This window comes from Mucor velutinosus (genome assembly GCF_035048745.1).
Source record: "Mucor velutinosus strain NIH1002 chromosome Unknown tig00001563, whole genome shotgun sequence".
NCBI classification, from domain to species: domain Eukaryota; kingdom Fungi; phylum Mucoromycota; class Mucoromycetes; order Mucorales; family Mucoraceae; genus Mucor; species Mucor velutinosus.
In genome coordinates, this window is record NW_027041904.1 from 659,625 (window position 1) to 911,223 (window position 251,599).

At 39.6% G+C, this 251,599-nt stretch overlaps 83 protein-coding genes and 2 non-coding genes across 85 annotated transcripts; 38 read left to right on the forward strand and 47 right to left on the reverse strand.

Annotated features, from left to right (window-relative positions):
- Positions 1–4,440: 4,440 nt before the first annotated feature.
- ATC70_008811 (uncharacterized protein) lies at positions 4,441–5,349 on the reverse strand (the record flags this gene model as incomplete). Its single annotated transcript, XM_064828056.1, has 1 exon — positions 4,441–5,349. The coding sequence occupies one exon, from the start codon at positions 5,347–5,349 to the stop codon at positions 4,441–4,443; it is 909 nt and encodes a 302-aa protein (XP_064685258.1).
- Positions 5,350–7,257: 1,908 nt separating this feature from the next.
- Positions 7,258–8,139, forward strand: PPX1 (Exopolyphosphatase; the record flags this gene model as incomplete). Its single annotated transcript, XM_064828057.1, has 1 exon — positions 7,258–8,139. One exon carries the CDS (start codon positions 7,258–7,260, stop codon positions 8,137–8,139), a length of 882 nt encoding a protein of 293 aa, XP_064685259.1.
- Positions 8,140–10,147: 2,008 nt separating this feature from the next.
- ATC70_008813 (uncharacterized protein) lies at positions 10,148–11,026 on the forward strand (the record flags this gene model as incomplete). Its single annotated transcript, XM_064828058.1, has 1 exon — positions 10,148–11,026. One exon carries the CDS (start codon positions 10,148–10,150, stop codon positions 11,024–11,026), a length of 879 nt encoding a protein of 292 aa, XP_064685260.1.
- Positions 11,027–13,580: 2,554 nt separating this feature from the next.
- On the reverse strand, positions 13,581–14,459 carry ucp10_1 (UBX domain-containing protein 10; the record flags this gene model as incomplete). Its single annotated transcript, XM_064828059.1, has 5 exons — positions 13,581–13,696; positions 13,770–13,989; positions 14,042–14,193; positions 14,256–14,339; positions 14,420–14,459. The coding sequence occupies 5 exons, from the start codon at positions 14,457–14,459 to the stop codon at positions 13,581–13,583; spliced, it is 612 nt and encodes a 203-aa protein (XP_064685261.1).
- A 257-nt stretch (positions 14,460–14,716) lies between these two features.
- On the forward strand, positions 14,717–15,466 carry LSM3B (Sm-like protein lsm3b; the record flags this gene model as incomplete). The annotated part of the gene is made up of 4 exons (XM_064828060.1): positions 14,717–14,783; positions 14,839–15,002; positions 15,064–15,139; positions 15,216–15,466. The coding sequence occupies 4 exons, from the start codon at positions 14,717–14,719 to the stop codon at positions 15,464–15,466; spliced, it is 558 nt and encodes a 185-aa protein (XP_064685262.1).
- A 1,060-nt stretch (positions 15,467–16,526) lies between these two features.
- Positions 16,527–16,981, reverse strand: ATC70_008816 (uncharacterized protein; the record flags this gene model as incomplete). Its single annotated transcript, XM_064828061.1, has 3 exons — positions 16,527–16,774; positions 16,830–16,883; positions 16,948–16,981. The coding sequence occupies 3 exons, from the start codon at positions 16,979–16,981 to the stop codon at positions 16,527–16,529; spliced, it is 336 nt and encodes a 111-aa protein (XP_064685263.1).
- A 1,065-nt stretch (positions 16,982–18,046) lies between these two features.
- ATC70_008817 (uncharacterized protein) lies at positions 18,047–19,465 on the forward strand (the record flags this gene model as incomplete). The annotated part of the gene is made up of 1 exon (XM_064828062.1): positions 18,047–19,465. The coding sequence occupies one exon, from the start codon at positions 18,047–18,049 to the stop codon at positions 19,463–19,465; it is 1,419 nt and encodes a 472-aa protein (XP_064685264.1).
- Positions 19,466–20,048: 583 nt separating this feature from the next.
- ATC70_008818 (uncharacterized protein) lies at positions 20,049–21,457 on the forward strand (the record flags this gene model as incomplete). Its single annotated transcript, XM_064828063.1, has 3 exons — positions 20,049–20,220; positions 20,279–20,352; positions 20,438–21,457. The coding sequence occupies 3 exons, from the start codon at positions 20,049–20,051 to the stop codon at positions 21,455–21,457; spliced, it is 1,266 nt and encodes a 421-aa protein (XP_064685265.1).
- Positions 21,458–22,106: 649 nt separating this feature from the next.
- On the forward strand, positions 22,107–24,488 carry ATC70_008819 (Aminotran_1_2 domain-containing protein; the record flags this gene model as incomplete). The annotated part of the gene is made up of 3 exons (XM_064828064.1): positions 22,107–22,503; positions 22,563–24,354; positions 24,425–24,488. 3 exons carry the CDS (start codon positions 22,107–22,109, stop codon positions 24,486–24,488), a joined length of 2,253 nt encoding a protein of 750 aa, XP_064685266.1.
- Positions 24,489–28,681: 4,193 nt separating this feature from the next.
- ATC70_008820 (uncharacterized protein) lies at positions 28,682–29,549 on the reverse strand (the record flags this gene model as incomplete). The annotated part of the gene is made up of 6 exons (XM_064828065.1): positions 28,682–28,747; positions 28,806–28,922; positions 28,978–29,142; positions 29,199–29,262; positions 29,318–29,456; positions 29,513–29,549. The coding sequence occupies 6 exons, from the start codon at positions 29,547–29,549 to the stop codon at positions 28,682–28,684; spliced, it is 588 nt and encodes a 195-aa protein (XP_064685267.1).
- A 617-nt stretch (positions 29,550–30,166) lies between these two features.
- Positions 30,167–31,119, forward strand: ATC70_008821 (uncharacterized protein; the record flags this gene model as incomplete). Its single annotated transcript, XM_064828066.1, has 4 exons — positions 30,167–30,193; positions 30,249–30,323; positions 30,382–30,498; positions 30,553–31,119. 4 exons carry the CDS (start codon positions 30,167–30,169, stop codon positions 31,117–31,119), a joined length of 786 nt encoding a protein of 261 aa, XP_064685268.1.
- A 309-nt stretch (positions 31,120–31,428) lies between these two features.
- ATC70_008822 (uncharacterized protein) lies at positions 31,429–32,964 on the forward strand (the record flags this gene model as incomplete). Its single annotated transcript, XM_064828067.1, has 2 exons — positions 31,429–32,717; positions 32,769–32,964. 2 exons carry the CDS (start codon positions 31,429–31,431, stop codon positions 32,962–32,964), a joined length of 1,485 nt encoding a protein of 494 aa, XP_064685269.1.
- An 86-nt stretch (positions 32,965–33,050) lies between these two features.
- On the reverse strand, positions 33,051–34,238 carry ATC70_008823 (uncharacterized protein; the record flags this gene model as incomplete). The annotated part of the gene is made up of 1 exon (XM_064828068.1): positions 33,051–34,238. One exon carries the CDS (start codon positions 34,236–34,238, stop codon positions 33,051–33,053), a length of 1,188 nt encoding a protein of 395 aa, XP_064685270.1.
- Positions 34,239–34,617: 379 nt separating this feature from the next.
- Positions 34,618–35,426, reverse strand: ATC70_008824 (uncharacterized protein; the record flags this gene model as incomplete). The annotated part of the gene is made up of 5 exons (XM_064828069.1): positions 34,618–34,722; positions 34,781–34,953; positions 35,015–35,187; positions 35,276–35,327; positions 35,387–35,426. 5 exons carry the CDS (start codon positions 35,424–35,426, stop codon positions 34,618–34,620), a joined length of 543 nt encoding a protein of 180 aa, XP_064685271.1.
- Positions 35,427–35,688: 262 nt separating this feature from the next.
- On the forward strand, positions 35,689–37,122 carry ATC70_008825 (uncharacterized protein; the record flags this gene model as incomplete). The annotated part of the gene is made up of 1 exon (XM_064828070.1): positions 35,689–37,122. The coding sequence occupies one exon, from the start codon at positions 35,689–35,691 to the stop codon at positions 37,120–37,122; it is 1,434 nt and encodes a 477-aa protein (XP_064685272.1).
- Positions 37,123–38,256: 1,134 nt separating this feature from the next.
- ATC70_008826 (uncharacterized protein) lies at positions 38,257–40,077 on the reverse strand (the record flags this gene model as incomplete). Its single annotated transcript, XM_064828071.1, has 6 exons — positions 38,257–38,858; positions 38,915–39,235; positions 39,311–39,554; positions 39,618–39,639; positions 39,711–39,834; positions 39,924–40,077. The coding sequence occupies 6 exons, from the start codon at positions 40,075–40,077 to the stop codon at positions 38,257–38,259; spliced, it is 1,467 nt and encodes a 488-aa protein (XP_064685273.1).
- Positions 40,078–41,145: 1,068 nt separating this feature from the next.
- Positions 41,146–42,243, reverse strand: ATC70_008827 (uncharacterized protein; the record flags this gene model as incomplete). The annotated part of the gene is made up of 1 exon (XM_064828072.1): positions 41,146–42,243. One exon carries the CDS (start codon positions 42,241–42,243, stop codon positions 41,146–41,148), a length of 1,098 nt encoding a protein of 365 aa, XP_064685274.1.
- A 1,064-nt stretch (positions 42,244–43,307) lies between these two features.
- ATC70_008828 (uncharacterized protein) lies at positions 43,308–43,934 on the reverse strand (the record flags this gene model as incomplete). The annotated part of the gene is made up of 1 exon (XM_064828073.1): positions 43,308–43,934. One exon carries the CDS (start codon positions 43,932–43,934, stop codon positions 43,308–43,310), a length of 627 nt encoding a protein of 208 aa, XP_064685275.1.
- Positions 43,935–45,350: 1,416 nt separating this feature from the next.
- rpl15_3 (60S ribosomal protein L15) lies at positions 45,351–45,770 on the forward strand (the record flags this gene model as incomplete). The annotated part of the gene is made up of 3 exons (XM_064828074.1): positions 45,351–45,495; positions 45,561–45,660; positions 45,719–45,770. 3 exons carry the CDS (start codon positions 45,351–45,353, stop codon positions 45,768–45,770), a joined length of 297 nt encoding a protein of 98 aa, XP_064685276.1.
- A 610-nt stretch (positions 45,771–46,380) lies between these two features.
- RPL17B_2 (60S ribosomal protein L17B) lies at positions 46,381–46,866 on the forward strand (the record flags this gene model as incomplete). Its single annotated transcript, XM_064828075.1, has 1 exon — positions 46,381–46,866. The coding sequence occupies one exon, from the start codon at positions 46,381–46,383 to the stop codon at positions 46,864–46,866; it is 486 nt and encodes a 161-aa protein (XP_064685277.1).
- A 163-nt stretch (positions 46,867–47,029) lies between these two features.
- On the reverse strand, positions 47,030–47,490 carry ATC70_008831 (uncharacterized protein; the record flags this gene model as incomplete). Its single annotated transcript, XM_064828076.1, has 3 exons — positions 47,030–47,254; positions 47,318–47,370; positions 47,430–47,490. The coding sequence occupies 3 exons, from the start codon at positions 47,488–47,490 to the stop codon at positions 47,030–47,032; spliced, it is 339 nt and encodes a 112-aa protein (XP_064685278.1).
- A 2,557-nt stretch (positions 47,491–50,047) lies between these two features.
- ATC70_008832 (uncharacterized protein) lies at positions 50,048–53,181 on the reverse strand (the record flags this gene model as incomplete). Its single annotated transcript, XM_064828077.1, has 2 exons — positions 50,048–52,945; positions 53,023–53,181. 2 exons carry the CDS (start codon positions 53,179–53,181, stop codon positions 50,048–50,050), a joined length of 3,057 nt encoding a protein of 1,018 aa, XP_064685279.1.
- Positions 53,182–55,315: 2,134 nt separating this feature from the next.
- On the forward strand, positions 55,316–56,857 carry ATC70_008833 (uncharacterized protein; the record flags this gene model as incomplete). The annotated part of the gene is made up of 1 exon (XM_064828078.1): positions 55,316–56,857. One exon carries the CDS (start codon positions 55,316–55,318, stop codon positions 56,855–56,857), a length of 1,542 nt encoding a protein of 513 aa, XP_064685280.1.
- A 2,875-nt stretch (positions 56,858–59,732) lies between these two features.
- ATC70_008834 (uncharacterized protein) lies at positions 59,733–62,710 on the forward strand (the record flags this gene model as incomplete). The annotated part of the gene is made up of 17 exons (XM_064828079.1): positions 59,733–59,919; positions 59,982–60,314; positions 60,387–60,403; positions 60,462–60,495; positions 60,556–60,610; positions 60,669–60,676; positions 60,749–60,760; positions 60,820–60,911; positions 60,964–60,993; positions 61,059–61,133; positions 61,186–61,260; positions 61,325–61,334; positions 61,394–61,531; positions 61,585–61,755; positions 61,812–61,911; positions 61,974–62,034; positions 62,090–62,710. The coding sequence occupies 17 exons, from the start codon at positions 59,733–59,735 to the stop codon at positions 62,708–62,710; spliced, it is 2,019 nt and encodes a 672-aa protein (XP_064685281.1).
- A 97-nt stretch (positions 62,711–62,807) lies between these two features.
- On the reverse strand, positions 62,808–64,579 carry ATC70_008835 (uncharacterized protein; the record flags this gene model as incomplete). The annotated part of the gene is made up of 5 exons (XM_064828080.1): positions 62,808–63,187; positions 63,238–63,427; positions 63,485–63,945; positions 64,008–64,094; positions 64,174–64,579. The coding sequence occupies 5 exons, from the start codon at positions 64,577–64,579 to the stop codon at positions 62,808–62,810; spliced, it is 1,524 nt and encodes a 507-aa protein (XP_064685282.1).
- A 2,851-nt stretch (positions 64,580–67,430) lies between these two features.
- Positions 67,431–69,059, reverse strand: RPS1_3 (ribosomal 40S subunit protein S1B; the record flags this gene model as incomplete). Its single annotated transcript, XM_064828081.1, has 1 exon — positions 67,431–69,059. The coding sequence occupies one exon, from the start codon at positions 69,057–69,059 to the stop codon at positions 67,431–67,433; it is 1,629 nt and encodes a 542-aa protein (XP_064685283.1).
- A 198-nt stretch (positions 69,060–69,257) lies between these two features.
- RPT3 (26S proteasome regulatory subunit 6B) lies at positions 69,258–70,034 on the reverse strand (the record flags this gene model as incomplete). The annotated part of the gene is made up of 1 exon (XM_064828082.1): positions 69,258–70,034. The coding sequence occupies one exon, from the start codon at positions 70,032–70,034 to the stop codon at positions 69,258–69,260; it is 777 nt and encodes a 258-aa protein (XP_064685284.1).
- A 295-nt stretch (positions 70,035–70,329) lies between these two features.
- ATC70_008838 (uncharacterized protein) lies at positions 70,330–72,000 on the forward strand (the record flags this gene model as incomplete). Its single annotated transcript, XM_064828083.1, has 2 exons — positions 70,330–71,741; positions 71,796–72,000. The coding sequence occupies 2 exons, from the start codon at positions 70,330–70,332 to the stop codon at positions 71,998–72,000; spliced, it is 1,617 nt and encodes a 538-aa protein (XP_064685285.1).
- Positions 72,001–72,748: 748 nt separating this feature from the next.
- On the forward strand, positions 72,749–74,684 carry ATC70_008839 (uncharacterized protein; the record flags this gene model as incomplete). Its single annotated transcript, XM_064828084.1, has 5 exons — positions 72,749–72,939; positions 73,000–73,372; positions 73,432–73,785; positions 73,838–74,308; positions 74,361–74,684. The coding sequence occupies 5 exons, from the start codon at positions 72,749–72,751 to the stop codon at positions 74,682–74,684; spliced, it is 1,713 nt and encodes a 570-aa protein (XP_064685286.1).
- Positions 74,685–74,827: 143 nt separating this feature from the next.
- RPL2_2 (60S ribosomal protein L2) lies at positions 74,828–76,339 on the forward strand (the record flags this gene model as incomplete). Its single annotated transcript, XM_064828085.1, has 5 exons — positions 74,828–75,068; positions 75,126–75,271; positions 75,328–75,430; positions 75,493–76,070; positions 76,127–76,339. 5 exons carry the CDS (start codon positions 74,828–74,830, stop codon positions 76,337–76,339), a joined length of 1,281 nt encoding a protein of 426 aa, XP_064685287.1.
- A 182-nt stretch (positions 76,340–76,521) lies between these two features.
- On the forward strand, positions 76,522–77,789 carry GIN4_3 (serine/threonine-protein kinase gin4; the record flags this gene model as incomplete). The annotated part of the gene is made up of 4 exons (XM_064828086.1): positions 76,522–76,716; positions 76,776–77,133; positions 77,199–77,372; positions 77,434–77,789. 4 exons carry the CDS (start codon positions 76,522–76,524, stop codon positions 77,787–77,789), a joined length of 1,083 nt encoding a protein of 360 aa, XP_064685288.1.
- Positions 77,790–77,993: 204 nt separating this feature from the next.
- Positions 77,994–78,224, reverse strand: GIN4_4 (serine/threonine-protein kinase gin4; the record flags this gene model as incomplete). Its single annotated transcript, XM_064828087.1, has 1 exon — positions 77,994–78,224. One exon carries the CDS (start codon positions 78,222–78,224, stop codon positions 77,994–77,996), a length of 231 nt encoding a protein of 76 aa, XP_064685289.1.
- An 8,470-nt stretch (positions 78,225–86,694) lies between these two features.
- Positions 86,695–86,767, forward strand: ATC70_008843. Its single transcript has one exon. It is a non-coding gene; the product is annotated as a tRNA-Arg (tRNA).
- Positions 86,768–87,584: 817 nt separating this feature from the next.
- TOM20_1 (mitochondrial import receptor subunit tom20) lies at positions 87,585–88,284 on the forward strand (the record flags this gene model as incomplete). Its single annotated transcript, XM_064828088.1, has 4 exons — positions 87,585–87,666; positions 87,721–88,017; positions 88,086–88,170; positions 88,251–88,284. 4 exons carry the CDS (start codon positions 87,585–87,587, stop codon positions 88,282–88,284), a joined length of 498 nt encoding a protein of 165 aa, XP_064685290.1.
- Positions 88,285–88,361: 77 nt separating this feature from the next.
- ATC70_008845 (uncharacterized protein) lies at positions 88,362–89,690 on the reverse strand (the record flags this gene model as incomplete). Its single annotated transcript, XM_064828089.1, has 1 exon — positions 88,362–89,690. One exon carries the CDS (start codon positions 89,688–89,690, stop codon positions 88,362–88,364), a length of 1,329 nt encoding a protein of 442 aa, XP_064685291.1.
- Positions 89,691–89,960: 270 nt separating this feature from the next.
- On the reverse strand, positions 89,961–91,400 carry TOM20_2 (mitochondrial import receptor subunit tom20; the record flags this gene model as incomplete). Its single annotated transcript, XM_064828090.1, has 1 exon — positions 89,961–91,400. One exon carries the CDS (start codon positions 91,398–91,400, stop codon positions 89,961–89,963), a length of 1,440 nt encoding a protein of 479 aa, XP_064685292.1.
- Positions 91,401–92,198: 798 nt separating this feature from the next.
- ATC70_008847 (uncharacterized protein) lies at positions 92,199–93,377 on the forward strand (the record flags this gene model as incomplete). Its single annotated transcript, XM_064828091.1, has 1 exon — positions 92,199–93,377. The coding sequence occupies one exon, from the start codon at positions 92,199–92,201 to the stop codon at positions 93,375–93,377; it is 1,179 nt and encodes a 392-aa protein (XP_064685293.1).
- Positions 93,378–93,396: 19 nt separating this feature from the next.
- HMG1_2 (3-hydroxy-3-methylglutaryl-coenzyme A (HMG-CoA) reductase isozyme) lies at positions 93,397–94,339 on the reverse strand (the record flags this gene model as incomplete). The annotated part of the gene is made up of 5 exons (XM_064828092.1): positions 93,397–93,407; positions 93,472–93,781; positions 93,835–93,978; positions 94,032–94,113; positions 94,191–94,339. The coding sequence occupies 5 exons, from the start codon at positions 94,337–94,339 to the stop codon at positions 93,397–93,399; spliced, it is 696 nt and encodes a 231-aa protein (XP_064685294.1).
- A 2,313-nt stretch (positions 94,340–96,652) lies between these two features.
- ATC70_008849 (Phospholipase) lies at positions 96,653–98,965 on the forward strand (the record flags this gene model as incomplete). The annotated part of the gene is made up of 5 exons (XM_064828093.1): positions 96,653–96,764; positions 96,822–96,960; positions 97,018–97,711; positions 97,773–98,759; positions 98,813–98,965. The coding sequence occupies 5 exons, from the start codon at positions 96,653–96,655 to the stop codon at positions 98,963–98,965; spliced, it is 2,085 nt and encodes a 694-aa protein (XP_064685295.1).
- A 31-nt stretch (positions 98,966–98,996) lies between these two features.
- cmk1_1 (Calcium/calmodulin-dependent protein kinase type I) lies at positions 98,997–99,453 on the reverse strand (the record flags this gene model as incomplete). The annotated part of the gene is made up of 3 exons (XM_064828094.1): positions 98,997–99,136; positions 99,197–99,372; positions 99,443–99,453. 3 exons carry the CDS (start codon positions 99,451–99,453, stop codon positions 98,997–98,999), a joined length of 327 nt encoding a protein of 108 aa, XP_064685296.1.
- Positions 99,454–101,718: 2,265 nt separating this feature from the next.
- Positions 101,719–103,859, forward strand: ATC70_008851 (uncharacterized protein; the record flags this gene model as incomplete). Its single annotated transcript, XM_064828095.1, has 4 exons — positions 101,719–101,743; positions 101,805–102,221; positions 102,283–102,333; positions 102,388–103,859. The coding sequence occupies 4 exons, from the start codon at positions 101,719–101,721 to the stop codon at positions 103,857–103,859; spliced, it is 1,965 nt and encodes a 654-aa protein (XP_064685297.1).
- Positions 103,860–104,046: 187 nt separating this feature from the next.
- ACH1 (acetyl-CoA hydrolase) lies at positions 104,047–105,253 on the reverse strand (the record flags this gene model as incomplete). The annotated part of the gene is made up of 7 exons (XM_064828096.1): positions 104,047–104,387; positions 104,447–104,595; positions 104,644–104,751; positions 104,808–104,931; positions 104,996–105,041; positions 105,101–105,123; positions 105,187–105,253. 7 exons carry the CDS (start codon positions 105,251–105,253, stop codon positions 104,047–104,049), a joined length of 858 nt encoding a protein of 285 aa, XP_064685298.1.
- Positions 105,254–106,555: 1,302 nt separating this feature from the next.
- Positions 106,556–106,914, reverse strand: ATC70_008853 (uncharacterized protein; the record flags this gene model as incomplete). The annotated part of the gene is made up of 3 exons (XM_064828097.1): positions 106,556–106,646; positions 106,721–106,829; positions 106,908–106,914. The coding sequence occupies 3 exons, from the start codon at positions 106,912–106,914 to the stop codon at positions 106,556–106,558; spliced, it is 207 nt and encodes a 68-aa protein (XP_064685299.1).
- A 697-nt stretch (positions 106,915–107,611) lies between these two features.
- ATC70_008854 (uncharacterized protein) lies at positions 107,612–108,386 on the forward strand (the record flags this gene model as incomplete). The annotated part of the gene is made up of 3 exons (XM_064828098.1): positions 107,612–107,627; positions 107,701–107,778; positions 107,836–108,386. The coding sequence occupies 3 exons, from the start codon at positions 107,612–107,614 to the stop codon at positions 108,384–108,386; spliced, it is 645 nt and encodes a 214-aa protein (XP_064685300.1).
- Positions 108,387–108,416: 30 nt separating this feature from the next.
- Positions 108,417–109,691, reverse strand: ATC70_008855 (uncharacterized protein; the record flags this gene model as incomplete). The annotated part of the gene is made up of 2 exons (XM_064828099.1): positions 108,417–109,028; positions 109,089–109,691. 2 exons carry the CDS (start codon positions 109,689–109,691, stop codon positions 108,417–108,419), a joined length of 1,215 nt encoding a protein of 404 aa, XP_064685301.1.
- Positions 109,692–109,998: 307 nt separating this feature from the next.
- On the reverse strand, positions 109,999–110,794 carry VMA13_2 (H(+)-transporting V1 sector ATPase subunit H; the record flags this gene model as incomplete). Its single annotated transcript, XM_064828100.1, has 4 exons — positions 109,999–110,467; positions 110,534–110,590; positions 110,660–110,709; positions 110,768–110,794. The coding sequence occupies 4 exons, from the start codon at positions 110,792–110,794 to the stop codon at positions 109,999–110,001; spliced, it is 603 nt and encodes a 200-aa protein (XP_064685302.1).
- A 1,389-nt stretch (positions 110,795–112,183) lies between these two features.
- Positions 112,184–115,633, reverse strand: ATC70_008857 (uncharacterized protein; the record flags this gene model as incomplete). Its single annotated transcript, XM_064828101.1, has 2 exons — positions 112,184–115,299; positions 115,456–115,633. 2 exons carry the CDS (start codon positions 115,631–115,633, stop codon positions 112,184–112,186), a joined length of 3,294 nt encoding a protein of 1,097 aa, XP_064685303.1.
- Positions 115,634–116,072: 439 nt separating this feature from the next.
- Positions 116,073–117,635, reverse strand: ATC70_008858 (uncharacterized protein; the record flags this gene model as incomplete). The annotated part of the gene is made up of 1 exon (XM_064828102.1): positions 116,073–117,635. One exon carries the CDS (start codon positions 117,633–117,635, stop codon positions 116,073–116,075), a length of 1,563 nt encoding a protein of 520 aa, XP_064685304.1.
- A 511-nt stretch (positions 117,636–118,146) lies between these two features.
- On the reverse strand, positions 118,147–120,136 carry TOM1_2 (E3 ubiquitin-protein ligase tom1; the record flags this gene model as incomplete). The annotated part of the gene is made up of 3 exons (XM_064828103.1): positions 118,147–119,578; positions 119,644–119,779; positions 119,833–120,136. 3 exons carry the CDS (start codon positions 120,134–120,136, stop codon positions 118,147–118,149), a joined length of 1,872 nt encoding a protein of 623 aa, XP_064685305.1.
- Positions 120,137–120,358: 222 nt separating this feature from the next.
- ATC70_008860 (uncharacterized protein) lies at positions 120,359–121,311 on the forward strand (the record flags this gene model as incomplete). Its single annotated transcript, XM_064828104.1, has 5 exons — positions 120,359–120,605; positions 120,670–120,691; positions 120,763–120,856; positions 120,916–121,028; positions 121,086–121,311. 5 exons carry the CDS (start codon positions 120,359–120,361, stop codon positions 121,309–121,311), a joined length of 702 nt encoding a protein of 233 aa, XP_064685306.1.
- Positions 121,312–122,438: 1,127 nt separating this feature from the next.
- On the forward strand, positions 122,439–123,668 carry UBP6 (deubiquitinating enzyme; the record flags this gene model as incomplete). Its single annotated transcript, XM_064828105.1, has 3 exons — positions 122,439–122,541; positions 122,624–122,763; positions 122,826–123,668. The coding sequence occupies 3 exons, from the start codon at positions 122,439–122,441 to the stop codon at positions 123,666–123,668; spliced, it is 1,086 nt and encodes a 361-aa protein (XP_064685307.1).
- A 2,153-nt stretch (positions 123,669–125,821) lies between these two features.
- On the reverse strand, positions 125,822–127,037 carry ATC70_008862 (uncharacterized protein; the record flags this gene model as incomplete). Its single annotated transcript, XM_064828106.1, has 4 exons — positions 125,822–126,452; positions 126,511–126,733; positions 126,795–126,938; positions 126,992–127,037. The coding sequence occupies 4 exons, from the start codon at positions 127,035–127,037 to the stop codon at positions 125,822–125,824; spliced, it is 1,044 nt and encodes a 347-aa protein (XP_064685308.1).
- A 1,674-nt stretch (positions 127,038–128,711) lies between these two features.
- Positions 128,712–130,040, reverse strand: ATC70_008863 (uncharacterized protein; the record flags this gene model as incomplete). Its single annotated transcript, XM_064828107.1, has 1 exon — positions 128,712–130,040. One exon carries the CDS (start codon positions 130,038–130,040, stop codon positions 128,712–128,714), a length of 1,329 nt encoding a protein of 442 aa, XP_064685309.1.
- A 71-nt stretch (positions 130,041–130,111) lies between these two features.
- Positions 130,112–131,295, reverse strand: ATC70_008864 (uncharacterized protein; the record flags this gene model as incomplete). The annotated part of the gene is made up of 2 exons (XM_064828108.1): positions 130,112–131,051; positions 131,114–131,295. The coding sequence occupies 2 exons, from the start codon at positions 131,293–131,295 to the stop codon at positions 130,112–130,114; spliced, it is 1,122 nt and encodes a 373-aa protein (XP_064685310.1).
- Positions 131,296–131,952: 657 nt separating this feature from the next.
- On the reverse strand, positions 131,953–132,035 carry ATC70_008865. Its single transcript has one exon. It is a non-coding gene; the product is annotated as a tRNA-Leu (tRNA).
- Positions 132,036–133,283: 1,248 nt separating this feature from the next.
- Positions 133,284–138,206, reverse strand: ATC70_008866 (uncharacterized protein; the record flags this gene model as incomplete). The annotated part of the gene is made up of 1 exon (XM_064828109.1): positions 133,284–138,206. One exon carries the CDS (start codon positions 138,204–138,206, stop codon positions 133,284–133,286), a length of 4,923 nt encoding a protein of 1,640 aa, XP_064685311.1.
- A 1,138-nt stretch (positions 138,207–139,344) lies between these two features.
- Positions 139,345–144,267, reverse strand: BIO2 (biotin synthase; the record flags this gene model as incomplete). Its single annotated transcript, XM_064828110.1, has 1 exon — positions 139,345–144,267. The coding sequence occupies one exon, from the start codon at positions 144,265–144,267 to the stop codon at positions 139,345–139,347; it is 4,923 nt and encodes a 1,640-aa protein (XP_064685312.1).
- Positions 144,268–145,405: 1,138 nt separating this feature from the next.
- Positions 145,406–150,328, reverse strand: ATC70_008868 (uncharacterized protein; the record flags this gene model as incomplete). The annotated part of the gene is made up of 1 exon (XM_064828111.1): positions 145,406–150,328. The coding sequence occupies one exon, from the start codon at positions 150,326–150,328 to the stop codon at positions 145,406–145,408; it is 4,923 nt and encodes a 1,640-aa protein (XP_064685313.1).
- A 9,942-nt stretch (positions 150,329–160,270) lies between these two features.
- ATC70_008869 (uncharacterized protein) lies at positions 160,271–161,156 on the reverse strand (the record flags this gene model as incomplete). The annotated part of the gene is made up of 3 exons (XM_064828112.1): positions 160,271–160,298; positions 160,357–160,709; positions 160,785–161,156. The coding sequence occupies 3 exons, from the start codon at positions 161,154–161,156 to the stop codon at positions 160,271–160,273; spliced, it is 753 nt and encodes a 250-aa protein (XP_064685314.1).
- Positions 161,157–161,660: 504 nt separating this feature from the next.
- ATC70_008870 (uncharacterized protein) lies at positions 161,661–162,373 on the reverse strand (the record flags this gene model as incomplete). Its single annotated transcript, XM_064828113.1, has 4 exons — positions 161,661–161,704; positions 161,764–162,081; positions 162,148–162,192; positions 162,253–162,373. 4 exons carry the CDS (start codon positions 162,371–162,373, stop codon positions 161,661–161,663), a joined length of 528 nt encoding a protein of 175 aa, XP_064685315.1.
- Positions 162,374–162,670: 297 nt separating this feature from the next.
- Positions 162,671–164,247, reverse strand: ATC70_008871 (uncharacterized protein; the record flags this gene model as incomplete). Its single annotated transcript, XM_064828114.1, has 5 exons — positions 162,671–163,280; positions 163,349–163,511; positions 163,574–163,651; positions 163,710–164,181; positions 164,245–164,247. The coding sequence occupies 5 exons, from the start codon at positions 164,245–164,247 to the stop codon at positions 162,671–162,673; spliced, it is 1,326 nt and encodes a 441-aa protein (XP_064685316.1).
- A 1,106-nt stretch (positions 164,248–165,353) lies between these two features.
- Positions 165,354–167,123, forward strand: RPL11_2 (60S ribosomal protein L11; the record flags this gene model as incomplete). Its single annotated transcript, XM_064828115.1, has 1 exon — positions 165,354–167,123. One exon carries the CDS (start codon positions 165,354–165,356, stop codon positions 167,121–167,123), a length of 1,770 nt encoding a protein of 589 aa, XP_064685317.1.
- Positions 167,124–167,148: 25 nt separating this feature from the next.
- RPS8A_1 (ribosomal protein S8A) lies at positions 167,149–170,966 on the reverse strand (the record flags this gene model as incomplete). Its single annotated transcript, XM_064828116.1, has 14 exons — positions 167,149–168,234; positions 168,291–168,439; positions 168,501–168,723; positions 168,779–168,895; positions 168,946–169,107; positions 169,170–169,205; positions 169,267–169,618; positions 169,675–169,719; positions 169,777–169,825; positions 169,884–169,935; positions 169,986–170,475; positions 170,534–170,600; positions 170,664–170,797; positions 170,857–170,966. The coding sequence occupies 14 exons, from the start codon at positions 170,964–170,966 to the stop codon at positions 167,149–167,151; spliced, it is 3,072 nt and encodes a 1,023-aa protein (XP_064685318.1).
- Positions 170,967–171,156: 190 nt separating this feature from the next.
- Positions 171,157–172,293, forward strand: ATC70_008874 (uncharacterized protein; the record flags this gene model as incomplete). The annotated part of the gene is made up of 4 exons (XM_064828117.1): positions 171,157–171,332; positions 171,403–171,522; positions 171,578–171,892; positions 171,954–172,293. 4 exons carry the CDS (start codon positions 171,157–171,159, stop codon positions 172,291–172,293), a joined length of 951 nt encoding a protein of 316 aa, XP_064685319.1.
- A 444-nt stretch (positions 172,294–172,737) lies between these two features.
- Positions 172,738–174,172, reverse strand: ATC70_008875 (uncharacterized protein; the record flags this gene model as incomplete). The annotated part of the gene is made up of 3 exons (XM_064828118.1): positions 172,738–172,982; positions 173,038–173,511; positions 173,569–174,172. 3 exons carry the CDS (start codon positions 174,170–174,172, stop codon positions 172,738–172,740), a joined length of 1,323 nt encoding a protein of 440 aa, XP_064685320.1.
- Positions 174,173–174,355: 183 nt separating this feature from the next.
- On the reverse strand, positions 174,356–175,271 carry ATC70_008876 (uncharacterized protein; the record flags this gene model as incomplete). The annotated part of the gene is made up of 6 exons (XM_064828119.1): positions 174,356–174,454; positions 174,520–174,731; positions 174,793–174,853; positions 174,947–175,010; positions 175,077–175,099; positions 175,173–175,271. The coding sequence occupies 6 exons, from the start codon at positions 175,269–175,271 to the stop codon at positions 174,356–174,358; spliced, it is 558 nt and encodes a 185-aa protein (XP_064685321.1).
- Positions 175,272–178,699: 3,428 nt separating this feature from the next.
- On the forward strand, positions 178,700–183,796 carry ATC70_008877 (uncharacterized protein; the record flags this gene model as incomplete). The annotated part of the gene is made up of 7 exons (XM_064828120.1): positions 178,700–179,720; positions 179,784–180,364; positions 180,421–182,619; positions 182,675–182,800; positions 182,869–183,136; positions 183,194–183,614; positions 183,676–183,796. The coding sequence occupies 7 exons, from the start codon at positions 178,700–178,702 to the stop codon at positions 183,794–183,796; spliced, it is 4,737 nt and encodes a 1,578-aa protein (XP_064685322.1).
- A 106-nt stretch (positions 183,797–183,902) lies between these two features.
- OST3 (oligosaccharyl transferase subunit ost3/OST6) lies at positions 183,903–184,570 on the forward strand (the record flags this gene model as incomplete). The annotated part of the gene is made up of 3 exons (XM_064828121.1): positions 183,903–184,102; positions 184,161–184,298; positions 184,360–184,570. 3 exons carry the CDS (start codon positions 183,903–183,905, stop codon positions 184,568–184,570), a joined length of 549 nt encoding a protein of 182 aa, XP_064685323.1.
- An 868-nt stretch (positions 184,571–185,438) lies between these two features.
- On the reverse strand, positions 185,439–186,022 carry ATC70_008879 (uncharacterized protein; the record flags this gene model as incomplete). The annotated part of the gene is made up of 2 exons (XM_064828122.1): positions 185,439–185,947; positions 186,016–186,022. The coding sequence occupies 2 exons, from the start codon at positions 186,020–186,022 to the stop codon at positions 185,439–185,441; spliced, it is 516 nt and encodes a 171-aa protein (XP_064685324.1).
- Positions 186,023–187,032: 1,010 nt separating this feature from the next.
- ATC70_008880 (uncharacterized protein) lies at positions 187,033–188,273 on the forward strand (the record flags this gene model as incomplete). The annotated part of the gene is made up of 3 exons (XM_064828123.1): positions 187,033–187,064; positions 187,120–187,807; positions 187,872–188,273. The coding sequence occupies 3 exons, from the start codon at positions 187,033–187,035 to the stop codon at positions 188,271–188,273; spliced, it is 1,122 nt and encodes a 373-aa protein (XP_064685325.1).
- A 119-nt stretch (positions 188,274–188,392) lies between these two features.
- On the reverse strand, positions 188,393–189,179 carry ATC70_008881 (uncharacterized protein; the record flags this gene model as incomplete). Its single annotated transcript, XM_064828124.1, has 3 exons — positions 188,393–188,562; positions 188,623–188,982; positions 189,164–189,179. 3 exons carry the CDS (start codon positions 189,177–189,179, stop codon positions 188,393–188,395), a joined length of 546 nt encoding a protein of 181 aa, XP_064685326.1.
- Positions 189,180–189,663: 484 nt separating this feature from the next.
- On the forward strand, positions 189,664–190,565 carry ATC70_008882 (uncharacterized protein; the record flags this gene model as incomplete). Its single annotated transcript, XM_064828125.1, has 4 exons — positions 189,664–189,797; positions 189,860–190,015; positions 190,075–190,118; positions 190,177–190,565. The coding sequence occupies 4 exons, from the start codon at positions 189,664–189,666 to the stop codon at positions 190,563–190,565; spliced, it is 723 nt and encodes a 240-aa protein (XP_064685327.1).
- Positions 190,566–191,653: 1,088 nt separating this feature from the next.
- HOF1_3 (formin-binding protein) lies at positions 191,654–193,294 on the reverse strand (the record flags this gene model as incomplete). The annotated part of the gene is made up of 3 exons (XM_064828126.1): positions 191,654–192,755; positions 192,853–193,048; positions 193,105–193,294. The coding sequence occupies 3 exons, from the start codon at positions 193,292–193,294 to the stop codon at positions 191,654–191,656; spliced, it is 1,488 nt and encodes a 495-aa protein (XP_064685328.1).
- Positions 193,295–193,732: 438 nt separating this feature from the next.
- Positions 193,733–195,370, forward strand: HOF1_4 (formin-binding protein; the record flags this gene model as incomplete). The annotated part of the gene is made up of 2 exons (XM_064828127.1): positions 193,733–194,599; positions 194,657–195,370. 2 exons carry the CDS (start codon positions 193,733–193,735, stop codon positions 195,368–195,370), a joined length of 1,581 nt encoding a protein of 526 aa, XP_064685329.1.
- Positions 195,371–195,577: 207 nt separating this feature from the next.
- On the forward strand, positions 195,578–196,231 carry ATC70_008885 (uncharacterized protein; the record flags this gene model as incomplete). Its single annotated transcript, XM_064828128.1, has 2 exons — positions 195,578–195,791; positions 195,867–196,231. 2 exons carry the CDS (start codon positions 195,578–195,580, stop codon positions 196,229–196,231), a joined length of 579 nt encoding a protein of 192 aa, XP_064685330.1.
- A 486-nt stretch (positions 196,232–196,717) lies between these two features.
- Positions 196,718–197,629, forward strand: ATC70_008886 (uncharacterized protein; the record flags this gene model as incomplete). The annotated part of the gene is made up of 2 exons (XM_064828129.1): positions 196,718–196,900; positions 196,958–197,629. The coding sequence occupies 2 exons, from the start codon at positions 196,718–196,720 to the stop codon at positions 197,627–197,629; spliced, it is 855 nt and encodes a 284-aa protein (XP_064685331.1).
- Positions 197,630–197,913: 284 nt separating this feature from the next.
- Positions 197,914–199,708, reverse strand: PTR2_4 (peptide transporter ptr2; the record flags this gene model as incomplete). The annotated part of the gene is made up of 2 exons (XM_064828130.1): positions 197,914–198,536; positions 198,604–199,708. 2 exons carry the CDS (start codon positions 199,706–199,708, stop codon positions 197,914–197,916), a joined length of 1,728 nt encoding a protein of 575 aa, XP_064685332.1.
- Positions 199,709–200,437: 729 nt separating this feature from the next.
- ATC70_008888 (uncharacterized protein) lies at positions 200,438–202,313 on the reverse strand (the record flags this gene model as incomplete). Its single annotated transcript, XM_064828131.1, has 3 exons — positions 200,438–201,856; positions 201,913–202,055; positions 202,121–202,313. 3 exons carry the CDS (start codon positions 202,311–202,313, stop codon positions 200,438–200,440), a joined length of 1,755 nt encoding a protein of 584 aa, XP_064685333.1.
- Positions 202,314–232,502: 30,189 nt separating this feature from the next.
- On the forward strand, positions 232,503–236,494 carry ATC70_008889 (uncharacterized protein; the record flags this gene model as incomplete). The annotated part of the gene is made up of 10 exons (XM_064828132.1): positions 232,503–232,535; positions 232,597–232,632; positions 232,693–232,785; positions 232,842–232,983; positions 233,044–233,257; positions 233,322–234,146; positions 234,207–235,520; positions 235,587–235,662; positions 235,713–236,015; positions 236,078–236,494. The coding sequence occupies 10 exons, from the start codon at positions 232,503–232,505 to the stop codon at positions 236,492–236,494; spliced, it is 3,453 nt and encodes a 1,150-aa protein (XP_064685334.1).
- A 159-nt stretch (positions 236,495–236,653) lies between these two features.
- On the forward strand, positions 236,654–238,143 carry SOD2_2 (Superoxide dismutase [Mn], mitochondrial; the record flags this gene model as incomplete). Its single annotated transcript, XM_064828133.1, has 4 exons — positions 236,654–236,678; positions 236,736–237,184; positions 237,241–237,329; positions 237,396–238,143. 4 exons carry the CDS (start codon positions 236,654–236,656, stop codon positions 238,141–238,143), a joined length of 1,311 nt encoding a protein of 436 aa, XP_064685335.1.
- A 487-nt stretch (positions 238,144–238,630) lies between these two features.
- Positions 238,631–239,983, forward strand: ATC70_008891 (uncharacterized protein; the record flags this gene model as incomplete). Its single annotated transcript, XM_064828134.1, has 7 exons — positions 238,631–238,654; positions 238,713–238,799; positions 238,856–238,948; positions 239,016–239,336; positions 239,396–239,520; positions 239,583–239,829; positions 239,888–239,983. The coding sequence occupies 7 exons, from the start codon at positions 238,631–238,633 to the stop codon at positions 239,981–239,983; spliced, it is 993 nt and encodes a 330-aa protein (XP_064685336.1).
- Positions 239,984–241,236: 1,253 nt separating this feature from the next.
- On the forward strand, positions 241,237–242,423 carry sap62 (CWF complex protein sap62; the record flags this gene model as incomplete). The annotated part of the gene is made up of 3 exons (XM_064828135.1): positions 241,237–241,279; positions 241,335–241,568; positions 241,630–242,423. The coding sequence occupies 3 exons, from the start codon at positions 241,237–241,239 to the stop codon at positions 242,421–242,423; spliced, it is 1,071 nt and encodes a 356-aa protein (XP_064685337.1).
- Positions 242,424–243,176: 753 nt separating this feature from the next.
- ATC70_008893 (uncharacterized protein) lies at positions 243,177–244,148 on the reverse strand (the record flags this gene model as incomplete). The annotated part of the gene is made up of 2 exons (XM_064828136.1): positions 243,177–243,905; positions 243,957–244,148. 2 exons carry the CDS (start codon positions 244,146–244,148, stop codon positions 243,177–243,179), a joined length of 921 nt encoding a protein of 306 aa, XP_064685338.1.
- Positions 244,149–244,279: 131 nt separating this feature from the next.
- On the reverse strand, positions 244,280–245,181 carry ATC70_008894 (uncharacterized protein; the record flags this gene model as incomplete). Its single annotated transcript, XM_064828137.1, has 2 exons — positions 244,280–244,446; positions 244,509–245,181. The coding sequence occupies 2 exons, from the start codon at positions 245,179–245,181 to the stop codon at positions 244,280–244,282; spliced, it is 840 nt and encodes a 279-aa protein (XP_064685339.1).
- Positions 245,182–245,369: 188 nt separating this feature from the next.
- MRP20 (mitochondrial 54S ribosomal protein YmL41) lies at positions 245,370–246,682 on the reverse strand (the record flags this gene model as incomplete). The annotated part of the gene is made up of 8 exons (XM_064828138.1): positions 245,370–245,440; positions 245,496–245,611; positions 245,665–245,879; positions 245,931–246,026; positions 246,095–246,317; positions 246,380–246,446; positions 246,505–246,604; positions 246,665–246,682. 8 exons carry the CDS (start codon positions 246,680–246,682, stop codon positions 245,370–245,372), a joined length of 906 nt encoding a protein of 301 aa, XP_064685340.1.
- Positions 246,683–251,599: the final 4,917 nt, after the last annotated feature.

The following is a 251,599-nucleotide window of genomic DNA, read 5'->3' on the forward strand; positions in this document are numbered from 1 at the left end:
CTCATGCCCTTTTCATAAGGCAATACAGTAGTAAATGCCCTTGAAGCGTATAGAAAGTAGGTGGCAGGTCATAGCACTATCGTTTATAATGATATTTTATTGCCTTCTATATCGTTCATACTAATATTTTATTGCATTCTATATTTAATAACGTTAGTCTGGACATTGACAATGCATGGGTTGCATAAAATGTCTGCAGTAAGTAATGAAATCTCTGAGGCTCTGAGACGTCGCTCAAAGAAAACGTTGGTAGCATTGACAGCAGAGGAAAGAGGGTAGAAATAATAGTGGTTTTTATTGATTGATTGTAAAATCATTATTCTCATATGAGCCAGGTCTGATAGATGCCTTGAAACTCAGGTTCCATATTAGGATTGTAAAGTGCAAAAGGACTGAACATTTATTATGTTATGATATGAGCCAGGTCTGATAGATGCCTTGAAACTCAGGTTCCATATTAGGATTGTAAAGTGCAAAAGGACTGAACATTTATTATGTTATGATATGAGATCAAATTGATTGTAAAGAAGGGACGCAACATCGAAGACTACTTTTATGAGTATTTCATATGCTAAATCTTGACATTTTTGCGGAAAACCTATATTCATATCTTTAAAGATTGCTCATTATTTTCAGTTTGAGATCTCAATACAACCAACATCATTCGATGCGCTTTAATTGACTCTCCTTAGATGTATTAGAAAGTAAAGACTGACAACGACAATTTCTATAGTCGAAGTTGACAAAAACGTTTAAAAAATGTAAGGTCAAGTCAAATTTGAACACGAAAATACTCACTGCACAATTTAAAATTAAAGTACAGCAGTTACAGCTGTCACGGCAAAAGACTGAGGCCAAATCTACTGGCCGTGACGTTGGTTAGAGCGCCCTCTCCTTTTTCCACATCCTTTTTTTTATCCTTTTTGCAAAACGCATTTAGTATCATACCATATAGGTTTTGGAACCCTTTTGATTGAAAATAACCCTTTAGCTTCTGATAACAAGGCCTTGTACTGTTAAAAGTACTTGATACTGCTTCTATGAAGTGGAATATAGTAGGTACCATTCGATAACGAGCACTGGAAGACGTAGAATTAACACTAATTGAATTTTTTTATTAGGTTTTGATGGTTCTTTTTGTCTGTTTGTCGTGAGTGCCGCTGCCATTACTTCTCTGCTACTTTTGCTGTTTGCTTCTTTGGTTTATTATGTCTGTTAGCTGCTTCTTTGGTCTCTATCTCTGGCGGTTGCTTCGTTAATCTTTGCCTGGTCTCCGGTGTCAGTCGTTCTTCGGTATTTCCACGCTGCTGCTGTTGCTGCTGGTGTTGCTGCTGCTGTTGCTGCTGCTGTTGCTGCTGCTGTTGCTGCTGGTGTTGCTACTGGTGTTGCTACTGGTGTTCCTGATGTTATTGTTACTGGCGTTGCTACTGGTGTTGCTACTGGTGTTACCGATGGTGTTGCTGCTGTAAGTCTGGTCATTCTTGGCCAGCTGTCTTTGTTGCATGCTTGTTTTCTGGTCTATTTCTGGTGATTGCCTCTTCTCTGGTTTATTTCTGGTCTATCTTATCTCTCTATGATGGTTACCTATTCTCTGGTGTATTTCTAGTTTATCTGTGGTCTATTTGTGGTCTATCTCTGGTGTATATCTGATCTATCTATGGTAGTGGTAAGCGGTAAGTATCTTCTTTCTTCTGGTCGCGATGATATAAAACTTCTTTGAACGTTTGTATTATTACTTCCTTCCTCACGATAATGCATTCATGATGTTTGCATTGTTGCGACTTTTTTTTTCTTTTGTTGGTTGTGTTGCCCCTATGGCTTCACATGAATCAACATTAGTCATTATGTTCTTTGCAAACTTATAATACCCACTGTTGCTTTTGCAATTGTGCGTGTTTGTGTTGCTTTACATCTGACTATTGCCATGCATGTTGCTCATGTGTGCATTTCTGTTGCAACAACAATGAGCTGTTCTGAACATCTCTAATGTTGTATTTGTTATGCTTTTCTTTGACCCACTTTGTGTGAGTGCCTCTTTTTTTGCCTACGTACTACTATACTCCCATAATAGTATGTTCTTTTCTTCTTTTGTTATGTTTATGTTTCTTTGAAGCATACCTTTTTTACGTTGTGGTGGATGTGCCTATCACTGAAGCTCAACAAGACATTATCCGAGGCTAGGAGGTAGATAGGTTGCCTCCACTTGGTTATCACTACTTACTTTAGTGATGATTGAGAGTCTCAACGCCAGAATCTAAAGCTAGGTGGTGTAAGTAAGGCATGCTCTAGCACCTGGGGGAAATTTGATGATAGTAACGGCTATATTGCTATATCTAGCGGTGCTTAAAATTTTGCCTCACATCAAAACAGGGGGAAACCCTCGCAAAAAATTTTTTAGGCCAGCGGAGTTTTCAAGCGATTTGATTGGCTCAGGTTGAAGTACCGAAGGATTCTAGCTAATTGATCCCATATTGGTCTGTCATTTATCACGATTTTGTATTTGTAATAAAAGGGTATCCAAATGAATACAATTGGAGTTTTTCATAGGGACAAATATTCGAAAACGCTGTTTTGAAGACCATTTGGTGATGTATTGCCTCGTTATTGTATTGTGTTAATGAGTCAAAGCAGTGCTGCACATTTCAGCAAAAAAGGGATTGCTTGCATTGCTAAACAAGTAAATTATAAATCTGCTTGATAATTCAAACATAATATTGTATAGTACGGAACTCAAGCCCTAAACGATGGACGCCTCTTTTATTGTAATTTTGAGGCATAAATCTTTCTTTTTGAAATGTGCTAATAATATAGTAATTCCAAAACTTGAGCGTTAATACTACTTGTGCAAAGTTGAATATAACAGCATTTTCGGACTAATCGAGACGCCTATCTAGTCAGCATGACACTTTTGTTGTTGACGTTTTTTTGATTTGAAGTGGAAGTCAATGAGAGAGTTCTCGCCATGAGGGCTTCTTGGAGTAAGCTTGATGAGTTTTGGGTGAGCTATCGTCCCAGTATAATTAATCTAACCTTGGTGGTTAAGGCGTGGTATTGGTTATGAAAGTTTGGTAGTTCCTTTATCTGAAAAATAATGCTTCTGAGAGTAGTTGACAAATTTGAATATGTTGTTATTGGTCCTATTTTATTTGCAAGCATCATGAGCATTACTGAATACACTGTGATTAAGAGTTATTGATTCGTACAACGTACAAGATAAGATTGCATCTCTACTTTGATATTTTAAGTGAGGATTGTTGTCTATGTACGATTGAGCGTTTTATTAACAAATTCAAATAGCATAAATGTAATGACTGATATTTGATGAATTTCAACTTCTCAGAATATTGCTTTTAGACGGCTATACCATTGCAGGCACTACAGGTCTCCATATCATGTATTCTCTTCTCATTGCATGTTTTCTCCTTTTGACAATGCTCTGCAGTGTAGTTTTTTCGCTGTTTGCCCTATACTGGCTCCTGAAACTAGGTAATGCTCCCATTGAAGAGTACCCATTACAGACAGAAATTGGAGTCAATTGCTTTAATACAGGCCACTGGATCTAGCATTATTCGCAGTATCATTTAAAGATCAAGTGCTGTAATAACTGTAAGCAAGTAGAACCAATATAGCACCATCGAGAATAATAAAGGATTCATATTTAATCTACTTAAACTCAGTTAGTTCTGCAAAAGTCAAGCAAGGTTGGAACCATCTAGCTTAACGTTATCAAGGCTCACGGACATGTCTAGTATCTATCGCCAACTAGAAAGTAGCAACTTATTAAGATGATGGAGCAAATACCGTTTTAAAAGCAATGTGAAAAAACACTGTTAAAGTAGTAAGTGGTAGATCTTTCTAATAAAGAAGCTGTTGAAGTTTAGACCTGTGAAATCTTTCGAGCAAATTCGTTTCGAACTAAAAACACACTATGCCTGTATGTGCTATGGATTTAACACTATCACTGCTGAAAAAGATTACATGCTGATAACTTAAGATACGAGCGATTACTTTGCGTGCGGCTTGAATGAATATAAAGCGATAATGCTTTAGCAATCTCGAGGTATACAATACTTGGAGATCGTATAAGAAATATTAACGTATGCCATTGTCGCTCATAAACAGCAATTTGATAACACGTTATTAAAATATGATGTTCAACACTATCTAAAACTGTCATAGTATTTATATTAACAACGCCATGTTCATCAGCAATCAAAGTATACAAAAATAATGCGAGTTCCCCATGTCATGTTACATGTAGTGAGGGCAGACAGCCAAGTAAATGATATTAGTATTGTTTTATTTTACGATGAGTATTCCGAGAAGTCAAATATAAAAACGATTCAGATTATTAATATTTTCAACCATGTTTAGAAGAACTACAAGTGCGAACACTTGCATGGATAAAATACGAAGATAAATAAGGACTGAATGGAAAAGCTACTTCTTCACTTGGTATAACATCATTCCTTCCGGATTCTCGCCTCGTTCAACGTGATTGATGTCTATACTTGATGATGATGAATTTACTCGAGTAGATCTTGCTTGCACTTCCTCTTCATTGCGTTTTGGTAGGTAGTTTCCAATAAAGATGATATAGTAAACCACGAAAGCAATGGCGATGATAAGAGTATCAAATACATAGAATGCCCATTCAGTAGTTGCAATGACACCATCGTATCCACCGGCGTATTCTGCAATACGATAGATAGAACGGATATAGAGCAATATTAAAGTGATGTAAAGACAAATGGACAGCTTTCTCTTGGGGTTTGCTTGGCCTACTACTGTATATTGATACTTGGGACTACGGTGAACATGAATTGTGATGAGAGCAAAAGAGGCAAAGAAAAACAACTGGACAATTAATCCAACAAGAGTGATGGTTTTTCCTATAGAAGCCATTCTAGCACTCATAGCTTGAAGTCCACCACCAGATCCTTGAAGAAGAAAAGCAAAGACATCACTAGAAAAGAAGAACCATGTAACAAACTTGGGCTTGAGCCAGAAGCGAGAGGGAGGAACACCAGACAGTCGAATCATTTCACCGGTAGCCTTATAGTTAACCAACGCAAGAGCATTTGGAGGCAAGAGCAAGAACAAGCTCATGCCAATGTAAGTGCCCAAGGTTGTGTTTCTTGCAGATACTAGCCGAAATATGTATCCTACACTCTCCATCAAGCCAGTTATCCCCAGAATATACAGAAAGTTTCGACTTTTTGTAACGTATACACGAGCCAAAAGAGCAACAGATAGTAGAATGTATACGACAAGAGAGACAATTGCCAGAGGTATATTGGGATAGTAATGGAAAAACCTTAGTGTGTTGAGCTCGCCTTCAGTGGGCATTGTATACAATATGATTTAGTAGAATAAGCAAGATATAAAAGAACTCTCATCACAGGGAAACCTTGATCTATTTATATGGAATTGTTCTTACGTTGAAGAGATCTTTATGTAATGGGTAACTTGCTCTCCGCCCAATATATAGTTTAAATGAGATCAGAAAAGTCTTGTCCAAATATAAAAAAATAAAAAATCAAGCCTACAATAGGTACATTTCTAATTTAGGAAACATCAGTGGGCAAGTTTTACTTGATTCATTCAAATATTCCATCTTGAAAGCTCGAAGCCTTTCTTGTATGTCACTAGATAACAGAAGGGGGTGCTATTGATAATTGTATAAATCAAGAAGTCAAAGTCAATTAGCTTCTTTAACATGGGAACGTGGTTTATCGCAATGATTTAGACATATCATTTTACAGTTTACAAAGGTAACGTCAACTGGAATCAGTAATGTGTCTCATAACGAGATCACCGTAATGTCAACAAACTTATTTTGCATTGCATTCATCAGAGCAGTGATGTTGATGAGCAGTTTCACTTATACATGCACTCTAGTTAATTGAAAGCTTACTGTATGCTTTTGAATCTAAATGAAATGAACCTAATGATATTGCTATTAATATCAAGGTCATTGATGTTATTGCTGAATAGCATGCTGTTTTATTTCTGACATTTCACGCCAATAACGCATCCACCGGCCTGGATTTTAGCATTATTTTAAAAGTCAAACCGTTGGTTTGATTCAAGTTGCGTTAAGAAATGCTTGGTATTGTTGATTATACCTCGGAATTCACTCAATTTCGTGCTCGACATAAGCAGCATTCCTGATCGGGTGCATTTACATGTAAAATTGTATCTTACACCCACTGCGTCGTTGGGTTATCGTATAATGTACGCTTTCATATATAAATATATATATATCCAAGCGCTCATGATAACTGAACTGAATTTAATTAAAATATATATGAAGATTAGCAAACAAGGGTCATGCCACTGGAGGGAAGGTGAGTAGGTAATGGTATGCTAAATCAAATGGTTAAGAACACATTATTTATCAAATATTCAGTTGAACTTACATGATTTTGTCTAGAGGCCGTCGTTATAAGCATTCATCAGGTGGCTTTTAGGATTGAGATAGCAATTCATAAAACGTGCCCTAATTCATTGACATTTAACAAACCAGGCACCAAGTTAACAGACGCCTATCAAATAGCGGGCCGTCGGCGCACTCATCCTTCTCAGTGATACCAACCATTTCAAGGAAACCGGGCAATTTTCGGTGCGAATTAGGGTTGCACCAATTCCAATCAACTGGTAAAAATAGAGAAATTGGATTATTCCAGCGTACACTAGTCATTAACTGATCATTTTCCTGTTTAATTCAATGATATTCTTCAACTTGGACACTATAAACGTTACAAGTTGGCTTATATCGGCTATGTTGAATCTGTGAATCCTGTTTCATAGGGTCAGAAACCGCAGTTGGGATTTCAGAAGCTTTTGCTGAGGAGGTACAAACAGATATAGATATAGTGCTATGTCTTAATCTGATCTGAAGTTTTAGTTGCTATCATATCACGCAGTGCAATATATTGCATCTATTTGAAGTCCTTATAACCTGGTTGATACATGCGGTGGTAGCGACATGAAAACTGGAAACAGTGCCGCCTTTACATGCCAAAGCTTAGAGTTATTACATTACCTTGATCTCATTCAAAGTATGTATCTATCTTGTACATTTTTACGACGTTTGTTCCACAGAAGATTAGTGTAACAAAATGTATAGTATTTAATGGGGCAGAGCTTCTGCTAGCTCTTCATCGTCTCATCCTTTCTTCTCTGATTCTATAACGACGACATTGCATCAGTTATTTCAATTGAGCATCAACATTAGACAGCAAATACACTAACATGGACGCAATTTTAAACAACAATGGTGTATCTCTAGCAATGAGATTATTTCATTACATCCCAGCAATCATTCCAGCAGCAGTGGCATTGGCAGTATATGGTGTGATAGCCATCTACCTGACTATTCGTATATACATCTCCAAGAGCCCGAAATTTCTGTACATTCTTGCATTCACGGCTCTGATGGAGGTCATTGGGTTCGCTGTTCGCATCCTGTGCCATTTCTACACTGATTTGGGAAGATACATTGGAATGACCATGTTCTTGCTGCTGGCTCCTAATGCTCTGGCGTTAGTCAATTACAAAGCAGTGGGTGAAATCATTCGTTTGTCGAATGTAGAAACAACCAGATTCTACCTTCGTCCTAAATTTGTTACCTGGTTCTTTTTCAGCAGTGATATCTTTTCTTTCTGCTTGCAAGGTGCAGGTGGTGGTTTGCAATCTACTGTCGATCACAACCAGGTTGGTATTGCTGTCACCTTAGTTGGTTTGGCCCTTCAACTCTTCTTTTTTGCGTGCTTTGCTGGTATCACTTTCTATGTTCAACGTAATCCCAATTATCAATACTATGTAGAGGGACAGCCCAATGCCAAAAAAAGACTGATTCTCTGTCTCTATGTCACCATCGGATTAATCTATATTCGTTCTATTTATCGTGTTGCCGAGTATGCTACTGGATATGGTGGTCCTATCGCTAAATTGGAATGGGCATTTTACGTATTTGACACCATTGTCATCTTCCTCAGCTTTATCGTTTACTGTGTCTTCTTTATTGGAAATTATCTTCCAAAGCACAATGCTGTTGCCCAATTACCCACAGATAACTCCAGCTCAAGTAGTCAAACAGAGAAGGGCGATGTGGAGACAGGCAGCAAATTGTAAAACATCTTTCGCTGATACCGTAGTGATTGCGAAAACCATAATCCTGGCGATTAACATATATATTCAACAATTTTATAAATAAATCATAGCCATATGCATACCTAGACTGGTGGATTAAACTTATGCCACTTTTACAGATTACAGACGCACACGAATATTGCCTTAAATATTTATAGGCATTAGACATTAGACATTAGACAGCGGAGAAAAGCTACACTCTTATCTTCAAGGACACTTATTTCCGCGCCTTTTGTGTTCTCTGTATGTAGTATGAATAAATACATTGCTAAGTTGTTCATGGTCTATATGATTTCAATCACCATCAAAACTACTGAATCGATAATAGCCTTGTGATAGCCATTGAGTGGGATTGTTGATTTATCAAACGAGCTGCTGCTCAAATTATATATCAATCCGGAATCCAATCTCGTTATCAAATCAAACATTTTCGCCTGACGATATGGCTCAAGCGCCCTCTACTTTCCTTACTAACCGTATTACAAACGAAGTCAGATAAAGAAGACATTGCAATGTTCAAAGAAGATCTGGAGCAAGTTAATAGCCACTGCACACCTCATATAAAAGAAGCGAATGCTAACATCTGATTTGCATCAGCATGTTACCATGACTTATAGCCTCATCTTAGCATAGCAGCTCATTGAGTAAGCAATTGATCAGTCAATGTATTCATCTTGATGGCTGAGGCATATTTTGCGGCAAATGTTTCTTATGCTTTGAGAATACGAATCATCATCTTATACTCGTTCAGTAAAAACAGAGGTGTACGATAAGATCAGTCATGAAAGATGCACCATGCGTACATGTTTATTTGAATGAGCTCTAATTGGATTGTAACATATCATCATGAATATATCAATAAAATGATAAATTCTGAGCCAAAATTATATGAAATGTGTCTACACAAGCTTTTGGATGTCAGAACTCAAGTGGTTCAGTCACTGTTGAGAATCCATCTTACTCCATATTGCTTTTGCCAAGGCTATAGAGCGACGTGGAAGGCATCAAATAAGCCTTCCTGCAGGAGATACGTCATTGCAAAGTATATTTACTAGGAACATGCCCCTTAAAGGGCATAAAGTTGTCTGGATCAGATAAACCTCAGGTACAAACAAAGGGATGAGCCTGTCAGAAGAGAGCTTTCGATCAAATTGCCGCAACATGAGCCAATCACTCCACGGAACTCGGGTTATCTTGGCTGCAGCAATTCCCATACTTTGGTAAACATGGAGAAACTGGATTTTTCCAAAGTATCACAATCTTACCACCATTTGGGTGTTTTTCGTCTGAAGCCGTCGTCGACGATCGAAATTCTACCGAAAAAATCCTGATCGTCTTCTCGATACTGAGTCGCTCCAAGATGGACGAAATTTTTATTATTATTTCCATGTATTGCATTTGGATACATAGAGGCTTTAATCTAGTAGAAGCAGAAGTTGGCATTCATGGAGAGAAATTTGTAAAATTAGACGGTATACGTATGCAGTAGAGTATCGGTAAACGCAATATTCCGATTGCTCTGATCGCGTCATAGAGTCGTATAGAAGAAAAATTTTAAATTAGAATTTTGTTACTCGATTCGATTTTCTGAATGTTCTTATCGTATCATCAAGCACACAACAACGATAGCTGGAGCTAAACTTTTGTGTGCCGCATGTGGTTAAATGAAGAGCACTAAGCTCCTACTATAGATCAATAAAGCATTTCAAAATACAGCAATATGTGAACGAACGCATGGCTCTGACAGGGATAAAAATGCGCAGGATACATGTTATATCATGCACATTAGAAAAGAGACATTTTAGTATTAGTTTCAAAGAATCTATCGCCTACATTTGTTTGGAAATGCTTGTTCCACCAACATTAGTGTAACGCCATGTTTTTGTATATAAAGGATCAGATTCTTTCAATGTTCTTCTCTATAACCGATACGGCCATTGTATTCAAACTTATTTATAAAATCAAACTATACACTACAACTAAATCAGCAATGAACACATTCATGAGCGGTAATGGATCTCAAGCATTGAGATTCTTCAAATACGTCCCATCACTAGCACCAGCTGCCGTATCAATTGCGCTATACAGTCTTGTGGCTATATACTTGACTGTTCGCATCTTCATGTCCAAAAGCCCAAGATTCTTGTACATTCTGCCGCTCACTGCCATAGTGATAGTCGTTGGGTTTGCATTCCGTATTCTGTGCCATTTCTACACTGATCTAAACAGATTCCTCGCCATGACATTGCTACTATTGCTTGCCCCTAATGCCTTGGCCCTCGTCAATTATAAAGCAGTTGGCGAAATTATTCGATTATCAAACGTCAAGACAAAGTATTTCTTTCTTCGTCCTCGATTCGTTACTTGGTTCTTTTTCAGCAGTGATTTCTTAGCATTCTTTTTGCAAGGCGCTGGTGGAGGATTACAATCTAATTACAAGTATAAAGATATTGCTGTTGCTATTACTATGGTCGGTTTGGCTACTCAACTTTTCTTCTTTGCTTGCTTTGCCGGTATCACTTTTTATGTTCAACGCAACCCCAAATATCAATACTATGTTGAGGGTCAGCCTGATCCCAAGAAGAAATTGATCTGGTGTCTCTATGTCACTATTGGCCTCCTCTACGTTCGTTCCATCTATCGTTTTGCAGAGTATGCTACTGGCTATGGTGGTCCTATTGCTGTTCTGGAATGGGCCTTTTACGTTTTTGATACTATTGCCATCTTTCTTAGTTTCCTTGTCTACTGCGTCTTCTTTATTGGAAACTACCTGCCAAAATACAATGCACCTTCTCAATCACCGGGTGGGGTTGGTAGCTCAAGTAGCCAAACATTGAAAGGCGATGTCGAAAGTGGTGAAAAAGTATAAATCTTTTACAACAATATACAAACTATATAAAATATGACATTTACTACTGATTGATCAAATACATCTATACGTACATACAGCCTTCATTTAAACACTAATACTATGAATAAAGTATACATTACGAGTCTCTCTAAGCTACGGATGGCTTTGCCAAAGCGAAGCGAAGGCAAGAGCCAACCTACGCAGCGGTAGTTCGCACTACCAATTGCCCTTGCGCATTTTATTAAATTACTGCTACTTTCATTGCAATCCTCCATTTAAATATGAGAATTTCTTATATTATCTGTGGATGTAATTCTTATGTGATGCTCTGCATCCATATACACGTAGTTATTTTATATACAGGCAAGTAGCATACTGGTATTTCCTCTTTTTAGTCCTTAGTGTCCCTGATACAGCGAAATCAGAGTGCATTTGAGCTGCGTTTTCTTGCGTTTTCTTGCGTTCAAGGCCGTTTTAGATGGTCAGAATAGTACCAGACAATTGCTCTCATCTAGGAGTTGCTTCCTGACACCTTTTCTCAACTTTTTGGGGACCAAAAAAACATGGACAAGAATCAACCAAAAAGCATGAGGGGTACCTCATGGTTTTCATCGAAAAAACACCTTTCTTTCCCCTTTTCTACGAAATTTTTGGTCAAACGGGGTGATTCCCTAGTTTTGTGCGGTAGTGGCGCACATTATGGTCTCTCCCATCTCGATAGTTGACAGAGTACATAGTCGCTATGTTTTTCCCTTACCAAGGTTTTTTCAACATAGAAGAATAACGTCAGGAGTAGCCAGGGTATGTGATTTATCACATATACCGAGTCTCTTCTGCTCTCAACTGTGGATGATGGGTTTCACTGACGTGAACGTTTGCTTTGTTGTTGGTGTGGTTCTGATTGCTCTCTCTCTCTTGCTTGCGGCTTCGTTCGAGTATCTTTGTTCTCTCGCGATAACCATCTGATCAAGTGCTGACAGTACTATCCTTAGTCAAATATCTCCTGGGCTCTTCTCGTGAGAACACACTCTTTGCTCCAGTAACAATTCAAATTAGTAGTCATGCCCTTCTTGTCCCTCTTGTGCACACACTTATAGACTAGTCGTTTTAGGTAGAATAGTCTTTTGGTAGCATGTTAATAACATAATAAATACGAGTGGTAGCCTGCCTTCCTCCATACAAAAAAAAAAAAAAAAAAAAAAAAAAAAGTTTTCATTGAAAATCAAATGATCGCGTTTTTGACCTTGAAAATGAAGACTTTTACTATGGTATATCTTGAATCAAAATGTTTCTATCGATCCAAAGCAACCTCTGAAATCATCTTTGTGGGACTTTGATGTGTAAAATCTCGACTTTTTGGCCAAAAACCTCATTTTATGTTTTCTAAAATTACTCAACAAGTTTATTCAAAACATCTATCTTACTTGACCCCATTGGAAGCGCCTTGAAATGTACTCCAAGAATGTATTAGGAAACATGGGATGATCATCACACTTCATATAGTCGAATCCTGAGAAATAGTTCAATCAAGTCAAAAAAGTATCAGAATCTGGCCAATCTGAAGTAAACTGATTGTCTGGGCTTGAATTAATTTTGGCTGGTGGAGCCGCCTGGCAAACTCAACAATGCCCTTTTCATCATGAAGGCAATACAGTAATAGATGCTTTTGAAGCATATGAAAAGTAGGTGGCAACTTACATAGCACTAGTTTTAGTCCTGCTATCTTTCTAGCATTCTATATTTAGTAACACCAGTCTATTAAAATGCTTGTTAGATCAACTTTTTTTTTCCTTTTTGAGGCTTTGAAAATGTCTGAGGACTACGATAGGCCTTTTGGCTCTGTGGGTGGCTTCCTGACCTACGCTTCCCTTTGATGGAAGTCTACCTACGTTCAGGCGGCTCACGCTGCCGCTGACCTTTGACTAATATTGCAACATTAATAATAATAGCTAAAATGTTAGAAGAAACTTGTATGTTGATTGATAGTGATTTAATATAAAATCTTTAAGCATATACAATATGAGTCATGTCTGGCAAATGCCTGGTAACTCGTTTTTATATTAGACTTGTAAAAGTGTCCAGGGACGATAAACTTATTACGTTATGATATGTACTGTTTAAAGCAAAGTTTTCTGGAGACAACTCCCATCAATTAAAACTGCCTTAGGGCCAGAAATGTTCCTCTTGTTCGACACGTTGGCCAGCAGGAACTGTCACTTCATCAAATAGCTGTCATGTAGCATACGATTGGTTTAGATTGTAGAAAGCAGACGCCTAGCAAATGCAGGTACCGGATCAGCAAAATGGCCTCACATGACTCAAAAGCCTGAACACAATCTAATCTGCTGTGGGCTTGTGACTAAATGTAAGCTTCAGTCAAGGATTAACCGCCCACACCCAAATATTGACCATTTTTAGTAATTCAACATCCATTAAGCCATGTGCATATGGTTGATATTTGCTTGTCTTATAGCCATGTCCTAATAGCCTTTATGTGTTTATTTATGATTTAAATAACAACTGCAAAAACGTGAAGCTGTCAAAATACGAGATGCTCTGGCGTGTACTCATATCAGCAAGCACAATTGCTCGTTTGATCGGTGCTTTGTTGCTTCTTCAAATTCACTGCTCTTTTACCACTTGATGTCGATGGCGAGGCTTTCACCTGTTCTAATGGAATATGGTTTGCTATATTGATACAACAAAAAAAGCTGAGTTAATTGCATGCGATGTTTGTCAATAAATATATCAGCTCATTTACCTATTTTGGTGAACACATGATGGACATTTGTGCCCTCACGAGCGCTCGTCTCGAAATACAAAAGATTGAATTCATTGGCATATAAAGCTGCTTCTTCTGTAGAAACATCTCGATATCTTTTCTCGGTATCAATTTTATTGCCAACAAATGCGATTGTCAATTGTGGATTGGCCAGAGGCCTAAGCTCCTGTACCCAAGATTGGGCTCGAGTAAACGATGACTATCTGAATGCTCAATGAAACAATCACCAGCAGAATGCATAGCCTACTTACATATTTTGTAACATCAAACACTACAATGGCTGCTAAGGCATTTCTATAGTACATTGGCGCAAGTGAATGGAATCTCTCTTGTCCTGCTGTATCCCAAATCTCGAATTTGATTTCACGATCGCCCGTGGAACACACCTTGGTCAGGAACGCAGCTAGTATGATGTGTGAATGAGGATGAGCAAGGTACAATGTTGCCGGTATACAAGAAATTTACCCCCAATAGTAGCGTCTCTTCCTTCCACAAAAGTATCTGTAGCGTAGCGAGTAACAATGCTGGATTTACCTACGGAAGATTCCCCTGTGTAAAAGATACAAAATTTTCCTTGATAGTTGGTATTCCCCGAGTGTAACACAGTTTCTTTCTCTTTTGATTTATACCTAATAGCACTATCTTTGCTGATGGAATTTGAGCAGACATTTGCAAAGGTCTTTTGCTGTTCATTTAAAATTGAAACAAAGAAAAGAGAGAGGAAAGAAAAAAAAAAGAAAGAGGCCAGGGCCAAGTTTATTCTTGATATTGTGTGCGTAGTAAATCAAACAGCTATGATGAAGTTTTTTCTTACCCAACATGGAAACCAAGCACAATAAGCTTATCCAATGTGACTATACACGTTTGCATAAAAAGGATATTTTGTTGCTTGTGCACTCTCCTCTTGTTCTTCATCATCTCTCAACATGAGCATTACTACAGCAGATACGAATATCAACAGCTCATTGGAGAAAGTGGGACTCATCCCTGATGGTAAGTAGATGCACTAGCGCTTGATCAAACTCACAAAATTGATCCGCTTCTGTAGTGGTTCCCAGCGCTATTTCACCATCCACCCTACTCACAGTTGACTATATCAACAGCAACAAAGATGTAGCTCTCGGGAACAACCTGACTCCCCAAGAAGCTAATGAGGTACCTAAGGTTTTCTTTGTGGCTCCTGATCAATCTGCATTCTACACTCTCGTGATGGTAAGAAACTGATATAAACAAACAAACTAGATAAGGCTATTGAAAGGCGCACTGTATTTAGACTGATCCAGATGCCCCTTCTGTTCAAGACAAAAAGTTTGGTCCTTGGCGTCATTGGATTGTTACCAACATTTCAGGTACTACAAGCACGCAGATGTTGTGTTATTACTACTCTCTCACATTCAATTATTCCCACCCCACCAAAACAATTAGGCTATGATGTGAGTAATTCAGTCAAGAAGGCTGAAAATCAGCATACGCCCTATGTTGGACCCGGCCCTGGAGAAAATTCAGGAACGCACAGATACGTATTCTTACTGTATCAACAAGCCAATGGTGAGCAGAAATTCAAGTCCATGGAGCATGAGCAAACAGAGCAACGTCGTAGATTTGACATTCGTGGCTTTGAGCAGGAAAATCAATTGAAGTTGATTTCTGTAAACTTTTTCTGCTGTCCAACCTAATCGATAATTGAAAATGTGAATAAAGCCTACAGGATTTTATAATACATATAGTTACAACGTGATGGTAGACAATGAATTAAATAATCAGTCCAGACTTTTAGTTCTCACATTTACCGCATGCTTAAGCCATTGGATTGTCAGTATGACGAAGAGCAACGTTAACAGCAATGCATTCATGATCTATGGCAAATGCATATTAGTCTCATAGCTGGAGCAGCTATATTTTTAAAAGCGCGACACAAGCTCTAGAAACAAAGACCAACAGAAAAACACAGAAAAGACGCGTTAAACAGCACTGGAGCAGCAAACAGACTATATAAAAATAAACCCTAGCTTTTAACGCACATTTTGATACCAATATCGCGAAGTTTATGCGAGGTTTTCATAGCTTTTGAATTTGCATCAGATCTCTCGCAGCTGTAACTGGAAAAAAACAAACTTCAAAATCGGCGCGAGCGTTATCCAGATATGCTATAGCAGCAATTAAGATATCATTGTAAAACCAAGAGCCATAGAATTTTAATGCATGTTTTAAATTAAATTTATCATAAAAACTCAAGTAGTTATCATTGCCTAAAGTCTGACCTTGCCAGCTGAAAAATATAACACACAGTTTTGTATCCTGGCTCCGAGCAGTAAATGGCCATTTTCTCTTTCAGTTCTTATTTGAGTAGATAGTTACTTCATTGAGAAGCAGCCGATGTAGTATACAGACTGAACAAAATGCTTGCAAAGCATTAGGTACATCCTGTGCTATCTTTTGATTGATTCATATCCGAATCACACACGCAACAGGCTAAATTGTCTCATGCATGTCAAGGGATGTCTTGAAACTCAATTTTACCACGACCTCCTCCTGAAACAATCCCCCCATAGGCTCGGGTTTATATTGTATCATTTTGTATTGATATCCCTCCATTCTGTGTTACTTGGATGCAGAGATAAATCAACCAAGATTAAATACAAACCAATGAACGCACATACAAAAATCATGGTGATACAGCTATTTAAACATTATTAAGAGATAATTCTCACAGTTGATTTTATTGCCAGTGAAGAATCAGAAGCCATGTACTTTAATGTCTACTTTTTTAGCGATCTTTTCATTCACCAAGAATTCGGCAATCTTTAATCGCTGATCACCGGAGAGCTGGAGAATGTCGCCCAATTCTTCATCAGGAAAGATTTTGCCACTGCAAGCAAACACCTTTTTAAAGGTCTTGAGGATCTTTTTAGCGTCATACTCTTTTGGAAGTCCTTGAAGAGTGGTCAACGTCTTCTTACCGTTCCGCTGCTGAATGCGCAAATCTATGAACATACTGTTAGATTAGGTCTAGATTGATTTTTTCTTGATTGTGCCTACGGATGTTGTTGTTAGCCTCTTGTGCTCTATCATCATCAACATCGGCAAACGGATCTAAAAATAAATAAAATGCATCAATACTTCTAACATCTTGCAACATTTATTTATCTTTTGGTACCAAAAGGGACGTTGAGTTCTTCAATATTGGACATAAACTTGCTGATACGAATAACAATATCAAGATAGGAAAAAGGTGAAAAAGGTGAAATAGATTTAGATTTTGAGAAGCAAACGAAAGTTTATATATTCGTCCGTGATTTAATCACACGCCTCAAATTTGTGTAGGTACATGATCAAATGTGGGGACCTTTGACTTCTTTGTCCTCCAACAGAGCCAGCGGTGGTATACAATGCGATACTGAGGTTCGCATTCATTGCTTACGGTTGTCATGGAAACCATTGGCTTCGGATCAGGAAACAGCGGCTTTTTCAAGATGCTGGATTGCTGCATAAAATCAGCACTAAACATGTCTTGAAAGCATACAAAAACAGGGGGATCAAGGTAACTTTGTAACAAATCTAAATAGAGCCATATATTTCTATAAAAGGCGAGGGATTAACATGGAATCAGAAAAGACATGCGTTTGATAAAAGATAAGATGATTATCCCTCATAACACAATAACAAGGATCTATCGGCTCTGATGATAAAGATTGAATGAATGTATTTAAGGTTCAACAGCATATAAATAATTATGATAGATAAGTTTTTGGGATTAGATCCACCTTTTGTCTTCAATGTAACCAACTCGAGCCATTTTTTCACGTGATGGCCTTATCACAGTGAGCAGTAGTGTAAAGGGATCCCGCGGGTACAAGCAAACTTGAGGGGAAAAGAGAGGATTTGAAAGGGGATTTTTGGCAATCAAATGGAGATAAACAAGAGATTGATTTGAAAAATGAGATAACAAATTTCTGTTGATTGGGTAAAATGCCCTCCGAGCAATTCTTTAGCTGTAAGATGTTGCTATCAATAGCCAATCGTAGATGTTTTCGTGACCTTAATGATAAAAACTAGATAAATAAAAAAAAAAATGAAAAAAGTACAAAAAAAAAATTTCATTAAAATCCCATCCTTCTTCTTTCTCTTCCTCTCTCTCCTCTCTCATCCAGTAAATCAGAAAAATGACTGTAAAGTCCCCTTTCTACAACAAGCCATCAACGTCAACTAGTGTTGATTCCTGCCATAAATGTCCGTTAATACAACAAACTACCCAAATGTCCAAGACAAATGATATGAATTGTGTACAACAAGACCAGCCTACTTCAGCTGTCGTAGCTGGCTTCGATCAGTCAAAGGTTTCTGCCCCTTCCAGCAATAACAGCATTTCAGCCGTTGTTGAGCCGAGCAACTCCAGTGTTGCGAAATCGGACATTGGAAGTGCGGTCGTTACCTCGTGTTCGAACTGTGGTACTACTACCACTCCCTTATGGAGAAGATCTCCTCTTGGAGAAACTATCTGCAATGCTTGTGGTCTTTACTATAAGGCCCGCAATACAACTCGCCCTGTTTGGTTGAAAAGAAATGCTTCAAAACGTCCCAAGAATACAACAATCAGTCCAATTGCTCTTGCCCCACGTATTTCTCCTACTCCTCTTTTAGCTCCCGCTCCTCCTCCACCATCTAGTGTATCTCCACCATCTTTATCATTCTCTACTGCTGCTTCTAAACCTTCAGTACCTACCTTTGTAGTCATTCAACAGCAAACAGCAAGCCAACAACCAAAGGAAAATGTCAGCAATGTTACTACCGCCTCCACTGCAGCCACTACCAGCACTTCATCCACAACCCCTGAAGATCTCGCCAATCTCATTTGTGCAAATTGTCAAACCGCCACCACGCCTTTGTGGAGACGTGATGAATCGGGTCATCCCATTTGTAACGCTTGTGGCCTCTACTTCAAATTACACAGTGTACGTCGTCCTATCACGATGAAGCGTTCGACTATCAAGCGTCGTAAAAGGGTCACTGCTGCCACCATGGTTACTCACAAGCCTGTGGTCATGCATCGTCCAGCCATTGCTCCCATTGCTTTGTCTGCTGATGCCTCTCTTTGTGGTACCAAAAGACGAATTGAGAATGCTTCCGAGAGTGCTGCCAAGCGTATTGAACATTTGCGTCCATTGTTGCCTACACCTTCTCCCGCTCATGCTGTTGAACGTCCTCCTTCACCTGCTGCCAGTGTCCATTCTGCTAGATCTTCACCTGATCCCATTGAGCCTGATGTATTCCAACACCACCATCAACGTTATCTGCCATCTCCTCCCATGAGACCTATCAAGAGTACTTCCAACATTGCATGCTTGTTGAACCCTGAAATTGATCGCCACCAAAGAAGCTTACCTAGCTTGCCTTCGCCACCCTCGATCCCTCATGAGGATATGCTGCCTTTGTCGCCCAAGATGAACAATGACGCCAAACATGTTGCTGCTGCTTTTGCTACCACTGTCTCTGCCTTGTTCAATCCTGCAGTTGTTGATCGCAAACACACCCATCAAGTTTTAGAAGCTCATCGCATTGAATTGAAGCGCGAAGTGACTAATCTTACCTCTCTGTTGAGCCGTACAACAGCGATGCTCCAGAATATAGATCAAGTTATGGCTACTTCTTCTTCTTCTTCAACCAACAATTACTAAATAACTATATTATCCTATGAATAAAATTACATCTCTACATTTCTATATGACGCATTAGTTTTGTTTGTGTCATCATCTGCTATCCATAATACCTTTTTGTTTCTGCCTGAAAACATGTGAAATCATGTGAAATTGTTTGTATTGTTGAGTCGCAATGATGTGTTTCTCATTTGCTGGTAATGGCAGCTGTATACAGAGCCAAACAGTGGTGAATGTAGCGAAACAACGCATTTAGGTTTGTAAATCAAGATGTAACAGTTTTACACTTGTGTTGCACACACGCTAATGGCAGATAACAATAGCAGCTTTGTTCTATACTAATAAATTAGCATATAGCAATACATGATGATGTATTACCAAGCTCAAGACTGTGGTTTATAAGAAAAAGACGAACCATTTATGCAAATTGTATTGTGGTTTAGTAAGCCCATAGTTATCGGAGTGTGGACCCCGCATTTTTGCTGACTCTCCAGCTATCTGTTCAAAGTCAATCTATTAAGCATTTGTAAAGTGAATTACAAACCATTTATTCTCTTCTTCCGTCTAATCAACGCTCTTTTATTCACTCTTCTTCTCTTTATCCATGGAATACGATCCAGCAGTTTCTACTCACAAGGCATCCAGCATCACCAGCACAACCAGTACGAGCAGCAGCAGTACATGGGAATCCCATCATCCACAATTTAATACAACTCCACCGTCTTTCAAGGATTTAAGCTCAATGGAACATGACCATTTTATGATTCAAAATGAAGGTAATGGACTGACACTATATGGGTGCAATTGTAGACACTAATAACTTTGCATGTTTAGACTTCATTTCAGACAGAATATCGCTACATGATGTTACGCCCGCCAATGTGCGTCTTGGTGAAAGTATCGATATAGTAAGTGTATTTTTCATTACACAATTTACAATATATTAATCAACCTCTTCCCCTTTTCCCCACAAACACAATCTACCCTAATTAGAAACATGAATATCACGAGCAATGCAATGTTGATTCGGAACCAGTGGATAGCGAGCAAGAGCAACGGGATGTGACTCATGACAGACATATCTATCTCACCTCCTCGTACTTGCCTACTCCAATCTACTTGCAACATGGAGATCAGATCACTGTGCCGTTTACAAAGAGCTATCATACCATGGACAGCAGCAGCAGCTCTCCTAAAAAGCAGCAGCATCCGCCCCAGCAAGCGAGAAAGCCTGTTCGTCAAATCCGTCCATTGCAAGTGCCTGAAACTGCGCCCAACAATACAAGACAAAGATCAAGCTCTATATCCTCTGTGAATTCAAGTTATGGCTCCAAAAGACAAAAACCCAATAACCGAGACATTCTTACTGATGACGAGAAGAGGGTCAATCATATAGCATCTGAGCAAAAGAGACGAAATACAATACGCTTGGGTTTCAAAGAATTAACAGACATCATTCCCACCTTGAAGAACATCAACAACTCAAAAAGCACAATCCTGTTTAAAGCAGTTGAATACATCAAGCATCTCGACAAACGCAATCGTGGTTTAAGAGAAAAGATATCCACACTCAAGGTTCGAATGAACGTAGAAGGCCGTATGATGCAACAACAGCAACATCAACAAAGGAAGTATTCACATTATCAGCAACAACAGCAGCAAGAACCAACCATGGCTGATACGCATCAATTTAGCCACTTACCTGCTAATGCTGTCTCTGCTTTGATGGCCCACAAAAACCAACAAAAGCAACTGGAAGCATTGCAGGAGCAACTGAGACTTCAGCAGCAGTTGCTGGCCAAACACCATATTTTGCCTGAGCATTTAACATCTCCTCCGTCTCCTCCATCTATGCCATCTTCATCTTCACCATCAGCAAAACGTTCATCATTTGCAAATCACTTGTATTCATCCAATCTACACAACAATTACAACTCCATCTCGATTCCATCAAGCAGAAGTAGTAATAGTGATGATAATGATCATGTAATAATCCCTCATCATTCTCATTAATCGACTTGTATATGTATTCTATGACACCTCTGAGCTATGCTTTTTTCTTTTAATTATAATTAAAAAATGGCCTGTACGCCATCTCTTTCTCTTTTCCTTTTGGTTTACATTGAACACAAACATTTTGTTTCAAATGAATGGCATATGCTTCAAGGCACAAGCTTGATTTCAGCCAATCGAAATCGCTCAGATGACATGTGATGGCAGCTGCTTTTGATCCATCAAGCAAACCGTGAAGCGCCGAACAACCAGCATATTCTGCACAAAGGCCGGATTGAGCGAGAGATGAGGATGAACTTGTTTTATGACGCACACAACTGTACAGCATCTCATTCGTTAAATTGGCCCACAATTGCTCTGTTAAAATTTTTTTTTACAATGCCGCTAGAGGGAGATGGCAACAGGCAGAAAGCAAGAAACATTTATCTACAGAGAAAAGGAGGACAAGCATGCGCAATCCTTTCTCTTTATATATAAAATTCGAGGCTTGGCGAAGGCTTGGTTGTATACTCTTGCTTTTCCTCTATCACAAAACAAGAACTCCGGTCCAAGGCATCCCACATAGCATAGCAAAGGCATAGCATATAGCATTAAGGAAGCTCACAAGGAAAGAATTACATCAAAAGAACAGTAAACGACAAGTTTCCGAATGGCACGTGTACACTTGTTTACAACATCGACGACACCTCATCATGAAAGACGTCGGCAGTCCCTCTCACCAGAACATAGCATCGCTGATGATGCCCCATCTCCATCGACAGAGAACATTACCATCGCTGCAAATGCAACACCCACTCAGGAAGATATCAGCACATTGGATGCAGATGCCGTAGCAGCAACAGCAGCAGCAGCAGCAGCAGTGGCCTCACCTTCCACTGTCAACATGACTCAAGCATCGATCTCCACTCCCGCTTCTCCTCCTCATGAACAGCAGCAACATGATCTAGCGTCCAGCACAGCTGCATTGACAGCTGCTCTTCTACAATCAGCTCATGGCCAGGACGATGTATCGAGTGCTGTCGTTGCAGCCTTGTCAGGAAAACCTGGTAAGTAGGGTAAAAGGGTGAGAGAATTGGCAACTAATTTCCGGGTGTGATAATGGTAGATTCATATTCCGGATTAGCATCTCCAGAACAGCCATCGCAAGAGCAGCATGATGCTTCTCAAACACAAAAGGAACAGCAGCAACAGCAACAGCAGCAAACACAGCCTCAGTCAAAGACGGAAGATGCCATCGAACAAGCAACGGCAGCAGCAACTGCACTTCAATTGTTGGGATTATCTCACTCTGATAGCACAGCACAGCAAGCCAAAACCACACACCAGCAATCACAGCAGCAACATGTGGCCAGCACTAGCACCAACAATGCGAAAGTGGATGCCAATAATGTGATGCTCATTGCCAACTATCCTGGCCTAAATTCCAACATTGAAGAGATTGATCTGAGTAGCGATGACATGATTCAGGATTACAAGCGAGGCACATGGACGAGAGAAGAGGATGAGTTATTGCTGGCAGGCATCAAAAAGTTTGGCTATGGCAGATGGAAGGAAATTGCAACCAGCATACCTGGACGCAAGGGCAAGCAGCTGAAGCAACGATGGGATAATACGTTAGCTGCCAAGTACGTGGACCAAGAATGGCTAAAGAACAAGATACGAAGCGAAGAACAACTTCACCAACAACAGCAGCAAGCGGCGAGAGCACTCTCCATGATGGATATTGATAAATCAAATCATGGCAGTGCGTCGCCCAGTCATGCAACGGCATCATCAGACGATAAAGCGCTCAAATTCTTGGAAGCCACAGATTGGAATGACATTGCTTTGAAGATTAGCGAAAAGGCTAGAGTAGGCGACCAGCATGCTATCGAGGCATTGTTATCTCAGGCTCTATTAGGCACGGTGGCTAATCATGCGGCTGCAACTGCCACCTCCGCTACAACAGCTCCTACGACAGCGAATGTCAGTATAAATGCCACCTCCTCTCCCGTTATTGGCGGTGGCGATGGTGGAAGCAGTACACCTATGAACACCAGCACAGTGTCTTCCCCTGTTCAGCCAGCGCTCCAACATCACCAGCAACAGCAGAACTTTGATAACTTTGCATTACAACACACCTCAAATCCAGGAACGCCATCCACATCCGGTAATAACAACAATGACGGATCTCTTGATTTAAACAACTTCTCAAGGCCCTTAGACAACAATCCACCGCCTCTCACTTTAGCTGATGCCGCTGCTTTAGCATTATACGCAAATCAATTGTCTCAACAGTCAAATGGCAATGGAAACAGCTATTTCATGCCATTTGGTAATGCATCCACCGCTAATAACGATAACTCTGTAGCTGCAGCGGCGGCGGTAGCAGCGGCAGCGGCAGTGGCGGCAGTTCAGCAGCATCAGCAATCCGATTCTCAACACTCACAAGCTTATAATTCGTCATCACCCATCAAAGCAACGGCTTCCAACACAGCATCTCCCTCAATGTCATCTGCAGTGGGAGCACCCACTTCTTCATCATCCGCAGCAGCAGCAGCGTCGTCTTCAAACGGCCACAAGATGTCAACAGGAGGTAAAAGACGTCGTTCTGATCCCGCACTAGCAGATACACAGAGTGCAGCCATGAGCATCTATGCATCAGCAACACCCATTACTACCACTATCAACAACCAAACACAAACCGTATTTCCATGCCTGTTTCCTAATTGCGGAAAAACCTTTGCCAGACTGTACAACCTTAAGAGTCATTCAAGGACACACACAGACGACAGGCCTTTCGTATGCCACGCTTGTACTGCTGCGTTCAGTCGAAACCATGATTTGAAGCGACATTCCAAGATCCATGGAGGAGATAAGCCCTACAGATGCGAAGGATGTCAAAAGAGTTTCTCGAGGTAGGGGGGTTTTTTTTTTTCAGTAGGCTTAGTATTGTAGATTAAATCTAACACATCTCACTCCACGTAGATTGGACGCTTTGAAACGACACAAAAGTAATCAAAGAAACAAACAAGGCTGCACTGGAAACTAAAAACAAATGCACCAAGTCCATACCGTTTATTATCAACTTGGTTACCCTCTTTTTTCGTCTGATCCTTTTTATCTAAGCATTTATTATTAAGACCACGTATTCACACAATCCCCCCCCCCCTTTACTCTAAATTCACATTTTGTATAATTTTCTTCCTTGCTACAATAACTTTTTTTTTTAAAAATTGCAATCCCCGTAAATATTGATTATTTCTGGATCACACAACTATTACTTCGTATATGAAACCAAAGGATTAAATTCACGTAATAATGTTTCTGCATACACGATCAATATTGGGTAGTCTTTCGTGCTATTTGGATTGGTGGAGAATGGTTTAACCTGAGAGCTTGTTAAAATAGATTAGATTGCGGGATAGAATTAGCAATAGGTATCAATGTTTTAACATTGGCATATACCTCCATAGCCATTATAGTACCATGTCTGTATTACAGCTTTCTAAAGTTTCATTATCGCTTGAAAAGCCTTTATAATCAGCCTGTAAATAAAGATTCGGCATTATATGATGCCCCACATCTGTATCAATGAGAGATAATGTAGGTATGGCCATAAAGCATGCTTGCACTACCTCTTACTATTCAAAAAGAGTGTTTATGTTTTGGTGAGAATCAACCTGCGCAGCAGCAGCTCGCGTTGCCGGTTGCTCTTGCGTATCTTATCAAAGTACTGCTACTTTCATGTTGACCCTGCACTTACACATGAGAACCTTCATGTTATCTGTGGGTCTGATTCTTATGTGATGCTCTACATCTATATATACGTGGCTATTTCATAAACGGACAAGCAACATGCTGGTATCCCCCCTTTTTATTCCTTAGTGTTCCTGATACAACAAAGTCAGTGTGTTTGAGCTGCGTTTTCTTGCGTTCAAGGCCGTATTAGATGGTCAGAATAGCTCCAAACAATTGCTCTCGTCTGGCAATAACTTAACAACATTATTGCTCAACTTTTTGGGGATCAAAAAAACATGGACAAAAATCGACCAAAAAGCATGAGGTACCCCTCATGGTTCTCATAGAAAATTAGACAATCGTGTTTTTGACCTTGAAAAAGAAGACTTTTACTATGGTATGTATTAAATCAAAATGTTTCTCTCGACCCAAAGCAGCTTCTGAAACCACTTTTACCAGGTGTTCATATGCAAAATTTCGACATTTTGACCAAAAACCTCATTTCATATTTTATCAAATTGCTCAATAATTTCATTCAAAATACATATTGCAGTTGGCACCATTGGAAGCGCCTTGAAAATTACTTCAGGAATGTATTAGGAAGCGTAGGGTGATTATCACAATTTATATAGTCGAATATCACAAAATAGATTAAAGAAGTCGACAAAAGACAAAACTTGCCCAATTTTAAGCAGAAAAAATAAACTGGTTTTGAACGAATTTTGGCACGCCCATGGGCTAACCCAAATGCCTTTCTGATGGTGATAATGGCGGCAATGATGATTGCGATGCTGATAAAATGGGGATCAAGGAGCTGAAAGGACGGTTGCTTAGCCGGAATGCTTTTTTCTTGGGAGTTCTGTTCTATAAAGATGTCTTTAAATGACATTATCTCAAGAGTTGCTGTAAATTTATAAAACAAGTCCTGCAATTACGCCTGGCCAACTCTATGTCGCCAGCTCAAGAGAAACATGGGTAAGTAGATACCTCCCCCTCCTGACGCTGATATATCCTTTCTTTTACTACTAATCGATTGTTTCAAATTTGCTTGATATCTCTGATTTCGAAGGCCTTCGCTGTGAACCTTCAGGGCGACATCGTCATCGAGTGTAGCGAGATTGATCGGCTAATAGGATTCATACTATAGTATATAAGATGCAGGCTGCAGACTAAATAGACTGCGCCTATTGGATACATGCTAATAAATTAATATTAATAATCCTTATACAAAGGTTAGATTAAGGTACTTGAGATAAGAGTCTGAATATTCGTTCAGACAAAGCTAGATTATGCTTAGCTTGCTGGAGTTGTCTTTTAGCATGATTAGACATTAGTTGATCAGAGTTGACTTATTTGTCAATCTAATTAGTAGAACTTTTATCCATTGTTATAGTATATATATAAGAAGGATCATCTACCTGGCTAGTAGAGGCTAGATACTTCAGTTTATTTTATATCTGTCCGTTTGATAAAAAAATACACCTTTATCAAATTGACTTTATTGTTTTTTATTCTTTTTCCATTAAGCTTTAAACTTTATAAAACCTCAAACTACACAGTTAGATTCAATTTGCATAATATCATTGATGTGGAATTCGAGGCTTTATAAGACTAAAATTCACTGGAAAAAAAAAGAATAAAAAAAGAATAAGTCAACTTGGTAAAGGTATGTTTATTATCAAACTGACAGGTGTAAAGTAAAACTGAAGTATCTCTATTGGCCAGGTAGATGATCCTTCTTATATATATACTATAACAATGGATAAAAGTTCTACTAATTAGATTGACAAATAAGTCAACTCTGATCAACTAATGTCTAATCATGCTAAAAGACAACTCCAGCAAGCTAAGCATAATCTAGCTTTGTCTGAACGAATATTCAGACTCTTATCTCAAGTACCTTAATCTAACCTTTGTATAAGGATTAATAATATCGATCTAGTAGCATGTGTCCGATAGGTACAGTCTACTTTGTCTATATCAATAGTACATATCTGAGTGTATATCGCTGAGCATATATCTTTAGCATGTATCTGGATATATACGGCATGTCTATAGCCTGTCTCATATATAGTACAAGTCTGTAGCACATAAAGTATCTGTAGCTAGTATCACGAATATAAGCATGTGTCTTATAGCGTGGATCATAAAGTGCACATCTGAAGTAACAAGCTCATATTGCATTAATCTTGGTGCTCATCCAGATATGGTAAACATCCGTAGTCAATGTCGGAATACAAGTATAAGTCTATAGCGCCATCCCTGTCCATGGTACCATCTATAGCCTATGTCTTCTATAGTATGAATCTTATAGTACTAGCGTATCTGAAGTTCATATCTTCTTGTAGTATAAATCGATATCGTACATCTAATCCAATGTACATACAGCTTATATCTGAATCCGGTAACTGGATGAACTGTCGGAATGCAGATTAGAGTGAATGTATTCCACATATAGATTTATCTGTGAGTTTTATAAATCCTCTGCTTGTAACCAAACAAAATAAAGATTTGTAGCAAGTTTATGAAGGCAGCGTACATCTGAAACTTGAAACTACTATATTATAATGGACATAACATAGAGCTATTGAATGGTCTTTGATTTGTGCGAATCCAGTGAGTATTTGTCGAGTTATGGTCAAAAAAGGGTATCATGCAAAATCATGAATTTTTCTTAAAAATCTGCCTGTGATAGCAAGCAAAAAATCTGGTGACGATTTTTTGGTCAGGACAAGGTTGTCAATATTTCATGATAGAGTCATGCCAGAGCTTCAAGCAATAGCTTATTCGATAGGAATTTTTTTGGTCTACAATGTTTAGTAATGCTTAACAAAATGTTTTGATGACGGATACTGATTAATCTTTAGAAAACAGTCAAAAAATCGCAAAAACAATCGCATCAAATATCAGGTGAACAATGTACACCAGAGGCTTGAAACAAATACCATTGTATTCTCCTTTGAATTCTCTACAAGTTTCATATAAGTTTGAAGGGGTGGTTGCAATCAGGAAACGCGCAATTTTAAGGTCGATAGATTTAGGAAACTCGAGCTGTTGAACGATGTTGAGTAAAAGTTCCTGATTCAATAACGATGCTTTGTCAATTAATGTTTCAGCGGTGTATTTTGTAAAAAGAATAAGCGAGAAAGGGGTTAAACTACAAATCAAACGCTGTTGGTATGGCATCCAAATGACTGTATGTATCAGGTTTAATAATATATCATTTCTTTTGTATTCAGCAGGTTTGTGGTGGCAATGTCAATAGAAGTTTATAGCTGATCCAGCACACTATTGCCAAGTCGATATAATAGTGGGTTTGTAAAGCATTTCTTGTTGATCCATTTCACAAGATCAAAATTACTGACAGGCTGTCAAAAACATTGTGAGTGTTCTGATCCACTGCTAATTTAGCTTCACATTCCGCTTTATTAATGCAAATCCAAAGATCTTTTATTCCAATTGTGTATCTCTAATCGAGTATCATTAACTCATATTCGCGGATTGTTACTTGTATTGAGCATAAGGATCGCTGCCTGCAATATTACGACGCTGGCCAAAGCTCATTCCCGACTATACGGGAGTTGCATCAGTCAACCCTCTCTAAAAAGCCCTTATAATCTACACTTACTTGATTTGCACCGCCAGTGTATCCATATTGATAGGTGTTAAATGTTGCATTGGCTGCATTGGCGGCATCTTGTGAGTATGTTGGTTTTTGTTTGTCAGCAAGTTTTGGGCCAAGATACTTTCAAGATAGGTGAATATCTTCTTTTCTCTTGTATTCGCTGACATGTACTTACATTGGGTGATGTTCCAGCTTTGTATCCATATCTCGACAACGAAAAGATGGAGTCAACGACCTGTGTCATGTTCTTTTTTTCAAACAAATCCACTGTTTGGAAGAGATCGTACTTTGGCACGCCCAAGGCTTCAGCGCCCCTTAAGAATATCGAAATGTTTTCCATCTATTCATGAAATCAATACCTCTATACAATGCCCCTGTCGATAAAGCAGTATATACTTGAATGAATGGCATCTTGGATTGCTTGAACTTTCCTTGGCCGGGAACTAATTTACCAATCACCCTTTTCAATGTTGTTAAAAAGCGTATATTCGATACGTCCAACAGAGTATACCTACTTGCACAGAATAACGCCATCTTTTAAGCTCTCGGCGAAATCATCAGAAGGAAACTTTTCACCGATAAGCTCTTCCATCCATTGTCTTGCTTGCTGCTCGCGCTCAACTGAGTATTTGGAGTCGATTTTAGCTTGGATCTCTACAGCATAATGACATAAGTAAACGCATGTTAGGGTTTTCCTGTGCCAAGCGTACCTTTGTCAATGCCGTATAAAGGTGTTTCGTCTTCCATGATATGAATGAATGAGAGATAAAGTGGAAACTTGGTATTTCTTGCTTTTGCAAAGTGATGTACATCATGACGTTCTGTTTAAAACCCACCAACGATTGATTCACCTACCGCATCATGTGCTTTTAGATGAAAGAAAAGCACAGATCATATATTTCGACAGTTTGTTGCCATGGTTACTGTCCCTGGATCAAGTTTAATGTGTGTATGCATGTCTTGACAGGCTGCTAATGTTGACATTAGATGTAGTGTTGAAATCAGTTTCCGTATATTTCCAATCTATCACCATCGTAGTGCTATGTCATGTCAATAATGCTACATGCTCCATAAAAGCATCATTTCTTTTGTACATATACCTGTAAAACGAGCATTATATCAATTAAATATCGTGGATCTCTCGAGTTATACACACTTTACAACGAGTAGAAATGTTAGATCAACATACCATGATTGGATATCCCATGTTTTTGACGTCACCCATCGATAGAATCTCGAGTTTGGCTTGGTCTCATTGGCAGACAAACGCACCCAGGGATGTGGGCAAATATAGCAACATCGAACATAATAAAAATCCATCTGCCTAGGTTTTTACTTCTCCACTTTTTATTTATTTATACACCATGTTTTCTCCCGTGCTCAAGAGAAGTGTAAGTACCAGAGAGCTGCTGTTGAGAGGTATGCCATGTTCTAATGTTGATATAGCTTACTGCCGCTGCTGCTGGTAGCGCATGGATCGCAACTGCTTCTACTGCATTTGCTGAGGAAAAGAGAGCCAAGGTAACATTGGAGATAGATTTGAAATGCGCGATATGTTTGTCTCAACATCCAAGTATAGCTCAGTATTTACGACGAGCCTGAGCCAAAGGTTGTTATCATTGAATCACCTACCAAACTTGAAGAGCAAGTTTACATTGCTCAAAAATATGCCAACGAGACTTTAGAGGAGGGAAAGGTAATGATGATTACGGAGACAGATGGAATAGTATATTGACTTGGCATGGCATAGACTCATGTCAATGGTTGGGTACAAAAATACCAAGAATTAGAAAACCAAGTTACCGCTGAGATCAACAGCACCATTGATAAAAACGAAGAGATCTTCCCCAATGTTGTCTATGTTGGTGTTGCCGCTTTAGCCGGTACCATCATTGCTCGCAATAGAAACATTGTGCTTCGTTTCTTGACCTCCACCACATTAGCCATTGGTACCTCATACTACCTCCTCCCCAAGACCACTCACAATGTTGCAGTTCAATTGGAGAAATTAGAACGTAGATATCCCCAAATCCAAGCAGCACATCAGAGTGTCAATGACGCTGTTGGTAATGTCCACAAACAAATTGACGATACTGTATCCCAATTGCGTGGTGCAGTTGACGAGAATGCCAGCAAATTGCGTCAACAAATCCAACAAAATACTGAATTCGTCAAGGATCAAGTTAACAGCGCTGTTGGTTCTACTGAAACCGAGGCAAAAGAGAAATACGATCAAGTCAAGAAGAACGTTGAAAGCATGTACACAACAAGATCAAAGCCTGGTGTTGATGAGGTTTTGAAGCAAGAGAGAAACTAAAGCATAAATCAATAAGTTGTATATAAAAAAGTTTATTCAATTCACATCATCCTTTGAGTCCTCTCTTTCTTTACCCTGAAAAGCGGTTGTTTAATGAGTGAAATGTGTGTGTGTGGGTTGGTTGTGCTGTTCTATAAATTTTTTCCAGGTGGACCCCTCCCATCTCTCTCTTTTGCTTTCTTTCCCTTCTCACTCATCACAGATTCCAAAACAACAACAAATAAAGCCAAATCGTTATTAGCAGTAATAGCAGCATCACTTGAGATTTTTCTATTTTGTCATAGTTTCAGCAAACACCAGAAGCAAAACATGTCAAAAGAAAATCAAGTGCCTCATCCATATTATGATGAAAAGTCCATCGAAAAAGAGGCTCGAATTAGGAACCTTTTTGATTCATTAGACCACAAGGGACAGGGCGTTGTTTATACCAGAGACATATCAGAAGCATGCAGATTGCCAGCTCACACTCGGTACGCTTCAGAGTTGCTGAATTCAGATGATGAAAATGGCATCGATTACGACAGATTCAGGGCTCATGTCATTGAAAAGGAAGAAGAACTATGGAACGTATTCAGCGCCATCAATCAGCAGGGAGACCACCGACTCAAGCCAGATGAATTAGAATTTGCCTTGAAGGAATCCGGAATTCATGTTACAAAATCAGACATGGAAGCCCTGGTTCAGTACATTGACACTGCTGGAAATGGTTACATTGATTTTGAAAATTGGAGAAACTTCTTGCTATTACTGCCTCATGAAACGACACTTACAGAGATCTATCGATACTACCAAACAACCACACAACTCAACGCAGATGCCGAAGTAGTTATTCCACACACAGACGAAGCAGCTCGAAACGCATATAAATACCTTACAGCAGGTGCCATGGCAGGCTGTGTTTCACGTACCTGTACAGCGCCCCTGGATCGACTTAAAGTATACCTTATTACCCATACTACCTATCAACCTCACCTTAATACTCAATCACAACCCAAAGCATCTTCCTCGGCCATCCTGAATGCTGTAAAGACGATTTATCGAAATGGCGGATTTCGTGCTTTGTATGTTGGTAATGGTCTCAATGTGATAAAAATCGTGCCAGAATCTGCCATCAAATTCTATGTGTTTGAAACTTCAAAAGCTATCATGGCTCAAATGACAGGCGCTCAAGATAAAAACTCTATTCCTGTCGGTGCTCGCTTCATTGCTGGTGGTGTCGCTGGTTTGTGCTCTCAGTTTTGTATATATCCTTTAGAAACTCTCAAGACGAGAATCATGTCCAGCCAAGAAGGACAAGGTGTGAGACCAAGTGCTATCAAGACAATGCGGGAAATGTACAAAACAGGCGGTCCAAGAGCATTTTGGCCTGGTTTATTTTTGAGCTTATTGGGTGTGTTTCCTTATCAAGCTTTGGATATGGGCATCTACGAAACTTTGAAAGTGTCTTATCTGCAATCCATGGACAAGGCAGGTGCTCATCAGGGTTTACCTGAAGGTGAAAAGGCACATCCCAATGTACTGGTGTTGTGGATGTGTGGTATGGTGAGTGGATCTATTGGTGCAAGTAGCGTGTATCCCTTGAACATGATTAGAACTAGGTATGTAAAATTAAGCTTAATCTGTGATTTTTGCTAATTACAGTATAACAGATTACAAGCTCAAGGTACACCTGGCCATCCTTTCCGATACACTTCTGCCTGGGATGTTGCTCAAAAAACGTACAGGGCAGATGGTGTTCGAGGCTTCTACAAAGGCCTTGGTCCAACTCTGTTTAAGGTGGTGCCATCGATCAGTATCAGTTATGCCGTATACGAATTTTCAAAGCGATCATTGGGAATTTCATAGAAATCGCTATAGACCTTTTATTCACTTGTACATATATATATTATTAAAGCAGTTTTCTCTTGTTCTTTCACAAGGCAGAGAAGTATTCACATCAAGTCGTCGTCATTATTGCCTGTAGAGCATGTAACAGACCATAGTCTTGCGATAGAGCAGAGCGCATTTGGTGGATCGATAGCTGTTGTATGTGCATTGGGTTTGGCTTTACTGTCATTTCGAAGCGAATAATACATGCCCAATGTTAACTGCTCAGAAATGCTATCATTCTGAGTAATGGCCTTGATCTTGTCTTCCGTTGCAGTAGAGGCAGGCTTTTCGTTTATTTTGAAGGGACACATAATGTCCACGTTCTTTTGGATCATGTCCATTTTCTGCTCGATACTTTCACTAAAGGCATGATTCGTGACAGACATGGTGGAGCGTGATGTTACATAGATTTGCTGTAATGACTTGGCAATGTGTGGTAAATACGACAGGCTTTGCGTCAATCTCTTTGCGTAGGCACTGCTAAAGATGAGTGGATATAGATGACACGTCTTTTTGATCAGGAGCATGGTCAGTACGTCTTCCATATAATCTGACATAATTTCCAATGTCAATTTTCGTTTCCAATTTGCATGAAATTCTTTGGCTTTTGGGCTGGTGAAATCGAGCAAGAATTCCAGTGTGTCCAATGTTCCATAAGACGCTTGTTTGTCCAAGACGTACGAGATTGGAGTTGTGACAAATGACTTTTCCACTTGATAGCGATAGAGGCCCTTCTCTTCATTTTGTTTGTTAGCTGGTTTGAATCTACATTTCTGCATTACATTGTCGAAAATGACTTGAAACCATGATGGATAGTCCAAGCTGTCTTCCAGACCGTTCAGTAGAAGAGTAAATTGGATATTGAGTACGCCAGATGGGCTCAGTACAATATCCAGCTTGTCTAATTCAAATTGTCTGTAGTCTTTATGTCGATTCTGAAGTCTGTATGTCAAGTGATGGAGGCATGTTGCTTCACAAGAAAAGACAGTGGTCATGATATTCGTGCTTTTTGATTCTGGAATGGATACATTCACATGTTTGACTGACTTGGTGTTGGCAATGCTTGACTTTATGAGCTCTTGCGATGGTGTTGGTATAAATGTGTTGGCAGTAAGCAGTGTAGATGGAGATGATGCGCATGAAACACCGTCAATCTGTTCTTCTTGCTCTACATCTTGCGTTTCTTCTATCAAACGATGTACATAGGCATTGCTTTGGTTTGCTTGCTGTTTACCATCTATTGGAATCATGGTCTGAAAGAGCAGTGCATGAACCATTCGATTGATCTGGTGCAATTAGGTAACGGAACGAATCGGCAAGACCCCAATGTCCGATCATTTCCCCACACCATGACGGATAGTTCAATTGGAAAAGCAATAATTGAATAGTAGAGATATATAAGAGGCAGCAAGATATGTAGATACTGCCTATGGCTGGAAGCCCTCGCATCAATAGCCTGATTGCATCCTGCTTCTCCAGTACAACATTGTCCCTGTGTGAAATCAGAATTCACATGCAACCTTAGTCAACTACTAATCTTTTTTCCAGCTTGGGCTACACAAAGCAAATGTTATTTCGTATTTTTTTTTTATTGTAATTGATGTTTTATATGAATAGAAGATGAAAGAATTACATAGCAGCCAAGTACAAGGTACCAACAGCAGTAGCACCCATAACAGCATAACCAGTTGTATAAACACTCTTGATATCAATCATCTTGGTGGTATCCCAAACCTATAATTTCACCCGCATCATTAGACACAATGTAAATTCTCATACACTCAACACTTACCAAATGTCTGACACCATTGAGACAGTGGAAAACAAAGGGAAAGGCAACAGTGGTCTTTGCAGCAAACTTGAGAGCAAAAGGAGCAGCAGTAGCAGCAGAGATAATGCTGGCAGTATCAATTGTAACACCAAGAGCAGGAGCGGCAACGTAGGCAAGGGCACCCAAGTAGAAGGCTACCAAATACAGTAATAAAATTTTAGATAAAAGATAATGAATCATCGCGTTTCAACTTACCACCACCGAGAGCAGCGCCAGTGATTCTGTGAAGACCAGACAAATACCAGGTAATTTGAGGTTGGTAGATTTGGAGATGAGGAGAAACAGGACGAAGTTTACGTTGTTGACGCAAGAGCTCGGATTCAGCAGCGGCGCATTGTTCTTGAGCCTTGTGAGAGGCATTGAAATGTCTATGTTTGATGTTGATGTGGATGTTGTTGGTGGATGATGATCGTAATGGTGAATGCATGCAAAATGTCGGTTGCTATAGCAACTTACCTAACACCAAGAGCAGGAGAGGTAGCAACGGCGTTTCTGAAAACAACAGGGTCTATTCAAATCAAATAAGAGTCCATCTCCATGTATCCAATGTATACATCCTATATTTACTTTGAGCAACAGTCTTTAAGATGGAACGAGTAGCCAACATTATTGATCAAGGAAAAGAGTGGGGTGTGAAAATATGGAGAAAGATAAAATGTGGAGAAATTGGAAGGGGGGGAGGGTTTTTGTTTCTTGAGCAACAATGGCAGGATGAACAGACTACAATCACTACTTGATGTGACATCAACAGCGCATGGAAAGTTGCATTTGGTTGGTCTGGAAACAAACTAAAAAAATATATTAAATGGAGAAAAAAAAAAAAAAAAAAAAAAAAAAAAGATCACTCTTCTATTGCTACAATCACAAGGATGAGCAACGACACATCAGCTACGCAGAACGGCATGGAGGTTGACAAGGAGGATAACTTGACCGCTGAACTGAAAGCCCAAATGGTGAGATTCCTTGCATCTCCAGTAAATTGCAAGTTGTTTGTACAGAAAATATCTATCAAAGGCCATTCAGAACTGAGGAAAGCAGAAATTATTTTGGCCAGAGAGACCAACAAACAGCCACCTACAATGGAATACTATGTGCACTATGTCGAATTTAACAAACGTCTGGATGAATGGGTGCCGCTCAGTCGATTGGATTTCTCAAAAGGTGTAGAATTCCCAAAGCCAGTTGTGAAGAAGCAAAAGAAGAACAACCTTCTGGACACATCGACAGCAACGAGCCGAGCTTCTACCCCATCCAAACGAAAAGGAGACGAAGAAAGCACAGAGGATGCCAACATTCAAGAGGAGATTGTCTTGGCTGAGGAAGGAGAGGACGAAGACGAGGAAGGCACTGTAGTAAAGAAGAGTGAATCGCATCAACCCACATTTTCCAAGGAGCAAGAAATCGAAAAGCTACGAACATCTGGCTCCATGACTCAAAACCTGAGCGAGGTTGCTCGTGTAAAGAACATGAACAAGATTCAAATGGGCGAGCATGAAGTAGAGACTTGGTATTTCTCTCCTTACCCCAAGGAATATGCCTACTGTGATACACTGTACATTTGCGAATTCTGCCTACTCTACTACGAATCTCACAAGCGACTGGAGCGACATCGTACTCGCTGTCAACTACAGCATCCGCCAGGCAACGAAATTTACAGAAAAGACGATATCTCATTCTTTGAAATTGATGGACGAAAGCAGAAAACATGGTGCAGAAACCTGTGTTTACTATCCAAGTTGTTCTTGGATCATAAAATGCTGTACTACGATGTAGATCCATTTTTGTTCTACTGTATGACAAAGCGAGACGAGCGTGGATGTCATCTTATTGGCTATTTCTCCAAGGAAAAGGAATCCGCAGACAACTACAATGTAGCTTGTATCTTGACATTACCACAACACCAGCGCCATGGCTACGGTAAACTGTTGATTGCATTCTCGTATGAACTATCCAAAGTGGAAGGAAGAACTGGCTCGCCTGAAAAGCCATTGTCTGACCTGGGTCTCATGTCGTATCGTGCGTATTGGACTGATACCATTGTTGGTTATTTACTGTCTTCCACAGAGGAAGTAACCATTGAAGAAATATCCCAAAAGACATCCATTACAACTCAAGATATTTTGCATACGCTGCAAAGTATTGGTGCTCTAAAATATTATCGTGGTCAGCATATTATATGCTTGGGCGATAAAGTAGTTGAACAATGGGAGAAGATTCAACAAAAGAAAAAACGGTTCATTTCGCCAGAGAAATTGGATTGGAAACCCATCCATTTCACTTCATCTCAATTGAGATTTTTGTAAATAATATATACTTTCATAATTAATCAGCTTAATATTTAATTTGGTAATGAGGATTTATCATATCCTACTAATAAAATCGCAATCCTGTAACATAAGTAGTAGTAGTCGCATCACTGATCATTATTGAACCCCCCCAGTTATAACTCCGCTTGTCTTCTGCTCTAGATTGGCCAAACTTTGATCAAAATCGACTCGATAAATCTATCTTACAGATTTAGACTATGTAAATTGTGATAATTACTCCATGATCCCTTAAGCTCTTTAAATAAAACCTGGAGCTCGTCTCCCCTACAAAAAAAAAAAATGATCCCTTAAGCTTCCTTGGAGTACTTTTCAAGGCGTATCCAATAGAGCTCATTACGAGGGATGCTTTGAACAAGCATATCGAGAAATATATGAAAATAGTAAATACGATTTTGGGCGAAAATGTCGAGATTTCGCATATCAAGGTCTCGCAAATAAAGCTCCAAGGGTTGCTTTGGACCTGTAGAATCATTTTGATTTAATATATATTATCATAGTAAAAGTCTTCATTTTCAAGGCAAAAAAAATGCGGTCGTTTGAATTTCGATGAAAACCGTGAGGGATACCTCATACTTTTTGGTCGATTTTGGTTGATGTTTTTTTTTGGTCCCAAAAAAGTTGAGCAATCATGTTGGTAAATAATTGCTACTCAAAGGTAACCACTCGGTGCTATTCTGGCGGTCTAAAACGGCTTCTAACGCGAGAAATAGCGGTTGAAATTCATCCAGGTTTTGCTGTGATCAGTATATATTTGAGTAGTAAAAGGTTATGCAAGCATGTTGCTTAATTGTATATGTGTTGTTCCCATTCACACAGACATAGCACACCGCAGAGAAGTTAGATCCACAGTATTAGAGGAGCCTAGCATGCAATATTGGAGCATGAATAACGAGGTTCCAGCAAATGTTAGTCAATACTTTAATCGACAAGCAAAAATGGTGTTTGTAAGCTACAATGAGTTTATTACATTTCTATGAATGCACTGTATAAATGTTGTATATGGATGCAATAAATTAGAAAAGAATCTCTGAAATAGAAAGCGAGAGAAGATGATATCATTACAATGGAGAAAAAAAAAGGAAAGAATTATACACATGGGATAGACCAAGGTTATTGCTGTTGCTGTTGTTGATACGTGGCAGCCAGCAAATGTGCCCTTTTTCCAACCTTCTTCATCAATGTACCTTCAGCTTCCAATTCTTTTTTCAACAATTGTTCGCTCAGCTGCCGTCTCTTATCCTCCTCTTCTGCCTCTTCATCCTCTTTCTTCTGTAATTGCTGCTGTTGTTGCTGCCACTCTGGCCTTCTCATGCGTTGGCGAAAGGTATCTGCAATCAAAAGAGCGTCTGTCGAGGTCAAAGGAGGTTCAGATCGACTGGAAATATTGCTAAATGAAGCAGTGGATTGAGGACGCGCGCCATCGCCAAGCATGTAGATTTGGCCGTCCAAGGGTAGCGAGGGCGTTGAAATGAAACCTCCCATGTTTGTGGTTGCAGCATTGTTCAAAGGGCTGTTGGGTGCTGTATGGCTCTTAAGAGAGCCTCTTTCACTTCCTGTGTGTGCTGTGCCATAGAAACGTACAGGTGTAGTAACAGTGGTATTGATGGTAGGTTGGTTCAGAGAGATGGTGGACATGGCATTGAGCTTCTCTTTGCTGCTACCGTCTTGATGTAGGACAGGAAACATGGAGCTGCTTGCTGTACTGTTGAGTTCTACAATGATACATAAATGAGCGTGTATTTTATCTTGACTATACGCATGTACATACCCAAGTGTCCCTTTTCTCCATACACTAACTTCCTTCTTCTACTATGCTGCATGACCCAGAATATGGCAAGGCATGCACCTAGTACAGCTAAGCATGCTAGCACAACAGCTGCAATAACCCAGGGCTGAATTGGATGAGCTTCTGGACCAGCCTCTTTCTTGCTCTTTGCATCTGCAGCCGATAAGTCTACATTGGTTGGTATTGGGACTGGTGTTGGTGATAATGTGGACGAAGGGTTGTATGTCATGGAAGCAGACGCTTCTGTTGAGCTCACATTGGTAGCGGCAGGCATCGTAGTGGGTAATGGCACTAGAGCCGGTTCTATGTATAGTGCAATAGACATGTTAGTAAATATACCTATCAAGAGCATCATTTACGTGCTGCTGCTGCTCTTACGTTCTACCAAGTTATGTATAGGTGGAGGATAATCCGAATATCGATTTGCTAACTCTTTTTCTGGGTTAATGCCATTTGGTACGATATAAATTAAACTTTCATAGGTCTGTGCAGAGGGATCCACTCTCCATGAATCGTCGACAAGCACAGCCACGCTGCCTTTTGATGTGTTTATATCGGAAATCTTCTTTATAAGGATGTTTTGATAGTTTTGTACATAGTAAATGTAGATATCTAGTGCCGGCTGGTACAAAATGTAGATTAGTGAGTGTGTCTAATACATGTCATTTATGTAAGTTATACTAACAGAAGAAACATAAGTTGGGTACCTGAAAGCATCATTTGGATTGTTAGTATACACCTGTCCACAACAGATCATTTGCTCTAGAATACCACTTACATTGTATTCCATGTAATTGGGTACCAAGTACCATTCCTCCATACATCGCCTGCTTTTGGAGAGCAGATGGTATCCGTGTTGCCATTAGTACCGCAGGTGGAAGAAGACGATGAAGACAAAGAGTCTATCAATCATTTATTTAGTTTTTTTTTTTTAATACATCTCCTTAATACATGTATTTCAGTATCGATCGAATGCGGTTTTAATAATTACCTGTTGAAGTGAACACAGGCTTTTTCGATGATAATGTCGTTGTTTGTGAATCTGATATGGATGTTGGTATTGGTTGCTGCTGCTGTTGCTGCTGGCACTGGACAAGTGATAACGCCAAGAACACAGCTGTAACTGCTTGCTGTATATTCACCATTTTGCCTCAAGTTATAATTCTCTCGTATATATACAGACTATGTAAATGCTATCGTGGTGTATTGGATTAGATATCACAAGTTTAGCATAAACAACGGTGAAATGAGAGTGCGAAAAAGTAGGGTAGGAAAAAGAGTGAAAAAGGGACAACAAGGTGTTGCACTGCAGTTTTTCTAGAAGACAACGGCACCAACACCTATACAACAACAACAACAACAACAATAACAACCAGAACAACATTATTGCAAGGAGAAGCAATCACTATAAAATCCAGAACAGAGGGGGTCCCTTTTTTTTACAGGGAGAGCATCTTGTTTGAAGCAGCAGCAGCATCCATACAAAGACTATAGTTTTTCATGTGTCGTTTTTATATTGTTCGAAAGGGGTTTATTTTCTCTTTATGAAAATTATTATCAATATACGCAAAAGAGAAAAAAAAACAACAACACACAAAGAGCGCAAAAGAAGTAGGAGAGGAGAAGTATCAACCGCCTTTATGGTTTTAATGGATCGCCCTCTTCTTGTTTTGAGTAAATAGCAATGAGATGTATCTCTCTTAATATGCTGTGCTGCATGCTGTCCATGTATTTTTGATGTTGGATGTTGGCAAACGTATGATAAATATACTGTACATGGACAAATAAAGGGGTTCTCTGCTTTCAAGCTGTTGCTTGTATGTAAATTTAGACAAATAGACAAAATAAAGGGGGAGGCATCCTGTAGATTTACACTAAAACCTCTTCAGTAGATCCAAAAAAGACCATCAACATACTATGCTAACAACATTTGACACGGCAGCGCTTCATCTCACACTACAAAATCCCTGTTTGGACCGCATTATGATGTGCGCGTTATATACATGTGTACTTTTCTCCTGGTTTTTCATGATTCCTATTAGTGTTTATTAAGTGTGGGTGTGTTTGTGGTGGGTGAAGGATGAGATTACGACAGAAAGCAATTTTTGTGTTGATTCAAAGAGGTGGGGAGGGGGGGGGGATTCTACAGTATTTATAATGAGCAAAACAAGTGTATATAAGTAATAGTGATTAGAAGATAGTAGTGATAAAGATTAGTTGGTGTATTGCAATACAGTGCCAAAGCAGTAATCCCAGATCTTGGATGTAATACCGTAGCCGCTTTCATAGTTCTTGTAATGATGTGCCATGTGGTACTTTTTCATCTCTCTGAAATGATACTTGAATACGCGAGCATGATGCAGATAGTAGTGAGTACAATCATACAAAATGTAGCCAAAGAAGCCGCCTGCAACAACGCCATGAGCCATCATCGGAGGAAACAAAAAGTGGCCGAGGGAGACAAGAGGATAGGCAATGATGATGGCGAGTGTAGGGGGCATCACCAGTCTCAGCTTGTCCATGGGCAAATAGTGGTGGAATCCATGAATGACAAAATGCAATACAAATGCTGCTTGGTGATCTGGCAGCAATTCATCCAAGTGGAAAAAAAAGCGATGCAGGATGTACTCTAACAAACTCCAGATAACGATACCCAATGCAAATGACATCCATGTGCCTTGACTGTACCCATAGGCAAATGACTGGTATAATTGATAGCCTACATAGGGGATCCAGATAGAGGGGATAATGTACCACGCTGTCTTTGTCAATGGCTCTAATAAGGGATGACCAAAGAAGATGGCTGGTCCGCTCATGTAACGAGGCTTGTGAACCTGCTCCAGATAGAATTCCTTTGTATACCGAGCACGAATGAGTTGAGGCACCAGTGCTTTACTGAGATCCAAGAATTGGTTCTTCTTGACATCCGAGCTGATATCGGTTTCAGACGGTCTGAAATCTTCCTTGCCAAATGTCTTGCTCTCCTCCTCCTCTTCCAACAATGCCATACGCTGTTCATGAAGCGACAAACCCTTTACCGCTGGAGCATCCATACGGGCAGCCGGTGTATCGACAATCGTGCCAATGCAATATTCTTCCAGAATCTCGTAAGCCGAGTCAGAGTGTTCATGCTCCAATACATCCTTCATCACTGCAGTAACATCTTGTCCTGCGTAGTCCAAAATGAGGTCGTCTCCACCTGGATGATCTTGAATGAATTCTGTCACATTGTACACTTTGCCGTTATATACCACCCAGCAAGAATCAGCGTTTTGATGCTTGGAAACGTCCTTTAAAGTGTATTCCTCCATGTTGATTATGATGAGAAAAGTGGGGAAGAAGAAAGCGGAACAAAAAGCAGAAGCAGAAGCAGAAACAGAAACAAAAGGGGAGGGGGGGGGGGGTCATGTAGACACAGAGGGAGGAGAGGAATTTTTTTAATTTGCTTGGCTACGGCGATATTCGAATCCATCCAATGACAAGTATGCTTCAATCTATTAGTCCTTCAAAATTTTACCTTTGTAGAGTCTCTGTGTGTAGCAATCGACAAATTAGTGTCTCGATTGAGATGGTTTAACCTTACTCAACTGGTCGGCTACTGTAAAACCTCATTTTGTTGTGTATCATGCGAATAATGGCAGATGTCGATGGACCATCTCAAGGCCATCCAGCTATAAACCAGTTGGACACTTCTTTTGCCGAGTGTCATGCTGCCTCTGGGACGCTGACCTACGTTTTGTCAAGAGCCCTTTTATGTTGGCTGATTATACGAAAGGATAAGCTTGTCATACGACAAATAGCTGTTTTTGTGTTACTACTGCAGTGAATCCAGACTAGCCGTTGCTCGCGTTAAATTAACTACTGTACTGTATTTTCTGTGATACAGGGCTTTGAAGTGTAGTTTGTGCGTTCCGTTGTACCCAAGTGAGATGTCAAATCAGCATCATGTTGCTCTGAAATCATGGAATTACTATCATTTTTTATGTTGCTGAGCACCATGTGGGAACTCAGTATTCTATTCATCCAAAGATACAAACAAATGGATGTTTCTGTTTGTTTGTTTTTCGTGCAAAAAGCTAAATGTTGGTATTTATAGTATAATAGCGAACTCTTTATTTTCACAATGATAAAGACAAAGAGGGATAATGTATAAGTATATATATATATATATATAAGTAGAGAAGGATACGTGTGTGTAGTTGATATGTAAGTAGTGTAGTATTAGTCGTTATTAGTAAAATTACAAAAGAGGGTAAGGTATGTATACAATTTTCAATACAGAATATACATTCTGTATTGCTAGCATTAGAATGCTGATATATATGTGCATAAAGAGGCATGTATCATAAGGATATCACAGTGTACAGTACATGCTTTAGACCTTTTCGTGAGATCTAACTCTACCGGGGCCACAGATGCAAGCAAAGCAATAGCCGATAGAAGAGAAAAGCAAGGCAACGAATGCACCCAAAGTCATCCACATGGAAGGACCCAAATTACCAGAGACAGATGCACTTTCGCCCTTTGCAGCATTGACACCGCGAATACAGACAACAAGGATGATGATGAATACTACCATTTGAACGACAAACGCCATGAAGGTCATGAGGGAGGCCAAGAAATCAGGACCACGTCTATAGTGGCTCATGATAGTAATGATCAATGCCAAAAAGGTGAAGCCTAATGCAATCCAATATAAGATGAAGTTGGCCAAGAATACACGATCCAAGTTGCTGATGCCATCCAGGTAACTTCCAACACCACCCGCATTGCTCCAGTTGAATGCAGGAACAGGCTTACTACACATGGAGACGCCGCCGCTATTCGAACCAGTACAATAACTCCATAGGCCAGCAATGACAAACTCACTGCCAGTGTATACTTTGACGAAATACAGATCCTTCAAGAAGGGTTGGTTGTAGGTTGTACCTATCATGGAAAAGACTTGGAGCACAAGTGCAGCAAATGTGAAGAAGGTGGCTAAATGTCCAAAGAGTGCCATTGTAATGTGTTGATTAGAATATGTAAGTAAAGAATAAAGATAAAAAAAAAAAAAAAAAAAGGAAAGATCGCACCAGCAAGCCCTTTTTATACCCATTTGACAGAATAGTAGTAAGGATCTCAAGAGTGACGATATGGTAGGTATTTCTTAAAATTAAAAATAAACTCATGTTCCCAGTTCGAATCAAACAAAGCTAGACTATCTGTGAAAAGAACACAACCCTTTTTGTCCAATGATATGATTTCATAACAGCTTATATTTGCCTTGCTTGGCAAAAAAACGACCAAGCACACATTCAATCATTGTGCAACAATGTACATGAAGCATGTATTCGGCAAGTATACTCTACTCACGTCACTTTGGTGAAAGGTTATAAAATGTCGAACCCGTCTTCATACGTCATTTGTATGAATCTATATAGCTTCATGATGAAATTACAAGAACTAAATCAAAGTGCACACCTATGGCACTAGTGAGCAATGAGGCTGTATAGTGCTATTTTCTCAGAAGCGACATTTATAGAAAAATCGTGGCGGCTGCTTTGGCTTGGCTTGAAATCTTCTAAAGTTTCTTTTTTCTTTCATCTTGGCAATGTCAAACTGCTCAGCGCCTCCCGCAGGCTTATAGCCCTGGATTGGAGGCATTTAAGATCCAAACGGACCGTACATTTATTTCTGAAGGCGGAAAACTATAGCAACATTGTCCTAAGCGAATAGATCAGATGCTGTGAAACATCTCACTGCCTCGGTCATAATGTCTGTTCCATGATTTCTTGAATAAATCTATTCTTATTGACAAGCTGCTATGCTACAGATAGTTCTGCCTACTGCAGGCTTTATCAAGCGCATCTTGAGCGAGCGATTGCTTCTCTGAAATCAGGATATCTTTAAAAACATTGCAATTGAAGGATTGCATGCTGATGTTTGTAGTAACTGGTGACACCAGAATGGCAGAAATCAGCAACCTTAAAACACACCAAACCTTAGCATTCTGAATTTCTCTGTTTAATGTATGGTAACTCCTGAAAACTGAAAGTTCAGTCAAGCTTTAATAACAGCAGAGATCTGTGATTTGAAACAAACGGGATCAAAGCATCGCAATGGCCAGATTTTGCAATGAACTCATTCAAAGCTGAAAGCATTCAAAGCTGAATGGGACATGAATAACCTACTTTATTGATTCGATCACATACAAGTTGAATCGTTACGACATTGTGTTGAAAATGGGTGCATGAATTGCATTCTAATCTTGCTCTCAAGAGCAAATGTACCTCGATTTAACGTTATGCTCTTTGCTTCATTACGTCATTTTACAATGCTTAAGAAACAATCTGTCGCACAGTGGGGTGATATTCACAGGCAGGTTACAGCCATCGCGTAATTGCATCTTTTCTCTTTTATTCTTCAACGTGTACAAATGACCAATCCAACATCCAAGACCACGACTGATCAAGACGCATCTAAAAAGGAAGAAGCGTCCAACATTGACTTGGTTCACAAGGCACATGGCCAGTTGGGCGCGTTGGAAGATGATGACGAGTTTGAAGAATTTGAAGCTGAAGGTCAGATTCATGCAGATGCTTCTAGTCAAACTAAATTGTTTAGACTGACTAAACTGATATGATAGAATGGGAGGAAACCAACAATGAAGACCAAAATGATGATAGTTTATGGGATGATAATTGGGATGACGACGATGTTGAGGAGGATTTCTACAAGATCGTTCAGTAAGTTTCTTTTTGCAATGAAGCACAGCAGTGAAATGACACTTTGTACGTGATATAGAGCTGAATCCAGCCAAAATGCCACAGCAGAATCACAATCAATGGCATTGTAAATGTAGCAATTTACACGTGCTTGCGAGTAGTACAGACCCTACTTGGAGACTTCATGATGTCAATAAACTTGTTGTCTCATTTCTCTCCTGTTTGCATCCTTATTGTATATATACAGGCGAGATTGCATCACTGTCAATCTTATTGTTCTATGAGGATATAAGAATATTCTAGTGGGTGCCTTTTCTACTTTGTTGAATACCGTCAATAACTCAGTCTGTTTCTGATCTGATCCACACTTGATCAGCAAGTATTTTGATTCACTGGATTCGTTTCCATGTTCCAATGCCTTGCAAATCACCAAAACAGTGCAGACTTACTATTTCTTGATCTACTGCTGGTACTATATGGTGCCAACCATTTTGAGCGTTGTACAGATCATCATCATTATCAAAACTACGTCAGAGTTGCTATACAAGCTCAAAGCGTTGGATCCTTGGTACACAATGGCCTGACAGATCCAATAGCCTAAATTTCTATCACATGCACAATATGAGTTTCGTAACTATTACCACTTTCCTGGATCTGCATTCTTGAAATTTAGTATAAATAAGAGGGCATTTTTGATCAGCATTTTCTACTGTATTCACTTCAAGAATTAAACAAGAAACAATGGGTAACACACACAGCACAACAACAAGAAGACAAGCTGCTCCTAGAGCAGTAAAGACAAGAAAAAGCCCTCGCCGATTTGGTCTCCCCTCGCAAAGACGTGCTCATGCTGCTGCTCCTGTAGCAGTTAAACCTCGTCGTAAGTTTGGCTTTGGCTCATCGAGAAAGCATCGTCATGGTGCTGCTGCTGCTCCTGTGGCTACAACTGTTCCATCCAACTCAATGACATTGCGTAAACTCAAGGCAAAGATTTCTCCTGGTCCCAAAGTAGCTACTACCAACAAGAGATCAAGAAAGCATGCAAAGAAAGACCCTGTTAGTGGTTTTGTAGACAAGCTGGCTCCCGCCGCTGGCGCTGCTGGTGTCTCTGCTGCTCCAAGACATCGCTCTCGTGGATTTGGATTTGGAAGACGCAGACCTGTTGAGCCTCCCATCACCACCAAAAGAGGCATGTTTAGTCGATTCCAAAGAGCCAGAGCTTACTAAACGCTACCATTAAATGTACATATTTTTTATTCTGATGAAGGCCATATGTTGTAAATATGAACATGGCTTCATTTACGATCCTTTTTTATATTCTATTATATCATCCTTATCCAATCTGTATATGCCATCTTATCAAATAAATCTAATCTAATAATCTATGAATTTAATGAACCACTTGCACTTTGACATTATCTACGTCTAGAAGATGCCTATTCAGTCGATGCACTGCAATCAGCTCTGAGTATCCACCTGTCGTGCTGAGTGCATTTTCAGGAACTATGAATTGAAACGTGCCACCGTTTGTAATGGGTCCTCCTCCTAAAGAAGTACTTCGATCATTGTTGAAGAACAAGTTAACCGTTTCTCCACTTTGCCCAGCTTTGAACGACTATACGAACAATGAGTGTTGGATGCTTATTTGATATACTTGTAACATGTATTCGATATTTACTGCTTTGACGGCTTGGCCAACCCTCCAAGTTGTCCCAGCGGTGGGATAGGTCACTATGATATGGGGTTGTTAGGCTACCATGCCTTTTTGCTTTCGGTTATCAATTGCTTACTTTCTGATACCACAGTACTTGCTATTGCGCACAGATAAAAGATAAATAGTGTGTTGATCATTGAAAGAGAAAAGATGAAAGAAGAGTACTCCTTGTATATTACTCGCTAGTACAACAGGACATTAATGCCCCCCTAAAGAATTGAGCTCGGTGAATCTAATCGGCACGAGCATTTATTGTGCACGCTACAATAGAACATTCGAAATTTATAATAGATCGAGAATCCGACTACGAATACGTTTTTTGAACATATGTTACAATTGTTGTATCCAATCATGGAAAGGTACAAATCATAGCATAATAAATTATGGTCCCTAGACACTTTCAAAGCCTTGAAAAGGAAAGAAGTTGCTCTAACAGGTATTTTGGTAGACTGGCATTATTAAATATAGAATGCAAGGAGAAGAGCATGGCCAGCAACAATGATCTATAATTTGCCACCTACTTTCCATACGCTTCAAAAGCATCTACTGCTGTATAGCCTTCATGATAAAAAGGGCATTGTTGAGTTTGCCAGCTGACTCCACCAGCCAAAATTAATTCAAATCCAGACTGTCAGTTTACTCCAGATTGGCCAGATTTTGACAGTTTTTCGACTTGATTGAACTATTTTTCATGATTCGACTATACGAAGTGTGATGATCATACCGTGCTTCCTAATACATTATTGAAGTACTTTTCAAGGCGCATCCAAGAATACAAAGTAAAGTATATGTTTTGAATAAACTTGGTGAGCAATTTATGAAAATATGAAAAGAGGTTTCTGGCCAAAAAGTCGAGATTTTACATATCAAGGTCCTACAAAGATGATTTCAGGAGTTACCTTAGATCGATAGAAACATTTTGATTCAATATATACCATAGTAAAAGTCTTCGTTATCAAGGTCAAAAAAGCGATCGTTTGATTTTCGATGAAAATCATGAGGGGTACCTCATGCTTTTTGGTCGATTTTTGGCCATGTTTTTTTTAGGTCCTCAAAAAGTTGAGCAAAGGTGTCAGCAAGTAACTGCCAGACGAGAGCAATTGTTTGGTGCTATTATGACGATCTAAAACGGCCTTGAACACAAGAAAACGTAGCTCAAATGCACCCAGATTTTGCCGTATTAAGCATACTCTTGACTAGAAAGGGGTGATACCAGTATGCTGTTTGCCTGTATAAGAAGTAACTTCGTGTATACGGATGTGGAGCATCGCATAAGAGTCAGACCCACAGATAATATGAAGGGGTTTCATGTATAAGTGGAGGGTTAAACGGTAGCTCAAGCTGCGGCTGCGCAGGTTGGTTCTCATTGAAACGAAGCGAAGGTAAAGAGTCATCCGAAGCGCAAACACTCGTACTGTAATAAAGAGGATTTCTACAGACACTTGAACAGGGACGTATAGAAATGACTAGACGCTAAAACTGAAGAACCTTTATTGAAATACATTTCGAGATCCTTTATATACGAATTAACATTGTTCAACAAGTCAACCTTTCTTTAGCAATCAGGTACTAGTAGAACAGAGTTCTTACAACATTTGTATAACATAGTACTTTTCAGGAAGTATCCGGTTAACTGGACAATTGAGATTGGTATTCTAGTAATCACACCATCACAGCTCGATTGGCCTTAACAATTTCGAACCGAATGAATATCCTCAAACATCTACAGCTCAACATTTATAGTTCCTTCCATCATTAAGAATGAGCAACAATGAATGTTTTGATCCAACCATAGCTGAGTTGTGCAGAACCCACCTAGCCCGACAATATTAATCTTGGGTTCGCTTTGGTTGCTTCGCTTCGGTCATAATGCAAAATATATCCGTACGTACGATTAGTATATCTCTCTGTATATTCTACCATGATGTAAATATTCCAAAACTGACCTGAAACTGTGGATCTAACTCTTTTTGGGATGTTCCACATTTGTTTCAATGAAAGCAATTCGTAAACAGGTAGATAGTATAGTTGCACTGCCTTTTACGACTTAAAAGTATGCAAATCACAGCAGAATTTAGACGCATTTAAGTACTAATTTCTGGTTCTACAAGTCGCTTTAGACCGCCAGAGTAGTGCCAAACGATTGCTTTCATACAGCATTTACTTGCTGACAACTTTGCTCAACTTTTTGGGGACCAAAAAAATATGGTCAAAAATCGACCAAAAAGCATGAGGTACCCCTCATGATTTTCATTGAAAATCAAACGATCGCATTTTTCACCTTGATAACGAAGACTTTTACTATGGTATATGTTGAATCAAAATGTTTCTATCGATCCAAAGCAACCTCTGAAATCATCTTTGTGGGACTTTGATATGTAAAATTTCGACATTTTGGCCAGAAACCTCTTTTCATATTTTGATAAATTGCTCAATAAGTTTATTCAAAACATCTATTTTATTTGGTACCATTTGATGCGCCTTTAAAAGCACTCCAAGAAAGCTTAAAGAAGCATTTTTTTTTTTTTTTTTGTAGGGGAGCCGAGCTCCATTTTTTATTTTAAGTCCTTCAAATGTCGCTATGAGTGATAGGAAAGACTGGGTATGATTACAAGAGGATCGGAGGAACGAAAGAAAAAAATAAAAATAACAGATAGAAAAGAGCAAATGGATAAAAGAGGAAAAACTGAATACTTACGAATCTAGCTTTAACTCGGCATCCAAGCGAGCAAGAGAGCGAGCAAGACGATGTTGAACAGTGTCAGCGATGAACGGGGTTCGGTCGAAGATCCAGCGCCAGTGCGCTTGCCATATTGTCAGCAGAGTAGTTGCGAAAAGTTGAGGAATAGAGAGATCATTGAACGAGAGAGAGAGATCACGATCAAGATAGGGAGAGGAACAGAGTAATATTTGTTGGAAGAAATGAATCAGATCAACATCAGAGATTGAGGAAGAAGCAGAGAGATAGGTGTGGTACATGTGTCGCCAGACCAATAACTTGGGAGGGCAGGAGAACAGAGTATGGGTGATATCCTCCGTGGTAGAGGCAGAGCAGATGGTACATAGGGGAGAAGGGTGTTTTTCGGGGATGCGTAAATGTAGCAGAGCTCTTGAAGGGATTTTTTCGTAAATAGCTCGGTACCAGACCGTGCGAGCAGCCAGGGGGATTGAGATTCTCCAGAAGGAGAGCCATTGAGCCGGCCGGAGAGGAGAGAGTGAGGAGGAGGTAGAGGAGAGGGTTTGACGTAGTTTTTTGAAGTAACGGATGCTGTTGAGCGGCAACCGGCCTCGTGAAGGCAAGGAAGAAGGAGGAACGATAATGCTACGGCAGAACGCTCGAAGGGAGGGAGGTTGATGTGGGTTGAGGGTTGGACGAGGAGCAATGAAGCACTGTTGTGCAAAGAAAGGTTGGAATAGTAGTTGACGCGACTGAATGAAATCAGCAACACGTTGGGATACAATAGGATGGCGAGCGAATTGGAAGGAAGGACGAACACGAAGCACCTGATGATCAATATCTAACTGGAAAACCTCGCTTACAAGAAGCTTTCTGGCAACGTCAGAGCCATCTAAAAGAAGATTCGGTGGTATAAAGCTAGAAGAATATAAATTGTTAATAGTAGGAGGAGAATGTAAAAGTATTTCATAAAGAGGGAGTGAGTAGCAAGTAATAGCATCAACATATAAGTTACGACGTTCTGACATCTGAAAGATGGACAAGCAGGACTGAAGATTAGTGATTGGATTGAGATAAGTATTGCGACGGGATGGACTTTGAGGAAACCACAACCGATGGCGAGCATGCCGAAACAAGAGGTAGTAAAAGAAATGAGAGAAGACGGTGGAGGAGTAGCACCAAGAAAGAGTATAAGTTAAGACAGGAAGCGAAGGAGTGTTGTACTTGGAGAAGGCCGGAGAGTCAAGATATTGAAGCAATAGAGGGCACACCCAGTACCGTTGCAGAGCTTGTTGTTGAGAGAGAGGATCTAGGAGCCCCAAACCACCGGCAGAGCGAGGTAAAGAGAGAGTAGCAAAAGAGAGTCTAGGGAATATACGAAAATTAATGAAGGCGGTACCCAGGCTTCGTAAAGAGAGCAACTGGGCCTTGGTAAATGTTGTGAGTCGTAAAACATGCCATAATTTGGAATAAATGAGTGAATTGAGAATGGTGACCCGGCCACGGATAGAGATATTGCGTTGGGAGTGGATAGCAATAGCGTTACGGATGGAGTCATACAGTTTTTGAAAGGCAACATTGCGTTGAGTAATGCTGGAACAAATTGGATAACCGAGATAAATGAGTGGAGTGGTGGATGTGCGATCATGCCAAGCGGTGATGCCATAAGATGAGAGCAGGGCTTGCCAAGTTGTTGATGGTTTACCTGAAAGAGATGTAGCTACTGTTTTGTGATAATTCAATAATGCGTTAGAAGCTTTCATGTAAGTAGTGATGGCAGCCTGCAAACGATGGAAATCGTGCGTGTCGCGAAGATACACCAAAGTATCATCCGCATAGGCAAGGATTTTGACCGCCAGAGGCGCAGTTGTAGAAGAAGCTGAAGAAGTTGAACCATCGGGAACAATGGGCGGGTCAGCAGCATCAGAAAACAGTTGTTGCATAGAATCTGAAATAACATCAGATTGGGTATCATTAGAAGGGGGAGGAGCTTCAGTGTGTAGGTTGAAACCCTTGTATTGAGGGTCTTGGTGAATTGATCGAAGGAATGGATCAAATGCGATATTAAACAGTAGTGGCGAGATGGGATCTCCTTGTCGAATACCACGTTGTTGGGTGATATAATCAGTCGAGATATGTCCATTGATGTTGATGTGAATTTGTGTCGAAAAAAAGAGAGTTAGTAAGGAATGAATAATATTAGTAGGCATGTTAAAACGTTGCATCACAGCACGAAGATAATCAGGATGAATGCGATCGTAAGCCTTCTCTTGATCCAAGAGAAGTGCAATACTGTCAGAGGATGTTTCAGCGGCAATGAGGCGAGTGTTGTGGAGGATCATACCATTGTCACCGATGAAGCGACCAGGCATGAATCCTGATTGTTGAGGACATATGATTTTGTTCATAAAAGGCATAAGACGTTGGTTGAGAAGTCGGGTAAATATCTTGGCATCGCAACATATCAATGATAGAGGTCGCCAATTCTTGAGGTTGGATAGGTCGCCGGATTTGGGTAGTAAACAGATGCAGGTTTGCAACCAGCTGGAGGGAAAGATACCCAAGTTGAGAGCATCATTAAATACCTGAACAGAGAGTTTGGCAGCCTTCGGGTGGTTGAAAATCACGTTGAGAATGGGATAAGGTAAACCGTCGATGCCAGGACTGGATTGGAACTTGGTACGATGAGTACCAGTCAATAAGTCGGCATAGGTGAAAGGTTGCTGAAGAATAGTATGAGCATCATCCGGGATGGTGTCAGAGTCAGGGATCGTGTTGCACAGGGACTCGATGCTCGCGATATCGACCGGATCACTGGAATACAACGTGCCATAGAAACTAGAAGCAGCTGTCTGCATCGAAAGAGGATCAGTACATAATGTGTTACTAACTGGATGGAGGAGGCTAGTAATCGCCTGTTTAGCGGCATGAGTGGCAATAGTTCGCTTAAGGTAACCGGCAGAGGTTTCCCCCTTTTCACGCCAATGTTTACCTGCCCGCAATCGTAGGTTCGTAGCAATTTCACGTTGAAGCATACCAATTTGCTTTTCAACGGTGTGTAGTAGTTGTGTCCGGGTACGAGGATCCGAGTATTGACGACATATTCGGTTGCGCTTGCGTTGTAGGCGCCGGTGTTGGCGTTCCAAGGCATTGCTGCGAGCACGACTTACCCGACGAGCGATATCCTGAACTAGAGCTTTAAGAGCATCCCAATTGTCTTAGCTTAAAGAAGCATTTTTTTTTTTTTTTTTTTTTTTTTTTTTGTAGGGGAGTCGAGCTCCAGGTTTTATTTAAAGTCCTTTAAATGTCATACTGAGGGATAGAAAAGACTGTTGGTGGACCCAATGTCTGCAATGAAGGGGAATAAGAAATTTTGAACTAAGTTGGGAAAGAAATCTACTACTAATAAGGTGCGAAACCTAGAGCCAATGCAATCTTGCGGAAATCGTCAAAAATAGAGAATGGATAAGAATACAAAACACCAAACGAGGACATCAGTACTACGTCAAAAATTCAGACAACTTGCGTTCACCAGGATTTGAACCGGGGATCCTCCCGTTGGCATACGGGAGTTCTACCACTTCGCCCTACCACCAGGGACGTACTTAAAGAAGCATTAGGTGATCATCATGTTTTGTATAGCCAAATCTGGCAAAATAGTTCAATCAAGTCGAAAACCCATCAAAATCTGGCCAATCTGGAGTAGACTAAGAGGCTGAGTTGAGATTAATTTTGGTGGCTGGTGGGATCGGCTGGCAAACTCAATGCAGTAATGGATGCTCTTGAAACGTATCGAAAGTAGGTGGCAAATTACATAGCATTATCATTAGCTATATTATTTTGCTTGCATTCTATATGTAATAACGCCAGTCTATCAAAATACTTGATAGATCAACTCCTTTCCTTTTTGACGCTTTGAAAGTGTCTAGGGACCATAAATAAATATATTACGTTACGATGAACATTTCGATTATTCGGTTGGTTTCCACCAAAATGTTAGATGACACTTGATTGATAGTAATTTAATATAAAATTACTAATCATATATGAGCCATGCCTTACAAATGCCTAGCAACTCAGTTTTCATATTAGGGTCGTAAAAGTGTCTAGGGACTATGCCATAATACCACTATCTGATATCGGATATCCATAAGAAACAGACCCAAGCGATGCAGTTGAAATGAACGTCTAAGCACACGAAATTGTCATTTTCATTAAAGAAGCTAATTAAAAATCAACAAAACCACTATTTCATATTGTTGAGAATCGATGTTTGTGAAGCTGATGAGACGGGGCTGCAATCGCAAAGTAATACCACTTAACCTAACTACTTCTCTAATGCTCGTGCTGTAAGATTCTGTATCTCATGGACTGGATCGTTGCAAGCTTAAGATACTCATGTAAATGCATAATGCAAACTTGTTTCTTTAATAAGCAAAATTACACAAATGCAGATCCTGGTTTACTTTTAGTTTTGTGGTCTCTAAAGTAATGATAATGATTTACATAATACATATATAGTAAAAGAGTATAGTCAAATGTCTTATGTCACTCTATTACAGTGTGCTGAACAATATTATTGTTTGTTATCAGAGAATATCAGTATCCCAGTGCCACACTCTTATGAAACGTCTACTCTAAAAGATAGAACAATATTTTGACTGAACATTAGCGATATCAAACGGCTGGTAGAGGTTACTGATCTGTATAGCTAAATCGGCCCACTATACTCGTGTTTTGGTGATCATATTCTATGCGATCACTGTATAATAAATAAAATATGATCATGATGATACATAGTGCTTGAGTCTCCAAAAGAAATATAGCAATTTTTATTATCTCTTTCTTTAGTGTCGTATTTTTTAGATTTATGCCATTTACAATTGCTATCTACTTTTTGTTTGTCCCTGTTTGTACCTTGATCGTAGCTGTACGGGGATTGAATACAACACTCTTTGCATAATATTACCTATCAAGCTTCTTACAAAAAGCCTGGGGTCAAAGCTCAAAGTAAAGCGGCTGATGGAGGTCATACTAGGAATCAAACCCGTTTGATATGTAGCTTGTATTATAAAGCATGCGTTTGCCGGCTATTCGAGGTGGCTTGAAGGAATCTCACTGGCTAAAAGTCTTAAATTTAATATGTTTTTGTCTAATTTCTACAGTTCCATGAAAGTACACAATAAGCATTCAATGGCTGTGTTAGAACACAATGTTGTTGCTTAATTTTTATACGTACAAGCCATCCCTCTGTAATTGCTCCTTTATCTCTCGTTAGATACAAAATGATACAGACATTACCTCAAGCGTTATTGCTCACAATTGCAGATATCCTGACTTCTGAAACAAGATTGAACTTGGCACGCACGTCGAAATACATGTGGAAGTCATTTACAACATCTGTTGAGTCAGTATATACACTTAATAGCACTGTTCCTACCTTCCTGCTACATAAGCTAAAGCATGTGTATATTCGAAACAAATATTACTGTAGCAACGAGATTTCAAGATTACTCGACAATGCTTCTCAACTCGAGTCTGTTCATTTCGCATATCGTGATCACTATGATTATCAGTTTTTGAGCCTCTTTATAGCAAAAAACATCACGCGTAAACTTGCTTACCATGTTCCTAGTAGCGCGATTAACGTGTTCCAAGTGCTCTTGGAGTCACAGCAGCTCAAAAATATTACTGTTGTCCCTCTTCAATACGATGCCGAACAAGCAAGCGGTATTGTTACCCCTGAGCGCATCAACAGACATGTACAGCTCATCAAAGAGAGAATGAAGATTGATTGGGCTCGCTCACGACTCACGTTCAAGGAAAGAGCAAAGTTGAATCACCATCTACCTGTATATGTCAATCAATTGATGTGCCTGCATGATTACTCGCTGTTGAAAAAAAAACAATTGTTTGCAGATAAATATATGAAGAAAGCAGCCAGCGTCGATATCGAGCAAGCAGATGCTCTGATTAGAAAAGTAGCACCAATGTTTGTCGAGGCAGTTATCATCATCAAGGACAACTGGTACATGATTACAAGTTTCTCTGTTTTCATTCATGATCCACAGCACATCGATGATTGTGCCGACAATTCCAAATTCGCATACCAAGACAAGCCTATTGCCTTCATCATGCGTAAAACGGCTTTCGGGTCGTCATCTTATGAGCTTGTCATCAGATTTGGATTCATAGAATTGCTGGCTGACAGTGGATTTATGGGATCAGTTGAATCAAACACATTCTTGCCCTTTGTTGGTTCAGCATTAAAGAGCCTTCCTCTTGAAGTCACCGGCAGTATCAACACTCTGACCAGCGCCTCAATCTTCGTCAACAATGATCAGCGGCTCTATGGCACGCACCCAAGACTGATCAATCAATATTACAAGGATTCATCAACTCTAGATTGGCATTTTTACAGCGCTAAATTTGATGAGGCGGGCTTTAAGCCATTGCACCCATTGAAGTTGGTCGATGCCCCTTGCCTGGTGGAAGCGTCTTCGTTCATTATCAATTCTTTTGCTCATCGTGAAACCAAAAAGAGCATAGCAAGAAAATATCAAAAGGCTTTGAAAAATTCATCAGTTTCCAAAAATCTGGAGAGGGAAGTATCGCTTGTTATGAATTATCTGGATGCTATTATTTCCCATCGTCGAGGCGGGCCTGCTATCTTCCACGAAACCAAACATGGCAAAGCTTTGGTCAAGCGAAACTTGTTGCAACTTTATCAAAAGGTGTTGCAACCCTATATCAAAGCACAAAATCTGAAAACAGTAGCAAGGGCCCAGGATGTATACAAGCTGAAGAAAATTAACTTGTTTGATTGAGGCAACATTTGCGGATCTAAGAGCTTTGGCAACACGATAGTGTTCATGTTGTGGTCCTTTGTATTATGCCACTTCCCCCTGCTTTTCGCTTTGGCCCCTTCTTTTTTACACCTTTTATAATTCATTTACTGTTGCCTTCTTTTACTTTTTTTTTATTATTAGAATTAAAACTTTGTATATTTAAGTGTGGTAAATATTCCATTTTTCTACATGGGTGAAATATTGCTTCGTCTAGTTGCGATGAACATGTTGCATCCATGGCAATCAATGTGCACATAATTGAGTCTCAATCTACCAGCAAATATATGTTTCCAAGGATTTTCAGTACCTCTTTCAGACATCTCGTGAATTTATTGAGTTTGATGCATTCATTTCCATGCTACAGAGGAAAATCTAATCACAGCAGAAAATTGCAAGCATTGAATGAGAAATCTTAAAGCCATCTACTACAATGGCCGCCTTTCAATCGCTACGATTGCCACTATATTTCAGGAACACCCCACTATAAATATATAGGTATTAAAAGGCTTTTATTGAATCAAATCGCACATCATTATAAATCTAAGTAAGTCTTAAACTATAAAGCTTTTCTTCGTTCTCATTAAAGCACTTGTAGCTATAACGAGTAAACAGGATCAACCACGAGAAGGTGAAAGCTAACTTGATCCCAAAAATAACGAGGAGTCAGGCGAACCATGTATTGGAGCAATCGTGGCAAATTAGCTCGTACACTTACAGTCCAGATATATAATCTGGGGTAATGACCCTCTCTTGCTAAACAACTTCAAGACCACCGTCGTTTAGCTCAGAGTTAACGACACTGAGTTAATGCGGGCCGAAGTCGCGTCCAACTGGGCACTGTGCAAAATCCCTAATCGAGAACCACCCATCCTTTAAAAAAAAAAAAAAAAGGAATAAGGAGAAAAGAAACAGATGGAATGTGGGCAAATATTTTTATAGAGAAACATGTGATATTTTTTTTTTTTTTTGCATCTTGCGTCATTACAGCAATTTTTTTGTATCACCATTAGTCCCAGCATTTGATAGCATTGATCTATAATCAGGGTTTGATCATAGTAGCGAATTCGATTTCTCTACTTCCCATTAATAATTGATGGCTTAAAAGCTACTTATATAGTAGATTTTTATTATCTTTTATTTGAGTTTGTCTACGGCCGTCATCGAGCATAGCGAGATTGCATTTAATTCAACATTGGGTAACACTGGCCTATAAGAGGACTTTACCGTAGCGAAGGTTAAAAGCCATAGCAATCAAGCATCTAATCCAACATTTAGCAACGTTGATTTTTATGAGGGTTTTTGCCGTAGCAAAACGAAGGCGCTAAACCCTAGTATATAAGCAGCAAATTCAGTTTTTCATTTTTCCATTATTAATAAGCTTACCAACAAGATAACGCATCAAAATTAGCTTTAACAAAATTAGTGTGCCTCCTATTCGAATTAGAAATTGCACAAGCTGCAGAACTGCCCTTCTTCCAGACAATTTTGGCTACCAAAGATGCGAATTACACCATGTAATTAAAAGCTATGAAGCAAGAACATAACCAAACTTGACAACTTTTAAGCCTTACTATCTTGACATGTAAACCTTTCTGAGCCACCAGAATGGCACCAAACTGCTGTATTCGAGTAGTAGTAACTTCCTGACACCTTTGCTCAACTTTTTGGGGACCAAAAAAATATGGTCAAAAATCGACCAAAAAGCATGAGGTACCCCTCATGGTTTTCATCGAAAATCAAACGATCGCATTTTTCACCTTGATAACGAAGACTTTTACTATGGTATATCTTGAATCAAAATGTTTCTATCGATCCAAAGCAACCTCTGAAATCATCTTTGTGGGACTTTGATATGTAAAATTTCGACATTTTGGCCAGAAACCTCTTTTCATATTTTGATAAATTGCTCAATAAGTTTGTTCAAAACACCTATTGTATTTAGAGCCATTAGAAGCGCATCAAAAAGTACTCCAAGGAAGCTTAAGAAGATTCGGGATAATCATCACGACTTATATAGTCAGATCATGCAAACTAGATTAAACAAGTCGAAAGTTGGCAAAATCAACAAATAACAGACAGACAATGATAAGCGGAGATTTAAAAAGCTCTAGTAGTAGCTGGCTGGTAAAATGCCTTTCTCATCTAGACAATTGATGTTTTTAAAGCTAGCAAGAAGGGAAGTGTGAGCCAAAGAGTATCGCAACTTGGTGCACCTACTTTTTGCTAATTTGTTGCTCACATTCACATCAGGTGGACTAAATCGTTCAAAATTGCGAATCCAAATGACAGAGATGTCTGTTAGTGGAGTCATTAATTGATGTCTTACCAGTAGCAGAATTGTGAAGATCCAGTTGAGTCAAGAGATGGCATAGAACCAAGAATAGCTGGAAGCACTAGAAGTTTATCAGCATTGCAATGGAAGTTTAGGCTTGTAACCCTCGAAAAATCGGCCAAAAAGACATCAGAGGGCGATGTCTGAAAAGATCGCTTGTCAATACATCATTCGGGGATCCCTCAGTGACCAGAGTAACCAATGAATAGCATGGATATCCGCTGATGAAGCATCATGGTTATACCTTCAACGTATAAAGACCGTCTTTCAAAATGTAGCCTTGTTATATTCCAGAATAACGCGTGGACATCTCGCAAATATTTGTATCATTATACTCATAGGTAGAATCCATTCGAAACGGTGCCTGGAAATGGAATCCAAAATGGCACTGATGTTCCATTTCATCTTTAATGCAGATTGCTCGTCGTGACCGGAAAAGATAGTGTATATAATGCACATGTTACGCGTCTTGGAAGGTTTCTCTTCTTCTCTTGTTTTATTCAACTCTACGTTACAAATAAAATGACTCAAACTGCTCCAACTCCTTCTCTTGATTTTAGCATCAATGCCGAACAAGTAGAGAAGATCACTGCTGATATCATCGCTGAGGAGCTTGCCGTCAATGATCTCGTTGCTTCCTTGAAGCCTGAGGAGCAAACCTACGAGAATATTGTGGTCCGTTTGGCTAGAATCGAAAATGAACTCTCAGGTATAGAGGGCTATGGATTTGATCGACTTACTCGCAGCTCCACTGACAGCAATCACCTGTAGGTAAGGTTCAACTGGTGAGCTCCTTGAGTCAGATTTCCCCTGATGCTGCTGTCCGTGAGGCTTCCGTTGCCGCTGAAACCAAATACGACCAATTCAGCATTGAGCAAAGCATGCGCCATGACATTTACTCTGTTATTACCAGCTACATTGCCAAGACGGATCTCGATAGTTTGGATGCCGAGGATGCTCGTCTTTTGCGTAAAATGGAACGCAGCTTCCGTCGTAACGGTCTTCATTTGTCAGAGGAGAAGCGTAACGAGTTCAAGGAGCTCCGCAAGAGACTAAGCGAAGTCTGTATCGAATTCAACAAGAACTGGGCTCGTGAAAGCAGCAGTAAGTTTATTTGGGAATGGGGCCATCTTATTTGACATGAATTAACCCCTGAATTGCTTGTATTTGCAATAGCTATCAAATTCACAAAGGTAAATAGCTTTTATATGAGTGTGATAAAAGATGAAGGTACTGAACCATGTCGAGTAGGAAGAATTGGAAGGGCTTGACGATGACTTTTTGGGTAGGAAATAAGGTTACATTCAAGCACACAGAGAGCAGGATTCTCACGCTCTTGCAATAGATGGTCTGAAGACTGAAGAGGAAGACGGTGTTACCAAGTACATTTTGACCATGAAGTAAGTATACAACTAGCAAACATCATGAAATAGAGTAGTTTTTAATGCATTTTAATAGGTATCCTGGTATGTCATGTCGCTGAAAGCTTGATGTGAGGAGGAAGTATTCAAATTTCAAATTTCTGCATCTGTTTCTAGATGTTCGTCCTGGTATGCTAAATTTATACACTCGTTGTGTTCAAATAACTAACATTGATTGCATTGTACAGTTCTCAAATTATGTAAGAATGAAAATACCCGCAAGGCCCATGCTACTGCATACGAATCTCGCAACAAGGAGAACATTCCTTTGCTTGAAGAGGTAAACCACAAAGGTTTCATGTTGATGCGCTCGCTGACTTTACTTTCCAAAGGCTGTCAAGTTGCGTCGCCAGGCTGCCAAGGTAAGCTGTAGCTGTAGACACTGTAATGTGGTGTGAAAGATATTCATCATGCGTAACTATTGCAGATTTTGGGCTACAAATCTCATGCTGATTATGTCCTCGAAGTCAAGATGGCCAAGACTGTCAGTGCTGTTGACGAGGTAAGTCATTGTTTATCACATTAGGTGCTTGTACTGATATTACGTCTCTTAGTTCTTGAAGGATTTGGCCGACAAATTGCATGAACCTGGATTGAAGGAGATTGACGAACTCAAGGAGCTCAAAAAGGTAATGTTACAAAAGAAAAGAGTGTCATTGTTGCATGCTAACGTCTTGTGTTCTTTATTTGTAGGCTGAAAAAGGTAGGGTTGTGGCTGTTGTATGCTCTAGGAGTAAGTTAACTGATTGTTGAAATACGTAGCTGCCCGCGGCGAAAAGTTTGACGGTAGCTTCAATGCTTGGGACTCCAGCTATTACCAACGCATTCTTCTTGAAAATGAATATTCTGTCGATCAAGAGCAAATCAAGCAATACTTCAGTTTAGAAACCACCATTCAAAGTAAGAAATCTGTTGGCCTTAAAGCACATACAGCGATTAAGAGTCTCGTTTAGAAATGTTGGACATCTATGAAAAGGTCTTGGGACTCAAGTTTGTCAAGGTGCCTGCTGATAAGGCTGTTGTATGGCACCCTGATGTCCAGCTTTTTGAATGTTGGGATGCTGCTGAGGACAAGAGCTTTTCTGGTTTCATGTACCTTGATCTGTTCCCTCGTGAAAACAAGTGTGGGTGTATACAAAGCAACTTGGATAGAACGCAAGGAGTCTGACATTTGATATAGATCCCCATGCCGCTTGTTTTCCTCTTCAGCCTTCTTATATAGCCCAAGATGGTGAGCGCGTTGCTCCCATTGCTGCCATGGTTGCCAATTTCACCAAGCCGTAAGTCCGCGTTATGCAAAGATCATATTTATGAGGTGCACCAACTCACCTCGCCTTTATAGAACCGCTGATAAACCTTCTTTGCTAAAGCACGATGAAGTTGTTACATTATTCCATGAATTGGTGAGTTCAAGGGGATACCAGCATGAGCACTTTGAAGCTAACCAATCCAATGTAGGGCCATGTGATGCATCATTTGTGTTCTCGCACAAAGTACGCTCGATTCCATGGTACCTCTGTCGAAGGTGATTTCGTAGAAGCCCCATCTCAAATGCTTGAAAACTGGTGCTACGATCCCAAGTCCCTCAAATATCTCACGTCCCACTTCAAGACTAGCGAGCCTATTTCTGACGAGATCATTGACCGCATTGTAAAGGCCAAGAATGTCGACGCCGCTATGCTCAACTTACGCCAACTGTTCTTTGGTATCTATGATATGGCCATTCACACTTCTGACGATGAGAATCTCGATACGACAAAGGTGTACAACGATCTCCGTGAGAAGATATCCTTGATTGCTGCTCCTAAAGGTAGTTTCGGTCAAGCTGCCTTTGGCCATTTGATGGGTGGTTATGATGCTGGTTATTATGGCTACATGTGGTCCAAGGTATTCTCTAGTGATATGTTCTTTAGCAAGTTCGAAAAGGATACACTCTCCCCTGAGGTTGGCTTTTCATACAGAAAGAATATTCTTGAAAAAGGCAGTAGCAAGGATGGCATGGATCTTTTGAAGGCCTTCCTTGGCAGAGAACCCTCTTCAGATGCCTTTATGAGAGAAGATATTGGTATTAGCAACTAAACGGGATAGATCTTGGTCTTTTAGATAGCAGAGTATTCAAATAAAGCTATTCAATTCATACTGTAAATTTATGTGCATCGATTTATTATTATGCAATCTATTTACGAATAGCCAAAGCACCCATGGGATCATAAGCAGGCAATACAATGGGCTTTTCATCCAACAAATCCACCAACTTTTTAGGAACAGCACGCTTCTCAAGCACAACTTGATAGACAAATTCGGAGAACCATTCGTCAGTCATGATCCAGAAGCCCTTGTCACCAGAAGTTTCAGACCAGCTGTTCTCTACTCTCCAACGGACAGGTGCATTGTCTTTATCAAGGTGAACGCCTGTAAAGACCATAGCATGAGTCATGGCACTCTCGCCATAGAGCAAACGTTGGGCTTTTGACAAGTTGAATTCGACGTTAAATGTCAGCTTATAGTCAAATACTTTCGTGTCCATGGATCCAACACTTCTGTCGCTGAATTGTCCTGCATTGCGAGTTAAATAAAACGAATATAAGCATATGAATACCACTTACCAACATCGCAACCAAACCAAACAGGATTGCCGGATTTCAGAACCTCAACAGCAAGTTTTTTCATCGTGGCAATTGTGGTGTTGACATACTTAATATCGTCTCCACCGACAATGTTACCCAATCTTGCCACAGTGTAAGCTCTTGAATAGGTGTTGCGAGGATCGTTGATCAAGGACATGGTCTCGGCGATCTATTGAATGCAAATCAGCATGATAGTTTTCGTTTAAACGTCATCTAGGTTCCTTACAGGGTACTCCACAATGTCCTTCATGAATTTCTTTGGAGTCAAGCCATGCACTGACACACACTTGCCATTCTTGTCCATGATTTCCCAGTCAAACTTGGCAGGAGGTTCGCCCAAGTAGATCACCATGATGCGGTATATATCTTGCATCATTTCCTCTTTGATCACACGGATAGTGTTGATGGAGAGACCATCAGATAAAGACTTGCGGATTTGAGCGGCGAACTCTCTCAACTTTACAGTTACAAGCCAGTTGAGTTTACCAGTAGAGCTAGATGCAACAGTTTCGGGGAAAGCGCTCTTGGGCACGACACCATACTTTTCAACTAGGTTGATAAACATTTGCCATTGGCCACCATCACCAACAGGATCAGTCAACAAGTACTGAACAACGCGGTCATTGATATCTTCATCGGCCAAATCAATCATGTTTTCAAGGAACCAGTTTGCCTTTTCGAGTTTATCTGTCAAAGTTTTATGACCCACTTTTTAGTGTCACATTTCTTTCCATTTGAGTAACACTTACCATAGAAGAAAAGGAAATTTTGACTTAATTCGAAATCATCGTTAAGCTTGTACTTACGAATCACGGCTAAGCGGAGAACATTTGTACCTAAAGGAAATCATATGTAAGTATATGCTCATGTGAATAGCAATTGCACTAATAGATTAGTCATCGTCTTGGTACATACCTGCAAAGATCCAACAGCGACCACTTTGCTTTTGATTGGTAGCAGCACCCTCTACATCGAGCTTGACATTGAAAACATGGCGGTTATCAATAGCTGCTTTAGGGTTGACCATGATTTTGGTGGGGTCATTGTTCATGATAGCATTCATGGCCAGTTGGTTTTTCTTGTCATGCCAAAAATGTTCCGAGAACTTGTCGAGAGCACGAGGGGTAAGGCGAGAGTAATGCTCCTTGACCTGCTTCTCGTTCAGATCCATATTGGCCATGGCTTGAGACAAGTACTTTTCTTGGCTATTGGCAAGAGACATGTTGCTGTTCAGAACCTCTTGTTCAACAATGGCCATCATCTCGGCACGCTTTTCATCGAATGTTTCGACATGTTCTTCTCTTGAGTTTTGAGCACCCATGTTGCTAAAATAAAATTGTTCAAGTAAATGAAAAGTAAAAAGAAGAATCTGATAAAGGAAAATGCCTTAAATACACTTTGGAGTATGTCAACTTATGGCGCCGAAGAAGATATTGAATGTCAACGGGAAATTTAGCTTTGCAGTTGTTTCGTTGTACCAAAGAGGCTATAATAATAAGAGAAACACTGTCATGTATATACTCACAGTCGAAGCATTTGAACAATATCGAGCTCCAATGCGAAGGTTCGATATGCAAATTGTAACTAATTCATACCCAATGTGGCGATGAGCTTCTTCCTGTGTGCATGTAGACCAAGATATCGCAAGCATCAATGCTTCCAATCAGTGAAGAAATACAACGTATTGGAAAAGTAAATTCAACGTCAAATCCGCTTGAGAGAAAGATATTGCACGTCGGTTTAACTCCTTTTCTAGAAAGTGTTCTGAAATGGCTGGACCTACTGGTATTGTAGAAAAACGGTGCCTAGTTGTAGCTTATATGTTGAGCTCTATTTTGGTACTATCACACTCTATAATTGGCTTTGATTAGCGTTCGATCTATCTATTAGCTTCGTGTATTTAAGCATGAGATTCTTCAGTACCGCAAATCCATTCAAGCTCTGATGATCTTCTATGGGCATGCCTTGAATTTTGCTAGCATGTCTGACATCTGTCGCCCATTATCATCTCTTAATATATTTACAGAAAACTATGAGCAAAACGTTGGAGTGGCCAGCCAGAGATCAGAGACATAAAAAAAAAAGTAAAGCATTGAGTGCCTTACAAGGCTCGAAAAACCACCGGCGAAGCTGGCAATGACCTATAATGGGATTTTACCGTAGCGAAGCGAAAGTACAAAACCATAGCATTCATGCAGCAAATTCGGCTTTTCATTTCTGTTATTAATAAGCCTACCAACAACATAGCGCACCAAAATTTGTATGAATTAGCTTCATCAAAATCAATATGCCTCCTATTCGAATCAGACATTGCACATATTTGGTAGCTGAAATCTCCTGGAAACCTGGTATTCTTGCCGTGTAAATAATAGCCATAAAGCAAAAACATAGCCAAATTTGACAGCTTTCAAGCCTTGATATCTTGACATGTGGGCTATTCTGAGCCGCTTGAATGATGCCAAACAATTGTATTCAAGTAGCAGTAACTTTCTGACACGTTTGCTCAACTTTTTGGGGACTAAAAAAACATGGCCAAAATTCGACCAAAAAGCATTAGGTACCCCTCATGATTTTCATCGAAAATCAAACGATCGCATTTTTTACCTTGAAAATGGAGACTTTTACTATGGTATATCTTGAATCAAAATGTTTCTATCGATCTCACGTAACCCTTGAAATCATCTTTGTAGGACCTTGATATGTAAAATCTCGACTTTTTGGCCAGAAACCTCTTTTCATATTTTCATAAATTGCTCACCAAGTTTATTCAAACCATTTATTTTACTTGGTACCATTGGATGCGCCTTGAAAAGTACTTCAATAATGTATTAGGAAGCACGGGATAATCATCACACTTCGTATAGTCGAATCATGAAAAATAGTTCAATCAAGTCGAAAAACTGTCAAAATCTGGCCAATCTGGAGTAAACTGATAGTCTGGATTTGAATTAATTTTGGCTGGTGGAGTCAGCTGGCAAACTCAACAATGCCCTTTTTATCATGAAGGCTATACAGCAGTAGATGCTTTTGAAGCGTATGGAAAGTAGGTGGCAAATTATAGAGCATTGTTGCTAGCCATGCTATTATCCTTGCATTCTATATTTAATAATGTCAGTCTACCAAAACACTTGTTAGAGCAACTTCTTTCCTTTTCGAGGCTTTGAAAGCGTCCAGGGCAGGGCATGCATACCTTTAGACTGAACATCTGCTGCAAGAGCATCAAACCCCTATCTATTAACATGAAAATCAAAGGTGGTAAAAAAAAAGCATAGCTGCCCTACCCTACCCCCAAACTGAAGGTGCAGCAGCTGGACATTACTCTAACTTTGTCATAGAAACATTGGGCATCATGGGCAAATATCTTCAAATGAAAGGCTTTTATCTGATTGTGAATAATGGTGGCGTCCATTCATCAAATAAGGTAAGACATATAGTAGAGAATAAAACAAATGTGTTGTTCTCTAGAATTGATTCCAATTGAGCAATTCCGGGCTATGGTTGAACATAAGATAAAGCGTAATCAGCTTATAAAGTCTGGAACGCTCGTACAAAGAATAACCGTAGTATGAAGCCATGTTTCTTTATCCCACCATGTAAATATTATTCAACACGCTAGAAAATGTTTCGAAAGCTGCTCAAACAAAGTCTCTCTTTAAATGAAATGTTCCAAAAAGTGTTTGAAATTGCATTCATGATGTGTTCCAACTGGAAAGAGCGTTCCGGATTAAGTTGTAAAATGTACCGCCCAGTTCGAAAAGTGTTTGACTTGAGAGTGGACCCACTGTATTCTATTCTGTTCATATCCTGTTTAGGAGAAACGTGCAATATCAAAACCGATGTTTCACCAAAAACCGGCAAACAAGTTTTAAACAATGAAGATCGCATGTTTTATAGTAATAGAATATTTTTCCCCTGTAAATCGAGAAAAAATAAGAATTCTGAATCCAAATCTTGTTTGATGGATAAAAAAAAAAAAGACTGATTCAATTGCTAGACGTAAGGCTTGCATGTGTTTCATATGTATACAGCCATGATAAGGCGGTCCATATTACCAGTAGTCTTTTTCATTTCGGAACACTTGGGTATGACAGATAAATCAACAGCGATGGAGAACTGTACAACATTTGAAGGCACTATTTTTAAATCAGGATGCGTTATGGTTGTATTTATTTTTATAGTAATGATGATGGGGTGCCATCATGATGGTGGTTTTGTTGCATGTGTGTATTATGGGAAGAGGTATTATTATTGTAAGGGGTTGTTGTTGTTGTTGTTGAAGAGGAAGAAATAGGAGCAAAAGAGCCATCCACACCCATTTCTGTGTGGTGATTCCGAGATACTTCCAACATGTCTTGTTCTGAAAAGAAAGGATCTTCATAGGGAGCGTTTTCATGGTAGTAATTTTGAATGTCATTCCTTTGTTGTTGTTCGTAGTTGTTGGGAGTGGATTCATTAGAGTCCATTTGACTCATTTCAATCTTGATGTCGTTATTATTGTCAAAAGGCTGCTTTTCGTCATCTTTACCAATGTCAGCAGCTAGTTCAGTGCCTACACCAGCTCGGGTTCCCCAACCCACTTCGTGCAATGTGAACAATGCATAAATCTTCATGATGGCGAAATAGTAATTGAACAGTAGCCAAGCAGGTAAGACCCAGATGTCTTGAGGTCTTTTGATGAAATGAGGAATCAGTTTGATGAATCTTGTCAGCAGCAACCAGATGATATAAGAGATGGCAATATTCCAACCTGGCAAAGGTGGGTTTGTAGGACCAGCCCTTTGCTCCTGAAGAGAAGCAAACACACCAACAAGGATGGGACCTGCCAACAGGGTCAAAGGATTAAAGATCTTATCGACCATGGTGAATGCAACGAAAGGATGTCTTCTCCAGATGTAACGCTCGGTAAACAGTGATCTAAAATCAGAACGCCATGTGTTACGAGTCCAACGAAGCACTTGCTTTACGAATCTCCAGTTGTTCTTGAACGTAGAGTAGAGTTCAGCTTCTTTACAGATTTGAGCATACGTATTCCAGCCATGCGACACCATCCAGCGTGTAAGAAACTTATCGTCGCCAGAATTGAGTGGGTATTTGCCCAACCAAAGATCATTTGTAAAGCAATATTGAAAAGCAGGGTCCTTGAGGATCAATGTACGATAAGCTGCAGTACGACCAGAGAGACAGCAGATGCCACCGTCAATGTGAGTAGAAGCAGCAATTTCAATATTTCTACTGGTTAATCTAAAGCCAGCGAGAATTTCCCAAAGTGTTTGATGGCCCTTTGGATCGACAGCATGGACAGTTTGACTTGTACCGACACCACCCATCTTCAGATCTTCAAAGCAAGCGAGAATGTATTCCAGCATGGTAGGCTTCCAGATCGCATCGTCATCGGCAAATACAATGATCTCACTGTTTGTCGCATTGATACCAGCTACCATTTGGAGTCTTTTGTTTGCTCGTGGTACAGTCAACACACGGATTTTGTCTGGATTGACGCTGTTGGCTAGTTCTTGCAATGGTTCCCGCATTTTAGTCTCGGTGATGATGATGATTTCCTTGGGATTGCATGCTAACCAGCTCTTTGCTGCAATCTTAAACTCTTCACCTGCATCGATGGTTGGTACGATAATTGTCACATCTCTTTCCCCTGTATAAGTTGGATTGGCCTTGGGTAACCTTGGTCTATATACTAGCCAGGCAGTGACCTTTATAAAGAACCACAGGTATCTATAGAATCCAATGATACCAAATGGTAAGAAGAAGGGCAATAGACCCAGGTCATTTGTTAGATACAACATCTACTGTAGTGTATGTATCAAATTTTGAAGGAAAAGAATGAAAAAGAAAAAGAAACGCAAGAAAGAGATAAAACACATTTATATTATCTGATCCCCTATTATTAGCATGTGTAACTGAGATGTGTGTCTTGCTGTTGAGATATAAAAAGCAGGTTATTTTAACCATCCAATAACTATACGTGCTAATTTGATTGGACTTTATTGTAGCTTCATATTGGCCATGTTTGTTATCAATACACTAGCTCCATCCTTGCTGCTGTCGCCTTGCTGTCGCTGTTGCAGATCTACTATGAGGCCTGTTTTATCGTAATCATCGGCAAATAGGTAAAACTCGGATTCGAAGATGTTGTGCGTGGTGTCGTTGGATAATGTATCGTAGGGATGCTCACGGATGTAATTTGACACGTTGCTCTGAAATTGTAAAACTTTTAAATAATCCAACACATGTAGCAACTCGGATTCGCCGCTCGAAAGAAATGCCTTTGAACCATGTTCAAATTCACTGGGATGGACACAATTGTACGGCTGCAATTGCGACTTCTTTGGTGAATCATCCAGCAAGATGGTGTTGGTAGCATTGTACTTGCCGTCAAAATACTTCCACACGATATCCAGATCTTTGATGGTGAGCACTTTGCGGTTGTAGTCTGATTTTGTAAGCCCAAAGCTTGTGCGATCCCAAATGACTGAGAGTTTTTCCTTGTGTTTTCCAAACAAACGGCTCATGTTGTGAACAGAGTGAGGTTGTGCACTAGACCAGAGCATGACATTGAAGTTTTCAAACACATAGTCGAGAAACTGTTGACTGTAAGGGCGCACATACATGGATTTGTTACTGCGTACTCTTGATACCAATGTGCCATTTAGATCCAATATCAGCAATTGATTCTTCAGGGGATTCTTTAATTTGATTGATTCAATATTGACTGTATCGAGATAGGCCTTCTTGGGCTTGAACAACAGCTTTTTTGACATTTTTATTTGTATGATTTAAAGGAGAGAGAAAAAAAAATTAGTCCCTTGCTTTGTGCTTGGTGTTTAACCGTTGTTTAAAATGTTGAAAGAAAAAGCTTAATATCTTGGATCCCTTTTGAAAAAAAGGGAGTGTTTTTTTTCTCGAGTTTAGGTAGTGCACAAATAAAGATGCGTCATTTATCCCCTATGGATGATACAAGAAAAAATAGATTATCCTTTCTTTCCATTTCCTCTCCATTTTTTCCTCTTTTCCTATTCCCTTTCTCTTTTTCCCGTTCCTGAAATCTTTGTTACTATGGCAACTGAAACTACGACAACAGCAACAGAGGAGCAAATCCTGAATCTGAACATCAATATCAAACCAGATGGAATGATGCCACCTGTTGTTACTCTGGATAAAACATACCACGATAGTAGTAATAGCACAACATCCACCAATAGTCCAGTAATTTCATTAAAGTCACTGGAGTGTCAATGTCACGGCATCTCTTCTGATTTTGAATGTTTACGTTGTAGAAATGTGCTCTCGTTTGAATCCATTCAGACAGAATATAATGAAACCAAAACTCAGCTTCATACGCTTCAACGACAAAGAACGGTTTTGCGCCATGAACAGAACGAATTAGCCACAAAAACACTGCAACTGGAAAAGACATTGGCGGAGAAGCAGCGATCCATTGAAACAACATGTCAAGGCATTCAATCATTGCAGCTTGATTTGAAAGTGTTAGAAGTAAAATGCAAAGAAGAAACATCGCAAGTCATTGATATACAGCAATCCAAGGAAAATGTAAAGAAAGAACTGGAGGATTTGACAGTGAAACTATTTGAAGAAGCCAACAGCATGATCACAATTGAAAGGGCAGAGCAGCAAGTCATTAAGAGCAGAAATGACCAACTGCAGCAAGAGCTTGAGGATGCGCAATCATTACTCAAGGATGCCTCAATTGAGCTCACACAGATACGGAACAAGATGGGAGACAGCAGCCATGTGTACTCCATAGATGAGCAGCCTCAATCGCCTCAGTCACCCAATTCAACACAAATAGAAGATTGTAATACACCAGCAGAGAGTAATGTGATTGATACATACACCCGTGCTCAAGTAGAGACCATCTTGATGCATGGACTCGACTTGGGGCTTCATATGGACACATTGGAGGACCAAAGCGCCCTGGAGGATTTGAACGACTTTATACAACTTGTGCACAAAACACCACTCCGCAAATTACACTCACTGAAATACATGCGATACTGCATTCGTGATGATATTGAGCCATGTTTAAGATTTGGTCCAAATCCCAAAATAGCGAGCAAGAAGATCATGGATGCCATCTTGGTGAAAACATGCTTTGTAGAGGAGTGTCCAGAAGGATTTGTAACTGAACAAGCAACACGCCAATTGAAAGAAGAAGCTTCTGCTACGCTGTGGGAGCGATTCACAACATCGTCCGTGTTTCTGGGATGCCAAGCATGCGGCAGAGATGTACACAGAGCAGCCAGACAAGAGGAATTGAAGTATCGATTCAGGATATCGTACTTTGACGAGTGGGCTTGTATTGATCGTTACTGTCGAGATAGGCTACAGGCTGTCATCGAATTCTACCTATTTATAAGACATCTCCGTGCTGGCGTGTACAAGCACAGATCGCTCCATGAGCTATATCAGCAATCCATACGACTTCGACTGCAAATGTTTCTAGCCAGGTAAGTGCCTTGACATGGCGCGAAAGCGAATGACTTTAATTGACATGTTTATAGAATGGGAGCTCTTCCAAATATGCTGCAAAATTGTGGTATCCATCATGAGAAGATTGCCATGGCTTTTCATGGTGAGGATATCAATCATAGTGTCGTATTACTCTCTGAATCCACTATTGAGAGATTATCCAGCTCAACCGAATCATCCATTACTGTTTCGACTGTGGAGTCATCAAGGACATCTGCATCCTCTTCATGCTCTTGATCATATATATATATATATATATGTATGTATATATTTCTTGTGTATCACTACCGCCTAATACGACCATTCTTACCACTTACTTTAATACCCTATAAACCATGTACGTTTATGGTATATGCCTTCTTGATTACTACTTACTCCTCTTTTCAACCTTACACTTTGCATCAATATTACCTCCTAATTCCCAACCATCACCCTTCTCTTTTAATAGAGTGAAAATAAACAACAAGTTTTGTCTCTTTCCGTTCAAAGTAAATTAAACGTCCCTGCATCAATCTTTGTTTGCGTATAGTGATGTACATCACGCAGCGTGTGTATGCTGTATAAGCGTGTATAACTGGAAAAAGAGCATCGGCATCCAGCTTTCCAGATGGCGAGCAAAAATAAGACCTTTTTATATTTATAGATACATACGCCCATATATTTAAGAGCCATGTCTCCAAAGAGGGATGCTGATATGCAAAGGCGCAGAAGATGCAGCCTACAAATCAAGGATGCATACCATCGCATCATGGCTGCTACTCTCTATTAATACAGCGAGCGTGATTGAGCACAAGAGCCCATCATTTGAGATTAATTAGCCTGCTTTGATGCTGGATGTTGGCTGTAGATTTGGCAATACTCACGGACCGATACATACTGTGCATATTAAGACTAGAAACAACAGGATTTTAAATCCATGCTGATCAATCCACATATTGCAACAATCCTTTTCTTCATCCTTTTTTCACAAAAAAAAAACGAGGAGATGCATAAAGACACAACAGACTCTTCAGTTTCAGTATTTCACTCTAGCGACCAAGATGACTCTGATTCACCCCGTTATATGCAGGCCATTGACATGAAGACTGAGCCAGAGGAGCAGTTCTGCAATTTGCCGTTTGATGGCATCGAAAAGTCCAATAGTAGCTATGCCCACCGATACAGAGTCTATGTGCAGTAAGTATCATAACTTGTCGTACAACACACAAACCAGATCCATCAATACCGTCTTGATAGTATGCTGATTTGGCTGGCTTTGACTGGCTTCATCAGTGCAGCCTACGCATTGCAAATACCCAAGGGATACAACCAGGAACTGCTCGTGTTGGGCATATTGTATGTCTACATTACTTGCTACATCATATTTTGCCACGTGCCAACAACCATCATCACTACACCCTGGAGGAAAGGCATCCATGCAGCGTCAGACCTGATTCATCAACGCACAAGTTATCGCATTCGCACCATTCTGTATGGACTCACTGTACTTGGGGTCATTGCGGCAACAGTGTTTTCCTTTCCCGAGAAAGAAGAATCTCCACGACTGCGACGACTGATCTCCTTGTTTGGACTATTTGTCTTTGTCTTTGGTACCTTTGCAGCATCTGTGGTAGGTTCAACTCACATTGGGAGCTTCGTCTGGCTGTGCTCATCATTCAATTACAATAGCATCGAAAGCACGTTCAGTGGAATACAGTCATCACTGCTATTTTGATGCAGTTTTTGCTGGCGTTGTTTGTATTTCGATCTTCAGTAGGACATGATCTGTTCAAGTGGATCAGCGATTTCGCAGAGGGATATCTCCACAATGCTTGGTACGGTGCGGAATTCGTATTTGGTACAGCTGCTGTCAATGCCAACACGTTTGCCCTGAATGTCTTTCCAGCCTTGATCTTTTTCGCATCCACTGTGCAAATGCTCTACTATCTAGGGACTATTCAATGGGCCCTTAAAAAGCTGGCAATTGTCTTTATCGCTATCCTAGGCATCTCAGGAGCAGAGTCCATTGTAGCTGTTGCGTCGGTAAGCTGTGGCCCTGTGTGCTTATTGATTCCTCAAAACTAACAGATAGCAGCCGTTTTTGGGCGCATGTGAAAATGCCTTGTTGATTGAGCCTCTGGTGCCTACATTAACCAAATCAGAGATACATCAGATATTGACATCGGGATTTGCAACCATCTCTGGATCTGTATTGTACGGCTACATTGCCATGGGCGTATCAGGCCAGGCTTTACTGACTTCATGCATCATGTCGATTCCGTGCTCTGTTGCCATTTCAAAGCTGAGATACCCAGAGACAGAGGAGTCGGATACAAAGGATAATGCCAACATTCCGGGACATCAAGATGATGATACAGCAAACATATTGCACGCTCTTGGCAAAGGAGCAGAGCTGGGTGTGAAGATTGCACTATTGATCATGGCCAACATCACATCCATCCTAGGTGCTTTGTATGCCATCAACTCGTTCTTGACATGGCTGGGTAACTTTCTTACAATCCAAGAGCTGACGCTAGAGTTGATTACTGGCTATCTGTTTGTTCCGGTACGTATAGCCTGTCATTTTATCTATTTCACAGCTAAACATTGGTGTGTAGATTGCATGGCTCATTGGTGCTGATGACAGAGATCTGGTCATTGTGGGAAGACTGATGGCAACCAAGATCTGGTCAAACGAGTTTATCGCCTATAAGCAGTTGACAGATACGTACAAGGGGCAATTGTCTGCGAGATCACAGTTGGTAACCACATATGCTTTGTGTGGATTCGCTAATTTCGGCAGTGTGGGCATGCAAGTAGGCGTGCTGGGTACTCTGGCGCCATCAAGAATAGGCGAAATATCTCATTTAGCCATCTCAGCATTGATTTGTGGTTCATTGAGTACTTGGTTGTCAGCTTCCATTGCTGGCATGCTTATTTAACATGACTAATTAGCATGAAATAAAGAAAAAAGATTTTTCGTTTTGCCTCCCGGGGGGTAGCAGTAAATTCCTAATCTTCCTTGCTAAAAAAAAGACCCTTTCTTTTTTTTTCACCTCTCTTTTCTCTTTTTCACATGATAAAAATGGCACAGATATTCGACTCTAGAAAACCAGAACCCTACATCAAATCATCCTGTAAGAAATGCATCACGCCTATCGAGTTTTATCCACAAGGACAAGCCGTTGGACAGAGAGTATCAGTCAAGTGCTGGGCTTGTGAGCAAGTAGAGACTTACACAGTAACCGAGCCGATCGTCAGTACGCCTCACGCAGACGCTAAATCAAGCGCTTCCAAGGCGAGAAGCTCAAGAAAGAAGGGCACTGGTAAGATGTGTGCTATTGAACTCGCCAATACCAGTTGCTAAGCTTCATATTGAGTAGATCAAAACCCCATTTCCACTGAATACTATGAAATTTTGGGAGTTTCCGTCACTGCAACTCCAGAAGAAATCAAGAAAGCATATAGAAGACGTGCTGTTATTCTTCACCCTGATAAGAATCCAGGAGACCCAACCATGGAGGAAAAGGTAACGCTTTCTTGTCACTTGATAGATCACTGGGTTATGTAACAATTGTGTCATAGTTCAAGAAGCTATCAGAAGCAAACCAAGTCTTGTCAGATCCCAAGCTGAGAAAAAAGTACAATGAGTATGGCGATATAGGCGTGAAGCCTGATGGCGGTTTTGGTAGGTGTCCAAGAGAAGAGCATCTGTTGAGAGACAGTAAGCATTAAATCATCATGGCGTAGTTGATCCTGAGGACTTTTTCAAGCAATCATTCGGTGGGGATCGATTTGTGGACATCATTGGAGAGATCTCTATCGGCAAAGACATGCGCGAAGCATTGGATACAGCAGAAGAGGACGAGGCAGACCTCACACCCGAAGAGAAAGCAGAGCGAGAAGTGCAAAAAACGGCAAACGAGCAAGAGCGCAACCTTGTGCGTGCTAGACGCATCGAATATCTTGTAGAAAAGCTGACCCGCAAACTTGATTTGTATAATACCCAAGGCGAGCAAGAGTTCAAAAAGACCATCAAAACTGAGGCTGAGGACCTCAAGGGCGAGAATCATGGCGTCGATCTTTTGCATACCATTGGCTACATCTACAGTGCTAAAGCAAATCATTATGGAAGTAAGAAATCTGCTTTTGGTTTGGGCGGCATGTATTATAGTATCAGAGAGAAGGGTTATATTTTCAGCCAGACTGTCGGTACTTTAAGAACTGCTTACGACCTGCAATCCACATTTGGTGAACTGCAGAAAGCCGAAGAAAAGGGATTATCAGAGGAAGAAAGAGCCAAGTTGGAAGAGGCAGCAGCAGCCAAGGTTAGTAGAATAGTCTAAAGACACGAGGGGCGTATGTTGACCTGAATGGTGGATAGGGGTTGGAAGCTATTTGGAGGGGATCCAAGCTGGAAATCGAGGGCGTATTGCGTGATGTTTGCGACGAGGTGCTGAGTGATGCAAAATGTACAAAGACTGACCTTGCCAATCGCATCCATGCGTTGAGTGTGATTGGCACAATTTACCAAGCCGTTGTTTCGGACGAGCCTGCTAGTGTCAGTGAAGAGCAGCAGGTGCCTGAAACTCAGTGATGATAGACTTCTCGGTACTTTTTAAAACCGAATGCTTATGATTGAATGAGTTAAAAAGAGTCATCAATGCTGTTATTGGATAAAACACTGTCAAAATTCCCAACTTTCATACATAAATACAGCCTCATCCTTCTATTTTCTGTATATTTTCTTCCTGTTCTAATAAACACACTTGTTAAAAAATGTCTACCACAAAGCCTGTTACACCTCCCTCATCTACCTTTGACTTTTCGAGCATGGGCTTCCAGTACAGAGATATCAATGGTTACGTGAAATACACATGGACCGAAGAAACTGGATGGAGCAAAGGCACCATGGAGAAAGATCCCATGTTGCATGTTCATATGTGTGCAACTGGCCTTAATTATGGCCAACAGGTAAGATGCGCACAGTGGCTGGTATGGATATGCAGTTGCTTACCTGGTGTTGAAAACAGTGTTTCGAAGGCATGAAGGCTTTCCGTGATGCCGAAGGTCGTGTTCGTATTTTCCGTCCTTATGTCAATGCTGCAAGAATGGCACGTAGTGCAGACATGGCTTTCATGCCTACTATCCCTGAGGATGTCTTTGTTGAAGGAGTTCGTCGCTGTGTTGAAGCAAATCTCGAATATGTGCCTCCCAAGGAAACTGGTGGATCTCTCTACATTCGTCCTCTCCTGTTTGGTAGTGGTCCCTACATTGGCATGGGCGCTGCTCCAGAGTTCACATTTGTTGTATTTGCTATGCCTGTTGGATCCTTCTATACTGGCGGTGTTCAGCCTGTGGATGCTATTGTCATTGAAGATTTCGACAGAAGTAAGCATTGTGGATGTGGCATCATGGAGAAGCATAATGTGACTGAATCGCTTGTAATCTAATAGGTGCTCCTAATGGTACTGGTGGAACCAAGTTGGGTGGTAATTATGCTCCTACTTTTGGCCCCATTATGAAGGCCAAGAAGGCTGGTTATGCTCTTACTCTTCATCTTGATTCCAAGACGCACACCAACATTGATGAATTCTCCACCTCCAACTTTGTTGCTCTTACATACCCTGGTAAACGTCGATGAGCTTGGCATAATGCAATGAATATTGAACTAATGCCAATGTCAAATAGATGCCAATGGCGTTCGTACCTTTGTCACACCCGACTCCAACTCAATTTTAAGATCTGTCACTCGTCTCTCGCTCGAGGATATTGCAAAGAAGTTGGGATGGAAGGTTGAAGAAAGAACTGTTGCATTGAAGGAGGTTGAGGAAGGTAAATTCGAGGAAGTTGCTGCTTGCGGTACTGCTGCCATCATCACACCTGTCAAGAAGATTGTTCGTGGCGATCAAACCATTTTGATTGGCAGTAAAGAGCAATCTGAAATTGGCGAGGGTTTTAAGAAGTTGTACGATGAGTACCGTGGTATTCAAAGTGGCGATATTGAGGACACCTTTGGCTGGATGTGGCCCAAGGAAGGATTGTAAATTAGACATAGGCGAATGAGAATAAATAGACTTATTGATGTTATTTGTTCACTGTAAACGTTTTACTGGATATCTAAACGGAAACCTGATGAGGAGTGGTTTTTGCCAATAAGGTTCTGTTTATTTATCAAGATATTAGGAGTAAGAATAGTAAGAGTGAAAAGGTATACAATTATTATGGCTATGCCTTCAGGGAGAGAGACATTACATCAAAGCATAGGCGGCAGTGACAGCCGAAGTCAAGGCAACGGCCATGACACCAGTATTGATCTTGTTGGAAGCGCTGTGGGCAGCATTGGGGTTCTCTACCGAGATACTAGCAGTAGCCAGAGTTCCGCCCATGCCATTGTTTGGGACAGTGCTGTTGGTAGGATCAGCCATGACAGTGGAAGCCGAGAGAGCGACAAAAGCGACGAAAGCAGTAGTAAATTTCATTTGAATTTGACTGATGATTACAGACTATTCACAGCAGAATATCAGGCCTTTATATACAACGTGAAAACGAGACGTATCATATCGATCTCTACGTATTGGCGCGATATTGCTCGTCTTCATATGATATTCAATTCACATGTAGTAGCACATTTCACCACTATTGTTTCCATATTCATACAGAAATGTCACCATCATAAATACTTCCTGATCTGTACATTTATTCGAGATGGCACGGAGATGCTGCCATTCTTTGTTCAATCTAGCCATAACTAACAGACAGTCTACAACAGAAGGATGCTGTTTCGTGTTGTTTTTATTTTACAAAACCAAAGATATCATAGCAAAGTCATGAGCTATAAAATTCTGGGGCTTTGGGTATAATTCTTACATTAGTTTCACGTCATCTGCTTGTCTCTTTGTATTGAACTTACATTGATAATGTGTCATCTTCAGAGTCCTGTAGCCTTCTTTATTGAACACAATGACATCAATTGAAGAAAGGATTAGAATTTTTCCTTATACATGCTACAAATCCTCGATTGGTTGGTATCAGTAGGAATAGCACATGCAACAATCTACATTCATGTATGCGTGTTTGTGGACACTTGGCTTCCAGAAATGTCTGTCAAAGGTTACACTACATTCATTAATTATGCTCGCTACCAATAAAGAGGCAAAACATAAGGCCATTATAATCAATTTTGGTCATTTACAGTTAGCCAGGTTGGAGTGCGATTTATCGTCCTCATGGCCACCGCTTGCTGCAGGAACAAGAACACAAATAAACACTGTTGCAGGTCGAGCTCTTTTGAAAAGCAATGAAGCAATATTCGTGAGTGTGGATGTAGCTGCTTAGGATGGAAAGTTGACTATCATTGCAAGGGCAGATTGCGGCATTGCGTTTGGATGGAGACGGCTTCGATCAGAAATTTGACCTTTTTAAATCTAACAATGTACTCAATAAAAAAAAAGATCCTTTCGTATCTGAAATATGTGATTTATTCAAACTTGAGTCGAAATTTAGCTTGCTTTGTTATTTGAGCCTATTATAAAATGATGATAGATTTATGCTACATTTGTCACATCTTATTTTAGTTCTCATCAGTGAGATTGATCCTTTCAATGACAAGATCAGGCAAGTTTGAGAGCCTTCTCACTTCAAAATTCACAAAGTTGTTGTACGACAATAATTCTTCTCTAGGATGTTCAGTGAATTTTGAGATATAGGCATAACCTTCTAAAAACGAAATGGCCAAGTATTTTGAGGATAGTCAGCGAAATTCGCAAATCTCGACCTCGGCGCCGCCTGCAAATTATGTGCGTGCTGCTGAAATTGTACTGGGAACGTACGGTTTGGAAACAGGTCTAGAAATTCGAGTCCGGGGCAAGATTTCAGAATGATGTGACACACAAGCAGTTCGTCCCATTAAAAATCCAAAGTTTGCATTCTAGGAAATTGAATAAGAAATATTGGCATATTCCCGATGTATACAGATTTACTAGGAAAGAAAGAATACTGAACTTTCAGTCGCGTTACGGTGTGGCGAGATCTTTTGCTCAGTTGAATGTACCACGTTTCATAAGTTTCTCTTAACCTAAACCTGGGAGGCCCAATACCATCAAAATTTCTGATACCTTGACCTATGGTAGCTTGGAAGAGAAGTTCATAGAATAAATTCACTACTGGTACAAATCGAATTGCTTGTGCTTTAGAGAGCACCGCAGAGATGAGACGATTTTCGTAGGAGTATAAAGTGGTTGAACATCGCCAACGTATAACTAGAGAAGAGGTAGACAGGCAGGCCATCGAAATAGCTCTTGGACGTTATTTGCATTATCAAGACGGAATATTATAGGTTGCATGTCTTGGTTCCAATGTCGACTGACTCGCAAGGCTTCAAGATGATCTCTTGCTGGTAAGAAATCAAAAATTTGCTGTAATAAAGGCCAATTGATTCTATCCAGGGGTGCGATATGCAATTTAGTAAGAGAGAAAGGGGTGGAAGTAAACTCTCACTTGTTAGCTTCTCTTTACAAACAACAGTGTAATGAAATAACCACCTTAAAACAACCTCATTAAAAGCCAGAATTCATCAAATAACACTCATTCAAATTCATGCTATTTGAGTCTGTTAATAAAACGCTCAAATGTACATCAACAACCATTTAAGCATACTAAAGTAAAGATGCACTCTATCTTGTACATCGCGTGAATTAATCACTCTTGATCGCAGTGTATTTAATCACACCTGTGATGGTCGTAATAAGTGATGCTATCTTTTACATCCAAACCAAATAAAACCAAGAACAAGCATATTCAAATATGACAACTATACCCTGATACCATATTTGCACAATACTCCTCCTCCAGATAAAGGGTTCTACACTTCAATAACAAACATCACACCTTAAACTGTCAAGGTTATGTTAAAGCATGCTATGACGATAGCTCATCCAAGCCCATCAAGGTTACTCAAATCGATCCCTATGGCCACTGCTCTTGCCTAGATTACTATTTTATATCAAACATCGACAACATTTGCCAGATACCGCAATAGCAGCACCAATTGCTCTCTATCATCGCTAATCCGACAAGCTAGTTGAAAATGTATGTGTTAAGCACAAAGAATAAAAGGATTATAATTTGTAGTAGCTTAAAAAAAGTTTGATATTACAAAAACAAGACTTATTTGAATAAGATCAGACACAAAAACTAATGATTTATTGATGAAGACAAGAATTAACCTATTTTTACTAAGTTCTAATGCCAAAATAGCAATTTATCTTATACAACACTTATCACATCTGGTGAACTTCAGCATTTAGATAGCTGAGATGCACTTCACTTATCATAGCTTGTCCATGTTGTTGCACAACACAGACATATCTACCCATCAAGAATACCTTAATCTTTATAGACAGTTGTAGCCCTTCTGGCACAACCCCACTATAACAAAAGTTTGCCTTGAGCGATCGTTTTTGTTGGTAATTTGGCCGGGGACGACCTTTCCGGCAGTATAGTTCCAGGAAACTATTTCAACTTGATTTTACTATAATTTGTTGATGTTGATTCTTGTATCGCAGGATTTGCAGTTATCATGAATCTCTTTAGGCTCGATTTTGACACAAGATTTTCTTGTTTTATCTTCCTGATTGTGCTAATCTCAAATCAGCCTGTCTCCTATCAGCCATTTTCCTCCTTAATTAATTATAATTGCTCAACATTGTGAATAGACTTTAAGTCTAACTTTACGGCCAGATATACAGTCGTATCTCTAGTGTGTAGGGCCATCAAAAGTGCCCTGTTCGCCTAACAAGCATCTTGGTCAATCCGAGTAAGTTGAGAGATTCAAATTTGCAAAATAGCATTGACGCTCAAGTCTTAAAATTACTGTGGCCGCGGATTTCAAAATTAAAAGGAAGACCTGATGAGCTTTAGGACTAGAATATAAAAGCATTCATAATAAAACGCATTCAACAAAGCGTTGGATAACTCATATCACATTGTTGTGCCAGAAGGGCTACAACTGTCTATAAAGATTAAGGTATTCTTGATGGGTAGATATGTCTGTGTTGTGCAACAACATGGACAAGCTATGATAAGTGAAGTGCATCTCAGCTATCTAAATGCTGAAGTTCACCAGATGTGATAAGTGTTGTATAAGATAAATTGCTATTTTGGCATTAGAACTTAGTAAAAATAGGTTAATTCTTGTCTTCATCAATAAATCATTAGTTTTTGTGTCTGATCTTATTCAAATAAGTCTTGTTTTTGTAATATCAAACTTTTTTTAAGCTACTACAAATTATAATCCTTTTATTCTTTGTGCTTAACACACATAAATGATATGTATGGTGGTCCTTTTTGTATCTTTCTGAATGTCAGATCCTGAGATGTAAATTCAAGTGTGACGATAGAGTAGATTGTGTTAAATGATATGTGTAGAAAATCTAGAAATAGATGTAGTTGTAGTCTCTTCTTGTCATTGAAGTAAATGGTTTTGTTTCAGTAATAGTAATCCAACTAGTTGACTGTTTGATATGTCCTGTTGTGCGTGTAGATTATAGTTTGTTGTATGCTTTGTAATGCATGTAGAAACCGATGAGATGTTGGCCCTGAGTCGTATCAGGTGTAATATGATGGGTTGTGGTGTGAAATGCCTCAACCTATCACTTAGAAATTGAGTTTCGTACAATGCAGAAAATCCTAGTCGTTATAAAGCACTGTAATTTACGTACTTGTTCGGCAACACAACCCACTACGCCGTCGTTTTAGGTCGAATTCTGTGCAAATTTAGTCGTTTTCAAGCACAAATAACTCATGCCACAAAGCGTTTTGAGCGCTTGGAATAGCACCAAACGACTCCTCTTGTCCATGCGTTACTTACTGATGCTTTATCTCAATTTTTTTTGGGTCATTGCAAATTCATAGAAATTCTCTTTTTTTTATGAGTATTAGCAAGGGAAACTTCTTGAAAATCAAACGATCGCGTTTTTCACCCCAGAAACAAAGATTTTTTCTATGATACAAATAAGATCAAATTGATCATAAAGACTGGATGCAGCACTTGAAACTCTTTCTATGGAATTTTCGTATGTGAAATTTCGACTTTTTGGCAAAAAACATGTTTTCATATATTTGCAAATTGCTCATTACTTTCGGTCTGAAAGCTGAATGTAATCAGCACCATTCGGTGCAGCTTCGTTAGTCCTTTAAACTTATATTAGAAAGTTGGATGTGATAACGAGAGTTTTTATAGTCAAATTTGGCAAAAACGCTTAAAAGTTGTCAGATCAAGACAAGTTTGAACACAAAAACACTTACCACACAAATTCAAATTAAATTGCCGCAATTAGAGCTGCCGTAATTAGAGCTGCCACGACAAAAACTGAGAACAAATCTAATGGCCGTGACGTCGGATAGGGCGCTCTCTCATTCTTTCATACCCCTCGTTTTTTCTCCTTTTTGCAAAACGCGTTTTAGTATCAAACCATGGTGGATTTGGAGATCGTTTGATTGATAATAACACTCTAGCTTCCGACAACTCTGTCTTGTACTGTTAAGAGTACTTGATACTGCTTCTTTGAAGTGGAATATGTTACGTACCATTCGATAACGAGCACTGGAAGGCATAGAATTAACACTAATTCAGTTTGTTTATTAGGTTTTAATAATTTCTTGCTTGTTTGAGTGAGTGCTGCTGCCAGTCCTTCTCTGTCTTCTCTGCTGCCTGCTTCTTTGGTTTATCATGTCTAGTGATTGCTTCTTTGGCTTTTGTCTGGTCTCTGCTGGTGGCGTTCGTTTCTCGGTTTGTCTATGGTACTGGTGTTGCTGCTGCTGTTGCTAATATGGTCTCTCCTGGTCTACTGTCTTTGGTGCATGCTCGTTCTCTGGTCTATATTCAGTGATTGTATATCCTCTGGTCGTTCTGTGATGGAGATAAGTGGTAAATAGCTTCTTTGGTCTTTGTCTGGTCTCTGCTGATGGCGCTTGTTTTTTAGTTTGTCTATGGTGCTGGTGTTGCTGCTGCTGCTGCTGCTGCTAAAATGGTCTCTCCCGGTCTACTGTATTTGTTGTATGCTTGTTCTATGGTCTATCTCCGGTGATTGCCTATACTCTTCTGGTCTATCTGTGGCTATAGTAAGTGGTAAGTATCTTCTTTTTTCTGGTTGCAATGATATGAAACTTCTTTGAATGCTTATATTATTGCTTCCTTTCTCGTGATAATGCATTCATGATGTTTGCCTTGTTGCGCTTTTTTCTTCTTCTTTTTCTTTTGTTGGCGGTGTTTCCTCTGTAGCTTTACATGAAACAACATTAGTCATTATATTGTATCGCTAACTTGTAATACCACTGTTGCTTTTGCAGTTGTGCGTATTTGTATCATTTTGCTTTACATCCGACTATTACTACCATGCGCGTTGCTCATGTATGCATTTTTCTTGCAACAGCAACGAGCTTTTTTGAACATCTTTAGTGTTGTATTTGTTACGCTTTTCTTTGACTCGCTTCGTGTGAGTGCCTCTTTTTTTTTGCCTACATACCACTATACTCTTATAGTAGTATGTTCTTTTCTTCATTCTTTTATTATTTTTATGTTTCTTTGAAGCATACCTTTTTTTACGTTGTGTGGATGTGCCTATCCCTGAAGCTCAACAAGACTTTATCCGAGGCTAGGAGGTGGATAGGCTGCCTCCACTTGGTTATCGCTACTTACTTTAGTGATGATTGAGGGTCTCAATGCCTGAATTTAAAGCTAGGTGGTGTAAGTAAGGCATGCTCTAGCACCTGAGGGAAATTTGATGATAGCGGCGGCTATATTGCTATATATAGCGGCGCTTAAAATTTTGCCTCACATCAAAACAGGGGGAAACCCTCGCAAATTTTTTTTTTAGGTCAGCGGAGTTTTCAAGCAATCTGATTGGCTAAGAGGTTGGAACAACGAAGGGTTACAACTAGTTAATATCCTATTGATCTGTCAGGTATTATAGTTTTGCATTTGTAATAAAAATGTATCCAAATATTGGTACAATTTAAATCCTTCATTATTCAATAGTAAAATAATGTGCTATGATTGAATTCATCATCCGTTAAACAGTTGTATATGAGAAATTTCTCTGAAGTTATCAGATGCGAACGTTATATGGGAGTTAGTACCACTTCAGCACAGTGTTGCTTACGTTGTTGTTACAACAACAGTAGTATTCTGGTTATCCTGTCACCAAACAATCGTTTTCGTTGCAGTAAAAAGGGGTGTGAAGAGCAGATAGATTACTGTTAAAATCCTTCCGTGGAATACATCCACTATGATCTGCATTCCGACAGTTTATTTAGTTATTAGATTTAGATATAAACTGTATGTATACTGGATTAGATGTACGATATCGATTTATACTATAAGAAGATATGGACTTCAGATACGCTAGTACTATAAAATTCATACTATATATAATATAGGCTGTAGATGGCACCACAAACGTGGATGGCGCTATAGACTTATACTTGTATTCCGACATTGACTACGGATGTTTACCATATCTAGATAAGCACCAAGATTAATGCAATATGAGCTTGTTGCTTCAGATGTGCACTTTATGATCCACGCTATAAGACACATGCTTATATCCGTGATACTAGCTACAGATACTTTATGTACTATATACTTGTACTATATGTGAGACATGCTGTAGACATGCATACGATATGCTATAGACATGCCATATATCCAGATACATGCTAAAGAGATGTATGCTCAGCGATATACACTCAGATATGTACTATTGATATAGACTAATAAGTAGACTGTACCTATCGGATACATGCTACTACTAGATCGATATTGATTATCCTTATAGAAAGGATAGATCAGGGTACTTCAGATGAGAGTCCAATTACTCATCCAGGCAAAGCTAAATTATGATTAGCTTGCTGGAGTTGTCTTTTAGCATGATTAGACATTAGTTGATCAGAGTTGACTTATTTGTCAATCTAATTAGTAGAACTTTTATCCATTGTTATAGTATTGTTGTGCCAGAAGGGCTACAACTGTCTATAAAGATTAAGGTATTCTTGATGGGTAGATATGTCTGTGTTGTGCAACAACATGGACAAGCTATGATAAGTGAAGTGCATCTCAGCTATCTAAATGCTGAGGTTCACCAGATGTGATAAGCGTTGTACAAGATAAATTGCTACTTTGGCATTCAGAACTTAGTATAAATAGAATAACTCTTGTCTTCATCAATAAATCTTTAGTTTTTGTGTCTGATCTTATTCAAATAAGTCTTTTCTTGTTTTTATAATATTGAACATTTTTTATAAGTTACAAATAATAATCCTTTTATTCTTTGTGCTTAACAAGTATATATAAGAAGGATCATCTACCTGGCCAATAGAGATACTTCAGTTTTACTTTACACCTGTCAGTTTGATAATAAAACATACCTTTATCAAGTTGACTATTGTTTTTTTGTTCTTTTTTTTCCGTGAATTTTAGCCTATCAAGCCTCAAATTCCACAGTAACAAATACACCTTTTTATCCATTCAACTAAAAGGCTATAACATCTTCCTGCACACTCTTCATATCTACTTCCGTATGTATCTCGATCAGGTCTCAAATTGCATATACTATCTCTATATATAAGCATCTGACAAAAATGTTGTGCCTAAATTTAGGTTTAAGCCAAATTTGAAGAAAGCGACTAAAAGGCGCCAGCACATACTCGAAGGTTCTGGAAACTGATAGCAGCAGACATTGATCTGATTATCAGTTGCTATATCAAGTGTTATATCTACTCGAAAGTTCTATTGATTAAGTAATTATCGATCGTAGAAATAGTATAAATATAAGTTGTAAATGCAATCAATAAACAGTACCTTCGAACATAATCTCAAATCTATTAGTTACACTCTGTTATTTGATAACTCTTACCATTGAATCTATCTATCAAGACGACAAAATGAATCGAGGGGCTATGGCCCAATGGATAAGGCGTCTGACTACGAATCAGGAGATTCCAGGTTCGACCCCTGGTAGCCTCAATATTTTTTCACTTAATTCTGAATAGCGTGAGATGTTGCTATGCTTTTTTTTTCCTCTGTTTCAAGTATGATGTTACGAATCGACTTTCCAACTTGTTCTTCTGTTTCTTTTGCTGTTATTTACTCGCATCACATCAATAACAGACCCAATTTTTACCTCAATGCATTGCAATTTAATTTCAAATCTCATGTGGAATGTGTACGAATCCATCTTGGGGCAATTGGAAGTCTACTATACAGTATAACGCATCAACGTGAGTCCACCTCTAGAAAGACCAGTTTGAAAACAATATTCATTCCGTACTGAGCAATTCAAATGCAAGCATATATTTCACCCAGAAAAACAGCTATAGTTCATTTAGATGATCATACAGTACCTATTTTCAAGAGCCAATGCTTACTCAACGTGGTCTGAATAAAGGTCTCATTGCAGAGAACATGAAGCTCGTGCTATGACATTCAATCTGCACCCGAAACAAAATGATCTTAAAATGCCCATAAACAGATCAATTCTGTCTAAAAGGGTTATATTTTAACAAGATTCGGTTGTCATACCTTGTCATGCTGTATATAGAGTATAAGCTGTTATGAAATCCATGTCAAAACTGCAACGGATATGCGAGGAGAGTGGGTTTTGTCAGATTTAATGTATTTTCACGTGGGAGAAGGTAGGATGTATCCAATCAATGGCAAGTTGTAATAATAAAATATGTAACTATTGTGTTTGTTCCCCACATTTTCACCTCTCTTTTTTCTTTCTTCTTAATTTTATTACCACTCTAACATATACATATATATACACACACACACACACATCATGTCACAACAGCAACAGCAACAACCCAGCAATAGTAATAATAACATCAACACGAATCTGTACCTGAGTTCCTTACTACAAGGTGGGTATTTCACAATCTCTCTAGACATTAATGCTAACATTGGTTTGGCTCTAGATGATACACATCAAGACCACAACGCTAGCACAAACTCAAATAACAGCAGAAAACGCAGTTACTCGACAGATCAAGCATTAGACGGAGGGGAAGAAGAAGGCGATGTATCCGAGAAAAAAGAGCGCAAAGGCCGTAAAGCACCACATGAGCTGTTAACAGATGCAGAAAAGAAGGCCAATCACATTGCATCCGAAAAGAAGCGTAGACAGAATATAAGATTAGGATTTGACCAACTCATTGAAATTGTGCCATCATTGACACAAGGCAACAGATCAGAGGCCTTTATATTACAAAAATGTACCCTAGTATTTCTCTGAAAATGGATAATGGCGTGAGAAATATTAACCCACTTTTTTTAATGGCAGCTGTCGATCATATTCGACATTTAATCAACGTAAAGAACGATTTGAAGAGCCAGATTAGAGATCTTCAAGGTGTATTAGGAGAAGCGTAAGTGGAACTATATAAAGAAAAGAGAGACTTGGATGATTGCTGATGCATTGCTATTTTTTTTTTTTTTTTACTTGTAGTAATTATGATGAAGATGTAAGTGATTTATTATGAATTAGAAGAGAGATAAAATGTATATTGATAATTTATCATATAAATTAGTCTTCTGAAGACGATTTGACCTACTCTTCCTACTGACTAAAGAAATCCAGGACACGGTAATGTTGGTTCCTGTACCTCACATAGGCCGAATACGTGCTTTTTGGCGTACCAATGAACAAGTTGGCATGAGATGCAATCTCAGCATCGATCATTGGAGGTAATAAACTATCTATCTTGTCATGTCTCTTTCTTTGCAATAAGATCTTGGCATTGTAGAAATCACTGAGTGTAAATAGACATGGATATCTGTCAAACATGTGAGGAAACTCCTGCTGTGGATTGGCGGCATCGGTTGCTAAATAGATCATTTCAAGTTGTGGATTTTGTAGGACATCTTGCACGGATTGACATTGCTTTAAGCGTTCATGCACTGAAGTTATAGATTTTAAGCGCTGCATCACTTGTCTGTTGTTGAGATTGTTGTTGCCATGAACCACAGTTAAATTGCTCAATAATGCAGACTCTACTTGAGCAATGGTTTCAGCAGCCATCTTTTGAAAAATACCATCTCCTTGGCGTAAATGAACACTGGTATAACGATCGCCAAGAGCCTGGATAATCTTTTGACTGGATTGCTTGATTTTTGGATGATTGAGGCCGGTGGTACGATGCAGGTATTCTCTCAACCAGAGCATTTCAGGTTCGTGTAACTGAAGCCTGGATGTGCCAAACAAGGAACCAAACACCAGATAAGTTTCAGGTCTTGCACGCAATTCATTCAAATCAATGTGTTCCAAGTATTTATCGTTCATGTCTTCATGGTCAAATGCATAAAGATTGGGGTCGTGATCATGGATCTGATAAGAGTATCGGAATGGGTCTTGCACACTATACACTGTTTCATTGAGTTGGTGCGCACTTGCATGGCGGTGGATGTAGTCCCTTGACATGTCAAATCGCTGTTCAGTGTGGATGTTCAATGCGTGTGCTGACGATAGATCAAATATAGATTCAACAGGCAGCGGCTTGTATTTGCGGTAGGCATGGCAACGAAGTCGACGGCCGGCTTCCTTTTTGTTTTGCCTGATGTACATTGGACATAACTCTAGTTGTTTAGCGAGTTCATTGGACTCTGCCCAAAATGTCGCTGAACCAATGTTGAGTTCAGGCATCAGTAATGTGCGATTGAGTGCATGAGCAATGGTCATGGCATTGATGAGCGAGATGCGCTGATTGTGAAGCCCTGAATGCGGGAGATAGGTTATGTATTTTGGGGAATCGTGTGTTACATGGCTGTTTTGCTGTGGTTGTGTTGCTCCTGAGCGAATGGACATGACGGTATTGGACTGACAGATGGCCCAGATGGACAGACATGCCACACATAAAAGGGTTGTAATGATGGTATGAATAGTTTTCATATGAGATAGAAACAAGAGAAAACGAATGTATCAACGAGTGGAGAGAGAGAGAGAGAGAGAGAGAGAGGAGAAGGCGACGATCATCCAGGCCACACACTGTCTATATATACACATTTGACAGTTTCCAAAAGGAAAAAAACTTTAATAAAAAGACCGTGAAGCTCCTTCTAGAATCAATTGTAAAAATCCCAACACACACATACACACATATTACATATTATACGCTGATACAAAATAAATAATGTGGTTTCAATTGATTAAATTGTTTAATTAACTAGATGGCTCATTAACAAGAACAGCATGATTAATAGCGCTATTTGTTTCATTTACAGTAGATGAGGCGGTGGTAGTCGTATCATGTTGAGATGGTTGCATGGCGGTGGTAGTATCGGTGGTAGTAGAAGTAGTGATGACAGGTGTTGTAGCAGTGGTGGCAGTAGTAGTAGGTGTAGGTGTAGGTGTTGCGGTGGCAGTTGTCATGGTTGGAGTCGATGTAGCAGATGTGATGGGAGGTGTACCGGTAGCAGTAGATGTAGGGGTCACTGCAGATGTAGAAGGCGATTCTTCCGACTTTGTAGCTTGTTGTTGCTGATGTTGCTGTTGAGCAGCAGCTACAATAGCCGAGGTCAATGCGCTACCATTAGGTATAGGCACACCCATACCCAACTTTGCGTTCAACTCTTCCACCTCCTTCATCAGTCGATAGCTTTCAGATCCACCCAAAGAGCCACCAGCAGCCAATTTAGCCTGTAACTCTTCCACTTCCTGCTTGAGCTTCTGATTCTCTTCCTCTAATTGGACAATCTTCTCTTCCATCTCATGAATGTGTTGCTTCTTCTTTTTACGACACTCTTTTGCTGCAACACGATTTCTCAGTAAACGACGCTGACGACGCTCATCGTTGGACAAGGTTCTGGCATTGGCTCTCTTCATACCGTTGGCGCTGTTATCATCCGTCATGCCATTTGCGTTGGGAGAGGGTTGTTGAAGATGAGGATGCATGTTGGTAGGACTGCCTCCTGGTGCTCCAGCTGGTCCTCCTGGTCCTCCAGGCATTTGAGGTGGTCCAGGTAACGCAGTGATAACATTGCCGCCTTGCTGAAGTTGTTGTAACAGGTTAGATGCTAAACTAGGGACAGCGATAGGTGAGACCATGGCTTGAGCAAGTGATGAAGCAGTTAAATTGGCAAGATCTTGGCCCTGGGCTTGTGCTTGTGCTTGAACATAGGATTGCAATAGTTGTTGTTGTTGAGGATCCGTAAGTAAATGCAAGCCTGGTGGAGGTGGGACATTGGGCATCGTAATTATATTGGGATTGGGGTTGCTGGTGTTGCTTGTATTGGCATTGGTGCTGTCAGTAGGGTTTGCTGCATCCGTAACGCCGTTGCTTGGTGTCTTTTGTTGCTGTTGTGGCTGTGGTTGAGAAGCATTGGCAGCAGCATTGGCAGCAGCAGCAGCGGCGGCAGCGGCAGCGACAGCGGGGTCAATGTTGACTGACTGCTGTGCTTCTACAACAGGCTGCTCCTCAGGCTTGGCAGTAGTATCAGTTGATGGAGACACAGATCCGGGATGGCTCGAATTGGCATCAGATGCATAATCCAACTTTATGGTTTTGACATCTCTTGATTCATCTGCATCATTACTGGCAGCTCGCTTTAATTGATTTGGAAGGATATCCATATTGTTGGACTGGACACTGGCTTCAGACATTTGTGTGTATAGATGTGGTTTGTTAGGTGGCGTAGATTTCTACACACAGCAGCATCGAGTTAGTTATCTGATGTCCTGCATTGACTGATCTCCCATCATGTCGAGGCAGCTCACATCCCATCACACACACACACACATACACCTCTCACCGACCCACCTAATGTTGCCCATCTGGCTCCAAACCACCCAACATGTCGCAGCAGCAAAGATCACTTACCAGTATTAGATGATATTATATTGTTGGACTAGAATGCCTTTGATGTGTTTATATGCAATATATTTTATTGGATGATATTCTCTTTGTGAAGTCGGGAATAGCTTTTTGGATTTTTTTTTGATGACGAAAAAGAAATGTGAAAGAGAATGTCGACGTATTTAACAAAAAGAGATGACGAAGGCAAACTTGTTCAAAAGAGATGTTTATAAAGGGGGGGTGAAAAAAGAAATTTTTTTCTTCTCGTGTGTGGGTGCAAACAAGGGGGCGGGAGGATAAAAAGAGTTACAATGCATCCAATGATGTGCCAATAGAACATTCTAATGAGACAAGCCAATCACGACATGTTGGGCCAATATACATTCTTGATTTGTAAAAACAATGAATCTCCCCTGAAACAGAGATGTCAAAGCACTCTCGCAGTAAGAATAATGAAATTTTTAATGTATGTAGGCCACATTTTCTATATTGTGTGCTCAGGGCCGTTCATAATTGACTGTGAGCTAAAAGGATGGGATCCAATGCATTCTTATTGAGATGTTTGCTCTTTCTTTCTCTCCAAATCTTCATCTCATTTTTAAAAAATGAACGTTTCAGCTGGCAAAACGTCAAGAATTGTGCACAAGAACAACCCTAAGAAAAAGAAACAGCGCGCACAGATCAGACCCAAGCATAAAAATAAGCCATCGCCATCACACCACATACCCGCCTTAGCAACTACTACATCCATTGTCATTGCCACAAATCAACCGAGAGTACAAGATGCTCCTATTGTCTTTCTGTCAACGCCAATACCGACTGCGACGCCATTGCCACTCCCTAGTGGCGACAATGCTTCTTTTCCATTGAATGTGGCAGATCAAGATGATGACCAAGGCTTCTATCAAGTAGAAGAAACAGAATACACGGCATCAGCAGCAGCAATTCATAAAATGGAGGATACTGCATCCATCACTGCGCAACAGCAGCAACCAAAATCCGTCTCCACAGCCACCCAAGTAACGCAGATTGCAGCACCTGTCATTGGCGTCTTTGGCGGCATTGCACTGATTGCTGCTGCCATGTTTTACGTTGTCAGAAAGAGAAAGAGAAACAGCATGTTGGTGCAAGACAGGAGCAGCAACAAGAAATTCGACTTTAATAACGACAGCGCTGACGCTAAATCCATACACGATACAGACGGTGAAATGCATGACATTTCATTGTTGGAGGATGATGAAGCGATCATGACGATGGGCCAACCACCCAAATTAACGCCTGCTCATGCTAACAACACAACTGCCATTATGAATCACCACTACTTGGATCGTTCAACCCTAATTAATGTCCCTGAAAATCACCCTGTAAATAATTCATCAAATATGACGGATCACTGGCACTACCCTTCTCGTGCAAATTCCCTTCATCTCCCTCCATTGTCCTATAGAAACTCATATCGTTCATCCACCACAAGCACGGTCTACACGGACGCACTGATGAGCCCCATCTCAACTGTGTTTGACAACCCTCACCATGTGTCCTCATTCCTCATGATTGCAGAACGCCAACAATTGCAGCATCAACGACCAAGCATCCTGGATCATTTCAATAATGGCAGCGATATCAAACCAAGTCGATCCTCACCCATTGAAACCTACAAAGCTCAATTGGCCGAGCTTACTGTGCTGGATATTGAGGACGAGGATGAACAAGGCCAGCAGGAACCACCTAACGACCCTTTGCTCCCATTTTCCACAGTGCTCGATCTAACAGAGGTTTATTGAATAGCATCCTTGTAGAGTGCTAGATGCTGTCTATCCAATTTTTTATAATAAAGTCGTCTAATATGAGCTGCTGCATTTTTGAAATTCGCTGTACTGACATCAAACAAGAGCCACCATTCTTTTCCTGGCGATGTGGGTAACTTGATGCCTTGTTCTCTACACGATAGCCAGATAGCAGCACATGCAATGGTGGGTGGCTCATATGTCACGTAAATTGTTGTCCTCAGTCCATCGTTCAGGTAGTTCCATGCGCGTTTAGATATTTCTTCATTGTCTTCTAGTCCCAAAATGCGTAGATAATTGATCATATGGTTGTAAGGCAGTTGCACGTGTACGATGAAGCCTAACTGCCGTAATATCTGCATCTCGGCTGCAATCGCCATATTTTTAAGATTGTAGGCTTTCTAAAATGTGTGTGTTAATGTGGGCATGTTAGTCTTTGCTCATTTTTTGTTACCTGAGAGAATGCATCCAAGGGCACCTTGATGGATTGTCCCTTCATTTTTCGAATAATCAGGTCATATACTGTAATCAAGTGTGTCATACGAACGAAACATTCTTCCAGTTTGGATGCTAGAAATAGGGCGCCCATGCCAATTTCCTAATTATTGCATATTAAGCATGTTGTATGTCATTATGCCATGGATGTCTTACCACAATGCCAAACTCTTTTAGACTGGCCATGTAAAAGAATCGTTGAAACAGAACCTGCGCTGTAGCCATGGCGACTTGAGGTCTATCATGTGTTGACATAGCGTTAGTGAGCTTCCTTTTCTACACAGACTATCATCTAAGAGAAAAAAGATGCCTTACAGTTTCAACAAAATGCCTGCACTTTGAATCAATTCAGCTCCCAAGTTGCGTAGGTCTTCTTCTAGTTCTTCACTGATGCCATCACGTCGTGATACAGTCGTTTCAAGTTGTTCTAATGATGCGAGTGGGTTATTTAATGCGACAGACATGATGGCTCAAAAGGGAAGAAGAAAATAAAAGTGCGTGAGTAGCAGCCACCCAGATAGGGAGACCAAAATTAGACATCAGAAACGTCTTGTAAAAATACAATGAAATTTAACAACTCATTTGCTTGCATAACTTGGCATTGGGTGTAATATGTGCTATATATTTTTGGATCTGCGTTCATGTTACAGGTTGTAGTAAAGCTCAAAGCCGCGCTAAAAAGAGCTTTTTCCTTACGAATGGAGACGCTTGGAATCGATAATGTCAACATTTGACTGAATATCACCTAGAGCTAGTACAAGTAATCATAATCATAGCATAAAAATTTATAGTCCATAGACACTTTTACAACTCTAATATGAAAACAGAGTAGCCAGGCATTTGTCAGGCATGGCTCATATATGATTAGAGATTTTATATTAAATTACTATCAATCAACAATCAAGTGTCTTTTAACATTTTAGCTATTATTAATTTTACAATATTAGCCAAGGGCCAGCGGCAGGGCGAGCCGCCTGAACGTAGCGTAATAAATTTATGGTCCCTAGACAATTTCAAAGCCTTAAAAAGGAAATAAGTTGATCTAACAAGTATTTTGATGGGCTGGCGTTATTAAATATAGAATGCAAGAAAATAGCATGTCTAACGATATTGCTATGTAATTTGCCACCTGCTTTTCATACGCTTCAAAAGCAGCTATTACTGTATTGCCTTCATGATGAAAAGGGCACTGTTAAGTTTGCCAGCTGGCTCCACCAGCCAAAATTAATTCAAACCCAACTATCGGTTTACTCCAGACTGGCCAGATTCTGATACTTTTTCGACTTGATTGAACTATTTTACAGGATTCGACTATATGAAGTGTGATGGTCGTCCCATGCTTCCTAATACATTCTTAAAGTACTTTTCAAGGCGCATCCAATGGTACCAAGTAAGATAGATGTTTTGAATAAACTTATTGAGTAACTTATGAAAATATGAAAAGAGATGTTTGGCCAAAATGTCGAAATTTTACATATCAAAGTCCCACAAAGATGATTTCAGAGGTTGCTTTGGATCGATAGAAACATTTTGATGTAATACATACCATAGCAAGAGTCTTCATTTTCAAGGTAGAAAACGCGACCGTTTGATTTTCGATGAAAAGCATGAGCGGTACCTCATGCTTTTTGGTTGAATTTTGTCCATTTTTTTTTGGCCCCCAAAAAGTTGAGCAAAGGTGTTAGAAAGTAGCTGCCAGATGAGAGCAACTGTTTGGTGCTCTTCTGACGATCTAAAACGGCCTCGAACGCGAGAAAACGCAACTCAAATGCACTCGAATTTTGCTGTATTAGGTACACTCTTGACTAAAAAGGGATACTATCTGTATGATACTTGTCCGTATATAAAACAGCTACATGTATATGAATGTAGAGCATCACATAAGAGTCAGATCTACAGATAATATGAAGGGTTTTCATGTGTAAATGGAGGATCAAAATGAAAGTAGCAGTATTTTGATAAGATGAGCAAGAGAAATCGGTAACGCCAGCTGCAGCTGCGCAGGTTGGTTCTCGCTGTCGAAACAAAGCGAAGATAGAGCGCTACCCGAGCCGTAAACACGCTTGTTTGCCAGAATAAAAGTATCAGCGTATGGTTTGATGAAGATTATCATAGTTCAATACTAGCTAGCACTTGAAGCATCAAAAGCTTTACTCTATCCACCTAAAAACTCTGATATACAATGTATCCGAAAGAGTAGTATGCTGCTTATCACTTGCATAAAATATCACAATGCTCCCATTAGGATAGAGGGCTGTTGTTAAGTAACTATTCAACCCATTAAAGTCTTTTTATTGTTGCTATTCCAAACCTTCTCTTTCACTTATCAAACACTTTCTTACAATGCATATGATATTCTCTTTACCAGAAGACTTGCTGTACTTTCAAAGCTTTTTATCAAACAGCTCACTGAATGCAGACTTGTTTGCAAGCACTGGAATACGCTTGCAGCAAGAACTATGCTTAGTAAAAGAACCACACTCAGGTCTAATGTACAGGCTCTCAATCTTTACAATCACTTGTCAAGAGTCCCAGCAAGGTCGCCATCATCAAACACATGCGCTTCAAGCTAGACGGACAAGACTTGCCATTTGTTCATCTATATCTGGGCTGTCCCATAGTATCATATCGGTGGATCCAATGCAACTTGAGTTGCTCGATCTATTGCATCTCAACAGACGTTCTTCACTGTCACAAAGGTAACAAAAGAAAGAAAAAAAAAAAAAAAGACCAGCAGAAACCCCATTTTTTCAAGATCGTACATATAAAGAATTTAAATGAGGGAGAGAAAAAAGGCGCTGGCATCTACCAGCTCGTCAGCCAAGGGCCATATTGAAAAGACCAGAGCCTCAGAAATATCAATTATACCCACAGAAAGAGATCTTTCATGTAAGCTATGGTTGCCTCTAGTCTTTGTTTTTCGCTCACACCCGAAACCTTGAATAGCATTACCGCCGCCTTCATTTGCAGAATCCGAATTCCATGAGATACAAAAGACGCAAAATACTCGTAAGCAAAACTTGCTGAAATGGTCTGACGTGCCTTCCCGGTACCCAAATCTGAGCAATGCTTGGGAATTTGCAGGGTAAGTGATAGGCTAAGCATTTTGTATAGAATGACAACTGATAATTCATCTATATAGATGGGGAAGCACCTATTACATGGAGATCGAACAATCCGACATCGACGTATACCATCAAGAACTCTCAAAGAAATCCACCATTGGACAGTGGCGAGCAACATCCATTGCAGGCAATGATTTGATTGCTTCTGTGCTCTACTCTATCGGCCCCTGTGTTGTACAATCAGGCAAATATGCTCCGATCTCCATGCTGTTGGTAGCACTGTTAATGTATCCCATGAAGCGCATCATCACAGAAGTTGCGACTGCCATGCCCTTGAACGGCGGCACCTACAATGCCATGCTAAACTCGACCACCAAAACAACGGCTGCTGTCGCTGCCTGTTTCTCTATCTTGGATTATCTCGCTACGTGTGTTGTCTCTGCATCTACGGCCAGTGCGTACTTGGCAGCCGAGGTTGTGTTACCAAGCAGTCTGACACCGTTTGCCATCACTATCATCATCTTGATTGGGTTCTCCATGATTTGTTTGTTGGGCCTGAAGGAGTCATCTACACTGACATTGTCGATCTTTACTTTGCATGCAATGACCATGGCTGTGGTGATGGTGACCAGTATCATCATGTGGGGAAAAGGAGGTAGCCAGACATTGATTGATAACTGGACTAGTATCCCTGATCCAGAAGGTTCGAATCCTGCCCATTTGATTTTCAATGGTTTCTGTATAGGTTTGCTGGGCGTTACAGGCTTTGAGGTATGGCATAGAGTCGCTGCTCACATGAGATGCCATGTTTACTGACAGCCTTGGATCATAGTCTGCCGAAAACTACATTGAGGATTTGAAGCCTGGTACCTTTCCCAAGGTGATGAACAACATGCTTGGATTCCTGCTAGCCATCAATGCGCCCATGACGCTGCTAGTCACCGTGTTGGTGCCTGTGCCTATCATTCAAGCCAATGCAGCCAATGCCGTCTCTGTGTTGGGAGAATACGCTGCTGGAGGAGGACGCTGGTTGCGATTATGGATCATGATTGATGCTGTCATTGTGCTTTGTGCAGGCGTGCTCACAGGCTTGATAGGAGCCATTGGTCTTGTGCAGCGTATGGCCTCGGATGGCATCCTTCCCAAATTCTTCTTAAAGCGCAATCGATTTACGGGCTCTTATCAATACATTGTGCTCGTCTTCCTGGTACTCAGCATTACCCTGTACGCCATTACAGGTGGAGACACGAGTTCATTGTCGGGTGTATTTGCTGTAGCGTTCCTTGGTAGTCTTTCTACCTTTGCCGTAGCCAATATCATGATCAAATACAAACGTGGTCGATTACCTCGCGTTAACAAGGTGTCTCTGCTCACCGCCGTCAGCACATTCTCGGTTTTATTGGCCAGCTTGATTGGTAACATTATCATTGATCCAATGATTGCTGAATATTTTGTCATTTACTTTGCTGTGGTGTTGGTTGTGGTGCTTGCCATGTTGAAACGTTGTTGGCTCTGGAAACTATGCTATTGGCTGTTTGATCAGATGGGCTTGTTGCATCGCTATCCTCACTTTTCAGAAAAGGTGGAAAACTTTATTGTGAGACAGATCAAACGTATCCGAAAGAATCCAGTAGTGTTCTTTCTCAAGACAGATGAGCCTCATGTTATGAATAAGGCGATACAGTACATTAAGAAGAACGAAGATGCCGGTCAGATCAAGTTTATCCATTTGTATCAAAACTCCAGTGATATCCCCGAGGATTTGGAAGCACATCATCGCACGTTGGATGAGATCTACCCCAAGATCCAGATTGATCTTGTAAGTTTCTCACTCAAAAGAGGCAACGTGTGTCTGTATTAACGTACCCTTAGATGTTCATTCAAGGTGAATTTAACCCTGCTACAGTGGATGCCATCTCAAGACAATTAGATATATCAAAAGCACAGATGTTTATGGCTTGTCCAGGCAAAGAGTTTAGTTATTCGCTGGGAGATTTCGGTGGTTTACGTATCATCATGTTTTAAAATAAGTATTTATTCAGAATAAAAAAAGCACTTAGTTGATCTTGAGGAGTTCAACTTCAAAGTTCAAGGTAGCCTTGGGAGGAATGAGACCGGGGTAACCGCGTTCACCATAAGCATAATCATGAGTACAGATCAATCTGGCCTTCTCACCAACAGACAATTGAGTGACACCTAATAAGATGACATGGCATCAGATATCACATCACACCAACCAAACACATACTATCTTACCTTCATCCCAACCCTTGATGACTTGGCCAACACCGATAGTACATTGGAAAGGAGATCCACGATCACGAGAAGAATCAAACTTGTCACCGTTCTCGAGAGTACCAACGTAGTGGATGGTAACCTTGTCACCCTTCTTGGGGAAGTTCTTGCCATCACCAGGAGCAATTCTTTCAACGCTGTGGATAATTGTATCTTAGTAACCTAGCACTGATATACATATACCCAAGCCCCCAAGGCTCTACTTACGTAACACCCATGTTTAGTATGTATTATCTTTTTAGATTGAAAAAAAAAGAGAGAAAAGCTAGAAAAACGTTTGTTTGTTTCGCGTTTTATACTTTGATTCACCGTCCTTTTACCTATACGTCATCTAAGCCTAGATCAATTTAAGCTTTTCATGGGAAATGATGTGCATTAGCACCTGAATCCATAGGCTAAAGGATCCCCTCTTGCTATAAATACCTGATTTATAAGTCAATGAGTGACATGAATCGCAAGGATATCTTTAAAGTCTACAAATGTCACGTTCGTTTTTGATTTCATTTTTGACATTGATGAGTATTGATATAGGCAAGCAGCAATCTGATCCTTCATTATCACTGAAGAAAACTCTCTACGGTCAGCATTACCTTTCGTATCCAGTGGAATTTGGTGTACTAAGCGTATATGGTTTTGATATATGTCCCTGGAAGAGTAAGCTTTTTTTTTTGGCATACACGACAATAACGATCGAGATCTTCAGCATCTGGCTCCGAGCTGCATTTCTTTGGTGCTGACTAATATCTAGAGTGTACCAATATCAAATGCCTTTTGAAGGATTCCTTATTTACCAATCTCCTCTCACAAATATAAGGGCAACAGTAAAAGTTGGGATCATTCGCATTCGGTGACATATCATTTCGTTTTTGCTGTATTGTTCTGTTACCCACTCTGTGGATAACAAAAATATGTTTGCGATAACACTCCTTGATTGCAGCAGGTTTGTCACAGAGTTAGCAACAAGACTCTGTTATTCTGCATGAGGTATATTTTGATTTGATAGCTCGGCTTTTCCATGTGCATACCGACTATGTGGTTTGTAGCTGCGTTTGCTCTTGTAAGTACAATTGCATGCTTTGTAGTATATGTTTGGGCCATCGAGATCAGGAACAATGCCGTTTTTCTGTGTATTTTGCAAGAAAAGCGGCTTCAGAACCATGAAATGAGGTCAATTAATAGTAAAAAAAAAAAAGCTATACCAGAGTCAGGGAGGGAGACGGTATCCATTCGCTGATATTGCTCTTGAGATGGCGACATAGAGCTTGCCTTGCGTAAATACAGGACTTGTACAAGATCTACAACGACTTTTTTTGAGAGATTATAATTGCAAAAGACACCTTTATATGGAGAAAATCCTATGGAAAAAGTATTTGAATTAAAGAATTGTCCTTTTAAATCCATAATTCCCATTTAATCAGCATCTCAATCATTATTGTCATCATCAGAAAGGCATTTGGGCTAGCCAGCAGCAGCGCCGCCTGCCGCCGCCGCCAAAATTCATTCAAACTCAGATTATTTTTTCTGATCAAGATTGGCCAAATCTGGTCTTTTGTCGACTCCTTTAATCTATTTTGCGATATTCGACTATCTGAACTGTGGTTATCATCCGATGCTTCCTAATACATTCTTGGAGTACTTTTCAAGGCGCTTCCGATGGTGCTAATTGCTGTATGTGTTTTGAATGAAAGTATTGAGCAATTTGGTAAGATATGAAATGAGGTTTTTAGCGAAAATAGCCATATTTTGCATATGAACACCTCATAAAAGTGGTTTCTGAGGCTACTTTGGATCGAAAGAAACATATTGAATTAGTATATACCATAGTAAAAGTTTTCATTTTCAAGATGAAAAATGTGATTGTTTGGATTTCGATGAAAAGCATGAGGGGTACCTCATGCTTTTTGGTTGATTTTTGGCCATTTTTTTTTTGGTCCCCAAAAAGTTGAGCAAAAGTGTCAGCAAGTTAGTGCTAATTGAGAGCAATTGTTTGGTGCTATTCTGACCATCTAAAACGGTCTTGAACGCGAGAAAACACAGCTCAAATGCACTCAGGTTTTGCTGTATCAAGGACACTAAGGACTAAAAAGGGCGAATACCAGTATATTGCTTGCCCGTATCTGTAGTAGCTACGTGTATATAGATGTAGAGCATCACATAAGAATCAAATCCACAGATAATATGAAGGGTCAACTGAAAGTAGCAGTATGTTAACAAGATACACAAGGGCAATCAGTAGCACGAGCTGCTACTGCACAGGTTGGTTTTCACCGAAGCGAAGCGAAGGTAGGGAGCCATCCAAAGCATAAACACTCATATGAAATAATATCAATCCATTCTTACATTTTGTTGGGCCAATAAACAAGAGAAGCTCCCCTTGAATAAAATTGGTTGTGTAAAACCTTCCTTTTCGTTTTCTCCTTTGTCTCGTTTCTTCTTCTCTTCATCTTCACCGCTGCTTATCAACAGCAACCGAAAAAACAAGCATGTCAGCAGCAGCACTAGAAGACGGTAAGCCCCTGGATGCTAACAACAAGAGACGCACAGAAACTTAAAAAGAGTGTGATAATAGCAACCGTATTAAAGACACGACTCGAAGAATACGAAAAAAAGTACAAAGAAGAGCACGCACAATTGGTCAATTTTCAAAAGAAACTCACACAAGCAGGTACTCATCTAAAATCATTGGCACAAGAGAATGCGAAATTAAACAAATCTTTGACGGATCAAAAGAATCAACTCGACGAGAAAGATGATCAGCTCAAACAACTGGAACACAAACTGGAAAGCACAGCACAAGGCCATCAAAAGGAGATCAAGCAGTTGGTCGATATTTTGGAAAACATGATTGACGAGGGCGAAGGGGGATCACCTTCCAACACAACGCCTGATGTCTCTACCTCCACACTATTGGACAGTTATGTCAAGTCGGTACAAAAGCGCTTAAGCAAAGCGACTGAGCAGCCGAGCCAAAAGAAGCCAAACAAAGGTAAAACACCATACAGTATGTGCGTATTGGTCAATGGGCAACTAAAAGCGTTTCTGATTAGAAAATGAAGCGCTGCAAGCACACATCAAGAAATTAGAGCAAGAAATCAAAGGTAAATGGCAGCATTTGGCAGACAACCAGAGCAGTAAGCTAACCTTAAAGATAGACTTGAAAAAGACGGATCATGTCGAGATTATCCACCAGAGTTTAACCAGCATACTAAACGATCCGGAAAATGGGATTATCGATAGTTCCGTGCCTCCCTCCATTTTGTTGCTCTTGGAACAAGTTCGAAGCACTCTACAAGAACAACAAGAGCAGATCAAAAACGCACATCAAAAGCACACGGCTGAGCTGGAGGAAGCACAAAAGGATCTCAAGCGACAAATCACACAACTCAGCATCACCATCAACGAATTGACCGACGATAGGGAGCGTGCCATCAGCGAAAAGGAAGAAATCCTAGGCCAACTGGAGCAACTCACCACACTGGAAACACAAATCAAAGAGTTGGGGTCGAAATTGGCAACCACTGAGAAAGAAAAGAAGGAGAGTCAAGACAGAGAAAAGCAGCTTTCCAAGGAACACCAGTCGTTGTTGGGCAAATTATCTCATATCAAGGAAACACTGACACCCCGATTGGAACAAGACAAGCAATTGAGACAAAAAGTGAGCGAACTTACGCAAGAGCTGGACAACACGCGTCAAGAACTGGAGCAGAGTCGGTCTGATATGATGTTGCGCGACCAAGAATCATCACAGCAAATCGAGAGCTTGGACCAAGAAATCACACAACTCTCTCGCAAGCTGGAAAATGTGCAACAGGAGAGAGAGGAATACGAAGCTATGGCGATGCAACTGGATGCCGAATGCAATCAAGTGCGTGAACAGTTAAAGTCAAGTCAATTCGAGCTGTCTCAACTCAAATCACACATGGAATCCGAGAAACTGGAATATGAATCTGAAAAGGCCAGCCTTGCCAATCTACAGACCGTGCTCGAAGAATTCCAAGCAACCAAAGACGCTGAGATGCAAGCTGCTGTGGAGCACATTGAGAGACAACTCGCAGTCGCCAAAAAGTCATGGGCTGAATACGAAGAAAGAGCTCATATTGCTGAAGCCGCGTTGGCCAAGTACCAGCAAGATGTAGGCAAAACTCAAAAATACGAGCAAGAGATCAAAGAAAAGAACTTGTTGATTGGCAAGTTGCGACACGAAGCCATCATTCTGAATGAGCACTTGGTGGAAGCCATGCGAAAGCTCAAGGAGGAGACAAGCGAAAGCAACGTGGACAGACAGTTGATTACCAACTTGCTGGTGGGATTCTTGATGGCACCCAGAGGAGACCGTAAACGATTCGATATTCTCACTATTATATCCAACGTGCTGCAATTAACAGAGGAACAAAAGGAACAAATTGGCTTATCCAGACCCAAGCATGGCACTTATACAAGTGGTAGTAACACAACTGCATTCAGCCCCATCACTTCGCCTGTATTAGACAAACCACCACAAAAGGAATCATTCACAGATGCCTGGATCTCGTTTTTGCTAAAGGAATCAAGTCCTCTGAGAAGAAATAGATCTGCAGTGACATTATCCAATACCACCAAAGATGGTGATAGCATTGATTTATAATAATAATAAAGAGATTGTGTGTGTGTATGCAGCGTGTGCGCACGGACTTGTGGTTGTTGTTTATTGCATATAGAACTTGGTGTGGTAGCAGTAATAAAAGTAGTGATAATAGTAGTAATAGTATATATATAAGGGGACAAGGGGGGGTAACGCTATAAAAAATATGGTATTAATGGGGTGATATAAATTATAATTCAACAGGTGCAGTAATTGATAATTGTGTGGCGGATCGAATCACCTCTGGTCTGTAGGTATCTGGTTCTTTGACAGGACTTGCGCAATCAATTTCATCGTCTTCCATCACAGGCGTTCGAACAAGACGAATGCTATCACTGCCAGATGGGCGACGCGAAGAAGGCGAAGAGGATAATCGCTTCATTTTTACGGGTGTTGTAGCCGTTGTAGTCGTAGACACTTTGGGTGGTGGAGCTGCTGATACTGGAGATGGAGGAGACGATGTCGCGGGCTTTTTCAATGGTGTGTTGGACGAGCATGAGGATGAGGAAGGAGATCCTGAAGCCTCTGATTCTACAAAAGATCGTCCATGAATAAACCACACTCTCAAATATAGTTCCTAGATACTTTACTTATAGTTGTGGCATCAGGAGGCTCAACCCATTCAGTTGGTATGACACATGGGAACATGGTGCCTAATTTTGCTGCCCGATTGATCCATCCAGGAGCTTGTTTGCCTGTCAGTCGCTTGCAGAGATCCTCTGAAAAGTGATTGCAATTTCTTTGGGCTGTGTTAACATCCATCTGCTTTTTTAGGAGTCTCATTTACCTCGTCAATAACTTGTAAGACGTGCCTACGTATTCCTTTGATATCTCTTGCAGTACTTTATCCACCTGTTGTTGTGATAGATTGGTGTATCCCATACTGATCGATTGTCTATTGGAAATGATCTATGAGCACCTATCACTCTATCAAAAAGGGCAGCATCTTACTTGAACAAGAGCCCTTGAGGCCCAATCTTGGGCTGCACCATAAACACACCAGTAACGTGCTCATAATCATGTCCTCCAAAACAATACTCATGTTCTCCAATTTCAATTCCGGAATGATAAATACCTATTTAGATCTTTTGGATGAGCAGCTCTTTACCAAGTCTTGATTCATGATCCTGATTTCGTACCAATGCCCAAACAATACCCAACATTTGTAATGAATCCAGGCTGTAACTACACACAGTTGTCATGTCAATCACCTTCTCTATGTGCTTTTGGCTTTTTTCAGTTACCATATCATAGACGTTTAAAACAACTAATCGAAAAAGAAATCAGCGATCTGCGTATGCAAATACAAATCAATGTACAGAGGACTTACTTTTACGCTTTTCCTGCTCTGAATCCACTTCGGTTTTACTGAATGCATTCCGTATCAAACCAAACATAACACTTGAGAGAGAGAGAGAGAGAGAGAAAAAAAGAGTGTGGAACACAGGAGTAAAGAAAGAGAAAAAGAAGGGAAAATAATGAGGAGGCGAGTTTAATCATCATATCACAACAACCATAAGCCTATAGGGCGGAGATGAACTAGAGACAATCTTTGATACTACTGTCTGATCGCTTTCATGGCTTGATTGCTAACAACATGCATCACCTCATTGCGCATTAGATTGCTATGCATTACAGAGCTTGTATAGTAACCTTGAAAGCAAGGAGAGATGTCAAGTATCTGATGCAGAATCAACTTGATGTACCTATTAATAGAAGACAGATAAATGAGTTGAAATGTCGTCTTATCAAAAGCGGAAATGGAACATTAGACGATCAAATTGCTTTAATTTGACGCCATCATATATTTCAGCATTTGAAAGCAAAGCAACCAAAAATCAAGCACTGACGTGGAAAGCAAAGTGTATCTCAATGGCACTAAAGGCCATGTACAATCTTGATTTCTATTCACTGATAGATCATGAAAAGCTCATTTTGTGAGGAGTTTGTATCGAAATGTCGGATCGCATACTCAAGAAACCCCAATAAGTCTCGCAAGGTGTATCTTGTAACACCCTTTTTCTCTCTGCTGTGTCGTTCATTCTTTGCAAGTAGGTGTGTGAATGTCTATCCCGATGGATTAAGCCTACCTGAGAAGCATGCGTCTCGGCTAAATCTATACCGACAGCCCTGAATACCATATTTCGCAATTCTTTCCACAGTTACCACAAATCCCAAGTCATTTGAATGCGCTTTTTCAGCCAGTACATCTCTAAAAGCCTCATCTCTGTACGGTAGCATGATACTCCGTTGTATTGGACACTAAATGTCGCAGACTTCAATGGTTCCACGCATATATTTGTCGTCATATACAGATCTTGTCATTGATATTGATATTGAGTGTCAGATGTTGAACATTGGACCACTTTTCTGCTCATCTCCAGCTAGACATACACTGAATTCAAGAGAGCAACTATAAAATCAGGCACCAGTTTCATTCACTTTTTTGTTTGCATACCCATTCTTCTATACATACCTCGATTCAATGTGTGGATGACCCAATTCAAAGTCCCATCCGGTTGAGGTTTTTGCTCGAAACTTCTATACGAATTCAAGAGGAGTATCATGATCAAAAAACCAAATGTGTGTATTAAAAAAAAAAAAAAAAAAAAAAAAAAAAGAGGTTTATTGACTATTAGTAAAATGATGTGTTGTATATAGATGTTTGTGTATGTGATTGTATGTATAATGCCTATGCCTTATTTCTTGACAGTAGTTCCTCCAGCAGCAGCTTCAGCTTGTTTCTTGGCAAGAGCAGCCTCTTGTTTAGCACGCATGATGGCAGCATCACTACAACCATCAAAATTTGCCATTACTACATTGTCCGTCTACCTCCCTCTCCCCTCATCTTGGTCATAATTTACCTTTCCTTCTTTTGATTGATGGTTTGTCCGTTCAAATTTGTCTTGCCCTTTTGCTCTTTCTCCTTCTTCTTCAAGTTCTTTGCACGAGCCTGTTCTCTTTGGTTACCGCCTGTTTGATAGAAAAAAGACTGCTAATGAATTTTTACTCTTTATGGCAAACATGGGTTTCTTGATGTGTTTTACTTACGAGCCATTGTAAGAGGTATGTATGTGTAGGAAAAGAAAGAAGAGAAAAAAAAAGAAAGAAAAATTAATTTTTTTGGGTGGCCCACCTTCTTTAAATAATTGCTGGTGGTGTTGGTGGTGGGAGAAGACGAACCATCGGAATTTGTTTACAAGGGGAGGAGGAAGCGAGAAAAGCATCCCTTTTGATCCATCATGCAATTCATTGGCCATCTAGTAAATCAATGTGCCATTTCTTCATGCATGTTGACCTCTGATTTGCCATGCTCTGTATGATGCCATCTTGTGATATGTAATATAATATATATATACAAGCATATGTCGAGTCTAGGACGACATGTTTGATTCAGTCGGCGAAGAATGAGGCCATTTCAAGATGGATACGATGGTTTTGTACCTTTGTTCCATCTGTTTCTATGAATTCATCTTGTTCATACGTATGGCATGCACCCTATATTGCAATCGAATGAGCTGTTTTTATCCATTCCAACAGCACACAAGCCCTTGCTCTGATATTTATGCGGATTCAATCACATTTTGAGCGATCCCAACCTGGCTCATTGGCCACTCATTTGAGGTGTGAAAGACCCTGTTGTGACCTTGCAAAAAGAAGACACTTTCGGGATCCCCTCTCTCAAACAACCCCGTTGGAATCCATATTTTTTTATTTTCTCTACATCTTGACACCCTTCTCCACATTTCCACATCATGTCTTTGAGATCAGGTATGTATACAGTATAACTTGCTTTTAATAGGAATGTTCAGCTAACCAAAACGCTTTCAACATCTTTCTCTAGTCAGCAGTACATTTGTCCGTAATTTGAAGCCTGTCAATGCCACCAGACTTGGTTTAACTACCCCCTGTTTGCGTACATGTAAGTAATGAAACGAGCTGGCTGGCTGATTGTCTATTCAACATTGCCATATCCTAGACGCCACCGAGAAAAAAGCAGCAGTTCATCCTCCCAGACGTACCTTTCTTCACAACAAGTACAACGACATTATTGAAAACAACCGAGTCGTCTTTATCTTCCAACACAACAACTTGACTGTGAAGGAATTCACTCACATCAGACAACAATTAGGTGAATTACCTGGTGGATCTGCTTTACCCAAGCTCACTGTATTGAAATCAGGCGTCTTCTCTGCTGCTTTGCGTGAGACTAAATTCGCCAATTTGGAGCCCTTGGTGAGTGGACCTACCTGTGTGTTATCCACCAATGTGGCCGATGCAGAACACCCTGATTTGTTGAAGAAGTCTGTCGAGTTATTAGCAAAGAACAAAAAGATGCTCTTATTGGGTGGTAAATTGGATAACGTCTTGTTGACACAGGCTGATGTCCTGAAGGTTGTTGAATTGCCTTCTCTTGAACAATTGAGAGCTCAAGTCGTGGGTGTCATTGAGGCTCCTGCTCGTAAATTGTTGGGTACCTTGGAGCAACCTGCCAATGAGTTGCACAGTGTTTTGGATAGAAGAATTTAAGCTTTTTTGTAATATATAAACGTTTTTTTTTTATTGAATGAATAAATAGATTGAAATGATAAAGCCGCTAGTCATAGCGAGGAAGACATGAGTAGTTGTGGTGTACTGTCTAGTGGCAGATGAAGTGGCATCGTCGCTGGTGGAGGTGTCATTGTGATTGATGGCTGATGTGGGATGTGACACATTGGATTTACAGGTAAACTCATGGCCCTTGGTGACACCGCCTTGTAGCTTATTGACGCCATCATCGCAGGAAAACTGGTTGCTGGAAGTTTGCACATTCAATCCACCTCGCACATCAACAAGACTGGGCAACGACACCTTGTCAAAATTGCCAGTGATGTCTACAGTACCATCCACTTCCTGCAGCTTGGGTACATCGACGCTGGATAATTGCGTGTTGTTGGCCAAAGAGAGCGCACCTCCCAGCATCTGCAATTGAGGAACAGAGAGGTTCTTTAGCTGCAGATTGTTGGACACTGTCAATGTGCCTGCAATTTGCGAGATATTGGGTAAAGAGAGCGCTGAGAACGAATTGGCTACAAATGATAAGTCTCCTGTGATCTGGTGCACCTTGTTCAAACCAACGAGTTGCGCTAGATCTCTAAAGTCTCCCTGATAAATGCTAGATAGGGAAGAAAGCTATTCAACGTGTGTGTATTAGTATACTCATATAGTCAGACTTGGATATATACACATTACATCGAGCGTAAGGTTGGGCGAATTGGCTGCAATGGTCATGACACCATTGACTTGCTGTAGATGATTCATGTTGATGTTTTTCAGGTACTTGTTATTAGCAATGTGCACATCTTTGATCTTGCTGGTCGTCAGCCCTTCTATCTTGGTGGCGATCGTATCTGTCACTGTCAACGTATCAATCTGAGATAATCCTGAGGGAAACAAGATGGCATGCAGTGCAGGCTCTACTGAAATGTCAAGTGATTGAACAGACGTCAGTTGAGTCAAATCGAGTCGCTCTAATTGTCGGTTGTTCTGAAAGGCAAGCTTTCCATCCACTTGCTTCAAGCTGGCCAAGACAACTTGTGTCAAGTCCCCGTTGCCTTCAAACACAAGGTCGCCATGTACTTGTTGCAACTGAGATAGGTTGATGATATCTCCATACGAGGACAAGTTTTGGATGGCAATGGACCCTTCCACCACTTGACAGTTTCTCAAGGCGTCTACATCTTGATTGGATTTGACTTGAATAGGTCCTGTGCAGCTGTTGCTGCTGGATGATGAGCTTCCAGCAATGGCACTGTAAATGAATACGTTGACGAGTATGAAAAACCGATAAAACATGAAGGAAACGAAAAGAAGACGCAATGAAATGCATGATCCATAAAATAGGCTGCTTTATATATGTACATACTGTGGCATAGGAGGAAAAAAGGAGTAAGACACCACATCTCCACTTTGCATATACCCTTCTCCTCGCTTTTTCAGTTTTGATAAATGTAATCATGCCTCAATTAGGATATATCATATGTAATGATGGGGTATTACATGGTCGTAAGGGGTACGAGACACAGAAAAAGTGGTATGGCATATTAAAATCAAGGGCTTTTGGTCAATATACACACATTTTGGGTTGTTTTTTATTTGCTTCTTAGAATCGATCCCCTCTTCTTTGTGGTGGTCTTCCATATCTGCTGCTATTATTGTTGTAAGGTCCAGCACCTCCACCACCAAAGTCCCTTCTACCTCTGTCAGGTCCACTGCCTCCAGCTCCTGCTGATGAACCTAAACGTCCACTGAAACGATCTCCTCCCTCTCTTCCGGGTCCTGCTGGACGTCTAGCATTGCTATTTCCATATTTATGTCTGACGGATGCGGGTGGTCCAATGAATATCGCAACATCCAAATAATCACCAATAAAGAATTTGCATTCATCCAACGTCTTGCTATGGTCGTCTGTTGGGTTGGCTGGAACTACACGACCAATGTCTCGGCTGCTGTATCTTGCACGTTCACTATCGAGATACACTAATCGAAATGCAAGGCGTGCATCTGGGTCTCTTGCTTCAGGGATGACATGCTCGATCAGTTGTGCAATCTCCTCCAAGGTAGCATTTTTCCTATAGTTTCAACTTTAGTCCTTTTCGACTCTCTCACCTAATCTGTTGAATTCAATCATCTCTTACCATGTGTAGATGCTTAGTTCGTCGCTGGGTACTGAATTTACAGTGTATTGGTTATTTCTACACGGCAGGTCTATCGTCAGTGTTTATGCCTCTATCTACATGTTGGATTGCAAAAAAAAAGCTTACAAATTATGTCCACCATTGCGATAAAAGATTCTCAACAAGAACGGACAGTCCTAAAATGAGCTTCTTATTAGCTGTTTGTTCTGGTGATTCTGTTCTCGTTTACAATACCTTTTCACGATCAACAGCTGTAGACATGTTTGCGTTGTGTATGTTGAAGAAGAAAAAGGTCGGTGTGCAGTGAGAAAAGCGCGTTGGGCATGTTGAAAAAGCCGTCAGTGCAAAGAGTCACGGGCACTCTTCAGACTAAAGGACAAGCACTCATTTGCATGAATGTACGGTTTGTTGGCATGTAGCATTCGGCATCATTATGAATTTGATAGGCGAGATACGCCACCATCTATCGCTGTTTTGGTGAAATGATTGCTATCCAAATTATTTCATGAACTGTGATTTTATTGATGTAATTTATATCTATTATCTACATGTGTTGAGACGTAAATACGAGTACATTTCAATAGCATGTACTCGTCTCAAGTGCTTTTTGAAAACAAGTTTGGTAGTAAAAAAAGAGAATCCACATTGAGCGCAATAGAAATCAAAACAATTGATGTTGATCTTTGCACCAGGATTCGCTATAGAGATATGTGGTAATTCCAATTGATGAAGAAGCCTGCGATGCTGTCTGTAACTCTTTGACGATGGATAAGTTTTTTTTTTTGCACACGTTACAGTGATAGTAGGGGATGTATGGGTCCGGTAGGTCGTGAGAGCTGAAGTTGCTTTTCAACAATGAAAGTACCATATGGTGTACTAAGCGTGGATGGTTTTGATATCTCTTTTTGGAATGATAAGAAGTGTCTTGGCACTAGCCGATCAATCTCGCTACGCTTGATGAAGGCGTCGCCATGCGCGACTTTTTTGAGATATTGTCGTTGAAAAAGACACCTTCATGAAGTAGAGCTCCTCAGAAAAAGTATTTGGGCTAAGTAATTGCCCTTTCAATCCTATGATCCTCATTTAATGAGCATCGCAATCATCATTGTCGTCAACAGAAAGGCATTTAGGTCAGCCAGCAGCAATGCCACCGCCAAAATTGATTCAGACTCAGCTATTTTCGTTTGTTCAGTATTGGACAGATTTCGTCTTTTTTCGACTTCTTTAATCTCTTTTGTGATATTCGACTATATGAACTGTGATAATCATCCGATGCTTCCTAATACATTCTTGGAGTACTTTCCAAGGCGCTTCCGATGGTACTAATTGTTGTAGGTGTTTTGAATGAAGTTATTGAGCAAGTTGGTAAAATATGAAATGAGGTTTTTAGCGAAAATAGCCATATTGTGCATATGAAAACCTCATAAAAGTGGCTTCTGAGGCTACTTTGGATCGAAAGAAACATATTGAATTAGTATATACCATAGTAAAAGTCTTCATTTTCAAGGTGAAAAATGCGATTGTTTGGATTTTGATGAAAAGTTTTTTTTTTTTTTTTTTGGATGATATTTGATTTATTAGAAATAAATTAAACGCATCAAGGGATGGACAAGTGTATGTAAACAAAGTGACGTGCCATATATAAGCTATTTAGAGTTTCCTAAGATTTGACAATCTTATCAATTCGGCGCGGATTTGGCGGCATACTACAGAGGGATCAAAAGGTATATAATTGTAGAGCTGTTGGAAGTGATTTCTCCAAATCATACGCATAATAGTGGCGAAGAAGTCGTATATAGTGAACTGCATATCGTAGCTGTATATGAGATAGCGGTCTAGTTTGAGGAGCATAATGTTGTTGTAGACGAGGCGAGGGTCAGCATTTTTGGGATAGCTGAGGAACTCATTGAAGGTGGAGTTCCATACATCGATCTTGTGAGCACAGCTAATTAGAAGATGTTTGGCATCTTCTACTTCGTTGCATAGATCGCAGTGATCAGACTCTAAATTGGGCAAGTGTCTTTGGAAGAGGGCGAGCTTATTAGGGGATTGCTGATGGAGCATCCGGTACCACAGATTACGAGCCGAGTAGTGCATGTCGTTTTTATAGAAGGCTGTCCATTGCTTTTTGGAGATGTTGTTGTTGAAGTGGCGGCCAACGTCTAATGTGTCCAATGACTGCATGATGAAACGAACGTTTTTGTTTGAGAGCTGAAGGATCGATAGTTGTTGGAAGCGAAGTGATGCGGCAAATGGTCTCAGGTCGATACCATCTTCAGTGCTGTTGTTGTGTACGAATGGTTGATAATGCAACTCTTGTCGTAGGAGGGCTTTTTCAAGCTTGAGCCAGGTGTTTCTCTTGCTACATGTGGACTTGGGAACAAGTTGAAACATGGCTTGCTCCGAATTGTATTTGAAAAATTCCTGGACTTTGCTAGTTTTGGCGGTTTCACACTGTAGAAATTCAAGTTCTTCCAAATTTTCATCGAAGGTGAAGATTGCAGTGAGGGGGAGACTCAGGATGGTCAGCGCGCTTGGCCTCCGTTGCCAATCAATACACAGTGAGCTTCGTTGGCGGCAAATGTCCATGGCACCGAAAATTGAGTGGAATGGGTGGAACCCATTCAGCGTGTTCTTGTATCTCGCTGCTTTAAAGAAGAGGGGCACTACATGATCGGGTGTGTCATGGGCTAGGCGGAGAGCGTTGGTCAGGAGCTGGTAGGTAAAGTCCGGGACCGAACCCTTGTTTCCTTGAAGGAGCACCTTGATATAACGAAACTGAAGAGCATGCTGTTGAGCTCCAATGTCAATCAATCCTAGGCCGCCTTGATCTCGCGGTAGGAAAAATGAGTTTCCTTTCAGTGGCGGGAAGAGGCCAGACATCACGAATTGGTATATAATGGACTTCAGTTGCTTCAAGACATCCAGAGGTAGCGATACAATGCGAATGACGTGCCATAATTTTGATAGGATCATATTGTTGGCGATGTTGGCTTTACCGTACAGAGACACATTCCGTTGACTATATATCGCCACCGCCGCTTTGACTTTACCAAGGAGTTCAGACACATATACATCACGTTGATGGTTGGAGAACCAGATGGGGTACCCCAAATATTTGATATACCCGGGAGAGTGGCTGTCATACCATTTCATCTTGAGCCGGTTGATGATGTGATCTTGGACTCTGAGGCCTTCAGACCCTTTCATGCTACCGCCGTGCAAGGGAAATGCCACTGACTTGTCATAGTTAATCTTGGCATTGGAGGCCCGGTTGTACGTCTTAAGTCTTCTTTGGAGTTCAGTTAGTTCTGAATGAGATTTTACATACGTGAGAACATCATCCGCATAAGCTAAGACCTTAACGGGAGCAGGAGACACCCACGGGATCTGCACATTTTTGGGTAGTTTGGTGTGCTGAAGACTATAGCCTGAGATTGCAGGGTTGTTGATGATGGATAAGAGGAACGGTTCAATAGCTAGATTGAATAGGACAGGTGAGATGCTATCACCTTGCCGAATGCCTCGTCGTTGTGCGATAGGTTTCGTCAGAAAACCGTTGATGTTGACATGGATGAAGTTATCGAAAAACAGGTTGAGGATGCAGGCGACGAATTGTGGTGGAAATCCAAACTTCAACAGTACTTGTGAGAGATACTGGGGGTGGACTCTGTCATATGCTTTGGCGTTGTCCAGCATGATTCCAGTGTATTCGACAAAGTTGGTTGCATTTCGCCAGCTGGCGGATGAAGCGTTATCCATAATTACCCTGAGAGACATGCCGTGATCACCGATATATCGACCTGACAAGAAGCCGCATTGATATGGGTTGATGAGTTTGTTGGCTACTGGTATGACACGAGAGTTCATAATACGAGTAAAGACTTTGCAGTCGGCCGCAATCAATGTGATGGGGCGATAATTGGCGAGATCGCTCCGGTCCCCTTTCTTAAACAGAAGGATGATACAAGATTCCTGCCATGATTTGGGAAATTTGGCGTGCTGGATAGCGTCATTAAATACTTGGTGCACGATGTCTCGGCAGCTAGGGTGAGATATAATGAGATATAAGATTTCATACCCGATACCATCTAATCCTGGGCTGCTTTCTTTGGGAGTTCGAGCAGACCCTAGAAGAATGTCGTCGTAGTCTATTAATGCGGTGATCTGGTTGGCGTCGTCGGCTGACAGAGTGGTGTCGATGTAATCCAGCATTTTGTTCAGGCAGGTAGAGTCTATCCGTTCTTCGGTGTACAGTTTCTGGTAGAATCGTTCTGCGGCGTTCAGCTTGGAGGCAGTGTCGAGACAGTCGACCCCAGTACGAGGGTGCTTCAAGTTGGGGATGGTTCGCTGATCAAGGCGTTGTTTACTGGTCTGCTTTATGTATCCAGGCGACTTTTCACTATTTTCAAGCCATCGTTTCCCGGCCTTAAGAAGCTGAATATCCACGATTTCCTGTTGCAACTTGGCTAGCTCGTTCTCCACATCCTGCAACAGTAGCCTCAAGCAAGTAGTGTCATGTCTGTAGCGTCGTATCAAATTGTTCCTTTCACTTTGCAGTGTCTTGATTCTAGCCTTCCTCCAATGATCGTGTGTTCTGGTGAACTGAATAGTAACCTGTTTGGCCTTCTTTTTAATAAGATCCCACTTTTCTTGAGCAGACAGAGAGCTGTCGAGTTTCACCGCAACAAATGTTCTAAGCTCGTCGTCTAGTTTCTGTCGATACTTATGGTTCTTGGCGAGGTGAGGGTTCGCTCGCCAAAGTCCTTTACCGCAGTTAGTCAATCCAGTAGTATATGTTTTGGTCAAGAGAGCATGGTCTGTTCAATCTGGCCTGATAAACGAGTTAGTGGCATCACTCATTTTGGAGGCTATGTCGTGGCCTGCAAACATATAGTCGATGGTCGACATGGTGGACCCACGCCGAAAGGTATACGCATGAGGTTCATTCTTTGGATTGAGACAATCGGAAAAGTGGGTGTTCAAGAAATCGGCAAACTGCTTGGGTTTCCCTGCACGGTGAGTATGATGGTATGTGGTGGTGTCGAAACTGTAGTTCATATCGCCAGCTATGATCAATGAAGGGATGATTTCAGGCATGCTTTTGAGGTGGCTGGTGATTTGGCCAAAAAAACGGTTTCTGGCTCTATAATCGTCTGCATGTGCATAGATATTAAGTATATAGATGGGTGGCATATTGTTGTCAACGAGTGAGATTTTGGCTAAGATACCCCTTCCTTCGTTGAAAACGTGCAATTGTTGTAAATTTAGAGCTTGATTAAAGTTGATTATTCCACAATGAGTGGTCCATATAGCTTGGTGGTACTGGAATTGGTACTTAAAGTTGGTGGTGATGCTTTCGAAGGAGTGTGATTGAGCATTAGTTTCTTGACATAGTAAAATATTGCATAGTTCTCCTTTGAGATGCCGTATAAAGCTGTTGGTAGCAGCGATGTTGTATTGTTTGTAGAGGTTCCTGCAGTTGATGGAACCTATCCTAATATTGACATTTTTAGTTTGTGTTGTCCCAATCATTAGTTTATAATGAAGTGGTTGTTGGTGAGGCGCCATACGCTGCATCCGCCGTGCCATGAGGCTCTTGTTGCTTGAAGAGCTTCTTGGCATGTCCTTCTTCATCCGATCCCATGGGGGTGGAATCCATTGCATTCCTCTTGTGGGATGTCTCAGGCGTTGTATCATCCTTACGGCTGGAGACCGGTGATCTGACATCACGAAGATTGTAACGATTCCTGAAGTTAGCTGTGGTGAGACTGTCCGAGTCCTCCTCTCCAGTACTACTGGTGTCTTCGTATTCAGATTCGTCAGAGCTTGGCGCGACAGGCTGGTTGGCCGATTGATCCTCCTGGGTTGCACCCAGTTTGTCATCCTTGAGAGCTTCGCTGTTTGAAGAGTCAGCAGGAACCTCTGTGCTAGAAGTTTCAGTGATAACCTCTGTGCCATGAGGCTCGATTGTCTCCTGAATCGCTTGCATAGGAACGTCTTGCACAGGTTCAGAAGATGCCGCGGATGCAACCGATTCCGTGTCACTGGTGTCCATAGAGGATTCGCCTCTAGTCGCTGCCTTCTGTTTGTTAAGGTACTTCGGCTTGGGTACTTGCATTAGCTCTAGAAGATCAATTTCTCTTCCAGTAGGCTTTGGAGCGGGAGGGTTCCCCTGGGTGTCAGAATTGCGACGGCGACGGTCTTGGGATGGTTGGTCCTTCTTCCTATTCCAGTAAGCCTGGGGGCAAGTAGCAATCAGATGCTCAAGGCTACCGCATTTATGGCAGGCCTTCCTTTTCTTCCTAGGACAGTCAGCCTTGACGTGATCATCGGTATGGCAATCCGAACAGATGGGTTGCATGTTTGCCCATGTCAAGCGGAGATTCTCCTGCGAGCCATCAAGTGCGACCTGAGGCTTCAACTCGGCTGCATAATGTTTGGATTTGTCGATATTAAGGGTGACGAAGCCGCGTCCAGTGAACCAATCCCCATCCTTGGAGTGGCAGAGCCCGACATTGAGGATATCACCATATTCTTCAAAGGCTTTGATCAACAGAGGTTGGAGTACCTCCACCGGCTTGTAAGGAATGGCCGAAATGCTAACTCGAAAGATGTTGGCATGCTTGTCCAGGGTCTTGTTGACTTGGATAGTTGCACCTTGGAGAACAAACTCTTTCTGCAAGGCTTCCATACAATCCTCTTCTGTGGGGAAGTTGATTTCAATGACTTTGTGATTCTTGCCAACCACACGGTGTCGAATACCAAGACCTTTGGGATATTGTTCACGGAGACAGCTTGATAACGATTTCTCCTTGAAGTGCATGCCGACGAACTGTACACAGTCGATGATCAGAGAGAAATCATCCTGGGCTTCAACGAAGGTGGACGTGAAGTCAAGAGCTTTGCCGATAACACCATTATTAGAAATGGAAGGGGTGATCTTGAATGGAGTTCTCTTTTGCGAGTTGATATCCTTGAAGAATGAAGCATATGTAAACATATTGTTGCCTGGATTATGGCTGGAATCCAGCGTAGAGCCACCAAAGTTGGTGGTCCTGCCTTTTTCACCTAAATTGTGATCTTTAGCGGAGAAAGCCATGATGCTCGATTTTGATGAAAAGGATGAGGGGTACCTCATGCTTTTTGGTTGATTTTTGGCCATTTTTTTTTGGTCCCCAAAAAGTTGAGAAAAGGCGTCAGAAAGTAAGTGCTGGATGAAAGCAACTGCTTGGTGCTATTCTGACGGTCTAAAACGGCTTCTAACGCGAGAAATCGCGTCTCAAATGCACCTAGTTTTGGCTGTGATTTGCCCTTATTTGAGAAGTCTGTTATAATGCAAGTATGCTGTTTGACCATGTATGAGTTGTTTGCATTTATGCTGACATGGAGCACAGCAGAACGTCAAATCTACAGTTGCAGGTCTTTTTTTAGAGAGCTTCTTACTAATAAAGCAAAGTTAAACCCGAAATAATGTATGAACGCTACATTGAATGAGATATTTGATGGAATATTTATGAGCAATTAAGATTAATATGTACAAGAGAAAGTAAATGAGGATAGGATGATAGAATTAGTAGATTAGACCAGCTGCAGTCTTGGTACAGCATAATTTAAATAGTGGAAGACTCTTCGTCTTTATAAGGAAACTGTTCTTTCTTGCTTTCGCGGCTTTCTTCATCATCGCCTTCAGCCATGAAAACTCGTTGAGCACCGCCGATTCTTTTGGCTTTAGCAAGAGCATTTTCTTGTTCTGCGTTATCATAAGGTAGGACCAGGTTGAGGAAGATGGACATGATACCTGCAATGATGTAGCCAGTGCTCACAACAGTATCCACAGCCTCCATCAAGCCCTGGAGTGCCTCGTTTTCAAAGGTAGGCAAGACATGATCAAACCAGGTAGGGACAAGAGACACACCCAAAGCAAGTGCCAATGAGGAGGCAACAATGACACGATCACGGCGAGTCCAGTCAAGGTAACCGAGAATACGAATACCAGAAGTAGCGACGGAAGCAAACAAGTAGACTGTCATGCCACCAATCAATGGAGCAGGGATAGCCAGGAAGGCAGCAGAGATCTTGCTAAAGATACCACAGATGATCAAGATGGCAGCACAGACAATGCCAGCACGACGATTAGCACAACGGGTAACAGCAATGATGCCGTTATTCTGACTGAAGGTGACCACACCCATACTGTTGGCTAAGCCAGAGAAGACGCCAGAAAGACCATCAGCCAAGAGGCCACCTTGACATCTCTCTTCGAATGTCTTGCCCTCAATGGGCAGACCAGACACGTCGCTTGCAGCAGTCAAATCACCAAGACATTCAATGATCATGTCCAACTGAACAAACAAGAAGGGAATGATGCCAGGACCATAAACAGAAAAGTCAAAGTGCTTGACCCACAAAAAGGTTCCAACAGGAGCAGCAGCAATACCCGATTTATCAAACATGCCAACACCAGCAGCAATGATGCAGCCAATCAAGAGGCCAATGACAACTGAAATGTTCTTGAGGAAGACAGAACCAACAAGTTCAATGAGAATGATGGTAAAGAACACAGAGGCACCGAGAGCAAAATTGACGGGGCCACCCCAGGGTTGAGCATTGGGAGCATTGATAGTGGGACAATTGACAAACATGCCAGTAGCAGGACGACTCATACAAGGGCCAGCACCGCCACCCCAATTCTTCATGCCGGAAGCCAACAAGGAGGTACCGATGACCGTCAATACAATGCCCATGACGATCTTGGGGAAGAGTTTGCGAATGACACGAGGAGGTAAGAAACTGATAAAGATGGATAATAATGCGCAGACCATTTGAGTGCCAAGAACAGCACCAAAGGCTTTGGGACAAGGCAAGTAGTTGGTGGTGCCGTCTTCCAGCACTTCAGATGGGCAAGCCCCGCTTTTATACATGTTTCCGATGATGGCCTGAGCAGCAGGCATGTTTGAAAAGGCTACACCAGTGATCTGGAGTAAACCAGCGCCAATGAAGTAACGGGTTTTGTAGATGGGAATACGCACAATCTGTACCAAACTATCAAGATAACGAGAAAGATTAGAGGAGCATGACCTTTATCAATTGGTGTAACTTGTTGTTACCTCATCAAACCCGAGACAATAAGAGAGCTAGACACCATGTATTGACGCATATCTTGATCCAAGTTGAGAAAGGTGCTACCTGCACCAGAGATCATAATGGTAGGAGAGATGATGCCGCCAATGACAGCAAGGAAATCTACAGTAAACAAGTTGAGATTATGCGAATCTGAGAAATTGTCCTGTATTTACGTTGGAGACCCATCAAAATGGTGACCAGAATTGGGATTTCATCATCTGGACCATAAAACGGAGAGCTGTTTGCTTTGCGATGGAAGAAAGGGATATGAGGCATGCAGAGAGCACGGTAGTCATAATCACCGATCCAGCCATCCCTGGTTGTCACTTTATGCTTTATACGAGCCCACCTAGTGCTGGGCGGTTGAATAGGCGTGTACAATTCTTGAACTTGGGAGACATTTTCAATCATTATATCATCACCCGAGTACTTTTGATCCAAAGAGGAGCTATTGTTGTTATTGTGTAGAGAAGACATTTGTTCAAAAGAGTGAGTGATTGAAAGAAACAAGTGGCATTAGATTGTTCTTTATATATGTCCTTTTTTTTGGATAGTTTGATAATTTATCTATTGTGTTCCGTTTAGACATCGCATTAGGCACAGATAAATCGGGATCACAAAGGTCCAGTTGGCTCGCTCGCACTCTTTCTCTGCTTTCGCTCACTCATGTCTTTTTCTCACCCGCACAGATACATACACATGTTATCATTTATCTTTCTTATCAATGCATTTATTCTTATTTCGTTGGTAAATGGTGAAATCATCAATCCCTGTCAATCCCTATCTGAAATCAAAGAAATTGATGAGTGCTATATGAATTTAGCTCTCGACTTGGGACTGAAGCGGAATCCTCGTGCTCCATTTGGCACAATCATTGTCAATCATGAAAAGAATGAAATTACTTGCATCGGTGTCAATGAAAATGACAAGGATATTTTGTTGCACGGTACAGTATTTCATTAATGATTGTGGAGAATAGCGCTTGTATTTATCTGCCATTCATTTATTAGGAGAGACAGTAGCATTTAAAAAGTAATATACCTGGTATATTCATTTCTATCGAGTTGTGATATCTTATCTGTCTTATGTTTATAATCTATTAGCTGCACAGAGATGTTTCCTTCCCCCACAAATGATGATTTGAAGAATCCCGGATTGCAATGGTATGATCAAACTTTGTATACCACTGGCGAACCAGTAAGTGCTATGGATTCGCTTTCATTTCATAGTGAATCATGACTAACACTTTATACTAGTGCCCCATGTGTGCTGCTCAAATCATGTATCGCAATGTCAAGAGAGTCGTATGGGCAACATCCACCAAAGATGTGAGCAAGAGCGGAAGAATGGCTCAACTCACCATAGACATGTAATGTATAGACTATCATTTATGTACTATGCAAACAGACATTCATATCCTTCATAGTCAACACATTTTCAATTCCATGAAAATCATGAACTCGACATCCATTGACTCTCCTATTGTTGAAAGTGGCATCTTGAAGGAAAAGTGCGATCATGCCTTCTGGTGTGCCTTCAAGGAATACCGCGATGAAGCCTACATAAAGTACATGGAAGACACTAATCAGCTAGATTATGTTTTAGAACGCAATGAGAAATTCCCATGTGTAACTATTCCCTGGCATGTTTGAAGAAATAAAATATACTCTTAGAATTATACTAGCTTGATGCACCGCATGGTTTCCCTTTTGTGAAAGCGCCCCCCCCCCCCCCACATTCACCTGCAATATGTAACATGCAGTACATTAGAGTTTTTTTAGGCTAGTCGGCGGATGGACTGCTCCACATTTGCTTATCATGCCTCCACAGGAACAGCCATAAATCACGCTAGACTATAGTACATGAATCCAATGCTGCCTTTTATGCTGCTATCTTGTGGTCTCATTTATAACGGAAGTGTGATAATGCGGTGAAATGATGCGCAAATATATGAAATCATATCATATGGATATTAAAGTCTAGCTTTTGCAACAAGGATGATTCTTCCTGATGGGAAATGAAAGGTGTGTCAACATTCTGAATACATGAATGCTATAATCGAACGTCAAACTGGCTGTCTCAACATTGCGAATCATTCTCGTCGGAGGCAGACAAATAGCCGCAACACTATATCTTTGCGTAAATGGTAAAGAATCTTCCCAAGTCATTCGAGTACATGTATATGCAACTGAATGGAAGGATATGGAAAATTTTACTGTTTGAAAACCGCAAGATGACTCGAGCCAGCCTCCTTTATTTGTGATAAAATGAATGCAACATATAAGACATTTGTGCATGTCAGCGGTTTCATATGTTTATGGGGAAAATTAGGTGTTCTAGATGCTGTATAATGGAGGTAGGGTACATTCAGCGGCCTCGAGTAGAGTCAATGACATGATGTGTATAGATAAAGAACGGTCCGTATTATGCCTCAAGGTAAATCCAGCATAGATATTTCATCATGATCCAAACAAAAGGCAAGATGCTACCCACGACCGCAACAATGATTTGCCCACAACTGGGAAATATACATCCTGTACTTTACACAGCTGTATAAAACATGTCAAAGTTAGGGTCACGTGGGCACAAATTAGGAGGGTATTCTCAAATATACCGCCTAATTATACAGGATATATTGTGTGGTGGCACTAGATGAAAAAAAATGGTGTGGTATATATAAAATAAACCAGAACTTCCCTAATATCATAGTTTCTTTCTTTTTTTTTTCCTCTTCTCTCTCTTTCTACTTTTTCTTTGCAGATACACATTTACACACACAATGAGTGATTTCATGAGAATTGATTTATCCAATTTTGATAACAGAAAAGAAGAAATTGCACAAGATCTGATGAAGGCTGCTTCTGAGCATGGTTTCTTTTATGGTAATTACCCCTTATCTCTAATGTTATCAAACAAAAGTGTGTGTAAAAATATACTCACCTTGTAAAAAAAAAAAATCTATAGTGGTTAATCATGATATTTCAGTACAAGATATCACTACCATGTTTGAATCTAGTCATTCCTTTTTCGAATTGCCTGATAAGATCAAAGAAAACTACCCTATGGATTACCCAAGAAATGCTGGATGGGAAAAACTCTCACAGGTAAAAGCAAGAAAATGTCACTTTAAACCATCATGACACACACAAACACATACGCTTGATAGATTCGCCCATCCACTGGTGTAGCCGACTTGAAAGAATCTTTGCAATTGTCATTCCACAATGCATCCGATTTAAGACCTACTGAAGAGCATGTTCCTGGATTTGATAAGGCGGCAGATCTCTTTATGGAACAATGCAACAACGTATCTCAACAATTATTGATTTGCTTTGCTATTGGGCTTGGCTTCCCTCAAGACTTTTTCACAAGATGCCATGATATCACTCAACCTGATTGTCTCAATTCATTGCGTTGCATGCGTTACTTTGAACACAAGAACCAAAAGCAACAAACAAAGTCATCCAACATTGGTGCTTGTCGTGTTGGTGCTCATACTGATATCAATACGTTCTCATTGTTATTTCAGCAGCCTGGTCAAGATGGTCTTGAAGTCTTTCATGACAATGTCTGGACACCCATTTCTCCTAGACAGGGTGAAATCGTTTGCAATGTTGGTGACATGATCGTTCGCTGGTCTGACGATCGTCTCCAGAGTAAATTGCATCGTGTCAGAAACCCCAACAGCGAGCAAGAATATCAGGGCCCTCGCTATGCGCTAGAGTACATCAATGAAGCCAACAGATCTGTCATTATCCAAGGTCGTACCAAGTACACTCAACCCATCACAGCTGGCGAATTCTTGATGATGGCCATGGAGAAGAATTACAAGAAGGCTCTCTTGGATCAAAACATCACCATTGCTGGCCCTATTACATCTGTGCCCTTGGTCCAAACCTTGAATGCCAGTGCTGCTCCAAACGCTACCACTGCATCCCCAGCATCCACAACCTCCAGCACTTCAGAAGAAAAGGCTCCCATGACACCGCCTGTGCTCGTTACAGTCTAATTTCATTTAAATTCCCATTATACTCCAAAAAGTTGTAGATATTTTTTAATCTTTCGTTTGTAGCAAGATTTCATAATACTCGAAATCTTTGGAGCGGTTACAGCACTCCGCTTGAACAAACCTGTACATGTCCATCTCCCCTTTTCTTCTTTTCATTTTGTTATATCATCTTTATACTTTCCAATCTCTAGCTTCTTATTTTCTTCATATTAATATACTTTTTTTTTTCTTTTGTCAAGAGATGAAGCGTTTTTTTCCGTCTAAATCAGATATTATGACTCAAATGGTCAAATCATTGATTTAAGGTTCTCATTTAATTTAATCTTGTCCTTCGAGAAAATTGACATAAATGGGCCATTGCGACAGATAAAGTAACGACACTGATATGATATAATTTTGCTATATAATCTACAATGATAATGGATTGATTTGGCGGGCAAAGAAAAGCTATCAAATAAAATACGCCAGCATGATGCTGTCTTCTCAGAAGATCCACAACATGGCGATTTGCATTATTCAGCCAACACGTTCTTTCATATGGAGGGTGGGAATTCTCTTTATGAATCTCATTAAATATCGTATCGTTGATTCTTTGCTCAGTAACACATGCAAGTCTTTTTGTTTATGATAGCCAGCTTGTTTAACTAGCTCTAGATAAAAGTCAACTACAAGACGTAAAATTTATGTTCTTGGAATTCATTATAGCTAGCATATCTATACAAGATGATGTATAACATGATATTCATTTTAAATGCATATTTTTTAAGTTGACACTAGTCAAAAAGAAAGTTTCAACATATACCGCAACCTCTCTGTATGAACACAATGTAGCAATTACTCAAAAATAGCCGGTATTATTTCTGTTTGACATTTGAAATATACCACAAGTTATCAAAGATGGTTCTCTTTAGAACAAACTCCCAAAAATGCAACAGAAAAAGCAATCCTAGGATGCCAAGGAAGAGGTTCTTTCTGATTTTTCTCATTACACTGTATTCATGTCATACAAGGAGGGAGAATTATTTGTGTGGTCGAAGCTTATACCGTACCTCTTATTGTATGTTGATGTTTCCTATATGCAGCCAGAGAAATTGTATATTTCACACGAACCCCAATTTTTAAAGGAGTTAGAGTATAGATTCAGCCTGCATCATCAACAATTACGTACATTCACTCTTTACTTGTGATAACAAAAAAGCCTTACGTAAGAAAGTTGCCGTGGCCTCTTTTAGCAACATTTAATTCTTGCTTGACTCGTGATTTTTGGTAGTGAATGAGGTATTAATGCATACTATATCGCAACAGAGAGACACTGTTCTATTTTTCTGTTAAATATACATCTATCAAGGTTATGTAGTATTTACAAAAGGCTGACAGTGTCATAAAACTTGCACTAACCAGATAAGACCAGCGTATCGGAACTGAGACATCAAAGAAGAAAATATAAGGGCTTTCTTTGACAGTTTCAGCTTACTTGGAATAGCTAGTATTCAATATACCATGCACTATATGAGTCCCATCAGGATAGCGTACCTGTATACTAAACTCAGTAGTAATCGTGTCTATTGCAACACCACGACCATCCCTCTGCTACATGTTGTGCTTTATATTATGCTCAATATGCAAATCATCGAAAGCCATGTGTGTGTATTTAGACGTCTCATATTCTGCACTTTTTGCTAAACAACATCATGAGAGATCACATCAAATTTGGTTTCAAATGTATCAAGGTTGTCTAAGTCTCAAACAAGTGTTATCGCACTTATCTTCCAGTGCTTCGTTTCAAATTTTCGTCATCTTGGATCTTGAAACTGCTGGAGGAGGATGTTGTATTATAAAGAGCTTTATATGATTTTCCACTTGATTCTATTCGACTTCTTTACTCCAAATTGAGTTCTCAAAAAGTGAGATATCACCTAAAACGACCATAAAATTGAACGTGACATTTGAATAACACTTTTGGGCACTGTGGAAGCAGAAGACGTCCTTACGAAACTGGCAAGGAGTATAGCTTAAATTTGCCTACAAAAACCATATAGCAATGAGTAACCTATAGTGGCTGATGTAGTTGATGTATCTGATTTAGGAACAGCGATTATATCTTAATGTAGTATGTGCAAATTTCATTTTTTATTTTATAATACAAGAATAAATTAGTTTTCCAAGACGAATCTGAATCTAGGCTTTCCATCTCTGAAATCTTGAATAGCCTCATTGACCTTTGACATGGGATAAGTCTTGATCCAGGGACGAATGTTGTGTTCAGCAGCAAAATCAAGCATATCAACAATCTCAGCGGGAGAACCAACCATAGAACCAGTGATGTGGACTTGGTGTCTGATCAACTCCATACCAATTTGAGGGAAATCCCAACCAGGAGCACTAACATTGATGAAATGACCATTGGCCTTGAGCAAGGTAAAGAAACGGTTCCAAGAGAAATCACGACTGGTACCAGTACACAAGATGTGGGTCAATTGTTTCTTGTATTTGGCCATAGATTCATCGCTGCTGGTGACGATGAAATCATCACAACCAAGCTCTTTGGCAACCTCGGCTTTAGCATCACTGTGAGACATACCAATAACCTTAGCACCCATAGCCTTAGCAAAGAGGACACCATAATGACCCAATCCGCCAATGCCAAGAATACCAACGACAGAGTTGGGACCAACATTTTCACGCTTCAAGGGGGCATAGACTGTAACGCCGCCGCAAAAAAATGAAGCAGCAACTGGGCTGGGCAAATTATCAGGAACCTTGAAAGCAAAACGGTAATCACCTCTGTCGAACAGATATATTTAGGTACATACTTATGCGTACATGTTGATTCACTATTTACCTCCATTTGTCGGAATAACCGCCACTGCTGGGCGTACCGCAAGACCAAGTGCCGTTATAGGTGCCAACACTTGCGCCAAAGCAGACATTTTCCATGCCCTCCTTGCAGTGAGTACACTCGCCACAAGAACCAGATTGAGCACCAACACCAGCTCTATCGCCAACGACCAAGTTGGTGACATTCTTACCAACACGAGTAACCTTACCGACAATTTCATGGCCCACTTTTAATGTGACATGTTGTTAAAACGATGCTAATATCCATATTGCTGCTTACAAACTTACCACAAATGGGATACTTGGTAGCAGACCAATCGCTGTCAAGGGTGTGGATATCTGAACCACAGATACCACAATGTGTCACCTCCATCTCGACACTGTCATCATCCCATTCCTTCAACTTCAATTCAATTTGCTTGAGGGGTTCACCTAGATATGTCATTAGTTATCTATTATGTATCTTATTTTTTCCATTAACTAACCTTTGGCAACACCGGCCCATGCAGTAAAATGGTTTTCGCTTGACATTGTTTAGTTATAAGAAGAAAAAATTGTCTATTGATTTGATCGAGAAGTGGAGTTATTTTAATTTACCTTTTATACTTGATTCGTATTCCAAATATGGATCTCCGTTACGTCGCCCTCTTTCCTTGAATTAATTAGAGTACAACTTTAATTCGCTAATATGAACAAAGGGACGGGTGTTGATGAATAATCAAAATATCGTCCTTTGAAAAAGTGACAGGGAAGAAGCAGATCATTTCTCGATTCAATGAGTATACAAGGTTGACAGGCTTCCAGTTCCAACCCCAGTTGATTGGGAATGGAGTGTCCATGGAAGCCAGTGGAAGATATTGTTGCAGCTCTTACTGTGAGTGTCGGATTCACATGAATTTGTCTCAGATCAGACCAACAATAACGACTTACCGACATTTATCAAGACTTTGAATTGGGATGAAATAGGACGTATGAGTGATCATACACATTATATATGACATTTTCTGAGAAGGCGAAAAATATACATGTAAAACTCTTCCAATCTGGAAGCCACATCTTGAAAGTATCAAATGAAAATTGCTCTGGAACAGGGTTTTTGCAACCTGCAGGGCTTTAAATTTTTTTTTTTTTTTTTTTTTTTTTTTTTTTTTTTTACATATCCGCAGGTATGCTTTGATCAACAAAAAGCTCAATTCATCCAAACAATGCACATTAGCACTACTGGAAAGACTAAACAAAAGCTGGCACGCATTGACTTTGCGAGTAGCTTTTCAAATAGTGTAAATAACAAACAAGTTTGTAGATACAATAAAGATCTTTTTTCATTTCATATGTATTATTGCCAAGTAGCGCTTAGTAGTAATGTCAGTAGTTGAGAATATGAAAGAGACAGAAGATAAATGAGCCAGGGCAGATATTATTACTATCAAATGAGCATCAGGCTTATAGCTGTCCAACTGTAGAAGCTAACAAATAAACAAGAAAGCTGCAGAAAATAGAATATAAAGATAATCAAGGGTATAATAAATCGATAAATCAAAAGAGTGAATGGATTCGAGGGACTCTACAATGAAATATGTTCAATTGAGTAACAAAGTTAATAAGCTTTAAAATCATGCAGATAAAAGTCTAGGTAATAATAAGACAAGGTCTTTCATTAATTTATGTATTGAATTTCAATATTTATACATAATATGGCAATCTGTGTGAAAATCAGTGTTAATCAGGACCAGATCTTCTCCCTAAGAAGGCTTTGACCTAAATGCTTTATCGAGTTGAAACAAGCTGAGTGAATAGACGTAAGTTGATGAAAAAGGTGCGCACTGATTATATTGTTGATGTAAAAAAAAAAAAAAAAAAAAAAAAAAAAAAAAAAAAAAAAAAAAGGCTGGTTATCAAGTCGATGCGTAACAGTACTCTGTCTTGATGATAATATAGGTAATATAATGAATCGGTTATAAGTTGAGACAATGTTTATTGAGTTTGACAATTAACGCTATTATTTATACTATTTGATTTCTGCGACAAAAGATGTAAATAGCTATGACAATTGGTTTTATTGCAATAATTCACCGACTAAGCGGGTGTCCTCACATTGCCAGTCTGGCGAGCAAAGACATGTGAATAAGTGGGGGGGATAAAACGTACCTATAAAAAAGTAAGAGGTCAAAAAATCTGCTGATAGATTCCAGTGAAAAGGCCAACTTACTTATCAGGATTTTGAACTCGACTGAAAGGAGGCAACACCTTGTTGACAAACGAGACCAGTGCCGAAAAACCAATGAGGGCAATGTTACTCGCTCCTTGCTCATCACGATTCATGGTAGTTTGTTTAGCCAGCCTTTTTGGACACTCAGGGTTAAAGCATGTAACGGCACCGAGGTTCCTCTTCATTCTATTATCCTCACCACGCACCTGTTGTTTCTGTGTCTCCTTGAAACATGAGCAGCAAATTTTTGTAGAATTGTATTCGTCCACCAATCTGACTGTGCTTCTTGTGGACAGCGTTGACATGTACGGCCTCATACTTCGAGTGCTGTGGCCACGGAGGTACTGAGTATTGCAATGCCAGTTTCCTATGAAGGTAACCATCTTTGGCTTGTTGAAGGTGGACATGGTTGCAGCAGATTTGGCTTCACTGGCTACCAAATATTGGTGAAGTTTCTTCAAGCGGATTCGTCCAGTTGCTCTTCCTTTCTGTAGCCTCTTGACTGATGACTTCTTCCTCTTCTTTCGCCTATTGGAGAGGACATCATTATCGACTTTGTTGGCTGTCATTTCATACTTGACGATTGTTTCTTCGTTTCCAAGAGAGGTTGCAGTGTCAGAATAATCTTGCAGCATTTGAAACCGATTGATCGACTCAAAAAGAGCGAGAGAAGAGCACCATACACTACTGGCGGCGGTCATCACACCAGGGTCAGTGTCTTGAACGATAGTGTTACTATCAACAGCCAATGGCTTTGGCATGGCATCGGCAGCAGCTTGATGTACTTGTTGACCGTGGATCCTTTTGTTCAAAATGTACATCTCACTGGACATTTGCTTTATCGATGACTTCAAGCTTGACACTTTCATGCACAATTCATCGTAATCACTTCTAGCATCCTTCAACTTTTTGTATAGCTCAAAGTTCATGCTGTTGTGCTTCTTCTCCCAGGAGCGCGATTCATTGCCACAGTCCATGCGATGTCGTTGCAGTTTTGAAAGCTGCCTTGACAGTGACGACAACTGCTTCTTTGTTTCTTTGATATCACTGGAGAGTTTTTTCACCTTGTCCACATCAGACTTGGAGGCGCTTGACCTGTTTACACTGGACTCGGAGGCACTGGATCTGTTCTCATCCGATTTGGAGCCATTGGAGCCATTATTGTGTTTTTTCACTCTTGAACCCACCAGATGAACATTGTATTGGTTTTTGAATTTGATATAATGCTTGAAGTCGAGCTTTTGTTCTTTCAGAATTTTCTTGATCTTGGGCACGTCAAAAAAATTTGAAAAGATATCCTCCTTTGTTTCCATTGATTTGATCATTGAGTTGGAGGTGAATGCAGATTTGTCCTTTTGGTAAATGTGGTACTGTTTGCTGAATAATAAGTACAAGGTTACGGGATCGAGCGCAATTGCCATTTTTTTGACTCGGCGTGCCCTTTATAGTTGGAAAGAGACTTCTCGCGTTCTTCCTTGTAAGGCCAGGGTGGAAAGTAACAAGAATATTGCGCAACTGAAACAAACCAAACCACCTGTATGGAGGGGGAATCTTCCTTAGGAACAAGAGATTTGATGGCATTGATGATTGTGCAGCAGCAATCAAGGGCACTAGCTGGAATAGAGTCTCTCTTGTCGGGGTACAACTGCTTCTTGATGTGTTCAGAGGAAATATCACCTTTGATGGAGGGGGATTGGCAAAGCATCACGGATACAGACGTCAAAGCATTGATCTCCTTGGCTGTCAAATCACGACTTTCCTCTTCTTCTTGTAGCTCATCATCCATGACACTTTCCAAATCACTGTCGTCACTATCAAGCAACTCAATGTCTTGCTCAGCATCCGTAGTAGACAATGGTTGCGGTGAAGATGTTGCTGACATGCGCGATTTGCCTTTACGGGAAACTGGAGATGGTGCACCAGTAGTTTTGGCAGCAGCAGGTTCTTTTGATTCTGGTTTCTTCTTGTTGTTTGAAAAGATGATGCCTAATTGCTTGTCAATGCATTGATCCACCCGATGATCACAGTCCAAAAGCCAAAAAAGCTTTTCCAATGCTTGTTTCTTCTTTGCTTGTTCTGACTGCGGCTTTGGTCTTTTTCTCTGCTTGCGTTTATATGTTTTCTTTTTCTTCTTCTCTCCAAAAATGCGCTGTCGGCACAAATTGACTTTGAGCACCAAGTTGATTACTGTCTTCAGCATCGCTTGGCAGTTCCTTTTGGAGTAAATGTTTGAGAAGTTTGGGTGATATATTCTACATGCCTCTTGCAGGGCAGGTCGTGTTGTAAAGTCGACGTAATCAGTGCGTTCCAATGCTTCTTGAATTTTTGTGAGAAGGCTACATGGATTGAAGAGTTAGTGCCTCATGCATTACCGTCAAATGCCCTTGTATATACATACGGGATTTTTGTTTTGTCCTCGTTTTTTCGTCCAATACAAAATGATAGGATTTTCCAGAAGCCACTATAAACAAATAATTCCTGAACACTGGCACTGATGTCGTCAATAATTGCAATGGGCTTGACACTCTTGCTCAAACCACAATCAAATAAATCAACAGTTTTGATGTCAAAGAAACACATCTTTTTCTGTGTCGCATGTTGGATGAGGATAACATTACCATCTCTGAGATTGGACATACAGCGAAATACTGTATAGGCAATGTATTGTGTATATCATTCTATCACAGCTCAGATTTCGTATGATACCTTGCTACAGACTATGGTACTTGATTCCATAAGCACAGTACTTGATGATGGCTATTAGATATTGACAAGGCCCATATATTTTGCTTGCCTGAACATTTACACGAGGCATATTTCATGATTATTGAATAGTGCATGGCTCTTTTTTTTAACTTCAAGAGATCTCGCAGCTTTTTTCAGGCACCAAATCAGCATTATTGAACATAGTAGGGTAAGCCTTGACAAAAATCACCTTTTATAGCTCTATGAAACCACTGCTTGAAGAATAATCACCTTTTATGTTAATGTTTGGATGAAAGCTTGTTCTGTTCTTAAATTGGTCACACATACAAGTTTACAATAGAATGCAATTGTGTCCCGCAACATTTTATTGCCACCAAAAAGCGACAAGTTGAGTTAGGCTGTGCCTTAATAATCCGAGGACACGAATTGTGTCCTTCGCCCCATATAATTCATTTTCATAAGTTTACTATAACACACACAAAATAAAAAATAATTCGCTTACGTAAGCATTTTGAGAGCAAAAAACAAAAGTGAAAAGAGTGGGATTTGAACCCACGCCTCCGAAGAGATCACGACCTTAACGTGACGCCTTAGACCAACTCGGCCATCTTTCCTTTTATATTTTGTCATTGACATGTTTGATGGGTTGGTACCTGAAGCCGTATTGCGACACAACGCCAATAAGAGGCGAGTGTTTAAGCCAACCATTCCGGTCCGCAGACAATTTAGAAAGAAGCAGAAGCTAACGGTAGTGACTGACGTCAGCCGTAGTATATAGCTAGGATATAAACAGGGATTTGATTGAATTTGTGGAATTTGAGGCTTGATAGACTAAAATTCACGGAAAAAAAAAGAATAAAAAAAACAGTAATGTCAACTTGATAAAGGTATATTTTATTATCAAACTGACAGGTGTAAAGTAAACTGAAGTCTCTCTACTGGCCAGGTAGATGATCCTTCTTATATACTATAACAATGGATAAAAGTTCTATTAATTAGATTGACAAATAAGTCAACTCAGATCAACTAATGTCTAATCATGCTAAAAGACAACTCCAGCAAGCTAATCATGATTTAGCTCTGTCTGGATGAATAATTAGACTCTCATCCGAAGTACCCTGATCTATCCTTTCCATAAGGATAATTAATATCGATCTAGTAGCATGTATCCGATAGGTACAGTCTTCTTAGTCTATATTAATAGTACATATCTGAGTGTATATCGCTAAGCATACATCTTTAGCATGTATCTGGATATATGGCATGTCTATAGCATATCGTATGCATGTCTATAGCATGTCTCATATATAGTACAAGTCTGTAGTACATAAAGTATCTGTAGCTAGTATCACGGATATAAGCATGTGTCTTATAGCGTGGATCATGAAGTGCACATCTGAAGCAACAAGCTCATATTGCATTAATCTTGGTGCCTATCCAGATATGGTAAACATCCGTAGTCAATGTCGGAATACAAGTATAAGTCTATAGTGCCATCCATGTCCGTGGTGCCATCTATAGCCTATATCTTATATAGTATGAATCTTATAGTACTAGCGTATCTGAAGTCCATATCTTCTCATGATCATAGTATAAATCGATATCGTACATCTAATCCAGTGTACATACAGTTTATATCTAAATCTGGTAACTGGATGAACTGTCGGAATGCAGATCATAGTGGATGTATTCCACATTTGCCCCCACCAGTTTCAACGCATGTTGACTAATTCAAAGAATTATGTAAACGATCAATGATCTGTATTTCGCATTCGCTGACAAAGATATAACGCAATGTGATAGTCTAAAGGTGCCACTGCAATTTGCATGTTGCCCTGATATATCCCATGACAAACATCACTTTACTGTTCTGCAACGTTGAGTCTCTTAGAGCCTCTCAAACGCTTGTCAGAATCATCACGCTTACGCTTTGATTTGGAGGAAGCAGTGTCACTATTTAGTGCCTGTCTTCTCTTCTCAAGCAGCTCATATTCCTTGATCTTTGCCCAGTACTTACGAATGGTTTGAGGGTTGTTGAACGATGCAGCAGTTTCCCAGGAGTTGGCAGCTTCTCCAAATGTCTTCCATTTTACCAAATACTCTCTATTGTGTTCAGGACCACGATGCGCTCTGATCTCGTCAACCTCATATACTTCTTGTTCGATGATAGACTCGTCGATTGCTACCAGCTTCAATTCAGATGGCACATAGTCGCGATGTAATAGTTCATTCATATCGTCTTTCAACACATATGTAGATCTTTTCTTTTGAACAACTTGATAAGGTCCATCATAAGCGGCCTCAAGTTTGCTTTCTCTATGCGGAAGTCTTACCATAACCCAATCACCAACTTTGAAGTGTGTAATCTTGTGATGCTTATTGAATCGCGTTGCTTGCTCTTCAATAATGCGTTGTGTTCTTTGGTTAATAGCTGGAAAGACAACCTGGTTCATAATCTCTGCCTTCTTGCGTAGCTCACCGAGAGTCATAGGCTTCTTTGGTAAGTTGTCCTTGATCTTAGGATCATCGTAGTCTACGAATCTATTCAATGGTCTAGCAAACATCAATTGAAAAGGTGCACTCTCAGTGCGATACCTAATTTTTGTGTTTATAGCCAGTTGAGTTCCAGGTAGAACCGAGTCCCAGTCATAGATGTGTTCACTGACCATCTTACGAAGTGCATTAAGAATATTTTTAACACCTGATTCGGATGCACCATTGCCCCTAGCGTGGAGAGCCGTAGAGTATCTTTGATTGATGCCAAGTGCTTTACCGATCTCGCTCATCAAAGCACTCTTGAATTCACGTCCATTATCAGATTGTAATATTTGTACTACGCCAAAGTCTCCAAAGATGGTAGTCAGAGCTCTAGCGACAGTATCGGTTTGTTTGTTGGGCAATGCACGAGTTATAATAAATCTGGTGCAAATGTCGTATACAACTAATATATATATATTGCCATTGTTGGTTGGAGTTAACGGACCAAGAAAGTCAATGCCTATGTGATCAAATGGACCATACGCTACAACGTTTCTCAGTTCATGGTAACCCTTTTGAACTACATTATGTCTTGCACATTCCATACATGATTGACAAATTGCCTTTGCATCATCATATAGACCTGTCCAATGAATACCTTCTTCATGTAGTTTCTTGACAATACTAGCGGCACCAAAGTGTCCAAATTCATGAGTTTCACGAAGCAGTTGGTCTCTCTCATTGTCAGGTGGTGCAATGTAAGCAACGCTTTCATAATTGCCCTCCTTGATCTTCATAGCAAGTACATTCAAGTGCTTGTCTTTGTTATAGACTACTTTGTTCTTGGTTAGATAATGCTTTGTTTGCTTATTGTTGCCAATGAATCGTTTCTTGGAGCCTTTGCTTCTCATGATATTCTTTTGTAATTTAGCAATTTTCTTATCACTGTCTCCCGCCAGCTCTGTATGATCTTCTAAAGGTTCATACAAGCGACTAAGTTTGTCAGGTAAGATGTTGTCTAAGCCCTTGATATGAGTGAATTGCAGTTGGGGATACTCGTTTAAAATCTCCATGTAATTTTGAATGACTCTAGTAGGACATTTACATGTGTAGATATAAATCAGAGCTCGATGATCTGTCATAACCTCAATCTCAGGATGCCCGTACAATAAGGGTCGCAAACGAACTAAACCGAATAACACGGCATACAGTTCTCGTCTCAGGACAGGCCAGTTCTGTTGGGATTTGGTCAGAGATTTGCTCAACATCGCCACATAGACTGTGCGTCCTTGATCGTCGCGCTGCGTCAAAATGACTGCAACTGCATATAAGCTAGCATCACATTCAAGATAAAATTTCTTATTCATGTCTGGTGCAGTCAGTAAAGCCTCAGATAACAAGACCTTCTTGATAATCTCAAGTCGTTTGGTGTGCTCATCAGTCCATCTGCTACCAGCATCTGGATCATTTCGTAGAGCATCAATAGGCGCCATCAGTTTTGACAGATTTGGGATGTGTGGTCTCAAATATGAAATAACACCAGCTAGTTGTTTAACCTGTTTGGCAGATCTGCATGGACCCCAATGATCAATGTCAGAGAGACGTCGCATGTCAACCTTGGAAACATGAGGACCAACTACAAAGCCTAGCAAGTAGATGCTAGATCGAAACCAGGAGCACTTTTCAACACCAATCTTTAAGTTGGCATGTGTCAAGCGTCTCAGCACCTCCTTAATCAATTCGCAATGACTGGATAAGGATGAAGATACGAGGCATAGGTCGTCCACATAGACCTCCACGTTGGGCATATCAGAAAACAAAATGTTCATGACAGAGCTAAAGACAGATGTGATTGGGCGCAACCCGAAACAGCAGCCTAACCATCTATACGATTTTCCTCTAAAATTGAACAAAAGCACATTTCTTGATATGTCAGAAATTCTAAATGAAAAATATGCGTTTTTCAGATCGATTTTCGAAAATATTGTCCCCTTCTGCTTGATCCGGGTGAAGATATCCTGTATATTTGGTATCTCAAATTGGTTTGTATTGTTGGGCATATGCTGGTTGATCCTCCGCACATCCATACAAACTCGAGTTTTGGTGGGTTTGCCATCATTGTCCTTCTTTGATACTGCAATGAGAGGGTTGTTGAATAAGCCGTTAGGTCTACACTGTTCTACAATTCCTGCATCCAGCCATTCATTCAATTGCTTTTCGATTTCGGGCATTGCATGATGTGCGATCGGATATTGCTTGACGTAGTAATCAACATTCTCCTTGATTGGTATAGTGATCTCAGATTCAGGCACGTTACAAAACGTTCCAGGCTTGATTCTCTGATTCTCATCAATAGCATCTTGGATGTTGCTCATATACTTATTCTCCTCAGCTTGGGATTCAAAGATTGATGCGGTTTCTGGATCAATAGAATGTTTAGTATCAAAATTGACATTTTCGAAATCGATGCTTTCAAGAAGCTCTGATTTCTCTTCCTCTGTAAGATGTCCAATATCAGCAAACTTGTGAGCAACGCCAGTTAGCCCAATTCTAAGTCGACTCAATGTGTCTACACCCAGTAGCACATCAAAATCGCCTAGGTCCTGAATAAAATTGGATAGCTCAAACGAGTGATCAAATGCAATGTCATTAAGATATCTTATCTTGATAGCTGGTGTTTTACCCAATCTCTTTACTGAATGACTCAGAAAGTTCAAATTGCCTTCAACAGAAATAATATCTTGGGAAGTGAATAGTAGTTTATTGTGAAAAATGTTTTTATTTAAGAAGGTGGAATCTGATCCCGTATCTACTTTCGCGATCAAACGGACTGGTTTTCTTCCTTCTTTGCTCTCTAAAATAATAGGAGTCAGTAACTGAAATGGATTGAAACTTTCAGGAACATTTTTCACATTAGACTTACAGTTGAGCGAGGCATCCTCTGCTTCAATCTCGTCCAAGCAAGCATCTATCTCCTCCATGGTGACATCTCCAACAGCATCACCAATGTCAGAATCAGTGCTACTTTCCATGGTAACATCGTTGGTCTCAGAACCAGAACCAGACTTGTTGTCCTTGCGAACAGTGGTTGTTTGTACAGTATGCACACCAATGTTCTTCCTTGATTCTCTCTCCTTCTTCCAGTCGTAGAACTCTTGACAACGATGACCGTAAGCACGGGGCTTACCACAAAAGTTGCAGGTTTTGGGATCAGAGGATGAGGAACTCATAGAATACGGAGCAGCAGTAGTAGCCCGGTTAGGCTTGTTGTCAGAGCCAAAGTGCTTCAATCTTGACTTACAGTCAATGGTGTTGTGGTTGGCATTGCTCCCGCCATGCTTCGCACAGAAATACCCAGTGGCAGATACCCTTGCCATCTTTGTTCTCGAACCAGAACCACCAGAACCACCCTTACGCTTACCTCTGATGTCGACCTCAACATCATCATCACCACGATTTTGCTCGTCAACAAGGAACAAAGGCAACACACACTCATAGATCTCGTTGATAGTCCATTTGTGGTTGGAACCATGCTTGACGGACATTTGGTTGACCATCATTTGCTGATTCTTGCGTAACAGCGTGAACTGATAGAACTTGGCTAACATGTTGCTGTTAGGAGGGAAGCCACAATCCTTGACGTACTTCATGAACTTATTTGTATAGTCCTGTAGAGTATCATTGTTCTTCATGCGCATGCTGAAGAGTTTGGCCATGGATTCCTCAGAGTTGATGGGAGCACCAAAATGTTTGCGGAACAATGCCTTGGCTTGATCCCAGTCATTACATGCCAGAAGATCATTCTTGGTCCATGATTCGAAGTCAAATGGCAGTGAAACAGGCACGTAGCGTTTCCAAACCAAATTTACTTCATTACCGGATGCTCTGATGACGTTCTCAAAAGCACTGAAGAAATGATCGACTGTGGTGAATCGAGGATGGTCAGGCCAATGCTTAGCTTGTCCTACCACCTGGAAACGGGGGATCTCATTGAGATTGACAGGTCTTGCTTTGGAATCAGCCCTCTTAGTAATTGCACTGACTTGCTTGCTGAGCCATTCGATAGACGCAGATGCTTCATCAGCCGCCAAGCGTTCTTCCTCAGTGTAAGTATCACCAGCGTTACGATGGATCTGATCCAAGCAAGCCTGAGCAGTGTCAATCTTCTTGAGAAGATGATCAACTGCAGAAAGTTGAGCGTGCTCATCCACTTGCATAGATGAGTCATTAGGAGAAGAAACACGGATAGAGTCTTGAGCAATATCCTCTTGAGTGTTTTCGGTAGCGTTGTATTGGTTGTGAGACATAATAAAAATAGTTTTTAAAGTAGAATAATAAAATGTAGAGTATAAGATAAAGTGTAAAAGTGATAACCTTTAAGTTGAAAAAAATGTGGAATTTGAGGCTTGATAGACTAAAATTCACGGAAAAAAAAAGAATAAAAAAAACAGTAATGTCAACTTGATAAAGGTATATTTTATTATCAAACTGACAGGTGTAAAGTAAACTGAAGTCTCTCTACTGGCCAGGTAGATGATCCTTCTTATATACTATAACAATGGATAAAAGTTCTATTAATTAGATTGACAAATAAGTCAACTCAGATCAACTAATGTCTAATCATGCTAAAAGACAACTCCAGCAAGCTAATCATGATTTAGCTCTGTCTGGATGAATAATTAGACTCTCATCCGAAGTACCCTGATCTATCCTTTCCATAAGGATAATTAATATCGATCTAGTAGCATGTATCCGATAGGTACAGTCTTCTTAGTCTATATTAATAGTACATATCTGAGTGTATATCGCTAAGCATACATCTTTAGCATGTATCTGGATATATGGCATGTCTATAGCATATCGTATGCATGTCTATAGCATGTCTCATATATAGTACAAGTCTGTAGTACATAAAGTATCTGTAGCTAGTATCACGGATATAAGCATGTGTCTTATAGCGTGGATCATGAAGTGCACATCTGAAGCAACAAGCTCATATTGCATTAATCTTGGTGCCTATCCAGATATGGTAAACATCCGTAGTCAATGTCGGAATACAAGTATAAGTCTATAGTGCCATCCATGTCCGTGGTGCCATCTATAGCCTATATCTTATATAGTATGAATCTTATAGTACTAGCGTATCTGAAGTCCATATCTTCTCATGATCATAGTATAAATCGATATCGTACATCTAATCCAGTGTACATACAGTTTATATCTAAATCTGGTAACTGGATGAACTGTCGGAATGCAGATCATAGTGGATGTATTCCACATTTGCCCCCACCAGTTTCAACGCATGTTGACTAATTCAAAGAATTATGTAAACGATCAATGATCTGTATTTCGCATTCGCTGACAAAGATATAACGCAATGTGATAGTCTAAAGGTGCCACTGCAATTTGCATGTTGCCCTGATATATCCCATGACAAACATCACTTTACTGTTCTGCAACGTTGAGTCTCTTAGAGCCTCTCAAACGCTTGTCAGAATCATCACGCTTACGCTTTGATTTGGAGGAAGCAGTGTCACTATTTAGTGCCTGTCTTCTCTTCTCAAGCAGCTCATATTCCTTGATCTTTGCCCAGTACTTACGAATGGTTTGAGGGTTGTTGAACGATGCAGCAGTTTCCCAGGAGTTGGCAGCTTCTCCAAATGTCTTCCATTTTACCAAATACTCTCTATTGTGTTCAGGACCACGATGCGCTCTGATCTCGTCAACCTCATATACTTCTTGTTCGATGATAGACTCGTCGATTGCTACCAGCTTCAATTCAGATGGCACATAGTCGCGATGTAATAGTTCATTCATATCGTCTTTCAACACATATGTAGATCTTTTCTTTTGAACAACTTGATAAGGTCCATCATAAGCGGCCTCAAGTTTGCTTTCTCTATGCGGAAGTCTTACCATAACCCAATCACCAACTTTGAAGTGTGTAATCTTGTGATGCTTATTGAATCGCGTTGCTTGCTCTTCAATAATGCGTTGTGTTCTTTGGTTAATAGCTGGAAAGACAACCTGGTTCATAATCTCTGCCTTCTTGCGTAGCTCACCGAGAGTCATAGGCTTCTTTGGTAAGTTGTCCTTGATCTTAGGATCATCGTAGTCTACGAATCTATTCAATGGTCTAGCAAACATCAATTGAAAAGGTGCACTCTCAGTGCGATACCTAATTTTTGTGTTTATAGCCAGTTGAGTTCCAGGTAGAACCGAGTCCCAGTCATAGATGTGTTCACTGACCATCTTACGAAGTGCATTAAGAATATTTTTAACACCTGATTCGGATGCACCATTGCCCCTAGCGTGGAGAGCCGTAGAGTATCTTTGATTGATGCCAAGTGCTTTACCGATCTCGCTCATCAAAGCACTCTTGAATTCACGTCCATTATCAGATTGTAATATTTGTACTACGCCAAAGTCTCCAAAGATGGTAGTCAGAGCTCTAGCGACAGTATCGGTTTGTTTGTTGGGCAATGCACGAGTTATAATAAATCTGGTGCAAATGTCGTATACAACTAATATATATATATTGCCATTGTTGGTTGGAGTTAACGGACCAAGAAAGTCAATGCCTATGTGATCAAATGGACCATACGCTACAACGTTTCTCAGTTCATGGTAACCCTTTTGAACTACATTATGTCTTGCACATTCCATACATGATTGACAAATTGCCTTTGCATCATCATATAGACCTGTCCAATGAATACCTTCTTCATGTAGTTTCTTGACAATACTAGCGGCACCAAAGTGTCCAAATTCATGAGTTTCACGAAGCAGTTGGTCTCTCTCATTGTCAGGTGGTGCAATGTAAGCAACGCTTTCATAATTGCCCTCCTTGATCTTCATAGCAAGTACATTCAAGTGCTTGTCTTTGTTATAGACTACTTTGTTCTTGGTTAGATAATGCTTTGTTTGCTTATTGTTGCCAATGAATCGTTTCTTGGAGCCTTTGCTTCTCATGATATTCTTTTGTAATTTAGCAATTTTCTTATCACTGTCTCCCGCCAGCTCTGTATGATCTTCTAAAGGTTCATACAAGCGACTAAGTTTGTCAGGTAAGATGTTGTCTAAGCCCTTGATATGAGTGAATTGCAGTTGGGGATACTCGTTTAAAATCTCCATGTAATTTTGAATGACTCTAGTAGGACATTTACATGTGTAGATATAAATCAGAGCTCGATGATCTGTCATAACCTCAATCTCAGGATGCCCGTACAATAAGGGTCGCAAACGAACTAAACCGAATAACACGGCATACAGTTCTCGTCTCAGGACAGGCCAGTTCTGTTGGGATTTGGTCAGAGATTTGCTCAACATCGCCACATAGACTGTGCGTCCTTGATCGTCGCGCTGCGTCAAAATGACTGCAACTGCATATAAGCTAGCATCACATTCAAGATAAAATTTCTTATTCATGTCTGGTGCAGTCAGTAAAGCCTCAGATAACAAGACCTTCTTGATAATCTCAAGTCGTTTGGTGTGCTCATCAGTCCATCTGCTACCAGCATCTGGATCATTTCGTAGAGCATCAATAGGCGCCATCAGTTTTGACAGATTTGGGATGTGTGGTCTCAAATATGAAATAACACCAGCTAGTTGTTTAACCTGTTTGGCAGATCTGCATGGACCCCAATGATCAATGTCAGAGAGACGTCGCATGTCAACCTTGGAAACATGAGGACCAACTACAAAGCCTAGCAAGTAGATGCTAGATCGAAACCAGGAGCACTTTTCAACACCAATCTTTAAGTTGGCATGTGTCAAGCGTCTCAGCACCTCCTTAATCAATTCGCAATGACTGGATAAGGATGAAGATACGAGGCATAGGTCGTCCACATAGACCTCCACGTTGGGCATATCAGAAAACAAAATGTTCATGACAGAGCTAAAGACAGATGTGATTGGGCGCAACCCGAAACAGCAGCCTAACCATCTATACGATTTTCCTCTAAAATTGAACAAAAGCACATTTCTTGATATGTCAGAAATTCTAAATGAAAAATATGCGTTTTTCAGATCGATTTTCGAAAATATTGTCCCCTTCTGCTTGATCCGGGTGAAGATATCCTGTATATTTGGTATCTCAAATTGGTTTGTATTGTTGGGCATATGCTGGTTGATCCTCCGCACATCCATACAAACTCGAGTTTTGGTGGGTTTGCCATCATTGTCCTTCTTTGATACTGCAATGAGAGGGTTGTTGAATAAGCCGTTAGGTCTACACTGTTCTACAATTCCTGCATCCAGCCATTCATTCAATTGCTTTTCGATTTCGGGCATTGCATGATGTGCGATCGGATATTGCTTGACGTAGTAATCAACATTCTCCTTGATTGGTATAGTGATCTCAGATTCAGGCACGTTACAAAACGTTCCAGGCTTGATTCTCTGATTCTCATCAATAGCATCTTGGATGTTGCTCATATACTTATTCTCCTCAGCTTGGGATTCAAAGATTGATGCGGTTTCTGGATCAATAGAATGTTTAGTATCAAAATTGACATTTTCGAAATCGATGCTTTCAAGAAGCTCTGATTTCTCTTCCTCTGTAAGATGTCCAATATCAGCAAACTTGTGAGCAACGCCAGTTAGCCCAATTCTAAGTCGACTCAATGTGTCTACACCCAGTAGCACATCAAAATCGCCTAGGTCCTGAATAAAATTGGATAGCTCAAACGAGTGATCAAATGCAATGTCATTAAGATATCTTATCTTGATAGCTGGTGTTTTACCCAATCTCTTTACTGAATGACTCAGAAAGTTCAAATTGCCTTCAACAGAAATAATATCTTGGGAAGTGAATAGTAGTTTATTGTGAAAAATGTTTTTATTTAAGAAGGTGGAATCTGATCCCGTATCTACTTTCGCGATCAAACGGACTGGTTTTCTTCCTTCTTTGCTCTCTAAAATAATAGGAGTCAGTAACTGAAATGGATTGAAACTTTCAGGAACATTTTTCACATTAGACTTACAGTTGAGCGAGGCATCCTCTGCTTCAATCTCGTCCAAGCAAGCATCTATCTCCTCCATGGTGACATCTCCAACAGCATCACCAATGTCAGAATCAGTGCTACTTTCCATGGTAACATCGTTGGTCTCAGAACCAGAACCAGACTTGTTGTCCTTGCGAACAGTGGTTGTTTGTACAGTATGCACACCAATGTTCTTCCTTGATTCTCTCTCCTTCTTCCAGTCGTAGAACTCTTGACAACGATGACCGTAAGCACGGGGCTTACCACAAAAGTTGCAGGTTTTGGGATCAGAGGATGAGGAACTCATAGAATACGGAGCAGCAGTAGTAGCCCGGTTAGGCTTGTTGTCAGAGCCAAAGTGCTTCAATCTTGACTTACAGTCAATGGTGTTGTGGTTGGCATTGCTCCCGCCATGCTTCGCACAGAAATACCCAGTGGCAGATACCCTTGCCATCTTTGTTCTCGAACCAGAACCACCAGAACCACCCTTACGCTTACCTCTGATGTCGACCTCAACATCATCATCACCACGATTTTGCTCGTCAACAAGGAACAAAGGCAACACACACTCATAGATCTCGTTGATAGTCCATTTGTGGTTGGAACCATGCTTGACGGACATTTGGTTGACCATCATTTGCTGATTCTTGCGTAACAGCGTGAACTGATAGAACTTGGCTAACATGTTGCTGTTAGGAGGGAAGCCACAATCCTTGACGTACTTCATGAACTTATTTGTATAGTCCTGTAGAGTATCATTGTTCTTCATGCGCATGCTGAAGAGTTTGGCCATGGATTCCTCAGAGTTGATGGGAGCACCAAAATGTTTGCGGAACAATGCCTTGGCTTGATCCCAGTCATTACATGCCAGAAGATCATTCTTGGTCCATGATTCGAAGTCAAATGGCAGTGAAACAGGCACGTAGCGTTTCCAAACCAAATTTACTTCATTACCGGATGCTCTGATGACGTTCTCAAAAGCACTGAAGAAATGATCGACTGTGGTGAATCGAGGATGGTCAGGCCAATGCTTAGCTTGTCCTACCACCTGGAAACGGGGGATCTCATTGAGATTGACAGGTCTTGCTTTGGAATCAGCCCTCTTAGTAATTGCACTGACTTGCTTGCTGAGCCATTCGATAGACGCAGATGCTTCATCAGCCGCCAAGCGTTCTTCCTCAGTGTAAGTATCACCAGCGTTACGATGGATCTGATCCAAGCAAGCCTGAGCAGTGTCAATCTTCTTGAGAAGATGATCAACTGCAGAAAGTTGAGCGTGCTCATCCACTTGCATAGATGAGTCATTAGGAGAAGAAACACGGATAGAGTCTTGAGCAATATCCTCTTGAGTGTTTTCGGTAGCGTTGTATTGGTTGTGAGACATAATAAAAATAGTTTTTAAAGTAGAATAATAAAATGTAGAGTATAAGATAAAGTGTAAAAGTGATAACCTTTAAGTTGAAAAAAATGTGGAATTTGAGGCTTGATAGACTAAAATTCACGGAAAAAAAAAGAATAAAAAAAACAGTAATGTCAACTTGATAAAGGTATATTTTATTATCAAACTGACAGGTGTAAAGTAAACTGAAGTCTCTCTACTGGCCAGGTAGATGATCCTTCTTATATACTATAACAATGGATAAAAGTTCTATTAATTAGATTGACAAATAAGTCAACTCAGATCAACTAATGTCTAATCATGCTAAAAGACAACTCCAGCAAGCTAATCATGATTTAGCTCTGTCTGGATGAATAATTAGACTCTCATCCGAAGTACCCTGATCTATCCTTTCCATAAGGATAATTAATATCGATCTAGTAGCATGTATCCGATAGGTACAGTCTTCTTAGTCTATATTAATAGTACATATCTGAGTGTATATCGCTAAGCATACATCTTTAGCATGTATCTGGATATATGGCATGTCTATAGCATATCGTATGCATGTCTATAGCATGTCTCATATATAGTACAAGTCTGTAGTACATAAAGTATCTGTAGCTAGTATCACGGATATAAGCATGTGTCTTATAGCGTGGATCATGAAGTGCACATCTGAAGCAACAAGCTCATATTGCATTAATCTTGGTGCCTATCCAGATATGGTAAACATCCGTAGTCAATGTCGGAATACAAGTATAAGTCTATAGTGCCATCCATGTCCGTGGTGCCATCTATAGCCTATATCTTATATAGTATGAATCTTATAGTACTAGCGTATCTGAAGTCCATATCTTCTCATGATCATAGTATAAATCGATATCGTACATCTAATCCAGTGTACATACAGTTTATATCTAAATCTGGTAACTGGATGAACTGTCGGAATGCAGATCATAGTGGATGTATTCCACATTTGCCCCCACCAGTTTCAACGCATGTTGACTAATTCAAAGAATTATGTAAACGATCAATGATCTGTATTTCGCATTCGCTGACAAAGATATAACGCAATGTGATAGTCTAAAGGTGCCACTGCAATTTGCATGTTGCCCTGATATATCCCATGACAAACATCACTTTACTGTTCTGCAACGTTGAGTCTCTTAGAGCCTCTCAAACGCTTGTCAGAATCATCACGCTTACGCTTTGATTTGGAGGAAGCAGTGTCACTATTTAGTGCCTGTCTTCTCTTCTCAAGCAGCTCATATTCCTTGATCTTTGCCCAGTACTTACGAATGGTTTGAGGGTTGTTGAACGATGCAGCAGTTTCCCAGGAGTTGGCAGCTTCTCCAAATGTCTTCCATTTTACCAAATACTCTCTATTGTGTTCAGGACCACGATGCGCTCTGATCTCGTCAACCTCATATACTTCTTGTTCGATGATAGACTCGTCGATTGCTACCAGCTTCAATTCAGATGGCACATAGTCGCGATGTAATAGTTCATTCATATCGTCTTTCAACACATATGTAGATCTTTTCTTTTGAACAACTTGATAAGGTCCATCATAAGCGGCCTCAAGTTTGCTTTCTCTATGCGGAAGTCTTACCATAACCCAATCACCAACTTTGAAGTGTGTAATCTTGTGATGCTTATTGAATCGCGTTGCTTGCTCTTCAATAATGCGTTGTGTTCTTTGGTTAATAGCTGGAAAGACAACCTGGTTCATAATCTCTGCCTTCTTGCGTAGCTCACCGAGAGTCATAGGCTTCTTTGGTAAGTTGTCCTTGATCTTAGGATCATCGTAGTCTACGAATCTATTCAATGGTCTAGCAAACATCAATTGAAAAGGTGCACTCTCAGTGCGATACCTAATTTTTGTGTTTATAGCCAGTTGAGTTCCAGGTAGAACCGAGTCCCAGTCATAGATGTGTTCACTGACCATCTTACGAAGTGCATTAAGAATATTTTTAACACCTGATTCGGATGCACCATTGCCCCTAGCGTGGAGAGCCGTAGAGTATCTTTGATTGATGCCAAGTGCTTTACCGATCTCGCTCATCAAAGCACTCTTGAATTCACGTCCATTATCAGATTGTAATATTTGTACTACGCCAAAGTCTCCAAAGATGGTAGTCAGAGCTCTAGCGACAGTATCGGTTTGTTTGTTGGGCAATGCACGAGTTATAATAAATCTGGTGCAAATGTCGTATACAACTAATATATATATATTGCCATTGTTGGTTGGAGTTAACGGACCAAGAAAGTCAATGCCTATGTGATCAAATGGACCATACGCTACAACGTTTCTCAGTTCATGGTAACCCTTTTGAACTACATTATGTCTTGCACATTCCATACATGATTGACAAATTGCCTTTGCATCATCATATAGACCTGTCCAATGAATACCTTCTTCATGTAGTTTCTTGACAATACTAGCGGCACCAAAGTGTCCAAATTCATGAGTTTCACGAAGCAGTTGGTCTCTCTCATTGTCAGGTGGTGCAATGTAAGCAACGCTTTCATAATTGCCCTCCTTGATCTTCATAGCAAGTACATTCAAGTGCTTGTCTTTGTTATAGACTACTTTGTTCTTGGTTAGATAATGCTTTGTTTGCTTATTGTTGCCAATGAATCGTTTCTTGGAGCCTTTGCTTCTCATGATATTCTTTTGTAATTTAGCAATTTTCTTATCACTGTCTCCCGCCAGCTCTGTATGATCTTCTAAAGGTTCATACAAGCGACTAAGTTTGTCAGGTAAGATGTTGTCTAAGCCCTTGATATGAGTGAATTGCAGTTGGGGATACTCGTTTAAAATCTCCATGTAATTTTGAATGACTCTAGTAGGACATTTACATGTGTAGATATAAATCAGAGCTCGATGATCTGTCATAACCTCAATCTCAGGATGCCCGTACAATAAGGGTCGCAAACGAACTAAACCGAATAACACGGCATACAGTTCTCGTCTCAGGACAGGCCAGTTCTGTTGGGATTTGGTCAGAGATTTGCTCAACATCGCCACATAGACTGTGCGTCCTTGATCGTCGCGCTGCGTCAAAATGACTGCAACTGCATATAAGCTAGCATCACATTCAAGATAAAATTTCTTATTCATGTCTGGTGCAGTCAGTAAAGCCTCAGATAACAAGACCTTCTTGATAATCTCAAGTCGTTTGGTGTGCTCATCAGTCCATCTGCTACCAGCATCTGGATCATTTCGTAGAGCATCAATAGGCGCCATCAGTTTTGACAGATTTGGGATGTGTGGTCTCAAATATGAAATAACACCAGCTAGTTGTTTAACCTGTTTGGCAGATCTGCATGGACCCCAATGATCAATGTCAGAGAGACGTCGCATGTCAACCTTGGAAACATGAGGACCAACTACAAAGCCTAGCAAGTAGATGCTAGATCGAAACCAGGAGCACTTTTCAACACCAATCTTTAAGTTGGCATGTGTCAAGCGTCTCAGCACCTCCTTAATCAATTCGCAATGACTGGATAAGGATGAAGATACGAGGCATAGGTCGTCCACATAGACCTCCACGTTGGGCATATCAGAAAACAAAATGTTCATGACAGAGCTAAAGACAGATGTGATTGGGCGCAACCCGAAACAGCAGCCTAACCATCTATACGATTTTCCTCTAAAATTGAACAAAAGCACATTTCTTGATATGTCAGAAATTCTAAATGAAAAATATGCGTTTTTCAGATCGATTTTCGAAAATATTGTCCCCTTCTGCTTGATCCGGGTGAAGATATCCTGTATATTTGGTATCTCAAATTGGTTTGTATTGTTGGGCATATGCTGGTTGATCCTCCGCACATCCATACAAACTCGAGTTTTGGTGGGTTTGCCATCATTGTCCTTCTTTGATACTGCAATGAGAGGGTTGTTGAATAAGCCGTTAGGTCTACACTGTTCTACAATTCCTGCATCCAGCCATTCATTCAATTGCTTTTCGATTTCGGGCATTGCATGATGTGCGATCGGATATTGCTTGACGTAGTAATCAACATTCTCCTTGATTGGTATAGTGATCTCAGATTCAGGCACGTTACAAAACGTTCCAGGCTTGATTCTCTGATTCTCATCAATAGCATCTTGGATGTTGCTCATATACTTATTCTCCTCAGCTTGGGATTCAAAGATTGATGCGGTTTCTGGATCAATAGAATGTTTAGTATCAAAATTGACATTTTCGAAATCGATGCTTTCAAGAAGCTCTGATTTCTCTTCCTCTGTAAGATGTCCAATATCAGCAAACTTGTGAGCAACGCCAGTTAGCCCAATTCTAAGTCGACTCAATGTGTCTACACCCAGTAGCACATCAAAATCGCCTAGGTCCTGAATAAAATTGGATAGCTCAAACGAGTGATCAAATGCAATGTCATTAAGATATCTTATCTTGATAGCTGGTGTTTTACCCAATCTCTTTACTGAATGACTCAGAAAGTTCAAATTGCCTTCAACAGAAATAATATCTTGGGAAGTGAATAGTAGTTTATTGTGAAAAATGTTTTTATTTAAGAAGGTGGAATCTGATCCCGTATCTACTTTCGCGATCAAACGGACTGGTTTTCTTCCTTCTTTGCTCTCTAAAATAATAGGAGTCAGTAACTGAAATGGATTGAAACTTTCAGGAACATTTTTCACATTAGACTTACAGTTGAGCGAGGCATCCTCTGCTTCAATCTCGTCCAAGCAAGCATCTATCTCCTCCATGGTGACATCTCCAACAGCATCACCAATGTCAGAATCAGTGCTACTTTCCATGGTAACATCGTTGGTCTCAGAACCAGAACCAGACTTGTTGTCCTTGCGAACAGTGGTTGTTTGTACAGTATGCACACCAATGTTCTTCCTTGATTCTCTCTCCTTCTTCCAGTCGTAGAACTCTTGACAACGATGACCGTAAGCACGGGGCTTACCACAAAAGTTGCAGGTTTTGGGATCAGAGGATGAGGAACTCATAGAATACGGAGCAGCAGTAGTAGCCCGGTTAGGCTTGTTGTCAGAGCCAAAGTGCTTCAATCTTGACTTACAGTCAATGGTGTTGTGGTTGGCATTGCTCCCGCCATGCTTCGCACAGAAATACCCAGTGGCAGATACCCTTGCCATCTTTGTTCTCGAACCAGAACCACCAGAACCACCCTTACGCTTACCTCTGATGTCGACCTCAACATCATCATCACCACGATTTTGCTCGTCAACAAGGAACAAAGGCAACACACACTCATAGATCTCGTTGATAGTCCATTTGTGGTTGGAACCATGCTTGACGGACATTTGGTTGACCATCATTTGCTGATTCTTGCGTAACAGCGTGAACTGATAGAACTTGGCTAACATGTTGCTGTTAGGAGGGAAGCCACAATCCTTGACGTACTTCATGAACTTATTTGTATAGTCCTGTAGAGTATCATTGTTCTTCATGCGCATGCTGAAGAGTTTGGCCATGGATTCCTCAGAGTTGATGGGAGCACCAAAATGTTTGCGGAACAATGCCTTGGCTTGATCCCAGTCATTACATGCCAGAAGATCATTCTTGGTCCATGATTCGAAGTCAAATGGCAGTGAAACAGGCACGTAGCGTTTCCAAACCAAATTTACTTCATTACCGGATGCTCTGATGACGTTCTCAAAAGCACTGAAGAAATGATCGACTGTGGTGAATCGAGGATGGTCAGGCCAATGCTTAGCTTGTCCTACCACCTGGAAACGGGGGATCTCATTGAGATTGACAGGTCTTGCTTTGGAATCAGCCCTCTTAGTAATTGCACTGACTTGCTTGCTGAGCCATTCGATAGACGCAGATGCTTCATCAGCCGCCAAGCGTTCTTCCTCAGTGTAAGTATCACCAGCGTTACGATGGATCTGATCCAAGCAAGCCTGAGCAGTGTCAATCTTCTTGAGAAGATGATCAACTGCAGAAAGTTGAGCGTGCTCATCCACTTGCATAGATGAGTCATTAGGAGAAGAAACACGGATAGAGTCTTGAGCAATATCCTCTTGAGTGTTTTCGGTAGCGTTGTATTGGTTGTGAGACATAATAAAAATAGTTTTTAAAGTAGAATAATAAAATGTAGAGTATAAGATAAAGTGTAAAAGTGATAACCTTTAAGTTGAAAAAAATGTGGAATTTGAGGCTTGATAGACTAAAATTCACGGAAAAAAAAAGAATAAAAAAAACAGTAATGTCAACTTGATAAAGGTATATTTTATTATCAAACTGACAGGTGTAAAGTAAACTGAAGTCTCTCTACTGGCCAGGTAGATGATCCTTCTTATATACTATAACAATGGATAAAAGTTCTATTAATTAGATTGACAAATAAGTCAACTCAGATCAACTAATGTCTAATCATGCTAAAAGACAACTCCAGCAAGCTAATCATGATTTAGCTCTGTCTGGATGAATAATTAGACTCTCATCCGAAGTACCCTGATCTATCCTTTCCATAAGGATAATTAATATCGATCTAGTAGCATGTATCCGATAGGTACAGTCTTCTTAGTCTATATTAATAGTACATATCTGAGTGTATATCGCTAAGCATACATCTTTAGCATGTATCTGGATATATGGCATGTCTATAGCATATCGTATGCATGTCTATAGCATGTCTCATATATAGTACAAGTCTGTAGTACATAAAGTATCTGTAGCTAGTATCACGGATATAAGCATGTGTCTTATAGCGTGGATCATGAAGTGCACATCTGAAGCAACAAGCTCATATTGCATTAATCTTGGTGCCTATCCAGATATGGTAAACATCCGTAGTCAATGTCGGAATACAAGTATAAGTCTATAGCGCCATCCATGTTTGTGGTGCCATCTACAGCCTATATTATATATAGTATGAATCTTATAGTACTAGCGTATCTGAAGTCCATATCTTCTCATGATCATAGTATAAATCGATATCGTACATCTAATCCAGTGTACATACAGTTTATATCTAAATCTGGTAACTGGATGAACTGTCGGAATGCAGATCATAGTGGATGTATTCCACAGAATTGAATAAAGGGGATCTTTATCTTCTCATCTAATTTTGTATACATATATACTGTTCATATATATTGTAAACGACAATTTACAAATACAGTATAGTTAATAAGACTTAGATGTTTCAAGAGCGGCGATTGAATTATACCTCTTCAGAGCTATGCTCCTGATCTCCTAGTATGTTTTGTAGTACTCTATATTTCATATATTCGACATATACTTTATGTATTCCAACTGCAGAGTAATAAATTGAGCTTTCCATGTATAATAAGAGTTTTGGTATATAACGTTGTATACACTTTATCGCTAATATATCATTTACACTAAGCTTGTTACAACACATCGGTATCTTATGCAGCCTTGATAAATTAATTGAACTCTGAATTGATTATTTTTGCTATAATTTAACTTTCAACTGAATTCAGTTACTGGTACTGCTGTTAGTATGAAAAATGGTTTTCATAATATCACTGTAGATCGTTACTGAAATGAACCACTTTGACAGACGCCATAATTAGAAAATACTGTGGAATTTGAGGCTTGATAGACTAAAATTCACGGAAAAAAAAGAATAAAAAAAAACAGTAATGTCAACTTGATAAAGGTATGTTTTATTATCAAACTGACAGGTGAAAAGTAAACTCAAGTATTTCTACTGGCCAGGTAGATGATCCTCCTTATAAACTATAACAATGGATAAAAGTTCTATTAATTGGATTGACAAATAAGTCAACTCAGATCAACCAATGTCTAATCATGCTAAAAGACAACTCCAGCAAGCTAATCATGATTTAGCTTTGCCTGGATAAATAATTAGACTCCCATCCGAAGTACCCTGATCTATCCTTTCTATAAAGTTAATTAATATCGATCTAGTAGCATGTATCCGATAGGTACAGTCCACTTAGTCTATACCAATAGTACATATCTGATTGTATATCGCTGAGCATACATCTCTTTAGCATGTATCTGGATATATGGCATGTATATAGCATATCGTATGCATGTCTATAGCATGTCTATAGCATGTCTCATATATATAGTACAAGTCTGTAGTACATAAAGTATCTGTAGCTAGTATCACGGATATAAGCATGTCTTATAGCGTGGATCATGAAGTGCACATCTGAAGCAACAAGCTCATATTGCATTAATCTTGGTGCTTATTTAGATATGGTGAACATCCGCAGTCAATGTCGGAATACAAGTATAAGTCTATAGCGCCATCCATGTTTGTGGTGCCATCTACAGCCTATATTATATATAGTATGAATCTTATAGTACTAGCGTATCTGAAGTCCATATCTTCTCATGATCATAGTATAAATCGATATCGTACATCTAATCCAGTGTACATACAGTTTATATCTAAATCTGGTAACTGGATGAACTGTCGGAATGCAGATCATAGTGGATGTATTCCACAGAATTGAATAAAGGGGATCTTTATCTTCTCATCTAATTTTGTATACATATATACTGTTCATATATATTGTAAACGACAATTTACAAATACAGTATAGTTAATAAGACTTAGATGTTTCAAGAGCGGCGATTGAATTATACCTCTTCAGAGCTATGCTCCTGATCTCCTAGTATGTTTTGTAGTACTCTATATTTCATATATTCGACATATACTTTATGTATTCCAACTGCAGAGTAATAAATTGAGCTTTCCATGTATAATAAGAGTTTTGGTATATAACGTTGTATACACTTTATCGCTAATATATCATTTACACTAAGCTTGTTACAACACATCGGTATCTTATGCAGCCTTGATAAATTAATTGAACTCTGAATTGATTATTTTTGCTATAATTTAACTTTCAACTGAATTCAGTTACTGGTACTGCTGTTAGTATGAAAAATGGTTTTCATAATATCACTGTAGATCGTTACTGAAATGAACCACTTTGACAGACGCCATAATTAGAAAATACTGTGGAATTTGAGGCTTGATAGACTAAAATTCACGGAAAAAAAAGAATAAAAAAAAACAGTAATGTCAACTTGATAAAGGTATGTTTTATTATCAAACTGACAGGTGAAAAGTAAACTCAAGTATTTCTACTGGCCAGGTAGATGATCCTTCTTATAAACTATAACAATGGATAAAAGTTCTATTAATTGGATTGACAAATAAGTCAACTCAGATCAACCAATGTCTAATCATGCTAAAAGACAACTCCAGCAAGCTAATCATGATTTAGCTTTGCCTGGATAAATAATTAGACTCCCATCCGAAGTACCCTGATCTATCCTTTCTATAAAGTTAATTAATATCGATCTAGTAGCATGTATCCGATAGGTACAGTCCACTTAGTCTATACCAATAGTACATATCTGATTGTATATCGCTGAGCATACATCTCTTTAGCATGTATCTGGATATATGGCATGTATATAGCATATCGTATGCATGTCTATAGCATGTCTATAGCATGTCTCATATATATAGTACAAGTCTGTAGTACATAAAGTATCTGTAGCTAGTATCACGGATATAAGCATGTCTTATAGCGTGGATCATGAAGTGCACATCTGAAGCAACAAGCTCATATTGCATTAATCTTGGTGCTTATTTAGATATGGTGAACATCCGCAGTCAATGTCGGAATACAAGTATAAGTCTATAGCGCCATCCATGTTTGTGGTGCCATCTACAGCCTATATTATATATAGTATGAATCTTATAGTACTAGCGTATCTGAAGTTCATATCTTATAGTATAAATTGGTATCGAACATCTAACCCAGTGCACATATAATTTATATCTAAATCAGGTAACTGGATGAACAGTTTGAATGCAGATCATAGTGGATGTATTCCACGGAAGGATTTTAACAGTAATCTATCTGCTCTTCACACCCCTTTTTACTACAACAAAGACGATTGTTTGGTGACAGGATAACCAGAATACTACTGTTGTTGTAACAACAACGTAAGCAACACTGTGCTGAAGTGGTACTAACTCCTATATAACGTTCGCATCTGATAACTTCAAAAGAAATTTCTCATATACAACTGTTTAACGGATGATGAATTCAATCATAGCACATTATTTTACTATTGAATAATGAAGGATTTAAATTGTATCAATATTTGGATACATTTTTTATTACAAATACAAAGCTATGATACATGGCAGATCAATAGGAGATTAACCAGTTGTAACCCTTCGTTGTTCCAACCTCTTAGCCAATCAGATTGCTTGAAAACTCCGCTGACCTAAAAAAATTTTGCGAGGGTTTCCCCCTGTTTTGATGTGAGGCAAAATTTTAAGCGCCGCTATATATAGCAATATAGCCGCTGCTATCACCAAATTTCCCTCAGGTGCTAGAGCATGCCTTACTTACACCACCTAGCTTTAAATTCAGGCATTGAGACCCTCAATCATCACTAAAGTAAGTAGCGATAACCAAGTGGAGGCAGCCTATCCACCTCCTAGCCTCGGATAAAGTCTTGTTGAGCTTCAGGGATAGGCACATCCACACAACGTAAAAAAGGTATGCTTCAAAGAAACATAAAAATAATAAAAGAATGAAGAAAAGAACATACTACTATAAGAGTATAGTGGTATGTAGGCAAAAAAAAGAGGCACTCACACGAAGCGAGTCAAAGAAAAGCGTAACAAATACAACACCAAAGATGTTCAAAAAAGCTCGTTGCTGTTGCAAGAAAAATGCATACATGAGCAACGCGCATGGTAGTAATAGTCGGATGTAAAGCAAAATGATACAAATACGCACAACTGCAAAAGCAACAGTGGTATTACAAGTTCGCGATACAACATAATGACTAATGTTGTTTCATGTAAAGCTACAGAGGAAACACCGCCAACAAAAGAAAAAGAAGAAGAAAAAAGCGCAACAAGGCAAACATCATGAATGCATTATCACGAGAAAGGAAGCAATAATATAAGCGTTCAAAGAAGTTTCATATCATTGCAACCAGAAAAAAGAAGATACTTACCACTTACTATAGCCACAGATAGACCAGAGGAGTATAGGCAATCACCGGAGATAGACCATAGAACAAGCATACAACAAATACAGTAGACCGGGAGAGACCATTTTAGCAGCAGCAGCAGCAGCAACACCAGCACCATAGACAAACTAAAAAACAAGCGCCATCAGCAGAGACCAGACAAAGACCAAAGAAGCTATTTACCACTTATCTCCATCACAGAACGACCAGAGGATATACAATCACTAAATATAGACCAGAGAACGAGCATGCACCAAAGACAGTAGACCAGGAGAGACCATATTAGCAACAGCAGCAGCAACACCAGTACCATAGACAAACCGAGAAACGAACGCCACCAGCAGAGACCAGACAAAAGCCAAAGAAGCAATCACTAGACATGATAAACCAAAGAAGCAGGCAGCAGAGAAGACAGAGAAGGACTGGCAGCAGCACTCACTCAAACAAGCAAGAAATTATTAAAACCTAATAAACAAACTGAATTAGTGTTAATTCTATGCCTTCCAGTGCTCGTTATCGAATGGTACGTAACATATTCCACTTCAAAGAAGCAGTATCAAGTACTCTTAACAGTACAAGACAGAGTTGTCGGAAGCTAGAGTGTTATTATCAATCAAACGATCTCCAAATCCACCATGGTTTGATACTAAAACGCGTTTTGCAAAAAGGAGAAAAAACGAGGGGTATGAAAGAATAATGAGAGAGCGCCCTATTCGACGTCACGGCCAGTAGATTTGTTCTCAGTTTTTGTCGTGGCAGCTCTAATTACGGCAGCTCTAATTGCGGCAATTTAATTTGAATTTGTGTAGTAGGTATTTTTGTGTTCAAACTTGTCTTGATCTGACAACTTTTAAGTGTTTTTGCCAAATTTGACTATGAAAACTCTTGTTATCACATCCAACTTTCTAATATAAGTTTAAAGGACTAACGAAGCTGCACCGAATGGTACTGATTACATTCAGCTTTCAGACCGAAAGTAATGAGCAATTTGCAAATATATGAAAACATGTTTTTTTGCCAAAAAGTCGAAATTTCACATATGAAAATTCCATAGAAAGAGTTTCAAGTGCTGCATCCAGTCTTTATGATCAATTTGATCTTATTTGTATCATAGAAAAAGTCTTTATTCTTGGGGTGAAAAACGCGATCGTTTGATTTTCAAGAAGTTTCCCTTGCTAATACTCATAAAAAAAAAGAGAATTTCTATGAATTTGCAATGACCCAAAAAAAATGAGATAAAGCATCAGTAAGTAACGCATGGACAAGAGGAGTCGTTTAGCCATATTCCAAGCGCCCAAAACGCTTTGTAGCATCAGTTATTCGTGCTTCAAAATGGCTAAATTTGGACAGAATGTGACCAAAAATAAGTCGTAGTATGTCGTGCTGCCAAAGAAGTAAGTAAATTATAGTTCTGTCTAATGTCCCTGTTGTTCTGCATTGTACGGATCTCATTCTCTAACTTATCAATGCTTTTATTCTAAATCTGAGGTTCAGATCATTCTTAGCTTCTTGAAATGCGCGAATTCAGTAATTATAAAACTTGAGCGTCAATGATATTTTGCAAATTCAGATTTCACGACTTGCAAAGGTTACTCAAAATGCTTGTCAGGTCAGCAGAGCTGTTAAGCACAAAGAATAAAAGGGCTATACTTTGTAGCTTATGAAAAATGCTTGATATCACAAAACCAAGAAAAGACTTATTTGAATAAGAGCAGACACAAAAACTAAAGATTTATTGATGGACAAGAGTTATTCTATTTTTACTAAGTTCTGAATGCCATAGCAATTTATCTTGTACAATGCTTATCACATCTGGTGAACCTCAGCATCTAGATAGCCGAGATGCACTTCAATTATCATAGCTTGTCCATGTTGTTGCACAGCACAAACATACCTACCCATCAACAAGGACACCTTAATCTCTATGGGCACTTGTAACCCTTCTGGCACAACAAAGCATACATAATAATAGTATTAGCATAATGATAGCAACGGTTACTAAATGCTCTAACAATAAGAGATGACAGATACTAAAGTAAATGTTAAGGGTATTGTAAAGTGTTGTAGCATAGATATACCTTAAAAAGATACATGCTCAACAATAAAGAGCTATTCTCTATGCATGATTCAAAAATCATATATTAAAATACCGTTCTTGATTCATCAGATCAACAATTGAATAACCCAACAATAATATCATAACATAATAAATGTTCAGTCCTTAGACACTTTACAACCCTAATATGGAACCTGAGTTTCAAGGCATCTATCTGGCCTGGCTCATATGAGAACAATGATTTTACAATCAATCAACAAAAACCACTGTTAGTTCTACCCTCTTTCCTTTACTCAATGCTGTCAACAACGTTTTATTTGAACGACGTCTCAGAGCCTCAGAGATTTCACTACTTATTGCAGACATCTTACGCAGCCCATGAATTGTCAATGTCCAGACTAACGTTATTAAATACAGAATGCAAGACGATGTTATTATGAACGATATAGAATGCAATAAAATACCATTATAAACGATAGCTTTATGGCCTGCCACCTACTTTTCATAAGCTTCAAGAGCATTTAATACTGTATTGCATTATGAAAAGGGCGTTGAGTTTGCCAGCTGGCCCACAAGCCAAAATTAATTCAAATCCAGAATCATGGTTTGTTCCAGATTGGACAAATCTTGATGGTTTTGGATTCGATTAAGCTATTTTTGCAGATTCGACTAAGTAAAATATGATGATCACCCCATGCTTCCTTAAGCTTTCCTGGAGTACTTTTCAAGGTGCATCCAATGGTACTAAGTAATATAGATGATTTGAATAAACTTATCAGATGATTTATAAAAATATGAAAAGAGGTTTCTGGCCAAAATGTCGAAATTTTACATATCAAAGTCCCACAAAGATAATTTCAGAGGTTGCTTTGGATCGATAGAAACATTTAGATTCAAGATGTACCATAGTAAAAGTCTTCATTTTCAAGGTCAAAAATGCGATCGTTTGATTTTCGATGAAAGCCATGAGGGGTACCTCATGCTTTTTGGTCGATTTTTGACCATGTTTTTTTGGTCCCCAAAGAGTCGAGCAAAAGTGTCAGAAAGTAACTGCCAGATGAGAGCAACCATTTGGGACTATTCTGACAATCTAAAACGGCCTTGAACGCAAGAAAATGCAGCTCAAATGCACTCATATTTTGCTGTATTAGGGACACTAAGGACTAAAAAGTGGGAATACCAGTATGCTGCTTGCCCGTATATGAAGTAGCTACGTGTATATGGATGTAGAACATCACATAAGAATCAGATCCACAGATAATATGAAGGGTTACTATGCGTAAGTAGAGGGTCAAAATGAAAGTAGCAGTATTTTGATAAAATACGCAAGAGCAATCAGTAGCACGAGCTGCCGCTGCGCAGGTTGGTTCTCTACCTTCGCTACGCTTCGGTGAGAATCATCCGAAGCATAAACACTCATATGATTAGTGATTATATATCAACCAACAATCAGGGTTCCTCTTCTAACATTTTAGCTATATTAATTTTGGGATATTATTAGCCAAAGGCCCGCGGCAGCGCGAGCCGTTTGAACGTAGGTTGGTTTCCACCAAAGCGAAGCGTAGGTCAGGAAACCACCCGAAGTGCTGAAAGGTTCGTACAAAATAATAAAATCACCGGCAGCTACTAAACTGCTGCCAGATAAGGGATATAAACCAAATAATATAAATAGAGGCGCAAAATATACATTTTATTGCACATCATCCTAATTTCGAATAAAGAAAGATTTTAACAGTATTCTACCTACTTTTTTCAACTCCTTTTTTACTGCAAATATGGCCCTTTTCGTACTCTTCAATTTTTAAAGTGCTCGGTCAAATTCATACTTGTGTCGCGTACACATGCGAAGGCTAAACGGAGATTCAATTTCTATTGTTCTGAATGATGATCCATGGGATTCCGAAATCTATCATCCTTAAAATTACGCGTTTCTTGATATTAAATACCCCTTCAAACCTATATAAAACTTGTAGAGAATTCAAAGGAGAATACAATGGTATCCATATCAAGTTTCTGGTGTACATTGTTCACCTGATATTTCGTACGATTGTTTTTGCGATTTTTTGACTGTTTTCTAAGGATTAATCACTATCTGTCATCGAAACATTTTGTTAAGCATTACTAGACATTGTAGATCAAAAAATTTCCTATCGAATGAGCTATTGCTTGAAGCTCTAGCATGCTTCTATCGTGAAATATTGAAAATATTGTCCTGACCAAAAAATCGTCACCAGATTTTTTGCTTGCTACCACACGTAGATTTTGAACAAAAATTCATGATTTTGCATGATACCCCTTTTTGACCATATCTCGACAAATGCTCACTGGATTCACACAAAACAAACACCATTCGATAGCTCTACGTCATATCCATTATAATATGAGGGCTTTAAGTACCAGATGTACGTTCCCTTCATAAATTTGCTCAAAATCATATATTTTATGAGCTACAAGCAGGGGATATCCAACCTTTTTTTTTTATTTATCTATAATAACCATACCATCGTATAGAGAATTGAAAAAGAAACAGAAACTATTAAGTTTGGAGCTCTGGTGTACTTGGTAAAATTCAGAGATATGGCTCTTTGAAAATCGGTCATTTTGAACATTTTTCGTCATTACTCATTGACATCGCCCTCAATAATCCCACATCAAACATGCTTTACTCAATCAACGTACCCTCTACAGCTTTTACTACACATACATCTCACATTCATATAGTAATTTAAAAAGTTTTACTAGCAGCATCTATTCAAAATGAACTATTTTCTAAATTCTACCTTTTCTCAACAACCATGCTACCTACGCAAATTTCAATTGCACCATTGTTTAGAGGGCAAAAGCGGGGTCTCAAATAGACCAAAATCTCCGAAATCGGTGTCTGAAAATCAATTGGCCGATTTTTACCTACTACTTCTTTGTTTCTGCAATGTTATATCTGATCTGTGCTATGTCTGCGCCTGAACGTTGGATATGAAATGATGTCTGAACACCCAATTTGCGCAACGTTTGCAGTACCTTGCAAATGAAGGTTCATAGTGGTTGCATTGGAATGTACTCGTCGTGGATAAAGAGGGTTCTCGCACACAATCGTGCAAGACTTTGTAATCAAAGCGAGGATGATTCATGGTCTTCAAAGATCGGGATGCACTGCGAAGCTCTTCGGTTTCATGAACCATCGTTCCACTAGTTGTCTCACCAATTCCAGCACCACCAACTTGAACAATATCTGCTTCTGATCTACTGCCTTCAGCAAGCAATGTCAACTTCAGATTCACCAGCGCTTGATCCCCCTCCTTTGATCCACTTGATTCATTAACACTTAATTCACCAGTTTTAGATGCTGCTGCTTGTGCCTTGGCTAGCTTCTTCTTCAACCCGTTGATGAATGATTTTTTGTATGTCGTGTTGGAGGTTTTCTTCGTGTTTCGTAATCAGTCAACCACTTGGTGATTCCATCTTGGTTGTATGTCGCCCAGCTCTTTTTCTATCACTATTTGAACGTTGGACACCGCCTTGTTGGGTAATGACTTGGTTGAAAGCGTCTTCTTAAAGTCATCGACTGTGTTAGGGGGTCCCGGCTTTCCAAAGAACTCTTTCCATTTGTACTGGTAAGCTTCATAGACTTGAATCTTCAAAAGCTCCACGACTCGATCATCTAATTCGTCACTAGATAATATTTTCTTGCGTCTCGCCTTTTTAGATCCTTCAACAAACTTTAAGGCCACAATTTCATTACTGACATTTGAGCTTTTGACAGCAAGAGCAGAAAAGGCCTTGAGAGTGGAAGCCTTAGGAGCAAACCGTTGCTTGGGCATGGGAGAGAACCAAGTTGACTTCTGCAGATAGGAATTGCAATGAAGTAATAAGTAATAGTGCTGTGAGTATCAGGAAATGATTTATGGTGCAAAATTGAGAAGAGAGTAATAATCGATGGCGCACATAGCAATACCCTTCAGAAAACAGACAATAGGGGAACAGAGCTCGAGGAAACAAATAGTGCCCTTCACGCCAAACAATTTTTTTTTTTTGTATTAATAGAATACTCAGCTGAATCACATAATTGTAATGAGAGAGATAATCACTCTTATCAATATGCCTGCCCTCCAAATACGCAGGAACTCGAACAGCATTTGGGTCTTGTGCAAACTAAATCTAATAGCATTTGACAGGTGCACTGGTACCTCAATTTCACTGCAAATGTCACCAGTCGTGCTCTTGCCAACCAGACATTTCATCCAGTCCTCCCATTCAAGTATTGCATATTATACAGAAACAAAAGGCATTTTATAAATGATGAAATATTAGTCATTAACTCTTCTCTAAACTCTAAAATCGTATTGCTTGCTAGTACTTGACATCAAACCTATTTTCCATCAAAAAATCAATCATGCCATTCCATCAAAATAACTTGTTATCACTTACCCATTGCTCTCGCACGCTTGATAGCCTTTGCTAATTTACGTTGATTCTTTGCACTAACACCAGTTTGCTCACGAGGTAAAATCTTTCCCATATCAGAAACGAAATGTGTCAAAAGTCTGAAATTTTTGTATTCATGAAGAGGATCTAAACCCAACACTTCGAATGGATCTTCAGTAGGAGGTGTAGGCTTTCCACGACGTTGACGTAAGGATTCTCTATAACGTGTGTCGTTTAAATCTTCAGGGTGATAGATATCGCCTTCATGATGCACTTTTTGGTAACGTTGAACTGCTTCAGAAATAGGTCTGGCTTTATCCTCTGCGAAACGAAATGTTGAATCAGACACACACTGTTGTATCTACTGGAGATCCCCCAATCACTTACTTTGAACGGTATCACTGAGTAATTCAAGAGTAGCCTTCTCAATACCTAATGAAGTATAGATGTCAATATATACATCAAATTATCAGAATTGTGTCTGATTCGTACTCTTGTCGGATGGTGCAGGTGATGCTAATTGTTGAGTAGCAGCAAATGACAGCTTTGTGGTTGAGGCAGGGGCTTGAATCACTCGGGAGAGTGAAGAGAATTTACGAACTTGTGAAAACATGGTGTAATGAAAGAAAGAAAATGCAAGTAAAAAAGAGAAATAAATTGCAATGTTGCAAGGGGTCCTAAAAGCTGTCATGGCCCTCCACTGGCAGTGTGTGTGGAGTAAATTACGGATCTTTAAAATTTTTTTGAGTGCTTGCTGCTCTACAGATCATGTTTAATTTGAAATTTGATGTGGAGGACGACATTTTATTTGAAAATTGGGATTAGAGAAAGAGTGCTTGATAAGTGAGTAATGCAGAAAAGATAAAAGAGTGATTTATATACTAGTTAATGTAGAGATGGAAAGTGAAATTTAAGCCTCAATGTGATCCTTTTCAGATCTCTTTTTGAGGACAAGGTCACTTCCAGTCATACGCTTGTAAATACTCTTTACATCATCACAAACAGTTTCGAAGTGAGAAGTAGCGTCATAAGACTTTGATACAAAGACTTGCTCGGCCTTACCATCTGAGGTAGGTTCCTCAATAGCAGAGACATGAACAAACTTGTCGTGGATAGGACCCAATACATCCAAACCAGCCTTGATTTCACTCTCAGGATCTTCAGTTTCGACAATAGTAGACACGATAGCCAAATACATGTCCTTGGGACACACAGCATGGTTGCTAGAGACACTGGCAACATAGACATCGTGCTTGCGGCCCAATTCGTTTTGAGGAATCACAATTTGTACCGAATCAGCTTCAGTTGTGTTGGGAATAGGATGCTTCAAGAAGCAAATGGCACGCACAACTTGACCTGTGGTCTTGACCTTGTCCTTGGCATAAGATGGATCACAGATGATTTGTTTGGCCTTGGCAGTTTCTGATCCGGAACGAACACCAACGGCAACACCGTTTTCATAGAGAATCTCATCAGCTGCTCTGTCAAGCATATAGGTACCACCGTAAATAGCACTCAATCTATAAGGGGTTGCAAAAGATAAAGAGATTAGGAGATATGATTGGAGTATAGAATCTTCCAGCTTTACCTAGCAAAGGATTGAGGGAGTTCACCTAAACCATGGAGGGGGTAGATGTAAGGGCTCTTGCCGTAACGAGCCATGGAAGCGACGTAAAGAACAATCTTTTCTGTAGTTTCACGGGCTGGATTGGTGAGGTATTGATCGTCCAAATGAAGTGCCATGGCATGACCTGTGTAATAACGGATTTTAGTGCCCCATATCCCCTTGTATCACTCTTTGCTACTTTCTTACCAATGAAATCTTGGGTTCCAGGTTCAAGACCAAACTTTGCATATACATCCACCATGGTGTTTACGTCCAGGTTCAAGCCTTAAATTTAGAATGTTGTTTAGCTTATGAAATACACGCTTTACTTGCTAATAAGTACCTTCATGAGTGGATTCATCGTCATCTCTCCAGTTTTGAATAAACTCGAAAAACTTTTGCAATCTACGCTTTTCGACCAGACCCAACAAAGAGGTAGAGATAGCTTCAGTCTCGCTAGCAGGTACCTTTGAGATCTTGCCATCCTTGTAGACAAAGGAGCCAGCAATTTGCTTAAACTCAAGGTAACGAGTGACATCGGTATGAGTCAAGAATCGCACGATTTCACCGTTAGCCATCATGAACTTGGGGATCAAGTCAATATTGTAATCACGATCGCGACCCAATTCAGCAGGCACCTCAGCATCAGGTCTGTATTTGCGGTAGAGTTGAGTCAAGTTCAAAGAAGCAGATTCACCACCATAGTAGTCGTTTCTATCCATGTGGAGCACCTTTTTGCCTTCAACGGAAAAGATACCAGAAAGAATACATTCTGTTAAACCAGTACCGAGAACAATAATATCGTAGTTGTCATCCTGTGATAGAAGTGTCAGCATGACAGCCTCTTTCTCTCACTCTCTCCCATGAGATCTACTTACCATTTTATGCGTGTGTGTTGTTATAAAGAGGGTATTGTTTGAGAACAAGTAAGAAGAGAAAAAGAAAAAAAGAGAAAAGCAAAATATAAACAAAATGTATGGAAGTGTTGCCTATTTATTTATACTACTACTTCCACACTATAAATTCACAATATTGCAAAAACGAATGCAACGTTCCCAAACTAAGGATTTGAAGGGGTTGGATGGGTTTAATTAGGCCAATTATCAACGTGCCCTCATTTATAATGCAAACAAGCAATATCGAGTAGTGTAGGAGTTTTTGATTGGAAAACAACGTGTATCATCATGTAGACAGCACGAGCGTCTGTACGATTTATGGTCTTGAAACTCCATAGTGGTACGAAGTAATCTGAATGCTTTGTGTGCCTCACCTCTCTCCTTTTCTCTCATTTGGGGGGGGAGGAGGGGCTGCCTCGATAGTGATCTCCCCCAAGACATCAACAATTGTGTGTGCATTCAAGGCAGTATGTTATAACATTGGCATGGTGTAATATGGTTGCATATGGCAATTCGTATGGGTGGAGTGTAACTGACAGATTCAGCTACATCTTATCCATGTTTGATGATTGCAGACATCTCTTTTCGTATTTTCTATTGTGGTTCAAGCTCTCTGACATGCAAATACCACCAGGTTGTCAATCGAGATGTTCAGTGGCTTTATTGTTCCCTGCCATATAAGCCATCTGTCTATTGTGCACTTTATGTCAAATATGAGCATTATTGATAGATACAGAAAAAGAATGTTGTCAAAGAGAGAGAAACTATTCTTTCAACATGTGAAATTAAATGGCTGTTCACAACCTGTCGTTATCATCTCGGATCAATTGGTAGCAATGATTCTCACCCCTTTATATCATCCTCTGCCTCTCTCTCTACGTCGGTCATGAACGACAATGATAATTCAATGACATTTGACAAACAAATAACCCTCGCTTGTTAGCTAATAGATATGATACTCACGCACCTAGACTGGCGACTTTTTTTTTCCTGGGGGTCTATATAAACGACATGTTTCTTTCATCCTTGAGATGAGATCAACTACCTTCTTTCTCTTTCTCTCACTCATCAAAATATTAAAAGGTTGTCAAATGTCAAACCCTGCTTCTTCCAATGCCATGACTACATCAAGCACTGCTGCATCTTCTTTTTCAAACAAAAGCTGTTACCGGTTATATGCTGGTCATGGAAATTGGATCAATCTCAATGCAAAAACCACGCAAGATTTACTAAAGATTTTTGTCAAGGGGGAGCCATGTCGCTATCAGTTGGCAGCCGGTCTCTTTATTGATATCATACCCAACGATGTCGACTGCAACAGCAAGAACATTGATATGGTGGGCCTGATGCGCGCAGATTTGGTGTATGAACCTCAGATGATGGAGAACCATGTTCAACAACTTATGTCACACTATATTCGTTCTCTGCTAGACGGACAAGGCATCATTGACGCATTTCCTCCACTCAGACAAGGCGAAGACCTGCCCATCGTTACATCGCTTCCTACGCATCGCCATTTGAGCCTGGTGCCTTCCGTGGTTGGTACAGTCAGAAGAGGGCCCAAATCAACTGCTAGTAGTGGTGCAGCTCAGCAAAGAAAAGTGGTATCCTCCTCATCCTCCTCTTCAGTCAGTATGCCAGATGACGATCCTCTTGTCTTGTCTTCGTCATCGTCTTCCTCAGCAACGCATGATCCCATGTCCAATATCGGCAACACTAGCAGTAGAAAGACAGCCCTGAATACCTCTGGTGCCGTTACTACAAGAAGATCTCAACTCAAGCGCGGTCGACAAAACAGTGACAATGTAGATTCAATTGAGCTCATATCTCAACACCATCATCCTAAACGGCACATGATGTCTTTGGAGCTACCCAATCTCAACACAGGTGCTCTTGCTGCTACTGCTACTACCAACCACTCGGTATTCAATACAAACAATGCAACATCTCTCGGCGTGTCTTCGTTTATGGATCACACAACAAACCACGGTCATGGTGGGTTGGTTGGTTTCCATCATCAGCAACAACAACATGGCAACAGTTTCTGGCTACCTTCTTATCAAAGCTCACCTATGCCAACAAACAGCCGTTCCTCTGGTGGTGGCTTCAGTTTTGAATTTGGCATGGATTTCGATCACACACTGCAACAACCACAGCATCAGCCCCACCAACAACAACACAAACAATCGCCTACGGACGTTTTGCATGATTATGACATGTCTCATCAAATGATGTCAAACGAGCATGACCTGTATTCAAACCATAATGCAACAGCAGCAGCAGCAGCAGCAGCAGCCTTTGCAGCATCAGACAATGTAGTTACACACATGCATCACCATCATCACCATGTCGATCATTCTCATTTATTAAATGACAATCAACAACAACATATAATGACTACTGCTTCTTCCAGTGATACAACAAGTCTTGAAAGTTTTGTGCCTGCATCTCCTATCCCAACAAATTGGCTTGAATCAACACAACGTCATCAGCAATCTAGAGAGAGTGCCCATTGGCAACACCATTATGCTCTCTCTGGTACTACTGCAACTGACCCTAAAACTACTGCATTGACAACAGGAACATCTTCGTTGGGCGCCGACGACCTCAAGAAACTTAAATTCGAGTACAACACTACTGTAGATAACGCTCAAGCCATGATGGATACAGCTCCAAACACTACCGCCACGACTGACGCACCTCTGTCTGTAGTTGGTTTTGACAACGGTACTGGCAACAGCGACAACAGTAACCATGGCAACGACGATAGTAAAAATCATACATTCCTCACACACGTAGACGCACCTTCCTCATCTCCCTCTAGCTCTTCTTATTCTTCACCCACAACTACATCCCAATAAAAAAAAAACCCGGTTTATTTCTTTTTTAAAAATCAAGTGGGCATCCATACACGGATTTCACTGCGTTCGATACATTGGCCTGTATTTGACTTGTACATTGCTTCCAATCCACAGAATCCATATCTCGAACCAGATACACCATATAAGAGACCAAGAGCTGCACTTTTTCTAAATCTGCATAATGCACCAGCTCCACCAGATAGTTGGAGATGGTCTCCACGTCTTCTGGCTCAGGCATATCCTCAAAAGTGTGAACCCATTCATGCAACAAGGCTCGGATCTCTTGAATATCTGTTACACCTTGCAAGGAAGGCTCCTTTCTGAAAGGCTCTAAATCAACCTTTTGTGGGTGATCGCGGGGATAGCTCACTGTTGACTCTTTTTGTATGTGTTGTTGTTGCTGCTGCTGCTGTAGTTTGAGTCGCTTCAATCGACGGTGTTCCTCCAACAACTCATCCTTCATATCTTGTGGCAGTTGATTCCAAACGTCTGCATCATAAGGTAGATCATCATCCGACTCATTGTCTAGCTGTTGTTGCTGCTGTACCTGCAACACGGAATGAAAACGACCACTATGGCGACTAGTAGGTGTAGTGTCATTGTTGGCAGAAAGTGATGGACTGGAAGGGTTCCACGGTGCATAGGATCGAGTAGAAGAAGAAGGACTGACTAAAGATTGGAACATTTGGGTGATGGTGCGGCTTCTACTGTTGCTGCTACTACCTCTTGTTTTATAAGTAGTGCAAGTGGTTTTTGAAACATTGAATACAGAAGGCCCTGTTCTTTGATGTGTAGGTGTGCGTGGTGGGCTTTTCACCACTGGCTCCATGGATCTTACTTGCTCATTGGATGCATATCTCTTGAGAATTTGCTCGCGCATTATATCCGGAAGAGCAAGCAGTGAGAGTGGATCAAGTTGAGACCATGGCGGTAGTTCAGGCAAAGATGTGTCAGTGAGAGGTATAGTTTCTTGGGGTATATTATGAGTAGTACTCTGATGTTCGCTGAGGTCGTTGTTATGCGCGGATTCTTTGAAAACCAACTCATATGTTGATTCAAATTCTTGTTTGACAGATTCAGGCAGCTCATTATACACAATTGGGTCTACTTCCTATCTTTAGCTATCAGAAGTCGTGGAAACTTACCAAGATGAATATGACACCTTACCATTGTTTCTTTAGATGCTTGCTTGCTTAATTCGCCTGCCTCCATTGCTTGGTGTTGTTGTTGTTGTTGTTGTTGTTGTTGTTGCTGCTGCTGCTGCTGTTCGTTCACCACTGCTGGACGAGTTGTAAAATTGAGCACACCTTGGTCAGCTATTATACAGCTCTTAATATCCGCACACAGGTAAAATCAATACATCAAACATCCACTTACGAGAGAGCTTTTCTTGGTTATCCAGTTTAGTGATATGAATGCCTACGCCTCTGATATCAGCACTCGAGAATTGAAATGATTTTAGCATCGAATGGACATGCTTGTTAATAATAGCAGGATTATCGGTAAAGTATCCCAGGGTATATGATTTCGAAAACGTATCTACGCGTCCATGGCCAAGGTTTTTTGAGGCTTCCGTAGCATCTTCTTTTCTCTTCAAAATCTGGCCACTTGGCATTAGTATTTTTCCCATGTACCTTAGTTCAGAGTGTAGGTACCTTGACTGTAATGTTCTTGCCCTTGACATTGTACTTTTGTAATCTCTCCGCTACCTCTTTGGCTAGTCCCTCTACGAACTCTCTTTCATTCTCTTCATGTTCAAATCGCACGCCCCACTACCCTACCTATCAGACACTGACAAGAAAAGAAAAGATCCAGAACTTACACTCACTTCTGCGCTGACGGATTGCCTCTGTTGATTGGTAATCAAAGGCCTGTCATCGATTCCCCGTGAAAAATTGTACAATGTTTGCCCCATTTTCAAGCCTAATTTAGCCTGTAGTTCATACAATGGCACATTTCTCACATCGCTCACCAACTCGATATTCTGTTGAAAAAAAAAAGTATGTCAATGTCTTGATTTTACAAGCTGCTTTTTGGGATACATACCAGTGCTTTAAGTTTATCGCCAATAGCGTAACCAACCTATCCATCCAACAACAGTAAGTGCCACCATACACACTCTTACAAACTTTTTGTTACTTACACCAGGCAAGTCAGTAACCTCTTGATTGTTTAGCAGCTCTTCCACATCCCGTATGGATTTACAAATAAACTGTCCAGCAGGTTTTGCCTTCTTTGTAGACATTCTCGCCAATAGAATGTTGGAAGCCACGCCAATACTTGCTTCGCATCCTGTTGCTTGTCGTATCTCATCACGAATCTGTTTCGCTAAGGCCTCCTGTCGTTCTTCTTGGCTATGCTCATCGGGCTGAGTAAAATGAGATCCTACCTCCAGCAAAGCCTCATCGACACTAACAGCTTGCATTTCATCGGCATAGTTGAACAAGATTTCATAAAAGATCTTACTAATCGACTTGTACTGTTCAAATTCATAGCTGTTTGCTGTGAGTTAAATGTCTGATGGATACTTTGATATGTCCAAATGACTTACGGTATCACTTGTAGAGAGGGACACAGACCTTTTGCCATGCCGACACTATCAAGAAAGGTATCAGCACACATGATATCAGTATCTCTACTTTAAGCACTGTACGTCATGCCATTACGAACCCCATAAGAGCGAGCCACATAGTTACAAGATGCTACAATTCTATATTTAGTCTTTGAACATCGTATGTCTTTTTCTTTTTTTTTTCTAACCAATATCACTCGAAGAGGCTTCACTCACTACTTTGCTGTGCGACACGGCTACCTATGCTAACTGTTAAATCACTCACCAGTACAGACAATCATTTGACATACAGGTAACTCTGTTAGGTGAGGCCGATCTTTGATACCGACAGAGGCAAAGAAACAATCAAAATCCACGTGCATGACAACGCGTGTATACGATGCTGACGATCTCTTGCGCTTTCTACTCAACATACTTGGATCAGACTTGTACTTTTCTTCCAGCTGCTCGACAATGTCCTTGAGTTCTGCTTTCCAGGTCGATAAATAATGCAATCTCGATGTCTCGTAATATCTTTTGATGAAGGTCGGATTGACGGTAGAGATATGTCGAGCCCAATCATTGGAGAGTACATGTGCATTCAATGCCTCGCCTGTGATCTTTTCTGATGCTTCTGCTGTAGTCTCGTTGTTGTTGTTGTTGTTGCTATTGCTGCTGGTATTGAACACTAGCTCTCGCTGTGCTGTTGCTCTTGGAACAAGACGATATTGCTGCCATGGTAGTAGTTGCTGAGCTTGGATTGATTCTGTGATCCATTCAGGTCGAACGACTTTGTATGATCTAACAACGTAGGTGAACATTTAGCCTTCAATAGGATAAAACGCTTGATGGAACATACCGAAATTCTTGTAGTTTAGAGTTTGTCAAATTGGTAGCAATGATATGTGTTACACTCAGCTTCTTTACTGCCAAATAAAATAATCCGGCCATGAGATAAAATGCCAACATGCATATACCTAAAATCTTACAGTAGTGTTGATAGTCTCCTCCATGCTGTAGAATCATCCTACGCAAATCCATAGCAGGTGGATTACAGTATCCATTGATGTAAATGCTGGTGCCAGCAAACATTTGTGGTAGTGCCTGGCTTGCTTGCTCTCCCCTATGTGAAATGCAGCTGTTACCATCCACCACATCATCCAAGTCAATTGATCGTCTTACAATTCCTTTTGTTGTCGCTTGAGTTTGGATTGCTTATTTTGCATGTACTTTCGAAACTCGCCAAACTTGATAGCCCCATAGGGATCATTGGATTCATCTTGAGAGCTCATGCTATCACCTCTATTTTTTTTTTTCGCAGCAACAAGTCCAATATGAAAGAAAGAAAGAGTGCTTATTTGGGACACACGCACAGAGACAAACGGTCTTGTTTAAAAAGCCGCATGCTGCCGTATAAGTTGGTTTAGTTGATAGAAATTGATTCTCTTTCTTTCTTTCCCTTCCTACTTTTATAAAATACCAATGTTGGAATATAGAGCGCCACCACCACCACCAGAAGGAGAACATGATCCAAAAGCAGGGTGCCAGCTCATGGATGGCTTTGGCATATTCATTCAATTATGTTTGGCTACAACTGCGTTTTCAACATTGATTTTCAAAAGACAACGAGAGCAGCCACAGAGGCCCATCAGGATTTGGTATGGAGCACCATGTGTATCTTGGGCGTTGTGCTAGTAGGTCTGATTGACATGTTGGCTGTTTGTTTAGGGTACTGGATGTGAGCAAGCAATTGGCAGGTGGTATCATGATCCACTCACTCAATGTCGTGGCGGCTGTATTTTTCGGTGTGAAACCAGAAGAAGGACAGAAATCAAATCCGTGTGTTTGGTATGTGTGTATCTCATGTTGCTTTAGCATAGTGGGTGCTCATGATGATGCTTAGGTACTTTTTGAATATTTTTGTTGATACAACGTTGGGCATCGGTATTCTCTGGTGCATTTTGACTGGCTTCAAATACCTTATCCTGAGGCTGCAACTTACAGGATTTCAAAGTGGAGTGTATGGAGAGCCTCCGTTAATGGAGCAACTCAAGAAATGGTCCAAACAGCTCATTGTATACATTGTCAGCTTGTTTTTGATGAAGGTCATTGTAGTGGGATTGTTTCATCTATGTCCTTGGATTGAAGATTTCGGTGATTGGGTATTGCAGTGGACTGTGGGCAATTACAAACTTCAGGTTGTATTTGTCATGCTGATGTAAGTAAATGTGTCAAGATCTTTGCGTTGAGCCCTATGCTGATTTGATCTCGAATCACAGATTTCCACTTGTGATGAACATTATGCAATTTTGGGTTATTGATACATTTATCAAGCACAAGACGGATCAAAAGAGCCATCACAATATCAGATTGACTAGAGACGAGGAGGATGCGCAGACATTGCTTAGGCCACTCGAGGAGGAGGAGGAAGAAGAGGAGGAGGGAACGGCTGTCAGTGAACCCATAGAGCCTCCACCAAAGTACAGCTTAGATAATGACAGTGAGGAGTTTGTGGATGTGCATCATCCAAGCACATTTTTACAAGGTTCTGCTTCTTCCTCAAGTGAGATACCAGCGAGCAGCAACAATGAATATGAATTGAAATCTAAAAAGCACTAAAATACCCCCCCCCCTTTCCGCTGGTTTTTTTCCACCTCAACAACTTATATACACTATAGCATCACTCTTTCCCTTTTCAACTTTTAAAGCATGTTTACATTTATTTCATCATTCTGTTATTCGCAAATAAATCTAGAAAATGATCATTTCGAGCTAAAAGCAAAGACGATGTTGCTTTTTTTTTTGAATTCCGGGAAAGGGCATCCGTATAGATGGCGAGCAAGCAAGTACTACCTCCTATTGTTGGTGCTTGCTTGCTTGCAAGCTTCTATTAAAATCCGGTCTGATTGTTCTTCAATGCGTTTATCAATTAGACACATGGAACATCAGTTATAACATTGACTACATCAGATACTGAGACAAGCATATTTAGCGTGGGCTTTATGTGAATGTATTATGAGGTATTATTATATAATCACAAAGGTCTTGAGAGACGATAGGGATCTAGTTTGTAGAGTGAATTTTACCAGTGGGGAAAGTGTAATCTTCGATAGATTCACGCTTCATTTGGATGGAGTAACCAGCAGCAAGAGGAGCAGTGTATCTACCATTTTTCATGACAACAGGGTCTAAAAAGTGTTCATGCAAGTGATCCACATATTCCAAGGCACGACCCTTTGTAGTACCAGTGACACAAATGTAATCAATAAGCGAAAGATGTTGGACATACTCACACAAGCCAACGCCACCTAAAATCCATTGTCAAATTCAAACGAGCTGTTGCTACTTGTGTAGAGCACTTACCAGCATGAGGCCATACAGGCACATTGAACTTTTTGGCCATCAAGAGAATAGCAAGAACTTCATTGACACCAGCGACACGACATGAATCAATTTGACAGAAATCGATGGCTTGAGCTTGGAATAACTGCTTGAAAATGATGCGATTTTGAATATGCTCGCCCGTAGCGACCTTGGTACGAGGATAAAGAGCCTTACGAATAGCAGCATGCCCGAGCACATCATCTGGAGAGGTAGGTTCTTCAATAAAGAGAGGGTTGAAGGGTAAGAGATCTTGCATCCAATCAATAGCTTCTTGTACGTCCCAAACTTGGTTAGCATCCATCATCAGTACACCTTCATCACCGATTTCTTCACGAATAATACCAGCGCGACGGATATCAGCTTGTCTGTCGCTACCGACCTTTTGCTTAAAGTAGGTGAAGCCTTCAGCCTTGGATTCACGTATCAATCTACGGACCTTGTCATCACTGTAGCCTGTATTTGTCCACCCACATCAGTACACTTTGAATCTCTACTAGTGCAAACACTTACCGAGCCATCCTGCAGATGTGGTGTAACTGGGGTAGCCATGTGCTCTTACGTCTGCTTCATGCTCGGCCTTGGTAGCTACGTTCTCACGCAACATTTCAATAGCTTCCTCAGGTGTAATGACATCTGTAATGTAACGGAAATCGATGCATTGGACGAACTCCTCGGGAGTCATGTCAACCACCAACTTCCAAACAGGCTTATTGACAGCTTTGGCCCAAAGATCCCAAATAGCATTGATAACGGCACCAGTAGCAAGTTGAATCACACCTTTCTCAGGACCGATCCAACGCAATTGAGAATCACCTGTACAGATTTGATGTGTAGCGCGCATGTCAGCAACCAGATCTCTCAGCTTCTTGTTGACAAACTTGACTGAAAGCTGTTCAATACAGCAACAGACAGTTTCATTACCACGACCACAAGTAAATGTCATACCATGACCTTCGAAATCAGCAACGTCCGTGTAGAAAATAACATAGGCAGCAGAATAATCAGGGTCTTTGTTCATGGCATCTGAGCCATCCAAGCTCTTTGAAGTAGGGAAACGGATGTCTCTAATCTCGAATTTGGTAATCACTGTGTCAAGCAAGTTGGTTTGAACCATGGTAAATGATGATAATAAGAAGTATGTGTATGATAATGGAAAAAAAAGAGAGAGAGAGAGAAACAATGATCCCTTTTTATATTTATGCAAAATAGAGTGTGTGATTTTAGAAGCCGTTTCTCCAGTGCTACGGGCCACGGGGAAAAGGACAATTGTTGGTTTTATTTTCCTGAATAAGAGATATTAATCCTGTTTCAAGTTTACATTTAAGCGGTGATTAAGATCTTTTCCTAGTGTGTAAACGATGGCTGCAGGTACCACAATCCAAAGGCCATTAGGGACCTATGAAAAAAAAACCGCCATTGAGTCATTTGCATATACACATGCTATAGCATTAGCCCGCTTACAATCCATAAAACGATCAAATCCCTCAAGCTGTTATGGCCGATATGTTGGTATCCTGAGAATGGTTCAATAAGCCAGTACAAGACAGTCTTTGAAAGTGTCATCAAAGCAGCAGAAAATCCAACCAGATTAGCTTGGCCCACATTGACATGGCCGCTCTTTAATAACCCGAGATAGGTGAAATTCAACAACGTTTCGATACCATTCATGAAAGCTGCATTGCCATAGGTTAGAGGAATAATAACATTGTGCTCTTTCTCTGGATCTTGTTGTACCTTGAGCTCCTGTGAAACCATCTTGGGAATTAAAAGCAGGCAAACCGTAAAAGTAATCAATCTGGTGGTGGTGATGGTGGCAGGTAGATGTAGGTGGAGGATTATTGAGTATTTACGGCCTATTTTTATTCTCCTTGATACTTCCATTATTTACCTTCGCGTACAGATTATAAGGTTTCCATAAAAAGTTGAGTGATCCACCTTCCATGCTCAAAGGCCTAATAATAAACATGCTTCTTTTAACGCTTTTCTTTCCTATTGCTTTGTTCAGAATGATTTCTTACCTAAGCAAACAATACCCGAAATCCTGTTTTCAAATAAAATACACATTCGAGTCAATAACACTCCATGACAACTGCTTTTTTCGATTCACTACTTACCCAAATGACAATAAGGGAACTAACGAGTGTCCATATACGAATCCATAGCGGTACTTGCGATGCGGCGCTGCTCACTGCCAGCTGTGTTGCTACAACCATGGAGAGAAGAGGTAAATGTGTGGAAGGAGAAATAAAAGAGAGGGATTTCAATGAGAGATTGAAAAAAGAAAAATGGGATTGTATTCAATTTTTTGGTTTGTTACATGTATATTTCTCGTTGGAAACTCTCACAGAGTGCATGAACTAATCGTAATAGATAAATGCCTTGTTTAGTAGAAACGCACGTTACCAGCTCTCATGTGAAATGGAGGTTTGTGCTATTCCAGCTTTGCGGTATATTCATGAGACGTTAGAAGGTAGCATGGATGCTCCTGGATCAAAATGTAATGTTTATTGCTTGCCATGTTGTAACGGATCCTTGTTTGGTTTTTTTTTTCGTAAATTGTGAGCTCTCTCCAGGTGCCCAATAAAACTATATCCATAAAGCGCTTTTTTGCATTGTGCGCAATAGAGGTGTAGGCCATTCACACCAATCTTGATATCCGTCTTGCGTGGTGTTCGTCGCTTCATGTTGTGAATCTGCGCAATACTCTTCTTTGAACTATACTTGCAATAACATACACAATAATGAGTATATGGAGCATCCACACTTGGTCGAAACTTCTCTTTGTCTTTGTTTTTGGCTCCAATGCAATGCATTGCTCGTGGATAATTTCTGAAATTATCTTTGCTATCGTATGATCTGTTGCAGACGCAGCAATAAAGATTAATATCATCAGTATTTGACGCTTCATCAGCTGGTCGATTTAAAGATACATCATTTAAGCGATGCTAAGAGATAGATGTTTTTAAAGTCGCCGTAATTCATAAAGCAAATATAGCAATAGTGCTTTGGGCCTGTTGACGTTGGAATACCAAAAAAGGATGCGCTTATGTTATTTTGTTTCAAGGTTCTCTGTTCCATTTACCGTTTCGCAATGACGAATACTTGCGATTACAAGTTGCACAATACGGGTCTGGATTGTTTGAATTCGGTAATATGCCCTTTCGTGATTTGGGTCTGAGGAGCGGTTTCTATAACGTATGCTGTACTTGTTCTGTATGTATACAATAAAGGCGAAGCGCATGTCAGGTTGATATGTCCACTGCATTTGCTGGCTAAAACTGATTAAATCCCCGACTCACATTTTTCACTCGAAATGGTAATATTCGTTCGATTTTCGACTTCCTTGAACTATTTTGACATATTCGACTATATAAGTTGCAGTAATTCCTCAAACCTCCCTTAAGCTTCCTAAGAGTACTCTTCGAGATGCATCTACTGGTGCTAGTTTCAAAAGACATTTTGAATAAACTTATTGAGCAATCTTTGAAAATCTTAAATGAAGTTTTTGGCCAAAATGTCGAGATTTGACATAGAAAGGTTCCACAAACAAAGCTTCAGGTGTTGCTTTGGACCAAGAGGATCATTTTGTTTTTATATATACCATAGTGGAAGTCTTCATTTCTTGGGGCGAAAAACGCAATTGTTTGGTTTTTGATGAAATCCACGAGGTGTCCCTCATGGTTTTGAGTCGATTTTCGACAATTCCAAAAAGGTTGAGCAAAGGTGTCAGGAAGTTAGTACCAGTCGAGAGCAATTGTTTGGTGTTACTCTGGCGGTCTAAAACGGCTTCTAATGTGAGAAATCACTGATCAAATGCATCCAAATCTTACTGTAATTAGCTTTTTATTAGTAACAAGAAGCAATGAAAGTATGCTGTCTGTCCGTAAATATTTTTTTTTCTGATCCTGATGATCCAACTCTGTTGCAAGGCTCATGGCCATATTCATTCTTCCAAACAGGAGTACAGAAAGTATTGTAGATTTGCACATGGAGTTCAGTCTGTCAACATCACAAAGCAAAAGCTACAATAGATACTTCCACTTACTGTACTATTTGTGGTGGACGCTTATTAAACAGGCATTCCTATCATAGCCACCTTTTTACTGCTCACAAAAAGGACAGGAGACTGACTCAAAAATAGACAAAGCATTCAATACCAAACATCAATAATGAAAAATTTTACTGACAACCTTGTGGTAAAATTTTGTCCTCAAAGATAATCTGCCAAAGGTATCTGGCAGCTATACATTCAGTCGGCCAAGTACCACATTGCAAAAACGAAGGGATTCCAGAAGCAAGTAATCCCAGCAACTATTATCGAGTGTATCAGAGAGCATATTGCTCAAACAACCACTATGAAGGTCATTTAAACGGAATGCATCAAGTAATTATACAGTCAAAATGAGATCCTAACAGACTTCCCGATCCCAAAGGCCTTGGCTTTTATTGCAGTGTATGCGATAAACCTCATATGTGATGTTCCACATCTGTTTACATGTGAGATGCTTCATATACTAATAAGCAGCATACCGCTATAACCCCTTTCTAGTCAAAAATGGGCATAATACGGCAAAAGCTATGTCTATTTAAGTCGTGATTTCTCGCGTTAGAAGCCGTTTTAGACCGCCAGAGTAACACCAAACAATTGCTCTCGACTGGTACTAACTTCCTGACACCTTTGCTCAACCTTTTTGGAATTGTCGAAAATCGACTCAAAACCATGAGGGACACCTCGTGGATTTCATCAAAAACCAAACAATTGCGTTTTTCGCCCCAAGAAATGAAGACTTCCACTATGGTATATATAAAAACAAAATGATCCTCTTGGTCCAAAGCAACACCTGAAGCTTTGTTTGTGGAACCTTTCTATGTCAAATCTCGACATTTTGGCCAAAAACTTCATTTAAGATTTTCAAAGATTGCTCAATAAGTTTATTCAAAATGTCTTTTGAAACTAGCACCAGTAGATGCATCTCGAAGAGTACTCTTAGGAAGCTTAAGGGAGGTTTGAGGAATTACTGCAACTTATATAGTCGAATATGTCAAAATAGTTCAAGGAAGTCGAAAATCGAACGAATATTACCATTTCGAGTGAAAGATGTGAGTCTGAGTTGGAATTTATTTTGGCTGGTTGGCCGGCTGGCAAACTCGATGCCCTTCTAATCATGAAGATGCTTTGAAGCTAATGAAAAGTAAGTGGCGAATTGCATAGTACTACTGTCCATCATACTGTCTGTTTGAAAGTCTTGTATTCAATTGCACTAGTCCACCAAAATACTTGTAAGATCAACTTATTTTTGAGGCTTTGAAAGTGTCTAGGGACCATAAATTTATCATGTTGTAAGATGTATGATGTTATTTCAGATCAGAAAATTTCCAAATACGGCATAAAGATACCAGCCGTCGTCAGGGGCGCGCTCTCTCGCAACTGATGATGAGTATTGTATCATCTGAAGTTCAATTTATGTCTCTCATCGAGATGAAAAAAGATACAGGATGAGGCATAAACAGTTCCCTTTTCATTCTTGTTTTTCAACATTTGCTACTTCCAAGGAATTTCCATTGATAGCCGTTTAAAGTACTGCTGACACACTGGATTTCTTTTCTTTCTCCTTTTTCTTCCTTTAATTTGCCTTCAAGAATGGAGCCCATCTCTGAAATACCCATTACGTTTTGGCTCTCCATCTGTCAGATTGTAGTCTTGACTGCTAGTTCCTTGATCTTCTCCATACAACGAGCCTACAGTCATCGCCAACAGCGCAATGCAGATCCATCCGTGCCCATCAAGAAAGACACAGAAAGAGACATTGTCAACATGCCTTTTGCCAATGGAAATCGCTTGCATCGGCTCAATTTTGAAACGTTGGTACTGACAATCATTTCAGTCTATGTATTTTATGTCCATATACAACAACAGCAACAACCTCAGCATGATGCAGTATATATCGCCATCGGATCTGCCTTCACCTTTATCACTTGGATTTACTGCTTGGTGTTATCAATGACAGCCATTAGATACCCGTTGCCCAATTTAGTAGGCTGGACATTGAATGTACATCTCTTTGTTTTATATCTGATATTATGGGTTTCTTCCATCGGTAATGCGCTGGTGTCATGGTATCAAACATCCACTGTATCCTTGATATCAATACTGCCCGTCGTTATTGGGCTGGATCTTGTGTATACAACAGCGACTGTAAAAAGAGGCTCTCCCTTTCTAGATGAGCACCATCAACCTGTGATTTCCAGTAACGTGGAATCCATCATTGGCACCCTGTATTTCTTCTGGATCACTCCCATCATCAATACAGTCAACTCAAAAGGGAAAGATCTGACAGACGATGACTTATCCAGACTGCCCACCACGCATAGACCTTTTAATCTCTTCTACTGCTTTGGTGCTAGCCGAGGAAAACGATTACTGTATCGCATCTATCTAGCCAACCGAGCATCTCTGATTGTTCAATTATCTTTGTCTATCACTATTGCGTTAGTCATGTATGGCCAGCCTTTGTTTTTGAACAAGCTGCTATTGCTGATTCAGGATATGTCTGTCGGAGGCGCGGATGACCGGTCATTGATCTTGGGATTTGGCTACATTGTTGGCATGGCGTTATTCAACATATTCAGTAGTCTTGTTATCGCACAATTATGGTTTTATGGTAATATTTACCTTATTGAGCATATACTGCGGTTTATACTAACCTCTCTTTGTTTATGTGTAGCACAATCATCCGTTCAGATTCGTATCAGATCCATGCTCAACATAGAATTGTATAGAAAAACACTGCGTCGCATGGATACTTCCATCTCGTCCGGCAAAAAAAAGCCCTCTACCGCAGACAAGAAAGAGAAGGGCAATACTGCGGGTATAGATGAAGGCAACGTTAGTTCGGCCACAGGTCTCATTGTCAATCTGATGAGCACAGATGCCGCTAGAATCGCTGATTTTGCAACGCAATGGAACACTTTGGTGAGAGCACCCACTGAGCTGGTGTTTGGTATCTATTTTCTGTACCGTTTACTGGGCTGGTCAAGTATAATGGGTCTTTTGGTGATTGTAGCGACTGTGCCTCTCAATCATTTCAACACAAAGTGGTTCATCCGTTTGCAAGCTCAGCTTATGAAGACGAGAGACAAGCGAGTTTCCTTGATGAATGAAGTGTTGCAAGGTATCCGTCAAATCAAGTTTTTTGCTTGGGAGTCCAACTGGTCAAAACGCATTCTAGAGTCAAGAGATGCCGAGTTACGCTGTATCAAAAAGGGCTACCTGTCTGAGGTGGTGTTTCTGGTGCTATGGCAAGGTGTAAGTGGCATGTATATATACGCTTATAGTCAATCTAACGCTTCACTTTTATATAGACACCGCTGATGGTGACTACAGTGGCATTTTGGTCATTCACCAAGTTACAAGGTGAGCAACTCACTGCTCCTATTGCATTTACATCCATTGCCATCTTTAATGAACTACGGGCTGCGTTCTCCATCATCCCTGAAGCCGCTGTTCGATTATTTGAAACACTCATCAGTGTGAAACGTATTGAAGACTACTTGAATGAGGATGAAGTTAGCACAGACACCACTATTGACCCACACAGCGATGCAGTCAAGATTGGCTTCTCAAACGCCACCGTGTGCTGGCCAACGAATAATACAGACAGCGAGGAAACGGTGGACACTGATTCAAATGTAACTGCAGACGATGACGACTTACAGGAGGACAACACCTTTACACTAAAAGATCTCAATGTTGTCTTTCCCAATCAGCAACTATCGCTCATCTGTGGCGGCACTGGCTCTGGTAAAACACTACTGATGTTGAGTCTCTTGGGCGAAACAGAGATCAAGCAAGGCGCTGTGTTTTGTCCTCGATCTGCTACTCCCTCTACACTGGATGATTCCACTGCCATCACATCCATTCATCTTTCTGAACAAGACAGCGACCACACTGTACCTCCCAAATGGATTTTGCAAGATGCCATTGCGTATGTTGCTCAAACTGCTTGGCTGCAGAATGCGTCTATCAAGGACAACATCTTGTTTGGACTCCCTTTTATCGAAAAGCGATACAATGCTACATTAGCAGCATGTGCGCTAGTTAAGGACTTATCGTATCTTGAAGATGGTGATGCTACAGAAATTGGCGAAAAAGGCATCACTTTGTCGGGCGGACAGAAGGCGCGTGTTTCGTTAGCGAGAGCAGTGTACTCGAGAGCACACAATGTATTGATGGATGACGTCTTGAGTGCTGTAGATGCGCATACGGCCAAACATTTATACCAGCAATGTCTGTTGGGCCCATTAATGAAGAACCGCACTCAAATCTTGATTACGCATCATGTCAATCTGTGTATTCAGGGGAGTGCTCATGTTGTATATATCAAAGAGGGTCGCATCCAACTGTCTGGCTCTCCAGCTGATATCAGGCAAGCGGGCAAACTGGAACTGATCTTTGAAGAGAACTTTGCAGAACAAGAGGAGGAGGAGGAGGAAGAGGTTAAAGAGGATCAACTTTGCAACGTAGAAGACCAGCAAGAACAAGCACTGGAAAGAAAGGCGCCCAAAGTGCTGGTCGAAAAGGAAGGCCGCGCTCAGGGCAAAGTCAAATTTACACTGTATCGTCTCTATTTCAAGCTGGTGGGAAGCTGGCTCTTTTGGATCTTCTTCTTTTTTACCGTGTTTACAGCTAGAAGCCTTGACATTACCTCCACTTGGTGGTTGAAAACGTGGGCTCAGTCCTATGAAAGCAGCGACCACAACGTGGCTTCCTTTGCCATTGAGAACAGTATCAACCAAGCATCCACTCGCCTTCACCAAAGCGTCTTCATTTCTGCATTTACTCTGGAAAGCGATCATACGCATGATACAAGCTACTATCTCAACATTTACGTCCTTATCAATCTAGTCAACATCCTCTTTGGTCTTACAAGATACATTACGACCTTCTCTGGCGGTATTCGTGCTGGTAGAAAACTCTACATTCTCTTGCTCGACCGTGTATTGAAAGCTCCTTTACGTTTCTTTGACACAACACCCATTGGCCGTGTTGTCAACCGCTTCTCCAAGGATTTTGAAACCATTGATACATCTGTTCCATTTGACATGGTGCAATTCTGTGTTCAATGGACGACTGTGATATCCATTCTTTTGGTAGCCACGTCTGTATTGCCTGTACTGATTGTGCCCATGATCCTGGTTGCCTTAACCAACATCTACTTTGGTTTGCGCTTTGTGGCAGCATCGCGTGAACTGAAGCGCATGGATTCTGTCAGTCGATCTCCACTGTTTACTCACTTTAGCGAAAGCATTGTTGGTGTCGCTACGATTCGTGCATTTGGTATGACACAGCATTTTATGCTGGACATGCTCAACAAGATTGATACCAACTCGCGTCCCATGTACTACGCTTACAGTGTCAGTAGATGGGTCAGTGTGCGTATTGCTCTCATGGGATCGCTGATTACTCTTCTTACCGGCATCTTTATCCTTGCCAACCTGGGTAACATGGATGCTGCCATGGCAGGTTTTTGCTTGTCCTATGTCACTGTATTTACCGACATGGTATGTGCCGTCTAATCTCATTATCAATTGCACTCTAACGACTCTATTTCACTAGATTTACTGGGGCGTAAGAAGATACACTGCCCTTGAAATGAATTTTAATTCTGTTGAGCGCGTAGTCGACTTCCTGGAAATGGATCAAGAAGCTCCTGCTGTAACAAATGTGAAGCCGCCCTTGGAGGTAAGTTATAGTAACAATAGCACATCCATCATCTACAGTGTATACTCATGTAGCCATGACAATGACAGTGGCCCAATCAAGGTGCCATCAAAGTAGACAACCTGCATGTGAGATATGCTGCTGATTTCGAACCAGTGCTCAAAGGCTTGACATTCTCCATTAAACCTATGGAGAAGGTGGGCATCGTAGGAAGAACAGGTAGTGGTAAATCGACCTTGGCTCTCTCGTTCTTTCGATTCATTGAAGCCTCAGAGGGAAGCATTCTCATCGATGATATTGATATTTCAAAGATTGGCACCAAGGATTTGAGAAGCAATCTTACCATTATTCCTCAAGGTACGTATGAACTTTTGCCATGACAAAGTACAGGCGCTAAGATCTTCTGTACTGTAGATCCTGTATTGTTCTCAGGCACACTAGGTTCTAATATGGATCCCTTTAATCAATTCACTCAAGAAGAAATCTTTACTGCTTTGCGTAGAGTTCACTTATTGAACGACACATCGGATCAAGATGTCAATCAAAACGTATTTAAAGATTTGACGACATCTGTGAGCGAAGGAGGCAAGAACTTTTCTCAGGGCCAAAGGCAACTCTTGTGTCTCGCTAGAGCTTTACTCAAGCGTAGCAAGGTGGTTTTCATGGACGAAGCTACTGCAAGCGTTGATTTCGAGACGGATAAGGCTATTCAAAAGACCATTACGACTGAATTTAAAGACTCCACCATCTTGTGTATTGCTCATAGACTCAATACTATTATTGAGTATGACCGCATCTTGGTATTAGATCATGGTGAGATAGTAGAATTTGCAAGGTAAGAGAATCTCAGGGAATGACATGTCGAATTGCTTTGATTAATATATCCTCTCATCTAGTCCTTTGGAGCTCTTGCAAGATGAAGACTCGGCCTTTTACAAAATGTGCCGCAATTCAGGTGAATTTGACAACCTTCTGGATTTAGCAAAGGCCAAACATCAGCTGGTGGATATTTCTTGATTTAACGCATGATTATCTCATCTAATAAAACTGGTCACTGTTTATGTTCAATTATAATTGACAGTTCAACAATTCTTGGGCCTTTAATTTCCTTAGAATCAACACAATGAGAAGAGTTTACTTGATTTCTCTGATTGCACTTTTATACTTGATCCTCACATCGCTCTATTTTGTGTTTAAACCTACTCGGAGCTCTGAATTTTCGTCACTGTTCTCGAACTCAAAGTTGAGTGAAATAACTACGAACGGTAGCGAACAATACGACAAGGAGGTGATCATGGGATTCTTGGGGAACAAGACTGAAAAGTAATGATGCGTACGATTGCCCCCAAAAACAAACTGATATAGATATTCACTCATGTAGAGCTGAACTAGGTCGAGCTACATGGCGATTCTTGCATACAATGATGGGAAGATTTCCCGAAAGCCCCTCGCCACAAGAAAGACAATCATTGCATGATTTTATGATGCTATTTTCAAGATTATATCCATGCGGCGAGTGGTAAGAAGTACTGTTACTGCTAGCACAATCAGTTATAACCTAACAATATCAATATTGCTAGTGCTGTCCATTTCAACAAGCTACTCAAGACGTATCCACCACAAACATCATCGAGGTTAGCTGCATCCCAATGGCTGTGTGCAATGCATAATAAGGTGAACGAGAGAGTTCACAAACCTATATATGATTGCTCTGATATTTTGTCAAAGTATCCTTGTGGATGTGATGATAGATTAGAGGATACATCTTCATCTACGACAGTCAATAAATAGTGCAAGATGATTCTCAAGAACTTGAAGTTTTATGAATGTCTGTTTGTGTTTGTCATTTCAAAGAGCAATGTTGTTGCAATACATAACAACGTGATAATTTGCAAAGCTTTTGAATTATGGATGTACTATAAGGTGACACTAGCTGGAATAATTGGCGTAAATTCTTTTAAATGTTCGTCTCTACATTGCGGCGAAAGTCTTCTCAAATACATTCTATGTCTATATAAGCTAAAAAAAAAAGAAGACTTATTACACGGAAAAAGTGTATATGCTTCGGATGGCTCTCTACCTTTGCTTCGCTTCGGTGAGAACCAATCTGCGCAGCGGCAGCTCGTGCTACCGATTACCCTTGCGTACCTTATCAAAATACTGCTATTTTCATTTTGACCCTCTACCTACACATGAAAACCCTTCATATTATCTGCGGATCTGATTCTTATGTGATGTTCTACATCCATATACACGTAGTTACTTCATATACGGGCAAGCAGCATACTGGTATTCCCACTTTTTAGTCTTTAGTGTCCCTGATGCAGCAAAATTTGAGTGCATTTGAGCTGCGTTTTCTCTCGTTCAAGGCCGTTTTAGATCGTCAGAATAGCACCAAACAATTGCTCTCGTCTGGCAGTTACTTTCTGACACCTTTGCTCAACTTTTTGGGGATCAAAAAAAACATGGCCAAAATTCGACCAAAAAGAATGAGGTACTTTTTTTTTTTTTTTTAAATTGTTTTTATTGATTGCTCCGTGTAAGTAGGTCCCTAGGGCACTACCAAGAGGCGGGCGCAATTGATATGATATTCAATTGTATTTAGGATAAAGCGATAGATGACAGGAACAGATGATAGATGATAATTGTGATTAGAGAATTACAATTGCTTGTGAATTTCAGTTTGGGCATGTAGTTGAAGGAGCTCGTTCTTGATCTGCTGGACCACATCGATCCATATAAATGGAGTCGAGTGAAAGATCATACGAACTTGAGCTCGCCAAATGTTGCCAAGTGTTACCAGTACGACCATGTGAGCAGTGGTGTATGATTTGGAGACATACTTGATGTTTTCAAAGTCAAGAGAGGAACAGGCTTGGATAATATCACCAATCGAAACGGTTGGCCACAAGAATTCAAAGATGATAGCTTTCCAGATGGATGCCTTACTGGAACAGAGGAAAAGCAAGTGTACAGCATTTTCTTCGTTACCACAGATCGGGCAGAGAGGTGACTCAGCTATCTCAAAGTAGTGTAGCAGGCGTTTGGTCGGGATGGTGTGGGTGAGGAAGCGATAGATGACATTACGGTGGACAAGGTTCAGGGACAGAGACCAGAAGAAATTCCAGTTGGACCTGGCAATGTTGGAGGTGTGAGCCTCGATGCATGCTGTGCGGAATGTTCTGGTTGAAATCTGTCGAGTGAGGCCTTGCTGGCTGTTGAAAAGAATGAGGTACCCCTCATGGTTTTCATCAAAAATTAAACGATCGCGTTTTTCACTTTGAAAATGAAGACTTTTCCTATGGTATATATTGAATCAAAATGATGCAATTGATCCAAAACAATCTTTGAAATCATTTTTGCGAGACCTTGATATGGAAAATCTCGACTTTTTGGCCAGAAACCTCTTTTTAAGTTTTCATAAATTGCTCAATAAGTTTATTCAAAACATTTATATTACTTAGTACCATTGGATACGCCTTGAAAAGCACTCCAGGAAAGCTTAAAGACGCATAGGGTGATTATCATATTTTACTTGGTCGAATCTGCAAAAATAGTTCGATCGAGTCGAAAATTATCAACTTTTGTCCAATCTGGAAACAGACTACGAATCTGGGTTTGAATTAAATTTGCCTGGTGGGGCTAGTTAAACATATGAGCCGGGCCTAGCAGATGCCTTGAAACTAATTCTCCATATTAGGGTTGTGAAAGTGTCTAGAGACCGAGCATTTATTATGTTATGATATCAAGCAATGTCTAATAGTATTATTATGCGACCTATAGATACCAGTTACACAACATTTCACTTGGGTAAGTGTGCCTGCTTGATGTACCGTTCTTCAAGCACAGAGGCCAATCATCAACACTCACGTTTTTGAATGGGGTACTAGATATTTAAAGGTTTTAGCGCCAAATCCTTGAAATCCATCTCCAAAATCACTTGCAAGAGAGAGACATCTGATGATGGCTGTTGTCTGATGATCTAGAGCTAAGCGCTTTGTCACGAGATGTATAGTTGGTTTCTCTTGAATGCCTTTAACCTAAAATTGGGTGGTTATTAGATCCCAATCTAGTTTTTGTTGGGTAAAGATTCAGGTACCAGTATTCGTGACACCAAAAGATGAAGCATTCTTATTTCCACGTGAAAGAGCAAAGAAAAAAACCTTGTGTACTTAAAAATTTATGCTTTTTGTTTTTTTCGGATCCTCTCTTTCTCTTCTTTATTTTTTTTTTACTATACTCTATAACTCAAAATGACTGTTACTAACGCAAGAAAGCCTATCAGGTATGTAGTATATGTTTGCAATCACTATGGCCACGAGTCTCATAAGATGGTATAGAGTCTGGGTTGATGGCTGTTTCGATATGATGCATTACGGTCATGCCAATGCCTTGAGACAAGCAAAGGAGATGGGTGACATCTTAGTAGTTGGTGTTCACTCTGATGCTGATATTGAACGCAATAAAGGGCCTACCGTGTGCCGAGAGCAAGAGCGTTATGCTGCTGTAGCCGCTTGCAAATGGGTGGATGAAGTTGTCCCCAATGCACCATACAATACCACAGTAGAAATTCTCAAGGAATACAATATCGATTTCTGTGTGCACGGCGATGATATCACTACTATGGCCGATGGTACCGACTGTTATCAAGCTGTGAAAGATGCAGGTCTCTACAAGGAATGTAAGCGCACACAAGGTGTTTCCACCACAGAGTTGGTTGGCCGCATGTTGCTCATGACCAAGAACCATCATAACCACCGTCGATCTTCTCTGGCTGACGTTGAGGAGGATCTATCTGGAGTGAACCCAAAGGATGTTGGCTCATTCAGTGCACCAGCCAAGGTATCTCATTTTTTACCTACCTCAAAGCGCATTGTTCAGTTTTCAAAGGGTATTGAACCCAAGGCATCGGATCGCGTGGTGTATGTGGATGGTACGTTTGATCTGTTCCATGTGGGTCATATTGAATTCTTGAAGCGTGCCAAGGAATTGGGCGATTTCTTGATTGTGGGTGTGCATGATGATCAAGTAAGGATAGTGAACACATATTTTACAGAGGTAGAGTCTAAATTTGCATGTGTTTTTTTTTTAGACTGTCAATGCTATTAAAGGCATCAACTATCCCTTGATGAACTTACATGAACGTGCACTCAGCGTATTAGCTTGTCGCTATGTGGATGAAGTTATCATCGGAGCCCCCTATAGTGTCACTGAGGATGTATTGAATAAGGAATACAATGTTAACATTGTAGTCCATGGTAACACACCCACTGAGCCTGATCTTGACGGTAGCGACCCTTATGAATTACCTAAAAAACGCAACATCTACGTGGAAATTGAAAATCCCAACAACACCATCACAACGCAAGGCATTATTGAACGCATCATTGAAAACAGAAACATCTTTGAAGAGAGACAAAGAAGAAAGAACGCAAAGGCACTCTTGGAGAAAGAACAAGAATTGCAAGAAAAGCAACAAAAGCTTGTGCAATAAGAAAATTAAACTGTGTGTATTTATTCATGTTTCTTTTAGAAAGAAATCAACCCCTCCTAATCCTATAGTATATATAAATGTCATCCCACTTCACCCTCCTTCTTATATCATCCCATAAATCAATAAATAAAAACTGTTGTTAATACAAAAATCAGCATTGGATAGAAAAGATTGGCTTCAAGGCGTAGTCCAAACGAGACAGATGATGATGCGGATGCATTTGTGCCTGAAGAGATCGAAGGAGCAGCAGTCGGAGTCACTGTTACCATACTAGTGATGGTGGTATGAGCTAAATAGAGCTTTATGTAAGGCTTCAACTTATTAGATTGTAACATGAGCATGTAGTTACTTGTAGTCAACAGAGGATCTGTAATATTCAACATGGAAGCTATTTCAGACAGTGGCAGCAGAGACTCGGCAACAGAGGTAGGCATCAATACAGATGCAGTATCCGAAATTTCGGTTTTTAATGCAGGCGTAGGAGGTGTTGTCTCCTGAACATTTGGCGGATTGAAAATGGCAGAGATGAGAGCGCCAATAAAATCAACTTCTGTCGTGGTGGTGGCAGTAGCAGCAGTGCTTGTTCCTGCAGTAGCAGCAGGTGCGGATGTTGCATCGTCTACTTTCAGGGTGCTAATATTTGGTGCTTCCGCCTCTTCTAGCTCACCATCTTCGAACGTAGCCCCAGGCCAATGAACATTAATACACTCTGTAAAACATGTATTATTACCACAATCCTCTATACAATTTCGGGCATTGTTCACTTTTTCACCCAAAATGGATTAAAACACATGTTTCTAAAATTACATATAAACTTTCTATTCGTTTGTATTACCACAGTCATTTAAGCAGGTCGTGTCAGCAGGGTCACATACACAGCGACCATGTACTAGTTGAATTGCGCATACGAGTAGTGTTGTATTTAGTAAGAGAGAAAGCCTCATGTTGGTTAGATAATGTAGTGGAGAAACAAAGATGGCAACCAAAAAGAAGGCATGTTTATTCATCATCGCTCTGCTTTTATATACATTGGCATCTTTTTTTGACATGGATCAAAGCCGAGATGCCTTCCTTAATATTCCAAGTTTTTATCCAAATTTTTTTATTTAATAATTTTTCAATCAAAATTGCAGTTACACGATATATGAAAGATCGACCAACTAAAAAGCCAAATGAAGGTTAGTTTTCGAGTACTTCAAAGAAAATGTATCACTAAATTTATTGTATTGTGTAAAATAAAAAGCATATATTTTAGCACTTGTTTTTACCCATCTTTCTTCTTTTTCTTTTCTTCTTCTTTGTTCACAACCATCCTCTCTTCTCTCTACTACTACAACCCCACACCACTCCCTTAAAAACAATTTAACAATTTCCGTTCCTTATTAAAAAGATGATGTTTAAATCTTCACTTGCAGTCTTATCTCTTTCAGCCGCATTACAATTGGTTTTAGCCAGTTCAGTTACAATTACCACTCCCGAACCTAATGCTGTATGGGAAGCTGGATCTACCGTAGAGATCAAGTGGTAATAAACATTGCGTCAGATTTACCGAGATTTCGTGTCTAATTTTAGCTTCTGACTGATAGGAAAGTCAACAATGATACAACTGGCCCTATTCGTCTTCAATATGCATCAGGCCCTTCCAAGTCATTGAAGATCAATGGTTTGATTGCTGATCATGTCAATGCCAGTCTCGGCAAGTACTCTTGGAAGATTCCTTCCTCCATCAAGGAAAAGAAATAGTAAATATCAAAATGTACATGACAACACCCATCATGATCTAATTGGAAACATTCTCTAGTGTCATTGAAGCTGGTCCTAGTGCTAAAGATCTTTCATTTGCTGGTAATTAATTAAATCTCGTTCATTGCCTACAAATCAGTCAACTCACATCTCAATGTAGGTTACATTTCTATCAAGAACGATAAAAAGACCACCACCAAAAAGCACACTACCAAAAAGCATACCACCAAGAAGCACACCACCCAGAAGCACAGCTCTACCAAAAAGACCAAGAAGCACACCACTACCAAGAAGACGAGTAAGAAGACTACTGCTAAAGCCAAGAAGACTCACACCAAAAAGACCACCACCACCACCAAGAAGGGCGGTAAGCCCTCTGCCGTTTGTGTTGGCTACCCCGCTCGTGGTGAAGGTGTCAACCAAATTGAAGAATATGTTCGTTGTCACTCTCTTCCCAAGGGAAATGCTGCCAAGGCACAAAACAACAAGAAGAAGACAACCTCCAAGAAGAAGCATACCACCAAGAAGCACACTACCACGAAAAAGTAGATATATTGTAGGCTTCCTCTCTACTTTTCTCCCTCTTTAAGCTTTGACAGGGTTCATTATGTATGATTCATATAGTATTCTTCCACCCCAAATAAATATAAGTTTGTTTAATAAGATATACATCGATGCGCATCACTAGGAAATCAAAATACTCGTTGTTGCAAATGTCTAGAGAGACATCTCAGCACTTGATTCCTAATTTTAGTTTATTATAGATTATGCTGATGAATGCATGTCAATGGCGTTCTTCGACGTTCACTTTCGTCGATGCTTTTTCATGCCAACCTCATCTACTAGCCAAATTGGATAACCCCAATGTCTTTTAGATTCGGTGTTTTACGCATCTTGATGGACTAGGCGATAGATAAAAGCTGTATAGTGATTGCAGATTAACGCATGCCGTCCTTGTGAGCCTCAGTCTTGCCTTCTCGCTTGAGAGATGCTAGAGAGAGAGGTATATTCATGTTGTAGTTGCTCTTTTATTTGGCGATCTACATGTGCCAATCCTTCAAGGCATCTACGAATGTGCAATAAGAAGACCCTACAGTTGCCTGAGAAGTTTCGCACACCTAGGAATTCCTTGCCTCTTTGTATATATCGAAAGCAGCAGCCATACAACAAAGTTACTCTTCTCAACCCAACAAACACTTTTTTTTTTTTTTTTTTTTTTTCCAAATGACACAGAATTGCAAGTATGAAAAGGCAATTAAGCATGTTCACAAATACCCCTGAGCAAATCTGCAAAAGCGTTGATTTGTCAGACTTCTTGGCGCCTAGTTGAAGTGGAGCATTTCTTTATGCAAAACATGCCTGTATTATGGCAATCAAGGATTTGCATCTCCTGCCATCATATATTCCATTATAAACATCCAATCAATGGATTCACCATCCTTCTTGTCCGCGTATAAAGCAAGTAGAAATAATCCCAATACCAGGCTCCTTCATCAAGTCGATATATCAGAAATGCACATGTTGTTCAGAATGGTTTTTTATTGCATGAGAAAATAATGTGTTTGTGTTTGTGGCAAAATAAAAAAAGATAGAAAATAGACAAAGGGAGGGGGGGGGGGATATTTGTTTTAGAAAATTTACAATTCATCGTGAGTGTTTGCAGATTCCTTTTGATCGGCAGCAGCAGGCTCTTCTTCAGAGACAGTAATCTTGACATTATTAGAGGTGTGCTTGCTAATGAAATCAGTAAGATCTTCAATAGAACGATCGCCATCATAATCAATCAATTCATTGGTATCTGCCTTGAAGAACTTGAGTGTAGGGAAGCCAGAGACATCGAAACCAGCTTCTTCAGGAATATCGTTTTCAGTACCGTCCATCTTTGCAATGATAAGGTTGGGTGCTTGCTTAGCTGCAGCTTCACCGAGTTGTTCCCAGACAGGAGCTAAACGCTTACAGTGACCACACCAAGGAGCATAGACTTCCAAAAAGACATCCTTGGACTTGTCAAGCACAATATCCACAAATTCGTTGGCAACAATGACCTTGACAGGGCCATTGTTCTCAGCAGGTGCTTCAGCAGATTTCACGGTAGGCTTGATCTTACCGTCAACGTAATCTTGGAGGAAAGGTTCCAAGTTTTCGAATGCAACAGCCTTGGTTTGATCAAGAGGGAATTTAGCACCAGTGTCCAAATGTTGAATAGCGAAAGCGGGCCATTCCTCCTTCAAACCCAAGTTGCCAGCATGGGCGCCAAATTTAGTGGCATCAATGTGAACAAAGTTGATCTTGCCCTTGTACTTTTTGGCAAGGGGTGTGGCCATTTCAGTCAGCTTTTGTTGATCTTCAGCATTGTCGTGGAAGAGATAAGCTAAAGGAAGACCAGCTTCAGCATAGCTCTTAAAGTTGGAGGCATCAATGGCGTCTAAAAGGGGCACAGAGTTGGTCTTGATAAACTCCTCAATAGCCTCCACTTCGAATGCACCAGTTTGATCGTTGCGACCTTCATCAAATTGCTTGTAAACTACGACACTGGGGAATTCAGCCTTGTGTTCCTTGGCAAGAGCTTCGTCAGTGACGATACCAAAGAGATAGTCATCACGCAACTTGTTGGCAACTTGCTTGAGAGCAGCCTTGGAGGCATCATCGTTGGCGTAACCAACAACAACAACACGATCAGAGTTTTGGAATTCGGTAAAGTTGGAAGCATCCAAATCAGCAACAGCAGGAGCAGCTTGCCTTTAGATATAAATGTTAATTCATCTGAACGCGTGGATATATATCACATTTCCTCTTCTCCTCTCTCTCTCTCTCTCTTGCCCCAATGGTAACTTACTTTTGCATATAGCTGACAATGCCATCAGCCTTACGAGCGCCCTTATATTCAGAGGTTTCGCCGTTTCTAAACACCTTGAGAGTAGGATAACCACGGACATCGTACTTTTGACAGAGATCTTGGTTCTCGGTACAATCCACCTTGGCAATCTTGACCTTATCCTTGAGTTGAGTAGCAGCAATCTCGTATTCAGGAGCTACACATCAGAATGAGTACACATACGCCTCATCATGATACGCCACCTCGACTTACCAAGTGCTTTACAGTGACCACACCAAGGGGCAAAGAATTCAACCAACATTAAATCTTGATCGAGGACTTCTTGGTCAAAGGTCTTGTCAGTCAAAGAAAGAACATCGCTTGCTTCATCAGCCAAAACTGAGTGAGTGAGAGCAGCAAAAGTAGCAGCAATAGCAGTAAACAAGAAAGTCTTTCTAACCATGTTGTGAATAAAAAAAAAGTGTAATTAAAAGAGGTGAAAACGGGACCTCGCAGCAAGAAAAAAGAAAGGACATTTATACTCGCTTCTGCAACGATTTGTGTTGGCATTTGATTGGCCAAGTTTGGCTAATTTAAGCTTGAATTTGCAGTGTCAAATGCTGCTAATTCAGGATCTGATTTGTAATGGATGTATTGGCTGTGATTTGGTGTGTGTGTGTGTGTGCATGTAATACGGTTATGCGTGCTACTAGGTTCTTATTTTAATTACAAATAATCCCCTTTAGTTGACTCAATTGATGCTCCTATGTAATGGCAATCTTATATATAAGATTTATGTATTTATCCCTATTCCACCGAGACATCTCCCTATTATCAGTGTATATAATGGCTTGCTAGCCTTTTGAATTTCTCTGCTTTGCTTTTTCATTGTCTCCACATAATGGATGTTAATTTCCCGTACTTTCCATCACACATTGATAGCAACAAGCGAAAATCCCGAACCACTTCAGCCTCATGCAGTAACCAGCAGCAAAGAAACGAAATGCTGATGCAAAAAGAAAAAGACTTGCTACTACTGACGGATCCCAAAGACCTGGATAAACTGTTTAATCGACGCTCGTACCAACAAAAGGTCGAGCAAGACATTTGCTTTCCTAATAATCGGCCTTCCACAAGCAGTAGTACATTGGAGGAGAAGAGCCCAATTCTGGAAGTTCCACTACTGCCTCCTCCGTCGACCCTGCGACACAGCGTGAGTTATGAAGGCATCAATTTGTCCGCGTTATCGTTATTTCATGATAGCAGACCACGCAATAACCACTGCGACAGTCCAAGTGAATCACCGTTACCAAATGTGTATCCGCTCAACAAACAAGAAAGGCAGTTGCTCAGCCTGTACGGTGACAACAAACAGCCGGTCGATCACCATACAAGAAGTGAGAACTATTTGCAACAAGAACAGCAGGAGCGCTTCATGTACTACCACCCTGATACAGGCAGTATTCGTGGCAGATCCTTCACAGACATCAATTTACCGCCCAACATGACACTGGAAACGCTCTTGACCAAAGACAACTTTTGGATAGACATCACATCGCCCTCCAACGAGGAGATGAAGATCATCAGCAAGGTGTTTCATATCCATCCATTGACAGCAGAGGATATCATGTCTCATGAAATACGAGAGAAATGCGATGTTTTCAGGCACTACATGTTTGTTTGTTATCGAGCATTTCTGCATGATTGCGAGCAGCTGCTAAAGCCGGTTACGTTTTACAATATTGTCACAAAGAAGCATATACTGACGGTAGGTCTTTCTTTGCCATCATGTATGTATTTCGTTGTCTCAATTGTTTATACATAGTTCCATTTTGGTCATGTACCGCATGTAAATCATGTACAACAACGTGTGAAGCAGTTGCAAGACTATATAGAAGTGGTACCTGATTGGATCAATTACGCCATTATGGACGAAATCACAGACAGCTTTGCGCCCATGATACAGCAAATTGAATCTGAAGTGGATGCCATTGACGACTTGGTGTTGCTCTATAAATCAGATCAATCCGACATGATACTGCGTATAGGTACATGCCGCAAAAAGGTGATTCAAATGGTACGATTGCTCGGTACAAAAGTAGAAGTGGTGCGAGGTCTCATGAAGCGTATTGTGGAAGATATCTCTGCTTCCTCCCTGCAACAGGAAGAGATGGTGGATGGCAAAATATACCCTGATGTTGGACTCTACTTGGGCGATGTGCAAGACCACATCTTGACCATGTTGCAAAATCTGAACCATTACGAAACAGTGCTAGCGAGATCAGAGTCGAATTATCTGGCGCGGATATCTATTGAGCTAACCCAAACATCCAATTCGACAAATCATGTTATCGGTAGACTGACCATCTTTGCCACCGTGCTATTGCCCATGAATCTCGTTACAGGTTTATGGGGCATGAACGTCAAAGTTCCTGGCAAAGACTACGATAACCTCATTTATTTCTTTTGGATTGTGCTTAGTTTAGCTGTATTTGCTATTCTCTCATTGACATTAGCTAAACGATTAAAGTTGATTTAAGACTTTTCTCTTCTGATTTTTTTTTTTTTGCATAAAGCCGGTTGTTTAAATTTTGTACGTCATGTTGGATGGGCGTGTGTGTGTGTGTGTGTGTGTGTGTGTGTGTGTGTGTGTGTGTGTGTGTGTGTGTGTGTGTGGTATATTTACCCGAATTTTCATCTTTCTCTTTCTTTCTCTCTTCTTTCCTCCACAAACACACAAACAACAATGCATATCGAAATAGCTCAAGCTGTTGAATTCCTGGGTAGATTATTACAGAACAAACTGGACGCTAGCACCATATCATCGTTTAAAGAACAACTCGGTGAATTGTTAAAGCAGCATTTTGTTAATCATTGGGATCCTCAGCAGCCGTACAGAGGGAACGGCTACAGATCAATATCCAACTTTAATGGTGATTTAGACCCTGTTATCGCCAAAGGTGAGTTTTCCAAGATGGGTGGCTGACTCATCATCATCCAACATCATCCTGTTGCTTATCAATTCTGCTGTACAGCCTGCCATCTTGCTAATTGTTCAGCGCCATTGATTCACACACATCTACCTCGTGACTTTGTACTATGGATTGATCCCTATTCAGTATCTTATCGAGTTGGAGATCATGGCAATATCATGACACTGTATGAGGATCGTTCTCGTGGAAGAGTGTCGCTAAAGATGGATCCTGGAAATACTGGTATGATCAGCCCCTCTCAGTCACCTCGTCTTCAGTATCTACAACCGCAATCCACTCCCATCAGAATCTCACCTCCCAGCAGCCCTGAAAACAAAAAGATGAAGCCCCATGTTCATCAGCCATCTCCACTTGCAATGAACGCTAAAAAGGACGAGAAGAAGGATACCTTGGTCATGGCAAACTGAACAAAACCAAAAAAGCATAGTGTTTATTGTATTTAGCCCCCCCCCTTCCCCCTTTTTTTTTTCTTTCTACTTTGTCTCCTTTATTTCCCTTGTTCTTGCAATATATGTTGTATATATATATATATTTATTGTCTCGTTCTACCCTTTCATCATGTTTACTAGTTTCTTTGATTTTTTCTCTCCTCATTTATAAAGTCTTTATTGTTACACCTGCTGTTGTTTATAATGCAATTGATTAAAAGGATATTTGTTTTGATTTCTGGGATACACACACACACACCTACATCCCCCCACAACAGCAGCAGCATGAAATTAGGCGGAGCGAAAGAGAGAAAGAGAGGGGCAACAGGTCAATAATCTCGTGTGAGAAAAAGAAATGACTAAGGACGAAAGACACAAAATTAGAGTTTCTCATCTCAGTGAATATAAAAAAAAAACGCAAGTTGCAACAAAGAGTTTCCTCTTCTCTATCCATACAACATACAAATGACCTCTTCTCTCCAATTTCCAAAGACTGAATACACCATCTTGTCGGAACCTGAGCCTCATGTCTTGCTCATCACCATTAACAGACAGAAACAATACAACGCTTTACATTCGGGCGCAAATTGGGAGTTGCATAACGTAATTAATTGGGCAGAGGAAGAAGAGTCCATTTGGTGTATTATTGTAAGTGTGATCTAAGCGTCTCATCATGACAACATGTCTGATCAAAATCATGTATAGATCACCGGTGCTGGCGGTAAAGCTTTCTGTACAGGCATGGATCTCGTCAATGCTCATCATGCTCGTGCCGACGACAAGCAATCATTGGGTGGATCTACTTTACCTCCTTCTGGTTTCGGTGGTCTCAGCAACCGTCGTTCAAGCCGTAAACCAGTGATTGCTGCAGTAGATGGCTTTGCTCTTGGTGGTGGTATGGAGATGGTAGTATCATGCAACATTGTGGTTGCTACAGAGAAATCCAAATTTGGTTTGCCAGAGGTAAAGCAAGGTGTGGTCATTGCTGCAGGTGGTCTTGCTCGTTTAGCTCGCTCTGTGAGCTACCAGGTCGCTTCAGAACTCGTCTTGACAGGACGTTTTATGAAGGCAGATGAGGCGAAACAACACGGTCTTGTCAACGAAATCATTCCCGATGGTGCCAATGTGGTGGATGCTGCTATTGCGTGGGCCAAGCAAATCACTGCCAACTCGCCTGATGCCGTCTTCTTGACAAAACAAGGTCTTTTGTTGGCTCTTGAACGTGCCTCCATGACAGACGCTACTACAGAATGGATGGAATCTCCTGAAGCGGCTGTCTGGAGAGATGGCGATAATCTGACAGAAGGCTTGATGGCTTTTGCTCAAAAGAGAAAGGCCCAATGGAGAAATCCTGCTTCTATCAAATCCAAGTTGTAATCCTGTATTTTTACAATAAAATAATAACAGCACATTTGCTCGGCTTTAGCCATCATAAAAAAAAAACCGCTGTCGATCATTAGGGAAGGGGGAGGGGGGAGACGTTGGCCACGTTTTTACATATTCTGCATTTACCTGATGGTGATCCCATGTTCTGATCATGATGGATGGACCGTAACTCTCCCTATTGTATATGAACCGCCCAATAACTAGCATATCAATGGCAAAAAGTGTTTATTAAATTGTAGATCATTATTTATTTATTTTTCTAGGTTTCACGTAATTCAGGGCAAATGCAATCCTTGTAGCAATAGTAAATTGGTGGCCATGCCATCGTCTGTTGTCGAAACGTCGTCCAGCAACAAGCTTTGGCTGCTATTGTTGTTCAAGAAGCTGCTATTCTGGCTTCCATGATGATACATGCTGGCAACAGCATCATCTTGCAACATGTCTGCTGCTGCTGTTGCTGGTTCTTCTTCTTGAATGACCAACGACTGGAGATCTGGTGCCTGCATCAGTATTTCCATAAATTCAGCTTGTAGTAGACTAAAGCCCTCCAGCACATGTACATTTTCCGACGAGGCTTGCTTGTCTTGCGTAAAGTCATGGCATTGAACCCAGGCGCTTCCATCTGTCGTCGTCGTCATGAAGAATTTCACTTGATCAGGTGAACTTAAAAAGAACTCTAGTTTATTTGTGTTTGTCATACTATTACTTTGCATACGAATAAACTGGATCAAGTTCAGTTTAATGTCGATGCGGAAGCTTTGCTGTTCGTCGCCAATGCACCAGACCAGTGTGCGTGCCGAAAGGTCCATGTGGCAGTGAAGATCGCAAACACGTTTCCATGTGCCGATTTGCAGTGTTTGTGCTGTGAGGTTGTATTTCTGTTGTGCTGATGGTTTTGCTATATTTTCATGTGAAAAATCAGTGTACAAGGTCTTTTTTTTTGCAACGCGTTGCTCTCAAGTTACCTGAATTAGAAGATGGTGCAATATGATAAGGTTCTTCGAGGATGGTGGATGAATTGTAAAGTTTGGCGGCATCAGATGATGTGTTGAATAAGAGTGGATGAGATTGCATGATGTTGGTGGGAGTTGTGGTTGTTGCAGTGGTATTAGATGAAGTGGTGGCAGTCGAGGCTGTTGTGGAAATGGGATTGCTCATGGAAGCAGTTGGAGGAGGACCCAGAGAAGATTGTCTTTCTTGTGGAGTTGATTTGCGGTAATACGGATAGGGTCCAACGGAATGTGCTCTGGTGCGTTCGGTATAGGATGAAGAAGCAGATGAAGATCTATGATGATGGCGACGATGATGATGATGATGGTTGTCCGAGGTGATGGATGAGCTGGATGTGGAGGCAGACAGGGTCAAGTCAGGCATACTGTTTGTGTTGATTGGAGCCGGATAGGAGGAAGTGGGTGTCGAGAAGGAAGAGGACGGTGCAGGTGGCGGAGGAGGAGGAAAAGCAGATGGATCCGTTACCACGGACAATGCTTGTCTCTGTTGCTGTTGTTGCTGCTGATGGAAATAATAGTAGTAATAGTAATAGTATAAATTAGGGTCAATGGAATCTTGTTGTTGCTGGAATGCTGCACTTTGACAGGCAGCGGCAGCAGCACTTGCAGCATATTGCTGTTGCATATAGAGTGTGGAATCTTGCATTTGAACAGAGCGTTTGGCCTGATTCTTCACCTTGGCACGACGGTTTTGAAACCAAATTTGAATCGATCTTTCAGGCATGCCCAATTGATGTGCCAATTGTTCTCTCACACGGTTATTCGGCGATGGATTCAAGCTGAAAGATTTCTCAAGTACGGCAAGTTGCTCAGGGGAAGTGCGAGTTCTCTTTCTGGGTGGCGAAATGTCTCTGTCAAATGGAGGGGGAGGAATAGCTGACAATAAAGGGGGAGGAGGGATAGCGAATATGTGTTTTGGATTGGTATCATGATGAAATTGGTGCTGTAATTGAGGAGGAGGAAATGTGTAATTTCTTGGCTGCTGCTGCTGCTGTTGGTGCAAAAGGTGCTGCTGACCAAAGAAATGGCTCATATTGGTGGTATTCGTATTGTTATTCATAGGATAAGGATATAAGAAAAGAAAGAAAGAAGTGATTCCCGAGAATTACATATCCCTATTATTATATATATTGGAAAATTTTTTTAATATTTGGTTGTACACAGTGCGATAGAATAATGAATTAAAGAAATAGAGAACGAAAATCATCCACAAATTACACAGCAAAGGTAACATTAGGCTATTCAAAGAAGTATATAAAGCAGAAGATCGACTCCTCCTTAAATATAAAACGTTATTTTTGATGTAAAGAGCTAAAATTGGATCTTTTTCTATTTTATCCAACTGTTGTATTAATTAAATATATAAATTGGATTAAAACTGGTGTACACGCACATATTGAGTGTCTTTTTCATAGTGTCGTCAGTTGAATAGCGTTGTAATTCATTGTGCTCCTTACCACACATTCTCTGAAAAAGGGGAATGCCATTTGCAATATATTCGGATGTTCAACAAGTAACACTAACCCACTTGCTCCTGTAATGGCACACGTGCTGTCGATATATTGGTGAAACACTGGTAGAAGGACATATACCATGGATGTGCGCGACTATCTTATTATGATACAAACAAGAAAAAAAAAACCATTGGGAATATCGCATGTAATGCCAAATTATTCAAGACTACGAGACTGAGAGACAGACAGAGAGAGAGAGAGAGAGAGAGAGAGAGAGAGAGAGAGAGAGAGAGAGAGAGAGAGAGAGAGAGAGAGAGAGAGAGAGAGGAGGGGTATTAATTGGTAGTTTCAACATAATCTGGAGGTGGAATCGATGGTATTCTTTCTAATGTAGTCGTGCTCGAATTGTTGCTGTTGGCTGTGAGTAACTGTGCCTGAGATGCCATCTCCATTTGACGTCGAAATTTGAAATAGCATGGACATAGTTGAGGTTGTGGTTCATTAGACGGCATCTGCTGATCGGAGTCAGGCATGCATTGTAACATTAGATCCTGCTCCATCATTTCAGGTAGCATTTTGTTCTTGTCATCGCCGTGTGCTGGATGGGCGGTAACGTTCAGTTCAGAGTAGGATGGTAATCGACCATAGTCCTCCTTGAGGCGACAATCAAAGATGGTGACAGGCGTCTCTAATCGAATTGTCTCTCGCTTGCGAATGACATGTGTACCTCCTTCCTTTGTATTAACAGGTTTTCGCAGCTTGGAGAGCCATGTGGATTGCTGTGATTGCGATTGGTAATGCGGGTTAGAGCTAATGTTGTTGTGTGGGTTGTGTGGATGAATGATGGGCGGTGGATTGCTTGTATTGACATTGACAATCGGATATCTAGTGTGAGTATTGGTGTTGGTGGAATTGATGGCAAATGCAGCTGGCGGAGGAGCCAATGCCATCATAGCAGAGGCTGCCTGTTGCTCAATGTCTGTGACACTCTCTGTGCTCGATGGCATGGAAGGCATGGATGTCGGGGTTGCAGGCAACCTTGTCAGCTCATCACCCAAGCTGCTATTACTGCTACTCGTCGACAATATGGCTGGACGTTGTGCCTCGGCCGTTAATTGTTCATCCACAAAAGAAATCGTCATACTGATATTGAGATGATGCCTAAACAGAATGTCCTTGTAATACGTGGTGTGATGAATATTTCTCATGCAAGTAGGTGTTGCAAACGTAATTCTGTAAGCGATGGTGTCGGTCAAGTCCAATCCTTTACCATGTTTTGCGAATACAGGCTTCAAATCACCATCTGAATCAGCACCATGGCTGTCATCGCCTTCTGCCAGCTTTTGACATGTTAGGAAAGGAAGTGTAAACTGTTCAGAATCAGAACGATTCGCTCGTACTTCGGAAACATGGTATCTTCTAGCTTCTGTAATGGTCAGTTCCATGTGTTCTAGACGCACACGTTTACGCTGAGGTTGCAAGATTAATCTCAAATAGAATAGATCGCCAGATGAGAAGGCTGCACGTTCCACCACTAACTGCACATCAGCGGCGGGTAAATGTTTTTCATAAGTACGGGATAGATCTTGCAATGAATTGTTGGTCAATAGCGAATCTGACATATAAGCACGTAATACAAGAACAGGCTTTGAAATGTGCCAGTTGTTCAATAGCTGAATTCCAGGCCCAACCACTCTTGCATCCACAACATGACGAACTCGGCCATATACATCCTCAATTGTTTCAACAATAGACTATCATGGAAGGATTTCAGCACAACACTACCTCTTTCTCGAAATAGGAAACTTACATTGGGGACGATGAATGCAAACGGAAAACGGTGAATGCCGGACGGTAGTTTGATAAATTCGTTCTTTTTCAGTTCGAGAATCTGTACACTTTCTTCGCTGAGGACCTTTTCATGTGTCAATCGGGTTCCACGTGCACCAATGCCTGTAAATCAATGCGTTTGTTTGTTTGTTTGTTGCAGCAGAGAAATCAAGGTGGCATGATCTTACCTTCGGGCCAATATGTGGTTGCCGTTGATTTAAAGGTGACAGCAATGCTTGATATTTTTGTGGTCTTTGCAAGAGAAAGCACAACATTTCCGGTGAAGACTGAAGAAGCATTTTCGGATGGTGGTCCTCGCAGAATCAAGGGCTTGATTGGATCAAACGACAATCTCTCTTGTGACAATAATCCCAAGTGCATTTTCTTTTGTGAATGTTGAAAAAAAAAAAAGAAGAAAAAAGAGAGAGTTACGGAAGAAGAAGAAAGGATCCAGACAGGAATTAAAGGATTTAAAAAATTAAAAAGAAAATATTTTTTAGAAGAAAAAAATGTCTCAGGTATTTTGGCACAACATTGATGTTACTATAGACCCTTTTTCGATTCCGGTTCAAACTATGTTTTCCTAGATTCACCAATCATGGCAGTTTGGATCTAAATTTGGAGTCTGCTGGCAGTTGCTTTTATTTAACAAGCGTTGCTCACCGAGAATCCGGAAGGAAAAGAGAGGGGGGCGTAATCTATTACCATGTTGTTCGATGGCGTCACATAACAAATCTGTTGTCTTGATATAATGCTTTAATATAGCAAGGTTTTTGTTGTTTACAATCATGAGCGGTTGATCAACTCTATCTATTTATTGAGCCGTCCTGCTTGGCATGGCTTTTTCATGCAGGGAAATCTGGATGAAATTCATTTCGGAAAAGGTTTATCTCGTTTCCGAAAAGGGCTTAATTTATAATTTACATGCAATACGTTTGGAGCAGTGAAGTCTATACTAAGAAATTGAAAATTATCTAAATTTGGCAATATAAAGCTATTCATAGCAAATGCTTGTACATGATCATCATATGGCATTCACAGAACCAATGTATCCAAGGACATTTGGTACATATGGTGTTATCCAGTTTCCATACTATCACTCATCTAGAGAACGACGCTTATTTATGCCATTCCAATACCTTCTGGAGAGAGATTAACATCCGGTCGTTGTCTATGATTTCAAATATAATACTCCACATGTTCCTCGAGTTATTACTTGATCATATGTCCCAGAATCAGGAAAATTCCTTGTCAATAGACTTTTGGGGTTTAGGCTTGGAGAATAGACATTCTCTTTGGAGTACAAGACCATCGCATAACTAATTTACGCACAACAGTTGATGAGGGAGCTTTCTATAAAGGCGGCTTTCCTCAATATTCATTGATTTTTTTTGTCTTCTATTCATCTGTTTTTAGTTTGCTTTTGCAAAACTTAACTTAAGTTTAGGGCTATTATGCTCATTTGACTTATATAATGGCCATTATTGAAGCAGCTCTACTGACTGCAAAATCGACATTTGAGTGATGACCTCAATAAAGTTCCTTGAAAGTGCATTTTAGAGGGTCTTAAGATAAGTTAATCCTAATTCACTTGAGGAAGCTAATCTCGATTTTCGCGCACCGTTTTTCATATAATGCTACAGCTAGGCATCGATCGAAACTATATTTTACGGAGAGCTACTAGGCTTAGATTTCCATTGGGTTTTGGTTTGAATATTTGGGCATTTCTCTTTCTTGTGCGATAGTTGTAAATACAATATGAAATTTCTGTTCTATAAGCGTTCTGTTTGGAAATCAGGCTATTTATCCGGAACTTGGTTGAGGGGTTCAAGGTTATTTTCTGGATGCAGTAGTTTTTTGGGTGAATTTGCTCAAGATTTCATTAATATAGTAGACAAGTAAATGATCTCTAATGCCCGTATTTTACTTTATCACTGTCTTTTGATTTGACCAAATAGGTAGAAATTGGAACTTCATTTCTCAACATGGGAGCCTGAATTTCTTGCGAATATTATAGGACAATAATTCATCATCACTAGTCATTATTAGATAAGTACGCTACTACTACATACAGCATACTCGTAAAGTATGTAAGCAATTGCAGCTGATAAATGATCCCCACTTTAATCTATTATTGTTAATATATAGTATTGCATAATCATACCAGCAAAACGTCAGTCGATAAGCAAATCATTAAAAAAAGAAATGTTTTTTGCTTCATAACGCAAGCTATTCTAAAGACAATACTAAGGCATATGTCAGCAGGATATTTGAATCAAACTAAATTCAGGCTAAATACCAATATTCTTCTGCCTATAAGATAGCAAATTTCGCCAAAGTTTTGATACCTTACAACAAGATTTTTTGCAGCAGATATATTTATTAAAATTAGGTGTAATGTCAACATACAATAAAGAATTAAGTCTGCCCGCTACAAAACTTCATTTTTATGTAGAATGCACATATACCTTTCGTTATGCTAATAGTTAATTAGGTTGACAGTTATAATTGGCATAAGATAACCACACGTTTCAGAAGTAGCCAAAGTACTACAGTGTGAAGCCATAATAATACTAGCACCACTGCAGTGAAATCAGGTTTAATGGATTTCACAAAAAAAAATAAAGCAAAGGTAAAATACAATAGAAATCAACTGTATTTTATTTTGTGTATAAAATGAACTGAAGATCCTGGAATTGAGTAAAAAAAAGAAGAGTATTTATACATTTGCATCTGGCTTGTAGGATTAGTGATGATAGAGAGCAATAGGTGCTGCTATTGCGATATCTGGCAAATGTTGTTGATGTTTGATTTAAAGTGGTAATCAATGCAGGAGCACTGGTCATAAGGGTCGATTTGAGTAACCTTGATGGGCTTGGGTAAGCTATCGTCATAGCATGATTTAACGTAACCTTGATGGTTTAAAGTGTGATGTTTGTTATTGAAGCATGGAATCCTTTATCTGGGATATTGTGCAACTATGGCAGCAGGGCATAGTTGTCATATTTGAATATGCTTGTTATTGATTTAATTCTATTTGGATAAAGATACCATCACCTATTACGACCATCATGGGTGTGATTGAATACACTGTGATCAGGAGTGATTCATTCACACGATGTGCGATATAAGCGTGTATCTTTACTTTAGTATTTTTAAATGGGTTTTTGATGTACATTTGAGCGCTTTCATTAATAGATCCAAATAGCATGAATTTGAATGAGTGCTATTTGATGAACTTTGGTTTTCAATTAAGTTGCATTTGGGTGGCTATTTCATTACAACCACATTAGTTATAACACTGTAAAAACAAAAGTTAATAGACCAACATCGGCCAAATAAATTTCAAACACCGACTTCGGAGTTTTTGGTCTATTTGAGACCCCGCTCTTGCCGTCTAAACGATGGTGCAATTGAAATTTGCATAGGTAGCATGGTTGTTAAGAAAAGGTAGATTTTAGAAAATAGTTCATTTTGAATAGATGCTGCTAGTAAAACTTTCTAAATTACTATATGAATGTGAGATGTATGTGTAGTAAAAGCTGTAGAGGGTACGTTGATTGAGTAAAGCATGTTTGATGTGGGATTATTGAGGGCGATGTCAATGAGTAATGACGAAAAATGTTCAAAATGACCGATTTTCAAAGGGCCATATCTCTGAATTTTACCAAGTAAACCAGAGCTCCAAACTTAATAGTTTCTGTTTCTTTTTCAATTCTCTATACGATGGTATGGTTATTATAGATAAATAAAAAAAAAAGTTGGATATCCCCTGCTTGTAGCTCATAAAATATATGATTTTGAGCAAATTTATGAAGGGAACGTACATCTGGTACTTAAAACTCTCATATTATAATGGATATAACGTAGAGCTATCGAATGGTGTTTGTTTTGTGTGAATCCAGTGAGCATTTGTCGAGATATGGTCAAAAAGGGGTATCATGCAAAATCATGAACTTTTGTTCAAAATCTACGTGTGATAGCAAGCAAAAAATCTGGTGACGATTTTTTGGTCAGGACAATATTTTCAATAATTCACAATAGAAGCATGCTAGAGCTTCAAGCAATAGCTCATTCGATAGGAAATTTTTTGATCTACAATGTTTAGTAATGATTAACAAAATGTTTTGATGACAGAGAGTGATTAATCTTTAGAAAACAGCCAAAAAATCGCAAAAACAATCGTACCAAATATCAGGTGAACAATGTACACCAGAGACCTGATATGAATACCATTGTATTTTCCTTGTAATTCTCTACAAGTTTCATATAAGTTTGAAAGGGTGGTTACTATCAAGAAACGCGTGATTTGAAGGTCGATAGATTTTGGAATCCTATGGATCATCATTCAGAACAACAGAAATTGAAGCTCCGTTTAGCCTTGGCATGTGTACACGACACATGTATGAATTTGACCGAGTATTTTAAGAATCGGAGCGTACGAAAAGGGCCATATTAACTTGCTGGTTTCAAGTTATCAATAGATACTTGACATGATGGAGAATTTTGCTTTTAAGGTTAGATAGTTGTAGCTTGCTTTGTTCGATTATAATAAGACTTGCAATTTAAAGCATGCATATTCCCCCGCTTAAAAATAGCATCTCCAATGTTGATTATCTCATGAAGTATGCATTTCCAATATAATGTTCCCACTAAGAACTTGCTCCAATATCATTATTCTACAACATATTTAAGTTTGATGAGATTCTAATTTTTTTTTACCTATGAGGACCTGGATGTACAAAATGTTTTTTGATTTTGAGGTTTTCAACTTTTGGACGATCGAAAATCGATTTTCTAAATATTGATGTTAGAGCCTTGAAACTAGCATGTTTCTATACCAGTTTCTTGCCGTCTAAACGATGGTGCAATTGAAATTTGCATAGGTAGCATGGTTGTTAAGAAAAGGTAGATTTTAGAAAATAGTTCATTTTGAATAGATGCTGCTAGTAAAACTTTCTAAATTACTATATGAATGTGAGATGTATGTGTAGTAAAAGCTGTAGAGGGTACGTTGATTGAGTAAAGCATGTTTGATGTGGGATTATTGAGGGCGATGTCAATGAGTAATGACGAAAAATGTTCAAAATGACCGATTTTCAAAGGGCCATATCTCTGAATTTTACCAAGTAAACCAGAGCTCCAAACTTAATAGTTTCTGTTTCTTTTTCAATTCTCTATACGATGGTATGGTTATTATAGATAAATAAAAAAAAAAGTTGGATATCCCCTGCTTGTAGCTCATAAAATATATGATTTTGAGCAAATTTATGAAGGGAACGTACATCTGGTACTTAAAACTCTCATATTATAATGGATATAACGTAGAGCTATCGAATGGTGTTTGTTTTGTGTGAATCCAGTGAGCATTTGTCGAGATATGGTCAAAAAGGGGTATCATGCAAAATCATGAACTTTTGTTCAAAATCTACGTGTGATAGCAAGCAAAAAATCTGGTGACGATTTTTTGGTCAGGACAATATTTTCAATAATTCACAATAGAAGCATGCTAGAGCTTCAAGCAATAGCTCATTCGATAGGAAATTTTTTGATCTACAATGTTTAGTAATGATTAACAAAATGTTTTGATGACAGAGAGTGATTAATCTTTAGAAAACAGCCAAAAAATCGCAAAAACAATCGTACCAAATATCAGGTGAACAATGTACACCAGAGACCTGATATGAATACCATTGTATTTTCCTTGTAATTCTCTACAAGTTTCATATAAGTTTGAAAGGGTGGTTACTATCAAGAAACGCGTGATTTGAAGGTCGATAGATTTTGGAATCCTATGGATCATCATTCAGAACAACAGAAATTGAAGCTCCGTTTAGCCTTGGCATGTGTACACGACACATGTATGAATTTGACCGAGTATTTTAAGAATCGGAGCGTACGAAAAGGGCCATATTAACTTGCTGGTTTCAAGTTATCAATAGATACTTGACATGATGGAGAATTTTGCTTTTAAGGTTAGATAGTTGTAGCTTGCTTTGTTCGATTATAATAAGACTTGCAATTTAAAGCATGCATATTCCCCCGCTTAAAAATAGCATCTCCAATGTTGATTATCTCATGAAGTATGCATTTCCAATATAATGTTCCCACTAAGAACTTGCTCCAATATCATTATTCTACAACATATTTAAGTTTGATGAGATTCTAATTTTTTTTTACCTATGAGGACCTGGATGTACAAAATGTTTTTTGATTTTGAGGTTTTCAACTTTTGGACGATCGAAAATCGATTTTCTAAATATTGATGTTAGAGCCTTGAAACTAGCATGTTTCTATACCAGTTTCTTGCCGTCTAAACGATGGTGCAATTGAAATTTGCATAGGTAGCATGGTTGTTAAGAAAAGGTAGATTTTAGAAAATAGTTCATTTTGAATAGATGCTGCTAGTAAAACTTTCTAAATTACTATATGAATGTGAGATGTATGTGTAGTAAAAGCTGTAGAGGGTACGTTGATTGAGTAAAGCATGTTTGATGTGGGATTATTGAGGGCGATGTCAATGAGTAATGACGAAAAATGTTCAAAATGACCGATTTTCAAAGGGCCATATCTCTGAATTTTACCAAGTAAACCAGAGCTCCAAACTTAATAGTTTCTGTTTCTTTTTCAATTCTCTATACGATGGTATGGTTATTATAGATAAATAAAAAAAAAAGTTGGATATCCCCTGCTTGTAGCTCATAAAATATATGATTTTGAGCAAATTTATGAAGGGAACGTACATCTGGTACTTAAAACTCTCATATTATAATGGATATAACGTAGAGCTATCGAATGGTGTTTGTTTTGTGTGAATCCAGTGAGCATTTGTCGAGATATGGTCAAAAAGGGGTATCATGCAAAATCATGAACTTTTGTTCAAAATCTACGTGTGATAGCAAGCAAAAAATCTGGTGACGATTTTTTGGTCAGGACAATATTTTCAATAATTCACAATAGAAGCATGCTAGAGCTTCAAGCAATAGCTCATTCGATAGGAAATTTTTTGATCTACAATGTTTAGTAATGATTAACAAAATGTTTTGATGACAGAGAGTGATTAATCTTTAGAAAACAGCCAAAAAATCGCAAAAACAATCGTACCAAATATCAGGTGAACAATGTACACCAGAGACCTGATATGAATACCATTGTATTTTCCTTGTAATTCTCTACAAGTTTCATATAAGTTTGAAAGGGTGGTTACTATCAAGAAACGCGTGATTTGAAGGTCGATAGATTTTGGAATCCTATGGATCATCATTCAGAACAACAGAAATTGAAGCTCCGTTTAGCCTTGGCATGTGTACACGACACATGTATGAATTTGACCGAGTATTTTAAGAATCGGAGCGTACGAAAAGGGCCATATTAACTTGCTGGTTTCAAGTTATCAATAGATACTTGACATGATGGAGAATTTTGCTTTTAAGGTTAGATAGTTGTAGCTTGCTTTGTTCGATTATAATAAGACTTGCAATTTAAAGCATGCATATTCCCCCGCTTAAAAATAGCATCTCCAATGTTGATTATCTCATGAAGTATGCATTTCCAATATAATGTTCCCACTAAGAACTTGCTCCAATATCATTATTCTACAACATATTTAAGTTTGATGAGATTCTAATTTTTTTTTACCTATGAGGACCTGGATGTACAAAATGTTTTTTGATTTTGAGGTTTTCAACTTTTGGACGATCGAAAATCGATTTTCTAAATATTGATGTTAGAGCCTTGAAACTAGCATGTTTCTATACCAGTTTCTTGCCGTCTAAACGATGGTGCAATTGAAATTTGCATAGGTAGCATGGTTGTTAAGAAAAGGTAGATTTTAGAAAATAGTTCATTTTGAATAGATGCTGCTAGTAAAACTTTCTAAATTACTATATGAATGTGAGATGTATGTGTAGTAAAAGCTGTAGAGGGTACGTTGATTGAGTAAAGCATGTTTGATGTGGGATTATTGAGGGCGATGTCAATGAGTAATGACGAAAAATGTTCAAAATGACCGATTTTCAAAGGGCCATATCTCTGAATTTTACCAAGTAAACCAGAGCTCCAAACTTAATAGTTTCTGTTTCTTTTTCAATTCTCTATACGATGGTATGGTTATTATAGATAAATAAAAAAAAAAGTTGGATATCCCCTGCTTGTAGCTCATAAAATATATGATTTTGAGCAAATTTATGAAGGGAACGTACATCTGGTACTTAAAACTCTCATATTATAATGGATATAACGTAGAGCTATCGAATGGTGTTTGTTTTGTGTGAATCCAGTGAGCATTTGTCGAGATATGGTCAAAAAGGGGTATCATGCAAAATCATGAACTTTTGTTCAAAATCTACGTGTGATAGCAAGCAAAAAATCTGGTGACGATTTTTTGGTCAGGACAATATTTTCAATAATTCACAATAGAAGCATGCTAGAGCTTCAAGCAATAGCTCATTCGATAGGAAATTTTTTGATCTACAATGTTTAGTAATGATTAACAAAATGTTTTGATGACAGAGAGTGATTAATCTTTAGAAAACAGCCAAAAAATCGCAAAAACAATCGTACCAAATATCAGGTGAACAATGTACACCAGAGACCTGATATGAATACCATTGTATTTTCCTTGTAATTCTCTACAAGTTTCATATAAGTTTGAAAGGGTGGTTACTATCAAGAAACGCGTGATTTGAAGGTCGATAGATTTTGGAATCCTATGGATCATCATTCAGAACAACAGAAATTGAAGCTCCGTTTAGCCTTGGCATGTGTACACGACACATGTATGAATTTGACCGAGTATTTTAAGAATCGGAGCGTACGAAAAGGGCCATATTAACTTGCTGGTTTCAAGTTATCAATAGATACTTGACATGATGGAGAATTTTGCTTTTAAGGTTAGATAGTTGTAGCTTGCTTTGTTCGATTATAATAAGACTTGCAATTTAAAGCATGCATATTCCCCCGCTTAAAAATAGCATCTCCAATGTTGATTATCTCATGAAGTATGCATTTCCAATATAATGTTCCCACTAAGAACTTGCTCCAATATCATTATTCTACAACATATTTAAGTTTGATGAGATTCTAATTTTTTTTTACCTATGAGGACCTGGATGTACAAAATGTTTTTTGATTTTGAGGTTTTCAACTTTTGGACGATCGAAAATCGATTTTCTAAATATTGATGTTAGAGCCTTGAAACTAGCATGTTTCTATACCAGTTTCTTGCCGTCTAAACGATGGTGCAATTGAAATTTGCATAGGTAGCATGGTTGTTAAGAAAAGGTAGATTTTAGAAAATAGTTCATTTTGAATAGATGCTGCTAGTAAAACTTTCTAAATTACTATATGAATGTGAGATGTATGTGTAGTAAAAGCTGTAGAGGGTACGTTGATTGAGTAAAGCATGTTTGATGTGGGATTATTGAGGGCGATGTCAATGAGTAATGACGAAAAATGTTCAAAATGACCGATTTTCAAAGGGCCATATCTCTGAATTTTACCAAGTAAACCAGAGCTCCAAACTTAATAGTTTCTGTTTCTTTTTCAATTCTCTATACGATGGTATGGTTATTATAGATAAATAAAAAAAAAAGTTGGATATCCCCTGCTTGTAGCTCATAAAATATATGATTTTGAGCAAATTTATGAAGGGAACGTACATCTGGTACTTAAAACTCTCATATTATAATGGATATAACGTAGAGCTATCGAATGGTGTTTGTTTTGTGTGAATCCAGTGAGCATTTGTCGAGATATGGTCAAAAAGGGGTATCATGCAAAATCATGAACTTTTGTTCAAAATCTACGTGTGATAGCAAGCAAAAAATCTGGTGACGATTTTTTGGTCAGGACAATATTTTCAATAATTCACAATAGAAGCATGCTAGAGCTTCAAGCAATAGCTCATTCGATAGGAAATTTTTTGATCTACAATGTTTAGTAATGATTAACAAAATGTTTTGATGACAGAGAGTGATTAATCTTTAGAAAACAGCCAAAAAATCGCAAAAACAATCGTACCAAATATCAGGTGAACAATGTACACCAGAGACCTGATATGAATACCATTGTATTTTCCTTGTAATTCTCTACAAGTTTCATATAAGTTTGAAAGGGTGGTTACTATCAAGAAACGCGTGATTTGAAGGTCGATAGATTTTGGAATCCTATGGATCATCATTCAGAACAACAGAAATTGAAGCTCCGTTTAGCCTTGGCATGTGTACACGACACATGTATGAATTTGACCGAGTATTTTAAGAATCGGAGCGTACGAAAAGGGCCATATTAACTTGCTGGTTTCAAGTTATCAATAGATACTTGACATGATGGAGAATTTTGCTTTTAAGGTTAGATAGTTGTAGCTTGCTTTGTTCGATTATAATAAGACTTGCAATTTAAAGCATGCATATTCCCCCGCTTAAAAATAGCATCTCCAATGTTGATTATCTCATGAAGTATGCATTTCCAATATAATGTTCCCACTAAGAACTTGCTCCAATATCATTATTCTACAACATATTTAAGTTTGATGAGATTCTAATTTTTTTTTACCTATGAGGACCTGGATGTACAAAATGTTTTTTGATTTTGAGGTTTTCAACTTTTGGACGATCGAAAATCGATTTTCTAAATATTGATGTTAGAGCCTTGAAACTAGCATGTTTCTATACCAGTTTCTTGCCGTCTAAACGATGGTGCAATTGAAATTTGCATAGGTAGCATGGTTGTTAAGAAAAGGTAGATTTTAGAAAATAGTTCATTTTGAATAGATGCTGCTAGTAAAACTTTCTAAATTACTATATGAATGTGAGATGTATGTGTAGTAAAAGCTGTAGAGGGTACGTTGATTGAGTAAAGCATGTTTGATGTGGGATTATTGAGGGCGATGTCAATGAGTAATGACGAAAAATGTTCAAAATGACCGATTTTCAAAGGGCCATATCTCTGAATTTTACCAAGTAAACCAGAGCTCCAAACTTAATAGTTTCTGTTTCTTTTTCAATTCTCTATACGATGGTATGGTTATTATAGATAAATAAAAAAAAAAGTTGGATATCCCCTGCTTGTAGCTCATAAAATATATGATTTTGAGCAAATTTATGAAGGGAACGTACATCTGGTACTTAAAACTCTCATATTATAATGGATATAACGTAGAGCTATCGAATGGTGTTTGTTTTGTGTGAATCCAGTGAGCATTTGTCGAGATATGGTCAAAAAGGGGTATCATGCAAAATCATGAACTTTTGTTCAAAATCTACGTGTGATAGCAAGCAAAAAATCTGGTGACGATTTTTTGGTCAGGACAATATTTTCAATAATTCACAATAGAAGCATGCTAGAGCTTCAAGCAATAGCTCATTCGATAGGAAATTTTTTGATCTACAATGTTTAGTAATGATTAACAAAATGTTTTGATGACAGAGAGTGATTAATCTTTAGAAAACAGCCAAAAAATCGCAAAAACAATCGTACCAAATATCAGGTGAACAATGTACACCAGAGACCTGATATGAATACCATTGTATTTTCCTTGTAATTCTCTACAAGTTTCATATAAGTTTGAAAGGGTGGTTACTATCAAGAAACGCGTGATTTGAAGGTCGATAGATTTTGGAATCCTATGGATCATCATTCAGAACAACAGAAATTGAAGCTCCGTTTAGCCTTGGCATGTGTACACGACACATGTATGAATTTGACCGAGTATTTTAAGAATCGGAGCGTACGAAAAGGGCCATATTAACTTGCTGGTTTCAAGTTATCAATAGATACTTGACATGATGGAGAATTTTGCTTTTAAGGTTAGATAGTTGTAGCTTGCTTTGTTCGATTATAATAAGACTTGCAATTTAAAGCATGCATATTCCCCCGCTTAAAAATAGCATCTCCAATGTTGATTATCTCATGAAGTATGCATTTCCAATATAATGTTCCCACTAAGAACTTGCTCCAATATCATTATTCTACAACATATTTAAGTTTGATGAGATTCTAATTTTTTTTTACCTATGAGGACCTGGATGTACAAAATGTTTTTTGATTTTGAGGTTTTCAACTTTTGGACGATCGAAAATCGATTTTCTAAATATTGATGTTAGAGCCTTGAAACTAGCATGTTTCTATACCAGTTTCTTGCCGTCTAAACGATGGTGCAATTGAAATTTGCATAGGTAGCATGGTTGTTAAGAAAAGGTAGATTTTAGAAAATAGTTCATTTTGAATAGATGCTGCTAGTAAAACTTTCTAAATTACTATATGAATGTGAGATGTATGTGTAGTAAAAGCTGTAGAGGGTACGTTGATTGAGTAAAGCATGTTTGATGTGGGATTATTGAGGGCGATGTCAATGAGTAATGACGAAAAATGTTCAAAATGACCGATTTTCAAAGGGCCATATCTCTGAATTTTACCAAGTAAACCAGAGCTCCAAACTTAATAGTTTCTGTTTCTTTTTCAATTCTCTATACGATGGTATGGTTATTATAGATAAATAAAAAAAAAAGTTGGATATCCCCTGCTTGTAGCTCATAAAATATATGATTTTGAGCAAATTTATGAAGGGAACGTACATCTGGTACTTAAAACTCTCATATTATAATGGATATAACGTAGAGCTATCGAATGGTGTTTGTTTTGTGTGAATCCAGTGAGCATTTGTCGAGATATGGTCAAAAAGGGGTATCATGCAAAATCATGAACTTTTGTTCAAAATCTACGTGTGATAGCAAGCAAAAAATCTGGTGACGATTTTTTGGTCAGGACAATATTTTCAATAATTCACAATAGAAGCATGCTAGAGCTTCAAGCAATAGCTCATTCGATAGGAAATTTTTTGATCTACAATGTTTAGTAATGATTAACAAAATGTTTTGATGACAGAGAGTGATTAATCTTTAGAAAACAGCCAAAAAATCGCAAAAACAATCGTACCAAATATCAGGTGAACAATGTACACCAGAGACCTGATATGAATACCATTGTATTTTCCTTGTAATTCTCTACAAGTTTCATATAAGTTTGAAAGGGTGGTTACTATCAAGAAACGCGTGATTTGAAGGTCGATAGATTTTGGAATCCTATGGATCATCATTCAGAACAACAGAAATTGAAGCTCCGTTTAGCCTTGGCATGTGTACACGACACATGTATGAATTTGACCGAGTATTTTAAGAATCGGAGCGTACGAAAAGGGCCATATTAACTTGCTGGTTTCAAGTTATCAATAGATACTTGACATGATGGAGAATTTTGCTTTTAAGGTTAGATAGTTGTAGCTTGCTTTGTTCGATTATAATAAGACTTGCAATTTAAAGCATGCATATTCCCCCGCTTAAAAATAGCATCTCCAATGTTGATTATCTCATGAAGTATGCATTTCCAATATAATGTTCCCACTAAGAACTTGCTCCAATATCATTATTCTACAACATATTTAAGTTTGATGAGATTCTAATTTTTTTTTACCTATGAGGACCTGGATGTACAAAATGTTTTTTGATTTTGAGGTTTTCAACTTTTGGACGATCGAAAATCGATTTTCTAAATATTGATGTTAGAGCCTTGAAACTAGCATGTTTCTATACCAGTTTCTTGCCGTCTAAACGATGGTGCAATTGAAATTTGCATAGGTAGCATGGTTGTTAAGAAAAGGTAGATTTTAGAAAATAGTTCATTTTGAATAGATGCTGCTAGTAAAACTTTCTAAATTACTATATGAATGTGAGATGTATGTGTAGTAAAAGCTGTAGAGGGTACGTTGATTGAGTAAAGCATGTTTGATGTGGGATTATTGAGGGCGATGTCAATGAGTAATGACGAAAAATGTTCAAAATGACCGATTTTCAAAGGGCCATATCTCTGAATTTTACCAAGTAAACCAGAGCTCCAAACTTAATAGTTTCTGTTTCTTTTTCAATTCTCTATACGATGGTATGGTTATTATAGATAAATAAAAAAAAAAGTTGGATATCCCCTGCTTGTAGCTCATAAAATATATGATTTTGAGCAAATTTATGAAGGGAACGTACATCTGGTACTTAAAACTCTCATATTATAATGGATATAACGTAGAGCTATCGAATGGTGTTTGTTTTGTGTGAATCCAGTGAGCATTTGTCGAGATATGGTCAAAAAGGGGTATCATGCAAAATCATGAACTTTTGTTCAAAATCTACGTGTGATAGCAAGCAAAAAATCTGGTGACGATTTTTTGGTCAGGACAATATTTTCAATAATTCACAATAGAAGCATGCTAGAGCTTCAAGCAATAGCTCATTCGATAGGAAATTTTTTGATCTACAATGTTTAGTAATGATTAACAAAATGTTTTGATGACAGAGAGTGATTAATCTTTAGAAAACAGCCAAAAAATCGCAAAAACAATCGTACCAAATATCAGGTGAACAATGTACACCAGAGACCTGATATGAATACCATTGTATTTTCCTTGTAATTCTCTACAAGTTTCATATAAGTTTGAAAGGGTGGTTACTATCAAGAAACGCGTGATTTGAAGGTCGATAGATTTTGGAATCCTATGGATCATCATTCAGAACAACAGAAATTGAAGCTCCGTTTAGCCTTGGCATGTGTACACGACACATGTATGAATTTGACCGAGTATTTTAAGAATCGGAGCGTACGAAAAGGGCCATATTAACTTGCTGGTTTCAAGTTATCAATAGATACTTGACATGATGGAGAATTTTGCTTTTAAGGTTAGATAGTTGTAGCTTGCTTTGTTCGATTATAATAAGACTTGCAATTTAAAGCATGCATATTCCCCCGCTTAAAAATAGCATCTCCAATGTTGATTATCTCATGAAGTATGCATTTCCAATATAATGTTCCCACTAAGAACTTGCTCCAATATCATTATTCTACAACATATTTAAGTTTGATGAGATTCTAATTTTTTTTTACCTATGAGGACCTGGATGTACAAAATGTTTTTTGATTTTGAGGTTTTCAACTTTTGGACGATCGAAAATCGATTTTCTAAATATTGATGTTAGAGCCTTGAAACTAGCATGTTTCTATACCAGTTTCTTGCCGTCTAAACGATGGTGCAATTGAAATTTGCATAGGTAGCATGGTTGTTAAGAAAAGGTAGATTTTAGAAAATAGTTCATTTTGAATAGATGCTGCTAGTAAAACTTTCTAAATTACTATATGAATGTGAGATGTATGTGTAGTAAAAGCTGTAGAGGGTACGTTGATTGAGTAAAGCATGTTTGATGTGGGATTATTGAGGGCGATGTCAATGAGTAATGACGAAAAATGTTCAAAATGACCGATTTTCAAAGGGCCATATCTCTGAATTTTACCAAGTAAACCAGAGCTCCAAACTTAATAGTTTCTGTTTCTTTTTCAATTCTCTATACGATGGTATGGTTATTATAGATAAATAAAAAAAAAGTTGGATATCCCCTGCTTGTAGCTCATAAAATATATGATTTTGAGCAAATTTATGAAGGGAACGTACATCTGGTACTTAAAACTCTCATATTATAATGGATATAACGTAGAGCTATCGAATGGTGTTTGTTTTGTGTGAATCCAGTGAGCATTTGTCGAGATATGGTCAAAAAGGGGTATCATGCAAAATCATGAACTTTTGTTCAAAATCTACGTGTGATAGCAAGCAAAAAATCTGGTGACGATTTTTTGGTCAGGACAATATTTTCAATAATTCACAATAGAAGCATGCTAGAGCTTCAAGCAATAGCTCATTCGATAGGAAATTTTTTGATCTACAATGTTTAGTAATGATTAACAAAATGTTTTGATGACAGAGAGTGATTAATCTTTAGAAAACAGCCAAAAAATCGCAAAAACAATCGTACCAAATATCAGGTGAACAATGTACACCAGAGACCTGATATGAATACCATTGTATTTTCCTTGTAATTCTCTACAAGTTTCATATAAGTTTGAAAGGGTGGTTACTATCAAGAAACGCGTGATTTGAAGGTCGATAGATTTTGGAATCCTATGGATCATCATTCAGAACAACAGAAATTGAAGCTCCGTTTAGCCTTGGCATGTGTACACGACACATGTATGAATTTGACCGAGTATTTTAAGAATCGGAGCGTACGAAAAGGGCCATATTAACTTGCTGGTTTCAAGTTATCAATAGATACTTGACATGATGGAGAATTTTGCTTTTAAGGTTAGATAGTTGTAGCTTGCTTTGTTCGATTATAATAAGACTTGCAATTTAAAGCATGCATATTCCCCCGCTTAAAAATAGCATCTCCAATGTTGATTATCTCATGAAGTATGCATTTCCAATATAATGTTCCCACTAAGAACTTGCTCCAATATCATTATTCTACAACATATTTAAGTTTGATGAGATTCTAATTTTTTTTTACCTATGAGGACCTGGATGTACAAAATGTTTTTTGATTTTGAGGTTTTCAACTTTTGGACGATCGAAAATCGATTTTCTAAATATTGATGTTAGAGCCTTGAAACTAGCATGTTTCTATACCAGTTTCTTGCCGTCTAAACGATGGTGCAATTGAAATTTGCATAGGTAGCATGGTTGTTAAGAAAAGGTAGATTTTAGAAAATAGTTCATTTTGAATAGATGCTGCTAGTAAAACTTTCTAAATTACTATATGAATGTGAGATGTATGTGTAGTAAAAGCTGTAGAGGGTACGTTGATTGAGTAAAGCATGTTTGATGTGGGATTATTGAGGGCGATGTCAATGAGTAATGACGAAAAATGTTCAAAATGACCGATTTTCAAAGGGCCATATCTCTGAATTTTACCAAGTAAACCAGAGCTCCAAACTTAATAGTTTCTGTTTCTTTTTCAATTCTCTATACGATGGTATGGTTATTATAGATAAATAAAAAAAAAAGTTGGATATCCCCTGCTTGTAGCTCATAAAATATATGATTTTGAGCAAATTTATGAAGGGAACGTACATCTGGTACTTAAAACTCTCATATTATAATGGATATAACGTAGAGCTATCGAATGGTGTTTGTTTTGTGTGAATCCAGTGAGCATTTGTCGAGATATGGTCAAAAAGGGGTATCATGCAAAATCATGAACTTTTGTTCAAAATCTACGTGTGATAGCAAGCAAAAAATCTGGTGACGATTTTTTGGTCAGGACAATATTTTCAATAATTCACAATAGAAGCATGCTAGAGCTTCAAGCAATAGCTCATTCGATAGGAAATTTTTTGATCTACAATGTTTAGTAATGATTAACAAAATGTTTTGATGACAGAGAGTGATTAATCTTTAGAAAACAGCCAAAAAATCGCAAAAACAATCGTACCAAATATCAGGTGAACAATGTACACCAGAGACCTGATATGAATACCATTGTATTTTCCTTGTAATTCTCTACAAGTTTCATATAAGTTTGAAAGGGTGGTTACTATCAAGAAACGCGTGATTTGAAGGTCGATAGATTTTGGAATCCTATGGATCATCATTCAGAACAACAGAAATTGAAGCTCCGTTTAGCCTTGGCATGTGTACACGACACATGTATGAATTTGACCGAGTATTTTAAGAATCGGAGCGTACGAAAAGGGCCATATTAACTTGCTGGTTTCAAGTTATCAATAGATACTTGACATGATGGAGAATTTTGCTTTTAAGGTTAGATAGTTGTAGCTTGCTTTGTTCGATTATAATAAGACTTGCAATTTAAAGCATGCATATTCCCCCGCTTAAAAATAGCATCTCCAATGTTGATTATCTCATGAAGTATGCATTTCCAATATAATGTTCCCACTAAGAACTTGCTCCAATATCATTATTCTACAACATATTTAAGTTTGATGAGATTCTAATTTTTTTTTACCTATGAGGACCTGGATGTACAAAATGTTTTTTGATTTTGAGGTTTTCAACTTTTGGACGATCGAAAATCGATTTTCTAAATATTGATGTTAGAGCCTTGAAACTAGCATGTTTCTATACCAGTTTCTTGCCGTCTAAACGATGGTGCAATTGAAATTTGCATAGGTAGCATGGTTGTTAAGAAAAGGTAGATTTTAGAAAATAGTTCATTTTGAATAGATGCTGCTAGTAAAACTTTCTAAATTACTATATGAATGTGAGATGTATGTGTAGTAAAAGCTGTAGAGGGTACGTTGATTGAGTAAAGCATGTTTGATGTGGGATTATTGAGGGCGATGTCAATGAGTAATGACGAAAAATGTTCAAAATGACCGATTTTCAAAGGGCCATATCTCTGAATTTTACCAAGTAAACCAGAGCTCCAAACTTAATAGTTTCTGTTTCTTTTTCAATTCTCTATACGATGGTATGGTTATTATAGATAAATAAAAAAAAAAGTTGGATATCCCCTGCTTGTAGCTCATAAAATATATGATTTTGAGCAAATTTATGAAGGGAACGTACATCTGGTACTTAAAACTCTCATATTATAATGGATATAACGTAGAGCTATCGAATGGTGTTTGTTTTGTGTGAATCCAGTGAGCATTTGTCGAGATATGGTCAAAAAGGGGTATCATGCAAAATCATGAACTTTTGTTCAAAATCTACGTGTGATAGCAAGCAAAAAATCTGGTGACGATTTTTTGGTCAGGACAATATTTTCAATAATTCACAATAGAAGCATGCTAGAGCTTCAAGCAATAGCTCATTCGATAGGAAATTTTTTGATCTACAATGTTTAGTAATGATTAACAAAATGTTTTGATGACAGAGAGTGATTAATCTTTAGAAAACAGCCAAAAAATCGCAAAAACAATCGTACCAAATATCAGGTGAACAATGTACACCAGAGACCTGATATGAATACCATTGTATTTTCCTTGTAATTCTCTACAAGTTTCATATAAGTTTGAAAGGGTGGTTACTATCAAGAAACGCGTGATTTGAAGGTCGATAGATTTTGGAATCCTATGGATCATCATTCAGAACAACAGAAATTGAAGCTCCGTTTAGCCTTGGCATGTGTACACGACACATGTATGAATTTGACCGAGTATTTTAAGAATCGGAGCGTACGAAAAGGGCCATATTAACTTGCTGGTTTCAAGTTATCAATAGATACTTGACATGATGGAGAATTTTGCTTTTAAGGTTAGATAGTTGTAGCTTGCTTTGTTCGATTATAATAAGACTTGCAATTTAAAGCATGCATATTCCCCCGCTTAAAAATAGCATCTCCAATGTTGATTATCTCATGAAGTATGCATTTCCAATATAATGTTCCCACTAAGAACTTGCTCCAATATCATTATTCTACAACATATTTAAGTTTGATGAGATTCTAATTTTTTTTTACCTATGAGGACCTGGATGTACAAAATGTTTTTTGATTTTGAGGTTTTCAACTTTTGGACGATCGAAAATCGATTTTCTAAATATTGATGTTAGAGCCTTGAAACTAGCATGTTTCTATACCAGTTTCTTGCCGTCTAAACGATGGTGCAATTGAAATTTGCATAGGTAGCATGGTTGTTAAGAAAAGGTAGATTTTAGAAAATAGTTCATTTTGAATAGATGCTGCTAGTAAAACTTTCTAAATTACTATATGAATGTGAGATGTATGTGTAGTAAAAGCTGTAGAGGGTACGTTGATTGAGTAAAGCATGTTTGATGTGGGATTATTGAGGGCGATGTCAATGAGTAATGACGAAAAATGTTCAAAATGACCGATTTTCAAAGGGCCATATCTCTGAATTTTACCAAGTAAACCAGAGCTCCAAACTTAATAGTTTCTGTTTCTTTTTCAATTCTCTATACGATGGTATGGTTATTATAGATAAATAAAAAAAAAAGTTGGATATCCCCTGCTTGTAGCTCATAAAATATATGATTTTGAGCAAATTTATGAAGGGAACGTACATCTGGTACTTAAAACTCTCATATTATAATGGATATAACGTAGAGCTATCGAATGGTGTTTGTTTTGTGTGAATCCAGTGAGCATTTGTCGAGATATGGTCAAAAAGGGGTATCATGCAAAATCATGAACTTTTGTTCAAAATCTACGTGTGATAGCAAGCAAAAAATCTGGTGACGATTTTTTGGTCAGGACAATATTTTCAATAATTCACAATAGAAGCATGCTAGAGCTTCAAGCAATAGCTCATTCGATAGGAAATTTTTTGATCTACAATGTTTAGTAATGATTAACAAAATGTTTTGATGACAGAGAGTGATTAATCTTTAGAAAACAGCCAAAAAATCGCAAAAACAATCGTACCAAATATCAGGTGAACAATGTACACCAGAGACCTGATATGAATACCATTGTATTTTCCTTGTAATTCTCTACAAGTTTCATATAAGTTTGAAAGGGTGGTTACTATCAAGAAACGCGTGATTTGAAGGTCGATAGATTTTGGAATCCTATGGATCATCATTCAGAACAACAGAAATTGAAGCTCCGTTTAGCCTTGGCATGTGTACACGACACATGTATGAATTTGACCGAGTATTTTAAGAATCGGAGCGTACGAAAAGGGCCATATTAACTTGCTGGTTTCAAGTTATCAATAGATACTTGACATGATGGAGAATTTTGCTTTTAAGGTTAGATAGTTGTAGCTTGCTTTGTTCGATTATAATAAGACTTGCAATTTAAAGCATGCATATTCCCCCGCTTAAAAATAGCATCTCCAATGTTGATTATCTCATGAAGTATGCATTTCCAATATAATGTTCCCACTAAGAACTTGCTCCAATATCATTATTCTACAACATATTTAAGTTTGATGAGATTCTAATTTTTTTTTACCTATGAGGACCTGGATGTACAAAATGTTTTTTGATTTTGAGGTTTTCAACTTTTGGACGATCGAAAATCGATTTTCTAAATATTGATGTTAGAGCCTTGAAACTAGCATGTTTCTATACCAGTTTCTTGCCGTCTAAACGATGGTGCAATTGAAATTTGCATAGGTAGCATGGTTGTTAAGAAAAGGTAGATTTTAGAAAATAGTTCATTTTGAATAGATGCTGCTAGTAAAACTTTCTAAATTACTATATGAATGTGAGATGTATGTGTAGTAAAAGCTGTAGAGGGTACGTTGATTGAGTAAAGCATGTTTGATGTGGGATTATTGAGGGCGATGTCAATGAGTAATGACGAAAAATGTTCAAAATGACCGATTTTCAAAGGGCCATATCTCTGAATTTTACCAAGTAAACCAGAGCTCCAAACTTAATAGTTTCTGTTTCTTTTTCAATTCTCTATACGATGGTATGGTTATTATAGATAAATAAAAAAAAAAGTTGGATATCCCCTGCTTGTAGCTCATAAAATATATGATTTTGAGCAAATTTATGAAGGGAACGTACATCTGGTACTTAAAACTCTCATATTATAATGGATATAACGTAGAGCTATCGAATGGTGTTTGTTTTGTGTGAATCCAGTGAGCATTTGTCGAGATATGGTCAAAAAGGGGTATCATGCAAAATCATGAACTTTTGTTCAAAATCTACGTGTGATAGCAAGCAAAAAATCTGGTGACGATTTTTTGGTCAGGACAATATTTTCAATAATTCACAATAGAAGCATGCTAGAGCTTCAAGCAATAGCTCATTCGATAGGAAATTTTTTGATCTACAATGTTTAGTAATGATTAACAAAATGTTTTGATGACAGAGAGTGATTAATCTTTAGAAAACAGCCAAAAAATCGCAAAAACAATCGTACCAAATATCAGGTGAACAATGTACACCAGAGACCTGATATGAATACCATTGTATTTTCCTTGTAATTCTCTACAAGTTTCATATAAGTTTGAAAGGGTGGTTACTATCAAGAAACGCGTGATTTGAAGGTCGATAGATTTTGGAATCCTATGGATCATCATTCAGAACAACAGAAATTGAAGCTCCGTTTAGCCTTGGCATGTGTACACGACACATGTATGAATTTGACCGAGTATTTTAAGAATCGGAGCGTACGAAAAGGGCCATATTAACTTGCTGGTTTCAAGTTATCAATAGATACTTGACATGATGGAGAATTTTGCTTTTAAGGTTAGATAGTTGTAGCTTGCTTTGTTCGATTATAATAAGACTTGCAATTTAAAGCATGCATATTCCCCCGCTTAAAAATAGCATCTCCAATGTTGATTATCTCATGAAGTATGCATTTCCAATATAATGTTCCCACTAAGAACTTGCTCCAATATCATTATTCTACAACATATTTAAGTTTGATGAGATTCTAATTTTTTTTTACCTATGAGGACCTGGATGTACAAAATGTTTTTTGATTTTGAGGTTTTCAACTTTTGGACGATCGAAAATCGATTTTCTAAATATTGATGTTAGAGCCTTGAAACTAGCATGTTTCTATACCAGTTTCTTGCCGTCTAAACGATGGTGCAATTGAAATTTGCATAGGTAGCATGGTTGTTAAGAAAAGGTAGATTTTAGAAAATAGTTCATTTTGAATAGATGCTGCTAGTAAAACTTTCTAAATTACTATATGAATGTGAGATGTATGTGTAGTAAAAGCTGTAGAGGGTACGTTGATTGAGTAAAGCATGTTTGATGTGGGATTATTGAGGGCGATGTCAATGAGTAATGACGAAAAATGTTCAAAATGACCGATTTTCAAAGGGCCATATCTCTGAATTTTACCAAGTAAACCAGAGCTCCAAACTTAATAGTTTCTGTTTCTTTTTCAATTCTCTATACGATGGTATGGTTATTATAGATAAATAAAAAAAAAAGTTGGATATCCCCTGCTTGTAGCTCATAAAATATATGATTTTGAGCAAATTTATGAAGGGAACGTACATCTGGTACTTAAAACTCTCATATTATAATGGATATAACGTAGAGCTATCGAATGGTGTTTGTTTTGTGTGAATCCAGTGAGCATTTGTCGAGATATGGTCAAAAAGGGGTATCATGCAAAATCATGAACTTTTGTTCAAAATCTACGTGTGATAGCAAGCAAAAAATCTGGTGACGATTTTTTGGTCAGGACAATATTTTCAATAATTCACAATAGAAGCATGCTAGAGCTTCAAGCAATAGCTCATTCGATAGGAAATTTTTTGATCTACAATGTTTAGTAATGATTAACAAAATGTTTTGATGACAGAGAGTGATTAATCTTTAGAAAACAGCCAAAAAATCGCAAAAACAATCGTACCAAATATCAGGTGAACAATGTACACCAGAGACCTGATATGAATACCATTGTATTTTCCTTGTAATTCTCTACAAGTTTCATATAAGTTTGAAAGGGTGGTTACTATCAAGAAACGCGTGATTTGAAGGTCGATAGATTTTGGAATCCTATGGATCATCATTCAGAACAACAGAAATTGAAGCTCCGTTTAGCCTTGGCATGTGTACACGACACATGTATGAATTTGACCGAGTATTTTAAGAATCGGAGCGTACGAAAAGGGCCATATTAACTTGCTGGTTTCAAGTTATCAATAGATACTTGACATGATGGAGAATTTTGCTTTTAAGGTTAGATAGTTGTAGCTTGCTTTGTTCGATTATAATAAGACTTGCAATTTAAAGCATGCATATTCCCCCGCTTAAAAATAGCATCTCCAATGTTGATTATCTCATGAAGTATGCATTTCCAATATAATGTTCCCACTAAGAACTTGCTCCAATATCATTATTCTACAACATATTTAAGTTTGATGAGATTCTAATTTTTTTTTACCTATGAGGACCTGGATGTACAAAATGTTTTTTGATTTTGAGGTTTTCAACTTTTGGACGATCGAAAATCGATTTTCTAAATATTGATGTTAGAGCCTTGAAACTAGCATGTTTCTATACCAGTTTCTTGCCGTCTAAACGATGGTGCAATTGAAATTTGCATAGGTAGCATGGTTGTTAAGAAAAGGTAGATTTTAGAAAATAGTTCATTTTGAATAGATGCTGCTAGTAAAACTTTCTAAATTACTATATGAATGTGAGATGTATGTGTAGTAAAAGCTGTAGAGGGTACGTTGATTGAGTAAAGCATGTTTGATGTGGGATTATTGAGGGCGATGTCAATGAGTAATGACGAAAAATGTTCAAAATGACCGATTTTCAAAGGGCCATATCTCTGAATTTTACCAAGTAAACCAGAGCTCCAAACTTAATAGTTTCTGTTTCTTTTTCAATTCTCTATACGATGGTATGGTTATTATAGATAAATAAAAAAAAAAGTTGGATATCCCCTGCTTGTAGCTCATAAAATATATGATTTTGAGCAAATTTATGAAGGGAACGTACATCTGGTACTTAAAACTCTCATATTATAATGGATATAACGTAGAGCTATCGAATGGTGTTTGTTTTGTGTGAATCCAGTGAGCATTTGTCGAGATATGGTCAAAAAGGGGTATCATGCAAAATCATGAACTTTTGTTCAAAATCTACGTGTGATAGCAAGCAAAAAATCTGGTGACGATTTTTTGGTCAGGACAATATTTTCAATAATTCACAATAGAAGCATGCTAGAGCTTCAAGCAATAGCTCATTCGATAGGAAATTTTTTGATCTACAATGTTTAGTAATGATTAACAAAATGTTTTGATGACAGAGAGTGATTAATCTTTAGAAAACAGCCAAAAAATCGCAAAAACAATCGTACCAAATATCAGGTGAACAATGTACACCAGAGACCTGATATGAATACCATTGTATTTTCCTTGTAATTCTCTACAAGTTTCATATAAGTTTGAAAGGGTGGTTACTATCAAGAAACGCGTGATTTGAAGGTCGATAGATTTTGGAATCCTATGGATCATCATTCAGAACAACAGAAATTGAAGCTCCGTTTAGCCTTGGCATGTGTACACGACACATGTATGAATTTGACCGAGTATTTTAAGAATCGGAGCGTACGAAAAGGGCCATATTAACTTGCTGGTTTCAAGTTATCAATAGATACTTGACATGATGGAGAATTTTGCTTTTAAGGTTAGATAGTTGTAGCTTGCTTTGTTCGATTATAATAAGACTTGCAATTTAAAGCATGCATATTCCCCCGCTTAAAAATAGCATCTCCAATGTTGATTATCTCATGAAGTATGCATTTCCAATATAATGTTCCCACTAAGAACTTGCTCCAATATCATTATTCTACAACATATTTAAGTTTGATGAGATTCTAATTTTTTTTTACCTATGAGGACCTGGATGTACAAAATGTTTTTTGATTTTGAGGTTTTCAACTTTTGGACGATCGAAAATCGATTTTCTAAATATTGATGTTAGAGCCTTGAAACTAGCATGTTTCTATACCAGTTTCTTGCCGTCTAAACGATGGTGCAATTGAAATTTGCATAGGTAGCATGGTTGTTAAGAAAAGGTAGATTTTAGAAAATAGTTCATTTTGAATAGATGCTGCTAGTAAAACTTTCTAAATTACTATATGAATGTGAGATGTATGTGTAGTAAAAGCTGTAGAGGGTACGTTGATTGAGTAAAGCATGTTTGATGTGGGATTATTGAGGGCGATGTCAATGAGTAATGACGAAAAATGTTCAAAATGACCGATTTTCAAAGGGCCATATCTCTGAATTTTACCAAGTAAACCAGAGCTCCAAACTTAATAGTTTCTGTTTCTTTTTCAATTCTCTATACGATGGTATGGTTATTATAGATAAATAAAAAAAAAGTTGGATATCCCCTGCTTGTAGCTCATAAAATATATGATTTTGAGCAAATTTATGAAGGGAACGTACATCTGGTACTTAAAACTCTCATATTATAATGGATATAACGTAGAGCTATCGAATGGTGTTTGTTTTGTGTGAATCCAGTGAGCATTTGTCGAGATATGGTCAAAAAGGGGTATCATGCAAAATCATGAACTTTTGTTCAAAATCTACGTGTGATAGCAAGCAAAAAATCTGGTGACGATTTTTTGGTCAGGACAATATTTTCAATAATTCACAATAGAAGCATGCTAGAGCTTCAAGCAATAGCTCATTCGATAGGAAATTTTTTGATCTACAATGTTTAGTAATGATTAACAAAATGTTTTGATGACAGAGAGTGATTAATCTTTAGAAAACAGCCAAAAAATCGCAAAAACAATCGTACCAAATATCAGGTGAACAATGTACACCAGAGACCTGATATGAATACCATTGTATTTTCCTTGTAATTCTCTACAAGTTTCATATAAGTTTGAAAGGGTGGTTACTATCAAGAAACGCGTGATTTGAAGGTCGATAGATTTTGGAATCCTATGGATCATCATTCAGAACAACAGAAATTGAAGCTCCGTTTAGCCTTGGCATGTGTACACGACACATGTATGAATTTGACCGAGTATTTTAAGAATCGGAGCGTACGAAAAGGGCCATATTAACTTGCTGGTTTCAAGTTATCAATAGATACTTGACATGATGGAGAATTTTGCTTTTAAGGTTAGATAGTTGTAGCTTGCTTTGTTCGATTATAATAAGACTTGCAATTTAAAGCATGCATATTCCCCCGCTTAAAAATAGCATCTCCAATGTTGATTATCTCATGAAGTATGCATTTCCAATATAATGTTCCCACTAAGAACTTGCTCCAATATCATTATTCTACAACATATTTAAGTTTGATGAGATTCTAATTTTTTTTTACCTATGAGGACCTGGATGTACAAAATGTTTTTTGATTTTGAGGTTTTCAACTTTTGGACGATCGAAAATCGATTTTCTAAATATTGATGTTAGAGCCTTGAAACTAGCATGTTTCTATACCAGTTTCTTGCCGTCTAAACGATGGTGCAATTGAAATTTGCATAGGTAGCATGGTTGTTAAGAAAAGGTAGATTTTAGAAAATAGTTCATTTTGAATAGATGCTGCTAGTAAAACTTTCTAAATTACTATATGAATGTGAGATGTATGTGTAGTAAAAGCTGTAGAGGGTACGTTGATTGAGTAAAGCATGTTTGATGTGGGATTATTGAGGGCGATGTCAATGAGTAATGACGAAAAATGTTCAAAATGACCGATTTTCAAAGGGCCATATCTCTGAATTTTACCAAGTAAACCAGAGCTCCAAACTTAATAGTTTCTGTTTCTTTTTCAATTCTCTATACGATGGTATGGTTATTATAGATAAATAAAAAAAAAAGTTGGATATCCCCTGCTTGTAGCTCATAAAATATATGATTTTGAGCAAATTTATGAAGGGAACGTACATCTGGTACTTAAAACTCTCATATTATAATGGATATAACGTAGAGCTATCGAATGGTGTTTGTTTTGTGTGAATCCAGTGAGCATTTGTCGAGATATGGTCAAAAAGGGGTATCATGCAAAATCATGAACTTTTGTTCAAAATCTACGTGTGATAGCAAGCAAAAAATCTGGTGACGATTTTTTGGTCAGGACAATATTTTCAATAATTCACAATAGAAGCATGCTAGAGCTTCAAGCAATAGCTCATTCGATAGGAAATTTTTTGATCTACAATGTTTAGTAATGATTAACAAAATGTTTTGATGACAGAGAGTGATTAATCTTTAGAAAACAGCCAAAAAATCGCAAAAACAATCGTACCAAATATCAGGTGAACAATGTACACCAGAGACCTGATATGAATACCATTGTATTTTCCTTGTAATTCTCTACAAGTTTCATATAAGTTTGAAAGGGTGGTTACTATCAAGAAACGCGTGATTTGAAGGTCGATAGATTTTGGAATCCTATGGATCATCATTCAGAACAACAGAAATTGAAGCTCCGTTTAGCCTTGGCATGTGTACACGACACATGTATGAATTTGACCGAGTATTTTAAGAATCGGAGCGTACGAAAAGGGCCATATTAACTTGCTGGTTTCAAGTTATCAATAGATACTTGACATGATGGAGAATTTTGCTTTTAAGGTTAGATAGTTGTAGCTTGCTTTGTTCGATTATAATAAGACTTGCAATTTAAAGCATGCATATTCCCCCGCTTAAAAATAGCATCTCCAATGTTGATTATCTCATGAAGTATGCATTTCCAATATAATGTTCCCACTAAGAACTTGCTCCAATATCATTATTCTACAACATATTTAAGTTTGATGAGATTCTAATTTTTTTTTACCTATGAGGACCTGGATGTACAAAATGTTTTTTGATTTTGAGGTTTTCAACTTTTGGACGATCGAAAATCGATTTTCTAAATATTGATGTTAGAGCCTTGAAACTAGCATGTTTCTATACCAGTTTCTTGCCGTCTAAACGATGGTGCAATTGAAATTTGCATAGGTAGCATGGTTGTTAAGAAAAGGTAGATTTTAGAAAATAGTTCATTTTGAATAGATGCTGCTAGTAAAACTTTCTAAATTACTATATGAATGTGAGATGTATGTGTAGTAAAAGCTGTAGAGGGTACGTTGATTGAGTAAAGCATGTTTGATGTGGGATTATTGAGGGCGATGTCAATGAGTAATGACGAAAAATGTTCAAAATGACCGATTTTCAAAGGGCCATATCTCTGAATTTTACCAAGTAAACCAGAGCTCCAAACTTAATAGTTTCTGTTTCTTTTTCAATTCTCTATACGATGGTATGGTTATTATAGATAAATAAAAAAAAAGTTGGATATCCCCTGCTTGTAGCTCATAAAATATATGATTTTGAGCAAATTTATGAAGGGAACGTACATCTGGTACTTAAAACTCTCATATTATAATGGATATAACGTAGAGCTATCGAATGGTGTTTGTTTTGTGTGAATCCAGTGAGCATTTGTCGAGATATGGTCAAAAAGGGGTATCATGCAAAATCATGAACTTTTGTTCAAAATCTACGTGTGATAGCAAGCAAAAAATCTGGTGACGATTTTTTGGTCAGGACAATATTTTCAATAATTCACAATAGAAGCATGCTAGAGCTTCAAGCAATAGCTCATTCGATAGGAAATTTTTTGATCTACAATGTTTAGTAATGATTAACAAAATGTTTTGATGACAGAGAGTGATTAATCTTTAGAAAACAGCCAAAAAATCGCAAAAACAATCGTACCAAATATCAGGTGAACAATGTACACCAGAGACCTGATATGAATACCATTGTATTTTCCTTGTAATTCTCTACAAGTTTCATATAAGTTTGAAAGGGTGGTTACTATCAAGAAACGCGTGATTTGAAGGTCGATAGATTTTGGAATCCTATGGATCATCATTCAGAACAACAGAAATTGAAGCTCCGTTTAGCCTTGGCATGTGTACACGACACATGTATGAATTTGACCGAGTATTTTAAGAATCGGAGCGTACGAAAAGGGCCATATACATGATGGATGTAAGTAGTGTATGGAGGGAGTTAATGTTTGGGAGAGATGTGATAGAAAGTTGGTATGTGGAGGAGAGGGGAACATCAATGTATATTCTCATGTTGTGAAGGGTAAAATAGTTCAAGGGAAGATATTGATCGGGAATCGTATTGACGACACGTCGACTATAGTAGAGGTAAGGGAAGTAGCGGAAGGATTGGTTAAGGGTAAGAGTGTGTTAAGTGGGGTTGTAGTCAAAAACTTTGGGCTTAAATAGATCATTAGTGCGAAGAATGGTATCGTTTAATTCGAGGATAGTGAATGAAATGCAAAAGGAAAATGCCAAAGGATGGGAGGATGGATGGGCATGTTGGAGGAGGGAGAGGAATGGACGACGTAGGGTTGTGGGAATACCGACGGAGCACAGTGAAAATTTTCTTTGGATGGAGTCTACAGCACTGATATAGTTAGTAACGGGACCAGATGGACGGCATTGAGGAAAGAGAACTGACCAGTGGTAGTAGGAAGTAAATTGAGGGGAGCCAAAGCCAAAGGATTGGGATAGAGTGTATTAAAGGAGGGAAAGGCCGACTAGGATGAAGGAGTGAATAGAGCCGTCGCCATTGTAGAGTATGGGCTTGTCGAGCAGGATTAATAAGGTTCAAGCCTCCTTGGAAGCGAGGTAAGATGAAAGTGTTCGATGAATTCGAAATAATAAAGTCGATGATGATAATCAGTTGTCAACTGTATCTAATAAAATGTAAACAAAGAGCGTCTTCATTACAGGACATCTAGCTCGCTTAAATATGATAGATCGCAGCTCAATGACTATTGCGTTGAAATGGTATATAAATAGCGCTGATGTTAATCTGTCTGCATCTTGAAGCATACTTGATATTCTTGTAGTCAAATCATGAGGATCATGATATTCAGTCATTGAAAATAAGAACTGTTACACTAGTAGCAATAAATACAGTGATATAACATATGAAATGCGCTCTAGTTGCATTGTAGCTTATAGAATGCTCATGCAAGGGCAGGTATACAGAGCTGTCCATGATTGCTACATGGTATGCTCTCTGCCATATATGAGGCCTTCTCTCTCCATAGCGGAAATCAGCGCTGATAAACTGTGCTTGTACCTAGCTCAAGGTATACCATAATTTGATGCAGTAGATCACACTGGGTACACACTTGCCATGCACAGCGTTTATGTTTGTTTCATAACATGCAATTGCCAAGTAAAACAAGCATTTTGAAAGCCCAACGTCGTGACGATTGTTTCCTATTAGATCATTGCCTTTCTCTTGCAACAACTCAAGCTTACTCTTTTTCGAGTTTATAATATTATGGAGGACGCGATAAGCCAGCTTCAGGACTTGGTATGAAAGATGGCTAAAGGGAGATTCATCCAACACCATGCATACTAAAACGATGTCTTAGGGTGTTACTCGAGGACAGGCCAAGAAGGCGCTTGCAGTAAGAAAATATCTACATTTCGGCACATCCTTCATCATGCACTCATGGTTTTATCTGTAGCGATACAACAACGATGTGGCAAGAGCTGCTGATTTCATATTTTCTGGAGCTTTTTTGAGTGATGACGAAGACGATACTCATCAAGGACATGAGGTAATGCCTAGAAATGACTTGGCACAGATACAGACCTGCTCACACCTCTTTACTAGTCCACGATGGAAACAGATGAACAGCTTGCCATAAGACTCAGCAGAGAAGAAGACGAAGCGCTTCAGCAAGCAAGCTTTAACGATAACACTACATTCAAAGAAACTATCACTACACCGCCTTCACCTGCAGTAACTGTCGAAAGTAAACTCATAAGCTAGAGAAATAAATGATGAAATCATATGCATAACTGGGATTATATAGGTGAGCCTGTACAACTTGATAAATCGGCCAGCCATACCAACTATGATTCATCCAAGTGGAGTGTTGTACCATTCAAGGAATCCGAGACAGCACCAAGCAACATGCACACAACAACAGCAACAACAACATCTTCGGCGCAACTGATGAACGAAGCTTCATTGACTTGGTGGAAGGACCCCGAAGATCCCTCAGAGAGAATGGCGTTGGATGATTTGTAAGTGTCATATAAGAAATGCAGCTAAAGATCGAGACCACTCAGCATGTGTGCCGCATTATAGGCCCATTGGACTTCGACCTCCATCTTACAACTTTGCCTATTCGCCTATTCTCGTCCAAGCTTTATTTCATGTCACAGCGTTTCAAGAAGCAGTTTTATCGTTTAGACCAACACCTTATGCTTGGGGAGCACCTAAAAATTACTGGAAGGGATTTGGAGAGCCTGTACCAGGTTATATCATGCGCGAGGTGGTAACGAAGCGTCAAGTGACGAAACCTGTCATCCCCCCTGAAGCTCCCTCCACAGCAACAACAACAACACCGCCTCCTCCACCACAGCATGCTTTGGATACTGCAGATGAAAACTTGATTTCACTTGACTCACCTGAAAACAAGATGGCAGCATTGACTATTGGGGATGAGAATGAGGATCAAGATGACAAGATAATTATTCATGATGACGATTCTGGAAGCAGCATCAACGAAGACACAACCGATAGTGATTTACCTCCTTTAATCGTTGAAGCGACACCTGTGGAAGAGGAAACAGTCGAGTTTGTGGATCATGTAGAAAATGAAGTACAACTCATGCCGAAATGCTTGGAAGCGCTGGCTGAATTGCAGAAACTGTTTGCATTTTTGGGCAATACTTCGCGATTGTATGGAAACGTTTCGCATTATGTGAGAGCATTGAACACCAAGCTGACATCCAGTGGCTGGGAGTTTAGTGACCAAACCTTTGAAGGTGAGGAAGCTAGTTCAGAGATGAGTAGAGCAGAGATTAATTCGCTTCAAGCCTTTCTGGATATGATGATCAATGGCCTAGTAGAGGCGGATGAGCAATCTGACAAGGCCATGGACATGTCGTTTGTGCCCTTATTCAGAAGGTAAGAAAAAATCGGAACTTGGAGCTCACAACCACACGCACCACTAAACATGGCATATAGCTTATTTTTGCTCAAGGCAAGAATCGAATACGGGGATGATTACGACAACGAGGAAGTGTATTATTTGACCATCAGCCTTGACAAAACCATGAACTCGTTTCATGGATGTCTTGACCCTCTCGTCTACGAAAATTACGACATGGATGACAGCAGTGTAGATCCCAGCATTTCAGACGACGAAGACAAAGCGTCCTACAAACTAACAACCTTCAAGCAAATACCACCCATCCTTTTAATCGTTTTAGAGAACCGTACAGCACCTAAAAAGTCGAATTTTGAATACAAGATTGATACAACAATCTACATGGATAGATACATGCTGGAAAAGAAGGAAGTGTCATTAGCAGGATTTCAAGAAATGGAAGCATGTCGTAACGAAATCGCCAAATCAAGACTGGAGATGGAGAAGCTAAAGGGTGGTGGAAATGGACCTACGGCTATTGATAAACGAGACATCTTGATACAAACTCTCAGCTATTTCAAAAACAAAGAGCAAGACAAGGGAGAACCATCTGCTGCTGACGAGGAGCTCAACACATTAAAGGACATGATTCACTCGGTTAAAGCGAACATTGAATCGAGATTACAAGATTTGGAAACATTGATAGCTGAGCAAAGAGAAAAAATCGACAGCATTTTCAACACGCCTGACATGAAGGAGAATCCTTATGAATTGAGAGCCTCGTTTCATCATGATGGAAAGAGCGGCACAGGTCATTATTGGGCGTACATTTGGGTGGAGCCATCGGAACACAACTTGCTAGAAGATATTCCTACAGAGGGCGGTTGGTTCAAATTCTGTGATGCTATTGTTACAGCTGCTACTGAGCAAGAGATCATGGAAGATTCCGTGCCACCCTTTTCACTGATGTACGTCAATGCTTCCTTGCCAAAGTTCAGCAGAGAACAGCTTTATGCGTGTATACCCGACGAATTGAAGGATTTTGTAAAGAAGGACAACGAGCTACTAAGACAAGAAATACATGATCACGACCACCCTGCTGTGCAAGGAGACGCCTCGCTTATATCTACGTCTGAAGATGATGTGATGTTTACAGAAAAAGCTGATTCAGTGCAACTGGATCACAATTATGCTGACGATAATGTGTCGGTGGGCACCGCGGTAGGTGCTGCGGCAGAGCATCCGCCCTTGGCAACCACTACAGTAACTACTACTACAACAAACCGCACAAATGGCGAGCTGCTCAACTACTCATTCAACGGACAAGCATTCAACAAACTCAAAGACCGAGTAACAGCCAAGATTTGGAAAGTGTCAAGCTACCCCTGTGATGACTATCGATTTATAAAAAGGTTTGATCGTAAACATTTCAGTTTAGAGTATTGGCATACAGACTGACGTCTTGCGTGGTATGTTAGTTTTGACGACTTTTTAGCAAGAAGCCAAAATCAGTTGATACTGGAACACTTGTATTTGTTGTATTCTTCCGAACAGGTAACACATCCTACTTGGAACTGTATATTGATGCTAATGAAATAGCATAGCCTGATAATAGCAATGAGCTTGCCATCAACGAAATAAAAGCACGAGAAGATACCGACCTTCAGACCGTCTGGCAGGAATACGATGCCTACTTGTCTATTGCAAGCATGATCACACAAGCGCTGAGCTGCTTTATCAAGAAGGATTTCGCAAGTGCGTTGCAACATTTGATGGACTCGAAGCGAGCGGAAGCCTCTTGGAAAACACAAATGATGCTGGATATGGACATTTCCACTGCTTACTCTGGTTTGGAAACACTGACATTCAATGACATTGTGGAAAAGTACGGCAAAGAGTGTATCAAGGTAGGGCAGTATAATTTGGCAGACCTGAGGGCAATCCACTGAATGAAAGCACCTTTGAATAGATTTTGAACAATGCAGCCTTCACTAAAGCATCCAACCCTTCCTACCGCACCAGAGGTTTGGAAGACGCTCTCCGTATCGCACATCAAGCACAAACCATCATTGGGCCTGACAACATCACCCAAGACCCCGTCTATCAATCACTAGGCTCGTTATGGCTCTCCTTCACTGACCATACAAGCACTGGTTCTGAATTGAGTGACAGACAAGTGGACCTATTGAATAATTTGATCATGGCCTATTTGGAGGGACAAGTGGGCGGATCATCAGTAGCCCATAGTCGAAGTCAGTCACCGATCTTGGATGACAGTTCTGATGGTGAGGATGATCATGAAGCCAACTACTCTCAAGCACTATGGCAAAAATACAAGCAGGTTTGTTCTGAATCCGAACAACTATTGTCAACTTTAGAAAAATAAACATGGCACAGACAACAAACATTGTATTTTGTCTAGACAGATTGTTAATTCACACATGCAAACCACGAGAGTTTTCATATAAAATTTGATCCAGGCATGCAATGCTTTTTTTTTATTTTGCTTGAAATTGTTGTGAATCTCGATCCAAACACATCTCAAATGAAGTACATTCTTACTGTAACTGGTAAGAAATGCTGATTTCTGTACAGAATGCACTGAATTCTCATCTTTCTACCACCAGTGCTTTCTTGTCTCGTCATCAACAACACCGAAGCCAATGTAGCAGCTACAATAAGTTTGAAATCAGAGGTGGCTGCTGCTGTAACCTCTGTTGTCGAAGCAACTGGCACATCCACTATTATTCAAGATTCAGTTGACAGTTTATCCAGCGTTGGCTATGCTATCAAAGTCCCGGACGCTGATGGTGGTGATGACGATGGTGATGAAAACTCTCCTGGGCCTCCTGCCATTCCTGAAGAAGACGAGGAGAAAGAAGAAGGTAAAGAGAAGCAAGATATTGTGGAAGACGTGGATGCCAGAGAAAACACTTATGCCGAAGCCGGCCTTAAGTACAACAAGGATGTGGATTTGCCTGTCCTCGCACAAAGAAAGCAGTTAAAAGGTGAAGACTTGCCTGCTGTCCCTCAAGTCGTTGCCTGTAGAACGGATGGACAAGTTGCTATTACCTATGTAAGTTGTGCTTTTCACCTGTAAAACGCCACTATGTGTACCAACATCTTCAATAGAGCGAAGGACCTAGTGATGCCACTGCTCGTATCGCTCGTCAGTTGAACAATGCCCAAGTCAGAGCCAATTTTTTTGTCAGTACCAAGTGGTAAGCCTTCCTTTTTTTTTTTTTTTTTTTTTTTTTAATTACAAGATACTGACATGTTCATACCAGGTTACAAGAGCAACAATACGCCATGGTGCTTCAAAACATTTACAACGCTGGCCACTTGATCGGCTTGACCTACCGTCTCCCAACAGAAGATCCTGAGACCATGAGCGACGAAGAAATCAGGGAAGACATCATTACCAATGCCAAGATGGTTGAATCCCTGATCCACGTGTCTCCCAAGTATGTCAGATTACATTTCAGTGCTCAAAGCGACGGCCGTACAGAGCACATTCTTCAAGAGCTTGGCTTTGTTTTGGTGGGCTATAATTTGGATGGCAAAGACTATGTACACAAGACTCCTGAATTAATAGAACAAGAATACCAACGCACCTTCAAAACTTTCAGGGCAGCACATCAAGACAAGAAGGGATCCTTTGTCGCTATTCAGTACGATATTCCAGAGACTGGCAGTATGGTAGCTGTGCCCAATATAGTTCAGTTGTTGCAGAGAGAAGGATACGATGCCGTGCGTATGGATGGTTGCTTGAATGATGAAAAGCCCTACAAGGCAAGCGCCGCTGGCTTAAAGTATGTTGCAGACAAGTTTTCTTTGGGTTCTGCTGGTTACAGGTCGGGTCAAAAGATTACTGCCATCATCAACAACTCTACAGCAGAAGAAGAGATTCGCGGTTTGTCAGCTGACGATGGCTTCTTGAATGAGAGTGCTGGTGCTTTGGCTGCGGTGCCCAAGACGGTGGGATTTGCTTTGATACCTGCTGCTTTTGCTTATGCTTTGTTTTGCTTGCTTTAGATTTGATTATTCCCAGCTTTCCCTCTTTGTAACTGGTGCTTGACCAGGACACTATAGTTGTATATATCATTACCAGACTACTCTTAATAATAAATGAGAAAAACTTCATTTGGCTCAACTGCATTTTTTTTTTATCGGCTGACATCATTTGAAGTGATAGATTTTCGCATCATGTAGACATCAAGAAATCTCCTAGCAACTTTGACATTAAAGCCATAAATTTTTTTTGAGTCTAAGCTTACAAATTAACGGGAGCCACAACTACATATCTACTGCCAGGACACTGCTCAATGGCATGAGCAGCATAGTCAATGCAAGGTTGGGTCTCATTGACATGTTCAGCAACATATCAAATGTCGGACTTGACTAACGCGTACACAGATACCCACCCACCCACCCACACAAATAAAGAAGAGGCCAAAAAAAATTTGTTCATTTTTTCTCTTTTTCCGTCTTCATTTCAGCACTTGCGCGTTCTATTATATCAATGTTGGATCCTAAAGATTTCGAGGTAAATCTCCAGCAAAAACAACAAGCAGAATTCAATCAACTAAAGTGTCTAGATGTAGGTTGCTTCTCCACCACCTGATGGCATTTCTGCTTTGGATTTCTCTACACAAGCAGACTTTTTAGCAGTCTCTTCATGGGATAATCAAGTAAGTTTATCATGATATCAAGCAGTGTTATTCGATACTCACATTGCTGCTGCTAGGTTCGTATATATGAAGTTCAACCTTCCGGTGCTACTGTGCCAAAGACAGCGTATTCTCATGAAGCACCCGCTTTGTGTGTCAGTTGGAGCAATGTAAATATAGGCAGTCAATGGACGTCGTAGTAGAAGTGGAGGATGCTGATGATGTTTTGATAATTAGGACGGTACAAAGGTCGTTTCTGGTGGTGCAGATAAAGCGGGTAGAATGCTCGATGTGTCTACAGGCCAATCAACTCAAATTGCTCAACATGACGACACTATCAAATGCATTAAATTCTTGGATCAGGGTAACATTGTTGCCACTGGTAGTTGGGATAAAACTGTCAGATATTGGGATACTCGCTCACCTCAACCTGTCGGCACTGTACAACTTCCCGAACGCTGCTATGCCATGGACGCAAAAGGACCTTTGATGACGGTTGGAACTGCCGAAAAACACATTTGTATCTTTGATTTGAATAACCCCACTGTCATTTTCAAGGTAAAAAGAAAGGCACAGAATGAACAGGAGGATGTTGGATGCTAAGCCAAATGATTTAGAACTTGACATCACCTTTGAAATGGCAGACTCGTGTCGTATCATGTTTCTCTGACAGTAAGGGTTTTGCTGTTGGTTCAATTGAAGGAAGAGTTGGTATTCAATACGTCGAAGATAAGGATTCATCGTAAGTCTGGCCATGTAACATGAGGATGTATGCATCAGTAACTCAATCTTTCACGACAATAGCAAAAATTTCTCATTCAAATGTCATCGTGATGATGCCAAAAACGTATACGCCGTCAACGATATCAGCTTCCACCCTATTCACGGCACCTTTTCGACAGCTGGTGCTGATGGTACAGTCAGTTACTGGGACAAGGATTCTAAGCAACGTTTGAAGCCTTTCCCCAAGACAAATGGACAAATCGTGAGCACAGCATTCAATAGAAATGGTAGCATCTTTGCTTATGCAGTTAGTTATGATTGGTCAAAGGTAACAAGTCTGTTTTGCAGTGATGTATTTTATCAAATCACTCACTGTTGTTTCATAGGGCTACAAACAATCATCACCATCCAATGTCAACAAGATTTACTTGCATGCTGTTAGGGACGAAGAAATCAAGCCTCGTACTCCCAAGAAGCGTTAAAAACATATACAAATAATTTCGATCATAATATACAATGACAAAGATTCCATGCCAACAAATAAACATTTCACAGGAAAAAATGAGCATCCTTTTAGTGATCACACATAACTTGAGCTTCTGTTTTCTTTGACACAAAAAGGCGATCAAGGCTCCGAATTTAAACCGTTCTAGTCTGGATACAGTATCACTCTACATCAAAATAGTATTCGGTACTTTTCGACATTGACACCTTGATCACATCCTCTCGGCTGTGTTGGATACGTCTATCTGCTGAGAATTTTGCTGTGAGCTACATCTATATTGGCCTCAGCACTTGATTTTTGGTTTAGCTGAATGTCCAATGGTGATTACACTAAGGCTGATCCCAATCACTCTCTCGACCCATTGGCCCCTGAGTGGTATTGTCGTGTGTGCAAGAAGCATTGCGGAATCCAAGCCAAGCATCGACAACATTGCAGTACAGCTCATCATACAATACTACCCCTCTCTAGCTGACAAATGTCAATTCAGATACGAAGATAGATATGGACGAGCCTAGTCGTTAAAATGCAAAATATGGTAGGAGACTGAAGACGCAGAGCTCTTTCAGGTGTCGTTTGAAACGAGTTCACAGCTTACAAAATTAATAAAGCATGTGTATGATCGGTTACTAGACCCTATACACTTCCACGTTGTCATTCAGTGCACTGCCCAATTGCTGAATGCCAACGGGTAGATGATGCATATTCATCGCAATGTGATTGGGTCCAAGCATTAGATAAGCATACATTGTCATTTGCTGCTCATCTAAGGGTGAACTTGTAGGGTGGGTTCTTCCTTATAGAAGAACCCCTTCCTTTCTGATGTTGCTCTTCACTGTGCGAGCCTGTTTATGAGACGGCGACGAGCAGGCCGCTAAACTGCGATCTCATACCATTCTATCTCTTAAATGCCTTCGTTACCTGTGTCGTTTTTTTCAACTGATAATTCTTGATCTGACATGTGTCCCTTCTTTTTTGGTTGTGACAAGCAGTAATTAGTAATAAAGCAAGTCTTCCATGGTGGGTAGCACTGTTCTTCTAGCACTAATTGATGGTAAATGGCGGGAGATTGTCATAAACTCCATGTTTTCCAGCCCAAATTACTGTATTAGGGAGCCATGACATCCAAAGCAGTCCATACAAAACATTGCATATAAAATAGACATGAAAAATTACCCGGATTCTTGTTTCTGCTCTTTCTTCCAACTTATCTAATCTATCATCATCATCATCATGTCTACTGATAACAAGGTCAAAGTCGGTGTCGTTGGTTTCGGTAAGTTGGTGCCAATTAGTATGGACAGATCATCATCTAACACACACCATGTCAGGCATGTCCGCCCGGGTCTTTCACTGTCCTTTGATTACCTCCTCTCCTTATATGCATTTGGCTGCTGTCGTTGAACGCAAAAGTGACAAGTCCAAGAATGTCTATCCCTGGATCCAAGTCAAGAAGAGCACAGATGAGCTCTTTGCTGATGCTGAAATTGATTTGGTTGTCATCACTACTCCCAATGGATCTCATTATTCTTTGGCTCTTGAAGCCATGAAGAATGGAAAGCATGGTAAGTTTCATTGGAGCTGTGAGAGAGCGCACCGTGAGCTAAAGTGTTCCGTCTCGGCTAGTTGTTGTTGAGAAGCCTTTCACCATTACCTCCAAGGAAGCTGAGGATCTCGCTCGTGTCGCCAAGGAAACTGGCCGTATCTGCAGTGTATATCAAAACCGTCGTTGGGATGGTGATTTCTTGACTGTCCAAAAGTTGTTAAAGGGTGGTCAATTGGGTCGTTTAGTTGAATATGAATCTCACTTTGATCGCTTCCGTAACTTTGTCAAGGCTGGCTGGAGAGAGCAATCCGATGCTCCTGGCTCTGGTATGCTCTATGATCTTGGTGCTCACTTGATTGATCAAGCACTTGCCTTGTTCGGTATGCCCAAGTCTGTCTTTGCCATGGTCAGCAACCAAAGACAATTGAAGGAAACAGACGTCGCTGATGATTTCACCATCATTTTGGGCTATGAAAACTCTTTCAAGGCCATCCTTCGTTCCAGCATGTTGGCTCGTCATGCACCTGTCTTGCGCTTCAACCTTCGTGGCATGAACGGTTCATACAGAAAGGAATACTTGGATGTGCAAGAAGATCAACTCAAGTCTGGTGTGGTTCCATCTGATACTGAGTATGGTGTTGAATCCAGCGAGCGTTTCGGCACCATCAACACTGACTTCAACGGTGTCCATGTTGTTGGTAAGGTCGATACTGAAAAGGGCGATTATTTGTCTTTCTACAACAATGTTGCCCAATCCATCCTCAAATCTGATCCCGAGAACTTGGCTGTCAAGCCTCAAGACGGTGCCAATTGTATCCGCATCATTGAGCTTGCTCAACAAAGCAGCGATGAGGGTCGTGTCATTACTCTTTAATTTACTGGATGCGAAGTTAGTGCAATTTCGATCTAAAATAACCGTACTCTATCGTTTTTATAATTAAACGCTACTCTGTAAACGTTTGTGTATCCTTGTTCTTTGTGATCTTCCATTAGGACAACTTGGGCAATGTGTTTCTCGAATAAGAGCCTGGCTGCTTCATGAGTAAAGTATCCCCCTTCTTGCCTTTCCACAGGACATCAGTGATTTGATCAGCAGGCAAGATTACTACAGTGGAAATGAAATACACGCATCAAAATTCCCAAGCATGACTGATTTCGCCCATTAGAGTAGACTACAATGTACTCTTGTGTGTCAATTCAAGTCGTGATCTACAGCAGGTCCATATTTTCATTGCCACTACTGCTCAGGCACTGGTCTACGTATCCATTTTATAATGCTATGCACATTGCCCACTATGGCCTCCTTTAATTATGCTCTGTATTGTACATCTACACTGCATCCAAACAAAAAGGTATGATTTCATAACATGAAGGATGAGATGCGGCCATGTCTACATGATACTGTATGTCTGCTTTGATCGCTCCCATGCCTTACTGTACACATCTTCTATCAAAAGCTTTTGAGAGAGGATAGATAAGTTTATTTCTGGGCTATAGAGTTTATTACAGCTTTGTTTACAAATTTTCATGCCGTGATGCGGTAAAAATCTTGTGAATAGTATGTAGACGCGTATTTATAGATATATTACAAATGCCTGATGGGAGGCAAGACAAACACCGTGCGATTTCAAACTACTGTGCCCTGCTGAATTAGCTTAACTAAATCTTGTTGCGATCCCCTGCAATCAAGACAGGTAGTAGTAGTAGTAGTAGTAGTAGTAGTAGGAACAGCAGGTGTTGATGACTTTTCGACTGCATGATGATTGTTGTTCTTATCGTCACTAGTAACAGGAACAGCAACAGGAGTCGTAGGTACAGCAGCAGCATGGATCATGCTACTCTTTCTACGCATTCGAGGATATTGATAGGTAATCAGCCCTTCATTTGGATCATTGGATGGCGAAAACTTGGGTTGTCGAGTAATAGGAATCGCAGCAATAGGAGACGAGCGTCGTCGTTGCTTGCCATGATGGTTGCTGTTGCTAAAGATTGATATCCCAGAGTCACGCTTCTGACAAGCTGCATTGTCTACCATCTTATGATCTTCCTTTTCAGTACCTGCTGACCATGAAAGGTGGCGTGTTTTATTCTGCTTGGTACCACTATCCAAACGAATCCAGTGCTTTAATTTAGTAAGCCATTTTGATTTTTGTGATCTCTCCTCTTCCAGCGGTTGGTTGGGATCATGAAATAGGTTGGCAAGCTCGATGTTCGCTGTGGGCTCCTGCTGCGCTTCCAAGTTGGAAATCTCTCTTTCACGCTGCTGCTGTAATTTTAACTCCATTGCGACTACGGGCATCTGGCTTTCTACAAACAGCCTACAGTTGCGACGTCTGGCATCTTTGGAAGGAGGAAACTGCCTTCATGTTAGTGCATATCACTTACAGCAGATCAAGTGCCAACCTACATTTCGAGCGTGTATAGCCAGGTTTTCTTCTGTGAGCGGACAAATGTTGGCATCCATGTCGACCGATGAAACGTTGTTGGTCGACTGCGACGATTTGCAAGAAGTAGTGGCTGTCATGGTGGATGCAATGTCTTTTTGAGGAGGAAACGATTTTCGTCGTTGTTGTAAGTGTTGGTGCAAATCAAACTTCATCGTGTTTTGTCGAAAGGATGAAAAGAAATAAGAGAGAGCGAAAAAGAGAGTTTCTGATTTAAAAACTCAATTTATACTGTCGATGCCCAAATCATGCAAAATAGAAGAATAGAAAAAATTTATTAAAAGTTTCAATAAACAGCTTCCATGTCAACTAAGCCGGCACTTCGAGCATCCTCCTGCATTTGCTTCTTTTTCTTTTGTTTCTGAATACGCAGATCCTCAGCCCTCTTTTCAGCATAATTTGTAAGGAAATATGCAAATGTTGCTATGGTGATGCTGGTGCCTGCAACCCCCGCTTTTTAAAAAGGATGGATTAGCCAAAACCCAACGTCAATGGAAGTTTCTCTGCTACTGTACCTAATCCTTTCCATATTGTCTCCCAACGTGTTGATTCGAGACCTGTTCTCACTTCTCCTAACTTGACTGTGAATTTGCTGTTTAACTCCTGAATCGTCATATCGATTTCTTTCTGGTCGCTTTTCGTTTCGTTCTTTCTATTCTCCATGTCCAGTGTAATCTCGTTTTTCATTGAATCAATGTCTTCAGTCATCTTTTGTGCTAGTGCTTCTACTTCCCGAGTGATCAAAAATGTCTCTGATTTCAACTGTTGTGTATCTTTTTGTCGCATCACTTGGATCTCTGTCCGCAGCTCAGATACAGCGGCCTGAAAGAGATACGATTCATTGTCAAGATCTGTTTTCAACAGTAGCTTCTGGTATAGTTCTGACACACTTTCGCCTAGTTTATACTTCATCCCCTTCATGATGACGGTCGCCTGCGATTTGCTGAATCCTTGGCTCTCTAATTCTCGCACAGTTTTAAATGTATCAAAGTGGTGTTGGATGATGGTGTTGGATTCTTTGATGATCTGTTCGTTGGAGGTGTTCTGGACGACTTGCTCAAGCGTAGTTATCGTTCTGCTAGACATGTCGTAGGGTGGATTTTCATTGTGGATGGCTGTGCTCGTGCGAATATGTCTGCATAATGTCAAGTAAGGAGTGAATTGGCGCACAATATGCTGATGAGCCATGTTGTATTCTTGGTATAAGGGTAGCTGAAAAAGAAGAAGAGGGGAAAAAGAGCTGTGATGTTTAATCCAGTAGTACCAAATCAAGCTCTACGTCATCTGAGGTTACAGGCTGATGGAAGATCTCCATTTGATTGTAACTATGGGGTAATTTGCGATTTTATTTTTTCATATGTATTAGTAAATCAAATTTATCTGGAGGCTTCCAACTTTTCAAAGTGTTTTTTAGCAGCTGCAATGTTGAGTAATGTTGCTGCAGATTCTATAGTGGCAGATTAGCCTCATATCCCCCCCCCAAGATTCCTGCGCAAACTTACGTATATTGGGATCTGACATGACGATCATGGCATAGGTATTATTTGTCAAGACATCGATAAAGGCAGTAAAGCTGCTTCCTCGAATCTCCATGCTTTTAAATCTTGTTTGCGATCGACTACCCGCATTATTTTAGTGCATGGCCAATTCACAATCCTGTTACCTTATTACCTGCAACCCAAATTAAACTGTTTTATGATATTACTGATTTTCTCAAATCGGTGATGATCTTGATGTGGGATGGTTGCTGCTGTTGCAATCACCAAAAAGGTGGTTCTTTCAAACAAGACAACTTCATCAGCATCGCAGATACGACAGAAATGATCCAAATGTGATTCCAATACACGAATGTTTGGAATCAAACAATGCACAATCTTGGACCAGGCCTATCCTATACGTCAATATCTGCATTTGCAATCATGGTAGGAGAGACATACTGCGTACAGAGTTTCATCCCAAATAGATGTTCGAAAGGCTTGGATGTTTAATGGTTCAGAGCGTTTCTGAAGCTCTGTAACACGCTGCTCAAAAATCTACGCACAAAAACCATATACATTCAGTACTCACAACCCATACCGCTCATACCACTAAAGCATCCTACCTGATCTCTTTGATGTTCCGGGACAAGATCCATCTTGTGTATCAAACAGAAAATGCGAGCTTCTTTCGAGTTGGCGAGAATAGCTTCCAAGCATGATTGATAGTAGTGTAAGTCTTTCTCCCAGTCTCTGCTTTCAACATCAAACACATAAATAAGCACTTCCACATTCTTGAAGATTCTGTCTCTTTGTGATGCAAAATAATTTTCCATGAACGCTTCTTGACTAACGTAGATATGTTGAGTTATTGATTGAAATAATAGAGTATGAGAGTTGATGTACGTTACCCTCCACAATCCCACAAATTAAGCACCAAGTTGCCCAAGAACTTGACGTTGGAGTGTTCAACATCGACTATGGCAGTGTATTAGAGAAACAGCGCAAGAAAGCATAACGCAGTAGGTATACGCACTTGTGGCTCCGAGTCGTCTAGTATCTCGAGCAATATAATTACTGAAAATGATGGAACGCATGGACGTCTTTCCTGATCCACTTTTGCCCATAAGCAGCACCTATTTTGAATACAGTTAGCAACATAATTATCAGGCTCTCAGTGCTTCTTGAGGGCATGCCTTTTCCTTCTTCTTCATTTTGGTTATCTGATAGTTTTATAAAAAGTAGAGAGAGGTATATGGAAAAAGAGAAGAGTTGAAAGATGGCTCAAATCTAGTTTAATGTGTGACTTTATGCTGCCGGAGGTCAATACCCAATGTGTGATTGAAGGAGAGGTTTTCTCTTTTGTGGCAAATTTGCATGGAAACAGACCTAACAAAGGATTACGAGCATCGACTGAACTTGTGAGTAGACAGTAATACTGTGTAAGGTATTTGTAATTGACTCGAAAGCTGATATTCTATCGAGAAAAAAGTTACTGCCGCGAATGAAGGCCAATGACATGTCGACGACGACGGAAATTTGCATTAACGACAAAAGAAGCCATCAACCATTATATCACCCTACAAAATTCATCGTAAAGACATGAAAGCTTGCGATATACTTTCTTGTTGGTTACATAGTCTTTTTGGAATTGAAATAATATCCAAGCCAGAATCGTAATATATACAAATATCAAGCAATAACTACATTCAAAAAATCAAAGTGCATTGATATACGCCTACCAAATGGTGCTATAAACATTAAAAATACGGGTAATGTTCAGATCCAAAAAAACAATTACAACCTAGGTCTATTAGATTTAAGCAATCAGCCAGAATCTGGATAGAAAACTCGTCAAGAGATGTTATCTTTCTATGGTGGTCTACATTCACTCCATCATTTGAAGAAACACCTTTGAGTATCTCCTTGATTATCTTGAAATAAAATCTCATGAGGGTTCTTATTCAGGCCTAGAGATAAATAGCGTAATGTATCCATAACAACATGCCATTGTCAGCATTTCTATTTGCGAGGCCATTGATAAGAAAACATTAGCAAAGATGATGTTTGAGGACAACAGTGGTGACTCTTACTATTATGGAAGCATTGATGATGTGCTCATAATATAGGAACATTCAGGATGTTGTGCTCTTGAGAACATCGACCGGGTTATAATAAATCTGTATGAACATCAATGACTTCATAACATGAGAACATCAGTTAGGCTGCTGTAGTGTGTGATGATTATTTTATGATGATGAAAGCAGTAATGACAGATATGTTCACCCAAATTTAATACCCGTCTAAATGGAAACTATATACATACGGATACTACCAATACTACGGATGCTTTAATTATTCAGAAGAATGAAGTACATGAAATTCAAATCATTCTAAGTTTGGTCTGTCAGAATTAAAATCCCCACATCTTAAAAAGAAGGCAGAATTTCAGATAATCGTACGCAACAGGGTGACAGCAATCAAATATATTTTATAGCAATAACATCATCATTGAGATATTATTAAGCAGATTTTTGTTACTGTAAAGTCTCAAAAGCTGTTTAAAGAACCAAAATCTTACAGCAAGTATTCAAGGTGGTCAAACGCAATCCGATTTTGTAAAACAAACACAAGAATGCAAGATTTAATCAATAGAGAGTCAATTGAGTTGACTAAATTCATAGAGTTCAACCCAAATATGCTCGTTTTGATCGCAAATATTTCGCGTTATAAGCCGCTTTAAGCGCTTGGAATAGGGCCAAAAGTTTCTTCTTGGTTGCGCTTTATTTACGGATGCCTTATCTCAATTTTTTTTTGGATCATTGCAAATCCATGAAAATCCTCATTTTTACCTGAGTACTAGCAAGGGAAAACTCTTGAAAATCAAATGATCGTGTTTTTCACCCCAAAAATGAAGACTTTTCTTAAGGTACATATCGAATCAAATTATTCGTAAAGATGCAGCGCAACACTGGAAGCTTTTTCTTGGAGACTTTTATATGCTAAATTTTGACATATTCGCAGAAAACCCCTTTTCATATTTTTGCAAATTACTCATTATTTTCGGTCTGAAAGCTGAATTTAACCAGCATCATTCAATGCGCCTTTATTGACTCTTTGTAAATGTATTAGACAGTAAAGTATAATAACGACAGTTTTATGGTCAAATTCAGCAAAAACGTTTAAAGAATGTCAGATCAAGTCAAGTTTGAACACGAAAATGACAACTGCACAAATCCAAATTTGAGTGCCGCAGAGACAGCTGATGTGGCAGAAGACTGAGACTAAATCTACTGGCTGTGACGTCGGTTAGGGCAACCTCTCGTCGTTTTTCCATACCGTTTTTTTATCTTTTTTGCAAAACGCGTTTAGTGTCAAACCATATTGGTTTTGGAACCTTTTTGATTGAAAATAACACTCTAGCTTCTGATAATATGGTCTTGCACTGTTACAAGCACTTGATACTGCTTCTTTGAAGTGGAATATAGTAGGTACTATTCGATAACGAGCACTGGAAGACGTAAAATCAGCACTAATCAAATTTGTTTATTAGGTTTTTTTCGATAATTTTTTTGCCTGTTTGACGTGGTGGGTGCTGCTGCCATTACATCTCTGCTATCTCTGCTATCTCTGCTATCTCTGCTACTTTGGTTTATCATACCTGGTAGTATCTGGTAGTTGCTTCTTTGGTCTCTGTCTCTGGCAGTTGCTTCTTTAGTATTTGTCTGGTCTCTGGTGTCGCTCGTTGTTCGGTTTTTCTATACTGCTGCTGTTATTGCTGCTGGTGTTGCTGTTGGTGTTGCTGTTGGTGTTGCTGTTGGTGTTGTTGATAATCTGGTGTTTCCTGGTCTATTGTCTTTGTCGTATGCTTGTTCTCTGGTCTATCTCTGGTGATTGCCTATACTACTCTAGTCTATCTGTGGTGGTGATAAGTAGTAAGAAACTTCTTTGGTGTTTGTCTGGTCACTGCTGGTGGTGTTCATTCTTTGGTTTTTCTATGATGCTGGTGTTGCTGCTGCTGCTGTTGATATGGTCTTTCCTGGTGTATTGTCTTTGGTGCATGCTCTTTCTTTGGTTTTTCTATGGCGCTGGTATTGCTGCTGGTATTGTTGCTGCTGCTAATACGGTCTTTTCTGGTCTACTGTGTTTGGTGCATGCTCGTTATCTGGTCTATATCTGGTGATTGCCTACTCTGCTCTATCCGTGGTTGTGGTAAGTGGTAAGTATCTTTTTTCTTCTGGTCGCAATGACATAAAGCTTCTCTGGACGTTTTTATTGTTGCTTCCTTTCTCATGATAATGCATTTTATCATGATCTTTGCTTTGTGGCGCTTTTTTTTCTTGTGCTGGCTATGATATGATCAGCTCAACGGATGCTTGCAATGTTGTTGCTTCGTATGTACGAACAACAAGCATGATGTGCTGCTATATAATATCTGTATTGCCGCTGTAATACTACTTTGTTATATGGCCGTGGATTGTTGTTTGTGTTGCCTCTGTCGCTTCACATGAAACAAAATTAGTCATTGTGTTGTATTACACGCTTATAATACTGCTGTTGCTCCTGCAACTGTGAGTGTTTGTGTTGCTTTACATCCGACTACTATTACCATGCACGTTGCTGCTCATGTATGCATTTTTGTTCCAACAACAACGAGCTGTTCTGAACGTCTCTGATGTTGTATTTGTTATACTTTTCTTTGACCCACTTTTTGTGAGTGTCCTTTTTTTTGCCTACGTACTACTATACTCCTCTAGTAGTATATTCTTTTCTTCTTTCGTTTATTATTATTATATTTCTTTGAAGCATACCTTTCTTACGTTGTGTGGATGTGCCTATCCCTGAAGCTCAACAAGACTCTATCCGAGGCTAGGAGGTGGATAGGCTGCCTCCACTTGGTTATCGCTACTTACTTTAGTGATGATTGAGGGTCTCAATGCCAGAATTTAAAAGCTAGGTGATGTAAGTAAGGCATGCTCTAGCGCCTGGGGAAATTTGATGGTAACTACCGCTATATTGCTATATATAGCGGTGTTTAAAATTTTGCCTCACATCAAAACAGAGGGAAACCCTCGCAATTTTTTTTTAGGTCAGCGGAGTTTTCAAGCAATTTGATTGGCTCAGGGGTTGAAGCACCAAAGGGTTGTAACCAGTTGGTTTCCTATTGATTTGTCATTTAATACCATGATTTTGTGTTTGTAATAAAAAGGTATCTAAATAGATGGTACAATATAAATTTTTAATATGCTATTATATAATCTGCCATTTACTACCCTGCTTTATATAAGTGATGTCGCTTGAATTCATTATGGAGGAAGGTTACATAAACATTACTTTTACACAATTTTTACGTTGCTCGCCAACAGCATCATTTATTCAAGCAAGCACCCCATTACAATACTAAGTTGCTCCTTTCAACTTATCGATAGGTACTAGACATGTTGGTGAGTCGTGATACTACTAAGCTAGCTGGTTCCAATTATTTTTGATTCGTACAGGACTAATTGAGTTTGAGTACACTAAATAATAGTGATGTTTATATCGGATCTGCAGTGAAATCAGGTTTGAATAGATTTCACAAAAAATAAAGCAATAGTAAAATACAATAGAAATCAACTGTATTTTATTTGTGTATAAAATGAACTGAAGATCCTGGAATTGAGTAAAAAAAAGAAGAGTATTTATACATTTGCAACTAGCTTGTAGGATTAGTGATGATAGAGCAATAGGTTCTGCTATTGCGATATCTGGCAAATGTTGTTGATGTTTGATTCAAAGTGGTAATCAATGCAAGAGCACTGACCATAAGGGTCGATTTGAGTAACCTTGATGGGCTTGGGTGAGCTATCGTCATAGCATGATTTAATGTAACCTTGATGGTTTAAAGTGTGATGTTTGTTATTGAAGTATGGAATCCTTTATCTGGGATATTGTGCAACTATGGCAGCAGGGCATAGTTGTCATATTTGAATATGCTTGTTATTGATTTGATTCTATTTGGATAAAGATACCATCACCTATTACGACCATCATGGGTGTGATTGAATACACTGTGATCAGGAGTGATTCATTCACACGATGTGCGATATAAGCATGCATCTTTACTTTAGTATTTTTAAATGGTTTTTTGA